Source organism: Pseudonaja textilis, chromosome 2, assembly GCF_049901715.1.
Source record: "Pseudonaja textilis isolate UNSWEBS1 chromosome 2, rPseTex1.2, whole genome shotgun sequence".
NCBI lineage: Eukaryota > Metazoa > Chordata > Lepidosauria > Squamata > Elapidae > Pseudonaja > Pseudonaja textilis.
Window position 1 is genome coordinate 138,930,815 of NC_141991.1, and position 213,418 is coordinate 139,144,232.

General features: G+C 42.8%; 2 protein-coding genes and 1 long non-coding RNA gene across 3 annotated transcripts; 2 read left to right on the forward strand and 1 right to left on the reverse strand.

Annotated features, from left to right (window-relative positions):
- The first annotated feature begins 2,692 nt into the window (after positions 1-2,692).
- Positions 2,693-21,525, forward strand: KRT8 (keratin 8). Its single transcript, XM_026713858.2, has 9 exons — positions 2,693-3,107; positions 8,024-8,232; positions 10,936-10,996; positions 11,092-11,187; positions 12,384-12,548; positions 15,264-15,389; positions 16,769-16,989; positions 17,185-17,240; positions 20,371-21,525. The coding sequence occupies exons 1-9, from the start codon at positions 2,784-2,786 to the stop codon at positions 20,559-20,561; spliced, it is 1,449 nt and encodes a 482-aa protein (XP_026569643.2). The 5' UTR covers positions 2,693-2,783; the 3' UTR covers positions 20,562-21,525.
- Positions 21,526-24,058: 2,533 nt separating this feature from the next.
- ITGA5 (integrin subunit alpha 5) lies at positions 24,059-115,404 on the reverse strand. The gene is made up of 30 exons (XM_026713773.2): positions 115,074-115,404; positions 86,115-86,248; positions 77,402-77,502; positions 71,202-71,325; positions 69,279-69,340; positions 69,085-69,130; positions 67,518-67,643; positions 65,718-65,762; positions 64,840-64,883; positions 62,538-62,594; positions 60,478-60,530; positions 59,881-60,089; positions 54,507-54,698; positions 52,880-52,925; positions 52,169-52,276; positions 49,825-49,880; positions 48,098-48,252; positions 47,163-47,300; positions 46,167-46,234; positions 43,268-43,418; positions 41,388-41,480; positions 40,576-40,655; positions 39,991-40,071; positions 34,562-34,661; positions 33,417-33,569; positions 32,569-32,670; positions 31,909-32,022; positions 31,395-31,493; positions 30,323-30,445; positions 24,059-25,069 (listed from the first exon to the last, which is right to left on the reverse strand). The coding sequence occupies exons 1-30, from the start codon at positions 115,280-115,282 to the stop codon at positions 24,986-24,988; spliced, it is 3,153 nt and encodes a 1,050-aa protein (XP_026569558.1). The 5' UTR covers positions 115,283-115,404; the 3' UTR covers positions 24,059-24,985.
- Positions 115,405-115,795: 391 nt separating this feature from the next.
- Positions 115,796-120,035, forward strand: LOC148127114 (uncharacterized). Its single transcript, XR_015741945.1, has 3 exons — positions 115,796-115,909; positions 118,358-118,438; positions 119,954-120,035. It is a non-coding gene; the product is annotated as an uncharacterized LOC148127114 (long non-coding RNA).
- The last annotated feature ends 93,383 nt before the right edge of the window (positions 120,036-213,418 follow it).

Sequence of the window (213,418 nt, forward strand, 5' to 3'; positions counted from 1 at the left end):
TTTGGAATGCACAAAGAAGACCAAAGAAAACCACAAGGGATAACAAGACGCAGGACTTGTGGAAAAAAAGGTAGAGCCATAGAAAGAAGTCTAAAAAAAGGGAGGCTTCTACATTGACTACTCATCTAAACCTATTTAAAACTCATTTAAATAGCATCAAGGATCACTCAGTCTACTCAGTGATTGATTTTGTGCAGTGTATTCATGGCTAGAGATATTCAATAGGGGAATTGCAAGTTCTATCAAATTCCAGTTTCCTTTTGAGCAAGCATGCAGATTTTAGCTTCAGGAATTCTTGAAGACATGAGAGAGAGAGACACACACACCCAGCCGTCCATTTAGCAATTCAATCCCAAGGCATCCTTAATAAGTCCAGTTGCACTCAACAGGATTTATGTAAGAGAAAGCCTTCATCAATCAAGTTGCATTTCTGTCACAGTATATCTTCATGTCCCTTCTGTGTTTCTGTCAATTTCTTGGAGGGTTTCTTAATGATCAACCAAATTATAAAACAAAACAATGGATTTGCTGGATAATGATTGCGTTTGCATAGGCTACCTCAAAAAGGTCCAGGTAATGACCACGGTTTGCTAACCTCCTGCCCCTACAAGGCTTTTATTAAAACTTTCTTTGAATACAAAGCAGTCATTATCTTGGATTTACAAAAACTAGGAGTGTGAAAGGAAATCTTGGCATAAGGTAGCTTCAATTGCCAGTTTGCATAAACTTCAAATGGTGATGTTCTGTGTTTGAATTACCCAGGAAATCTATGATTTACTTAAAAACCATGATTAGTACAAGTACAGTAATATGGCCCGCAGTAGGCTTCGCAACTTAATGTGAGAACCTATTTAAGATAATTTATACGGCCTCCCTCTCACTCTCAATGACTCTGGATGGCTTACAAAAAATTAAAAAACATATGAATATGAATGCAACTCCATATATTGCCTCGTTATCTTTTTAATAGCAGAAAGTGATCCAAATGGAAAGTCTTCATTGCCCTGCTTTGGATTCCTAGTTCGCCCTTTAATTAAACAATTATGTATTTATTGCATCTCCTTAGAATTTCTGACCTGTCTTTGAACATCTGAAATGCCAAGCTACCTTCAAATTAAGACCCACATTTTAAAAATGCCCCCAAAGTTACATTTATCTTTATAGTTATGCAAACCCTGTCATTTAAACAGGCACACTCCAAGGGACAGTTAAAAACCAGACATACCATATTAAAAGCCCAGCTTCAAAAGTGCCTCAAGGCGAATGGGAAATAGTTATTTTTCTACCCTGTGAAAACGGAGGCTGAAGGGGCATTAGGTTTGGAGCCAGTAGGAAAGAGCTCTCTCCAGACCCTGGCAAATAGTCTTCCCTCTACAGACAGCCCTAAATCCCAGAGGGAGTTTAAAGATTAAACTTTAAATCGAGTCAGGCAAGCAAAGGGTGGCTGCAAATGCTGAATCATTTAATCACCACAGCTGGCCTGGTTGAAGCAACTGAATCCAGGCCATTCAATCCACCTGGTGCGGTTTCCTCTACTCCCCTCCCAACTTCCATTACTTAAGGTTTACGGTTGGGAGCTGAGGGGGGGAATTCCACTGACCACGAGTAAGTAGCAAAAGACCTTGACTTATGACCATATCTGATTCCCCCCCCCCCCACAATTTAGGTTGCTAAATGCGACATTTGTGAAGTCAATTTTGCCCGATCTTATGAGTTGGGTTGCTTCAGTTGTTAAGAGAATCATGGCCATCGTTAAATTAGTAACCTGGTTGTTAAGTGAACCTGGCTCCCCTTGTTGATTTTGCTTGCTGGAAGGTGGCAAAAAGGGGTGGCATGGCAGACACAGACACCTCCCGACGCTGGAACGGTCATAAATATGAATCGGTGGCCAAGCAGCTGAATTTTGATCACCTGACTATGAGGACATTGCCACAGTGTAAAAAAACCGGTCCTAAATCACTTTTTTTCCCCAGTGGCCTTGTAACTTCGGTCACTAAACGAACGGTTGTAAGTTGAGGACCGACTCCATTTGGCGCCCTCTTGAGGCCCTCCGGCTTTTTCTCAATTCAGACCCGCCAAAGGTGGCGATTTGTCAAACTCCTGTCGGAGTTTTAAGCAACCCCGCTCTTCCGTTTCTGCCGAGCCGCTTCCTCGCCCCGTCCCTTGCCTTTTGGGCGCTCTTCTGAGGGAATTCCTCGCCTCGGGCTCTCATGGATCCAAAAAAAAAAAAAAAAAGCATAAAGGCGCCCGCCCTCTCGTTTGGTTTACCCCACCAGAACGAAACTCCCCGACTCTCCCATGGGGTGGGGCGGGAAGCTCAGTCGTCCCGGGAGAGGGTCCCGGGTCAGCGCAAGTTTGGGCAACTGCTGCCCTCTTTGGGTTTGCTCCCTGCCCGAACAATTAAAAACGTAGCAAGCCGGAGGGAAGATCGGCAGGCGGAGGAGGGGAGATTTCCCCGAAGGAACCATTGCGGACGTGCCGCTCCCTGGCCGAGGGCCCCCTTTCCCGCTAGGAAAGAGTTAAAAGACGCGGCTTCCTTGCCGGGCAAAGCAGGTATCCGAGTCTCGGAGCTCCGCCTCCTCGTGGTTGCAAAAGCCACTCAGGTGCTGCCGTCCTCTCCTCCAGCCGCGCCCTTTCCCACCCCCACCAACGCGCTGGCATATAAGTCGGCGCTCAGCTTACTCACGCCGTTGGCGTTCTGCTGCTTTCCAGCTGTCCGGATTCTTTCCCGCGCTTCCTTGCAAAATAAAATAAAATAAAACAAAAAACCAAAACAACCCACCATGATGAAGAACTACCGGAACACGTCGAGCACCGTCCGCAGTTTCAGCAGCCGGTCCTACACGCCTGGCCCCGTCGCCGGGTCTCGGATGAGCACCTCTTACTCCTCGACCTCCGGCTTCGGGGGCGGTAGGTATGGCGCTGGGGCCAGCTTCCGCGGATCTTCCGCGGGGAGCCTGGGGGGCAGCATCGCGGCGGTCAGCGTCAACAAGAGCCTGTTGGCCCCGCTCAATTTGGAAATCGACCCCGCCATCCAGCAAGTGAGAACCAAGGAGAAGGAAGAGATCAAGATCCTCAACAACAAGTTTGCCAGCTTGATTGATAAGGTGCGTTTTGCCCGCTTTGGGACGGGTCTTTACAGAAAGGGAGGGGGAAGGCGGACGGACAGACAGACAGACAGACGGACGGGCGAGCGGGCGGGCGGGCGGGCTAAAAGGGGGTTGTTTCTTGAGCAAACGTTTCTCTGCCGGTTTTGCCCAAATGAGCCTCTGCTCTTACAAAACTTGTAGGTGTAAGTTTTGGGGGGAAACGGAGGCAAGGAAGGGAAAAGTGAGGCGTCAGCTGCAGGCACGCAGTGGAGAAAGCAGAGGAGTTGGAGGGCTTTTCCCCTTGAACAAAACGGCGTCTCTGAACAAGGGGTTCTTCTTCGCAGTGGTGGTGAGGGGGCTGGCAACGGGGTTGGAGACAGGAGGCCAAAGAAAATTCCTGCTCCCACGGCTGCTTCTGTAGAGGTAATTAAACTTGAGTGGTGGTGAGCAAAAAGCTCCTCCTGCAGGTGTGAAGGTTAAAGAGAAACTAATAAGGCGAGCCTCTAATTTCATGTTTTAAAGGAGAAACATGCCATTCAACTTTACTTTTTATATTGGCAAAACCTACTGAATTTCCGGGATGACACACAAAGTTTATGATCCCTTGGCATTGATACAAAGTTCATGGCATTGCATTCAACTGCAAGTTTGCTTTGTTACAGCTTAGTGTGTTGGAGCCAACCTGATCATTATCAGCCTACAGTTTGCTAGATAAATTGAAGTATGACTTGGAAAAAATGAATTTGATACAATTAGTTTATATACAGAAATATATACTAATCTATATAAATACTAGACACTATATAGCATCTATATAGATTATATAGTGTAGATTAGATATTAATCTTATCTGAGACACTCAGACACACACAAATTTATATTTTTTAAAGTCTTTGGAGCCTGATATTGGTCCAGTGCTTGGTATGTCTAAGCCTACCAAAGCAATATGAGAAGGTGTTGCTAAATTGTGCTTTTTCTATGGAATCACATCTTGAAAATAGCTGCTTTATTTGTCTGGCAGATATGAACTGAAAAGGATAGTGGATTGGGTTCAGATCCATTTTTGTGTGTGTGTGAGGATAGCTATTCTCTGGATGTTTGCATTATTTGGGAGATACTTTTTTAATGTGCTTAATCCTGTAATGAAGAACACTAGTTAATCTGTTTCTTCCCATCTGTTCTTATCTGTTGTCTTTCTAAATTTTCTATGCTTAGTTATTGAGGACAATACATATTGTGAAAAAGAACAATATATGTACGCATGCAGAGGCATTGTACCTTCACAGGCGTAGCTAATCCTAAAACTGACTACCTCAAGGCTGTGGTATCTGGCCTGCAAAAATCCAGATGGTTTCCAGCCAGCATTGAAGATTACCTTGAAGATTACCTCTTTGCTGCCATCTAAGGGTCATTTAGATTTTTGCAGCTTGGGTATGTTAGCTCTAGATAACTCAGGGGTTCCCAACCTGGGGTGCTCGCAACCCCTGGGGGTGTGAGATGATATTCCAGGGGGTGTGAGAAAAGTCCAGGTAATTATATTAAAGAATAAAGTAATCATTTTTTGATAAAATATTTGGAATTTGCATAATTTATCCTTGAGCAAAATATAAATTTCAGAGGGTGCGAGGTTCGAGTGAAATTTCTTTAGGGGTGTGGGGCAAAAAAAGATTGGGAACCACTGAGATAACTGAAGCTGGAATGCTGCTGTGTGTATAATGGTATCCTCGTTTAGGAACTTTGAACTAATGTGTGCAAAATCAGCCTTTTTTGTGGCTTGTGGTACTGGCTAGAAGAACCCTTTAAAATCCAGAGATAAGAATATTGAGTATTCAGCCATTATCAGGCAGGTCTTAACAGTTAAACTGCAGTCAAGGCTATTGGGAGGAGATTGAAGGGAGGAGCATTGCCCATGCCTGGGAAGGGTGGCTGCAGGGTCAGAATGCACTCCTACTTTCTTAATAGCTGGCAAATGGGAGCGGAATGTGTGTGTTGTACAATGGGGAAACAGAGTGCTTCAATTTGAAAGGAACATGCAGTACAAAAATCATTTTCCAGGTCTAGAGCAGGGGGTCTCCAACCTTGGCAACTTTACAACATGTGCTGGCTGAGGAATTCTGGGAGTTGAAGTCCACAAGTTGTAAAGTTGCCAAGGTTGGAGACCCCCTGCTCTCTAGCGTGTGCGCAGCCCCTCTACCTACCAATTCCATTCAAGATTCTTCAGCCATGAGCTTTCCCCCTCTCCTTGTTCCCTTGCCCCTTTTCCAAGTCTCCACCGCCTCCACAGCCAGTCTTCTGAATGGGAAGGTTCTCAGTTGGGTATGTGGCTTTCTGCAGAGTTCCCCCCATGCTGCTTTCACAGGTGAGGTTTCTTCAAAGTTTGCACTGCCTACTTTGAACCCATATTCCTTGAATACCCAAGGAATTCCAGATATGTACCTACTAGTTGGAAGCCTCCGTGAACTTTTTTTTTAAATACGGAAACAGGATGTATGAAGAGATTGACTGCGTGAAACCAACAGCAATTTCCCTAATATTTTGGCTCATCATAAATCAGACAGGTGCTACAGCTTCAGGTGTTTCCTGAACACCTCTATCCCTTGAGCAGCATATGATGAGGTGAGAGCTACCACACCTCTGCTCTTGTTATTGCCAGAATACTGCATCAACAGAGATCTGGAATCTTTGGAGAAAAATGTTTTCTCTAGATTTTCCTGAGTGACCCCCTAAAGCAATAGAAGCTCCTTGCTTCTAAGAAGTGCGTGTTTTAACACACAGTTTTTCCTAATGTTTGTAAATCATCTTGAGTTTGTCAAAGCAGCTTTGTATCCTTTTCTTCAGTCAGAAATCAGCCTATAACTTTCTGGCAGGGGACCATCTGAAAGAAAGAAACCCAAAAATTTTTTGAGGGGAAGGGAAAATGTAATGACCACCCAGATGAATAGAAAATGAGTTGTTATAACTCTAGTCCCTACTGTGCCTATTCTCAGCCTGTTCTTCTTCTGGTTGTCTTACTGCTTCCCGCTGTTCCCCTTCCCTAAGGCAAAATGGTTCATCCAAAGCTGTGTTTATGTTTTTATAATAAATGCTCAGTCTTTCATTAGTGTGTGAACTCCTCACAAGACTGTCAAGCTGCAGTTACTCCATCACTAAAGCATCTGCCTCTTCAGTAATCTTCTGAATTGCTAAGTGCATTCTGCCTTAAAAAACAGGTTCTGAGTTTTAAGTCTTGGCTAACCATGCTTCACATTAGATGCTGGCTCTCTATCGCCAGCGCTTCCTCTTCTGCCTTTGTCATGGCTCAGATAAGATATGTTGAATCAAGGCAGGGTGACAAGTGACTTTTTAAGACCTTTCTGCCTCAAACTGTTTTTGAGCTTTAAATATGCTGGGACCGTGTTTCCAAAAATTAAATATTGTTCCTGTAATAGTGGTTTTCAGGTATATAATCACTTAAATATTTGTCCAGACCAGAGGTGCACTCCCAAAGCTTTGGGTGTGGCTCCCAGAGTACTTCTGAATTGTAATTTGTAATGAGTGGAGGGGGAAAAAGTTATTGTAGGCCCAAGAAGTAATCAAATTCATTGGTCTAATTCAAATTAAATTAGACCTAACTTTTGCTCTACATTTTGCCGTGCAGCATTTTGCCTTGGGCCAGTGAAAGATCAGTGTATCTTAAGCCCAAAAGGAGCCATGCACTTCTTCATCTTGCATTTCTGGAAAAAGGAAATCTGTTTGCTGTCCTTTTATTCAGAGCAGGCTTATTCCACAGAGAACCTGGGAATTGTCAAGTTTGCAGGGTGACACAACCAAACACCCTAAACTGAAGTTTGCTCCTGCAAGTAGCTATATAAGAAAGAGCATTTTCAAATTCCAATTTTGCTGATTTTTCCAACCCTGGGACACTTTAGAGCTATTGGACTATGAATTTCCATCTTCCTTAGCTAATGAGAATGATGCAATGGAAGAATATCACATTGAGACAGATTATTATTGCCAGAATAAGCAGAGAAGTGTGTGATGTAAAATGTTTTTCATGAGTCTTTTGCTAATTTGATTTTAAAGGGAAATTAGAGTTTTTTTTATTATTTGCTTGTGCTTTCATTAGCCCAACCTGAATAAGAGGTGCTACAATTTTTAGCTGTCTTTTATTCCCCCTTGGGTCTGGCTTTCCAGTTATTTAAAGTTGTTTAAAATAAATCAGATCTTTTCATTTGGGCTAAAGGCTACACTTGACTTCTTTGTGGATACAGTGGCTCACATTCCAGAAGGCAGAAGAGACTGGGATACAACTAAATTTAATTCAGTAAATTAAAATCAGGTAAATAATATGATTGCTGCTTGGGAATTTAATGTTCTGTTTATATTAAACTTTATAATCTAGTGCCAACTTCCCGAAATATCCTGGGGTGAATGGCAGTCACACTAAAAGGTTACCTGTAAGTATAGGGTTTCAGATTGTATCCTTTTAATCTAAAATAAAACCTGGCATAAACTGAAGTCCAGAAAGTAACCTGTAGCAGATACATTTCCTCAACTACTCTAGATTCCATTTGGGGATCCAGGAAGCACCACAAAGAAATAAATTATGTATTGAGCCAAGAGGCATACTCCTTAGTAGGTATATCTTTTGTTCTCGGACAAAATTACTATTCCGGTAATTGACTAGTACTTAATAGTGTGCTCGGTTTGGGAAGGCCTGCTGAAATCCATTTGCTTATAGCAGAAACTAGAGCTTCTGTGAATCTTTTCTGACTGTAGGGTGATAGCCTACCTTATGCCAGTAGTATATGTCCTACTTTATGCCAGGGAAATACCAGTTTGACCTCTGATGAAAAGGATAAATGGGGTTGTCCATCCGAAGAGCTATAGAGCTGCATGGGTGCTGCTGAAGTATCAGGAATTTACTTCCTAGTCTGTTCTCCCTTCCCTCTCAGGTTCGCTTCCTAGAACAGCAGAACAAGATGCTGGAAACCAAATGGAGCCTCTTGCAGAATCAGAAGACTACACGGAGCAACTTGGACAGTATGTTTGAGGCCTACATCAACAACTTACGCCGGCAGCTGGAAAATGTGGGTCAGGAAAGGGCAAGGCTGCATGCTGAGTTGGGAAACATGCAAGGCCTGGTGGAAGACTTCAAACAGAAGTGAGTCGGGTCCTTCTGGTTCCATTGCTCTGGGTAGGCGGGGCTGGACAAAGTAGCTTTACCACCCATCCCTGCCACACCTTAAAATTGTTAATGGCTGCTGGTGGGTTGTCTTCTTTTGGGTTTTGCAATCCTTGTGTTGGATCTTGCACTGTTATCATAGCTTCCAGTCTCTTGATCTTGACCTGTGTCCACCAGGTAACCCTGTACATATTTTATTTGATGTGATATAAAAATATAAAATTCCATGGACAGAGTTGGAAGGATAACAAGGTTAAAGATTTATTTCTTAAACCATGCTAAACCAAAAGGCTGTACCAAAAGGCTAGGCAGGGATTATTTCCAGAAAAAGAAGGAAGTGGTAAACCAAAACGCAAATAAGCTCTCTTTGAAGTGTTTGAGGAAGTTGAGGATGGGAGGACATTGCCAAGAGAATTGTTCAGTCCTATTCCTCTACGTAGTAGCACGCCCTCATCGCACACGGCAAAGCGCTAATGGGAGAATCACCTAACTTGTTTTGCAAGTGTCTGTTTTTAATGGAGGCAGGGACAATGAGGACAAGCTGCATTGTTAGTATGTCATTCCTTCCCCATTGCCTTTACAATCTTTACAACTTCTCTGGCAGGCTGATGCTGCAACTCCAGGGATATTCCAGGGCGGGAATGCCAGGTTGAATGAGACTATTTTACAATTGAGGGAATGGAATATTGTCTTTAAGAATTTCCAGCTTTCCAAATACTTTTGATATTGGAAGCTGGACAAGGAATGCGAGGCCTGGAAACTCAAGGGAGTTTCCTTCGAAATACAGAGGAAGAGTTGGGTGGCAATAATTTGGGATCTTATATCTTTTCCAAAGAGTCATCATGTACAACTCTTCTTTCTTAGGCGTTTTCAAAAGAAACGTTACACCTGTATTCTCTTGGTTGTATCCCTTGCAGAAATAGAAAGCTAACAAGTTAGGATTGGAGAAAGTGGGTGTTTGAGCATGGGGAAAAAGGCTGGTGAAAATGACCTCTTGCCTGTACATATTTTGGGTTTCACGCCCTGAAATTTCACACCCACTCATGGGAGAGTTAAGCACGAGGCAGAACCTGTGGTATCTTGAGTTTGTACCCAAATCAACTGTTCCTGGCTACGGCACGTTCTTGCTCCAACTTTCCCAGTTCCGGAAGTGTTTCATGTGAAACCATGGTAAATAGTTAAATTTGCTATCTGCGAGTCTCACTCTCATCTTTATAAAGGTGGAATAAGGGATGCCTAAGCAGACAAAAGGTAGCTGATGCTGAATGCATTTTGACTCTGCCAGATAGTCTTTGGGTTATAACCATTTCTTAGCGATCACTCATAGTTACGGTGCTGAATGAGGGGGGCTCATCATCAGGCTCCTGCCTGTTGCAGTAAGTCGCAGCCATAGGATTTCAATTTCTGATGTTTCCTGCTGGCTTCCCATAACCAAAGTCAATGGGAAAGCCATCAGGAAGTCAATCTGAAGGTCCTCACTTACTGCCTGGTTGGTCCTTGTTTAAAACCGGGACTGCTGTTGTTAAGCGTTGGGGTCATCTGATAATATATGGTCACATGACGTTGTGCTTCATAACTACATTGCTTAGCAGTGGAGTTCCCGAACCCAATTGCGGTCTTGTAACCTGAAGACTACCTGTAATGTGTGCCCACTTCAAGATTGTAGCCAGAAAGCAAATATGATGAAGGTATCCTTAAACTGCTTTGAGTCACCCTCTGCCTCTGCTAATGCTCTAACAGCTGGTTTGTTGTGGTTTTTTTTTATGGTGGGGGGGGGGGAGACTTTTAGGTCCAATTCTTAAATGTCTTTCAGCCATTTTACTTTTAAAATTTTTTTTAAATATTCTAGGATTCCTTATGGGCTCCAAAGGCATTTCTGCAAATACAGTTACTGTAATGCTAGTGGTTGACAAGTTGCTTTGCAGAATGGCAGTTTTTCACATTTTTAAAAAATTAAAACAATCTAAATAGAATTTAAAAAATACGACAAGGCAAGAGCCTGAAACGCATTTTAAGAGGGATATGGACATTATATCAAAAACCTCAGCAAAAGCTGGTTTGAATAGTCAGGCTACCATCCCGGGATTTCTCTGGGTTTCTGAATGTATTGGTCCTATACAGTTTGAATTCTGTCCAAATAATGCAATTCACTTTTGAACTATGAATTTACTGTGCAGCTGCCATGTTTTCATGAATATTTTTAATAGAATATTATGCATAAATGAAGACTGACCAGATAATTATTGACCAATGGAAGAGAAATGTTTGTAATGTTAAGGGGAACCACAAAAAGTTACTCAAAAAGTAACCTTTGATGGGAAAATACAAATACAGTCCTATGCATTTTTTAAATAAACTTTATTAGTCTTTTATGTCTTTTAAAAACCAAAAAACAATCCTATGCATTTCTTAATCTACCTTATCCTGCCTTTCTAACTAAAATATTCAAAAACAAAGTTAATCATAAAATAACCTTTTAAAACCACCATAAATCTTTTAATTTAGGGCCTTCCACTTTAACTCCCAGCATCTATATTTTGGCAGTAATTAGTCAGGGGATGCACACTTGGCACATAGTCAGATGCATCGCTAACTTTACATATTTCTAATAATGATCCTAGCACACGGTGCTTAGTCTTGGTCCAAATTCCATGTAAAACTTAACTTCCTTTGCCCCTGCAGGTATGAAGATGAAATCAATAACCGTACCGAAAAGGAGAATGAGTTTGTCCTTCTGAAGAAGGTAAGTGGCAGGCTGATTGTGTTTCTTGGTTAATTATCACAATTTTGAGATTTTGTGTATGAGTCTATACCTATAATGGTGCACTCTTCCCTCAGGATGTGGATGAGGCTTACATGAACAAGGTTGAATTGGAATCCCGTCTGGAATGTCTGACAGACGAGATCAACTTCCTGAGGCAGCTTTATGATGAGGTAAATAGTGGATTTACCTGGGTGAAGAACAGCTTTTAGAACGGCTTTTTTAAATGTACCCTTTTTGAAGACATGGGCAGGCCAAGGAACTGTGGTGTCTGATCAGGTGACAAAAAGGGCATCTAGGTTCCTTTTCTACATACTGAAGCAGCCAAGACTGGCCACTGCAGCTAATTTCAATGACTCCTTTAGCTAGTTAATGGGGTTGGCAAGCTAATAAGAGGTTGCCCCAAGACAGCTCTAGTGTTGCGTCAAAGCCTTGTAAAAATTCCCAAACATGGTTATAGTCTTACATATTTAGTTATAGTTTGCCTTTCTACACAGTGATATTCTGATATAGTTCCATTTCTGCATGAAATAGGAGAACCATGTAGTAAGTTGTTTGCTATTTTATTACAAGCGAGAACTTTTGGTGGCTGAGAACCCAAGTTAACATTTGTATCGGGAAAAAGCTGCAGGGAGAGGGGTGGTGATGCAAAGAAAATAGAGCTGGTGACGAAGATACGCTACGTCCTTCCTTTTATACATTATGTTTAGCTTATTTTATGACCTATATTAAATGTGGTTTTGCTTTCCATGCAAACAGGACAGAAAAGGTGCTGTCAGATTGTGGCAGTTATGGTTGGAAATGGCTTTGAGGCTGAAAAAAAATGGAGACTACATTCAGCTTTAGTGAGGAGGTCCCTCACAAAGTGCTGTTTGGTTTTGTTTGCTTTGCTAGGAAACAAATACATTTTTTACTGAAAGCTTCCTTCCCCAGAGACTCCGGTTTAGCAAGGTGGTTCTTCCTGGTTGGCAGCACTCACCTGTAATAAGTTTTAACTCTTTAACTATCGTTTAATTCAGAGGCCTACGGCCTTTCAGGCACCAGGGACCGATTCCATAGAGAGAGGTTTTTCTATGGACCCGAGGGGGCTTCGTTTTTCGTGCTGCTTGCATCCTATGGATGGGGCTTTGCTTGTTTGCATGGCCCAGTTTCTGGCGTACTATGGCCCAGAGTCGGTCCATAGACTGGAGGTTGGGGATCTCTGATTTTAACTGGTTCTGCCATTAGTTTTGAGCCTTCACCTGTTGAATCAGAAGTTTCTTGCCAGTAGAGGAATGAGTAGGAAAGATTTGAATCCTCACCTCATGGTTCCCTGGGGGTTGCTTCCTCTTTGATTCGGGGTCATTCTAAATGTTACCTTTTGATACAGGAGCTGCGTGTCATGCAGTCTCAAATCAGCGACACCTCTGTGATCCTGTCCATGGACAACAACCGCAGTCTGGACTTGGAAGGCATCATTGCTGAAGTCAAGGCTCAGTATGAAGAAGTTGCTAACAGGAGCCGGGCTGAGGCAGAGAGGATGTACCAGATCAAGGTGAGCTCCATGCTGACTCCTGGCTCTCCTTGACCGTACCTGATGAAAAATTAATTCCCAATGAAGAGCTTATAGGGCCTTCACTCATGCTAGGACTTGGGGATAACTTCATTTCGCAGAAGGAAGGAATCAACGCTATACACAGTGACGAAAGAGCACCATCATCATCCACACTGTGATCCAGAGTCTTTTGCTCATCTCTATCTCCTTTCTTTGTAGAGCAATGGAATTCTTTTCCCACTATTTTTATCTGTTGAAAATATTGGCCTTTTTTACGAGGAAGTCTGGAGAATCCCAATAGTGCAATAACTCTTGTATCGATGGATTGATTTGTGTAATGTCTAAAGCTGCCTGATTCCACGATAACTCTGGCTAGTGTACATGTTAAAAACAATTGAAAACAATAACCAGCAAAAAGAAGAAGCGATGCTTAGAGATAGGTAACACTATCTTAAAAAAAAACTATAAAAAACACAGTTTCAGTTTGGTGTAGTGGTTAAAGCATCAGATTAGAAACTGGGAGACTAATAGAGAATAACAGAGTTGGAAGGGACCTTGGAGGTCTTCTAGTCCAACCCCCTGCTTAGGCAGGAAACCTTACACCACCTTAGACAAATGGTTATCTAATCTCTTCTTAAAAACTTTCCAGTGTTGGAGCATTCACAACTTCTGGAGATAAGTTGTTCCACTGGTTAATTGTTCTAACCAGTGGTTGGATTCAAATTTTTTTACTACCTGTTCTGTGGGCGTGGCTTGGTGGATGTGGCAGCGGAAGGATATTGTAAAATCTCCAGTCAGGGGTGGGATTTGCCAGTTCTCCAAACTACTCAAAATTTCCACTATCAGTTCTCCAGAACTGGTCAGAACCTGCTGAATTCTACCTCTGGTTCTAACTGTCAGGAAATTTCCCCTTAGTTTCTAGGTTGCTTCTCTTTTTGATTAGTTTCCATCCGTTGCTTCTTGTCCTGCCTTTAGGTTCTTTGGAGAATAGGTTGACACCCCCTCTTCTTTGTGGCAGCCCCTTAGATACTGGTGGTATGTTACCCCTAGTCCAGGACTACGTTCCAATTCTGTCTTCTTGGGGAGAGGGGGGGGGGGCACAAAGCCATTTCTGAAAAACACTTTCCCCAAAAACTTTCAGGGACTTATCCAGAGAAGTCTGGTTGAACAGAAAAAAAAGAGAAGAAAACAACAACTAAAAGCACAAGCATCAACCCTACAATTTGGGAATTCCATTTTAGCAAATCAGTTTAATTGATTTGAATGGAAATGTCATTTATCAGATCATTACACTTACTGACTCAAATTCAGTTGTGGCCTCCGTTTTCCCCTGGTGGCCTAGGCATCTTTTCATGGCACGTTGGTCAGTGTTGAAGCTTAGCATCTGAGTTGAGGTTGGGGAAAAAAAAACCCCAGTTGTTTGGTATCCAGTATAATAACTCGGACAGTATGCTAATAGCACTATTATGCTAATGATGGAAGCCCTAGATTACTATTTTCAAATAGAGAAGTCGATTGAGAATAGGAGATAATTACTTGCCTGAGGTTATCCAAGTAATATTTGTGGTTCACATGAGTTTTATGATGCATTTTTCAGGTTGTTACTCAGACACTCCTGGCAGCTTCAATAGACCAGCTATTTGAATGGAAATGGAGGATAGATAACTAGACACTTTCCTCAAGAGATTAATTTTTGCATTTACTCTCTTGGCTTAGATGGGATTATTGGAGAATGAATATTAAAATCAAACAAGCCGCACGATAGCTTTAGGTAATCTATATATATAAAAGCGAAATACCACTCACACATCAACTCAAAATCTCCAAAACCATAAAGCCTACAAACTTGTAATTTGGCACGTATGTTCCCCTTGGCTTCTAGGTGCTCACTAAGAAAGGATTTTTTGAAATGACCATCACAGCATTAGTATTTCGTATATTATTATTAACACACTCTGATGCTAAGGAGTTCTACTCCCCCTCCCCACCTGAAAGGAAATCTGTTCCAAATGCAAAACACAAGAGGAGTTTCAGTTTTACAGCAGCAACCAGCTTTAGTACAGAACAGTTGAGCTAAGCCATGCCCAGGCTCCTTGCTGTCTCCTTGCTCACACAGCAAATACTGTTTCAGTTTCCATGTTTGTTTCCAAACAGCCCTCAACTGTCTCACACACTGACAGGATGCTAGCAAGATGAATACTGATGGTTGCTGGTAGGCAGAGGCACAATTTTTTTCCCTTATTTCCCTCCCCAAAAACTAAGCCCGATCACATAGTTTCGTAGCGAAGCACAGGTGTAGTACTAGTATTACCTAAAGCTATAATGTGGCTTGTTTGAATTCGATATCTGAACTTAACTGTTGTGACTTATAAAGCATGGATTATGGTTCAGTGAGGTATGCAAAGCAAGGCTCTGGTTTATACAGCAGACTCTGCTTAGAGAATGTGCGATCCCAGTCAATGAGTTCTCCATTTTTTTCTGCCTGCCCACAAGTAATTTAGACAGATTAAAATTTAGGCCTTCTTAATTGGAATTAAGGAGTTAATTCCAGGAATTAATACTGTCCTGTGGACCACTTTGTTGAAGATATGGTTGAGAGCTGTTTATGTGTCTGTGTGTATAAAAATAAGAGAACTGTAGTCTTTGCAACCAGTTCTTTGCTCCTGTGGTCTTCCTGGCATCACATCTCTTGTCCCTTCTATCTCCTCTCTTCAGTATGAAGAGCTCCAGACTATGGCAGGCAAGCATGGGGATGACCTCCGCAGCAGCAAGCATGAAATCAATGAACTGAACCGAATGATAACCCGGATACAGTCAGAAATCGATGGTTTGAAAGGCCAGGTCAGAAATCTATCTTCTGCAATCCTCCTTAAGATGGTCATGCTATAGTTTTCTGCTTTGCCCCCAAGGAACTTACAGATCATATTGGTCATCTCCAGCTTTCTACCAGCATCCAGAGTTACTGGACCAGAGCTCCTACAGTCACTAACAACATGGATACGATGATACGGTTCAGTATCAGCTAGATTGGGAATGCCTGTATTAAGAAGCCCAGCCTTTTTTAGGGCAGAAGCGAGGATGATAGGAGTACCCACAGTTGTGTACGTAAAAGATCCTCAGTAAAGTCTCATCTCCAATACAGTTGCCGCCTGTATGCTGTTTCTGGCTTACAACTCTTCTAATCCTGAAGTCTTAGGCTGCAGGAATGCTGCTGCTTCATGACTCAAGGAGTAAATGCCTGGGAGAGACTGACTTTTATTTAAACCCTTGAAGGCCATTCAGCTGACCTGAAGATCAGCTGACTTTCCTTTTGTGACCACATGAAGTGGATGGCTATAATGTCTGGGTATTGCCATTTCACCTAGCAGAGTAGGGGTGGAAGTTGCTGGTATGATTGAAGGCCCGGGAATGTGGGTAAGTGCGGTTGAAGGCAAAAGGTAGCATGTTAAGCAGAGAAGGATGGATTTTCAACCTTTCTTGCTTTCTTGAGTGTAGTGGGTTGGTGGCGGCGGCCTGTGCTCCTCTCTGCATTTTATTCAGGTTAATTCCTGTTATTTCCACCTATGATAGGTGGGATATGGTTATTCTGGGACCCTGCACAGCTTCTCACCTTAATATCTGTAGTGTCAAATTTTGTAACAGAATAAAAGGAAGGGATTGGGTAAAGAGCCTTGCTTGTGGCTTTCACCTTCTTGGGAGGAGATATGGAAGTACAGTGGAACCTCTGGTGGCAACAACAATCAGTTCCAGGACTATGGTCGTAACCCGATTTCGTCATGAGCAAAAGCACGACCGTCTGTGCATGCACAGACCAAAATAAAAAAACAAAAAATATTTGGGTTTGCTTGGTCACCACCCAAAGATCTGTTTGCAACCAGAAGCAAAAATTCTAGTTGTCACCCAATTTGGTTGTGAACAGAAGCGTTCGCGACCCAAGATTCCACTGTATAAGTCCTACAATCCAATTATAATTAATTGTGCTTTGATCAGGTATGGTTATCCTCATGTGGGAAGAGACAATTCACATTACTTTAGGCTATTTTTTCCAGGAACAAATATGTCCCCTGAATCTTAAATCCCCATATCATGAACCGGTGAAGGAATATTGTAAAGCGCTGTATCCTCTCCAATCCCACCCCGCCGCCCCCCTTTCCTGCCGTTTTCCTGGTTTTGGAGACTTGAGCTGCTGTTTGAACTCTTTCTTCCTTGATCCCATACAGCGTGCAAGCTTGGAAGCGGCAATCACTGAGGCAGAGGAGCGTGGGGAAATGGCCGTGAAGGATGCCAACGGCAAGCTGGCTGAATTGGAGGGTGCCATGCAGCGAGCCAAACAAGACATGGCTCGCCAGCTGCGAGAGTATCAAGAGCTGATGAACGTCAAGCTGGCCTTGGATATAGAGATCGCCACCTACAGGAAGCTGCTGGAAGGAGAGGAGATCAGGTAAGGATTGGCCCAACATACGTACTCCACTCTAGAAATAACACAGTGATTGAGATCAGCGATGCATCAAGAAACTGTTTCAAAATTGTGTTCAAATTCAACTTGGCTGCAGAAACTTGTTCTGTAGGACTTAAATTTTGTCCGACTTAATGTCATTTCACGACTGATTTTTCAACCTTCCCTCTTTTTATTCAGACTGGAGTCTGGAATGCAGAATCTCAGCATTCAGACCAAGACAACTGGTTATTCAGGTAAGCAAGTGTCGCATGTCGAAGAAGAGGGGGGTGGGGAAGGGTGATCAAGATATCAATGCAAATGTCAGAAACTAATCAGAGCAGGGAATCCTGTATTTACTTAGAAGATGTAGACAGCCGCCCAAGTCGCATAAATGCAATTCTAGGTGGCATGAGATATATATATATAAAATAAAATATATATATAACAATATTCGATTGCCGAGTTAGACCTCAAAATGTTTCAACACTGTTAAGTGATGTTGATTTCCCTTGTTTTCATCTGGGAACCTGTTTAACCTGCCGCCTACCCTGATCTTAATAAAGAATGGCTTGTCTTCTGACGATTTTTTTTTTCCCATAGAAGAAGTGAAATAAAATTATTTCATTTCCTCTATTTTACAAAGTGATGTAATAAATCAAAATTGTAATATTTCAAGCATACAATTTTGGATTTCTTCCCTGCGTGAGGATTGGGCTTTATGGCTTAAGTCAGGGGTGTCCAACCTTTCACCTTCCCTGGGCCACATTAGAAGATGAAAATTTGGTTTGGGCCGCACATAAAATAAAATAACAGTAACGATACCTGATCATCCCCAAAAACCATAGAAAACATACTTAACATATTAAATTTATTTGGAAATGAAGTTAGTGAGATGTTTTTATTATTTATTAAAAATTATTTATTTTTTATCACGGTTTTTTTATCACGGTTTTTTTTTATCACAGTTTATTTTCCGGCCAAATTTTGGGGGAGGGGGAGTGGGGGGAGAAAGCTCGCCCGCCTCACGCCTACCTCTCCTCCTGCAAATGGCCCGGCTGGATGAGGCAGGACTGGAAGGCAGAAGCAGCAGCAGCAGCGGCGGGGGCAGAAGCCTTCCCCCGCCACCGCTGCTGCTTCTGCCCCCGCCGCCGCTGCCCCCGCCGCCGCTTCATCCCCCGCCACCGCTGCTGCTTCTGCCCCCGCTGCTTCTGCCCCCACCGCCGCTTCTGCCCCCGCCCCCGCTACTGCTTCTGCCCCCACCGCCGCTTCTTCCCCCGCCGCCGCTTCTTCCCCCGCTGCCACCGCCGCTTCTGCCCCCAGTGGGGGCAGAAGCGGCAGGGGCAGCAGCGGCCGTGGGGGCAGAGGCGGGCAGTGCCGGCGGCGGCAACAGCAGGAGGTGGCGCCTGACGGCGCCCGCCTTTTCTCTTGCTGCTTGGCCTGGTGCTCGCCGCCCCACCTCGCGCCTGCCTCTCCTCTTCCTCCTCGCTAGCTCTGGCATGAAGGTTGGGGTGGGCACTGGGCCGCATTACGAGGCGACCTGGGCCGCATGCGGCCCGTGGGCTGCGGGTTGGACAAGCCTGGCTTAAGTGATCCCACCCAAGTCCTATTTTATTACAGTCTCTTTTTTTCAGTTTTATTTCCCGTTGCAGTTGAAAATCACTGCAGATTAGTTGGCAGAGGAGTACGTGCCCTTATGAAGACAAACCATTTCAGAGGTCAAACCATCATAGTTGAAGCATTTTTGGCTGGGCAATAGTTTCTTCTTTATTTTTTAAACTATTTTTTTAATTATTTGTTTGCCACCTATCTCACCACTCTTGGCATCCGTTCCTTGCAGCTTTCCCCTATCTTTGATCCTTGTTCCAGTAGATCTGGAGGGCACAGGGTGGAGAAAAATAGTTATCTGCATTAAAAAAAAAGGCCCTCTTTTACTTTGCAGAAATAATAGTGATAAAAAATAGGCACTGTGAAATTGTTTGTCCTCCAAAGATACTTTAAAGATCAAAGATGGAGATTGGCTTTAGCATAAAGTAGTTGCAAGGATGTACCCAAAGTAAGATTATGTTGCAAGCAATTGCCTGGGCATTATTTTTGAGACTTTATGGGTAGCAGGTTGGGGTTGTTGTTTTTTTTTCAAAAATTAAAAATTGGCTGTGTTCCTTTTCCTTAAATGGAGGGAAATTTGAAGTGTAAATGAGGGAGCTGGGCCATAACTGGCAGAAAAAGGTTGGAAGGCAGGGATTGTCTGTTCCTTGTCTAAAGCATGCAGTCTGCAAACATCTATGTGTTGGAGGTTGTTCAGAAGAGAACTTGATGTCTTCCAAATGTGTGGAACTCAGTTTTGATTATCTCCAAATGGATGACAAACTGATAGAAATTACAGTCCAATACATTTGGAGAGCAGCAAGCTAGCAAAGACTGAGGTAGCATTTGGTGAGGACTCTTTGTGCCAAATTTTGCCTCCCCCACTCCGCTTGCAACTCTGAGGCCTTATTGCCCAAATTTTTAAGTGGTTGATTTCCAGAAATTCTGTGCAGTTGTACAGTGCCACATGAGAAACATGTGTACAAAGGGTGTGTTTCTGTGTGTAGAGAATCAAAATAAAATATGGGGCTGTATCCACTCCCATAAGACTGAAGAAATGGCCTGCTACTTATCTTTCCCTCTTCCCTATGGGACTTCAGGTAGTCCTCAACTTACAACCACAGTTGAGCCCAAAATTTCTTTTTGCTGAGCAAAACAGTTGTTAAGTGAGTTTTACCCCATTTTAGGACCTTTCTTGCCATAGTTAAGTGAATCACTGCAGTTGTTAAAATTACTAACATGGTTGTTAAATGAATCTGGCTTACTCTCATGAGTTGCTGAGCCTCTGAATTTTGGATCATGTGTCAGCAGAGATACTGCAATGGTTGCAAGTGTGAAAAATGGTCATAGCTCACTTTTTCCACTGCCAGGATAACTTTGGGCAGTCATTCAATGAACTGTTGTAAGTTGACTACAGAGCAATAAGGGAAATCTTTGTCTATTTTAGTCTCGGGTATTTCTTTCATACTCCCAGGGAATTTGGCATGGCAGGAGGTGCCACTATAACTGGACAAGGTAGCAAGAGAGAGTCTCAATTCCATCTGGGAAAGGAATGAAGAAAATACACGCATATAATCACTTCTTACTTGGGCCACTCTTCCCATTTCTAGACTGGGGAGATAAAAGCTATAAAGATACCAAATACTGGAAACGGCTCTTCTCTCCTTCACCAATATCCCATCAGTAGGGGCAGCTGTTGAAAAAAAAGGCAGGAAAGCAGCTTTCCCAAGCTAGCGAGAAGTCTTAACTCTTGTAGACCACTATAGGTAGAGATGACCAGTGTTCTCTTGTCTTTTCCAGGTGGCCTGAGCAGTGGCTATGGTAATTACGGGGGTGGCTACGGCTCTTCCTACTCAAGCGGTGGGTATTCCATAAATACATTGCCCATGGAGAGCTCGGCCGTCAGCAAGACCAAGGCTATTGTCATCAAGAAGATCGAGACCCGGGATGGAAAGCTGGTGTCTGAATCCTCCGACGTGCTGTCAAACTAGCGCAGTGGGGTCTTGAGCAATGGAACCATTAACGGTTTTAAAGTGCCTAAATCCAATGAGCCTTACCTAATTTAGCTAAGATGATGATGAGCCACAGATTAGATGAGAAGGAAGACGTGCCTTTGTTCTCCCGCCGAACTTGTTCTGTTTTGTTTTCTAGAAGGAAGAATGTATGTTTGTCAGATACTCGTGGACTACAGCTCCCATCAGCCCTTTTCTGGCCATGCTGGATGAGGCTGGTGGAACTTGGGAGTCCAGCTGCAACTGGGAAGTCCACAGCTGCTTTTAGAACACCCCCAAATCATTTGCCACCGACTTGCATTGAGACGTGATCCGGGAGAAAAAAGCAAGGGGGCACTCGTGCCTCGTTCCCTTTTTCTTAACACTTTGAGGGGAAAAAAAACTTGCTTTCCCAGGGGATCTAGTGGCTTTTGACAGTATCCCATCAGTGGGTGCAGCTGTTGAAAAAAAAAAAAAAGGCAGGAAAGCAGCTTTCCTAAGCTAGTTGTCAGCAAGAAGTCTTATCTCTTTTAGACCACTATATGTAGAGATGACCTATTCGGAATTGCTGTTTGTAGTCTTCACATTGTTTAAAAGCTGACCTGCTGTCTTGTTCACCCCTCTTGCTATTAGCATATCATTAGGTCAAATTTTCAATCAAAACCAAGGTTTGGAAATGTTTTATTTTGAAGGATGGGGATTTAGGGAAATCTCACCAGTCTTATCACCGGAGACAGCAATTCCTATCCAATGATCACACTAGCTATTCTAAAGATGATGGGAGTTTTGCAGTCCACCTGGACCAGGATGATAGGAGGACGTGGTTAACGTGGGAGCCGAGCTGGACAGAAGCACGAAGCAAGCTAGTCTGTGAAGGATTTTTTAAGAACTTCACATGGTTTTCATTTTATTTGAAATAAAAAGGTTTTCTTCCAATCTTTGATATTAAATGGCGTAACTTTTCTGTCTGTGTTTTTGCTTTTCTTATGGGAAGGCCCAAGATAAAGGTTGAATGGAAAAGCAGGAGAAATCAACTCTCTTGTGTCTGCTAAAAAAGCATTCAGAGCTCTGAAAGCATGAATAGAGTGTTTGTAACGGGACTCATTTAGGAATTTGGGAAGGGTAGACAACTAGCCCCCTTCAAAAGTTCTCTTGACTTGAAGGCTTCACTGGCCCACTGTGGTTGCTCCCTGTGCAAATACTCATACGGTGCAGTTAAGATTTGTTCCTGAGGTTAACTAATGGAAATTAATCCTCAGTGACACAGAAATTGAAAAAGGTGCACATGGCTGGGTCATGTTCCCTTGGGGATGTCATACTGCTTATGATTTTAAAGCATTGTTTCGCATGGACTATGAAACTTACATCTTGGACTATGAAACCAGTATCTTATTCAGTGGTAATAGGGAAAAAAGCTAGTCCCTGAGGGACCACACTCAAATATATAGTGGTGCACTTTTTCTTTTCTGAGAAGCACCGTCTCCTAGTCACGTGGTACTGTATTGGAATACACCCTCCCTCTAGGGCACCAATAAGATAAGTTAAAAGAGGCTTGAGTTGGGTTAAAGGCTACAACAAACTCCCACTTACTGGCAGAGGAAAATAGTAACTAAGGAGAGGAGTTGGTGCTCTCTGAGCTTCTTGTAGAAGTTTCATTTTTAAATGAATGTTCTCTCCTGGCACATGGCCGCTCAGAAGACAAGTGTTAGCCTATCTTAACATTCCATGCAGAGCCTAGGATTGACGAAAACATTTTTCTCACAAAAACCTTCCCTGCTTGGGCACATCTACAAGTTCTAAGCAAGGCCTACGAAGCGGAAATGATCTTGCGATGGAAAGGTGTAGCATGACGCCCCCAGAATAAGTTTTTAGCTCTCCAGAGTGCCACAGTACTACAGGTAGTCTTCAATTTACGACAACGGAGCCCAAAATTTCTGTTAAGTGAAATATTAAGTGGGGTTTGCTCCATTTTACGATGTTTCTTGCCCCAATTGTTAAGTGAATCACTGCAATTGATTAGTAACCCGGTTAAGTAAATCTGGCTTCCCCATTGGCTTTGCTTGTGAGGAGGGGATCACATGACCTTGGGATACAGCAACGGTCATAAGTATGAACCAACTGCCAAGCATCTGAATTTTGATCATGACTGGACGATGCTGCAGAGGTAACTGAAAAATGGTCATCAGTCATATTTTTCAGTGCCATAACATTGGTCACTAAATGAATTGTAAATTGAGAACTACCTGTATTCAAGTCTTAATTCGGGACAAGACTTATTAGCACTTAAGACGTATTTCCTTACGGTTTTTGAACAAAGCCCACTGATGGTTCAATCTGCCAAACTGAACCCAAATGATGTCATGAAGGCTCAATATGTACTATATATGAACCCAAGTCAATGATTCTAGAATTTTCACTTTGCCACAAGGAGACTTGTGACAGGCTGACTTCAGTAACCAGGATTAATGCACATTCATCCCCAAGGCTATGTAAGGACTAAAAATGCTGGGTTCAAGCTACTTGGGCATGTTCTGAAATAGCCAGTTTAAAGCTCTGCAGGAAGCATGTCATCCTAACTATTTACTGGAGTGAGTTCACACTTCTGATGTAATAGAATGAATTAACTCAAGCTGTGTAGTCTGATTTGGCCACTCATGCGTCTCATTTTTATTGGCCCTTCCCTTTAGTTTTGTTATTTTGCTATCAGGTTGAGGCCTAAAATGTCTAGTCAGCACAAAATGTTGTGTTTTCATGCTTTTTCCACAAAAGCCTAAAATGGCAATGAAAGCAAAATGCGGTAGATTTGCACAAGTCCATCCTTGAAGCTCTGACCAGGAATATTCCAAACCTGCTCTCAGTATTCTCATTTGAAAAAAACCAAGATCAGTATTTTAAATCACTTTCACGGCTCACATTGCTTTCTGTCATTCTCTGCTCCTATTTATTACCCAGCTCTGCATTACAGTATTACAGCTTATTTTGCTGTTGATTCCATGCAGCTGACTTGTCCCAGGTTATGCAGCTTTTTAAAAATGGTTAAAAAATATTCATTTCAGTCTTTAACCCCCACCCACCTACCCAAAAAAGCAGACTAAAAAATTAACCCCTGCACTCCCGCAATACCAGAACAGTACAAAATAAGGTTGAAAAATGTTATCCCCAAAACCTGCCTCAACAGAAAAGTTAAGAAACATATTTGAAAGGCCAAAATAAATACTTGCACAGCTACTATGTTTCACTTCCATAGTATGAATTGATTGGGAAAACATAGCAAGAATGCCAAGGGACAGAACATTCTGAGAGCATCTTAAAATGGGTTCTGTCTTCTCTTTTTGCAAGACTGTCTTCATAACCATCTCCCAAAATGCTTCCCAAACACTCTCAGCTGTTTTCTTTTACGTGACTCCTGCTACTGTTCATTTTTACACCATCAAAATTCTAACTCCGTTGGACAGAAATAAGCACAGTGCTAACATTTACTAAGTAAGTAGACAAAGTAGAAAATAGGGAAGCATTTATTGCACATTGGACATTTTAAATTAAAACAGCAACCCCTGTCTCTGCTACCAAGAGGTGTCCCTCGCTTCCTCGTTCCTTCTTCTTTTAATTAAAGTGGCATTTGAAAAATAAACATCTCTAGCGGTTTCTGGAGATCAGTGCGAAGACCGTCGGCGAGTCCGGGCCGACACCGGGTGATGGCTTGGCTTCCTAATGTGGCAAAATCTTTGGCGTTGTGGGAGCATCCAGCTTTCCCAGCTAAAGTCTCTGCCCCATGTCGTCCTCCACAGGAAGCAAACCGGGGAAGATGGGAAAGGAGAGAGAGAGAGAGAGAGCCCAGGATCCTCCATTCTGGCCCACGGAGGAGAAAGAGCTGGACTCCGGAGGTGATTGTGCTTTTTATTTTATTTTTTTCCTTTTGTTTTTTGTTTTCCCTTCAGCCAAGCTGTGTCAATCTAAAGAAGACCCGGCAGCTTGAAAACTGTCCACGACGACAATCCCTTTCCCACAGATGGACGGAACAGACAGCTTGACGCAAGGGGCCTGAAATCAGGCGAGCACCTGCCGCTCCAGCGGCTTCAAGTATTCCCTTGGGCTGGAAGCGAAATGCCTGCTGCAGCCCTCAGTTCAGGACACAAGTCGTTGTTGTTAGGATCCAAGCCTCAGGGGATGGGAATGGCTGGGAAAGGAGGGCGCTTCGTGTCAAGGTTGGAGCCTCTTTCACAGAGGGAAAGCAGAGGTGCTTGGCGCACCGAACCCTGCAGTCGTCCAAGCAGGCCCCATATCTGTGGCCCTGCCCTTCTAAGCCTGGCTGGTGTTGATTGGAATCCTTCCTCCTCCCCAGTGCTCTTGATGGGCGATCCGAGTGCCTCTTCGCAGGGCGGCAGCAGCAGCAACACACATACACAGAGGGCAACGTGGACCTGCTAGGCCTCTGAAGCGGCTTGTGGTTTCAGCTGAGCTTTCTCCATGGCTGTGCCGTAAGGAAGGGAACGTTTGAAAAAGCCCAGCTAAAAAAGAAAGAAAGAAAGAAAGAGAAAGGTCAACATCTATACAGGACATCACCCACCAAATTCTTTTTCAGGGCAAGTTCTATTGTGGTAGAATGGTCTCAGGGGTGGTATGCTACCTCTTCAGACCGGTTCAGCTGAACCAATAGTTTAAAAAAAAAAAAAAGCCTCAGAGGATCAGCTGAGAGGAGGCAAAAAGGCCTCCGATCAGCTGAGAGGAGAAAGAAGAGAAAAGCCAAGAATCGGCCCTCCTACCCGCTCCTACGCTTTTCTCTTCTTTACCCTCTCACTGATTGGCGCTGCAGGCCACAGCTGGTGTGGGCAAAGCTGCGCGCATGCATTAGGCCAAGCGCACCCACCAAGCCATGCCCGCCGAACTGGTGGCGAAACAATTTGAATCCCACCACTGAGTGGTCTTGTGGAAACACATTTGATTCCCGCTTAAGACCACTGTAATGAAATTTGTGCAGAAATACCTCTAGATTTTTATCTAGAAAGAAGAGATAGTTTTTCTCTTTTTGCCTTTCTTGAGTTATCTCCTGACATAAACGTATTGCTGTTATTTTTGAGTGCCTTTGAATCCTTCTTGATTTCTAGAGGTTGTCTTAACAAGTCCCTGAATTTTTTTTTTAAACGGCATGTTTGGAAGGGGTTTGTCACTACCCTCTTGCTAGGGCTAAGAGAGGATTGACTGACCCAAGGTCACCCAGCTGGCTTTCAGTCTAAGGCAAGACTAGGATTTCCAGTTTTTACATTTCTAGCCTGATGCCTTAAACCACCATACCAAACCTGGGTCTCAACGTTGATTAATGCCACAAAATTAAGTTTGTGGTTCTCTAAACTTATGAGGATTGGAACACTAACAATTAAAAACTCTTGGCTCAATTACATATTTATGTGCATCACACCCCACCTGCAGAGTTACGGCTGAATATTGGAAACCGTCTCTCTTAAATACACTCAATGCTGATTCAAGGCACTTTCATGACTGTGTACAGGCTGCTTCAGGGAGGTGCAGAATGCTAAAAATGTAATTATATGTGCTTTGGGGTTGCAATTCTCCATTGCAGGCCAAGCTGTACCACTTGTGAAATCCCAGGGAAATGACTCAGAGTCCATTCACTAGGGTAGGGCTAGAAAAATCACAGGTGTTGGAGAAGATTCAGGTACTGTCCGGGGTGCTGAAGACACTCCCCCATTGACACCTCTTAACATTTCTATACACCACAGCTTTTAACTGGCTTCTGAGATTTCAGAATCTCCCTACCTACTCAAATTTCCTTACATCTGCAGTCCTTACACATCAATGTTGTGGCTCCGGGCTTGGATTCAGCTACTGTGACTGATATGAGTTCAAGTGAGGAGGACATGGCAGAAAAATATGAGCCGGCATGGCTCAGTGATTGGACTGGTAATCAGGATGAGGAGATGGACGTGACAAAGGAAGACAGACCTGATGTATTAGAATTGTCAGGACCTTGGACCTCCTCTGGTTCCTTATCTGATCAACAGCCGGGAATGGCTGACAGGGAAGTTTTGAGAGAGTCTTCTAGTGGAGATGAGAACTTGGAAAATTTGTGGTTAAATGTAAGGAACAGAAGACGGTTGAGAAGGCAAAATCAGCTGGAGCGAAAGAGGAGAGTGAGTCAGTAAATTAGCATGTTGCCTCAATGAGTATAAAAGGACACACCTGGGCTGGTACAATTTGCCAGGAACAAAGTGACTTATTTGAGTGAGGACGTTACAGCAAGAAGCCTTGAGACTAGAGATTTATTGCCAGGACTGGTTTGCCGGACAGAGTAAAGATTTATGCTGTGGATTGCAATTTCTGCCAGCCGTTATCTTGTAAGACTTCTTTCTGTTTGATTTAATTTGAAACGGCTGCTTTCTGTTTTGTTCATTGGAATTTTGAAGGGGAGTCATAACATTATTGTTCCTGGCCCCAAACAAACCATCTTTAAAGCAAGATGGATTCAAATCAATTGCAGTGTTTGGTAGAGCAGCAACAACAACAAATTAACCAGCTACTGCAAGGCAATGTGACGCTTCAGAATCAGGTAACACAATTGCTGAATTATGTTTCCAGCTTATCAAGCCCTGCTGCTGTTCCCCCTGCCCTTCCCGTGAGGAAAAGCCCAGTATCCATGCCGGAGAAATTTTCTGGGCAAATGGACAGGTTCCCGGCATTTGTGGGTCAATGCCAATTGTTTATCTCTCTGAGGCCTGAAGACTTCCCAACCGACCGGTCTAAAGTAGGATTTATGATCAGTTTATTAACTGGGCAGGCTGCTAATTGGCTACTCCCTTGTTAGTTCAAGATAGCCCGTTGTTGAACAATTTCCAGGGTTTTCTCCAACAAATGAGAGTGATGTTTGAGAACCCAATTAAGATACAAACTGTGGACAGACGGTTAGGGGACATTAATCAGGGGAAACGCTCCTGCAGGAATACGTTGCAGAATTTCGTTTGCTGTGTATGGACTCTAACTGGAACGAACCGCTCATATGGCTGCATTCCAGGAAGGCTTGTCTGATGCCATCAAAGATGAGCTGGTCCATGCAGAGCGGGCTTTAACTTTGGATGCATTGATAGTTCAGTGCTTACGAATTGAAGCTCGTTTATAGCAACGTGGACGCAAACGGCTCGTTATGGAACCATCTTCGTTTTCTCGTGCACAACCCACGCCACCGAGAGTTTTCCAACCCACAGTTAATGCTGAGGAGCCGATGGAGTTAGGCGCACTCCGCCCTCGCTTAACGGTGCGAGAATGTTCGAGAAGGTTCCAGGAAAGCTTGTGCCTTTATTGCTGGGGTCCGGGACATTTTGCAAATTCCTGCACTCGGAGAAGGACTCGCAGACCTGTGTCTGAAACCACTCCTGGCCCATTGGGAAACGGGGTAGGCCTGACCTCAGGGAAACCTTAGGTCGGGCACATCTTACACCCCCATCCCAAATTGCCGAAGTAAATCCTGGTCCTCCTCAGCACTTACTTTTGGACACTCGTATCTTTTCACAGTCCCAGAAGGAAGGAATTCCTGCCGTTGCGCTGGTGGATTCAGGGGCTACAACCAACTTTATGGACTGTGCTTTTGTTAAACATTTTGGAATTCCTTTGATTCCTGTGAATCCACCCATTAAGGTGGAAACTGTAGATGGGCGTGAACTCAAGTCGGGACCCATTTGCTGCGCTACTCAGCCAGTGAGTATACTTATTGGGGATTATGAGGAGGCGATAAAGTTTTATGTCACCTTGAACCTCCATCTCCCTTTGGTGCTCGGAATGTCCTGGTTGCATTTGCACGATCCGTTGGTGGCTTGGTCACAGAACGCCATTTCTTTTCCAAGCCTACAATGTGTGGACCACCTGAGGCATGTTTGCGCTGGCCAAGATATCGCCGCTCCTGCTGTCTCAATTCCTTCGGAGCTGTCGGACTTCTCCGATGTTTTCGGCGAACAGGAGGCAGACCGATTACCCCCACATTGTGCTTATGATTGTCCTGTGGACCTGATACCGGACGCTCCATTGCCAAAGGGGAGATTATACTCCATGTCGGAGCCTGAGTTGGTTGCACTCCGAGAGTTTTTGGATAAAAACTTAGCTCGGGGATTTATTTGACCCTCGTCGTCCCCTCTTTCGGCTCCCGTTCTTTTTGTTAAGAAGAAGTCGGGAGAACTGCGTCTCTGCTGTGATTATAGACGACTAAACTCTATCACCGTGAGGAATAGCTATCCCTTACCTCTCATTCCGGAATTGATGGAGCGGTTGCGGGAGGCTACTATCTTCACTAAACTCGATCTGCGTGGGGCCTACAACCTGGTTCAGATGCGCAAGGGGATGAGTGGAAGATGGCATTTGGCACTCGTTATGGTCATTTCGAGTACACCGTCATGCCATTTGGTCTAACCAACGCTCCTGCTGTATTCCAGCATTTGATGAACGACATTTTTCGGGACATGCTGGATCAGTTTGTCGTGGTGTATCTGGATGATATTTTGATCTACTCCCAGTCCAGGGATCACCACCTTCATCAGGTCCGTCAAGTGCTGCAGCGTCTTCGGGAGCATAAGCTCTACGCGAAACTGGAGAAGTGTTTCTTTTTTCAGTCGTCGATAGAGTTATTAGGGCACATCATTTCTCCCTAGGGCATTGCTATGGACCCTAAAAAGATTGAGGCATTGTGTAGTTGGGAAGCCCCTCATCGAGTCAAGGACGTCCAACGTCTTTTGGGATTGGCCAACTACTATCGGACTTTTATCCCGGACTTTGCTAAAGTAATGGACCCCATAACTCAGCTCCTCCGTAAGAAGGTCCCGTTTGTGTGGGGGCCTCCACAACAACAGGCTTTTGAAACTTTAAAGAAAGCGTTTGTGGCCGAGCTGATATTGAGGCATCCTGATCCGAATCGTCCATTTGTGGTCAAGACAGATGCCTCTAATGTCACTATCGGAGCGGTACTGTTACAAGCTTCGAAGGATGGTGCGCCTCTTTTCCCATGCGCATACTATTCTAGGAAGCTCACAGCTTCAGAGTGCAACTACACCATCTGGGAAAAGGAGTTGTTGGCCATTAAGGCTGCTTTTGAGACCTGGAGACATCATTTAGAGGGGGCTCGGCACAAGGTAGAGGTTCGGACAGATCACTGAAACTTGGAAAATTTGACCACAGCTAAGAAATTGAACCAACGCCAGATTCGGTGGTCGTTGTTTTGTCAGGACCTTTGACCTCCTCTGGTTCCTTATCTGATCAACAGCCGGGAATGGCTGACAGGGAAGTTTTGAGAGAGTCTTCTAGTGGAGATGAGAACTTGGAAAAATTGTGGTTAAATGTAAGGAACAGAAGACGGTTGAGAAGGCAAAATCAGCTGGAGCGAAAGAGGAGAGTGAGTCAGTAAATTAGCACGTTGCCTCAATGAGTATAAAAGGACACAGCTGGGCTGGTACAATTTGCCAGGAACAAAGTGACTTATTTGAGTGAGGACGTTACAGCAAGAAGCTCTGAGACTAGAGATTTATTGCCAGGACTGGTTTGCCGGACAGAGTAAAGATTTATGCTGTGGATTGAGATTTCTGCCAGCCGTTATCTTGTAAGACTTCTTTCTGTTTGATTTAATTTGAAACGGCTGCTTTGTGTTTTGTTCGTTGGAATTTTGAAGGGGAGTCATAACACATCAAGTAGCACCCAGTACTTCAGAGCTTTAAATTTTTCTCTCCAACCTTGAATTCCTCTATTATTAGATTGTTCCGTGAACTCACCTTGTACAACACATAGATGAGCAGTGCCAACAGCAGCAGTCCAATCAGGATGGCTAAGATGATGATCCATAGAGGAACACCCTGGCTAGTCTCTGCCTTAGCCCAATGGAGTGATGTTGACATCTGTCACCAGAAAGGAAACATGAATAAGAGATGTCCAAAAGTTGTAATTGAAGGTGTTACATTAGTAGCATCTAAGCCCCGTTGGATCAGCATATGCTATATAGTCATTCTTCAAAATGCTAGAGGACCTATACATAAGATGAACAATTTTACCTTATGTAGTATGAGTAAATGAGTAAATAAGTATCTGAGAGCGTGACTTCTTATTATGGAGAAAACAGGAGAAGGGAACACTATGTACACTGCCCTGAGCTGTGCAAAAGCAAAGATGGGATATACTGTAAATCAAATAAATAAGAATAAACTCCCCTTTACAACCCTGTACTCCATTAATTAGGGGTAGAGTTGGGGAAACTGAATGGAGCTAAGCGTTTACTGGCGGGATGCCCTTCCCGATGCCATGTGGAGTTTACAGCAGATATTTTTGTTTTGCCCCCTAGGAGAGAAACATCTGCCACTACCTAGGATTGAACTCTCAACCCTCCAAATGGGATGTAAGAGTCTTCTTCACTAGGCTACTATGCTGCTCTAATAAATAAGCAAGAATAAAACATCCTAAATCCACCAGGGTGCCAGGTACATCATTCTGATAAATTTTCAAAATAGGCCATTGGAAAGAGTTAACCTTTAGTTAACCTAGGGTGCACATCATTCAGCCTCACTAGGCAATCTTATACCTGAATTATAAGAGGAAAAATGACTTATCCTACTCTACTTTTTGCCTTCTTACCATAACTTACATCTCTCCACTTTTCAAGACTATATCCAAGCTGGATTGACCCCATCTATTGACCCCAGCTACCTGCTTCTCGGAGTTGAGCTGATCCCAATCACACTCTCTGTTGTTGCAAACTGTCTCGTAATTTTACTCATATAATTGAAACTATCATCTTGGAAGAATTGGTAGTCATAAGGGCAGATTATTCCCCATGGAACTGATAATACTGACCTTCAGATGAGTGGGTTGCTCTAGAGGCTGGATTTTGTAGGGCACCTTTTGCATATGGTAAACTGCTTCACACTGGATAGTCTGGGGATAGTTCTCTTTCTGCAAGGGAGGAAAGAATAATGAGAAATAGCTCTGCACAAATGTTGGGTTGAATAGATGTACTGGAAGTGAAAGAACCTTAATATGGAGGAATCAAGCATCCCATTCCCAAAGGTTTAATACTATGAAAGCTAACATACTAAATGAATGGGAAGGAGCAGGCCATTTTTTTTCTGCTGAGATTAATTATTACATTTTCTGTAAGTACTGTATGTACATAGATCAGAGGTGGGCAACTGTGATCTTTTAGCCTGATGTATGCTATTCCCTCAACTTTCATTCATTTCCATGCCAGCTACTTACAACCAAGAGTAACAGAAAAGGAAGGTGGGGAAAAAAAGACACACACACACACACACAAAATTCGTCCCAAACAATTGAAGTCTGGTGAACACCAAAAATATAATAGGTTTACCTGTTGAAAACTTTTGGACCAGATGCGAAAATAGAAGTGTAAGCTGACACTTTCCTGTCGTTGCAATGCTCCCATGCGGCAGTGAAGTTGGAAACATTCATCCTCATGACACTTCTGCAGTGCAAGAACATTGAATGATCAAATGAGACATCAGATGAAAATATCTCATCAACCTTGAATTACCTCCAAGGCGGAATTTGGGCCAAGCATCTTTGTGAACCTGAATGTCTGGCCTTACTTGACCTAAGTAGCTCCTTGTTGGTTGGATTATATCTCAGAATTCCCAGACAATGCAACAAATAAGAATTAGAGTCTAAGATTTTGAGGACGACAGATTGGGGAAGGCTGTTCTAGTGATTAAAACCAAGGGAATGTGAGTCAGGACATTAGACCTAAGTTCTGTGTATTATGGATGCATCTTAATTTCGAAGACTATGGCAAACACAGGAGAATTAGATTTGAAAATAAGCTACTGAAATGCATGTAGTGCTGCTTTTTGAAAACCATTTTCCACATGCATTTATTTAGTTAAATGTATTGGCCACACAACTCCCATGGACTCTGGGCGGCCAATGTTAACAAGAACAATGAGCAAACATTGTGGTGTAAGGAAATCAACAGTGCATCTCTTGTTTCTTAAAATGGTGGCGCAGGGCTTACCAGAGGGAAAGTGCTTCCAATGTTGCCTGTGTTCCATCCTCCATCTTGCTTCTGCACATAATGCTGTTCCTGCCCAGGAAAAGGTGTTGGAGGTTGCTCCAGCTAAACACCCAGAGAGATAGAGATGATAAAGTTAGAGATAGATAGATAGTGAGAGACATAGAGATAGTGAGAGAGAGATAACGCAAATGTGAATCTTCATAAATTCTCTGTAGCTACCAGTTGTAATCTGGTTGATTAGGTAAAATACAGTTCTCCATGGTCTATTAAACAGGGGTCTTCCTTATGATCTGATTACTTTAGCTCAAGGTATCAGAGAGGTAAGGTTTCAAAGGTATCTTAACACAGCTGCCAGTCGGAAAAGGCCCTTCTTTTGAATGCTAGTGTTGCTCTGGCTGACTCAAAGGAACAGTGTTCTTGTGTGACACATGCTTCTCAAGGGAAGAAAATCCTCCCTCGTTGTTACAACTCAATCTCAGGCTTGTGCATGTTCTAATGCAGAGCAAAGGCTCTGTGGAAACAAGCTACTTGTTGAAAGGTTTATGAAAAAAGACCTGCATGAAAAAAACACCCAAGCAGGTTACCAAAAGGGGGAAGATTTTGGATGGAACAACACACAACATTTCCCTTGCTGAGAAAAGAATGGCAAGTTATTAAAGTAATTAAATCACTTATAGCCAAATTTGGAAAATGGGCTGTCTTCTACAATTTATTACTCCTCCCTTCCTTTTGATTTTCTAAGCCATCTTGGCTTAGTTGCAGGGGCTGAACTGCAGTCTCAACATTTAGCAGCCAGGCTAAGTAACTTCATCCTTTCTATTCCCCCACCCACAGAGGTCCCCTTTTACCTGCAGACGTAATGGATTAATGGGGCTGTTGGAGGTACAATTTGCCGGCACCATGTAGCGGGTGACGTACAGTACAGCTCGTCCTTGCACTTGGAGAGGACAACTGAGGTCTAACACTCCTTCACTGATGGCGCTGGGCCCATCATTGACAAACTACATAAAATAAAATAAAAGAAACAGGGGGAATTATCCAAGGAACCAAGAAACTGCTTCATCCTAAATAAGGCTACTCATTTACTTTGTCCTTCAAGGCTGAGATACAGAGAAGCCGATCACCTGCAGAATGACCTAGCAAACCAGCGTAAACTTGGGACTTGCTGAGATTCAGCTGAGCTACAAGACCTCCCACGATTCAACCTGTAGCCATTTCATAAAGGTATCTTGATCAGCAAGCCCAGGGGTCTTCAAACTTGACAGTTTAAGACTAGTGGACTTCAACTCCCAGAATTCCTCCTCCAGTCATGTTAGCTCAGGAATTCTGGGAGTTGAAGTCCACAAGTCTTAAACTTGCCAAATTAAGACCCTTGAGCAAGCCAATAAAGAATTGTGCCATAACAATGCTCAGTAAATCAGCCATGTCTCCATTGCTAGCCAAACATTTATTTTTAGAAAGATCCCAGATATGAAAAAGTAACGTCTATGTAACCTTATACAGAACTATATATAACCTTATAAAGCTCAACATTCACAGCAATATCAACCTATGCAGGTTTATTGCTGTGAATGTTGAGCTTTAATTTGGCTTGTGTTAATCTAGATCTGCCTCCTTATTGTTAAGCGTCTTTCAGAGGTATAGGGTTGAAATAATTCTTAGCCAGTATGACTTAAATAAGGCCTGTCAAACTCTGGTGGCCTATGGGCGGGATGTGTTACATACAGGCCACGCCCACCCCAGCTCCGCAAAGGCAAAAAGTGTCACCGTCGAGTTTGACACCTGTGACTTACATTCATGTTCCTTAGAATTTTGAATGCTGAGGTGGGTTCATTTGGAGGCTACCACTTGAAAAAGACCGGTACAGAACAGAAGGACCTTTCAGGAGCTGAATTGGATCCCAGAAAAAAAAAAAGCTCTCCCAAGGACATTTGGCCCATTGGCAACTTCCAGCTATTCCATCAGCTTCTTCTGCTCAGCAGGAAATACCCACCTCATAGACATGGCAGACCGCAGGGCCGATATCTTGTTCACGCTTCACCAATCTACCTGGGACCCAACCAGGCAGAGGTACAGCGTCTGGCCTGGATGCTCTGTGGAAGAGGCAGAAAAAAGCATTTCAGACACACTCAAATGATTCACTAGGGACTAGAGCAATTTAAATAATACAAACCATTTCTCAAGGCAAATGAGGCAAAATTAAAGCAAAATCAGAACAACAGTAATCAAGTCATAACGTCACATGAAGATCATGGTGATGTCTGCTAATGTAGAAATGCCCTTTACTGGGATGTATAAGCATGGGAATCAGAACGTGTGTATATGTTCCTCTGGCTAAAATTCAAAATTGAACTCCTCCTAGTGTATTTCTTTTCACTGAGAATCAAATTGCAAAACTAATAGTTGGCAACAGTATGATTTGCTTGTTTGATATTTTCATCCCATTTTTCTATAATAAGCCCAAGGCCGTGGATTTAATCCACTATTAAATTAATGGAATGGTAATTATTATTTTGGTGTGTGTAGTAAAGCAGAACGGAGAGTGAATAAAACAATAAAAATGCATCAAGAATAAATGCATTAAAATGTATTTTTGCTATTTCTGAAGGTTATTATAGTATGTTCTGGGGAGGAAAATGACACATATATTAAATTGACTTTGAAATGAACTTTAAAAAATTTTTAGATGCTCATATTCCTATGAACCACATACTTATTACATGGTAATTGACAGCTGAAGTATGCAAATAGTTTTTCTGCATCCTTCTTGCTGCTAAGAGACTAATACTTTAACTCTGAAAAAACTAATTTATGCCTTCAATTACTGAGTGAATTGAACACGGGTGTTACCTGAAACTCATGAACTTTGCTTATAGTCACAAATATCATGAAATATTAACTGTTCCAGAGGGTAGTATTCAGCAGGTTCTGACCAGTTCTGGAGAACTGGTAGAGGAAATTCTGAGTAGTTTGGAGAACCGGTAGTGGAAATTCTGAGTAGTTCAGAATACCACCTCTGACTGGCCCCGCCCCCATCTCTTCTCTGCCTTCTGGGTCCCAGCTGATTGGCTGGGTCTTCTTTTATCTCCTTGCACAGGAGAACGGAGCTGGAAAGCAGGTTAGTGGGGTGGGGAGGGAATGGGATTTTGCAGTAATCTTCTCCCAGGAGTGGGGTGGGAATGGAGATTTTACAGTATCCTTCCCCTGCCACACCCACCAAGCCACGCCCACAGAACAGGTAGTAAAACGTTTTGAATCCCACCACTGAACTGTTATATAAAACTTCTCTCTCTCTCTCTCTCTCTCTCTCTCACTCACACACACACACACACGATTTCTTGTTTGCTGTGGTTTCTTCTTTTTGTTATTTTTCTATTTTTTCTTTGCTCTGTATTATCAAATAGCCTGCAAAAATTATAATGATACAATGAGCTAATAAAACAATCAGGAATCTACTTCCGCTTTGTATGAAACTTTATTTTCGTTACTAAACTAATCCTTGAATACAGGGCTGAAACTTGAAACATTATGGAGGAAAATAATTATTAAAAATCAGTAATAAAAACAGTTTGCTTCCCCTGCTTAATAAAAATATAAAAAATGGCCCTGGCTCTACTCCTTTTAGACCATGGCTGCTAGCATGCTATTCAAAGTCCACAACAGCCCCATAATCAACAAAAAAATTGCACCTCTGTTTTAATATGTCACATTCCGATACAGTTATAAATAAAAGCATAGTCAGCCTTCCTCATTGAGCCTGCTACCTGGGTTTTCTTGATAGTCTTCCATTCAAGTATCTGCTAGAAGCAGACTTCCCGAGATGATTTTTGAGGCTAGTCAAGGTTGAGTGTCACACGCTGTGCATTTATGAAATTCTTTTAGCCCATGATGAAACTCAAGGTGGTATAAATTAGATTACTTAATGTCTTTTATTCTACTCTTGAATGTAATTGGTGAATTATAGGTCTTAAGACCATGGCCTGCAAATGGCCTGCTCTACTCAACATTTGGTCTCTTCCACCTTCTCCGAGGAATCAACCATCCTTCAATCAAGAATAGAATGAGAAAAAAATCTGTATTCGTTCCAACTACCTCAGATTATGAGGTGGCACTGTCAGTGGTTCGAGTGCAGTCCTGCAGGCTACTTCTGCCAACTACCGGCTGCTTGCAATTTGGCGGTTTGAATCTCACCAGGCTCAAGATTGACTCAGCCTTCCATCCTTCTGAGGTAGGTAAAATGAGGATCCAAACTATTGGGGGCCATATGCTGTAATCTGCTCAGAGAGGGCTGTAAAGCACTGTAAAGCAGGATATAAATCTAAGGGCTCTGGCTATTATAACCCCTGAATTGATTTTTCCCCCATTAATGTTCTACCACTTGGTAAATTAAGAGGCATTAATTCAAAACAGTTTTATAATTTCAACAGAAAATGTCTAGGAAGCCTTGGTTCGGAGGGAAGGCGAGTGCTTAGTTGTGGAGATAAGGTAAGCTCTGCATGAAGAACCTCAAAAACTTAATCCTTGGCATTGTAAGAAGCCAACGTCGCGGGAAGTGTACCAGCAGATCTTGGAGATCGACTGCCAGAAGCTCTCCCCACCTGAAGCCTGTGAAAAAGACAGGCTTCTTGGGGAGATGAGTAGAAAGACACGTGCAACAGTCTGACTGTCAGAAGCAGGTTTTAGAAAGAAGGAGACAGGATCTTCCTAAAAGCTCAGAATTGCCTCTAGGCATGACAGGTGGCGAACAAGTCTAATAAAATAAATGAGAAATAGAGTCCTCACGGCTATAGGCCGGAGCTTCCTCATTCCTGGTATAAACGTTTTTCTTTTTGAAATCCCATCATGCGCACATGTCTTCTATGATTAAGCAGCCTTCCATTTCAATTGCTACCATTAGGTGAGGTATTATTCTAAGCTACTTCTGCAAAAGCTACTAGCCTGCCTAGGAGCTGGTGCAATTGCTAATTAAGAAACAGGCATTTATTTTTTTTTAGGAAACTGGGGGGAATATAGAAAGGTGCACTGTTGAATTCATGGGGACCCCTGGGAAAAGAAAGCTGGCCTAAACTTTTGACCAATGGTTTCAAAGTGTTGACTTGCAACTGGAATGACAGACCCTACAATTTTTGTTCAAGAGAACGCTAACTAATCGAGACCATTTGCTAATCACCATAATCAAATGGACTGTTTTTTCTCAAAGCACCTGAATTAAAAGCTGATTCATACATTCCAGCATGGGACATAAAATCATGTGGGAAATTATATTGTCTCTCCAAGGTGTATATTCCTTGAATATAAGCTAGCAGAGGTTTAGGTAAAATGTTTAGTTCAATTACTTGTTTGTTTTTCCTGAAGGAGACAATCCTGGATGACTACATTAAAGGTTTCAGAAGAAAAACAGTTCCCTTGGGGTAAAAATACGAGCTGCTACTACATTGGGGAGCATTTCCCAGAGATACTTATATTCAGGGGTGGGCTTCAAAAATCCCAGCAATGGGTTCTCTGCCCGGTTGCTGGGTGGGCGTGGCCATGGTGGGCATGGCCTAGTTGGCCTCCTGCACCGGGGAGGTGGTGGTTTGCCTTCCCCAGGCTCAAGATACTTTCCTCGAGTCTCCGGGAGAGCAAAAACGGCCTCATGTGGGCTTTAGAGGCCCTCCAGAGGCCAGAAATGGACCAGTTTCCAGACTTCCGGGAGGCCCATTTCACCCCACGCCAGTCCTGCACTTACCTGCATCCAAAATGGACCACATGGACACTCCTGGGAGGGGATGGGTGGGTGAGTGGGCGGGGCCAGCCAGGGGTGGGATTTGGCGGTTCGCCGAACCAGCCATAACATTAGCAACAGGTCCGCCCATACCCGGGGTGAACCCGTAGTAGCCCATCCCTGTTTATATTTTCATAAGAAAACGTCCATGCAACTAGTGTTCCTCTGGTGTCCTATAAGAAAGTAGGTGCAAATTCCAGACTGAACTCATGCAACCAGCCCAGCGAACATTGATATGTGGACCACACATCCTTGGCTAAGGGGATTGTCAAGTTGACTGGCTCTACAACACTTTAAAATATTGCAAGATGGTTGTGTTTCCTTCTGATTTACCAGTTGTTCAATCAACTCAACTTCGTGTCCTCCATGTTGGATATCAACACTGTTTCCCATTTGATCTATCCAATAGAAACACGGAATACTTGGTTGCACGAAGCAGAGTCAAATATGCATGTATTTGAATCCAAGGAATACATTTAGCAGTGTGCGATTAGAGAGAGTTGCCTTCTAAAAGCAAACCAGGTCTTCATTGAACGGAGAACAAAGAAAGAGAAAGAGGGTGAAGATCTAAGAAAGACCATCTCTCAAGAAGGGAACTTTTCAGGAAAACAATGTAACTTCTCTAATGATGCACATACCAAAAAACCAATATTGCCTTTGCTGATGAATTGAAAACTATAAATTGACTGGGAGAAAACCAGACCCAACTGCATCAAACTCTTCTTTAAATTATTGAATCGATGACCTCAACATTTTGGTTGTCTCTCTTTCTCTTTAGCTCTACTTTGATGATATTTTTTCTTTTCTTTACAGGTACTCCTCCACTTACAACTGTTCGTTTAGTGACCGAAGTTACAACGGCACTGAAAAAAGTGACTTATGACCATTTCTCACACTTATGCAGCCTCGCCAGGTTCATCGGATTTACACTCAGATGTTTGACAAATGATTCATATTTATGACGGTTGTAGGGTCTCACAATCATGTGATTCCCTTTGGTGACCTGACAAGTGAAGTCAATGGGACGGCCAGAGTCCCTTAACAACGGTGTTACTGATTTAGCAACTGCAGTGATTCTTAAGGGGTGGTCACACTGCTTTGAATATGGACTCAACTCCCAGAATTCCTGAACGCCATGCTCTGGATTTTGGGAGTTGAATCCACAAGTCATAAGGGGCATGTGCACCCTCTTAACGATGTGGCAAGAAATGGGGCAAAACTCTCCAATCAACCCAATTTCTCACTTAGCAACCTAAACTTTGGGCTCAATTGTGGCCGCAAGTTGAAGACCACCTGTATTTTCTTCCCCCACTGTTTTAACTGATCATCCCACCAATGCATGTGGCAAAAACGCACAGTAAGGAAAGAGCCACGTTCTTGGTGTCAGGGAAGTAGGGAGACTTTTACTGAAAATAGTTGGGAGGGAGGAGGATGAACTGATGAAGGGATGAAACAGCAGGTGGGTTCCTGGTCTGGCAGCTGGAGCAGCCTTCAGAGCTAAAATGATCCGCCAACACATGGCTCCTATTCCTTGTTATTAAATACGGTGTGATTTGCCCTCACCCGTTTATGATTAACCTGCATGCCTTCCAGGCAACAACAGACCTTGGACATTCTTTTAACAATTAAAAATAATTACTCCTGGAGTGATAACTTACCCACGGGATGAAATGTGAAAGGCAGCCTCGACGCGCAGGACAAAAGATTCTACTTCGCTGTGAGAATTGTTGGCATTCTTGCTGTGAAAAACAGATATGGCTATGTGGAACTAGTGAAGGGGGTAGGCCAGGGGTGTCAAACTCAAGGCCCGAGGGCCGGATCTGGCCTGTGGGTGCTTAGAACTGGTCTGTGTGGGGCCATCCTGGAAACAGCAAAGGACCGGCCCATGGTGCTTCTGCCAGTGAAAACGGAGCTCAGGAGGGCTATGAGTGGCCCTCCCGAGCTCCGTTTCCATTGGCAGAGCGCTCTGGCCACCACAGGCAGCCTTGACATGAGTGACGTTGAGCTGGCTACGTCCACCCTGCCCGTGTCCATCCTGGCCCCCGAGGTCAAACACAACCGTGATCCGGCCCTCAATGAAACTGAGTTTGACCCCCCTGATGTAGGCTAAAAGCACTGTGCAGGAAAGAAAGAGCCCAGGACTCCCAAGGAGAGCCAGACCTGTCCAAGCGCTCAATCAAGGTGAAGGGACCGGAGGGGTGGGGTGGGGGAGCGCGCTGGCAGATCATCCAGGGTGTTTTTACCTGTGAATCTGGAAATCAAACTGGATGGATGGCTTAGCGTCGGTGACACGAGGCACAGTAAAGCGCAGGCCACCCCAGAGCTAAGAGGATAAAACAAAAAAGAGGGCATTAGAATCAAGGTCTTTATTCAGATCTCTTCTATCTGGGATTGCGCAAGTTGGTTTACTTTGATCTTGGCTGTTTTCTTGCAGACGCTTCACTACCTAGCTATGTAACAGAGTGGGCTGTTTTGGCCTGTAATGATTGCATGTTGACGGTACTAAAGCCACCACTTTAGCACAGAGCAGAGGTGGTATCCAGCAGGTTCTGACCAGTTCTGGAGAACCGGTAGCGGAAATTTTGAGTAGTTCAGAGAACCAGCAAATACCCCCTCTGACTGGAGATTTTACAGCATCCTTCCCCTGCCAAGCCCGCCAAGCCACGCCCACAGAAACGGTAGTATAACATTTGAATCCCACCACTGATACAGAGGTCCTCAACCCCCTGGCCTTGGGATGGTACTAGTCTTTGGCCTCTTACGAACTGGGCTACACAGCCGAAGGTGAGTGACAGGCGAGCCAGTGAAGCTTCGTCTGTATTTGCAACCGCTCCGCAACGCTAGCATCACTGTCTCAGCTCCACCTCAGATCATTCAGGCATTAGATCCTCATAGGAGGGTGAACCCTATTATAAACTGCTCCTGGAAGGGATCTAGGTAGTGTGCCACTCCCTCCTCCTCCCACCCCCACACCTCCCAGTCTGTGGAAAAACTGTCTTCCATGAAACTGCGAAGGTGGGGGCCCGTTGGCTTAGTACATAGAACCAACACTCACGCTGACACCTGCTTTCATCGGATTGCCCAGGTCACAGATAACCATATTTGTGTCGTTCACGGTGTCATAGCGGCAGCTCTGGCTGGAAATGTTCTACAGGAAAAGACCAAGAAAAAGTGCGTTTAGACCACGCGTGTAAAACTCGCCATGTCACGTTGCCGTCACGTGATGTTCCCCCCCCCGCTTCATGGAGCTGGTATAGGTGTGGCCTGCATATCGTGCATCTGGCCCGCCAATTTGACACCCCTGATTTAGAGAAATCCGTGAAGGATACTAATCGTATGTTATCATCCAAGTTAAAGGTAATAAGATTTGGATACCAACAGCTAAAGAGCAAAGAGGCCTGCGTGTTCCCACTCTCTTGTCTGACTTGTGAGAATTCTCACTGTTAGGGTAGAAAACTGAACAAACTTTTTACGGGAGCTTCAATCCATTTCATCTGCTACAGTTTGTACATGAAAAAAATGGTTCGAAACCATTAAAAACGGTTCTGCTGAAATATTTATAACCCTGTGTACCTAAAACCAATAGCTCCCAGCTTAGTGAAAGCATTCCTTTCTGTTACACGAAAGAGTTTTTATTGACTTAACCATTAGGTTTCTATGTTTTTGTGCAATTTCATTCCTAAAAAGGATTTTCTAAGATGGTGTTTACTACCTAAATTGAATCGATTCTTCCATTTTAAAAGATGTAGAGGTTTTGGGGTTTTTTTAGAAAAAGGGGGAGGGCTGTGATCAATACGGGGCAGCCAAAAATGCATTTAAATAAACAACAAAAATAGAATAAAGAATAAGGTAAGTACTGTAGCCTTTTCATTCTTGTCATTCCCAGACGATTCTGGGATGGTGGGCAAGAAGCATGAACATCTGCTCAATATAGGTGGTCCTTGAGATACAACAATTCATTTAGTGACTATTCGAAGTTACAGCAACACTGAAAAAAGTTTTTCACACTTACGACCATTGCACCAGTCACTTGTTCAAAATTTGGACGCTTGGCAACTGACTCATATTTATGACGGTTGCAGTGTCCCAGAATCACGGGATCTCCTTTTGTGACCTTCTGACAAGCAATGTCAATGGGGAAGCCTGATTCACTTAACAACCAGGTTACTAACTTAACAGCTGCAAGGATTCATTTAACAGCCAGGGTAGGAAAAGCTGCAAAATGAGACAACAATCACTTAACAACTGTCTCACACAGCCACAGAAATTCTGGGCTCCACTGTGGTCGTAAGTCGAGGACTGTATGTACTGATTGGCAACTGAAATGGAATCCACTTTATGACAGCTTGAATTTTTGAAAATAATGTGGTACTTTCAGCTGGCATATTTATTATGGCTCAAGCTGCTGAGGATGAATTGAATGTGTTGTGGTTTTTATGAAACAACAACAACCAACCACTGTTGGATTTTTGTTGCTTTAGAAATCAGAAATATGGACCTGATGGAATTCACAACATCACCATCTTTTAACGGTCCCATAATCCCTTGCGGGTGGTGTCTGGGCAACTGAATGGAGCAAGCAGAGTGTTTTAATGGCCGGATGCCCTTCCTGTCACCAATGTGGAGTTTTGTGCAGCAGATATATTCTCAGTGTGCCCAGAGAGAGAAATATCTGCCTCTGCCTAGGATCAAAATCACAGCCTCCTGATTGTGAGGTTTAGAGCTCCAACTCTGGGCCAACGGACCCCTGGAATTCACAACAAATCCCCACAACTCGCCAACTTTTACACTTTGCTCGAAGAACGGAAGATGAAAATCCCAGGACTTCTCTATTTGAAGGACAGTCCCCATAACTGTAGTCATGCTCTATTTCGACAGCTAATGGATGGAACAGCGTTGGATTTTGAGGGAGAAAGTTTGTTAGGGAGCACCTACCCCGTAGTTGCGTTGAACTCCTATATAATCTGCCTCCGGTGGGACTGTCACGTGGAGTTCAGCTTCATAGGCACCACCTTCTCCACGATTCATTGCATGGAACGAAAGGTTCACTGTGTTCTTGTCTCCCAGATAGGCAACAGTATGGTCCCTGCAAAGGGTGAAATCCAAAAATGAATGAAATTGGCAGGTGCGGTAAGTTAAAACACTCTCTATGGTTCAGTGCAATCAAAACAAAATGACATCTGAAACAAGGAGAGCACAGATCGAAGGCGGCAAAGCTCATTATTCAGGCACCCTCCAAAGAATTCAGAGAAAGTTGCACTTTCCTATCTCTTTCAGATGACCCTAGTCACCTAAATCTTCAGACGTACAACTTAAATCAGTCTGAACTCCATACCCTTCTCCACAACCTCGGTAGGAAGTTGTTTTACATAACCAATGAACCAATAAAGCCTGGAAAGTTTCAAGTACTTTTTTCCCCCTTGTAACATATGAAAATGTTAGTTCTTCTCAAGCGTGTAAAACCTGGGCTCATTCCTAGGTTTTACACCCCTTAATCAAATCACTGTGCTTGGTGCTCATGTCAGATAAAAGATTCTGTTGTACAGAGAAAGGCTTGTGATTTTGTTCTGTACTAGCAATTATTATTATAAGGCATAAACCCGATGGAAAAAAAAAAACCACAACGAACACTGGAAGTCTCCATTTTTATCACAAGCATATTGCAAATAGAGCTACGTTGGCATTTAGAAGGTGTTTAAACGGTGTTTCTCTTGTCAACTGCCTACATGAGCACTCCCAGTTTGGTCCCCTCCAGCTGTGGGCTGGACTAGAAGTAGGGCAATTTCATTTCATTTCCAACTACATTTAATTAAAATTAAATACACTTAACACATCGACTCTTGCTCATATTAAAATTGCGGCACAGTCTTTTTTTTTTTTTTGATAACTCTAGGACTGCACTCAAGAAAGAGTTACACAGTACAGCTAAAATTTTAGTTCATTCTTGTCCAGGTTGACCAGAAAAGGTTTTCTGACATTTCTTTCTCAGCCAAGCATTAAAACGAGACTGTTTGGCATGCAAAGCATGTATTCTGCAACTGCATTATTTCCACTTTTGACCGGTGTAGAGATTCAGATAGGAAGTGTCCGTTGGGCAGTGGCATGTAGTATTCCCTGAACAAAGATTTAACATCTTTCTTTTCCACGCAAATGCTTCGCAGAGCACATTCATTTCATATTTACTTGTAGACGTAGCCTTCGACTTACGAACCACAATTGAGCCCCAAATTTATGTTGCTAAGTGAGACATTTGTTAAGTGAGTTTTGCCCCATTTTACGACTTTCATCGCCTTGGTTGTTCAGTGAATCACTGCAGTTGTTATGTTGGTAACATGGTGGTTAAGTGAATCTGTTTTCCCCATTGACTTTGCTTGTCAGAAGATTGCAAAAGGGGATCACATGACCTCCTGGGACACTTCAACTGTCATAAGTATGAGTCAGTTGCCAAGCATCTGAATGTAAACCACATAACCATGGAGACGTTGCAACAGTTGTTAAGTGTGAAAAATGCTCATAAGTCACTTTTTTCAGTGCCGTTGTACCTTTGAGTGGTCACTAAAAGTAAAATGTTGTAAGGTGTGGACTACCTGCTTTGATAACGATATGCTAGCAGGGGTCGCCAATCTTTTGGACCTCAGGGACCACCGAACCCATAATTTTAAATCCCAGGGGCCACTAATATGAATTTTGACTGACAGTGGCTTGCTGATGTTGGTGGGAAAGCCGGTCTCATATTCCAGAGCTACAGTAGTCACAGGACTGGCCCTTTGGTCATCCCGGAGCAGCTGCTCCTCCACCTGGGTGTACCTGTCTGCCATGGACTGGAGGAGCTGCTCCAGGGTGACCAACGGGCCAGTCTTGTGACTACTGCAGCTCTGGAATATGGGACCGATTTTCCCACCAATGTCAGCAAGCGACTCCCGGGCAGATTTCCCTCCCATGCCGTTGGTCTTACCTTCCAGTTCCAACTCACATGGCTCTACTCAAGGTAAAGTTTGTGCTTGGCCAAAGGGTGGAGGCCAAGCGGGTGGGTGGGCCATGTGGGCGGCACAGCCTTGTGTTCCCATGCAGCCTGGATTAATTGCTTTGGGGGGGTGGGACATTTCTCTGAGGACCACCAAAATTTTCTCGTGGACCACCAGTGGTCCCCGGCCCACCAGTTGCGACTACTGGGCTAGCTGACAATGTAAGAAAGTGACTTGATTCCTCAACATGTTGATGTGTATGTCTGTTTTGTGTTACAAGCAACAAAAGATGCGAAACCTTTAAAAGAGCCCATGAGTGGGTCTGCTGATAATGAAAGAGCAAAAATGATTGCACTCAGAAGGAATTGCAAGGCTACATATTCCAATTGGAAATCTTGCATGCCTGCATTTCCATCTCATGACGGAAAGGGATACCAAATTGTCAACATTTAAGAAAAGGACAATACAGATTCACAGGTCCCTAGGATTAAAAGCACGCTGAATTATGCATGCAAGTTGCATTTCAAGCTTAAGATGGGCTGTTCTGGGCTTCCAATACTATTCTGGTCGCTCCAGATGTATTCTGGAAGATGTTAATCACACTCCTACTAAAAAGGTAGAATTGACTTGCCAATGAGCAGATATTGGAAAATAACATTAATAAATGGGACACGGACGATTTCTATCGCTTGACTTCTCCAAAGCCAAGAGTGGTGCTCAAAATGCATAAGAGGATGCAAAATATTAGATATAGGAAAGAGGAGTCTCTATTTAGATTTCTTCAGATCAAGAAAATAGAAGTAGTATGCAGCTGTCCACCTTCATCCTTGTTTGTGGCACAGCAGGAAAATGACATGGCAGAGACTTACCCAAAGACATCAAGTTGCAGGTCAGGGACACAGACATTGTCCTCTCCGCAGTCCAGCTGAATTTGGGCCTAGGAAAGAATTCCAGCTATGAGTCAGATGGGACTCTATATGTTCACATGTGTTAAAAGTGCTGTACTAAATTATGTCTTTCTTTCATGAATTAGTCTAAGAATCCCAGAGAGGTAACACCATGGAAAAGGTAGGTAGGGATTAAAAACTGGCTTGTTCGTCTCAAATCCATTTAAGCTGCTGCTCCATCCTCCAAAATCATGCCTGGAATATACCGAGAACTTGCACAGAAAGGCTTGTCTTTGGATTAAGGTCTCCAGCTACAAGAATAGGCCACTTGAATCACACATTTTGGGGAAGGCGCACAGCCAGATGAAAGTACTAGCCCATCTATTCATAAAATATTATTTCCTTTTCATAAATAGGCACATATCTGCCAGGGCACCCCAGTCTCTACCACAATGGCCTCTCCAGCATTAGATAAAGCAGGATCCACCCTTTCGCTGCCCGGCCTGCAGGCCTGTATGTCCAATCATAAATTATGCTGGGTGGGGAAAAAAATAATAGAATTCATTCATTTACATATTTCTTTCTGTGCCTGGTGGTGGCAGCCATGGTTAGAATGCAGTACTGCAAGCTACTTCTGCTGACTGCCAGCTGACTGCAGTTTGGCAGTTTGAATCTCACCAGGCTCAGGGTTGTCTCAGCCTTCCATCCTTCCAAGGTCACTAAAATGAGAACCCAGATTGTTGGGGGCAATAGGCTGACATTTGTTAAACCGCTTAGAGGGGGCTGTAAAGCACTGTGAAGGGGAATAGAAGTGCTATTGTTATTTCCTTGGCAGATGACTAAAGTTTTACCAGGAACAAGGGAAATTCCTTCGAAGTCATGGGTATCCCATTCATTTGCAAGCAACGTTCAAGGAATTCCATTATTCTGGCTAGGCAAAGCCTTCTTTGACACCTTCAAAGGCTGCATGGATTATACCTTCTGTTCAATGCGGTTGCGTGTGCGGTAGTTAAGGATGGGCTGTAGGCCATGTGCATCAGTTGGTGCCTCTGGATCCAGTGAGAAGTTCAGTGACAGGTGGATGGGGGAGAGCTTATCCCGGAATTCTGACTCATTCTGGAGAGAGAGAAAAAGGCATTGAGCAAAGGTGGGGAATAAGCCATGAAGAAATGCCTGCTACTGTCATATGGGCTTGTTTGCTCTCTTTTGGCTCCTCTGCAAACCAGAGCTTCAGAACCAACCACATTCCAGCTAAAATATGTAGTTAAAACATGCCTACACTCCTAGCCCTCAATAAATCGTTCTGTAGTTGAAAATTGCAAGTTCTTGAAACTCTTGTTGTGGTCTCTCTTTAAAATATCCATAAATTATGTCAGAATGTCAGTGGCAAATAGAACTGGTTACATCTTTATTCCACTGTTTCTCAAAAAGTAATCGTCTTCTTATTGTTTTACAGGATTTTCCTTCTGTGGCCTCCTATTTGATTCTAATGGAGGTAGTTTGGGTGAGGCGGAATGAGGTGGCTGGGAAGATGGAATCCAGGCCTCCCCAGGATTAATTTGATGTTCTTCCCTATGTTATTCTGTTTTGAGTCTTTAAATACAGGTCAACCTTAGCAGAGATTTAATGACTTAGGTGCATAGCTTTATGAGTCAGGGTGTTTCCTAGTAGCCCCATTAGCTATATACAAATCTGTTGGAGGCCTGTATGAGCAAATCCACTGCCTCAATGCGGCACGGAGCAAGGGTCATTTTCTAAATACTTCCCATCCACCACAACACATAATTCTTCCATTTAGGACAGCAACGTAAAAAGGAGCATCATCAGAGCGGCCTTGGGACATTTCTCATTCTGGAGAAGACAGTTTACAACGAGAGGGAAAGGCAGGATTCACAGAAGTAGATTCAACTCACCCTCAGGTAAATCTTCATCTCACGGCACTCTGAACTGGCTCCGTTGCGAACTTGGAGGGTCTGAATGAAGTGGGATTGCTGGGAGTGCAGGAAGAGGGCCCGCTTAACTGCTCCTTTGTGCTTGAGGTGGTCGAGATGCAGCTCCACAGTGAATCCTGCCCAATAAGAGAGAAAGCAGAACCAAGTGAGATGTTTCGTCTTCCATGCTTGACCATAGTTGATGAAGGCTCAAGGGTCTATCAGAAAGAAAAGCAAATCCCTTAAGCCTGAGGTCTGCTCAACCCTGCTACATAAAAGTTTGGTTGCCTCCATACAAAAAGGGGTTGCAAAAGGATTCGTTTCGGCAAGTCCCTCTGGATTATGAACCATCTCAAGTTGATGTCAGGTCACACTTCCTTTTAAAAAAATGCAACTTTCCCATGCATCAGTTGAACCACTAAGCCTACAGGCATACAAGGTGGTTCACGGTATTTAACTGTAGAACCTTCATCCTGGAAAAGAGAACATCCAAACAATATGCTTTATATGCACTGGAAAGACCATGCTTGGAACAGAGCATGGAGAAGAGCAAGAAAGATAATAAGGAGTCTGGAGGCTAAACCATATGATGAATGATTGCGGGAACCAGGTATGCCTGCTCTAACGAAGAGAAGGACTCAGTGGAATGATAGAAGTCTTCCAATATCTGAAGGGCTGTTATAGAGAGGAAGGGGTCAACCTATTCTCCATAGCATCTGAAGGCAGGACAAGGAGGAGTAACGGGTGAAGTTGACTAAAGAGAGCGCTAACCTAGAACTAAGGGGAAATTTCCTAATAGTGAGAACAATTAATCAGTGAAACTGCTTGCCTTCAAAAACTGTGGGTGCTTCTTCATTGGAGGTTTTTAAGAAGAGACTGGATAGCCATTTGCCTGAAATGGTATAATGTCTTTTGCTTGAGCAGGGAGTTGAATTAAAAGACCTCGAAGATCCCTTCCGACTCTCTTATTCTATGTTCCATGTTCTAATGTTACTACACACTATTAAAATATAGCCTAAAACCCAATAATTAGGGACTCTTGTAAAAGCTGAGATTTAAAAATCCTTTTTATTAACTTCTTACTCACATTATCATTTGGATGATGGGAGGAAGAAAAAAAAAGGAAGTCATATCTTGTCATGATGACTTTAAGGTTTTTTCAAAAACATACAAAACTCTAATCCTCATATTGGTGGTTTTATATTGCTGAATACTCTTTCGTTGTTTGGATATGCATCATAAAATTATTGTCCCAAAGGTGCTTTTTTTCAAGAGGCAGCTGGATTTTCTTGAATTTTAGCCCTCTTTATAATGCTTAACTAAAATTCACAACGTTCTTCATCAGCAAAGGCAAAACATCTTGTTTCTTCCTCGGTAATTCTAGCTTTATCCAGGGCTGTCTACCATTTGATCGCTTTCTGACTACCGGACTGCTAGTGCCTTGGCTGTCTTTCCAGCCTCCCAAACCATTTCATGACCTCATTGTCACCTTCTGACTGTAGAATCTAAGCACACCTAGTAAGGTTACTTCAGTTTGATCTCCACTGTGCTTGGACGAACTCCTGGATGGAGAGTATGTGTAGTCATTCGGATGGATTCTGAAACAGCTGTCTTCTTCCAGTATTGACAATGACATGGACACGTGAAGAAACTAGATTGGCCCAACAACTGCCAAGATACTTTTCCCTTTTTGTCCTACATTTACTCACCAATGGAATCGGGAACGTGCTTTCCAGATGCATTTAAACAGAAGCTCAAGTTGATGCTGTTGACACATAGGGGAGGGGGGGAGAAAAAGGAGCAATGAGACAATATAAGAAATCTGTGACAGACAATGCACTCTGATGACAAGAGAGCTGAACAGGCTGAAAAATATGGGCCCATTTCAAAAGAATGGTTTGGGCTGAGCCCATTAGCGGAAAAGCATTTTGTCACAACAAAAACAAGGAGAAAGGATAGAAAAAGAAGTTATTCTAGGGACCTTTACTGGTTGTTAACAGTGGAGAAAAATAAAGTCATCACACCTGATTGGGGTAAAGAGGGATGGGTGGGACCCTGTCTGGCTGACTCAGCCTCGCCTTCCGGCCATGTGGTCCCAGATGGGTCATGAGCTGGACAATCGCCCAATTCAGAAACACGTTTCAGAAACATCAGCAGTCAGGATAACCCCATGGAGCTGAGCACTTGGAAAAACTCTTGTCTGTAAATAAATTCCCCCACTATCTCTGTCACAGACTGAAAACTAGCATTGTTTAGTTAGATCAAATCTACAAGACACCTGGCCGGTTTCCATGTTATTTTAGCACAGAGTGATAAATTGAAAATGTCCTGCGATAACCTATTCCACTGTTGCCATAAAACAGGGCTGTCAAACTCATGGGCTGGATGAGGCAGGTGCTGGCCACGCCCATGCCCAGTTTAGCGAAGGGGAATACAGTCGCGATATGTCACGTGACGATGCCATGATGATGTGAGTTTGACACCCCTGCCATAAAATATCACACTAAACAACCATTTTCTTCTTCTTTTAAGAGCAGGGCTGTCAAACTCCCAGCCCACGGGGCGGATGCGTCACAGGCTGGCCACGCCCATGCGCCCGGTTTAGCAAAGGGGGAAAAAGTCCAGAAACATAATATGACACTGCCATGATGCCATGAGTTTGACACCCCTGTTTTAGAGTCATGGAATCATGGAAGAGCCATCATCCCCCAGATGTGTGCAAGAATGCAAGTCCCAGGCACACATCCCAGGCACACAGCTGTCTAGCCTCTTCCTGAATACATCCCTCCACCTTTGGATGGTTCCTTCCAAAGGGCTCCTGCTTTTAGGTAGCGCTGAACAGAGTGAGTGGAAATAGGCAAGGTAACTAAGTCAGTGTTCCTAATCCTATGCCCCTGAGATGGTCAGGACCAGAGATGGTATTCAGCAGGTTCTGACCAATTCTGGAGAACCGGTAGCAGAAATTTTGAGTCATTTGGAGAACCAGCAAATACCACCTCTGACTGGCCCCACCTCCATCTGTTCTCTGACTCCCGAGTCCCAGCTGATCGGCTGGGTCTTCTTTTGTTGCCCTGCACAGGAGAACGGAGCTGGAAAGCAGATTAGCGGGGTGGGGAGGGAATGGGATTTTGCAGTATCCTTCCCCTGCCACGCCCACCAAGCCACACCCACAGAACCGGTCGTAAAAATTTTTGAATCCCACCACTGGTCAGGACTCCCAGAATTCTTAGCTGGGATTTGAGGCTCTGGATTCTATAAACAGCCTTCCCCAACACCTGCAGAGAGGGAAGACCAAACTACAGAATCAATTCCTGCAGGAATGCCTAAAGAAGAACTTATAGAGTCAGGAGCCTACAGGTAAATATAACAACTGTTGGCAACGACAGCTGTCACAACCACTTGCACCTCTTTCTGCTCTCACTATTTTATCCACTAACATACAGATCAGCCCACTGCATACAGGTAATCCTCGACTTATGACCACAACGGAGCCCAAAATGTGTCTGGCTAAGTGACACATGTGTTGCCCCATTTTAGGACCTTTCTTGCCCACAGTTGTTAAGTGAATCGCTGCAGTTGTTAAATTAGTTAAAACTGTTGTTAAGTGAGTCCGGCTTCCCCATTGTCTTGGCTTGTCAGAGGGTCACAAAAAGGAATCACATCACCTCAGGACACTGCAACCGTCATAAATACGGGTCAGTTGCCAAGCTCTAAATTTTGATCACATGTCTATGCTACAAAGGTTGTAAGGGTGAAAACTGGCCATAAGTCCCTTTTTTTTCAGAGCCGTTGTAACTTTGAACAGTCACTAAATGAACTGTTGTAAGTTGACGACTACCTGTAAAATGGGCAAACGGACTTCTTTTAAATATGTTCAATCTATATTTCTCATATATGCCCAACTTGGTATAAAAATGAACAAGCCCAGCTATATATTCTACAAACACAAGCCCTCAGTAAACCATTGAGAACTGAGGAGAGAACACTTCAGATACGATCTAAGGGCTGCAACCATAGAGAGCCATAGAAGGGACTTCCGGGATCACTACTCACCATGCCACAGGGGTGCCTGTTTCCTCCAGGGTGCATGCGCGTTCCTCGGGGTTAAACATAGTGGGGAAGATGCTGAGAGTGGCACTGGCATGAACAATGGGGCGTCCTCTGTGGTAGGAAGCATAAGGAAAGGGAGAGAATGGAAGCAATTTTTCTATTTGGAATGAGAAATGAGCGACTTAGGAATGTGACTGCTGACTTAGTTATTATCGAGCTTGGCAAGACAGTCACTTTGGCTGAGGAAAGTCAGCTCAAACCTCTGCCTCTACAAAGTCTTTGGAGACAGCTACCCAAGGTGGCAGCAGCCCCATGGTTAGGGTAGGAGTTCAAAAGCAGATTGGTATACATGGAGAAGGAGGACCTTTTCAGTGATTTGTGAGTCACCCTAATTCATGACTTGTCTCGGCAGTTTCAGAAGAGGTGGGGTTACAGCCAAGTCATATGATATGTCTGAGTGTTCCAAAAAAAAACCCAATAAGCAATGAGAGAGAAAAAAAGAAAAGAAAGAGGAAGGGAGGAGGGAAGAGGCGAAAGAGAAATATAACCTGGAATGGAGTCATAATCTCATCACTTTTTCCAGGGGAAATTTGCTTTATCATTTTCTTCAATCTACTGTGCATTAAACATATTGCATTTCTGCTCCCATATGCTTCAGACAGCACAGGGCTGGGGAGAAGACTGATCTTCATTGCCTCCAGTCACTTTACTTACCTGTAAACCATGGCTCTATCCACTCCAAAGGCCCCCACAATTAGATCTGCAGGACAAAGAAGGAGACAGTCAGCTGAGCACTTGGCAGAAAATGGTGACTGCGTATCGTCAAACAAATTCAGGAAGCGGTTTTGAACGCAAAAGAGGAAAAAGCACACCTTGCTTGCCCAGATAGCATACTGTGAAACCTAGTCATTTGTCAGGGGAAAAAATAATACACTGCGTGCTGAAAGGAATCCTGGTGGCCTTTCACATCGAAATGTCATCACTGGGCTAGCTAGATGATTCCTTTTGAGATAAAGCTGAAACAACAGCATCCTTAGCACAGAGAATGAATGACCTTTGTATTATGGCCCTGCAGAGAACCTGAATGCATTGCTTAGAGCATCGAGGCACTTGTGGGGTTGGGTTTTTTTTGGAAAGTTTGCTGCAGTTGCTTCAAGGCCCTTTTCCCAATCATTGGAGCATGACTGCCTCTATCTGGAGGAGTGGTTCTCAACCTTTTCTTCACCACAGAAATATATTTTCTTCCCCACCTTTAAAGATCTTTTGTGGCCATGAACCATGGCCACAGAAACCCTAGACCAGGGGTGGGATTCAACTGGTGTAGCAACCGGTTTGGTGAGCGCGTGCATCGCGCAGCATTTGTAACTTACCTTTTGCTGTGAGCCCTTGTGTAAAACAGCTGATGCGCGGCAATCCGCTGTGCCATGCGAATCAGCTGAGCTGGAAAACCCGGAAATAAAGCACAGACCAGAGCTGGGGCGGGTGGGTGCACCCAACAGCTGATCATCCGAGCAAAGCAGTTATCTCACATCTGATTGTCGGAGCTACCGGTTCACCCTAACCTGGCTGAACCGGTAGAATCCCACCCCTGCCCGAGACTTAACTCAAGATTTAAACCATAACATTTCTTCAAGCCCCTGTGATGACATCATGGCCCCTCCAGAGCTCCATGGGCCACAGGTTGAGAACCACTGGTCTGGAAGGAATATTTCTGCAGACACACTCAACATTTGTGGAAAAGGCCTCAAAGCAATTACAACTAACTTTCAAGAGATAAGGCTGCCTCAATACTCCAACTATGTGATTTGGAGGAGTCCTCTCTGCATGCTTGATGCAGCTAATAGGTTATGAATCTAAGATTAGAAGATCTCATGGACATGTAAGAGTGGCCATCTCTTTTACAATCTGTGTACTTGGAGAGGGTGTATCCCTTCTGAGCCTCTTTCTCCAACCTATGCAGCTGTGAACTATGACTATTCCCTATGCAGCTGCTACCCCCTCAACATCTCCCTCATCCATTCCAAGATACTGTTACAGCAACTGGAGGGTGAAAAAATAGACCTCTAGATGAGAAAGGAAATGGAATTTGTTAAGATGAAGACATAGTTATTGAACAGTGAACAGAAGTATTTCGTACTGTGCTTTTTTTTTGTTACATGTTGCAATAGAAATATGGGGTTTTATTAAAGCAGCTATGTTATACCCCAGATACACATATTTAATGCTCCTGTATAAGAGCTCACCAGATGTTAAGCATCATATCTGCAGCCTCAGGCCTGCCAAATATGCACTCTCCCAAGTTCAGATGTGGTTCTGTTACTTCTTCACAGGTCATCCTCACCTGGGTAACCGTTTCCATCCAGGTCTTTGGCCCCACGCAAAGCCAAGCCATAGAAGTCGGGGACTTGACCGGGTGACCAGTAGCCTTGCAATACTTGAGACGGCTTGGGGTGCAGCCCATTGTGTTGGCCATTATACACATAGACCATTCCTTGCTTTGCCGTGCCACCAAATGGCACTCCGATGGCCACATCTGTGGGAAAAAACGCCTGTGTTAGCAGCACTGTTTGTAGGATTAATCCAGGAAACAAAAGACAAGATGACCTGTGTGTGTGTGCGTGTGTGTGCGTGTGTGTGTATAGTGGATAAAAGGAGATGGAAGGATAGGCTAGCCAACATATATGTAAAATCCTGTTGTGGAAACATGGAGTGAGACTTCCAGATGATCTCTTGAAAGACTGCCTAGAACAGAGGTCTCATTCTCATGGCCCGCGGGCCAATTGCAGCCCGCAGGATGATATATTGTGGCCCCCACCGTGATATGAAAGTATAACATTTGAGGATATTTTTTTAACAACGTTTTTTGTGGAATCCCTTATGCAGCCCAGCCTCACCCAGACTCTGCCTCCAGCGGCCCCCAGGTAAATTGAGTTTGAGACCCCTGGCCTAGAACAAGGGCCTTCAAACTTGGCAAGTTTAAGACTTCTGGACTTCAACTTCCAGAATTCCTGAGCTAACATGATTGGAGGAGGAATTCTGGGAGTTGAAGTCCACAAGACCTAAAGCTGTCAAGTTTGAAGACCCCTGGCCTAGAAGCTACACCACGACTTGGATTAGCAGGTAGACAGTAGACAAATCAATTTGGAACTTCTCATCTGCTTACATTTCAATCAGAGCAAAATGGAACTGCATAAGCTTATTTACATTCTCAGGGGGCCAAAATGGCACAATTGAGCATTGTCAAGGTACAGGACTTCATTCTACCCTACGCTTGAGCTAATCTTCCTTAGACATACTGGGCTGTAGCCTGAAGGATCAGATCTCAGGAAATCAGGCCCTCATTAGTTTCTCAAAAGAAAACATTTATCAACTTCCACCCGCTTCCCAGACTGGGCCCAGAAGTGCCAGGGAATCTTGTCACAGCAGCTTCAAGATGAGACTGATTGCTTCATCAGGCTCACACAGGAGATGTGTGATCTTTAATTGGGAGAGGCCCGAGAGGATCTGCTGCTAAGGCAGCCTAAGGAAACAATACACGTTTTTTTCTTGTGTGCCTTACAGGGGAAACTCCTTCATCCCTCCGCCTACTTTGAGAAAATCCGCAGAGCAACACAATCCAAACTGGCCCTTGGGCCTCCCTATACAGCTATCTATCTGATGCCAAAGCTACCTCACCCTGTAGCCCTCCAAGGACTCTCTCCGTACAATACATAAGAGCCGGTAGAGTGGCCGGCCAGAGCAACCAATTGAGAGGCTGGAATGGAGCCATCAGGGCCACTTTGCAAGAAGGCTCTTATCTTTACCCTGTGGACGCTGCTGGTTGCTGTCAAACTTGCGGCCCATGGGCCAGATGCATCACACACTAGCCACGCCCACGCCCGGTTTAGCGAAGGGGGAAAAAGTTGTAATACATCATGTGAGGATGTGAGTTTGACACTCCTGCCCTAGGTCCTTTTAGGAGTTGTGGATTTCAACTCCCAGAATTCCTGAGCCAGCATGACTGGCTCAGGAATTCTGGGAGTTGAAGTCCACAACTCCAAAAAAAGGACCATGGTTCCCCACCAGAGGTGGTATTCAGCAGGTTCTGACCAGTTCTGGAGAACCGATAGTGGAAATGTTGAGTAGTTCGGAGAACTGGCAAATACCACCTCTGACTGGAGATTTTACAGTATCCTTCCCCTGCCAAGCCCGCCAAGCCACGCCCACAGAAACGGTAGTATAACATTTGAATCCCACCACTGATACAGAGGTCCTCTAACCAGTAGACTAGGGTGGTAATCAGCAGCATCCACAGCGTGAAGACAAGAGGGGAGGGCTGAAAAGCAGAGCCACATTGATGTAACCCACTGCCCTTTTGTAGGCATGCTCTGCTGTTTTCATTCCTCTGACAGTATCAGAAGGCTTCTGGAGAATAGCCCACAGCAGCCATGGTTGGCCCTTGTCCCCATCTGGCAACCTGTTGTGTTCCGCCATCCAAAGTGCCTACACAGACTGTGCCTTGTCTTTGTCTTAATCGATGGCATAGTGTTATTTTTTTGGTGTTTAGAAAAAAAAAAAAGTAGAAATCTGACGGGGAGCTGTATTAGAAAGACCTGACAGCAGATGGCAGCAGTGGAACACACAACTCCCTCTTCTGTCACAGAGACAGGCTGAGGATTTCAGTGAAAAAGAGCGGGCCCAAAGGCCTACTCGGCTGAATCCGGATTCCAGCTTTGCCCATCAATATGGAGGAGGAGGAGGATTCCCCTCTTTATGCTCCGGCAGCCATTATAAAAAGCAAGGCTGTTTAAAACGATAACGAATCCCATGCTATCTGGAATATGCATACAGGTAGTCATCGACTTATGGCCATAATCGAGCCCAAAATTTCTGTTGCTAAGCGAGAAAGTTGAGTTTTGCCCCATTTTACGGCCTTTCTTTCCCCACTTGTTAAACCACTGACTACAGTTAAGTCAGCGTTAAAGAGAATCTGGCTTCAGCGTTGACTTTTCTTGTTAGAAGGTCGCAAAAGGTGATCACGCTGCAACCGTCATAAATATGAGTCAGTTGCCAAGCGGCTGAATTTTGATCACATGACCATGGGGATGGCTGCAATGGTTGTAAGTGTGAGAAACTGTCATGTCACTTTTCTCAGTGCCTTTGTAACTTCGGTCACTAAACGAACAATTTGTTATGTCGAGGACTACCTACCTGTACTATAGTCTTCAGTCCCCTCTTTCTGCTTAAATTATTCCTGCCTGTGCTCCTTTTGTACCACTTTAAATTTACCTCCACCCCGCCTAAGTCCAGCCCAGGCCTCAGTTTTGCCATCAGGTTGATCCAACAATTTCTCCACAGAGTGGAATTGCAGTTAAGAAACTGAGGAGGATTGGACTCTGCAAAGGGCCAGCTTTTCACACCTAGAGCTCAGTTACCTGTAACAGGGGAACTAAGGACAGAGAATTTCTGGAAATACAATTTGACAAGATGTTGGCTTGAAAAACGGACCCTTGCTAGATGTCCTCACCAGCCCCAACCATCCAGATTATCCCAGTTCCTCCTTTGAAAGCTGGCAGTCATTTTTTCCTGTTGCAATAGAATATGGGTAGCTACAGGGCATCCATGTGATGAATGAAAGGAATTAAAGCTTCCAAGAAATCCAACTAGAAGCCTAGTTTTTTCCTCAACATCTTCTGACCGGCGTTGAGACCACATTCTCAGACTTTGGCCAGCAACATACCAGTGACTTAATTTAGGACTTTTCACCTGTAAAGCATATGTTCTTATCGCTAGTGTTATCCCTGCCCCCTCCAAAAATAAATAAATAAATAAATAAATAAATAAATAAATACATACATACATACATACATATATATATTATATATTATATATATATATATACATATATATGGATCTTTGGTTGTTCGGGTTTTCTCTCCACGTAAGATTCGAAGTATCTAGGCAACGTTTGATGAAGTCTCATTCATCATCTTCAGGCTTCTGTCTCCGGCTCTGTGCTTCTCAGAGTGATGTGAGATTGCAGCTGCTTCTTCCTTTAACTGCTAGTGGGGGTGGGACTTGATTGGGTGGGGGCTTGGCTGTGTTCTGATTGGGTGGGGGTGTGTTCTCATTGGTAGGGGGTTTGGCTGTGAATGAGAACACAACCAATGAGCACCCCACCCAATCAGAACACAGCCAAGCCCCCACCCAATCAAGTCCCACCCCACTAGCAGTTAAAAGGAAGAAGCAGCTGCAATCTCACATCACTCTGAGAAGCACGAGCGAGACAGAAGCCTGAAGATGATGAATGAGACTCTTCAAACGTTGCCTAGATACTCGAATCTTACGCAGGAGAAACCCAACAACCAAAGATCCACATACAAATACCCGAGAACCTCAGAAAACAAATATACATATATATATATATATATATATATATATATATATATATATATATATATATATATATACATACATACATACATATACACACACACACACACACACACACACATACACATACACACACACACGGTTTCATCCAAGTCAAACCGTTGCGTCCTCTAGCCCACAATGGCTTTTTCAACTGGCAAAAATTCAGGTGGATATCCTGCTATTTAAGATTCCTTTAGGCAGGAAAGGGAAAGAATAACATCTGGGAATTTTTTATCTGTGAGACACAAGCTACAGTCCCTTTTGAAAATGTCCGCAGAGAAAGTTCCTTGCTGTCTCTCCTGGCAGTTAAGCCTGCCTTTCTCCAGATGTCTCTGCCAGAGATTAGATAGTTTTGTTGTGTCTCTGCATTCAACGAGATGGATTTAGTCACCCTCCATGCAAATAAAGCAAAGTTTCCCGATAAATTAGCTCTCAGCTGCCTCCTTCCAATGAGAAGGCACATTCAGAACAGGAAAAGCATGCAGATAACTTTTGGCTCGGTGGGAATATGACTGAAATGTGCTTCCATTGTTAAGACATACACCAGGAGAGTCCTGTAACTCGCTGGATAACGCTGGGTTTCCAACACCCATTAGCCACTGGAAGTAGGACTAATGGTCAAGGATGATGGAAAATCCCTCGATTCCCATCAGTGGTGGGATTCTACCAGTTTTCCTACCGGTATGGTGATTGTACACTTCACACAAACCTAATACATGCACACAGCTTTTCAAACACCCACACCAATCAGCTGAGGGGATAAAGAACAGAAAAACACAGGGGCTGGTGGGAGGGCTGATCCTGTGCTTTTCTCTTATTTCTCCTCTCAGCTGATCATTGGAGGTTTTTGTTTTTTTACTATAGGTTAGGCCTGGTTCAGCCAAACCGGGCTGAACCAGTAGCATTTCACCACTGATTCCCAACTCCTATCCTACCCCAAAATAACATGCCTCCATCTCAATTATGAGTTGTTTGGAAGATATCCAATAATACGCCTCAGTCTCAATATCCTTTTAACTAGAACGCAGATCTTGCATCACTTTCTTGTTGTGAACTAAGATAAGGTGAAAATTAATGAGCTGTTCCATGAACCCCGAGGAAAGGAAAGCATTTAATAACAAATCAGAACCCTAGTAATGGAAATCTTTGGTTTGCAAATAAGCTGCTGGATGTTCCCTTCTCCTTTCTCTGTGTGAAAGCATACGTTGACAATTCATCTTAGCCAAGGAGGCAACTCAAACCCGGAGACCTCCTATTCCTTTCCCCATCCATGCCATGCCCCTCCTATCCAATTTTCGTACCATTGTAGCCATCCTGGTTGAGGTCTCCCAATGAGGCTATAGCACTGCCGAAGCGGCCAAACTCTTGGTCACCGGTCAATACAGCTGAGGCACCTGGCTCCATGCCATATGTCTTTTGCAGGTAGATATAGACCCTGCCCACCTCCTGAACACAGCCATCTTCCATTTTTTCCATAAACAAGGGGGCGCCGATCAGCAAATCATCTAGTCTGCATGGCAGGAGAGAGGGGAGAAATGAAACAATCAACCCCCAAGCTTTGGGAGATAAATCACAGCTGGCTGAGATCCATTGTAGAGTTGCCCAAAAGAGGGAGAGAAAAGAGATCTAGATTAGCTTTTCTCAGCATGCTTGCTCTTCCAGAATTCTCAGCCAACATGGGATACATACACCGGACCCTCTCGTTCATCATGCCCTGACTGTTTCTCCCTATAATTCAGTCTTCTCTGCAGATGGACATTTCACTTTCTAGGCAATTTCTGTAAGGTGTGCATCACCCAAACTTAAATCTGTTATCACATCCAATTTCCTCAGGAGCTGGGAAGAGCTGCTTCCACCCCACCCCAAGCTTACTGTTGACTAAGCAGCCCAATACTCACCCATCACCATTGATATCCATGGCAGCCACAGAATACCCAAAATAGGCAGCCATCTGTTGAGACAAGTGATAGGGATCAAGAAATGTTAGGATAGTACAGACATTTTGAGATCACGGAAGATTGGAGCTGTCATTTTCCCTGACCTACTCCTACAACTTCCTCATACCTGTCCTTACTACTCTTCCATGATGGAAGATAGGAAGAAATTTTCTCAACAGGCTAGTTGTCAGGCTTTACAAGACAAGGATAAATACACTGTGGCCTCCCAAGTGATGTCAAACTGCAGGCTTCCCAACAGCTCCAGCCAACATGGCCAATAGTGACCAATGATGGGAGTCGTGAAGGCCACAATTTCCTCACTTCTACTCAGCTTCCACTACTCAAACTCACCAGATGCCTTAATGCACTACATTCAAGTTCATTTTAGCTGAAAGTACCTTCCCCCTCTTGGAAGTGCAGGCCTCTGAGGTATTATAGTGAACTATGGCCAAGAGAGGTCAGTAACCAATGGTACAGTAAATCTGAGAAATAAATAACAGGAATATAAACAAAGAAATAAATAAAGGCAAGGAAAAAAAATCAAAATCCTGCAGAGAGTACTTCAAAACTTGTATCAGGAAACAATTACAGTGTAAAAACCCATTTCTTATGATCTTACACTTAGATGCCATGAAAGTTGGAACTGTGCCATAAAAGTTGGGGTTATGCAGGCATTCTCCCATTATTGTAAAAGTTTGTCAGCCCCACTCTCCACTCCTGATATATCAACAGGCTCTGTGCTTTGAGTATATCTTCACCGACATAAGGGCTAGAAGCTTATGTCAATGATGGAAGAACAATGAAATCCCTACCGCAGAGGAACAGATTGGGAAAATGTTAGAATTTGCTCTAAATGGAGAAAATAAAAACTTTTCTGAAAGGTGGGAAACCTTGTGTGGACTTTTTACTGAAAGAAGAAAAAAAAGATATGAGGATTTATAGGTTTATGGATTAATAAAGATGTAGACTAAATGAGAGGCTGGGGGGATCTGTATAACATTTAAGAGGGAGAGAAGATTATAAGATTGCAATTATTTGTTGAAGAGAAGGTTGGAAGTCATTATATTCCAACCTTTTGGTTTCCCCCCCCTTTTCTTTCTTTCTTTCTTTCTTTCTTTCTTTCTTTCTTTCTTTCTTTCTTTCTTTCTTTCTTTCTTTCTTTCTTTCTTTAGTGTTGTCTTTTATTTCATGTAAAATTCTTAATAAATATAAATAAATAAGACACTTGTGACATTGAAATGGAAGCTCAGATTTTCGGAAAACAGAATTGACCATCCAAACACACTTTTTTTTTGTAGTTTTGCTATCATCCTCAAGTAGTGGAGAAGGTAAGGAGGGATATGGGTGCTCTACAAGGAAAGTTTACTTCATCTGTGTGCCTTTCTCTCCTAATCAAATCATTCAGCAACCGTTCAAGGTTACAATGGCACTGAATGAATGGGGGTTATGAACCTGGGAGTTCCAGCTGTCCCAGCATACTTCCCCCCATCATATGATTACAACGGAGATGCTTGGCAACCCATTCACATTGACAACCAACTGCCAAGTTCCCCATGATCACATGAAGGCCGGTTGTAGCCTTGCATGCTGGCTTCCCCAGAAAGTCAAAGGAAAGCCGGTAGGAATTGCAAGTCATTGGGATAAGTCTCCTCGACCGGAGCACCCAGCCCCTCTGGGGTTGCATTATGCCAGCCACTTGCTTATGTGTACATTCCCTCTCTACCTGTCCCAAAGGTGCTTATTCAAGAAGCAACTGGACTTCCTTGTTGTTGTTTAGAAGACGTTTGCTGTTGCTAAACAGGGCAGTTGTGCTTTACAATTGCATTGTTTAGTGACAGAAATTCTGATCCCAGTTGCCCCCATAAGTCAAGGACTATCTATAAGCCTCAGTTAGCAGTTCACCATGGTCTGCTAGGAGGAGACCATATAATCTTGTAAGGGAGAGCAAATTATTCTGATTTAAGAGGCTTTTTCAAAGGCTGGGCCCAAATCAATTCAGTGTAACAAATGGATCTCTTCACCTGTTCTCCAGAAAAGTTGTATAATGGTCGAATGTCACTTCCATTTAGAACTGTTACCTGGTGGGGCAAAAGAAAAAGAGAGAGACAGCAAAAATAGATATAACATCAAACATCATGTCTCCACAGAAATTCCTTAAATGCTTTTAGCTTTGTGAAGAGGAATCTAAATGGTTTCTCTTGATACAAAAGCAGTTTTCTCTACTCATGGCTTCTTCTAGCTGCTCCCCCACCCAGCAAAAAATGAATTAATGAGGTGAAACAATCACAGTATTTTCTATCTGGGTTGGTACAGCTGAGAGTAATCTTATCTAGAAGCACATCTGGACACCCAGCTACAGTTGTAGTTTTTTTTTAAAAAATACATACAGGTAGTCCTCGACTTGCAACAGTTTGTTTAGTGACCATTTGAAGTTACAAAGGCACTGACCAAAGTGACTTATGGCTGCTTTTCATATTTATGACTGTTGCAGCATCCGCAGGGTCACGGGATCAAAATTCAGATGCTTGGCAACTGACTCATATTTATGAAGATTGCAGTTTCCCAGGGTCATGCATTCATCTTTTGTAACCACCTGACAAGCAAAGTATATGGGGAAGACAGATTCACTTAACAACTGTGTTACTTACTTAACAACTGCAGTCTTAAACACTTAACAACTATGGCAAACAAAGTCATAAAATGGTGCAAAATTCACTTAACAACTGTCTCACTTAGCAACAGTAATTTTGGGCTCAACTGAGGTTGTAAATTGAGAACTAATTGTATTTCATTCAAATGACCATAACATGTCCCTCTTCTCATATGAACTTTTTTTGCCTATTTTTCTTGCCCTTTCCCCAACTATTAGTAGAGGAAATTGGGAGGTGATCGTCTTGGGGTAAGCATTCTTTTTTTGAATTTAGAGATCTATTCTGAATTATTATTATTTTTTTAAAAAGTGTCACTTCCAGGTCACAAAGCCACTGAGTTAGCACATCTGCGTTGTGGAAACCTTGAGAAGAAGCAGCTGTTAATACAAGCCCTCTGTCATCCAGGATTTGGTAGCTGAGGTTCCTGTCAAATGTCCTATTTGAACAAACTGACAGCGAAGTTATTTGGGAGAAGGGAGCGTCAAGGGAAGAGAAGGCTAGGAAGCCAGGTCACAAGTTGAAGGCGGTAAAAGAAAGAACCCAACATGACTTCCACATCATAGGTCTGTGTTCGTCCATAATCAAAGCGCCTTAGGAAAATCAGATTTCTTTATTTTGGGGCCCCTACATTCCCCTCCTCCTTAGAAATACATCGGTTGCTATAGCAGCCAACGGGGATCCACAACAAACAGGCGGTTCCATGAAATGGAGATGGGAAGGAGGAACCAACCCCACATAGCCACAAGGCAATGTCTTGTTTCGCGTGTGATCAGGTTAATTCACTTAGCTTTAATTATTTATCTGGAAACAGTACAGCTGATGACTAAGGGTCATGGAAAGGGCTGATGTTTCTAAGAAAATCTGTCCTTGTTGCAAGCAAGCCCAGCATGCAGAGCAGAAGGAGAAACAGGGACCTACTCCCACAACACAGCAGCTGATGCCATGGCAGCAAAAGCCCAACCTGAGAATGCTGTCAGACATAACAATAATGGGATTTTCACCTTTGCAATAGTACATTGCCCTCCTTCCAGCCCTGTTAAATAATGCTGCTCAAGTATTAGGGAAGTGAATAACTTGCCCCTGACCCTTTGTTTTAAAGCAATGCTACCAAATCCAGGAAGATCAGGTGGTTATACTTTTGAAGAAGAGAGGGCTGTACATAAAGCTCCCAAAAAAGACCACATTAAGATTAGAATGAGGCTTTTGCCACTTTAAAAACTCTGCTTCCAAGCAGTACAGAGATAATATATTTCTTGAGAGAAAAGGACTCTGTTTCAATCTGGCTTCGGGCAAATTTTGGGGAAAGAGGGAATTCCCAGTTTATGGCTCAGGCGTTCAGAAGAGTTTATTATACTCCCTTGGCAGATACTTCAGCTAACACGAATGCTTTGATTGAATAGAACCGAAGATAGGAAGTGGTTTTCAAGACACATAATGATTTGGGAGAAGGTTGGCATTAAATTACACCTGGAGAAAACTGTAAGCTTGGGTGCATTCTCAGCAATATGCGAGAACAGTCAACATGCTGCACCAGCCCATGGCCTCCTCCAAGTAGCTTTCCATAGTATTATAGGACCAAAGCTAGCAGCTCTAGGAAGGGGTGATGTCAGACTTTTTGAGAACAGTGAGAAAAAGAAAGAAAGAATAGAAATGACATGAATATGGCTCTTACGTATCCGTAAGTGAGATTTCCTTTGGGAACACCAGCCACAAAATCTGCAAGAAACCAAGGGATACCAGATATATAATATGGCATTAGAGCGTGGGTTCTTGTACTTAGCAATCATTCAAAATTATGACAGACCGCCCCCCCTCCTCAAATCGACTTATATGACCTAGTTCTGAAGTTCCAATGGCCGCCCCCACTCACTGTAGTCACCTGACAGGATTTGGGGCGCTCAACAACCAGGCCACACTTAAAGTTGTACGTAGCATCCCACAGCCATGTGACTGCAATTTATGACATTTTTGCCAGAACCAAGTATTTACTTCTGGTTTTCGGCAAAAACGGCTCTTAGCAAATGAAGAGTTCATTTAACAACCATGGTATTCGCTTAACGACCACAGCATGCCCTTTTACGGTTGCTGCGTTCACTTAACAACCATCTCAAAAAGGTCATAAAATCAGGCCTAGTCACATGCTGACCCATTTACGACCATTACGACCATAATTGCCAGGTTCAATTATGGTCATACGTTGAAGACTACCCTGTAACGCAAAGTAAGTTTCTACTCCTCATGGAGGAGAAGGTAATCTATGTTAGTCATCCTAACAACATTTTCTCTCCTAAGTAGAGGCAACCACCATTTTTGTTGATCAAAACGAAGCAGCCAAGAAACAGCAATTGAATGATACAGACAATCTGAAAATGTTTTATTTTAGAAAAGGGTTAATTGGCAAATTTAGTTGGCATTTCATTTGGAAGGCAAATAAGTTGTGTATTATTGGTGCTTATATACAGTCCCAGCTTCTTATTCCTCCCCAAAGTATGCATGTATTATCTCCCACAGCAATGAATGTGATAGTCCTCCCTCAAGCCTCTTTAGTACCTTCAGTGGCATCTCCGCTGAATTCACCTACAGCCACAGAATAGCCTAGGAACAAAACACAAGGAATTATGCAATGGATAACAATTTGTCGCTAACCAAGACCATTGGAGGGTCCCGTTATCATTGCAGAACAGAGAATCCTAAATCACAAAATAATTGTGGTTTAGCCTGGTTTAGCCAGGAATGCAACCTATACTCAGTATCACCTAAGCAGCCTCATCTCAGTTGTGTTCGGAATGGTCAGTCCCTTGTGCTTTGTAATGGGGAAAAAAAACACAATCACAAGGTGCAAAACTGATTCCATTTGGCACCAAAGAAAGATCAACTCATAGAATAGAGCTCATTTCAATTCCAGTGTGAACCCTCATTGGTTTGTTACCCTGAAAAGACAGCCAATCAGAAACAAAAGAAATCCATAGTATTTACAATATTCTAGAACAGTCTTTTTTTAGCCTTGGAAGAACTTGAAGAGGTTTGGTTTACAACTCCTAGAATTCCCCAGCCAGTTTATGCTTCCCTTGTTAGTTAGGGAATTTTGTGAGTTGAAGTTCACACATCTCCAAGTTGCCAAGATTGAAAAGACTGTTCTAGGACAACTGTGATGAGTAATTTATGAATTTTACTCTTAAGGAATGATACACATCAGAAGCAACATTTCCCCTTAGAAATGAAGAACTACAGGTCACACAGAGCATCTTGTCTGATTGTGGTTTACAGTGACCTCCGAGTCACCTCACAAGTCCATGGGCTTGATTAAATTAGCTTTACTCTCTGAACTTAAAGAGTGTGCAAAGTGGCTGACCTCTGGCCTAGGAGAATCAGACAAGCCAAGAACTCTTTCACCCTCTCTGCCAGTATAAACCGTAGTCAGTGCTTTCATGCAGCCTGGCCTTTTGTGTGAAGAGAGCACCTCAGGGGCACATCACTGGTTCCATTTATGTTCTTTTTTGCCTACAGGCATGAAGAACCAAGCAAAAGACCTGTTGAGGGAAGTGCTGCAGTTCAGGTTGGACTAGATGACCTACAAGGTCCCTTCCAACTCTGTAAATGAGGCTCCCGCCTGAGTTTTCTATTGGGGAGAGAGCTGGAATTTTCAATTTGGGGAAGACAGTTGAATTGTATGTGTGCGTTGATCTCCTTGGAATCAGGGACAACAAGGCGGGATTGCTTTAAGGATCTGACTTTTGGGAGTCCACCAGCCTAATCCTGGTATAAACAGAGCTGAGGATGAGAGCCAGTTTGGTCTAGTGGTTAAGGCACCAAGCTAGAAATCAGGAGACAGTGAATTCCAGTTCCGCCTTAGGCATGAAAGCCTGCTGGTGACCATGGGCCAGTCCCTCTTTCTCAGCCCAATTCACTTCACAGGGTTATTGCGGAAGAAAAAGGAGAAGGAAGGAATATTAGGTAAGTAAGTCATATCAAATTATTTAATAATAATGATATCTGTAACACCGTCAAACATCGAGATTTGCCTATCCCAGGTCCTTGGTAAGGTCTTGCTAGGTAGACAAAAATGCCAAACCCAGTCTGAACATCTGGCTAACTGAGAGATTAATAATAATAATAATAATAATAACAACAACAACTACTACTACAATAGTAATAAAGTCAGGATAAAAATACATAAATAAATGAGTCAAACATCTGAGAAATATCAGTCCTATGGAACCAGTTCTATGATTAGGATTCCTATCCATGTTATACAAAATTAACAAAAGCAGATAGTCGCCATGGGAAAAAAATATATCTGTCAAAGTCAAGATATATTTCTCCATCATCTGTCTTTTCTGTTGAACTCACCCAGGTAACTGTCATCCTCTTTGATGTGAGCCTGTTGTGTCTTGAGCTCTTCTCTAACCACAACGTTTAAAAACTCAGGGTCATAGGATTCTTCAATGGCCTCTTGAGTTGCTGAGAACACTTGGCCTAAGGGGCAAGCAGGGGTCAACAATTAGCACCTTGGACTAAGAATAGAGAGATCCAGGTTCAAATCCCCATTTAGGCTGGAAATCTCTTAAGGTGTGGAAAACTGTTAATGTCTTGCAGCTCAAGTTATTTCAACAAAATTGCTATGGAGAAATAAGTGAGGGGTGTGTGTCATGTTTCCTGGCGGGAATAGGCAAGAAATAACATAACGAAATTTGAGAGATGTCAGAGGAAGATTGTCAGAGATCATGTTCAGATATGTGAGGCAGCTGGCGATTATGGTTATCAAACAGTCACACGGAACTTGCAAACAAAATACATATTTCAAATAATGCCATTTGTGAATCTTAGCCGCCGCTTTCCTGTTCAAACTAAATAAAGGAATTCCAACCCCCATGGATGAGAAGAGACGCTCGAAAATAGGACAAAGAATAATAAGATTTATCTGATCAGGCAAATAAACACTGTCGGATAATGAATACATAAAACACAATGTATTTCAAGTAACATAAACAGAGGGAAATATGCTTTGGAAAGAATCCAGTCTCTTCCTAGCCCTCCAAAAGGGTTTCTACTCGATCCCATGGAGGCCTCCTTTTCTCTGTATCAAATTTATATAAGAGTTCTGAATCAAAATCACTTATTTTCTGTGAGGGCCCTTCTTGTCAGCCAGTATATGTTCTCAGACACCATGTGGAGGGAGGAAAAGAACACATGGAAGCAAAGGAAAGAAGACAGGTAGTCCTTGATTTACATTCAGTTCATTTAGGGATTGTTCAAAGTTACGACACTGGAAAAAATGACTCATAACGGTTCTTCACACTTAACGACTGTTGCTGCAGCATCCCTACGGTCATGTGATGAAAATTCAGACGCTTGGCAACGGACTCATATTTATGACGATTGCAATGTGATCGCCGTTCGCGACTTCTGACCAGTGTAGTCAAAGGGGAAGCCAGATTCCCTTAACAACCATGTTGCTAACTTAATAACTGCTGTGATTCACATAACAACTGCAGCAAGAAAAATCGTAAAATGGGGAGGTAAAATTCACCTAACCACTGTCTCGCTTAGCAGCATACATTTTGGACTCCGCTGCGGTTGTAAGTTAAGGGCTTCTCGCATTTCTGTTAGATCAGCTTTGCAAACACCGATTCCCCTTTGACAAAATGGCAGCATCTACCTCTCTCCGGGCATAGAAACATCTTTCTAGCCATTACCACAAATTCCCAGTATTTTTTTTAAACATACAAATCTCCCTAGTCTTTGCTTCTGCTGTCTTTTCTCTTCTCTTCCTTTGTGCCCAATTAAAATTCCTTACAGTACCGTTTCCTACTGTAGCCTGGGCTGAAGGTGAAAGAGATGAAACCAAGCTATGCTCCAGGAGGCCTGCCTCTAACCTATATCGTGCAATTGTAGGTAGATGTAGCTGCCAACTCACCTTGCCAGAAGTAGCTTCCAGGGCCACCAAGAAGAACTCGTCCTGCCTGCAGAGAGAAAGATATTTCTTAAAATCCACAAAATTCTTATTTAACCACCTCTACCTTAATGTGTTGGAGATATCGTCCTTAAAAGTCCTAACCTAAAGTGCATTGTCCTTACATTGCCCCACACTCAAGAAGGAAGGAAACTCACCTTTGTGAATTCAGCACTGAAACCACTTTGACAATAGCCTTGTCCTGCAGGTGAGTTCAAATCTGAAAGAAGGGATGTGTGGGAGAAAAGAGTTGAGAAATTCAGAGAAGCTGAACAAGAAATGAGTGGCATGAAATCATGGTGCAACAAGAGTTTATGTGGGTAATGTAAGAAACCCATTGATATCGCAGCTTGGATTTTTCAATGAGATGTCTTTCCGTTGTGTTTCCTGCTCATAGAGGCACACATCTATTGTAGGAGGTTCAGGATAAAACTCCCACTTAAAGGCATCAAGAAGTAGGAATTCAGGATTACCTCTTCTACTCCCCTGGCTTCTCTACCTCTCAGACTAAACTCATCATTTAATCTGATATAAACCGAGCAAAGCTTCGTTATAATAATGACTGAGCATGAGGCACGGGGAACATGTGGTGTTCATTAACAACCAGGAGAGCCACAGATTTTCCATCCTGCAGTACAGAGCTTTTTTTTAAAAAAAAAGGGCCATACGCAAATTGCTTATTTTAATAACATAGTGGGATTTATTTCTTTAAACACTTCATTAATGCTTCCTGAATGATAAAAGTGGAAAGATGAGCTACGAGCAGGGATGGGCCGAGTTCTTCTATTTGAGAATGGAATATTCTGCTTCTCCTTTGGATTAGCCAATCTCCTTTGGACCGTGCCATCCCAGGGGTGGTCTGGTGGTTTTTAGAAGTACCTAAATCATTTAAACTGGAAGCAGTTTGAGACATACTGGGTGTGGTCTGGGCATGAAACAGGCCTGTTTTGTCCAGAAGACCATGTCTAGGATACCTCAAACTGTTTCCGATTCAGAGAATTTACTTTCAGAAACAATCATACTGCCCCAGAGTGGCACGGTCCAGAGGGGAATAGAACGTTCAAAGGAATGTTTCATTCCGCAAGTAGATTCCCACATTCCTAGTCATGACAGAAAGATATTTCTTCCAGCAAGCGTTTAAAACAATATTTTAATTCAATGCCATCTGGAAAGAGGCACTGGTTGTGTCTTGCCTTCCAAAAGGCACAGGCATGGAACAACACTCCCGTAGTGCTTACATACGTGTTTTGGGATTATGGCTTAGAATTCACATTTTTATTTCTTAATCAAATTTATAGAGCCGCCCATCTCACCAAAGGCAACTCTGGGCAGCACACAACAAATATTTGGGAGGCATCATTAAGAAGACCTACAACACCTCTCTCTGTCTCTGTCTCTTTTTCTCTCTCTATCAATCATCTTTATTATTTTTATAAATAACTCAAGGTGGCCAATATACTTACCTTCTCTTTTCCCTACAACACCAACCCTGTTAGATGGGCTGAGCTGAGAGTGACTGACTGACTGGCCCATGGTCACCCAGCTGGCTTTCATGCCTAAGACAGGACTAGACTCACAGTCTCCTGGTTTCTAGGCCAGCACCTCAACTCCTTCTCCAAATTGTGCCATGCTCCAAAATATGCCATAAAGACCCCCAGCCTGTGAATCTAGCATTGCCAGTGTACTATAGACACCCCACACAATATTTACTTGTCCCTGCTCCACCTGACGTTTTACATTTCTAAAGCAGGCTTTCAGATCTGGATCATCTGTTCAGAGAAAGGTCAAAAATGAAGAGGGATAATAATGATTGTTTTCTCTGAGGAGAGACTAAAGGAGGTAGAGATATGGACCACAGCTGCCATTCCGTAAATGAGCAAGCTCTCCTACTGCAGCCATTTTCTAAGAGAGAACACAGCATGCTCTCAATATTTCAAATTGTCCAATAGACTTCAAAGGTTGGAGATCCAGGCCAGATGTCCTGGGACACCCCTCCTCATTGACTATTCATTATTTTAGAGGATGAAGTTATTCAATAATATTTTAATTATCAATCCCTTCTCTCATAGACCGCATATTACCTGAACGGCAAGGAGCATATTCCACAAATTTAGTAAAGTTGTTGATTGACAGGTAGCATGTGCCCACAACTTCGCGCTGAGGTTCATCCTTAGTTGTCCGCCAGCTGTACAAGGGGGCACAGGCCTGGTAGGAAAAAAAAAATCAGCCTAGTAAGCAAAGGCAGAGAGCTCAAGGGTCAACGAGTAACATCTAACCTGCAGTCAACCTTTCCACTGTTGTCATTAGATCGGGCCAGGCCAGGCCCTACCAGAGGGAAACCCTACCTTAAGAACTTCACTATTCTATAGCTTCTCCCACAACCAACTTCCTTTCCAACACTTTCATTCACAAGCAAATGAGTTCTTATCCCATGCTGAACATCAGTTCCCGTGAAGGGTTAGTCTTCCTCTCAGGCAGCCAACTCAGGCAGCAGATGTTAGGAGGTAGAAGACAGATGTTGAAGGCCATGTGGCCTACAGACACACACACACACACACACACAACCTTGCTATCTCTGTATCTTAAGTTGCAATGGAAAATTTTGCTCCGTTGCTGATGTTGACAAAAGTCATGTTACTTCCATGGAATAAGAAGATGGCTAGTAACCGCTTCTTCATCTGAAGCATTCAAATGCCTTGATTCAGTCCTGTCTAATAAAATAAAGCCATGCTCATCCCGCTAGCCTCATCACTGGCAGCAATTTGTTTAAAGCAGGATGAATTTGACAGTGCTTTTAAAACTCTGTTAAGGCATCTTTGTTAATCAATGTGAGTTCCTTTTGGATATAAGTTTTTAAAACGTCTAAATACTGCTTGGAGACCTCCCAGCACAGCCTCTGCTAAAGCTGACAAGTTTTAGAAGTTGCTTACAAGTCTCACCATTGGCTAAATCCCAGCTTGTGCTTCTTCCTGGGACTGTTTCTACTTTTTTACTCTCATTTGTTTCTTACAGGAACAATCTGTATTTCAGACTTTGAGTATTTGATTTTGCAAAGCACCCTGAAATCAAATTCGAGTAAAAATAAATCTATCTACCTGTCTTTCTATTTACCTTTATAGTTCAAGCAAACAGATCATAAAGTAAAATGTGTCCCTAATCTACTTTGAGGAGGAACCCAACGACACCAGAAGAGAAAGGAATTTCTTCTTTGTACAATGGTGCCAAACCCCAAACCCACATGCTTAAAAAGCTGAAGGCTCTTCCTCCTGCCTCCCCCTGAAATTGCCTTTTTAGCTATATCCCTCTTTCTCTTGAATTTAGGGCATTGGAAAGTTGAAATAGCAATTTGCAGTATAGCCAAGTGACGACTGAAGTAGGGAAAAAAACAACAACGCAATAGCATTGTTGACCCGTGAACCCTTGCAATCAATGGCAGGTAAAATTAAACATAGATGTTGATAAATGAAAATCTTTTCTAAGATTTTTCTTTTAGACATATAGTAATCAAGAATCTATTGAATGAAAACCTCAGACCTCTCCTTTCAAGTGGCCAGAGAAACATTCTTCATTCCAAATTTCTGTTAGAGGCTTCCTGGAATGAATTGGCATGATCTACAGTCTTCAGACTAGTAGTCTATTCACACCAGCTTTCAAGATAACAGAGTAACAGAGTTGGAAGGGACCTTGGAGGTCTTCTAGTCCAACCCTTTGCTAAGGCAGAAATGATATTAATTTTTTTTCATGTTAAACTTTTTGGGACAAATTTCTGTTGTTGTTTTTTTAAATCTAGAAAGTGATGTTAGATTGATGACAAACACAAAAGCCACTCCTTTATCTCTTCTTCCCTTTTGGGATTTGGGTTAAACAGCCTCTCTGCTCATTGCTAGTGGCGACAGGATTTAAACTACAACATTTCTAGCCTCCGTGAGTAGAAAAAAAGTGTTTCCAAATGTTGCGATCAATAGATTTAGAACAGGGTTCTTCAAGTTTGACAAGTTTAAGACTTGGGGACTTCAACTCCCAGAATTCCTCAGCCAGCTTGGGCGTTGAGATCCACAAGTCTTAAAGCTGTCAAGCTTGGACAACCCTGATTTAGAAGACAAATGTGGTGGGGGGAGGGGGAGGAAAGAGGGGAGGAGGAATCTGAGAAGGATTCTCCACAGTCCAAAATGTCTTGGTTTCAATTTCATCACCCTGTATAGACCTGCCCCTCCCATTGAGTAGCACAAGCAGAACAATGAATGAAATGTATACACTTTGCGGGCATCCTTTCTTTTTAAGAAAACACAACAAGCAGAGAGAATAAACAATGGGCCTTATAAAGCCATTTTATACACCCACAGGAATTTGCAACAACTTAGATCCTTCCATATATTGTTGATTGGAAGGCTGGCAGCCTAAAACATGGGGCAGCCTCTTTTTTGTTGAATAGCCCTGCCACAAAGGAGACAGGCTGGGTGTAATGTAACAAGCAGGTCTTGATAGCTATCTTTAAATACTCAGCTGCTTCAAAGAGGACCTAAGATAACTCTCGTCTCTTATCACAAACAACTGGACAAGAAGCCAATTCCTTGAAAACGGCAGGAAGGCTGACTCGAGGATAGCATTGAGGGCAGAAGAACAGATATTTCCCAAAGGAATAAAAATGGAAAGGGTCAATCAAGAAGTTGCCTAGGCCAGAGGTTTTCAACCTTGGGAACTTTAAGACCTGTGGACTTTAACTCCCAGAATTCCTCAGCCAGCTGGCTGAGGAATTCTGGGAGTTGAAGTGCATAGGCCTTAAAGTTCCCAAGGTTGGAGACCCTTGGCCTAGGCCATCTTCAATAGTGAACTGACTTTATAGAGAAGCTTTTATTTAACGCTAGTGATCTCCACATGTGTGGACTTCAATTCCCAGAATTCCCCAGCCAGCATGGCCACTGCTGAGAAATCTGAGCATTTGGGATCATGCCAAACTGGAAGTCAATGCAATTTGGGGAGAGCAGAGCCTGGTCTGTGTGCGTAATAGAAAAAGGCGTATTGATTGGAAGATCAGAGAGTCACATTGGTTTTTTGCAGGCTGCAAAACCACTTGCAGTTTTGGGTACTTGTAGGCAGCTTTCAAATTCAGGTTGCACACTGGATTACCAACCTGTACCAAAAGGGGAAAACAACAACAACAGATAGGGACATTTCCAACTCCCTGATTTTATTTTTGGCTTGTTATCCCTCCCTGCCTGTCCTTCTTTCCTTCAGGAGCTTAAGGTCACATACAGAGCACTCCTTCTTCATTTTTTTCCCTCAAACAACAAGTCTTTGAGGTAGGTAAAGAGAGAATTTTCTGAAATCATTCAAAAAGGAACTTCCATGGCCGAGAGTGGGCATAACCCTGCATCTCTCGAGCGCCTTTAACCATGACATCACACTGGCTCCTGTCATTCAGAGCTCAGAAAGAGACCCTTGATGGAAGCTAGTTCAGGCCACAAAGATGGACTCGTATTGCCATGAGGTTCAGCGTGGCACATTCCTGTTGCTCCCTAAACCAGACCATGATCCAGTTTTTGAAGTGCTTAGAGAAATCACATGGGACAGTTTAAAAGACAGAGCAAGCAGTAAGAGTTAATCTGTTTCTACCCTAAAATCACAAGGCAAGAGATAGGCTAATGGCAGGGCTGGTTGTTGTACCATGTATTTTTCCTATCTTTGCAGTCTAAACTATCAGGGATAACTCAGCCTGTACAGGCTCCTCTCACCAGTACACGTGGTTAAAAAAGAAATCAGCACATACGGGACAAAACCCCACAGTAAGATTCGCAGCTGAGGTTACCAACATGCTGCATCTAGATAAGATCAATTTTACAAACGGGCCAGTTCCACAGGATTTGTAAATGTATACTTAATGGACATAATTTAGTATGCTCTCTTAAAAGCAGGATTGTAATAAAAGACTGCTCTTGCAACAGGATGAGCTCCTGTTCCTTGCCCCAGCTCTTGCCCACCGAAGAGTTCAAAAGCATGCAAATGCGAGTAGATTAATAGGTACCACTTGGATGGGAAGGTAATAGTGCTCCGTGTGTCTTTGGCGTATAGCCATGCTGGCCATATGACCTTGGAAAATGTCTCCAGATAAGGCCCAAAAAACAGAGGTGAGCACCACATCCTAGTGTCAGACATTGGACAGGGAAACCTTTATCTTTTGACACACACACACACACACACACACACACACACACACACACACACACTTTTAAAAAATGAAAACATATTCCGAAGACATCCAATCCTGAATTCCTTGTTTCTGAGGGAGTTCTCTAAAAGTCTGGAAGCCGAAAATAAAATATAAATTGTTTTGAAGAAAACACGGGACAATCTTGGCAACTGGAAAATAAGTACAGGTGGTCCTCGACCTATGACCACAATGGAGCCCAAAATTTCTGTTGCTCAGCGAGACTACTGTGAAGTGAATTTTGTCCCGTTTTACGACCTTTCTTGCCACAATTGTTAAGGGAATCCCTGCAGTCCTTAAGTTAATAACATGGTTGTTAAGTGAATCTGGCTTCCCCTTTGACTTTGCTTGTCAGAAGGTCGCAAGAGGGGATCGCGTAACCCTGGGAGACGCTGCAACCGTCGTAAGTATGAATCAGTGGCCCAGCACCTGAATTTTGACCATGTGACCGTGGGAACACTGCGATGGTCGCAAGTGTGAAAAACAGCAATAGGTCACTTTTTTTCAATGACATTGTAACTTTGAACAGTCACTAAAAAAAAAAAAACTGTTGTAAGTTCTACCTGTAGCATGTTTATCAATAGAAAAACTAGCCTAGTAGTCGCTAAGCCAGAGTTTCAATTTTCCTTGATCATGCCTTTAAAAAATTTTTTTTTTTTGCAATTTAGCAGAATAATAATCTGTACAGGTAGTCCTCAATTTACAACAGCTCATTTAGTGTCTGTTCGAAGTTACAACAGCATGAAAACAGTGACTTGTGACCATTTTTCACACGACTGTTGCAGCATCCTGGTGGCCACGGGATCAAAATTAAGATGCTTGGCAACTGGTTCGTATTTATGACGGTTACAGTGTTTCCCGGAGTCACGTGATCCTCTTTTGCAACTTTCTGACAAGCAATGTCAAAGGGGAAGCCAGATTCACTTAACAACCGTGTTTGTAACTTAAGAACTGCAGGGATTCACTTAGCAACTGTGGCAAGGAAGGTCGTAAAACAGGGCAAAATTCGCTTCACAAATCTCTCACTTAGCAACATAAATTTTGGGCTCAAAATTGTGGTCATAAGTTGAGGACTACCTGCACTGACTGCCTAACCTGGTGGCCACCCATACAGGTTCGACAATAGCACCCATCACCCAGCCGGAGCAGCAGAACTGGCTGGACTTATGGGAGCGGCACTTCTGGTGGGACGGAACAGGTGGGGGAATGACCAGATGGGAGAAGGTTGCTCTGCAGTCATCCTTAAAAATGTCTTTCACAAAATGTTGTAATATGATGTGACCACACAGACATCATGTTGCAATTGTAGCCTGAATAACAATGATTGAAAGAAAGAACACCTGGCCTTCTAATGTGAACATGAATTAAACCTGGAATTAAGGAGAAACTTCCTAACAATGAGAATATTCAATTAATGGAACAGCTTGTCTTCAGGAATTGTGGGGGCTTCACCACCAGAGGTTTTTAAGAAGAGACTGCACAGCCACCTCTCTGAAATGGTATAGAATCCCCTGTTTGAACAGGGGGCTGGACTAGAAGACCTCCAAGGTCCCTTGCAGCTCTGTTCTGATTCTAAACGTTAAGGTAGTCAGGAGAGAAAGAGAGAGACAGTGGAGTTAGCAGCGTCTTGTGCTTGTTTACCAAGAAGTTAAGTCCAGGTTTGGTCGAGGATCTTTGCTCCAAGATAAGGGCATGTATAATTGCAATTATAAACTTGCTATGAGCCTGTGGATGAAAAGACTACTATTTACACACAGTGGGTGAGAAGGGCAAATGTCTCCAGAAATTAATGCAGCGGCACCGTGGTTTTTGTTTCTCAAGACACAGGAAGAAATACTTCATTTTTGGATTTCATCACTCCCAGATTTCAGCTGATGGCACAACAGCCAACAATGTGGTAATGACAACTTCAATCATCCTGGAGCATCTCTCTTGGGATCAGAAATTCTTGTGTTCCCATATCTACCATCTAAAGCATCTCTATCACCGAAGCAAGCAAGCAGAGTCTGTGACTGAGCTCCAATCAATTGCGCAACACCTCCTGCTCAATTATCCTTTATGGCAGCCAACACTTACCAAGATGGATTTGCCGTGTGATTTCACCGTGGCTCCAAACCATTGGAGAGATTTAAATTCCATTTGCTCTAGCGTCCCATTGAGTTCCTCTAAACGGGATCCTGCAACAACACAAAAGGATAAACATGGCCTAAATATGCATTTTAAGGTATTTCGGTATCCGTAACACAATTTTTCTCCAGGGTGAAAAAAGAAAAACAAGTTTTAGTCTCAAGACAAGAAAAAGTTGTTAGGCTTTATGTTAGGAATGTAAGTCACCTAACAGTTATTTGAGTTGGAAATATATAAACCAGGATAGACATTTTTGTATCTTTAAGAGAATCCTAAAACTGTAATTGGGTGTGGTTTCTCAAACGGCCATAAGATGGAGCCAGAAACTGGGTTGGTTAGTCTCAGAAAAGAGTGTGAGTGAGTCTCTGTTTCCTTCTGTTGGAGAGTATTGCCGTTCCTCCTAATTGACTGCTATTCTTGGATTTGATGTAAGTCTGTTACTGAACTGTTTTTGACACTGGACTTTGTTATTGGATTATCCCTGGACTGAAAACTGACTGATTTAACCGTGAATGACTTGGACTGTGTTTGAACTTCGCTTAAACGTTTATGGGAAGTAAAAACCTACATTTACTGTACAGTGTATCTGTGTGCTGTCTGTGTGTATTATTCTTCACTACTCTTGCTATGTCTCCCTGTATGCACTCATTCTCCTAACGGGGAATTACCTCAACACTTTAAGTACTGCACTACGTTTTCCTTAGCGAAGGTTAATGAATAATCCAGATTAGCTAAGTTCACACAACATAGGGTTGGAAAACATTTGAGCTACAGTTTCTGTTGTGCTTTCGTTCAATATATGGTATCTGAGGCCTGGGATCCTGCCTAGCACCTTCTATCCAGGGGTGGGATTCAAATTTTTTAACAACCGGTTCTGTGGGCGTGGCTTAGTTGGTGGGCATGGCTTGGTGGTCATGTGACTGGCTGGGCGTGACTTGTGGTCATGTTATTGGCTGGGCGTGGCCAATTCAATATCACTCACATCGAGGCATGCATCTCCTTGCCTGGCCTCTCATGACTGTGGGGATGCTGCAACAGTCGTAAGTGTGAAAAATGGTCATAAGTCACTTTTTTCAGTGCCACTGTAACTCTGAATGGTCACTCCATACAAGCAAAGTACTAGCACAGGAAGGGGAAAAAAAACTCCAGAGAAGTTCCTGAGACAGAAAGTCTAGTCCTGCCAAGAACGTAATAAGGGTTAACAGAGAGGCAGTTTCTGTAAGCAACACCAGAATGTTTCCTTCCTGCCTTCCTTACAGAATTAGGCCAGTAATTTCTTCTAACAACCGGTTCTCCAAACGGCTTAGAATGTTAACAACCGGTTCTAGCGAATAGGTATGAACTAGTAGAATCCCACCCCTGCTTCTATCCCAAGAAAATTGCTGGCTTGAAAAAGAATCAATGCAATAATCCAAACCAAAGCAATCAACCTCCACCTTAGTATCCTATGATAGACTTCTGCATGAGTTACTGATTTGGCTTTGCTTCCTTACCTTTTGAGAAATTCTGCCACATCTGGGTATACTAAACCGTTCTGTGCTGAACAGTGCAGAAATACCCAGAGGTTTTCTGTTGTCTTCCTGCATGATTTATTGCTTCTTCCAAAGACTAAATATTGTATATCCTAATCAGCAACTCAAGCAGAAGTTCTATTAATAAGCACTTTCTAAAAGTACATTTTTTCAAGAAGGCACTCGTCCAATTTTAAATTAGCACCGGGGGGGCGGCGGGGGGGGGAATTGAAGAGGTACCCCAGCTGTCAGAAATTCCAAAAACCTTGGCCTATACATTTTACGCAATGACCTCGATTTTCCTGATAATTGGTGCCGTTGGTTTCAATCCAGACTTGAAAAGGCATCCCTCTAGCTCTGAATCAGAGAAGTTCACCAATATTCCCACTGCTCAGTACCAAGGCAACCATCCAGAAGAATACAGCAATGCATCCTGGGGTCTTGGAATAAGACACCATGTTGTCTTTTTCCCTCTCTCACAAAATCCCATTGGAGAGTGAACTCAGTGAATTGCTGCAGGCCAGGTGCAAGCAATCGAAAAAAAGGGTTACCGGTTATTTCTGGTCTGGAAAGGCCTTTCCACTTTTCTTCCTCCCCTGCCAAAAATTCTGCTTCATTCTATATTACTCTCTCCACTTCCACCCTCCTGCTTTATTCCATCGACACCATGGCCTAAAAAGTTTTTTTTTTTTAAAAAAAAGAAAGGCAAGCACAAAAACTTTTTATTGTTTACTATTTGAAAAATCCCACAAAGCTGCTCTGAACAGGATTCTAGAAATTTCTTCGCTGTTTGTTCACACAGAAAGAGAGAAAAAAAATGTCATGATGCCATATTGTTTTCCATCTCCCCCCACCCCAATTTCCCATTGTTTCCCTTTGGCAGGAGAAGAGAGGACTCAAAAGAGGACAAACAATGATGGAGGAAGTTTCAAAAATGCAGACAACCCTCTCCATCCTCACTCTGAAGCCCACCACCACAATCTTCCGGAACTGCCTCACATCTACGCTTGCTGTCATTCTCCATCTTGTGATCCAAAGTACTCCAAGACCCCTTTGAAATCTTTCCAAGACTGCTGCTCTCCCTACACTGTGCGGGAGAGCAGAGGGTGGGCTATATGACTTAATCTAACATTCACATCCTGCATCTCTGGACAGCTGCCAAGGGCCCAGTAGGGGCTCCCTGACACCTGCCCAGTGGCCCCTCCCTTAAAAAAAAAAAAGCCAGCAGCTGCCATTTTAGTTTTCCACAATCTTCTTGATTGATATTAAATTGGGAGTATTACAGTCAATGGAAATCAAAGCCAATGTGATGACCCGGGGCGTGGCACAAAGGCTTTCTCAGAATGCTTACAGGTAGTCCTTGATTTTCAAATTCAACCATTGGCTTAGTTTGAAATTACAACAGCCCTGAAAAAAGTGACTTATGACCGGTCCTCTATAGGTAGTCCTCAACTTACACAGAGTTTGTTTTAGTGAATGTTCAAGGTTACAACAGCACTGAAAAATGTGACACGACGGTTTTCCAAAATTCCAACCTTTGCAGCATCGTTATCATTATGCGATCAAAATTTGGATGCCTGGGTACTGGTTCATATGTATGACTGTTGCTGGTTCCTGGGGGGTCACGGGATCCTCTTTTGGGATCTTCCAACAAGCGAAGTCAATGGGGAAGCCAGATTCACTTAACAGCTGTGTTGCTAACTTAACAACTCCAGTGATCCACTTAACCACAGAGGCGTAAGATGGGGCAAAACTCACTTAACAGATGTCTCCCTTAACAACAGAAAAACTGGGCTCAATTGTGGTTGTAAGCCAAGGACTACCTGTACTTTGGGCCATGGCAGCATCCCCACAGTCATATGATCAAAATCTGTATGTTTGACAACTGGCATGTGTTTATGATGGTTGCAGCATCCTAGGGTCATATGGTTGTCTTTTGCTACCTTCCCAGATAATTTCCAACGAGTGAAGTTAATGGGGGAAGTGGATTTATTTAACCAAATGCACTGATTCATTTAACAACCATGGCAACAAGGTCCAAATTAAGCATGCTTCCCTTAAAAAACATCTTGTTTAGCAATGAAAGTCTGACCCAACTGTGGTCATAAATTGAGGATTATCTGTAGCGGGCCAGTCTAATGCAGCTTGTTGGTTTATTTGCTGTTTATATACAATCCCCTTCAGGATCTCTCTCAATCAAGTCAGTTCACCAGACTTATGTAAAGAAACGACGGAATAGAAAATTAGCATGTATCCTACTAAACTTTTTCCAGCAGAAATATGCAAAAACTGTCATCATGAAAAATGAGATCAAAACCTCTATTCTAAGAGCATTTATGTTAGGCCATTATTCCATGGCCTTATTGGACTTTTGGGAATTTTTGTGTAATTTGTTCAACCCAGGCTCGGTTGACATCACACATTTGTTCTGTGGGGACAGCAAAAAGATCCAGCGAATATTAAATTCAACATTGATTAGACCATTTCTCTTCACCTAATAAATTTTCTGGGTATCCCCTTTGTCTGAACACATGCAGATGATTTGGTTTATTTATTTGTTGTTGTTTTTTGGTTAAGTTTATATGATCAGGTCAGGTTTTCTACTATTAATCGGTTATGGGAGGCTCAATTAACAGAATTAGAAGGGACCTTGGAGGTCTTCTAGTCCAACCCCTTTGCTCAGGGTAGGAAACCCTATGTACCATTTCAGGCAAATGACTCTCCAATCTCTTCTTAAGAACCTCCAGTATTGGAGCATTCACAGCTTCTGGAGGCAAGTTGTTCCACTGATTAATTCCTCTGTCAGGAAATTCCTCCTTAGTTCTAAGTTGCTTCTCTCCTTCATTGGTTTCCACCCATTGCTTCTTGTCCTGCCTCAAGGTGCTTTGGAGAATAGATTGACTCCCTCTTCTTTGTGGCAGCCCCTGAGATACTGGAACACTGCTATCATGTCACCCCTAGTCCTTCTTTTCATTAGGCTAGACATACCCAGTTCCAGCAACTATTCCTTATATGTTTTAGCCTCCAGTCCCCGAATCCTCTTTGTTGCTCTTCTCTGCATTCTTACTAGAGCCTCCACATCTGTTTTACATCGTGGCGACCAGAACTGGATGCAGAATTCCGAGTGTGGCCTTACCAAGGCATTATAAAGTGGTATTAACACTTCACATGGTATGTTAGATTGATAGATGAGGTATAATTTGATAGAGGAGGTATAATTGATAGAGGAGGTTTAAAATGCTCATTCATTCTTGGGATTTTGTTTATTTAAACAATCAATATGGCCAGTTAATAACATGTTAAAGTCCACAAAGAAACTGGCAAACAGATACACAGTATACAATGTGCCAGAACCCACTAAAGATAATGCTCACCTAACATCCTTCCCACTGTGCTTGGAAGAACAGCCAAGGGCTTTCCGAAAGGCTAACAAAGGTTGGATTCCTCCAAATTTTAAGAAAGTGCTCTTCCAGACACTGCCAACACCATGGCGGGAAATTTCTTAAATTTCATTTTTTAAACCCGCTTTATTGTACAGTACTGATATTTACCCATTCCAGAATCCAGTTATTCTGTTTCTTCTGGTTTTCCCCCCTTACTTTGAGTGATTCGGCTACAAAATTACATCAGCCTAAATAAATGAAAGGTCTGCTTCCAACACTGTGAACGGTAGTTGATATATAATATACAAAAGGAGCTTTGCTTCCAAGATAGAGGGGTTCTTACATATTACCGGCTAATCAGTTCTCCAAAATCAGATTCCACAGCTTCCCAAGGCAGCAATCTGTTCTGCAGTCTGGCTGAAATCTGATCTCTGTATTTCTGGCCCATCTCCATCAGGGACTGTCCACGTTAAGGCAGCAATGCCAAGGCAGGGAAACCCAGTGCCAGTTCAGGCAGTCCAGGCTTTTCAAGAGTGTGTGTGCGTGTGCGTGTGTGTGCATGTGTGTGCTTTGAGGAACCTAGAATGCCTCTGCTATGCAGAACGCATCAGGGGCTGCAATCTGCAAGTCTCAGCATGTGTAAATTGAAAACAGGCCACCGACGGAGCATTATCTCAGCACTTTTTTTTATTCCTAGCGCTATGCAGCATTTTGGATTCAAAAAGAAAATGATCGTTTGGAATGCGCAGAGCGCCCAGCTCGCCTCTGTCGGCAACTCTGTAAAGCAGCCGTATCTTTTCCAGGGATCAGGCGGCTGCTTTCCACAGCTGCAGAGGGATTCGACGAAGACACTTGTTATTTTAAGGAGTCGCCAGAAGCTCACATCTGCACCAAATATTTTGCCTTTAAAACTCAAGCACTGCACAGCCTTATAGCTTACATATGTTCCATGTTTAACCTGAACTCAGAGTGGCACACTGATCCTCCCCTTTCCCATTTCATCCTTACAACATCCCTTTAAGGTGGGCCTGAAAGAAAAGGATGAGCCTAATTATCTCAACTATGGGAAGGAGCTGTCACTCTGCAGCGCAACTATTTGGACTAGTCTTTGGCTTCCAGAGACAGAGCTATAATATCTTGGAAGCCTATGCCAGACATCAGCAACAAGCAAAATGGGATTTGGCACAAATAGCAATAGCCCTTAGACTTATGTACCGCTTCACAGTGCTTTACAGCCCTCTCTAAGTGGTTTACAGAGTCAGCAGTCTACAAACCAGTCTCTACAACTGCTTAATGTTTATAAAGTTAGTCTATAAACCAATCTATACGTCTATAAATCAGATTTAAATCAGTCCCTTATGACAGAAAGAATCAAATTTCAAACCCCTAAAATAATTTCTTCCTGCCCCAAAGAAATCTCATTTGAAGAATTACAGCATTCTGGCTAAAAGGTAAAGTAATATAGATAATCCTCAACTTATGACCACAATTTGGACCAAAATTTCCATTTTAAGGCAATATGGTCATAAAATGAATCATCATGTGAGTGGCCCCGATTTTACAACCATATTTATTGTTGTTAAATGAATCACTGTGATCATTAAACAATTCACATGGTTGTTAAATGAATCTGGCTTCCCCAACTGACTTTGGTTGCAGGAAGCTGGTAGGGAAAGTTACAAATCGTGATCGCAATAGCAATAGCCCTTAGACTTATATACCGCTTCATGGTGCTTTACAGCCTTCTCTAAGCCGTTTACAGAGTCAGCCTATTGCCTGCAACAAACTGGGTCCTTAGAAGGATGAAAGGCTGAGTCAACCTTGAGTGGGTGAGAATCGAACTCCTGGCAGTAAGAGGTGAGTTAGCTCTGCAGTACTGCATTCTTACCACGGCGCCATCATGGTTCAATCACATGACCACGAGACGTTGCAACCCTTATAAATATGAGCTAGTTGCCAATGCCCAAATTGCAGTCACATGATTGCAAGGGTAATGTGACGGTTGTAACTTTGAACCATCATTTTTCTAAAGCAACTGTAACTTTGAACCATCATTAAATGAACGATCATAACTTGAAGGCCACCTGTACATTCTTACGTTTTTGTATCAAACAAGGTGAATATCAGCAAATACCATTTTCTCCCTTCAATATGATGGGTGAAGCACCATATATAAAAACTCTCCGATTTTATTTCTTGCTTTTGAACAATAAGGGGGATCCTTATGTACAAATATGAATTTGATCCCCCTCCTGGACAATTCCACCCCACTTATCTCTCGCTTAAGGCTGTAAAGTCAATTAGGGCAAAAATCAGGATCCTCCTGACATTCAACAATACTTCACTCCCTTCTGAGTTCAATGGGGCCAATCAGTAGCTATTGTTGTTTTTATTACATGAAGCTACCTAGGAAGGAAAAGGGCAGGCCTTTGCTGCTAAGCAACCACGGATAGGCAAGAAGAGTGGTAGCACTCTGAACTTCCTGTTTGCAACTGATAGTTCAATCAGCTGAGACAGAAAAAGAATTGAGAGAATTATACTATTATGTCAAAGTAAAAAAGTTGTGGTTTGAAGTTACGGTCTTATTCTACTGCACCAAAGGGAGTTGGAAGTCAACGCCTTTTCTTTCTTTTCTACGTTTTTCCCTTTCCTTTTCCCTCACCTATTTTTCCCATTACTTGTTTTGGTATTTTTATATTTTATATTATAAACCAATAAAAAGGACCACTTGGAGAAAAAGAATTGAGAGCAACCAACAATGGCTTGTTGCCTTCCAAATGTACAGCACTAGGATTGAATCTGGGGATGCTGGGAGTTGCACTTAAAATACATCAGAAGTAGAATCAGGTTAGAACAGGCTGTGGATTTTCGTTGAATGCATACTTAGTGAATCCAGCATTAGACTCTGAAGTGGCAATCAGTTGAACATCCAAAATTTCACTGAAGTTTTACCACAGACCAAACTTCTTGCACACCTTCTCCCAGTCAGAAATGCCTAGGAAGGCCAATGTAGAACAATTAATGGGCAAGCATTTGTCTGAAATGGTATATGGTTTCCTGCCTAGGCAGGGGGTTGCACTAGAAGTTCTACAAGGTCCCTTCCAACTCTGTTATTCTATTCTATTCTATTCTATTCTATTCTATTCTATTCTATTCTATTCTATTCTATTCTATTCTATTCTATTCTATTCTAATGCTTGCACTATCAAATTGAATGCAGACATTACTCAAATAGTCAATGATAGAGAAATAGGGTCTGCATCTTATAAATGACAATGAGTGCTGAGTGCTGCATCAACTTAATGGGCTTGGCAGTCAACATTGGCATCCAATTATATTTTAAGTCTATGTCGCTGGCAGACTTGCTAGGGGCTTCATTCCAGCTTAGAGATAGTAGCAGCAAAAGCTGGCTAAAGATGACAGACGTCCAAACATTTGCTTGGTTTTCCCAACAAATCTTGTACAGCCAAGCTTTGCCAGGCTATTCCCTTAGAAATACACACTGATGATAACTCAGTTTTTTGGGTTTTTTTGCTAAACTACAATGCCTGGCATTCCTCGCTATCGATTCAGGATGCCTGTGAATTTATACTTCAGCAAAATCTGTTGATGTAGGAAAACCACACTGATAAACATGATCTAAAACAGCAAAAGGAAGAAAATGAGTCTGAGTGGAATGTGAGCTACATCAGGGGCTGTAGGATATCCAACTGCAAACTTAGAAGGAAAAGAAATCTGGCCTTCCTCCCTGAGATTGACCCAGCTTACCTTGGCTGCTATCAAATTCAATGGTCGTGCAGCTGTTGTTGCCAAGATGCCAGGGACAATAGAAAACCGCACCTCCTTGCGTAATTTCTGGCTGGCCTGTTTCAGCCTTGGGTGCCCCGACAAGGATGCTGCCACTGAAAGAGAAAAAAAAAGAGAGAGAGAGAGAGAGAGAGGGAGGAATAAGTAGGGGAGGCCAATCCAGAAACTCACTACAATTAGGCAAAGCAAACTTCTTTGTCTTCTTTTTCTTGAAAGATTATTACCAGCAAACTCATCTGCTAGCGAGAGTGTGAGTTTTCTATGCATGCCAGTGCAGGGTACCAGGGACCTCAGGCTGAGTGATGCCAATCAGGGCGAGCCCAACCATGAGGTAAAACTGAACTAGTAGCTGCAGATGCTGAGCAACATGGAGAAAAGAGTAGAAAGGTATCTTTTGGTGCACACCTTTCCTGGAGAATAAAAAGGTTTTTTAAAAAACCGTTTTAATAAAACGGTCAGACAACTCATCCATACCCCCTTTTAATCCCTTCCTCTTTAAAGTAAAAGATGAGAAGCTAAACATGTCATACCTCTTTGTTTCCCAATAGCTTTCTTTCGGGTGCATTTTTATTGGTTCTCCCTCTCCACCCCTCACCCCGGAATCATTATTAGGGAAAAGGTGACAATAACTGAAATAGGTGAATACAAATAAATGTGCTTTTTCGAGAGTGATACTTTTTTAAAAACAACAGGATTTGGCTGCCCACAAAATACAACAGAAATGAAGAAAAGCAATTTGGTCTTTGATTAGGACCCTTGTCCTTAAGAGAGCTACTCCTTACTACCACAGATATGATAAACTTTTGTTTAGAATATTATGGTTTTCACTTAAATAGGCAGAAAAGGTTTCTAGTACACCAGATGAGAAGCCTGGGTTTAAAAGGTAGAAAAACAACGTCTGCTTCAGTACTCTGATTAACAGGTAACCTTCTCCCAAGCTTTGGAAAACCAGAAGCATGTATGAAGAAAAATGGGTCAATTTGCTAAGTTCACTTTGAACCAAGAATGTGTAGTAGTGTTGAACTGGAAGGAACATTTTTTTTTTGTGGAAGGTTGAACCTTGGGACAGGAAATTGGATTAGGACAAGGTGCCTTCTACAACCGCTTGGTCAGGATCTGGTCTAAGCACCTGCTGAACAAGGCAGAGGGAATAGAGGCAAGCAGCACTGCATTTCCCATCCCTTGACAATTTGATATCCACGCCCTCCTGTATCATCTGATCAATAATCCCTCATTCAATGATTTCTCCGTCCCCCCTCTTTTTTCCAACAAGGGATAATAATCTGAGGAATAAGTAAAAAGGGAGATAGCTTCTTGCGAGTCATCCTTGAGAAAGTCAAGGTGGGAATGCTGGACACCATCTAATGAGGCAATCGGCTGGAACCAGTGGCTGAGATCTCATTCTTGAAGAGGCAATTCAAGACAGACCAGGCAGACTTCCTTTCTCTCAGTACCTTTACTGACTCCTACCCAATCCCTTCCAAATAGGGATGTGGGCAAAGCAGGCTGAATGATGGGCCAAAGTAGCTTACCTTCCAGTTTAATTATAACTCCTTTGTGAAGCTACCTCTCTAACCCTGCACCCAAACTGAACTAAAGCCACTCTAAGCATCAGATCTTCTGCCAAGGAATTGTTTTTGTGCAGTGGTATTATGGTCTCTGCTCTGGTTTGCTAACAAGAGACCTCAGGAGGTCTCAGGACTATTAAATCCACACAGTTGTTATTAGCATAAAGCTCCACAGGGAGATTTCTTGCCCTCCCTCTTAGTACATCTTGCAGTGCACTTCACCTAGGTGAGAACTGACAGACAGGTTGCTTTCTTTTAGAATACCTGCAGATTGGTTAGTATCTTTGGATTGTGTGGGAGGAACAGGTTTTGTAAAACGGAGGCACGTTTCACTCCAGTCTCCTTTTCCTCCTTAGCTCCCCAAATTCTAACTACCTCTATATTTCCTTCAAACTACCCTTTTTACCCCCCCCCACACCCTTCCCTGATGCAGGACAAAGGATCCTTGTGCAGCCAGTCAGGTGTACAGTTCAGCAGCTGCAAGCAGGCGGTGAACCCACCCCTCTTGGGGCCCACAGGCCTGGGAAAGAGCTTAAAATAAAATACTCCATAGTGGCCAAGGAAGTCCCATAGTAGGAAAACAGAGAGGACAGGCAGGATAGTAAGGAGAAACTCCGCCTCAGCAGCCTCCTTCCTGTAAACCTGCCAGATGCATTGGATGCTAACAGTTATCTGTGGGAGCTCAAACCATCTCCTGTTTCAATCTCTGTGGGGAGCCGGCAGCCAAATACTAACCAAGGCATATGTTACTGAGAGAAATGTGCAAAGGCTGTCTTTAAACTTTGACAGAAAACCTCATACCTCTGAGAATCTTAAGAATTACAGATCTGGGATGAAGAGAAACTAGAATGAAAAGCGGAAACTGAAAAAGAGGAGCAAATTCCCCTTCAAAAATAATTTCGCACCCTAGAGCAAAATGTATCAATGATATCAAAGCATAGCTTTACCCACGGAGCAAGTCAAATCTCAGAATAACAGAGCTGGAAGGAACATCTTGGGGGTCTTCGAGTCCCACCCCCTCCTCAGGCAGGAAGCCCTACACCATTTCAGACAAATGGCTCTCCAATCTCTTCTTAAAAACTTCCAGTGTTGGAGCATCCACAACTTCTGGAGGCAAGTTGTTCCACTGATTAATTGTTCTGTCAGGAAATTTCTCCTTAGTTCTAAGTTGCTTCTCTCCTTGATTAATTTCCATCCTTTGCCATGTATCCCTTTCCAGCTCAAAATCCATGTAGCAGGATACATGAAATTGAACGAAGAAACTTGGATGCAAATGTTCTGTAGGATTCCTAAATGGAGTTTGATTTCTTCTGCAGTTGTGGTCTGGCTTGCAAATATTAATACCTGGAGAAGTCCGACAGAGTTTCTTAGGCAGAACCACCAGATTGAACCCGATCTCAAAAACCAGGACCTTCCACCATTGAATGGCACAATCAGTAGTTGTGGCCATGGAAATGTTCCCAATCTGGACTTAGCTCGGGTAAAGAATTTCTCACTCATCATGCAGAATGTAGCAGGAATGCCATCTCCCAAAGTTTCCTCCCCCAACAATGCTAAAGATAAGACAACAACAAAGGAATTCTTCTCCACAGAATGCAAAAAAATACTTTTTATCAGTCAATTAATAATGAGTTAGAATGTTGCTAAAGGCTGTGTACTAACGTAATTTACTCAAATTTTATTTGAGTTTTCACAAAGAGAAAAAAAAATACAAATAAAACATCTTTTTTGAAAGCAGCATAATCCCGGGTTACATTTCTTTGTACAGACACAAATTCAGGTTCATGCTTATTTTTATATTCTATTCCATATCTTATTACTATTTTACATTTTCTGCATAGCTTCTCTGCTCTTTTAATTTTCTCAATTTTATTTTAATTATCTCATCTCAATTCAAATCATTGTATTTATATTTTTTGTCTGTCCTGCTTCAATTATCGATTATCTTTTCTCATTAAACAAAATTTCTCCTGTAGTTACTGATTGGAGTATGACGCCTTTATATCTTTTCCCTAAAATTGTAACATTCAATATAATACATAACTTCTATTCATATTCTGCTTGGTACATTCTTAAAATACACACTGTATTCTTAAAAAAAGAAAAAAAATTATAAATGTATATAATTAAAACAACATTCCATTCCAATTCAATTCTATCATTAATATTAATATTCATTAAAGTCTTAACATCTTTAACATTACTTTTCAATTAAATATCATACTTCTATGGGAACAATTATAAGCTTTCCATAGTTAATTCCCCCCCTTCACTTATATTTTATAAAACATTAACTAATTAAAATGTTCCTGTTCCTTCCTAATTCAGTTTTCTCTTTTATTTTATTTCACTTATTTTATTCACAAACATTTCACTAAATTACACAAAATATTTTATCCCTCATTTTAATCATACGTTGTTTCCAATTTTCTAAAGTTATTTCTATTACTAATATAACAATACAATCTTATGTACCTTTACAGAATCCCTTTTTCAGTTAGATTTTCACCCATTATCTCTAAATAGGTCCTGTTTCTCTATATCTTGCTCCGGTCCTTTGTAACTTCTTTTCCTTTCCTTCTTCCCTCTCTTCTCTCTCCCCTTTTACCCCTTGTCTCTCTACCTCTATTTCTCTCTTCTGTATTCCCCTTTTCTGTTGCTTTCCAGTATTATACTTATTTCTGAATTATTTTTCTTTTCTTTGGTTGTTTTTTTAAGTCTTAAATTCTCCATTCTCTTTCCCAGCTTTCCTTTTTCTTCCCCACATAGAATTACTTGTTCATTAAAGATGGCTTCTTCTTTGTCCCAGTCTTCTTGTTTTGCAGTCTTTTCTTGTTGTTTCTCATAGTTCCAAATCTCCATTTCTAAGAATTGAAAAACGAAGCCAAAAGAACCCTTCCCTTCTTGTGCATCTTCTTTGTACTTTTTAAGTTCCATTTTCAATTCATCCAGAAGTGGTGCCATTGTATAAATTTTTAAACAACCACCCAATTGATTTTAGTCATTCAAATATAATAACCAAAAATCCAAAGATCACCAAATAATCCAAATACATGCAAGCTATTTCTTTTTTGCTTTTTTTTTCACTTCTCTTCCTGGGGTTACTATTTAGTTGCAAAGTTTCAGTTAAAATGTATCTTTTAGAAGTCTTGTTGAAGTTTTACTGTAGATTCTTTTTAATTCCAGGCAGTCTCCTCCTCTTCCAGATCCTGCCCTTATTCTTTTTCTCTCCTTCCTGCTTATGAAAAGAAAGTTTTTAATGTCCAGAAATCTTTATTATCCCTTTGGCATTTTGTTTTATTTTCAGCTTAATTGCCTATTGATGTCAAAGCGAATTTTTCTGATTTCTTATTTAAGTCTCTTAGCGGTCAGTATAGGGAAGGACAGAGAAGAACAAAATAAGCCAAACCTTTCCCTTTTCACTTTCCTTCGCTGCTTCCGACTCTTCTTTGGGAGCAATGTTATTTTTTGTAAGTTTAAATTCCAGGGTACCTTGGTTGTTGCTTTTACAATTTAACCCGGTCAGCCAAAACTTTCACTTCTTATCTTCCTCCTGCACATTCTTTTCCGGTCGAGTTCTTCTTTGTGGTGGCCATTTCTGACCACCGCTGCAACCGCCTTCGGGGAAGGGAATAATGGCCAGCTGAGGAGGAGAGATGCGGCTCTCCTCGACTCTGCTGGTGATCTCCCCCCTCTTCACCACCTCTACGGGGTGGCTTAACACCGAAACCAGCCGGCCCGGGGCCCTCCAGCGGCAAGCCCAGACAGAAACCGTGCACGATGGCGGATTTCTGTCTGTCGCCGAAGCCCTTCAAACCGGAAGTCAACTTTTAAGGAAACCTTTCTTAATAAAGGAGTGTAGTAATACAAAAGATCATGTTTGGACATACAATCTATATTAATAATTGAAGTATAAGATCCGGGGGAAGTGAGATAATGAAGCATGCTCTTCTAGATACAGTAAGATATCCCAAGTCGGAGCTCTCACCCATATCAAAGTAGGAACTAAGATTTAATTTCAGTGGAAAAAGTTCAGAGAAGAGCAACTAAAATGATGAAAGGGTTTGAGACTAAAACATATGATGAACAACTGCTGGATTTGGTTTAGCTAGTCTAAAGAAAAGAAGAATTAGGGGTGACATAGTAGCATTCCAGTATTTGAAGGGCTGCCACAAATAAGAATGGGTAAAATTATTCTCCAAAGCACCAGTGGGTAGGACAATGGTTTAAAACTTATCAAAGAGAGAAGCAACCTGGAATTAAGGAGAAATTTCATAACAGTGAGGACAATTAACAAGTGGAACAGCTTGCTTCCAGGAATCTTGGCACTCTTTCACTGGACGTTTTTAAGAAGAGTCTAGACCAGCAGTCGCCAACTGGTGGGCTGTGAGAAAATTTTGGTGGGCTGCAGAGAAATCTCACCCCCAGAGCACCCCCACAAAGCAATTAATCCAGGCTGCGCAGAAACACAAGGCTGCTCACTCCACATGGCCCTCAGGAACCCTCCCCGCCCACTCACTCCTTACCCGGCAAACTTGTCTGCTAAGTTGCTATTTTTCCTTTTTCCGATCATCATCTGTTCTGCTGTGCCGGGAGTTTTAGATTAGCTAGGAAGCAGGAAATGGTTGGATTTCTTGCTTTCTAGCTAGTCTTTAGATCTTCGGCTCTGCTTTTAAGCACAGCCGAACTTCCCTTAGGACTGAAGGTTCTATTATTCAGTGCAGACTCACAGCAAGCAAATTTTATGTGACAGACTGAGCTAGCCGATGGCAGATAGATAGATCACTGAATGGTGCTGTGAGCAACTCAATCTGCCTACCTGCTTTGCCTGATTTTGGGTAAAAGTTGCTCTTTTTTTAAATAAAAAAATCAATATTTACATACATGGTGTGTTGTGAGTTAATTTTGTGAGTTTGCTTCCTAGCAAAATTTATGAGTTTGCTTACAAGCAAATTTTATGTGACAGACTGAGCTAGCCAATGGCAGATAAATAGCTCTCTGAATGAATCTGTGATTCTGTGAGCAACTCAATCTGCCTGCCTGCTTTGCCTGATTTTGGGTAAAAGTTGCTCTTTTTTAATAAAAAATTCAATATTTATATAAATATTTATATTTACATACAAGCATGCCCAGCCAGTCACATGACCATCAAGCCACACCCACAAATTAGGCCACACCCACAGAACCAGTTAGTGGTCCCTGGGATCTAAAATTATGAGTTTGGTGGTCCCTGAGGTCCAAAAGGTTGGCGACCACTCTGTTGACAGTCACTTATCTAAATTGGTATAGGTTCTCCTGCTTGAGCAGGGGGCTGGAGTAGAAGACCTCCAAGGTCCCTTTCAGCATATCCTATTCTACTCCTAATTCAGCACTGGTACCAGCATACCAGTCTGACCATACTTCAGAGCATTGAGAATGGGATCCAAAGGTAGGCTTCATTTTTCCCTTCTCCAACTCATCAACCAGACAATGTTAACCTTCCTATAAGTAAACAGGACAACCTGTCCAGTGGTGGGATTCAAATATTGTTGCCACTGGTTTGGTGGGCGTGGCTTGGTGGGCTCATGTGCACATACTTTACGTGCATGTGTGTGCCAAATGCGCACTTTGCCCAGGCGCAGAGGTGTTCTAACTCGCCTCCTGCAAGCCTGCATGATCCCAGTCGCTTCAGCAGCTGCCGCGTGGTGCTATTCTGTGCCGTGCAAACCAGCTGCGCTTCAAATTCAGCGCATAAAAGTGAGTACGGGAGCTTGGGTGGGCAAGTGGGCCCAACAGCAGAGGAGAGGAGAGGAGAGAACCACTTCGGTCTCTGCTGCTCATCGCTCCTACCGGCTTGCCAGAACCGGTCGAATACCATCATGGAACCAGTCATGTCTGAGTTCTTTATCTACTCTGTTTGCTGAGCCTGATTCCTGCTCCAACTAATTTTCTTGGCACCAAGACAGGCAGTGGAAACAACAGAATTCATCACTCTCCCTCACATGCAGGTGCACACTACACAGAACAGCTGAGGGTCAAAAGGTAACATCAGCGCTGAGGAACAAAGGTCTTCCTTCTTATAAACTACTCTGTTATGACAGAAGGCAAACATCCAAGAGATAGTGTATGCACACAACAGAAAGTCAACTATGCACCTCAGTAAGCTGGATGCAAGGGAAGATGTTGTGGATATAATGACATGGAAACCAAATATAGGAAAGCTCCCGCAGCAGCTGGATTCCTTAGGAAATTTCACTCTTCTGGATGATAACATTTACACTGGTCTTCCCTAGCAGGATGATCCTTAAGATAGAGGAACAATATTCTGAATTCCCAACTAGCACGGTTACTTTCCAAGACTTCTAATCCCAACACATCTGGGAGGGCAGCAAACTGGAGATGGTTATTACTCTTCATATCATATTAGATGGAGTGGAGAGATGATACTCATAGCTCTTCCCCTTTGGGAATCTGATTTTTTGCTCATCTGTAGCATCAAATGTTCACTTTGTTTTGTGAACAGCTTGTTGCAAAATGACAGCTAGAAACCATACCTCTGAGTACCTGTTTCTGGGTTGAGATTAATAATAACTGAAAAGGGAACAACCTGAAGGCTTTCCAGATATCTGCTTAGACCAGGGGTGTCAAACTCACGTCTTCACATGACATATCACAATTTTTTCCCTTCGCTAAACCAGGTATGGGTGTGGCCAGCGTGTGACGCATCCAGCCCAAAGGCTGCGAGTTTTGACAGCCCTGACTTAAGACGATGTGGGAGAGCAGGACACTCAACTAAATGATAGGCTCCTGCTATAATCTAACAGGGCTCTTGAAGAGAAGTCTGAAGGATCGGGACATATCTACCATTTTTCTCAGTCTGGTCTCCAGATATTGCATACGTTGCAATTCCCACTGTCCCCATTAGAGGATTCAAGTTTGGTGAAAATCAGTACGTAAGCACTTTCAAAGCAAAATGGCTACTTGCAGGTATTTCAGACTACAAGTCCTTAGATAGGAAAACCAGAGTGGCAAATGAGCAGGAACTTCAGGACTGCAAACCAAATGTGGCTACCTCTAGGAAAAGCACCCGATTGCCTATCCTGCATTACTTGATGTGGGTAGGAAATATGTAGCTCCACGCTCCTGACAGACACTTCTGGGGGGACAGCATTGGCAATTAAAACCCTTGCCAGTAACTGCAGACCTGAACAATCTTCCACGCAAGAACAGCTTATAAAACAAGAGACCAGGGAGTAGTCCAGAAGGCTCCGTCTACCAGAGCTCTGCAACACTTTGAATTCAAAGACCAAAAAGTGCTTTAGGACATCCAAGGAGGTTTGCACAGCCTCTACCTGCAATCAGCTGCACCTTTTCCCAGGATTGCACAGCTGTTCTCCATAGTACAATTTCAGGAAAACACTGATTAGGTAGAAGAGGGAATAGACAAATACTACTAGAGTGACATCCCATCTAAGTATCTTTTAATTTGGGGGTCTGAAGTATTGCACAGATCTAACTGGGACTTCCTTTGACCTCCAAATGAAGGAGAACAAAATGGCAGCATTGTCATTCCCTTCAGTCCACAAGAATGTAACGACACAGGATTATTTTCTTGGAGGAAAAGGGAAGCTTTATGTCGTAGCATCCACCAGATCTCCAGGTGTCATTAAAATGCTAAAAGCAGTGCCATGGCGCAAACTCCTCCCCTTTCATGCATGCATGTTCAATGGTGCATGCAAAAGGCAGAGGACCTTGCATCACATTGGCATGGTGGTTCTTCCATCTTCTTGATATCTCCCCCACCCACAGAAGATTGTGGTCTTGGGTCACACTCCTTCATCCCAGTGAAGCTAGATCCCTAGACCATCAAATGATCAATGGGTTGTGGGGCAGATGGCACAGGTTGCCCACTACTGCTGCATAGTAACATATACACTGACGGAGTTAAAAACACATCAGCCTCTGTGTGAGCTCTGTCTTTTTCCAGACACTATGCAAGGTTTTTGTTTTTTAAGAGAAAGATTCAGAAGGTTTCTGAAAATTCAGTTCCCCTATTGCAAAAAAAGGCCACTGTTTCCTTTTCAGCAGAAAGATTGCCTTCCTGATCATAACAGGAAAACATACAAACTGTACAACCTTAAGGCCGCCTTAAGAGGATTGGTTTACTGATCCTATACATCCCAGGTAAAACATGACAGTATGTTCAAAACCATGATGATTATGTAGAATATAATCTCAAGTATGTAAGAACAGAGGATGTTATCACAAATACGATCCATGTTGCTTTTATATTTGTTTTGTACTGGGGTCCAGTGACTTAGCCCCTGCCTCCCAGATCATATGGAGAGGCATTTGTTGGCAATTCAGTACCTTCCATGTTGAATTCTACTGCAGACATGCCAAAATACAAACATAAATATTCTAGAAATAACAGAAGATATTAGCCTAGGATGGGTTTCAAAGAGAAGGATTAAGTTGGTATGCCAATGAACATCTATGGAATTTATATTTTGTCATAACAGAGATAATACTTGGTTTATAGATTCAATTTTTTTTTATTACTTTGGGGCATTTAACATCTCTTCAGACTCATGGACTTCCTTTGAGCTTTTGGAGTTCAAATAGAGAAAAACTTAATCCCATCCACTGCCCACACAAGACTCAATCCTTTGACCTGCCCTTGGGAGAGATGTAGTCTGCTTCTAGTTTCAAAGAGGAAAGACTTCTGTGATGAGAAAAACTGTCAGATGAACTGGGGAAATGTTTAATGCATAAAATAAAATTAACTTTGTGGACACATTTCTCAGAATCTTGAAGGTAAAAAGCCAAGCTTTATTTGGTTTAAGAAAAAGGTAGTAGCAATGTAGTCCTGTATAATCCTGAGTTGTTGCCCAGTCACTAAATCATGTTCAACTCTTTGTGACCCCCACAGACCACAGCATGCCAGGCAACCCTGTAGGCCAATGTCTGACGAAGTCTGCCCAAACTCATCTTCACTGCATCACTGACACTATCTAACCATCTCATCATCTCCCACTTCCCTTCTTCTTTTGCCTTCAATTTGCCTTCAAAACAAAGGAGTGACAGGCGCAGCATTTCAGTGTAAAAGTTCATACCAGTGTAGGTTAGTGGTTAGAGATCCCCATTTGAAAAAGAGAAACCCTGATTCAGGATCCCATTTAGCCAAGAAACTGTTTGGGTGGTATTTCAATAGTCATCATCTCTATGTTCAGTTACCCTTTTAAAAAAAAGTGTTATATTCTTATAAGACATACCTAATACATTACATTACTTTGATACACTGATATTTCAAAGTGTTGACTAGCGATTACTGCCATTGTTTAATCTTTACACAAGATTAAAGATTTAAAGAGGTATTATGTCAGCATTAACTATGATTTACATTTTTGATGTTAATCCTGTAAATTTAAGATTATTTGCTTTTACAGAAAAAGTTGTACATTAAGTAACAGCTGCAAATCAGAGCAAAGTATCTGTTGTACAACGAAGGCTTCTGTCTTAAGCTGGTTTCTTATTATTAAGATACTCACTATATGTTACTAGTTGTTTGTGCATGTTGAGGAAAAAAAAGAATATAGACAAAGCAAAATAGGAAACAACAACTAATCACGTAGAGGTGTTACGAAGACAAAGAAGAGTGAAGGAGAATCCTAACCATCCCCTTGTATTCTTTGGCACAGAGGCACAACAGAAACGTATGTGCAAATAAACATGGCCCACTTTAGATGACTCCAGGAAGCATGACCTCTGCTCCCTCTGGAGCTAACCCAGTGATTGCTGACAATCACAATGGCAAAGAATTAACACTGCAATTTCCATTCTGAGGGAGGGAAGGCACCAAAATTATATCGACGAGCCCAAAAATGACATTAGAAAAGTAATGTCTGCTTAAGTCAAGCTTGACTCCTTGAGATTTCACATGACACTTTCATGTAGTTCTCTTGACAATGATATGGAAGCATTTGCCACTGTTTTTTCCACCAAACTACAGAATCTTCTTTTGTTAATCCACTCTTTACCTGAATGAAGGACAATTCCTAGATTCTGACATCTTCCCTTCTGCTCACCACCATCCCTTTGTCCCCCACACTTCTCAGTCTTTCCAAAGTAGCTAATTGTGGTTGCTAACCATCCAGAAGTTATATAGCTATATAGCTATCTTCCACCTTTCTTGGGATCCCTTTTGGCCCAAACTCATACTCACATGCCCAACCTTCTCCAAACTGGCATCTCCATGAAATGTTGGGACTACAATCTGGTGAGGTTTTTTGGGGGGGGTGGGGGCGGTTAGCTGAGAATCCTGCTTCCCGAGGAAGCCATTCAATCCTGTTCCAGCTCGGTGAAAGGAATCTTACTTAGGAGGAAATGGGAATGCTACAAAACAGTAGCCGTGTCCTGGTCTCAAATGGGAACGTGTGAGTGATGCTTAGTGATTAGGAGGCCAAAGAGAGAGGTGATAAAACCAGACTCCAATACTTTCAGAGCCAGTGTTCTGAGTGAATAAGCCAACATCTCGTGATCTAACTCGCTGTGAAAAATTCGCTTCCAGAAACCACCATGCGATCATTTTACATGCTGTATCCTATCCTGACTTTTGAAAGATGTGGGGAAAGCAATGAATTTATTTTCAGGGATAGTGATGCCAACTCAAACTAAAGCTTTGGGGTTTCAGCTTTCTACTTTCAAGAACTTCATTCCACGTCCACAAACCTATCCCCACATTATGGTGGTCCCATAAAAACACAGGGTACACACCTTTCTATTTCTGCTTGTTATTTCTGCCCTGCTTGAAGGGCTAACAACTTCTCTACATCCTTGTTATTATATCCATTGCTCTTGATTACTGATATCATCCATACACAGGGCACTTAAGACACCTTCCTGCTTCCAACCAAGGAGAGTATACATGATTTGTGATAGGTTAACTTATGTTTAATAGACTAGTTGAATCAATTCTTGTTAAAGAATTCCGTTAAGACATGAATGGAAACCACATGCCTACAATGGATGGGTACCAATAGATGGAAACTATATTCAAGAGACAAGCCAGTATGTGCCCATGGGGCATCATCAGGAAGCAACTGTTACTTCACTATTGTATGATTTGCAACATGCAAACCTAAAGTGGTTGTTATTAAACTTTCAGCAAAATATATCTTTATTTTGCAAAGGATTGGGAAATTTTCTCTGTGTTTCATCTAGGGCAGTGGTGGCTAACCTTTTTGGGCTCCTGTGCCAAAAATTGTGCACGCTCACGTGCCAGCACCCAGAAGGCAATGCGTGCCCCCCCCCCATGCCCCCTGTGCATGTGCGCGCAAACCCCCCATGTCCCTTCACACACACACATGCCACCACCCCCACACCTGCAACTGTGCCTCACAGCTGATTTTCGGGCCTTTTTCAGCCTCCCAGAGGCTTGAAAAAAAGCCTCTGCAGGCTTTGCAGGCCAAATAATAGGCCTGTTTCGTCACTTCCAGTATTACAGGAAGTGATGAAACGGGCCTAATCGGCCTGCAGAGGCTTTTTTCAAACCTCTGGGAGGCCGAAAAAGGTCTCAAACCAGCTGTGAGGCACGTGCGTATGCAGTGAGGTAAGTTTGCCTGAGGCTTGTGTGCCAGCCCAAATGGCTCTGCGTGCCACCTGTGGCACACTTGCCATAGGTTCACCATCACGGATCTAGGGCTTGCTGAATGTGGGGGAAGGTATCTTCATTCTCACTCTTTGTATTTAACAGCTCTTGGAGAAATTAGGGGCACTTTTGACTTGCCACTGATTTTATTGGGCTTCTGGTGGCTCAGCATTTAAGACACTGAGCTTGTAAGCTGGGAAATTGGCAGTCCAGGTACCAGGAGACAGGGTGAGTTCTGGTCCTTGGCTCAGCTCCTGATAACCAGAAGTTTGAAAGTCTACAAATGCAAGAATATAAATAGGTATTTGGTGGAAAGGTAATAGTGCTGCGTGATGTCATGCTGACCCATAACTGTGGAAATGCCTTCGGACAACACTAGGTCAAGGGCCTTGAGATGGGCATCACACCCTACAGTCAGCAACTAGTGGAGTAAAATCTGGTGGAACTCCTTACTGACTTCATTAGGGAATTCATTCTCACTTAGGGCTTCATAGATGATATTGGGGGTGGGGTGGGGAGGAACTAATTTAGGATACTTCCATGCATAGTGAAAAATCTTCTGTTTCTGAAAGGTTTCTCTATTAGGGTCATTACAATTGTTGTTAAGGCTGGGCAATGCTTTGAATTTATAAGATGCTTTGGGCGCGGGGGTGGGGTTACTCTTTTAGTACACTCCATAAAGCAACTGTGTCTTTTTCTGGATTGTGTTTGTAGCTGTAACACTATCCCAGAAAAAGATAGATTTCATTTGTTGGAACAACCAGGGATACTGCCCATGTATGCTCAAAAATCCCAGCAACCGGTTCGCTGCTCAGTTGCTGGGTGGGCGTAGCCATGGTGGGCATGGCCTACTGGGACTTCCAAGAGGGGCGTGGTTTTTGCCTTCCCAAGGGTCTCCCTCAGGCCTTTGGGAAGGTGAAAAGCTTTGGAGGCCCTCTGGAAGCCGGAAACAGGTCCGTTTTCGGAGTTCCAGTACTTCCGGAAGGCCCTCCCAGAGCCTCCGCGCAAAACCCTGCATTTACCTGCATCGAAAATGGGCCACAAAAATGAGATAAATGGATGATAGCAGTCTGATCGATTTGATAACGACATACTATTGAATTGATAATAGTTACATATAACTGGAATGGCAATTTTAAATAGGAAGAAATGACCGTTATTATTGTGCACAAGATATATATACCAACTGACATACTGTATAATGGAAAGGAGATTTTATTTAATGTTGTTTTTTTAATGTTTATGTTTGTTGTTTAAAATAAAACATTTTATTTTAAAAAATGGGCCACATGGAGACTCCTGGATGGGGTCAGCTGGTCGGTTCAAATACTGGTTCGGCGAACCAGATGCAAAGTTAACATCTGGTTCATCCGAATCAGTCTGAACTGGTAGAATCCCACCCCTGGCTCAAACCCCTCTTTCTCTTTCAAAAGCACTTCTCTGTCACAAAGCCCTGATTTGCCTTTAATTTGTTACATATTTTGTCTGGTGTTCTACTTTACTTTGTAACCCAATTTTGATTGTGACCCTCCCCACAAGGTCCTTTAGCTAATGGCCAGGCTACAAATATTTCAAATAGTAAAGAAAATAAAAAATTCCATTCGCTCCCTGTGGACACGACGGTGCTGCGATTCGCAGGAATTTAAAAATGTGCCACGGTGAATGTGCTGAAACAAACCAACAAGGACTTTAAAAAACCTTTGTTCTCACCTATCAGGAATGCAGCAGCAGCAGCAGCTGGTCCTTCTGAAAAGGCCGTCTGAGAAAGTGGGGAGCAAGGAAGGAAAAGGATACCCACAGCCATCCAAAGACAAGGGGGAGTCAAGTCATTAAGTGTGGCATGCAAAGCGCTTGAGATGCACCACTGATCACACAGGTATGGCACATGAAGGCATGAAGGGCTGGTGATCAGATGAGCTGCCCAGTCGGGTTGCTGCCATCTCAAAGGACAGGTGTTGCTTTGTACACAGGTGAGTTTGCTCAGCCCCAGGTACTATTTCCTTGCAACACCAGAGAAAGCACCCCACTGACTTTTATTCCTTCCCATCACCAACGTACCTCCGGAGGCAAAACATTCCCTTTAAATGCTTAATTTATAACAAGTTCCCGTTTTAAAGGCACAGGTCTGGAGGCATAAGGCACAGGTAGGGGTATGCAAGCAGATATGATCGTCAGAGTGGCTCGCCAAGCGTGGAAAGGAGCTGATAAACAGAGTGGCTTCTGCTTAGCCAGCTCAAAGGCTTCCTCCCCATCACTGCCTGCCACAATCTGGGCCCCCTCAGTCACATGTCAGGAAGCCAAATAAATCTGACAGTGGGGTTGCGCCTGCCTGGGGCCATGGCCATTCTCTGAAGAGGACCGCTGTTCTCCGGTGGGTGAATCAATAGCTCAAGCTAAGCAGCACTGGTTAATCTGCAACCTGCTGGAAAGGCCACTGGTCCCCTGCAAGGCCTTTGATGATAATAATGGCATGTAAAAGAGAGCTGAATGTTTTCCTGGGAAAGGGGAACGCGGCTTATTATTTTCAGAGTCGTAAAGGAATACGGAAGGCTGTAGCTTAGTGGCAGAGAGGCTGCTTTTAGATGTTTTTTTAAACCGACATTTATTATTTTTTATAAACTACTCAAGGTGGTGAACATACAAGTGCTCCTCAACTTACAATCTTTCGTTTAGTAACCATTCAAAGCAGGGGTCCGCAAACTTGACAGCTTTAAAACTTGTGGACTTCCAACTCCCAGAATTCTCCAGCCAGCTGGCTGGAGAGTTCTGGGAGTGGAAGTCCACAAGTCTTAAAGTTGCCAAGTTTGGAGACCTGTGGTTCAAAAGTTACAGTGGTACTGAAAAACGACCATTTTTCATGATGCAACAACCCATGGTCATTGCATCATTCCCATGGTCATGTGATCAAAATTTGGACACTTGGCAACTGGCTCATATTTAAGATACTGGTAGTTGCAGTGTCCTTGGTTCATATGATTACCTTTTGATAAGTGAAATCAATGGAAAGCCAGATTCACTTTACAACTGGGTTACTAGCTTAACATCTGCAGTGATTCACTTAACAACTCTGGTCAGTAAAATGAAGCAAAACTCACTTAACAAATGTTTCACTTAGCCATAAATATTTTGGGCTCAGTTGTGGCCATAAGTTGAAGACTACCTGTGTTGGCATTTCCAGAACTTCACAAACAAATAACAACCAAGCTGGATTTCTGTGATAAGAAAACTGTCTTCTTCAACCCCAGCAATTTTGGGCTCAGTTGTGGTTGTCAAAAACTACTTGTACTTCTTCCTCCTCCTCCTCCTCCTCCTCCTCTCCCCACAACAACTACTCTGTGAAGTGAGCTGGGCGGAGAGAGAGTGACAAGTCCAAGAACAGCAAAGCTGCCTTTCATGGCTAAGGTAGGACTAGAACTCACAGTCTCCTGGTTTCCAGCCTTGTGCCTTTAATCACTAGCCCACAAAAGCCCCATGGTCAATATTTATTTTATTTATTTATTTTATTGATTGATTTGATTTGTCAATCGCTTACAAGATACAGGTATAAGAATAAACATAGTTTAGAATACATGAGATACTTATAAGAAAAATAAAAAGAAACAATAGGACAGGGACGGTAGGCACATTGGTGCGCTTATGCACTTACAGGCCTCTTAGGAAAGGGGTGAGGTCAATAGTAGACAGTCTAAGGTTAAAGTTTTTGGGGTTTGGGAAAGAAACCACAGAGTCAGGTAGAGCATTCCAAACATTGACCACTCTGTTGCTGAAGTCGTATTTTCTGCAATCAAGTTTGGTGCGGTTAACCTTGAGTTTGTATCTATTGTGTGCTCTTGCATTGTTATGATAGAAGCTGAAGTATTCATTTGTAGGTAGGACACTTCCACATGGTATCCTCTGGAAGTACAAAACTTCCGGAAGGTACCAAGTTGTTTATTCTCAGGTAGATTCCACACATTTAAGATGCACCAGTGGTCTGGTCCAATATAAAGGAAATTCATCTTAGCTCTGCTGTTTTCTGAATCTACTTCATGAATAGGAAGATCCAAGTTGCCTCCAAAAACATGAGGCACAATACATGTGTCGGGAGCAATTATTAATATAGAAATATACGTAATAAAACCATTGCTTCTTCTTAGCCAAATTATCTCCCCTAAATATGCACAGTTTGGTCTCTTGTTTTTAACATAACCTTTGGCACTCAGAGGCTGGGAATAGCTTAAGTAGGGAAAATATAATCTACCATAATATTTGAATATCACATTTGTATCAGCTTCCTAACACAGCTAATTCTCAGCTAACCAGGCCAGAGTCATTTAGATGCTATCAGTTTCCTTCTCCTTCTTTTTCTCAGCCTTTCTTACCACCCACTGGTCACCATCAGTTTCAAAACAGGGAGGGAGGGAGGGAGACAGCCTGAGAAGCTACTACAACTTTCCCCAATCCTGTGACCTCCAGATGTAGTGAAGACTTCAAAACATGCCATTCCCAGCTTACACATGCATTCTAGATTGCACACACATACAGAGACACGTTCCTCCTGGAGGAGAAGAGGCTGGATCTCTTCTTACACTAGCGGGACAAGTGCAGTGCTCTGAAAATGGCAAACATCCTAGGCGTACAATCTTGGTTTTTCAAAGTTTTTTCTATTGAGGTAAAAGGTGAACCCTGATTTATGGCAATTATAAATAGAGCTAAGCAGGGAGGAAACTGAGAGGGAAAAAAAAAAAGTATTTTCCTGCATTTTTTTCCCTGGGTACTTTTTAAATTTCCCAATATTTTGGGATTATTCTGATTTTTAAATTCACATGTATTCTACTTGATTTCCATGACAGAAAAAAAAAGGTAGCATTGAACTGAACTAAAACTAAGAAATAAATGGCCGGATTCAGTAAGCATCTGCTTCTCCCAGCTGCTAAAAGAAATTCAGCTCCCTCAGCCTAAAAAAAAGGGAATTAAAAAGACAATGCAGCTGGACAGACCGGAAAGCAGAACGTGTTACAGGAGACCCAGGGCTGTCCATGAATGTCCGGTTTCCAGGTCAGTCCCTCAGCTACCCTTTCGTAATGTGCAGCAATGCTAGTCCCCAAACGATGACATTACTTTGTTTGCCCTTTTTTAAAATCTCATTTTCCCACAATAGTTGTTGGGGATTACAGTTTGACACCGTGTGCAGCTGTGTTCATCGTGACCTGGATTTTGAAAAAGGAAGTAACAACTACATCCAATTTAATTCTGGGATTGGATGTCCTTAGAAGGCAAGCTCCAGACATGGTATCCAGGGCTGTTCCTCCCATTAGCGGATCAAACCCACAGGCAGAGCAAAGGGAAAATTTCTTCTTCCCTGTGCTCAACCAAACCCAACCTGAAATATTGGGTGTGTGTGTGTGTGCGCACTCCAGAGGAGGTTAGGTGGACTCATGGTAGCCTATGTGAGGAGGCAAAAGGGAAGTTATATTTTAGGAAAGAATGGGACACCTAGGGAGCAATGATTACTCTGTAAAACTATGTAGACCACTGATGGTGTGGGCCTATACCAGGGGTCTCCAAATTTGGCAACTTTAAGACTTGTGGACTTCAACTCTCATAATTCTCCAGAGCCAGCTATGTCAAGTTCGGAGACCTCTGCCCTATAATGATATATTGGACTGAGAGATATGGATTTTCAGTGGCAGCTTTGTGGTACTCCAAGTCCACATTCCCAGGGTTGGAGGAGGAAACTTTTGGAAGCCAATCCAAGTTGTAGCACTATTGAACAACTGAAGCTGAGCTTGCTAGACAAAGCCTCTGTGTGGGCATGGAAGAAAGGCAAAGAGCACAAGAGAGCAAGCAAGCCCAAAGGGCACAACCATGTCCAAAGGAATCTGTTTGGGTTCGCGGGCATAGCTGCCGCTTAAAGATGAAGCCAGACTATTCAGACATCTGACATGAAGAAGGCAGGAAAGGTAATAGAGGTCAGAGGCTGAAGTCAAGAGAGGCCAGCAGTGGAGCAGAGGTCAGGGAGAAGTCCTTTCCTGACCTCCTACATAGACAGATCAGTCACAGCTAAGCGGTCTCTTGGGAGATGTGAGAAGACAAATCCCTCTGTCCCCATTGCTCTAGTTTTCCCATATCCCTGTTTCTCAGCCATTTCCTTTAAGTTGTGACTAACTATAACTCCCATTGTCCCCAGCCAAAACTGCCATTGGCCCTATTGATCAGAGGAGAGGTGGGAATTATTTCCCAGGACAGGCCGGACAATAAAGGCCCAGCGTACATCATTCCAGGAAAAGTACACGCCCCAAATGTTGCCATTTCTCCGGTTGGCATCCCTCTCCTTCTTTGCTTTGAAGTGGCCACTTAATATGAAAGGAAAATGAGTCAAAGCACTTTCAAATGAAGTTGCCCTTAGCAAAAGTTAATGATGGGTTGTTGTTTTTTTTTTCCCAGTAGCAAATGCAGATGGAAAACATTTAGGACCAATGAGGTACAGCTAGCTTACCCTCCTCAGTTTATGTGTCCTTTCAGAGATAGGATTTCTGTGCTGGGTTGGGTCTATGCCACAGGGGTGGGGTGAGGGGACAGAGGGAAAGAAGGCACAAAGCCAACTCTGGCCTGATGCCATCTGGGGCAATGAAGCAAAGGAGGAACGCACCCCAGCAGATTAGAAAGACCAAACCAGCATCAGACAGTCCCTGCCTTCCTTCCAATTCTACCCTAGGAAATGCCCTACCACATCATTCACACTTTCCATGGCAGGGCAGGGTGCCCCTTAAACCAACGTTAAGAGCCTTTCTTTTAATCTTTCATTTAGTTCTCCCCTTTCACCCTGCCAATATCTCCAGTTCCCTTGGACTTCCCTACTCGCAGTCTGTTGCTGATTTCTACCTCCCACTCAACCCCATGAGAAGGATGGGGAATGGGTTTGAGAGAACTCAAGCAGCTAACCACATAACAAAAGAATGGACAGAACTGGAAGAATGGACAGTTCTGGACAGAACTGGAAGTCAGACTACTACCCATCTAAGAACCAGGAACTGATGTGCCTTTATGAATATATATGTAAAATGGTAATCAGACACATGTGGATCAATTCCCAATACCCAATTAATGTAGATGGCTTACATACCCAACTCTGAACACAAATATTGACTCTGTAACCTGGTTCAGGCTATCATATTACAATTTATTCAGACAAAATTCAAATTACTCCTCCAGTTTTCCCATCGGTGACCCATGCAATCAACCTAGGATAGTGCTACTTCACCCTAATTTCTCATCTCCCGCAAACCGATCAACTAGTGATTAGCTTCAGAACAAACCAAGAGTTCTAAATTCTGAGTTAAAACGCTTAAATTGAGTGTAACCCCTGAGTTTTCAGTATAATGTACAACATGCAGACCATGCCATGGTAGGACACTTGCCCATGCACATCACAATGTGTGACACGCTGCTTTCTCTCTCCTGGCTATCATCTCCTCTTCTGTACAATGAGCTAATTAACAGCTCTTGATTCCATCTACTAGGTAGTTGAGAGTCCTATAATTTGAATCCATCCCTTCCATTCTCTCCCCTCCACCCACCCCAATACAAACCTAATCATTACCAGCATCCCATCTTGGAGCTAGCAATTAACTGGGGAGGGGATAGAGACATTTCACCTTGCAAAGGCAATCCACAAAAAAGCCAGAAACGATTTCCACCAGGCAACAGAAAACATTGCATGCAAGAACTGTAATTCTTGAACCAGTTCTTGCCCTACCGCTGTATTATGTCGTTATCTCACACATGTCTCTCTGAGCAAAGAGAAGGCTAAACGTACATGCGGAGTATTTCTGGAGAACCGGAGCACATGCTGGTTACATCTTTAGAGCTCCACTGGATCAGATCAAAGTTTCAATTGGCACATGATGTTTTTTTTTTTAAATATTGGTTAAGAGCCTTTGGACTCTTACAAACATGATTACTTTTGTTTGTTCTAACATCTACTACTAGAGGTATAACCACTATTAAACAGGGAGAGTTTTATTTGGCTCTCTCTCATAGTTATCCACCCCCCACCACCCCAGTGATCTAAGCCAGCGGTCCCCAACTGGTGGGACACGGCCCACTGGTGGGCCGTGAGAAAATTTTGGTGGGCCGCAGAGAAATCTCACCCCCAGAGCATCCCCACAAAGCAATTAATCCAGGCTGCACAGAAACACAAGGCTGCTCAGCCCACATGGCCTGAGGGAACCCTTCCCGCCCACTCACTCCTTACCCAGCAAACATGTCCGTTAAGTTGCTATTTTTCTTTTTTCCGACCATCATCTGTTCTGCTGTACTGGGAGATTTAGATTAGCTAGGAAGCAGGAAATGGTTGGATTTCTTGCTTTCTAGCTAAGCACAGCCCAACCTCCCTTAGGACTGAAGGTTTCCTTGCAAGCAAATTCAGTGCAGACTCACTGCAAGCAAATTGGAGGGACTGAGCTAGCCAAGGGCAGATAGATTCCTGAATGAATCTGTGATTCTGTGAGCAACTCAATCTGCCTGCTTTGCCTGATTTGGGGTAAAAGTTGCTTTTATAAAAAATTCAATATTTATATAAATATTTATAATATTTACATACAAGCCATGCCCAGCCAGTCACATGACCACCAAGCCACACCCACAAATTAGGCCATGCCCACAGAACCAGTTAGTGGTCCCTGGGATCTAAAATTATGAGTTTAGTGGTCCCTGAGGTCCAAAAGGTTGGCGACTCCTGATCTAAGCTTTAAGGTCAACACTGACAGATCTTCAGCAGTTTTTCAAAAGACATGAACCCCAAATATTTGCATTCTAAGCATTTATAATGCAGGATTTATCCAGACAGACGTCCTAGTAGTGCATCTAACATGGCTAATTCCAACATCAGGGATATATATATATGTTCCAATGAGGATAAGCCTGGGCAACAGAAAATGCACTTCCAGGAAATATCTACATAAGTCTGCAGGAAATGCTACACCATCATCTTGATAATCTTTGTAGCTGTAAGCTCTTCGAGACAGAGATATGTGATTTAACAGGAAACAACAAGCATTGAAGGAACAGCAGTTGTAGAAGCTAATCTGGTGGAGTGGTTAAAGGCACTGGAATCGGTAGTGGGGATTTTTAGTCCTGCCCGAGTTCTAGGCACAAAATCAGCATGGTGACCTTGGGCCAGTCACTCCCTTGCAACCCTAGGAAGGGGATGTGGACCAAGGTCAAAGGACCAGAACAGCAGTAGAATTAAATGCAAGATCTGACATTTTATAATACTGGCAAACTTTTTGCTGGGCAAGAAAAGTATCTGTAGCAGAGTAAAAATAGGCCTAATACATTCAGGCCACAAAACACCAAGACAACTACTAAATGCTAGCAAAGGGGCAGATCAAGCAGCGGTTCTTGGATTTCTACTACCCAGATATAGTAGGATTAGACTGGAAGTACTAGCACACCCTCTCACACTAAATGGGGACATGCCTATATTCCAGTACATGTTGCTCAGGGTGCAACCTCTTGCTATTCCTGAAAGGCCACCAGTTCATGCAGCTTCCATTGTCCAGACTAGGGGCGATCAGCTGGGCTGCTGAGAATAGATCGCGGCTATTTCACTAATAATAACCGCAAAAAATATAGCAATACTGAACTGAGGATGGGCCAGCTATGTTGAGCTTGGACTGAGGGGGCACTTTCTCTTCTCCCCAGATGCCTGCTAAAAATGACCGGCTTTTTGCAGTGGGAAACCAGCAATCTTCAACCAGGGACACAGGCAAAGTAAGGTTGAACAGTAGATAAGTTCTCTCTTTCCATAATCATCACAAGATGGTAGGCAAGAAGAAGGACTAACTTCCTACCCTCCTTTCTCAGAGATTGTCCTTGAATTTGGAGGCTTCAAACAGGGATTGTTTGAAACGCTTTAGGATTCCCTTCACCTACCCCCAGAAGGGGTTGCTAGCTCCATCTACTATGCTAGTAAGACCCAAGCACTGCTTCTATTTCTTTGGCTGCTGTTTGCAGTTTGATTGTGGAAGTCATTTTTTCATTTTTTAAAAAAGTTTTTTGCTTCACACAATTTCTCCCCTTTCCTCTCCCTCCGCAGAGAAGCTTAACAGACCATTCCCATTTTACAATGAATCTGATTGTACTTGATGCTAAAATAGCTACCACATTCAGTTACACTGAACTGTTCAAATAGGCAGAGATAGGAAAGAAAGGTAGCAATAAATTGGATCTGTCTGTCCTTAGATACATACGGGTATTTACATGCCTGTCCATCAAGATTTGCACGTACCTACACTGATACACACACACACACATTCACATGCAGACATTTAAGAATGAGAAAAAGAGTTTGAGGAATTGCAATAATTGGGGTTATTTTTTTAAAAAAATGCATTTGCCTTCTCAAGAGCCCCCGCCCCCCCCCCAAAGAGGCTGTGATTCACCAGGCATAGGAACCATAAAACAGACACTTAATACCTCAGGATCTGGCCTGAGGAGACTGGCAGGAAGTTCCCACCAGGGCAGCCTCTAGCAAACCCACCTCCTGCCTCTTCCTGCAATAAAAAGGCAAATACTGTTGCTTCCTGGCCTGGAAGAAGTTTTCCTGCACAGCCCATAAAAACGTCACATTTGCAAGAGCTACTGCATGTTACATTTTGCAACGATGGGCCTGCTTGCGGGACAAGGACAAATTGTTCGGCATAATAACTATTGTTGAAGGAAGGGCTCACTGGTGGGTCCTCCCCTTAAAAACCCAAGTTCGGTCCTTTGAATCTCAGGTTGGTAGAAAAAGACCACCAGTTTTGATCGTGACGAGCAATTAATTGTCAATCAGAGAAAGGCTGCATTGAGCAAGGCGGACAATTTGGGTTCCTGCGCAGAACAGGTGGGCACGCCATCAGATCAATGGGACCCTTCTGAATCTCTGATTAATGAAACAAGGCAGTGAAAAAGTTTTGCTAGGCAGAGTGGGCAGAGTTTCCAAAATCAGCACCCCCTAAGAAAAGCCTGCAAGGTCAAGTATTTGGAGCAGCTGGCAAATCTTGCTTGGGTTCGGAAGCTAAGCAGATGCAGACCTGGTTTGCATTTGAAAGGAACCCCGTGCTATATTTGGAAGCTAAGAAACATTCCAGAACAAAACAATGGCAAACTATCCTACAGTACTTCCAGACTGCAATCCAGACAATTACAATGGACCGGTTGGAGAGGTCAAAAGACAAGCCTGACACAAGAGGAAAGTTGACCCGATATCAAGTGGAGAACTTCAGGAGTTTGAGGGGTGGCGGTGGCGGTAAGCAGAAAACCTCTTATTAAATTACAGAAAACTTCATATAATCCCGATCAACACTCAAGCAACTGCTCTGCAGTTCAAACGGAAAGGGAGATATATCAATTGTACATATTTTCAGTCTTCTCTGAAAATTTTCTAATTCGGTTGGGAATTCGTAGGAACTGCACTTCAATATATCGGGAGAACCCCAATTTTGGAAAGACTGTTTCTCCACAGGGGGAAAAAAATGCAGTGTTCGCTAGGACTTAAAATACGGGCAGATGCATCTAGCAGTGGAGGAACAATCAACACTCCACTCTCTTGTTTACCCGTCTAATCAGAACAAATCACATGTACAACAACTGACCATAACTTGAGCTGAGGTGTGGAAATCCCTTATATGCCAGCAGCGTAATTATTAAAGGCGGCTTCGAAGTAACAAAAAGTAAAAAATGTCCCTAGACAAAATCCCTTCCATGTGGAAAATATGCTATCCACAGAGACTTGTTGAGAGTACATTTCTCTACACAGATCCTATGCTACACGCCCATGCACGGGTGTGACTCTGCAGAGCGTGAGTGCACACACATAGGCGCCAAACTCTGGTGATGATCCATGTCTTGGTTTTTGTGTCCTGTGCAAATGTTTCCAGCTAGGAAGTTGTATTGCATCTGAGCCAGTTCTGCTGGCAAAGCTCCCATAGAAAATCTTCCCATCAGACCTCAGGGCATTGACCTCAAAATATCCTGCTAATGCTCTGAAAGTGCCTGCAACAGGCCACAGAGTTACAGGCTTATTGCTGTTTGGAGCCTCACGTACTGCCGCTGACTTCTTTCAACCAGAGGACTCTAGCTAGAAGCTGTGAAGAACTGTTCAACCTTGGCCCAGCTTGGTAAAGGAACTACAGCTTGAGCTCTTGGAGAAAGGATAAGTAAGGCCTGGAGGGTGGCAAGCAAAGACTGTTCAGGGCATAACACCAAAAGCGAAAGCTTGGCCAGAATGACCAGCTTTTTGTTCTGATCAGGCAAGGACTAAAAGCAAGCTGGTTTCTTTGAAGCTCCTTGCAAACAGGATTCAATGGGAACTTTTCCTGTGGCAAAAGCAGCCTTAGGAGACACACGAAAGAAATAGTTCAGATGAAATATTTGGACATCTGTCCCTCAGCTACGTATAAGAAGCTAGCAGGGATGCATTGCTGCCATTCATAGCAACATCTTTGGGACAACTGGAAGTCAGCCAAGGAAGTGATGAGCATAGATGGATTTCCCCCCTCCCTTCCTGATTAGAATTAGTTTCTTCTTTCTTAGGACACAGGGAGAAAGACATCAGCCACTCCCATCTCCCATATATATATATGTTTTCTTAAGTTTTCGCGGGTGATTATATATATATATTATATATATATAATATATATATATATATATATATATATATATATATATATATATATATATATATATATATATATATGTGTGTGTGTGTGTGTGTGTGTGTGTGTGTGTATGGTATTCAGCTTTGTTCGGATATTTTCCCACGTCATTGTAGTTGTGCTTTTAAAGTTGTAGCAATGTTTGCAGAATCTCATCTGCCATCATCAGGCTTCTGTATTGTATTTGTCTGAAACACAATACAGGAATACTGGAACAGACGAACACAATACAGAAGCCTGATGATGGCAGATGAGATTCTGCCGAAACGTTGCTACAACTTTAAAAGCACAACTACTATGATGTGGGAAAATACCCGAACAAAGCTGAATACCATACATGTAAGTACCCACGAACCTTAAGGAAACATATACATACACACACACAGTCTCCTACACACACACACACACACAGAGTATATATATATATATATATATATATATATATATATATATATATCCTCTCCACCCCCTTGATTTTTCTCCTTGAGCAGCAGCTTTTAGCATTATTCAGAGCACAGTGGTAGATCAGACCTATCTGCCCACCGACAGTGGTGTATAAACCATTAAGCAGACTAAGCATGTGCTTAGGGCACCAGGCCCAAAGGGGGCACCACAAAGTTGAGAATTCGGCTTCGTTTGTACAGTAGGTACAAAGGAGGTGGGTACCAAGATTTGTCAGTGCTTAGGACACCAGTGAGCCGTAATCCTCCACTGCCCACCCGCCCAAAGGGGTTGTTCAGGACAGAGACTCCCTGAAGGTGGATAAACCCACAGCACTAAGCAAACGATAATGAACAGAACGAATCAATTAGGACCTCTGTAGATCTCCTGGAACACCATTCCAGCATTTTGTGGACAAACATCTGTGTTTTTTCCCCCCTCACTTCATTCTGTACAGTAAAGTCTGAGGTGAGGATTTGTGACTGATTTCCCCAGCTCTTCCTAACCACACTGTCTGGTTTCCAAGTTGTGCTGGCTCATTGAAGCTATAGTCATATGGTCATATTAGCAGGGTGTGACCTGAAGATCATCGCTGCAGATTAGTTACTGCTTTAAAAAAAAAAAAGCAATGTTGAAAACCCTTTCTTTTCTTCACAAAGCCCATTCTCTTTTTTTCACATCATTCTGGAATGTTTAAAGGAAACTCGAGAGTGTTAAAAAAAAAAAAAATCTTTCAGCCACGCTTTGCAATAAGTCTCTTTGTCAGCAGAGGCACAAGGCTGCCAGTCCATTGATTAACGTGTAAGTGCTTAGCCTGCACCTCCAGAAGTTTTCGGCCCTTTTATGTGTGTGTATTTATTAAACCCTGATAAATTAAGGGACTCGCTTGCCAGCAACCATGCAGTCTTTTGGATAGTTAAATCCAGAAGATGATCTATTAAATCTATTTTAATCTCTTCCCTGTGATATTGTGGCGGTGTGTGTGTGTGTGTGTGTCTTTGTGTGCACCCATAAGCACACTTATCAACCACCCAACCCATTTGCCCAATATCAGCCTTTCAATCCGCAAATGGGTGAGATCTGGGTGTTATACACACACACTGTTCCCATGTCCTTCCCTTTGCTGGCAGATACCAGCTGACTTTCCTAAGCTTTCCCAGTTAGTGTGTAAAAAAAAAAAAACACAACCACGTGCAAAGGCAGAACTAGCCATCCCTAGGACCGGGCAGTCTTCATCAGCATTTTTTCTTTCTTGCAAACCATCCCAAAATGGAGACTGTGGGGAGCCCACAATCAATCCTCAAAGATGCCACTAGCATCCCAGCTAAAGAGGAAGGCGATCCGGCAGGCATTTCTGCCAGACCCCTTATACAAAGGGAGGGAGACGAGTTGGACGTTCCCAAACAGGGAATGAGGCATCTTGTTTAACGCATCCCAAGGAAAGGGAGGAGAGGCTGGATATACGACCACAACCCCCACCTCACCCCACCTCATCTGCAGCCGTTCCCTTGCCGGATTCCCCCCTCCCTCCCTGGGGCTGTATGTGAGGAGGGGGAAGCTTCCGGCTGGCTATTTGCCAAATCCTTTGGCCAAACACACACCTGGTGGAGTGGAAGTCAGCGCTCTCCCCCCTCCCCCACTTTTTTCCTTTTGCCACCTCCTTCCAGGCTAAATAGCAACTTTTTTTTTTCTTTTTAACAGACCTGGCCCCACTAAGGGCGCGGGGTTTTCTGCCCCACTCCGGCTCTCCCTGCCCAAAAGCCCGATCCCCTTCTTTCCCCCCCACCCCCAATCCCCCCACTCCACCCCTGGAAACAAGAGCGGCGGGGCTGAGCTCCGATTACAGGAAATGCTCGGTTCCGAGCCTGTTGGGGGCGAGAACGAATGGAGAGGGGAAAGAAGGGGGGGGCGGGGGCGGCCCAGGGATGTGCTGGACACGCACGGAAAATCCGCCAGGTTCCCCTGAGGGGGAAAAGTTGGACCGGGGCGCGCGCGTCCCCCCACTTCAGGTGAGGGGGGAAAACAAAAAAACAAAAGAAAGGGGGGGGGGAAAGCGAGCCGCCAAGGGGGGAGCGGGCGGGGTGGGGACCCCAGTAACGGGAGCGGATTGGGAAGAAGCGCGCACCAGGCAGGGACGGTGGGTCTGCAATCACTTAGTGGGGCTAAGCAAGAGGGAGCGGGCGCCAGGCCAGGCCAAGTGGAGAAGGGGGCGTGATTTGGAAAGGAGAGCGCGGCTCTCGCAGCCAATTCAAGCAAAAAGCCCATGCAAAATTTCATTGCCCCGGGCTGAATTGTCCCAAGCGTTATTAACCAAAAGGGTCCAACCTCTTCAAGCGTGCCTTGCCACCCGATGCAAACCCACACACTCACTCACACACACTCTTCCCCCTCACCAGTTGCGACCACTAAACTTTCCACTCAGAAATCCCTGAATTACTGGGGTGGGGGGTGTTAGGAGAGCTGACGCGGTGGGATTGATAGGACCCAGCCGGGCTCCCCTTCCTCGTAGAAGTGCCAAATGCCCCCAACACCTCAACTCTCTCCACCACCACCCACCCACCCCCCGCTCTTAGGGTCCCGCCGTCTAAATCGGACCCACCTCTGTTCTTCCGGAAGGTAAAAGTCCACTGAGAAGCCAAAAAAGCTGCCCGGGGGGCCGATCAAAACCGTCGGCGCCTTGGAGTCCAGATTAAAACCCCAAGCGCACAGCCCGCTGAAGAGGAAGAGCAAAGCCCGACCAAGCATGGCTGGGCTCGGGGGAAGAAACGGGGCTCCGGATGCACGGAAGGCCACCGAGTCCCAAACCATCGTTTTTAGCCGGGTCGCGAAGAGCGCTGGCTCCAATCTTTCCTCCAAGCCGCTCGGAACGTAAGTGCCGCGGAGACTCCTGCCTTCCTTCTCTCTCTCTCTCTCTCTCTCTTCCCCGGGAATGACTCACAAAGGAGGAGTTTCTCGCCCTCCCCTCGACGGTACGCACGGAGGGGGTCAGGATGGATCTCATTAAACTGCCAGCGATGGGAATTTTGGAGAGGAGCCAAGGAGAGCCGTGATGAATATTTCGATATGGGGAGGGGGGGCGAGAGGAGGAGGAGGAGGAGGAGGTGGTGGAGAGGAGGCGGGGTGGGGGGGGGGGTTGTTGAGGTTTGTTGAAAGCAAAGCAACGAATTTTTCCACCCCAAATGATTTTAACTGCTCTGTCTGAGACTTGTGTTGAACTTCTTGTTCTTCGGCTGGGCGCTGCGGATGATGTCACGTTGGGGTTTTCCTTCCTGCAAAGGGAATCGAGCGCTCGCCCTGCCAAAGGCGAAGGTTTGGGTTGTGATTGGTTGCCCCGCGTTACCATAAAAACGAAATTATGCGAAGAAGAAGGAGAAGGAGAAGGAAGAGGAGGAGGAGGAGAAGGAGAAGAAGAAGAAGAAGGCGGCACCCAGTCAGGTATGGGGCCTTTCTTCTCCCTTCCTTCCATCCTACCACAAATGGGACTCTTTAAAGCAGTGCTCACCAACTGGTGGTCTGCCAGAAAAGTTTGGTGGTCCGCAGAAAAATTATTTGCATTTTTTTTTATATTGCACTAAATCAAGGGTCTTCAAACTACAGCCCCTGGGCCAGATACGTGCAATGAATGTTTGTGTTGCTGCAGAGAATCTCCCCCACCCCTTTGGGGTTTTTTGTGAGGGTCGAAGGGGGGCAGAAATTCCAACTTGGGGTCTGCTTCAGCGTCCTGGTGCGGGCCTTTGGGGGAAGGCTGGAGGAAAGGGCCACTGGTGGCAAAGAGCTGGAGGGCCTCGTTCCAGTGGGACTGCATCATGGTCTGGAACTGGCTAACAATCTCAGCCCGCTGACCCTCCAGGCGCCAATACCGGGCCTTGTACTCTGGCAGGTCTTCCCTCTGGAAAGCCTATGCCCGCGTAGTCCTCAGTGAGGTGCTTCTGCTGAGCCTCCTTCTCAGTCAGATCCAATTTGAACTGAGCCAGCAGTTTTGGCAACTCTTCCTCATGGAGGCAGCTAAGCTCCAACAACTGCTTCCTGTTGGGGCCCTAAGGAGCCCGGTGGGGCAGACGAGGAGTGGCTGGGAGGGAAGGGGCAAGTAGAGGCCAGCGAGGCGCCTCTCAGTGTGAATGACATCGAGTTGGCCATGCCTACCCAGTCACATGACCACCTAGCCACGCCCACCCAGCCAGTCATTAGGCAGATCATATTAATGGTCCGCGGGATTTAAAATTATGAATGTAGTGGTCCCCGAGGTCTGAAAGGTTGGTGACCCCTGCTTTAAAAGCATCCGAAAGCAGAGACCAGAAATCCAGCTTGGTGGTTGTTCGTGGGTGAGATTCTGCCAATACAGGTAGTCCTCGATTTACGTCCACAACTGAGCCCAAAACATTTATGGCTACGTCAGACATTTGTTAAGTGAGTTTTGCTCCATTTTATGATTTTTCTGGCCACAGTTGTTAAGTGAATCATTGCAAATGTTCACTTAGTGAATCTGGCTTCGCACTGACCTTGTCAGAAAGTCACAAAAACAGATCACGTGACCCCAGGACAGTGCAACCATGATAAATAGGAACCAGTTGTCAAGTGTCCGAATTTTGATCACATGACCATGGGAATACTAAAACCTTCTTAAGTGTGAAAAACGGTCATAATATAAATCAGTTTTTTTCAGTGCCATTGTAACTTTGGTCACTAAATGAACTTGCAAGTCGAGGACTGCATGTGACTGATCTGTCCAACAACTTAATCTTTTACTGTGTGCAACCCTATGCAAGTCAACCTGAGCACAAATCCTACTGAATTCAATGAATGAAGTTTCTTCCCAGGTATAAAATTGCCCCCAAACCTTAAAAGCAAGATAGAGATATCTTGAGCCTCTCCAGTCTTACTCCACCCTTAAGATTCACCACATTTAAATTGTCAATTGACTGAAAAGTTGTCATCCATGAAGTTGTAACTTTGGGCAGAGAAAAATCAGACCCACCTTTACTCCCAACCTCAAACCTATTGCTATAGCACAATAAAATGTGAGGGATTCTCCCTCTCCCGCCCACCCCCCAAAAATAAATGTGCTGAGTTTTCTGGCTGCATTGCAGACATTTAAACATGAGAAGTTTCCTTACAGAGAGTCAAACCATTTGTGGTTCATCTGCCTGTGTTTCTCATAACTGGCAGCCATTCAGGTTTTCCACATCCTTCTAAGCTAGGGATGCAACAGAATGAATGGGAGATGGGTCTGTCTGGAAACAGGGTGCGTTTAAACTGCGATCTTAAACACAACCCGCCTGCAAGAAAAACACCCCTTGAAAACATTACGCTTACGTTTAGGTAGCACAAAACTGCATCTTTTGTTCAAGATCTCTCCAAAACCTAGTGGCTAAGATGCTGAGCTTGTCGATCAGAAAGGTCGGCAGTTTGGCGGTTTGAATCCCTAGCACCGTGTAACGGAGTGAGCTCCCGTTACTTGTCCCAGCTTCTGCCAACCTAGCAGTTCGAAAGCATGTAAAAATGCAGGTAGAGAAATGGGGCCACGTTGGTGGGAAGGTAACAGCGATTCCGTGCGCCTTCGGCGTTTAGTCATGCTAGCCACATGACCACGGAGACGTCTTTGGACAGCGCTGGCTCTTCGGCTTTGTAACGGAGATGAGCAACGCCCCCTAAAGCCAGAAACAAGTAGCACGTATGTGCAAGGGGAACATTTACCTTTTATTAAGATATACACAACTAACCCTCTGATCATGTTTTTCAGGTGGTTTCAGAAGTAAAGAAGCACAATAGGTTGATTTCTTTAAAACATCTTTGAAAAAGCAACCATCACTCTGAACTGCAGACGATGTTGATGGTAGCTGTATTAATTTATTACATTTATATGGTTTTTATTTTTCCTGAAAGCTTAAAGCAGCATGCTGGAAGGCCTCTTCTAATGTTATTACCGCAATAACCCAGGGAGAGTGACTGACCCAAGATTATCCGGTGAGTTTCTGTAGTCGGCCTGAATCTCCCAGATCCAACAAAAACTATCATATCAGGGTACACAGTTTGTCTTCTTCTGACTCAAATGAAATAAATCAGCAACTTTTGTTGGTAAGAAATAACACTTACATCCTTGAGATACTAGAGTGTGATAATCCCAAGCAAGAGAGAAAACATACATTCTCGAGATTTCTGTAGCTTCCATTCTATGGTTTTGTGCCATTAATAGGAAGCTGTTTGGTGGACATGCCCTGCTAAAGTCCTAAAGTAACCTTTTGATGGCTGGAGGCTATATTTCTTTGGTGCATGCTTCTGAAAACAAAGGCTACAGTGGGTGGAGTAATGATGCAAGATGGCAGGGTGGGGTTCCATAGGAACAAAGCAAGGATTTTCTCTTATTTCCTTAATTTTTCTCTTATTTTCCCTTATTTCTACTTTTGGCTATGAAGTGTTCAGCCAGTTTTAGCATTTGCACTGTTGTTGCACTCCAGTTAGGGTTGTAGAGTACAGAAAAATTACTCAATGAACTACATGCAACCCAGTGGCCACAAGTTGCTCACCTCTGCTTTAACAATCTTGCTTACCCAATTGTAGGCGAACCTCAAACCAATATGAAGTTTAAGAAGGTTGAACTGGCCATTTGCGTACAACCTCCAGTTCCAGTCATTTTTCTGTACTCTTCAACAACAACCTCTTTGTTTTGGAGGAAATCTCCAGATGTTGATGAACTACACCTTCCAACAGCTGTAGACAACGGGGCCAATAATGCAACATGGTGGGAGCTGTAGTTCAGCAGCATTTGGAAGGGCACAGGCTGAGCATTTCAGTGTACTCAAAAAGGGCAGTTGAGTGATGACAGGATTCATGGGCTATATTTACCAAGAGGAGGTGAACTTTTATTTCAACAAAAAGGTATCATGAGGGGGAAAAAACGAAGAGAGAGCGGTGCTTTATTTACTTAGGAAATGTATAAGGCTGCTCAACTCACAGTGGACGGCTTATAGAAAAAAATTAAAATAAATAAGAAGGAAAGAGAGAAAGAAAGAAAGAAACTTACATTTAACGTCATACTCTTAGCTACTTAAAACAGGATGTGTGCAACTTGATCTATCAGTCAAGGATGAGGCTCATGGATTTCATTAAACCTCCTCCTCCCGCCATCTAATTCTTTCTCTGTACTTCTAAGATGACCTCATATCATCATGATCAAAGAGGGTTTTTTTGGGGGGGGGGAGATTAGTTTAGGCCAGGGGTGTCAAACTTGCATCGTCATGGCATCATCATGTGATGTATCAGGACTTTTTCCCCCTTTGCTAAACTTGACAGAGGCGAGACCAGCATGTGAAGCATCCGGTCTGTGGGCCGCGAGTTGGACACCCCCAGTTTAGGCCCATTGTGCTTTGTGGCAATTGGGGTTTTTTTGTAGAAAGCTATAGGTGAGAGAAGTGTTTTGGCTATGAAGAGAGCTGTGAAGGTTGTGAATTTCATAACCCTGGGGCCATCCCTTCTTTCTAGATAGCACCAAGGGTGGGATTCTACCAGTTCGGACTGATTCAAGCAAAACCCTTGCTCCGAAGATCAGCTGTCTCCAAACCAGATCGCTATGACGAGCATGTGGGCCCATCCGCCTGCCCCTGCTCTTTCCTGTCCTTTCCTTCCTTTGTTTAGAGCACAGCTGATTCTCACAGAGAGCAGTTTGCTGCGCCTCAGCTGTTTTCTTCACAGGGACTTTAGTAGAAGGTAAGTATTAGAGCTGTTTGAAATGTGGAGCACGCGGGCAGAGCGCGCAATCACCAAACCAGTTCCTGGATAGCACGCTTGCGGTTCTGTGGATCTGCTAGTCTCTACCCACTGTACAGTACAGCCTGTTTGAACTTTTTCAAGAACAATGGCATTCTGAGAATTGTAGGCCCAACATATTTGGAAAAGCCAGGATGGCGAAAAGGCTGTGGCATTATTTACCAGCATAAAAAAGCAATCACACAATAGTGAGTGAAACTCTCTCCCACTCATCTACCTGAGTCATTAAATAAGGTTTGCTGACAGTACTTTTTCTCTAACGGTGATAATTGTTGCAGGTTTCCACATTTGGCTCCAGCTTAGGTTTTATGCAACTGTGAACATTGCCCGTGTGTGTGGCTGCATTTATAATAATTAGTTGAAGGGGCTGGGTGGAATCATATGGAAAGCAGCAGCAGCGGGGAAATCTAGAGAGACCTACTTCGTTGCTGCATAAACAAAAGCCTCTCTATTAATTCTGCAGCTGTTAATAGAAGAGAAGGGCAGTTGTGCTAAGTGCTGTCCCAGACCCCATGGTTCTAACACTGGTTTTCTTCCTGTGTGTGTGTGTGTGTGTTTGTGTTTGCCAATTCTGGATAACGTTCCATCTGACAAAATAGGCACTGGCCCTCGATGAAAGTTTATACCAACATAAATTGGTTCGTGGTTATGGTATCGCAAGAATTTAGCCAAGTTTGCTGCAGAAGCTTAAGGCAGCCCACAGGTTGGGGAAGCTAGAAAGGGCCATGACCCTGTTTGGAAAACTCACTGTCCTTGAAAAAGGGCTGATTGGGAGAAGCCAGATATGGTTCAAGAGTTCAAGATGGATGCAAAAGGATTCAGGGGGCAAGAGATGTGCCGATAACCATGTTCATCTCCCCCATGTTCTAATGACTTCCAGGGAGAGATATGCCCCAAGTTGTGCCTCGTTCGGCAGCTAAGTTGAAAAATTGGGAAATAAAGATCAGGTAAGAGCCTGGGTGGGCGGGTGGACAAAAACATCAGCATCGAATCAGTTCTATGTCTGCTGCTCTTCAGAGCTACTGGTTCTAGAGGTGGGCAGAACTGGTAGAAACCCACCCCTGAGCTCACTATTCCAGAATACATGTTGATGAGTGGATTTATTCTCACTGAGCTCATTCTTCAGAACCTATATAATCCTTTGGTGGTAGTTGGATGTTGCTATCTTCCTTTGTCCTTGAACTGCTGAACAGGAATCGAAAGGTGCCTTTTGGTCTGGTTTCTAATGGCTTATTCATACCTGTGGAATTACTCCTCAATGAATGGACATTCAGCCATCCTGGATCAAATAAATCCGTCTTGGGAGTTTTTGTTGGTCCCTTCTGGCTGCTTCTGCAGCTCCACATCCTGAGAATGGAGATGGTCTGAAATGGTTGCTTAAACAGCAGGTAAGCAACGGGACCGATCCAACCCATTATGATGCAGGTATTCATCATAAATGCTCCACCCACTGCCTACACTACAGTGTGCATTTGTGCAGGGAGGGAATTTTCACACATGCACTTCTCCCTACAGAGGCAGTCGTATCATTGGGAGCAGAGGTGATATTCAGCAGGTTCTGAGCAGTTCTGGAGAACTGATGGTAGAAATTTTGAGTAGTTCAGAGAACCAGCAAATACCACCTCTGACTGGAGATTTTACAGTATCATTTCCCTGCCACGCCCACCACCAAGCCACGCCCACCATAAAAATTTTTGAATCCCACCACTGATTGGGATACCCTCTAATGCAGGGGTCACCAACCTTTCAGACCTCGGGGACCACTATATTCATAATTTTAAATCCCGCAGACCATTAATATGATCTGCCTAATGACTGGCTGGGTGGGCTAGGTGGTCATGTGACTGGGTAGGCGTGGCCAACTCGATGTCATTCACATTGAGGGGCGCTTCAGTGGCCTCTACTCGCCCCTTCCCTCCCAGCCACTCCTCATCTGCTCTGCCGGGCTCCTTAGGGTCCCAACAGGAAGCAGTTGTTGGAGCTAAGCAGCCACCACGAGAAAGAATTGGTAAAACAGCTGGCTCAAATTGGATCTGACCGAGAAGGAGGCTCAGCAGAAGCACCTCACTTAGGACTACAAGCATAGACTTTCCAAGCAGAGGGAAGACCTGCAAGAGTGCAAGGCCTGGTATTGGCGCCTGGAGGCTCAGTGGGCCGAGATGGTCAGCCAGTTCCAGACCATGATGCAGTCCCACTGGAACGAGGCCCTCCGGCTCTTTGCCACCAGCGGCCCTTTCCTCCAGCCTTCCCCGCAAAAAAGCCCCACACTAGGAGGCTGAAGCAGACCCCAAGTGGGAATTTCTGTCCCCCTCCGACCCTCACAAAAAGGCCCTGAAGGGAGAGATGCGCTGCAGCAACACAAACATTCATTGCACATGCAGTATAAAAAATGCAAATAACTTTTCTGCGGACCACCAAAATTTTCTCGCGGACCACCAGTGGTCCACAGACCACCAGTTGGTGACCACTGCTCTATTGTACAGGTGTCAAACTCACGGCGTCACATTGCTGTCATGTGACATATCACAATGTTCTTCCCCTTTGTGCAGCTGGGGTGGGTGTAGCCAATGCGCATGAATGAAAGATTTGCAAAGTGACAGGCAGGTAAACCTAAAAACTAGGGGGCAAAGTGGCTGTTTATTGTTGGTGCTTTGGTGCAGATCTTTTAAATAAAGTTTAAAAGAGTCTTGAGTTCAAGTCCCACCATAACCACCTTGTTTGGATTTCTGAGCCTCGCTCGCCCCTGCTGTAAAATGGGGAGAAGCAACTCGATCGTAGACTCCCCATGGAGAAGTCGAACGATTTGGTTGCAGCTCTTTGTTTTATTTTATTTTATTGAGGAACCATAGCAACTTTGGGTGGTTTATTTTATTCTTTTCAGACTGTTGTTCGTGTTAGCAGAAGGGAAAAGAAGAGTGATGAGAGCTGTCAGTCCTAGGTCAAGAACAGCCCTTTTCTTGGGATTAAAAAAAAGAATCGGCTATCCAATTGCTGTTAATAGCAAGCGGGTGGGATTTGGGGCTCAGCTTCCCCACAGGCAGCCGTGGCTTTTGTTTGCTTGCCCACCCTTTCTAATTAGGCCCCTGGGTGGGGTGCTTAGGCTGAAAGCAGACCAAGTTTCTTCTCTGACTCAGCTGAGCTCATGGAAAGGAACGAGTTCGGCCGATGTTGCAAAACATTTGCTTAGCCTGTGGAAAACATTGTGTGCTAATAATAAATAACTGGCGGCCTGTGGAGGTGAGAATTAAATTGGGGACAGACCAATTCCACTGCTTATGAATTCCTAGACTTGGAGAAAGCTGTCATGTCCCATACTGGATCTGAGCCTGAATGTAAATCCTCATGAGAAAAGCTGATTGTGTTTGGATGATGATCAGTTCTCTCAAGCCAGGGAGCTACCCTAAAACCAACTTTGCAGCCTTTCATAGGCTGGTGTTTATGAAAATAGAGATGAAGGGATGGAAGTTCCCCCCTAGAGTCTTTCTGAATTATAATACTGAAACAATTCCTTTCAAGTATTCCGATTGTATTGCTAGCATATTATCACAGAAACTGCCTGCAAGGGTTCAAGAGTTCTTCATGTTGTGTTTCAAGTTAGGAAGCTGAGGGAAGAGAAATTTGGTTCCTTGCCTCATTACTGTCACAGCTCTGCTTAGTCGTTCTTCTGAAAGTAGGCACCAAATTTCTAAGTTCCATTCAGGCATATCCCATACTTATCCCAGAAGTTCCTCCCCCAGGCTCCAGTCTCAAGGGTTGGGTTGTCAGCTTAATTGTCTGTTTCCTAACAAGATTCCACCAGTTCAATGGCAGAATGATAGTCAGAAATGCATCTGGAGAGTTGTCCTTCTCCTTCTCCTTCTCCTTCTCCTTCTTCTTCTTCTTCTTCTTCTCTCCCTCCCTCTCTGTGAATTTTTATCAGATGAATTTCCAACTGCTGCATATCTATTAAAAGAAATTATGTTGATCTCTTCTCCTTCCATGTGAAGACACAGATTAATCTGTGCTGTCCAGGCAATAAAAATTACACCAAAGAGAAAAATAATCTAAAGTCAAAGGAGTTGAAACATGCATTTCTTTAAGACAATGTTTCTTTTCTTTTTAAAAAAAATTTTTTATTGGTTTTTAAAAACAAACATAAACAAACAAAACATAAAACCATAAAAACATCAAGCTATCTTCCATAGGTATACATACAGTGTGCCGGTTGGTTTACAAATTGTTTTGTGCTTCCATTTTGTAGTCTTCAATTACAATTACATTACATATAATCTCATATTGTCAATCAAAAATTAAATACCTTAGTATCATTATTAATCAATCATTTGACTATACTTTTATTCATTCATGTTTTACAAGATAACCATAGTTTACTTAGTTTATTTTATAACAGTTCATATTATCATCCCAAATCTATCCTAAAATCATTTTGTAGATATAATAAGAAAGAAGTACATCTTTATATATTTATTATTTTCTAAAAGTCTACATATTTCATTACTGTACTTTATTGTCTAACCATTGATAGAAAAGATCCCAAATTTTATAAAATTGTTTATCGTCTTGTTCTCTAATTTCAAATGTCAATCTACTCATTTCAGCACATTCTAATATTTTCTTAATGATTTCCTCTTGTGATGGTATTTTCTCATTTTTCCAGTTTTTAGCAAATACAATCTTAGCCACTGTTAATACATTTACAATCAAGTATTTCAAGTCTTTACTATATATTTCAGGTAAAATTCCCAATAAAAATATCTCTGGTTTCAAGTCTATATGTTTTTTTGTCATTTTTTCCAACCACATGTGGATTTTAGTCCAGTATTTTTTAGCATCCGCACAAGTCCACCACATATGGTAATATGAGCCAGGTGTCCGATGACATTTCCAACATTTTTTGGATTTATTCTTGAACATTCTTGCTATTCTTGTTGGGGGAAAATGCCACCTGTAAAACATCTTATACAAATTTTCTTTATATGCTGTTGACATTGTCATTATATAATTTTGAGACCACAATTTTTGCCATTTCTCTAAACCAATCCCATATCCAAAATTCTTCCCCCAAGCAATCATAGTTTCTTTAACTTGTTCTTCTTCTAGTTTAATTTCTAATAAATATCCATACAATTTTTTAATCACCTTTTCATCAGTACCTGTCAAAATCTTATCTGTCAGTCAGTTTATCATAGAAACCTTCTGTTTTAGAATCTTTATCATACCTTGAATGTATTTGCGCATATGAAAACCAATTCATCTTTATACCTTGTTCCTCTAGTTTTTGCATAGATTTAAGTTCACCCTTTTCATTCAGTATTTCACCATATCTAACTGTTTGTTCCTTTTTGTATATTATAGGATACGAAAATGCTTCAGTAGTCGATAACCAGACTGGAATTTTCAAATAACATTGCCTTTTAATCTTCTCCCAGTTTAACCAAAGAGACTCCCGTAAGACAATGTTTCTTGACCTGGGTAGCTTTAAGGTGTGTGGCATGTGCTGGCTGGGGAACTCTGTGTGTTGAAGTCTACCCATCTTGAAATTGCTCAGGTTGAGAAAAACTCCTTTGTGAAGCTGGCCATTATGCTTTCTATTTCCGTTTTAAATATTTTGCCTCCGAGTCTCTATCCCATCTCTTTCTGCTGGCTGGAATACTGCCTTCCCCCTTATATCTCTGAAAAACATTTTGGCAGTTGATTTGTGTGACTCAGTGGTGCTGTTGACATTTAGGAGAAATTATTTCAGTTATCTTACTATTACTTATTAATGTTGTGCCATCAATGTCCCTGGCACTTGGCAAAATGTGAGAATGTTTAATTAATAAGTAGGTTTCTGATCATTCTACTGCAGAATATTGTTTTGCTGAAGAGATCTGTTCTGGAGACATTATATTCCAGGATTTGTGTTTTTTTATATGTTTGCAAAATCAGTATTCAACAGTGTAATTTGTGACTGTCAAACTAAAAATAGCCTACTCTTTGTGGAATAGTCTTAAGGATATTAAAAGTTTTCCCTGGTTTCTCAAACTCCATATTTACTTTCAAAATTAACTTCATAGCATATTTCCCCATCCGAGGTTCTAAGATACGTAAGCTTACAATCTCCATCTTCCCCAAATTGCTCGCTAGTAGGGAATGACATGATCAGTGGTCTTGCTCAGATGAAGGGCTCCAGTCCGAGAAACAGAATTTGGATGCGGACAGAAAAGTCCTGCTTCTTTCTCAACCATCATGGTGGACAAGCCTTATTCTGACTCCTGTTTGGAGGGTGTCATTAACTTGGTTTAGATTCATGTCCTCCTGAAGTGTATTTAAGTACTTTGGGATTTATCAGGTAGCTAGAAAACCCCCCACCCACCCAACTGCTCTTGATTGCAAGAGTATTTGAGCTATAATACTGGAAAGATGCACCCTTCTTCTCAGCCAGTTGACAGAGGATCTTATTCTCATTTCCATATTCAAACATTCCTCTTATCAGAATTTCAGCAAGTGTTTCCCAGCATGCATTTGGCATTCGGACTGTGCAAAAAGAACCATGCCTGCGAATGCAACCTTGTGTAACTTCCTAACAGTGAGGACAATTAACCAGTGGAACAGCTTGCCATCAGAAGTTGCGGGGGCTTCATCGCTGGAGGTTTTAAAGAAAAGACTGGACAGTCACTTGTCTGAAATGATACAGGGTCTCCAGTTTGAACATAACTGGATTAGAAGACCTCCAAGGTCCCTTCCGGCTCTATCCTGACTGATTGAATATAAAGATCATCAACTTCCTCCTACCAGAATTCTGCCTGTCATAGAACCCAAATGAGGACCATCCAGAGTTTGATGGACTCTAGACCATGTTGGCTAGGGCAGAAGGAACCCTTTGAGTTGGGGTAGAACACTTTTGCCATGTGGCTGAAAGAAAACTCATTTCCAATTGTATTCAAGAGAGGGCAATTCCAACTACAATTTATCTGGCCTCAAACCAAAAGAAGCTTAGTTTGATTGGAGACCCATTGAAATCAGAGGGATGGATTTGATATAGCTGACTTCCTTTAATTTCAGCATAAGAACATGCACTTTACTTGGGATGGGATTTTGGAGAGATTGGGGCATGGATGGATGGAAGGACAGTCCCAATCAGATGCAATAACTAATATATGTTTGACATAGAAACAGTGTGACAAGGTTGTCTATATATCTCCAGTGACTAAGCATTGTTCAATATATACCGGCTGAGTTACATACTGGTACAACTGTGTGTGTGCCATCTCGCCCTCTCCTTTATTCATCGTGCCCCATGGTGAAAAATTATGCGTCTTTCTAAAATGTATGTGCTCTTATAGAAAATAAAGCTGGCTTACTTTGCCCAAGAAGCATTTTGCTGTCTTTTGTTGTCTTTTATATATAAATTTTGTAAGGTTACAAAAAAGCATTTTTCATCAGGTTTTGCCAATTTAAACACGCCATATTTATCTTCATTCACAGGTACCCACAGCACAGCTTCACATATGAAAGCATGATTTCTTTGTGCAAACATAGTAGGGTGTATACCATTTCTCTGTGGCTACACCCATGGCTTAACTTTTCTAGAAGAGAAGAGAAGACAAGAGAAGACAAGAGAAGACAAGAGAAGAGAAGACTTTATTGGCCAAGTGAGATTGGACACACAAGGAATTTGTCTTGGTGCAAATGCTGTCAGTGTACATAGAAGAAAAGATACATTCGCCAAGAGTCAAGAATCATCAAGTACAACACTTAATAATAGTCATAGGGTACAATAAGCAATCAAATCATACTAGGAAACAGTCAATATAAATCGTAAGGGTACAAGAGACAAGTTACAGTCATACAGTCACAAGTGGGAAGGGATGGGTGATAAGGAGTGATGAGAAGATTAACAGTAATAGTAGTGCAGACTTTGTAAATAGTTGGATAGTGTTGAGGGAATTATTTGTTTAGCAGAGGGATGGCTATTCTTTGATGGATCTTTTGATAATTTTCAGTCAGCTCTGAGTATTGCTTTCCCTTTGGGTGACCCTCATTCATTCCATTCTGTTATCATTTGTGAATTGTGATTCATATTAGTCCCTCCTTTTCCTCCAACCTCTCTTGCATTCCAGGCTAGAAAGTTACAATGCAGTCGTCATTCCCATCATTCACCACTGGGGGGGTTACATGGCACAAGGCTGCTGCAAAGTAATGCTTAGGCGCTGAGTCCCACTGGCTACTTGGGGCTCAGCGCTGTTTAACTTAGTTTTCATTGTTGTTTGGGCTTCCTACAAACAAAAGCGTTAAATAAACAGCACACGGTAACGCTTCCAAGCAGAAGCTTGACTCTGATATGGCATTCCAATCTTTGAAGAAAGGTAGAGTAAATGGACTCTTTTCTTAACAGAGGGGGCTTCAACTACATTATTTTCAAAGCCATCAATGTTCATGCCCTGTTTACACATTGCTTGGTTGCTTTTTAATCTGACGAGCTACAGATGAGCTGCCTGAACTGACGTCACTGAAATGCCTTGGGTTTGAGGCAAGAGAAATTTCAACTGGTGGTGCTTGATTCGTGTTGGCTCAGCCGCCACCCCGACCCTTCAAGTTATCATACAAGATGCCTGTGTGACCCAGCTAGAGACTAAATATAATCAAGGCATGGCTGAAAGTGTGTGGGGCAGGGAGAGCTGTCTTAAATTATTGTGCAGACTGTGACATGCACCACTTTTTTTTTCTTGCTGGGCTGATGTCATGGGAGTGTGCTTCAGTGCACTATAATTCTTCCTTTCCCTAGAAGGGATTTATGTTTTTGAAGCCAAGGCAACTGACCTGGAGGGCATGAGAGGGGCAAGGATTGTCTTTGCACAAAATATTTAGCCATGGGTAACTTAAGTGCGCTTTGCTGAATTGAATTACTTTTCAAGTTTTGTGTGATCAAAGGAGATCATTGTTGATTTTTAGAAAGAGCCAACATAATCATGCTCCACTTTGTATCAAGGCTACAGCTGTAGAAATGGTCAATAGTATTAAGCATATGGGGAGTGCAGATAACTAACAATCTGACTTGGTCCCTTCATACATGATATGCATTGGATGAGGAGAGCACATCTTTCTCCTTCTGTCCTGGCCATTTTTTTTTTTACAGAGGTATGTTTTAACAAACTGCACCACTGTTCGGTTTAGTGGTAGCAGTGTCTCAGATAGAGAGTCCGTGCAGAGAGTGGTGAGGACAGCCGAGAAGATTATAGGAAGCTCGCTCCCTGTTATTCAGGATACTGCTTATAAGCGCTGTGTGCTTGGAGCTCGAAGCATTGTTAGGGACCCACACACATCCACTTCATGGTTTGTTTCTGTTGCTCCCCTCTGGGAGGAGATTTCGAAGTATCTATAGCAGGACTACCAGATTCTGTAACAGCTTTGTTCCTTTTTGCAGGATTTCTTTTTTTCACCAAGTATATGTATACGTTTGAACTACATTGTGATGTGTTTCTGTGTCGTGTGTGTGTATATGTGAGTATATGCATAATGGTTATCCTTTGAGAGCTGAATGCAACGAAATTCCATTTTAATGTATGCTGATTAGTGTACATTTAAAGTGACAATGAATTCTATTCTATTCTATTCTATTCTATTCTATTCTATTCTATTCTATTCTATTCTATTCTATTCCATTCCATTCCATCCATCCATTCCATCCCATCCCATCCCATTCCATTCCCTTTGACTGAAATTGGCATGATATAGCAATAGTATTTAGTCTTATAAACCGCCCCATCATTTTACAACAGTCTTTGGGTAGTTTACAATATAAGCATTATTTGCATATTTCCTACCCCCCCAAAACAATTTGGGTCTGGATATATTAAACTGTAGTTGAAAAGGGTGGGTGGGTCTGTGGTGCAAACACACAGCCAGAGGACTGTCATTTAATGTCCTCAGCCAACAATGTGATGCAGCTGCTAAAAAGACAAATATTTTGGTGCATTAACCTAAAAACAGAGTCAAGATCATGGGACGTAAGCGGCTCCTCTCTGAAATATATGCCCAGGTGCAGGTAATTCGGAAAGGATACTGATAAATTGTAGCAAGTTCAGAGGTGCATTATCAGAATAGTAAGGGCTTAGAAATCAAGCACTATAAGAACAGTTTAAGGATCTGGTTATTACTTTACAAAAGAGACAACTGAGTGGAAATATCATAACAGACTTGAAGTATCGTGTAGAAGAAATGTACCAAATACTGTAGAAGATAGCATGGAGTTATCCTCCATCACTCCATAGGACAGGATCAACATTAATGGATTAAAAGTATAAGGAAGGGAAGGAAGTTCAAGCTAAACCTCAAAAGGAACTTCCATGACTGTATATGTTTCCAGCCAGTCATAAGAAGTTGTTAGATCTCTTTTGGTGGATCTCTCCAAACAGCAGCCAGATATAATTTGTCAGAGACATTTTAGTGGATTCTGCACTTGGTAGACAGGGAGGGGCATTGGCTAGATGATCTCCATGATCCCCTCCAACTCTTATCATTCTATTTTGGTCTGAAATGCTACCTGCCTAGTTTACAAGTGGTGGAGTTGAAATATCAGAAGGTATGGATGAAACAGCAGCATTAGGAATTTGGAATTGGTAGGGACAAACCAGACCCTGGGAAAATAAACCATTGTTTCCTTGCAATGAAATGAAACCATATAAACCAGAGAGGGCATTTATGGAGGAAGTGCAGTAGTAATGGATGAAGGAAGAATATTTCTAAGTTTCTTAATTTCTTAAGACCTGGGCCCCACAAGTATGTTCCAGTTGAGCAATAAACAACAAGGAAAAAAGGGTTGGTCTCTCAAAGCTTAATCATCAGTGAAGCCCCAGATCTTGTATGACACATATGTCATTGACATACAATAATTTTTTGCCATAATACAAAAATCAATTGTTGTGTAGGCAGGCATATAAATAGAAATTAATATCAAAAGAAGAATCTTCTTTAAAAAATGAGAAACTTGATGAGAAGGAATTCAAAAGGAAAGTTAATATCTCAGGGTTATTTAAAATCACGAGAAGAAAAGCATAGCTGGAATATATTTAATTCAGGAAGAATGCCACTAAGATTCACCATGCAATTAACAGAGAAAATCTAGATTATTTCACAGAATGGGAAAAAATAGATTGATTGACTTGGTTTAAATTATATCTTTCTATTCAATTTAACTCTCAAGGCAGTCAACAAAAATAAAAAAAACAAATACATAAAACCAAGGTTTAAAAACTAGTTAAAATTATTTAAATGTTATATAGCTAACAAGAAGAAGGAATATTTCTTCCTGATAAAAGAAATGAAAACCGGAAATAAAAGTGTGATAACAACAATTGTATCACTAAAATATTTAAACCAACAATAACGAACATTTAAAGATAGTAATGGCAGGCAGCACATGATATAGATAAATGGTTAGGCCACTAGATAATACAGTTGTGAAAGATATTCTAAAATAGCATAAAGAGATTGCAGACAGACCATATGGATTATGGTGGTTTAAGTGGCTGGATTTGGATCAGCAAAGCCCAGATTATCTATCATTCCTGTTTTCCTATAGAGATCTCAGGGGGACTTTGGGCCAGTTGATTTCTGTCGAGCCCAACCTCACTTCACAGGGGAGGTGGTACAACGTGGATACACACAGTAGGTGGTGCCCAGGTAGTACATTGAGGTGGACAATGGAGGGAGAGTTTCAAGTTACTCAGAGGTCATGGGAAAGATAGGCTGCTGTCTCCCAGTAATTGCCTCCCTCTTTATGTTGGAAGGACAGATATATGAACCCAAACAGATATCAAGAGAATCTGGTGATGAATAATATTGTATATGGCAGATTCTTACAGGCCCAAGGTTTGTGATAATCAGGAGAACCCATAGCTGGATAACCACAATTCAAAGAATCCTGCCAATTTAGGGATGAGGCCAGACAAATGTAGGCCCCCAAATCAAAGCATCACAGAGAGGTCAGGGCTATAGTTTGTTGGGAGGTTGTAACTTAATTTATCACAAGTACATTCCTTCTTCCTTCTGGAAGTTGATATTCAGCAACTCCCATGCTAGTCACAAGCCAATCTTTTTGGGAAGGGTGCCACAAACGGAGTCCAAAATATGAAGCAATCTCACAACAATACAGTATTAAAATATTCCATGTGCTTTCTTCAACCTGGGTGCCTTTTGCAAATGATATCTTTAGTTAAGAGCCAGTGATATACTCTTTGAGCCTCTCTGGTATTCTGTCAATTTCCTGTCGCCTAATGTATCCATATTATTGGATTCAAAGCAGTTTTCCACAAATACAGTAGGACTTTCCCATTATTCAGCCCTTTGTAACTTTGAATAATTGCTGAATGAGTGGTTGTAACCCAAAACTTATATAACTTTGTATACATCAGACTGTCATTAATAGGGTAGCAGCGAAGCTCTTGGAAAGGATATTCAGATGCCATGGTATGTCTGTACTACAAAGATTAGAATTGTTCAGCAATGGTTTTCTCTGTGATATGTCATGAATTCAAAATTTGGATTTTGAAGAAGCAGGAAAGAATACTTGAACTATCCCCAAGAAGATTTTGAGGATCCTGTCAATAGCTAGGAAAGCCAACAAATGGATCATAGAACAAAGCAATTCAAAATTTTCACCTGGGACATAAATATTCAAACTTAAAGAATCATAGTCTGGACACATTATGTGAAGATACAGCTCCTTTAAGAAATCTATTATTCTAGGAAAGGTAGAAGAAGACAACTAGCAGCCAGATAAAGTCACCCAATTACAGTGGTGATGGCAACTAATTTGAAAGGTCATGTCTGGGACAGATATTCTGGAGAAAGTCTAAATATGTGGTTACTAAGAACTGATGTTGACCTGATGATAGTTAGTCAATAATTTAAAATTTTTTTTTTTTAAAAAAAGATACCACAGAGCAGGCTTCTGAACCTGGGCCCCCTGAGTAAATGTAAAAAGGGATAAATCAAAACAATTGTGTTTGACAGCGAAAACGGACTATCAATTGAAAATTATACATAAATGGTAAAGAAGCAGAGTAGCTAGAATGAATAGGTGGGCCTTGATAGAATGTTTATGAAACAGGGGAAAGGATGGAAAAATGTTTAACAGATGCGAGGAGTGCAAAGAAGTGGGTAGAAGGAGGGGGTCTGCTCAAATGAATGAATATGTCAAAAGCAGCAAAAATGCTTCTATATAAGAGCATGTACCTGCTCACCTTATATATGAAAGCGAGAGTCAGTCAGAGTTCAACGTATCAGGAGAAAGGGAAAAGCAAAGTATTAGGGATGAGTTACCCAAGTTGTGTCTGATAAGATAGGAGAAGGAAGAAAGAATGGCTACTAAATGAATTAAGATACAAGAATTCGTACCAATGTTGGGGTGGCTGGATTATACAGAGAAAATGATAGAAGGACAAACAATAGAACTAATGTTTGAATGAAACAGTGAAATAGTTGAGGAAAGAGGAGACCAAGAAACCTGAGCTTGAATGGAGATGATATTTTCAAGGAGGGAGGGAGGGAGGGAGGGAGAGAGAGAGAGAGAGACGAACCAGAGACAATATATAATAACAGATAACAGATAATCAGAGTTGGAGGGGACCTTGTAGGTCATCTAGTCCAACCCTCCGCCCAAGCGGGAGACCCTACAACATTTCTGACAAATGGCAGTCCAATCTCTTCTTGAAAGTCTCAAGCGACGGCGCTCCACAACTTCTGAGTGCAACTTCTGTTCCATTGGTTGATTGTTCTCACTGTCAGAAAGTTTCTCCTTGTTTCCAGGTTAAATTTCTCCTTGTTCAGTTTCCATCCGTTATTCCTTGTCTGGCCTTCGGGTGCTTTAGAAAATAGCTTGACCCCTTCCTCCCTGTGGCAGCCCCTCAAATATTGGAAGACCGCTATCATGTCTCCCCTGGTCCTTCTCTTCACTAGACTAGCCAAGCTCAGTTCCTGCAACCGTTCATTGTATGTTTTAGCCTCCAGTCCCCTAATCATCCTGGTTCTCTTCTCTGTCCTTTTTCTAGAGCCTCAACATCTTTTTTATAATGTGGTGGCCAAAACTGGATGCAGTACTCTAGGTGTGGTCTTACTAAGGCTTTATAGAGTGGCATTAGTACTTCCCTTTATCTTGATTGTATCCCTCTGTTAATACAATTTAGGATTGCATTGGCTTTTTTGGCTGCTGCTGCTGCACACTGCTGGCTCATATTTAGCTGGTTATGAATCAATGTATGGATGAGATAGAAATAAAGATTGCTCAGAAGGCCAAAAAGCAATGGAGAGATATAATGAGATTCAGTGAATGTAGACTAACCATATTTTTATGTATTCTTATATCTGATTGCAGTCGCCAAGAGCTGATAATTTCTTGATTGCACATAACCAATATCTAATATACACTGCTCAAAAAAAATTAAGGGAACACTTAAACAACACAATGTAACTCCAAGACGATCACATTTCTGTGAAATCAAACTGTTCACTTAGGTAGCAACACTGATTGACAATCAATTTCACATGCTGTTGTGCAAATGGAATAGACAACAGGTAGAAAGCATAGGCAGTTAGCAAGACATCCCCAATAAAGGAGTGGTTCTGCAGGTGGTGACCACAGACCACTTCTCAGTTTCTATACTTTCTGGCTGATGGTTTGGTCATTTTTGAATGCTGGCGGTGCTTTCACTCTAGTGGTAGCATGAGACGGAGTCTACAACCCACACAAGTGGCTCAGGTAGTGCAGCTCATCCAGGATGGCACATCAATGCGAGCTGTGGCAAGAAGATTTGCTGTGTCTGTCAGCATAGTGTCCAAAAGCATGAAGGCGCTACCAGGAGACAGGCCAGTACATCAGGAGATGTGGAAGAGGCCATAGGAGGGCAACAACCCAGCATCAGGACCGCTACCCCGCCTTTGTGCAAGGAGGGACAGGAGGAGCACTGCCAGAGCCCTGCAAAATGACCTCCAGCGGGCCACAAATGTGCATGTGGCTGCTCAAACGGTCAGAAACACACTCCATGAGGGTGGTATGAGGGCCCAACGTCACAGGTGGGGGTTGTGCTTACAGCCCAACACCATGCAGGATGTTTGGCATTTGCCAGAGAACACCAAGATTGGCAAATTCACCATTGGCACCCTGTGCTCTTCACAGATGAAAGCAGGTTTACACTGAGCACATGTGACAGACATGACAGGGTCTGAAGACATCATGGAGAACATTTTGCTGCCTGCAGCATCCTCCAGCATGACCAGTTTGGCAGTGGGCCAGTAATGGTGTGGGGTGGCCTTTCTTTAGGGGGCTGCACAGCCCTCCATGTGCTCACCAGAGGTAGCCTGCCTGTCATTAGGTACCGAGATGAGATCCTCAGACCCCTTGTGAGACCATATGCTGGTGCAGTTGGTCCTGGGTTCCTCCTAATGCACGACAATGCTAGACCTCATGTGGCTGGAGTGTGTCAGCAGTTCCTGCAAGACTAAGGCATTGATACTATGGACTGGCCTGCCCATTCCCCAGACCTGAGTCCAATTGAGCACATCTAGGACATCATGTCTTGCTCCATCCACCAATGCCACGTTGCACCACAGACTGTCCAGGAGTTGGGGATGCCTTAGTCCAGGTGTGGGAGGAGATCCCTCAGGAGACCATCCACCACCTCATCAGGAGCATGCCCAGGCATTGTAGGGAGGTCATACAGGCACGTGGAGGCCACACACACTACTGAACCTCATTTTGACTTGTTTTAAGGACATTACATCAAAGTTGGATCAGCCTGTAGTGTTTTTTTCCACTTTAGTTTTGAGTGTAACTCCAAATCCAGACCTCCATGGGTTGCTAAATTTGATTTCCATTGATAATTTTTGTGTGATTTTGTTGTCAGCACATTCAGCTATGTAATGAACGAAGTATTTTATAAGAATATTTCATTCATTCAGATCTAGGATGTCTTATTTTTGTGTTCCCTTTATTTTTTTGAGCAGTGTATTTTACTATCTCTTACCCTTTTTCTCTACTTGTCGTAATGCTACTTATCCCCCTCTTCCCTCCCCCAAATGTAAATATGTATGTACCAAGAAGTAGTAGATGTCAAGGAGAAATCCCTTGCCTGGAGCTATGAGGGATTAGAGGAAAAAACAACCATAAAACTTAAGGTTCCTTTTTTCCAGGAATGGGCTTCAAAAAATTCAGCAATCAGTTCTCTGCCTGGTTGCTGAGTGGGTGTGGCCATAGTGGGAGTGGCCTAGTTGGCCTCCTGCACCACGGCGGGGGGGGGTTTCACCTTCTCCAGGTCCGGAGGCTTTCCTCGAGCCTCTGGGAGGGTGAAAATGGCCTCTCCTGGGCCCTGGAGGCCAGAAAAGGCCTGTTTTTAACCCTCACTGAGCTTCTGTGCAGGCCCTGCTCTTACCTCGCATCCAAAACGGGCTGCATGGAGACTCCTGGGAGGGGAGGGGCAGGGTAGGAGGGGCCAGTCAGGAGTGGGATTTGGCGGTTCTCCAAACCGACCATAACATTAGCTATAGGTTCTCCTGAACCCGGGCGAACCCATAGTAGCCCACTCCTGCTTATTTACTCACCTATGTTATATTTTTCCTTTCATCAAAATGTGTTATACATTTGCAAAGGAAGACCTAAGGTAGAAAAAACGGATGGGGCAAGAATACTTTTCTTACACTGCTCCCTTGCCCACTAAATTTCCCCAACTCTACATCTACCCTACAGAACTATTATTCCTTGAGCTTCTTTCCCCGTGAAGGATGACCAGGCTGGAGCCACATCATAACTCTTTGGAAATGATGCTCAGAAAAGAAGTTGCAACTAAGGAGTTGCTCAGGTTCTCTTCCTTAATAGTCTCGTAGGCCACCTTGGCTTTAAGTATGGGAGCATCAGACTGAAATTTATTTTATTTTATTTATTTTATTTGTCAATCACTTACAAGATAATAGGTATAAGTATAAACATAGTTATGAATACATGAAATGGATACATATAAGAAAAATAAAAAGAAACAATAGGACAGGGATGGTAGGCACATTGGTGCACTTATGCATGCCCCCTATAGACCTCTTAGGAAAGGGGTGAGGTCAATAAAAGACAGTCTAAAGTTAAAGTTTTGGGGGTTTGGGGAAAAAACCACAGAGTCAGGTAGAGTATTCCAGACATTGACCACTCTGTAGCTGAAGTCGTATTTCCTGCGATCAAGTTTGGTGCGGTTAACCTTGAGTTTGTATCTATTGTTTGCTCTTGTATTGTTATGGTTGAAGCTGAAGTATTCATTGACAAGTAGGACATTGCAATGTATGATTTTATATACTATACTTAGATTGGACTGAAGGCAGCGTAGTTCTAGGTTTTCTAGGTCTAGAATTTCAAGTCTGGTGGCATAAGGTATTCTGCAACGAGTAGAGGAGTAGAGAATTCTTGTGAAATATTTCTGGGCTTTTTCAACTGTGTTAATATCAGATACGTAATGTGGGTTCCAGACTGATGAGCTGTATTCGAGTATTGGTCAGGCAAATGTTTTGTATGCCCTAGTTAGTAGTGTGATATTACTAGAGAAAAAGCTACGTAGGATTAGGCTAACAACTCTTAATGCCTTTTTGGCTATGTAGTGACAGTGGGCTCTAGCAGTTAGATCATTAGAGATGAGTACTCCAAGGTCCTTGACAGAGTTTGGATCATGTGTTGGTATGTTTAAACTGAGCCTGGAAACATTCCTGGTCTTTCAGCGGAGCTGACCCCCTGGACTTTCTACTCGTTTTTCTACCCTTGGAAAGTAGGAAGCAGTTGCCTGCAGAGAAACACTTGTTGGATAGGAGCAGAACTGAGGCAGGGGAAGTGCAGGAGGCTTACTATTTGGCTGACTTCCCTTTGCATTTGCCCATAGCAACTTGGGCTGGAGTGCTTGCCAGGATCACATGTTTGCATCAGATACTCAGCCCTTCTTCCTGGGAGTTGATTCCAGGCCATTCCTCCCATTAGTCCCCATTATGTAACAAGAAACCATGTTATTGAGCAATAGCAAAGCAGCATTTCCCAGGTGTCAACAAAAAACAGACAGAGCATTTTCATCTCTGCGAGATCTGAATGTAATTCTTAACCTTGGCACTCACTGGCTTCAATTTCATCATCGCATCCAGCTGTTCCAGATTTAAGAATACTGGATGCCAACTGTCCAGGAAGTACAAAACCTTGAGGTAGTCATAGCAGCTCTGGCTTCAAAGCGAATCCCATGTCCATAATTACCACGCATCTCCGGACCCCAAAATTGTAAAAACTAAATCCCATCCAACTTTCTCTGCAACTTTCCTCTCGGGGGAATAAGAGATCTTTCGGGTGAAGTAACGTAAGAGCAATTCTGCAAGCATGAAGAAGAAGCTGCATATGACTGAAGATCAATCTTCCTGTTTTCTGGGGTGCCTGAGTAGATGTCAGGAAAGCCTTTTAAAGATGGATTTATTGAGCTGTTTCAGTGGATGATGAGGTCATTTCAAGTCTTTCATGCATATTCTTTTATTTATATTAGTCTGTTGAGCACCTTGAGCAGGTTAGAAATGTGGTAATACTATAGGATGATGAAAGGATATCAATAAGAATTAGGAACTGTGAAGATCTTACCCTATTTTTCACATAGTAATATAAAAATGTCACCTATGATTTCTGAGGTTCAGGCTGCTGTTACAAAGAAGCTGGAAAATCTTGGTGATAGATACAGAGGAGTTTCTCTGTATTTAACAGAGGACAGATCTCCAGAAAGCAGCAGAGCACCCTAGGCCAGTTACAAAGGAAGTCATGTACTTTTGCAATAAAGCACAAGATTCATTCATTCATTCAATCAATCAATCAATCAGAACAGAGCTGGCAGGGATCCTGGAGGTCCAACCCCCTCCTCAAGCAGGAAACCCTATATCATTTCAGACAAGTGACTGTCTTTTTAAAAACCTCCAGTGCTAAAGCCCCTACAACAGGGTTGTAAAACCTCCCCCTCCCCTCCCCCGCCCATGGGCCGGATGCATCAGGCGCTGGCCTTGCCCGGTTTAGCGAAGGGGGGAAAAGTCCCAATACATCACATGAGATCACATGTGAGTTTGACATCCCTGCTCTGCAACTTCTGAAGGCAAGCTGTTCCACTGCTTAATTGTTCTCATTATGGGAAAGTTTCTCCTTAATTCCAGGTTGCTTCTCTCCTTGATTAGTTTCCATCCATTGTTTCTTGTCCTGCCCTCTGGTGCTTTGGAAAATAAGTTGACCTCCCCCCCTCTTTATGGCAGCCCCTCAAATACTGCTATCATATCTCCCCTACTCCTTCTTTTCCTTCTTTGTTGCATATATCTATGCATCAGAGAAATGTTGCACTGAACATGCAGCTGTGCTTTGGAAAAAAAACAACCACCACCAAGTCCAATGCGATTCCTTCTTCTACACAGCTATAAAAAAATGCAAGAGGTTCATCCAATCACTCAAGTTGGTGGCTGTAGAGGGTTGGCAGCAAAATTAGCAAGGCTGCTTGGAGAGTTACGTTATGCTTTAGCTCTCACTTCATAAATTGTAGCTCTGTTTAATTATGTTCCACCAAAGGCTGTGAGGAATGAAGTTCTTCTTGGAGGATTCTTTCAGTAGAGTCCATGTCCCTGGATCTCTTCTACCCTATCTGGTCAGTCTCTTCAGTTGGCTTGAGCTAGTCCTGCTATGGATCAATGCTTGCTACAGTTGCTCTAATTTATCGAGCACATTGTATGGCTTTGTTGAATCAAAAGTTGGCAACCCTTCCATTCAGTAAATAACAATGGGAGTTAATTAAATGGGAGTCAAAGAATGACAAATGAAGGAATCTGTTATAAACAGCAACAGACATGCAAAAGTTCCAATTCCTTTTAAAGCTGTAACCAACATCTTCATGACTGCTCCCGGGCTGAATCTCCTATACTAGGGTTGATTTAAAGCAGTTTTCTTCTAACCTGGCATCCACCAAATGTGTTAGAGCACAACTTCCAAGCTAGCTAGGAATTATAGATTACCAAGACCAATTGAATCATTCGTCTGCCTTCTCTGATGTTTGCTTTTTCATCCGAGGTTACACCCAAGCCTCAGTAAAAGGTTAAACTGAATCTACAGTTGTGACTTGAAATATAGTTCAAGTCACAGCTATAGGTTCAGTTTAATCTTTCACTGAGGCTTGGATATATATTATGGGGCATCTCTTTTTGCCTTCTCAAATGGCTTCTTCTCTGTTAAACCACTGAGGCCTAATTCAAGTTCCACTCATTTTTTGGCTATTACATTAGATGACTGCATTTGCATAGCTTGTTTAAACCGGTGTCAAATTAACACTTTTCTTGGGTTATCAAAATACTTTGAGTTATAAATGACACACAGACTGGGTTTCAGACTATACTTCTCCCCTATCTCATCAAATTATTTCAATTCTTTAAGTTGCATAGGAAAAGCTGCTAGGTTTTTCCTTGCCCTGGTCACTGTGTTTGAACAAAAGTAAGTAGCAAAATAATAATCCTCTCAATGGGGCATGGTTTTTCCCTAGGGCAGGGAGGATATTCAAGGAAATTGGGTGCTTAGATTGACTTCTGGGAACATTATGAAACGTGCCCCAAAGGTGCTTTTTCAGGCAGCAACTGGACTTTCTTGTTTTTTCTTTTGAGACATTTCACTTCGCATCCAAGAAGCTTCTTCAGCTCTGTCAGGATAGTGGGGAATGGAAGGATTTATATTCCTTGCAGAGAGCTGGTCATTTGCATCCTTTTAGAATGTCTTTGAAGCACTTGGAGGTTTATCTATGGCCTCAGGTTTACCTCAGTATTGCTCCTGATTCCTCTAGTCTGCAATTTTTCCTCTGGAAGTCCATTCCTACTCCCTCACCATACAAATTGTATAGCTAAAAACCTGTAGAGATTATCAATCATCCGGGTCATGGTTTCCCCAAGGGTGCTTTTTCAGGAGGCAGCTGGACTTTCTTGTTGTTTCTTCCAGTTCTCTCCTGAAAAAGCATCTTTGGGACAACTATGGTCTGGATGACTGAGAATCTCTACAGAGATTATGAAACAAGCCACCTAAATTTTATGGCCACGCAGATTAGGCTAATTGATGATGTTAATAAAGGGTTGGAATCTATTTTGGTTTGGGCTTGGATTATGTATGGATTCAGACATTGTGGTCTGAAATCCATGCTATTTTTGGCAGCATCTATTCCTTGACATCCCATCTGGCTCAATCTTAGGAGTCTCACCACAGATTCCACCTAGACAAAGTATGGTCATTACATTTTGCAATTTATTATACTTTTTCCTCCATGCTCCGTACTTTCCCATCTCTCTCTCTCATTCTCTCCCTTGTGACAGGTGCTCCTGTGCTCTCAGTCACATTTTGCCTTTTAAACCCAAAGTTCTGCCCAAAGGCAAAGTTTATCCAAGAGCCTTTTCCTACCTGCACCGGTGAGGAAACATATCCCCGTGACTTCTTATTTTCTGCAGATTTCTTTTAATCTCACTTTTAGCCTGACAATGAGACTTCATCCTTAAGCCATCATCCTGTATGTCTGTGTCAATGAAACATTATTCTAATACCACCCAAACTGTGTCAGGTTTTCTCAGCCATTATCTGGAAGGAAGTCAGGAGATGGATAGTGACTGAATAGTAGCACTAGAGACAGCATAAAGATTGGCAACTGGGCTGATTAATTGACCCTAGTAATTTTCTATCAACTCATGGATGGGTGCACAGTTGCACTTCAACTCTGCGGGTTTCTCCAAGTTGGGATTCTTCAGAGAGTTTGGACCAGGGTTCTTATTACCCTGTCAGGAAGAGCAAAAGATGGACACTGTGGATATTGGTTGGATGCCAGCTTGAAGAAAGAAGTTCAGACATAGATGTAGAGTAGGGGTCCTCAAACTTGGCAGGTTTAAGACTTGTGGACTTCAACTCCCAGAATTCCTCCTCCAGTTATGTTATCTCAGGAATTCTGGGAGTTGAAGTCCACAAGTCTTAAACCTGCCAGGTTTGAAGATCCTTAATGTAGAAGAATATAGCTAGCTTTGAGAAGGAGGAAGAAGAGAGGGGAAATCATTGTTCAATCCTGGAAGAGTAGAAAGTGTAGAAAGAGACTCAGAACAACCCCACCTTCATGTTGTTGTCCTTCAAAAGGAGCCCAAAAGGTTTTGGACAAGCTTTCAAGTTTTTGTTAATAGAAAACGACAACAGCAAAACAACAGCCCTCCTGGAATCCCTCCTGTGTCTGTTTCTTGACCTAGGCTACCTCAAAGAGCTGACACTGGTTTTCTGTTTCCGGCAACATCCAGCTAAGTGCCTCTAGGATTCCTGGAAACAGGAGAGGAGTTGGGTAGACTTCTTTCTGATTGTTTTCCCAAATTGGTATTTGTATACAGATACAGGTTTCCCTTTAGCCCATCTTGACAAAAAGGCCAGAGGTAACATTTGTTCACCTGAATTTGTCCAACTCTCCTTTCAGTACTTTCTCTCTCCTCTTTTTCTTCATTTAGTTTCTGCTCTCTGCAACAACCTTCCCCAATCTAGGGCCCTCCACATGTGTTATGATGACAATTTGCTGTCTGGGAATGATGGAAGTTGCGACCCTCATACCTCCAGGTGACATTAGAATACGAAAGGTTGGTCAAGAGTTGTGTTAAAAGTATTTGAGCTACACTGCTGTACCTTCCCTGCGTTTTCCCAACACAGTTTTGGACACAGTCGTTATCCATTTCTGGCAAAAAAAACCCACCAGGACTACTTGTGGGGTTAGCCACAAGCAGACGTTGGCCTGGCAGGCAACAGAATATCTGTTTGCATAAACATCGTTCAGCAGCCAAACAATTCTGAGAAGGAGAGTATTACAGTGACCGTCATGTGATTGTGTGTGTGTGTGTGTTTATGTGTGCTTGCGTAAGTTTTACTCAGCCAACTAGTATCTTCTTTGGAAGTGCATCATCGCTTGTATTAGTTTTAATGTAATTTGGATGCCTCCCTAGACAGCATCGTCAGCACCCTGGAAACTGGCCTTCAGGAATCATGGAATCAGAGCTGGTATTCAGCAGATTCTGACCAGTTCTGGAAGAACCAGTAGCAGAAATTTTGAGTAGTTCGGAGAACCGGAAAATATCACCTCTGACTGGAGATTTTACAGTACCCTTCCCCTGCCACGCCCACCAAGCCACACCCACAGAACCAGTAGTAAAAAAAATTGAATCCCACCACTGGAAGTAGCCTGAGTTCTGAAACTATTTGCAATTGGCAGGGATAAGGAAAGGATAGAAGATATTGAGGGAAATGAATAAAGGGAAGGGAAGCTATGGGTTCCAACAGTTCCAGTGCAATTATGAAACACTGAGCCATGTGGAAGGGTGGGTTGTTGGAGCCTAGGTTTCAACTATTTTACTCTGAGTCTGTAGCCATTTCCTCCCTATCCATGGCTCCTTTTCACAGTCATCTTATCCCTCCCTTAAACCACTCTGGTTTGTTCCAGCAGCCATTTTTTCTCTCTCCTAGGAGGTGGCTGTTCTCACGTGGAGCTTTGACATTTAGCATGGTGTGTGGCCATCCACCCTGTAATTGCCACCAACTTCCCTTCCCAAGGCTTATGCTCTCAGTTTAAGGCCTGAACCAGTAAGACTGTTTTATCCTTCTGGGCCAAGGATGCCAGGCAGACATTAGGGTGTGTAAGAAACTAATATGTTTTGTTTTGATTTACAGCAGCATTTCTCTACCTCGACACATGTGACTTCCAACTCCTAGAACTCCCTACCTAGCATCCTGGCTAGGGAATTCTGGGAGTTGATGTCCGCACATGTTGAGGTTGCTAAGGTTGATCTATAATAGTGTGCTGCTACAGATGAAGGAAGTCTATTTCAGAGTGTCTGTCATTCCAAAGCATTATTGTACTTTATTTTGTTTATTTGTCAAATTTCTAAATGTCCATTTCACCTAAGTGACTCTGGGATGTTTACAAACAATACCGTAAAACAATACAAAAACATGATGAAAACCACAGCTAAGCACAAAATTGAAAACAGTTCTTGGTACTCTAAAATGGCAGCCTGCCTGGGATGACTGGTGAGTCCTTTGCCAAGGCCTACCTAAGGCCCGGAAGCCTGCTTTGGTGATGAGTGATAATCAACTACAGGATCCTCTTAGCTGCTGAGTGCATATTCACTCCTAAAGTGGATAATAAGGGCCTCTATGGTCAGTGTAGAATTTATGTTGTTTTATTTTTTCCCCCCTGGAATATTTACATAGTCACTTCCCCTTTTCAGCTAGCTGTGTGACTGATTGTAAATGGCTGTGATCCCGGGCGAAATTCATCATCTCGTCTGACACAGTACATCATTCAGGCGAATCCTGCAATGAAGTTGTAAAGTAAAAATTTCAGAACCAAAGAGGTTCCGAAATGGATCAAGGGCAAGAAGGAGATAGAACATGCTCTTTTTCTCATAAGACATTTCCAAGTGCAGACCGATTATGAACGTTTTGGTGCAGTTGAGCTGTTTGGACAGAATGGGGCTGTTGCCAAAACTCATAGCTTACTCACCTGATCTCATTTTGTACCCCCTCCTCAAATATTCCCCAGTCCATGACACACGCCGGCCGAGGATGATGAGGCCAGTACTTTTGGAGAGCATAGGATTGAGGAAGCTAAAAGAAGACAGCAAGGAGAAAGCTTGTCTACCATTTTTCTTTCTATAGAAAAATTACTTCTGAATATTGACATCTGTTTTACTTTAATGGACTCAATACCAAATGGCTGACTTAAGCTGCCATTTAATTTCTCAAAACTGGCATGACAGAGTGACATTTTGGATCAGGCCATTCATGGCTGATGAATGCCACCTCAGCCAAGAATGAACTTCAAGCCTATCAGAATAATTTATCTGGCATACTTTCCTGAAACTGTCCTGTCAGTAAGGGTGGTAAGAAGAAAGCTGCAACTTCTTGTTGACTGACATGTACAGGGTAGAACCATAGCTCAGTTAGTACTACCAGACCTGAGCTTCAAAAATATGGTAAGCCACTAGATCAGGGGTGTCAAACTCAAGGACCTTGGGCTGGATCTAGCCCGCAGGGCCGCTCTGGAAACAGTGAAGAACCGGCCTGCGGTGCCTCTGCCAGTGAAAATGGAACTCTGTTTTTGCCGGCAGAAGATTGCAGGAGGCTGTCGCAGCCGAAAATGGAGCTTGGGAGCCCGTTTTTGCACTTCGGCCACCACAGGCATCCTAACACGAGTAACATTGAGCTGGCCAGCCCCCCCCCCCCAGCACACACACCCGAGGTCAAACACAACCCTGGTGTGGGCCTCAATGAAATCTAGTTTGACTCCCCTGCACCAGATGGTAGCAAAGAGATTTGTGTGAATCTTTTTACTTCTTCCTGGCTTTTTATAGCCAATTCAGCAATGGACCTCATTTTTGGGATATAGAAGGTCCTAGGTTTAAGTTCTGCCAGCTCTAGTCAAAAAGATTACTGGCTAAAATGCTGGAAAAACCTTGCAGACAATACTGGGTTAGGTTGTCTAACTATCTGACTTAGTATATGGCTGTTCCCTATGCAAATATATGTCCCTGTACACTAAGCCATTAATCAGTCAGAAGGCCTGCCATTCCGATTGTGCAGAGCCTTAAGAAAACACATGGGTCTATTTTAGAATTGACAATAACAATGGTATATCCTGACCCAAAGAAGAAATAAATGCATTCCAACTTTTCACAGGCAAAAGCGGGGTTCTTTTGAAAGAAAGGAAGCCATGCCGGTTGATAAGAAAAATTCCAAACCATATAGTCAGCCACATACAATTATTAAAATGAAAGTATAGAAAATATTGGGCCAGATTTGAAGCTCTCCAAATATCTTAATCAGGCAAGATACTGTAAAAAAAAAAAAAGCAGGTTGGGAAAGGGCAAGAGCATAAGGAGAGGAAGGCTGACATTATATGCATGGGTGAGTATGTATATGAGGGAGACAGGAAAAGAGAGAGAGAGAAAAAGAGAGAAAGAGAATATCTGTTTCAACTTGATGATGAAATAATGAAGTTTGCACTTATAACATCCTGATCCCTATCTTTATGCCAAGGAACACAACAAGAGGCTTCTCCCATTTTTTTTGAACAGCACTAAAAAGATTTCCCTGCATGCTATAATAAAAGGTATTATTTTACTCAGTAAGAACCTGGGCTTGGCACTGGCTTCAGAAGCAGGCTGTATTAATAAACTGACCGTGCCCTTAAGAAAAGCTCACACTTGCTTTGTTCTGAGAAGTTTGCACACTTACGGTGTTCAGTCACTTTATTGAGAAAGAACGTAAGTATGCGCAGGACCGCATCTCTTTGCGTGAAGATGAAGATGAAGAGCATCTTCAGGATCATGCAGGATCAGGGAAGGTGGCATAATGTGGCTTGGAATCCTGTTCATAGTGCAGCTGGTCTGCATTAATCTGTTAATAGAGGGTGGGAGGTTTAGCTGCCACTGAGAGTGACATATGGCTGGTAGGGCTGGTGGGTGGAGAGGATAGATCGAAGGCAGGGGAAATGGGGCCTTGAGAAGGTCTCTTAGTCTGGGTGGGGTGGGGGAGAGGGCCAATTGCTCCTTCTCCTTGGCTAATTATGGTGATCTCTATCCCAGACTTATGTTTACAGAGAGTTTCCTTTGAGTCATTGCTCAGTCGCAGCACCTCGGTGCTACAGGAGGCAGGAAGTACCCAGGCTTTGGCAGCCGTCAATGCAGCACAGACCCTATATAGCCATGGGAGATAGGCTGAAGGAAGTTAGGGGCCCATCCTGCACATGGGACGTGATTCTCAGCGTCTCCCCACCATCAACTCTGCAGGTTGGAAGGCAGTGGGTGCCTGTGTGTAAGCTCTTCTGATATTGGAGAGATCCCAGAAGTTTTGCCAAGTCTCCTCCCCACTCTTAGGCTTCTGGATTAAGGCTGGAGCCCTGTGCTCACTTACTTGGAGACAAGTCCTATCAGGAACTGTGGACTTTACTCCTGAATAAACAGACTTTGTGGCCACAAAGGAGTGGGCAATCCTAACATTGCAATTAAAAAAAAAAACCCAAAATGATTATTTATGTATCTGAAAAATATATAGATGAATGGAAAAGAATTCCTCATTGACAAAGAGAGAGTAAGATGCGAAAGATCAGGTCTATTAAAGAGGAATAGGTAATCTTCTTTATCCTGTTTACATTTCCATGCTATAAAAATACAGATTCCTCTCCAAGCCAGCTCAATTCCTGGGTGTATCTAGGTAACCTGGATTTTATTGGCAACAATCATAAAGCCACTTACTTTTATCTTTTTCGAGGGTGTGTTTTTTACTTCCCAACCTTTTCTGGTTGGTATTTTATCCAAACGTACAAGTAACTGCTTAGATGTACATTTTAACATGAACACTTCTCAAATCTATACTATTATTCCCACCGATCCACTCTCTTTGGACAACATAACGAGCAGCTCCAATAAAAATTTGTATTCAAAATATGTGGGTCTGTATGAATATGACCAATTTGCACCAAATCAGATTTTTTAGTAGAGAAATACTATGTTAAGTGTAGATAGCGGGGGGAAATGTTAGGAAAACTGCACAAGGATGCATACACCTTTTGGGGTAATCTTTTTTTTTTTAAAAAAAAAGATTAGCTGATGCAGAAATAAGAAAAAATTAAGATGAGAAAAATGGCTCGCGCAAATAGGGCCACAAGTGCCCGTGATGATGCTCACATGAGTGGGGCTGTGAGCACACGTGGAGGTGCGCACACAGGCCAGTCATTCATATGGCCTAGTGGTAATTAGCTCACGGCCCGCTAGTGGGCTGCAGCCCACAGGTTGGAGATAGGTAGACATATCAGTTAATTCAATAAATAACATCTGATTCAGGGGTGGGATTCAAATTTCTTAGCAACCAGTTCTGTGGGCGTGGCCTAATTTCTGGGTGTGGGTTGGTGGTCATGTGACTGGCTGGGCGTAGCTTGTATGTAAAGATTATAAATATATATGTAAAGATTGAATTTTTTTATTTTTTTTAAAAAAGAGCAACTTTTATCCAAAAACAGGCAGGCAGATTGAGCTGCTTGCAGAATCACAGCTTCGCTCCCAGATCTACCTTTCTGCAATCTGCTGCCTGAGTCTTCACTGAAAAATAAAAGCTTCAATCCTAAGGAAAGTTCAGCTTCGCTCTCGGGCCACTTGTCCCTCCCCCAACCTCCTGAATACCACCCCTGATTGGGCCTCAGGGAAGCCTCCTGGGTGGTGTGGGTGGGGAGGGGAGGGGCCAGCTAGTGGTGCGATTTGCTGGTTCTCCAAACTGCGCGGAACTGTAACAACCGATTCTATAGAACTGGTCTGAACTGGTAGAACCCCACCCCTGCATCTGATTAAAGCAGATAAGTCACATCCTTTTGTGTGATGAAAATATGATGCACTTGTAGTTGAACTGTTTCCCTCCCCCCATGACCCCCCAATGCTACAGGTCATAGATTTCTCACGGCTGAACGAGTGTTTTCTCAATCAGTCAGATGGTTAAAAATTTAGGCATGTGACAGATCTGTATTTTTTTTAATTAGCATCCCAGAATCCTCTGATAAGAATATTCAAAGGAATTCGCATAGGAGTCATATATGATCAGGTTGTTTCCTTATATAAAGATGCAGAGGTGTGAAATAGCACTTTTGTTGAATTTATAGAAATGAGACCCTGACATCTAATACCCGCTTTAGCATCTTATTCCATGTCTTGCGTGTTCAATTTCTAATCTAATATAAATAATTTTATAAACATCTTTATAAATACTTACCTATGGTTATACCTTATTTTGTCTATAAGACATTAAAGCTTCAAATACCCAGGAGGATTCTAAAGGACAGAAGGCAGCTGGCTCATATCTAGGCATCAAAATAGTTTTAAATGAAATCTTTTGCAGTTTTGGGCAAATGATATTTAGGTTAGGAACAAGATGTGGAATATAAGTTTTCAACATTTTATTGCAGCGTGGTGAGTGAAAGGGGGAGAAATTGGCTTTTATATCCTACTTTTGGATGTTTCTCAATTCTGCTATGACCATATCACTGCTGCAAAAATGCATATGCCCACCAGATGGCAGCAGAGAGTTCTTAGGATTTTTGCAGCCCAGGTATGGTAACTCTAAACCAGGCTTGTCCAACCTTTCACCTTCCCTGGGCCACATTAGAAGATGAAAATTTGGTTTGGGCCGCACATAAAATAAAATAACAGTAACGATACCTGATCATCCAAAAAAACCATAGAAAACATTTTTTTCATAAGATATCATAAAAATAGTCAACCAGGGAGAAAGGAATGCGGGGGAGAAAGCTCGCCCGCCTCGCGCCTACCTCTCCTCCTGCAAATGGCCCGGCTGGATGCGGCAGGACTGGAAGGCAAGGACCGGGAGGCTCGGTGCAGCAGCAGCAGCAGCGGCAGCAGCGGGGGCAGAAGCCGCTACAACAGCTCTAGCGGCAGCAGCGGCGGCGGCAGCAGCGGTGGCGGTGGTGGCAGCAGCAACAGCAGGAGGTGGCGGAGCGGGACTGTTGGGCTGCGGCTGCCTCGGCACGAGGAGCGCTCTGACGGTGCCTGCCTTTTCTGTTGCTGCTTGGCATGGCACTCGCCTCGCCCCGCCTCACGTCTGCCTCTCCTCCTCCTCCTCGCTGGCTCATCCTCTTGCACGAAGGTTGGGGTGGGCACTGGGCCGCATTACGAGCCGACCTGGGCCGCGGGTTGGACAAGCCTGCTCTAAACTGTGCATACATGACTGACGAGAGACCAATGACTTTAATAATTCTTTCAATTGTGTGTGTGTGTGTGTGTTTAATTTTTTTTATTTAACATTTACACTATAGTGCTTTTTCATGTAAGTACTATTGCATAAGCCTATACTATTAGTGTTTTGAAATGAAAAAAAAAATAAAAAAACATGATGTCAAAATAGCAGTAGTCAGGAGTTTAGAATCTAATGTGTCGGTCTACGCTTTGAAAATGATTCCGAAAAAGGGTTTGTTTTCTCATGCAAGCATAGCATTTATTTGCTTTTCATTAAAGTCACATTTTTCAGGATTCCTTTTGAGTCTGGAAAGAAATACTCTGTTGTTTAAAGCAGGGGTCTCCAACCTTGGCAACTTTAAGACTTGCGGACTTCTCCCAGAATTCCTCAGCCAGCCACTTTTGCTGGCTGAGGAATTCTGGGAGTTGAAATCCACAAGTCTTATAGGTTGCCAAGGTTGGAGATACCTGCTTTAAAGCATCCACTCATTAAAGCAGCCACCCATTTATTCAGGCTCATGTGGAAATCTGAGAAAAGCTCACCTTACTAAATGAAAAGAGGTAGTCCTTGACTTATGACTGGTTGCTGATTTGCCATTGTAAGTTACAACAGCCCGCTCTAGAGGTACTTACAACCCATTTTTGAAGTTACGATGCCCCTGCAGTCACATGATCGGAATCCCACAGTCAGGTGACTGCGGTTTGCAACAATTTTTGCCAGTTTCCAGCACACAGTTTCAATTTCCAACAAAAACCACCTACTGGGAAGAACGGATACTTAACAACTGTGGTGTTTGCTTAACAACTGCCACAAAAACAGTTGAAAAATGACGCCTTCATTTATGACTGCAATGATTTACAACCGAAATTCCAGGCTCAGTTATGATAGTAAGTCAAGCACACTTTCAAAGGATTCTCAATGCTAATAACCAAGGGTGGGATGCTACCAGTTCTTCCCGGCTCTATAGAACTGGTAGCTCTGAAGAGCAGCAGAACTGGTTCTGTATTTGCTGCTGTTTGGCCTACCCACCCACCTGGGCTCTTACCTGTCGTTTATTTCCTGCTTTTTCAACCTCAGCTGCTTTGCACGGCGCAGCTGAGGTTGAGAAAGCAGGGGAAAAAAGTGGCTTTCAAAATGCTGCGCACCTGCGCACAGCGCTCATCAGCTGTCCGGGCAGCACAGCTCAAGGTTTATTACACTTGCGCGCAAAACATAATCACTGAACCAGTAGTAACACCGGTTGAATCCCACCCCTGCTAATAACAAACGCTATCGCTAAGTGGTATTACATTACTAAGTATACATAATTATCGGCTACAATGTCCTACCAGTCAATGACTACTTCAGCTTCAACCGCAACAATACAAAAGCACACACAACAGATACAAACTCAATGTAAACCAATACAGTAAATTTACTTTACATAATAAATAAATTTATTTTACAATAAAATGTAAATGTAAGGGGCATACATAAGTGTACAATCATGTCTACCATCCCTGTCCTATTGTCCCCATTTATTCGTACCTATTTCCTGTATTCATACTCATGTTTATTCTTGTACCTATTATCTTGTAAGCGATTGACAAATAAAATAAATACTGTATACAGTTTTTGAAAATGAACTTTGTGTGGAAGATGGGAGGTTTTACATTAAGGCCGTTTGTACTGCGGGTGGCAGTGCCCCTTTTCTATGATCTTCTAAAGGAAAAAGAAAAGGGGAAATGGCGGAATGATTATTGGATGATGACCACATGGACAAGCCGCAGAAGAACAAAGAATAGCCATTCCAGAGAAAACAGCAGTCCCGGTTTGAGCCCTGGTGATGAAGTTGTGCTCCGTCAGGGAAGACTGGGTCCAACTTTGTTCCATATCAGCAAGAACGTCTTAACTTTTCCCTTGAGGTTTTCTGGCTGTTGATGCCTCATGAGTCAGGATGTCTGGTGAGTTGGGGCCCAGGATGACTGATTGCAGTGAATCAGTGCTTTTCTGAGAGTAAAATCTAATGCAGTATTATGCGTCCTTGCTGTGCCTAAAAAAGATCTGGCTCTGGTCCCAGGGAGGTGTAAAGCACCCAGAGAAATGTGGGTTCTCTTATGTCTGGAGAACATGCAGGTACCTGCATCTCTCTTCTGATATTTGGCACAAACTCTTCCCGGTGTGTCAGCCCAGACTTTGCAAAGTAACCCAGGGTGGTTTTGCCAGCGTGCAGCGTGTCGTTGGCATTGATACATCATCTCTGCTCACCAGAAGCCCAGGACGTCTGCTCCCTCTTCATCCCCTCCCAACCCTGGGGATCCAGTCTGCCTTTACCATACAAGTAAAGGAATGCAAATTCTCCCCATCAGTCCTTAGTCAGAGAGATGGGCAGGAAAAACGGGAACCCACAACAACCCCCGTTTCCAAGAAGGAAATGTTTTTGCTCAGAGCTTCATGGCTCTAAAGGCCGGTTGCTTCTCTGGAAGGGCGAATGTGGACAGCGCATGGAAGGGAGGGAGTTGCTATGAACACAGGGAGGATTGATCGCTCAAGGGTTTTCCTTGCTAAACAAGGCAAGGGAAGGAAAGTTAACATTTTCTCATCTGCCAAAGGCAGAGTCCTGTTCCTCTTGTGCTGTGCAAAGACTTCAGAACTGAACCAAATGTGTGTGGTGGCACTTTCTGGCAACTCTATTACAGTTCCTTTATTAAAAAACAGAGAAATACTGTCGAGAAGTAGGTCCTTCCCAGCAAATAGATTAACTGCCCTCATGTTGCAACCGGGGACATCCCTTCCTCAATTTTATCTATTCAAGACAACTCTGTGAGCTAAACCAAAAAGTGGTGGCAATGAATGAGCTAAAAAACTGAATGGGGAATCGAAACGGGACTCTCCAGTCCTAGAGACATATACTATCTTCATGCTGGCCGTTCATATTTCCTGCCTTGAAGCTTTTCAGCTCTGTTGAGAGATAATTGCCTTTTCTGGCAAGAGGAGAGCTCTTTAACCTCGCTTTCCAATTTGATGGAAGTGAACAAAGGACTTAGGCAGTCCCTGCAATATCAACATTGTTTAACTTTTAAAATGTTGTTGGCCACCATGGAAATATTAGTAAATAGATGCACACGTCGATTCATTAATCAAAGTCTACATTTATGCACTTAGAAACGACAGTGGAGATTTGCTATGGACCAAACTCCTGAAAGAAAAATGAGCAGGTCAGGAGGGAGAAGATGACTGGGAAAATTGTGGTTAAGATATCCCGAGAAAAACCTCCCCGCCCCCCAAAAGAAAGAAATGAATAGTTTTAAGAACAAAAAGTTCTTAATATTGAAGTGGTGCGTGAATAGGGCAGAAGGAAGGATGCTTTTGCCAGGACTAATGAAATAAATAAGATATAGTGAGTGGTGTTTTGGTGGTTACTATAAACTAGATTTAATCAGATAGCTTTTTCTTTTTTCTTTTCTTCTTTGGATTTCCTTTGTTCCTTTCCTCTTCTTCTGCACTTTGCATGATCCTGCTGACTTGGGAAGGAAGAGCAGGTACATGCAACGAGATTTCATTTTAACGTATGCCAATTAATGTAGATTCAAAGTGACAATAAAGTTATTCTAAGTTATTTTATTCTAAGTTATTAAGTTATGGGGTGTGGTGAAAATGAATGTTCTGAAATACCAGAACATTGTATCTTCTGATGAAGTTAAGTCATAGGAAATTCGGGAGAGATAAAAGATAATATTTTTCTTCCAATGCACTAACTTCCAATGCAATTACTCTTGGAATGTATTATTAAAAAACAGAGTGGGGTTGCTAACTTAGAAGGCTTGCCTGGAGAATTAGGAAAAATAACAGAAGTTACCAAGGACTCTTAGTCATTTGGGCCACTATTTTAAACCTGTTATCATCTAACACCATTTGTTAGAGAGGGAGATAGTGCCCTCAATATTTGCGTGTGGGTTTTTTCCCAGCTCCTGATCTACAAACCAGTTTCTGTCTATCTTTTAAAGTTTTTTTTTCAGTAACAACACAGCCTGCTGTACATTTACTTCTGTCCTCAGCTGGGGTAAGTCTTCTTTCAGGGGAATTCTTGAAACAACAGCTTCTATCCATGAAATATCAAAGGATGTGGTGGAAGGTGAAGTCACTGACTCCGTCACAAAGAATGGTTGATCAAGAGCTGGGACTTGGGATGTTGGTTTAAGGGTGAAGCTTCCTGAACTAACCTTGACTCTAACTTCATGGACATACCATAGTGTTCAAAGGTTATTATTTGGAAATTGTGATTCAAATCTTATGCTATCGCCACCTCTCTCTTTAATAAACAGCTCAACTTTTTCAAGCTTGCCAAGAAGCAAGAGAGGGTGGGAGGCCTGGCCGCTTTAAGAACCTTCAATTTGTTAATTTTTTAATGTCACCGTGTCTCCCTCCCCCACAGCTCACAAGGCAGTCTGCAAAAAAAGTGGGGAGCTACTTTAATGAGTGTCGGAAATGCAGCACTTGTATTTGCAAAAGGTTCAAAGTGTGGATAGGGTGGGTTTTTTCGTTTTGGTAATAACTTGAGAGGAGTTTGCTATGTACTTTTGGGGGGAAATTTGACTTCCATTTAGAACACTATTTTTTAATTTGTTATCCCACTTTTTTATTTTTATAAATAATTCAACGTGGTGAACATACCAAGTACTTTCTCCTCCTCCTATTTCTCCCACAACCACTCTGTGAAGTGAGTTGAGCTGAAGAAATGAGTGGTCCAAAGTTGTCCAGCCAGCTTCGGGTCTCAAATTACAAAGCACAGACTCCTGGTTTCTAACTGGTGCCTTGACCACTTGATCAAACGGGCTATTTCCTGTTTCCTGGTGATTTCCTATCCAAGGACTAATCCAGTTAACTTTCTGTGATCAGTCAAGCCAAGCTAGAGTCTAGTGCAAAGGAAGGCACAGAGGAATCACAAAGGAATGGTGATTACTTGCAACAACATTCCTCCACTTATTGTGGCCTCCTTTATATACAGAACCAAAGATAGTGGAGAGAGAAAATCTCCCATATGCCACCCCTAGGCTCCTCAGTTCAGTGGTAACCATGTCCAGGGCATACCAATGTCACCAACTTCATCCTCAATGTATAAGACCAGAGGCAGGCAAGCTAAGGTCCTCCAGATGGCTGGGATTCCAATTCCAATCAGCCTCAACCAGCATGGTCATTGGTAAGGGAATGGGTAGCTGTAATCACAGACATCTGCAGGAAGCTATAGAGAAGCCTGATGCTATGATGCACATACCAGGAACAGCTCTCTGTTAGAGAAACACATGAAACTACTTCCCCACACAGAAAATGGTGCTGGAGAAGGGAGGATCTCTATCTTGGAAGAAGAGGCTTCCAATCTAGGCTTTCAGCTACACCCAAGGCCTAGGGTGGATCCACTTGGGGACCTACCTGTCTTGTTAAGGGATCTGTGAATGTGTAATGTTTATTACAGCCCAAAGACTCAAATGTCTAGGTAATGAAGGATAACCCCTGGAAGGCGGCCATTTTGAAGCTGGATGTAGAGTGTAGCCAATTTAAATGTGAGGTTTGAATTATAGATATCAGGCATGCTGATCTGAGCCTCCCCTGCAAACAAATCTCAGGGTTTCTTGCAATATGCAACTTTTTATAAGGCCCGGCACTTAAGCTATCCTGGAAATTGCAGAGTTTGACATCGGACAAATCTCTCCAAAAGGTGTAGGAGAATTAGGAGTGGCCACTGTCAGCGGTCAGATGAAAAGCATTCTGCATATTCTCAGAGGATTCACCCTAACGGTTATTATGAATGCTTCATAGATTTATCTTTCTCTCAGGATGACAGGGTCTTTAAAGCACTTACATTACCACTTCATTTTTTCCATGTACTTGTAACAAAATGTTCTACTGAAATCATCCGTCCTAAACCCCCTCCCCCAAACTGCTGCTTATAATTTCTGCCCTTCTTTAGTATGCATTCGTCCTAGTTCTTCTTAATCATTGGTTATTATTTTTAAAAATTGGCATTCAACGTTTTACAGTTACTGAATATGCTCAGTTCCCATCAGGGCAAATTGTTTTTGGATTCTCTCCCCCCCACTCCCCCCAATTTGGGATCTATTTTGTCTAGAGAATGAATTGCAAATTCTTGTCTGAATTTACTACTTTACAAATAATGTTCTCCTTTTGTGAGGAATGCTGCTCAGGACAACAACAGCCATTAACTCTTTGCCATCTGACCACTTAAATTTAAGCTCAATTTGTATGCTGTTATTTGCAAATGCACATGCACGCATGCGCACGCATGTACACACACACACACACACACACACACACACACACACACACATGCACACACACACACACACACACACACACACACTATGAAAGGCAAAAATTTAAGTTTTGGATACTGATCCAGCTATGTCACAATACATTTGAAGTCTAAACAGGGCAAAGCTTGGCCTCCCTTTTAGGTGTTTTAAGAAATTCTAAAAAAGTGCACAATAACACAGTTGGAAGGGACCTTGGAGGCCTTCTAGTCCAGCCCCCTGCCTAGGCAGGAAACTCTACACCACTTCAGACAAATAGTTAACCGACATCTTCTTAAAAACCTCCATTGTTGGAGCACCCACAACTTCTAGTGGCAAGTCTTTCCGCTGATTAATTGTTGTGTCAGGAAATTTCTCCTTAGTTCTAGGTTGCTTCTTTCCTTGGTTAGTTTTCATCCATTGCTCCTTTTGTCTTGCCTTTAGGTGCTTTGGAGAATAGGTTGGCCTCCTCTTCTTTATGGAAGCCCCTTAGATATTGGAACATTGCTATCATGTCACCCCTAGTCCTTCTTTTCATTAAACTGGACATTTAGTTAGAACACACATAGACTTTATTTTTCATTCCTGTTCACCCGCAGCCCCACTCCCCCAACCATCTATGGAGTGCAACACTAAGCCCCATTTCTGCACTTTTATAATTTTAGAAGTTGCCCTAACCAGTGGTGGGATTCAAATTTTTTTACTGCCAGTTCTGTGGGCGTGGCTTGGTGGGCGTGCCAGGGGAAGGATATTGTAAAATCTCCAGTCAGAGGTGGTACTTGCCAGTTCTCTGAACTACTCAAAATTTCCGCTACCGGTTCTCCAGAACTGGTCAGAACCTGCTGAATCACACCTCTGCCCTAACCACGTTTTGTGTACATCTATGAGTGTAGGTTTGCAAGCACATTTTTTTAACTGCATGAAGAGCAGCAAGGCAGTTCATCACCTCAGCCCACCAGAAACAGCACTCATGCACAACTTGCAACCAATTGTCTAATGAATGTTCATAGTTCCGAGGGTACAGAAAAAAATGACTAAGGATCATTTTTCACACTTAGGGCAGGGATGGTATTCAGGGGGTTCGGTCTTAGGGCCAATGTAGTATACACATGGTCGTGTGATCAAAATTCAGGCGCTTGCCAATCAGCAATGTATTTACGATGGTTGTAGTATCTGGGGGTCATGTGATCACTGTTTTTGACCTGTTTTTGGCAAAAAAGATAGTAAAATTGGACACAACTCACTTAAAAACCACTTTGTTTAGCAATGGAAATTCTGGTTCCAATTGTTGTCAGGAGTCGAGGATTATACTTTGATATTATATATGTTGATGGCAGCAAGACTACTCTACACACAAAAAAGGAAGGACATTTTGATCCCCACCTGCAAAAATTGATGGGAGTTAGCAAAGATGGCAAAATTCACTGATTTGATCAAAGAAAAAAAAATACAAATACTTTTATTTCTACTTGGAAACCGCTTCTGGACTTTGTGTTTGAGGTGGAAAAATAATTGCAACTTTGACTTTGGGTTTTGCCAATTAGATTTGTTGTTATAGAAATGGCTAGTTTAAACTATTATGTAAAAGTAAAAAGTTGAGGTTGGTGTTAATGCATTATTCTACTGTACTGCACCAAAGGGAGTCAGAAGCCAATGCCTTTTCTTTCTTTTTCCCCTTCTTTTCCTCACTCCTCCCTTCCCTTTTTTCTTCCCTATTTTTCCCATTATTTGCTTTTGTATTTTCTTTGTATGCTACATTAAAAACTAATCAACAAATTTTGATTTGGAGGAGTCATCTGTATAAACCTTCTCAAGGTTTTCTCCTGAATTATGAGAGGAGAAGCAAAAAGTTACAAGAGAGTCAGTATGATTACAAATAAAGTGTTTTGGGTTCATCTTCAACTCCAAGTTCCTTGGGTGACTTTGGGTGGATTATTGTTTCCCGCCTCATAAGGTGGTTGTTGTTGTGGGGCAAAATAGAAGAAGGGAGTGTAGTGCTTCCTTGAGCTCCTGGATGGAAGGTGGGATATATATCTAAAAATATAAATAAATCTATCCACAAACACCAAGATTTCATCTGACCCTTTCTCCAAAGTTTCTCTTTCTCTAAGCAGGACTGAGCCCTGGAAATGGCAGCTTCCATTTTTGGCTTTGAGCTTTGGTCATTGAAAACTGGTAGCAAAAAATCCAGATTTCTGTTATCAGTCTCAGAATTGGAAAATCAGACTAGCAAACATTTGCCACGGCCAGCCTCCCCAAAGGAAGATGCCAACCCTCTGAATCTCTTTAACTGGCACGTAACACTGAGCTACGATTTGCATTCTGTACAAAGTCACAAAGAAGCCCAGAACCATCTAAGGGCTCAGGGTAATGTGTGGACTCAGTCTTTGATCAAAGTCCAAGCCCATCTTACTCCATAAATTGGTTGATTAAATCATGAATCATTATTTCTTCAAGTTGCAAACTGCTGCAGGATGCAAGAGGGATGAAAACGTAGGCTGATCTTGCATCATCTCATTGGCTTAGATAGAAAAGTAGAAGCAAAGAGGGCGAAATCATTCTGACTTCTGCCAGCTGGCACAGCAGCTATTTCCTATCGAATCCCCAGAAATAAGCTTTTTGCATACCACGCCACAGGGCATTCATGAACGCCATTTTTGGGAGGTTGGTAACAGGAAAAGGCTACAGCTCCCATTGCCATCCCACAGACATTTGGTTGGGTATCTCACAAAACTTAGAGAGGCCTGATCCATCAAGTTTTTAGCTTGAACTAAATAACAGAATGGCAGAATAATGGAACAACTAAATGATTAACAAATAACAGAAGTGGAAGGGACCTTTGAGGTTTTCTAGTCCAACCCTCTGCTCAAGCAGGAACCCAACACCATTTCAGACAAGTGGCTGTCCAATCTCTTCTTAAAATCTCCAGTGCTGGAACACCCACAACTTCTGAAGACAAGTCATTCCACTGGTTCATTGTTCTTATCACCAGGAAATTTCTCCTTAATTCTAAGTTGCTTCTCTCCTTCAGTCGTTTCCATCCCTTGGTTCTTGCCTTGCCTTCTGGTGCTTTGGAAAATAGCTTGACTTCCTCTTCTTTATGGCAGCCCCTCAAATATTGGAACATTACTATCATGTCACCCCTAGTCCTTCTTTTCAATAGACTCGACATACCCAGTTCCTGCAACCATTCTTCATATGTTTTAGCCTCTGGTCCCCTAATCATCTTTGTTGCTCTTCTCTGCACTCTTTCTAGAGTTTCAACAATTTTTTTTTGATATTGTGGTAACCAAAACTGGATGCAGTATTCCAAGCGTGGTCTTACTAAGGCCTTATAAAGCAGTATTAATATCTCATGATCTTGATTCTTTCCTCCTGTTTGTGGAGCCTAGGATTGCATTGGCTCTTTTGGCTAATCTACTTCTACTTTTGTCGTGGCGAACAAAAGTGGGCTGCAAAAACCCAGATGACCACAGAAAGAGATACAGAAAACTCAATTGCTTTGTTGTCATTTTAAATATCACTGAACTTCTACTGTCAGCATATCAGATCATTGTCCAAATTGCCATATGTTGTTGCACTGAGAAATAAATGGACTGAAAAATTAAAGGCTGTACACTTATCAATAGGTAAACCCCAGCAAATGCCACCAGCTAATCTCTTGGTAAGTATGCATTGACTTCTACTGTGGGTGCAGTAGTTACACTCTCAAAGTTTTACGGTCATGTTTCTGCATGCATCTATGCTCTGGCTTTCTGGTGAGTAGAGCTGTCTCTCTGGATCCTAATCGGCTCACTCAAGCCCATGAGAAGACAAGCGGTCCTACTGGTGCTTGCAGAGAATGAGAATACAGCAATTCACCTATGGGTGGATAGTTAAAATTATCATCCTTAAATCTGTGTCAGATGTAAGGCAATCCCTGTTTCAGATTTTAAAAATGACCCTTGCTTACCAGTTCAATGGAAAACAAGGTAATCCACATAACAATGCTGTGAAACAAATTAGTACAGCCAGTTCTTAAGTTTAGCTGAGAGAATGAGTGTAATAGAAAGTGGATAATTCCCAGTTGTCATGTAGTGCTGCCATACATATACACAATTAATAAGAAGTGTCATTAATTTCAGTGGGTTTTACTCCTAGCTATATTTTTCTAGAGCTATATGTTGAAACCAAGGGTTTCTCGGCTCACATTCTTGGCTATACATTCTATTCAGCAACTATTCCCTTCTATATTTTACAGTGGAAAATAAGAACACTTGGTTTGCATTAAGGAAACAAGGGATTCAATAGCAATAATGGTGAGCAAGCCAAATATGTGACTGACTTCTGTTGGTGTGCCCTGCCAAAGGCCTTCCTTCTTTAATTTTTGAAAATCTTGTTAACTTGAAACGGTGCGTACTTCTCAGTTTTCCAACAGAACAACATGTAGTCACATTTATAGTCTTTTGATGATGGTACATCTACAACTCAAAATCTTACAGGGAGCAATGTAAAGCTTGAGTATAAAATTAGCTTTAGCACAGGCCTCCCATAGAAAATCTGAGAAAATATCTGCAAACCCCTCACATCCCAGACTTAAACTGTTTCAGGATGCCGCTATAGGGCACTGCATACCAAAACAACTAACTAGAGAGACAGTTTTTCCCTCCTGTCATCGTTCTGCTGAACACCTATTACCTATGTAATTTGGCTGTTATTGTTGCTGTTGTTATTGTTATCATCTTGTCTACTACTTCCTCTTACTGGTATTATTATTATTAAGAATATTATTAGTCTGTTGTTTTGCCTGTACACTGAGAGCTTCTGAACAAGAGACAAATTCCTTGTGTGTCTAATCACACCTGGCCAAATAAAGTATTCAATTTCTTCTTCTCATTTCTCTCTCAAAATTTTAAGAGTTTTACTCTTAAGTTCCAAAGAATACTGTAGCAGCCAAAATGTGTTTGAACAAAAAAAAAGCTAATTGTGGGTAGTGGCCCAGTTAACTCACTAGACAAGATACTTATATGTTGGTTTTTATATAAATCCTAACTGTTTATAATTTTTTTAAAATGAGAAAATATAGCATGGAGGAAGCATCTTTCTGTCTTCTGACTTCCTCTCAGGATAAAATCATCCATTACTTGCTCTAGGAAGGCAACTGCCTAATATCTATGAGTGGGTCCAGCAAATGACACCTCTGTCTTCACCCACCTTGCCCTTAAAATATCAAGCATGGTATCCCGCAGTGCTTCTCACCTCAATCATTTAAAATATTTAATTATTTTCAGTTCTGCTCAAGATAGTTCATTTTGCCTAACATTTGGGTTGGGCAGTCCATGCTACAGTTCATTTCTTGGGGTTTGGCATATTATTATCATGGCTATTGTTATGATAATAAATGTTTGTTACTCCTCCAAACACATGGGAGTATTTAACATAAATCAGCAACACCAAATAAAACTGAATCAAATCTCAAACCACAGTCCAGACTAAATAAAATGGCTTCATGGCTTGTAGAAGACAACAAGGAAACCAGGCATATCTCAGAGACAAGGTGCTCCAAAGCATCAAGGCTGCCATAGAAGAAGCCTGACTCTGTGTACAAGCCCCTTCATCCTAACAGCAACACCACTCTTGATAGCCATAGCATTTAGACTTATATACCGCTTTACAGTGTTTTGCAGCCCTAAGCGGTTTACAGAGTCAGCCTATTGCCCTCAATAATCTAGGTCCTCATTTTACCCGCCTTGGAAGGATGGAAGGCGGAGTCAACCTTGAGCCAATCAGGATCGAACTGCTGGCAGTAAGCTGTTAAGTTAGCCTGCAATACTGCATTTTAATCACTGTGCCACCACGGACGATTTCCTTTCAACTAACACCATGTTGGATAAGGCTTTATAGATAATAACTGCTACTGGGAATTGGACCCAGAATTTATAGGGAATTAACAGAACCAATAAAGGAGAATATTCTTTATTGAGAGAGCCTCTCACTATAAAAAGAGCCTCTGTGGCGCAGTGATTAGAGTGCAGTATTGCAAGCTGCAGCCAGCTGCCTACAATTTGGGAGTTCGAATCCCACCAGGCTCAAGGTCAACTCAGCCTTCCATCCTTCTAAGGTGGGTAAAATGAGGACCCAGATTGTTGGGGGCAATAGGCTGACTCTATAAACTGCTTAGAGAGGGCTATAAAGCACTATAAAGCAGTATATAAGTCTAAGGGCTATTGCTATTGCTATATTCGTAGCTCGGAATGCAAATGACCAGCTGTCTGTAAGGAGAATAAATCTTTCCATTCCCCACCATCCAGGCAGAGCTGAAGAAGCTTCTTGGATGAGAACCGAAACGTCTTCAAACAAAAACCAGAAGGTCCAGTTGCCTCTTGGATAAAATAAAAGGCACCTTTGCGACAACCATAATCTGGATGACTGAGAACCTCCATAGACATTTGTAGCTCAGAGTTGACATGAGGAGTCCTTGGTGCTCTGTGAACTTGGTTGTTTCCTTGGAGACATTTCATTACCCAAGCTAGATAACACCATCAGTGCTAGTGCGACTAGCACTGATAATGTTACCTAATTTGGGTGATGAAATATGTGTAAGAAAGCAACCCAGCTCAGAGAGCACCAAAGACCCATCGATTAACGGAGCACTCAAACAAGTATACTTGCAGCAGCAAAGAAGGGGGTGTTTGGCCAACCCAGGACTTTTGGAGAAAGAGACCCGGATCAAAGAGACTGAACAGTCCTGAGCTGGAAGGGAAAGAGGGGAAGAGGTTCAGGGAAGCCACACCCTAGAATCGCTCAGGATAGATCTAGCAGCTTAGAAAGTTATAGCTTTAGTTTGGCAAGGTTTATGTAATTCTGTTAGATGTAAGCAAATAAAGGACTGAACTGGATTGGGTGTCACTGTCTCGTCTCTAGGCCTGACAGTTGTTGTCCCGTAGCCAAAGCAGCCTTTGACTGCCAGCAGCCTAACCACTGCCTTGCGTGCCAATTCCAGCTTCCAAACCACCTTCAAAGGCAACCGCTGCCGAGCGTGTTGCAGACGTCTATGTGGAGATAAAGGCGTGAGTCACTACTGGCAAGCCTCATGGTCCAGGAAGGGACAGCTCCAGCTGGGCAAAGCCTGACCTGGCCACTGTCTCTACCAGCTGATCTAGCAAGAGCTGCGTGGCTAGGAAAGCTGGTAGGTTGTTTTGGGAAGTGCAACTCCATCCAGAATTATCACTTGGCGCAAATGAGCACCAAGACATTTTCTGAAGGAACCCTAACTCCCTTTTGCTAAGATTTAATTTCATCTTTTTGTTCAGGTCCAGTTTTTCACAGAGGTCATCAACCGGTCTCCCCAGCAACTTCAGCATGGCCTGGTGTGGTGATGTGTCATCCTGCAAATCAGAGGTGGTGTTCAGCCAGTTCTGACCAGTTTTGGAGAACTGGTAGTGGACATTTTGAGTAGTTCAGAGAACTGGTAAATACCACCTCTGACTGGCCCCGCCCCCATCTATTCGCTTCCTCCCGAGTTCCAGCTGATTGGCTGGGTCTTCTTTTGTTGCCCTGCTCAGGAGAGCGGAGCTGGAAAGCAGGTTAGTGGGGTGGGGAGCAGAGGTGGTATTCAGCAGGTTCTGACCAGTTCTGCAGAACTGGCAGTGGAAATTTTAAGTAGTTCGGCAAATACCATCTCTGACTGGAGATTTTACAGTATCCTTCCCCTCCCACGCCCACCAAGCCACACCCACAGAACTGGTAGTAAAAAAATTTGAATACCACCGCTGATCAAATTCCACATAATTGTGTCAGACAGCAGGGCGCAAGTGTGTTTTGAAATTCCAATTTCCCCCAGAATCAGGCTTTTGGCAACTGGCTTGCATTTATGGCCTTTTGCACCGTCCCTCAGTCATGGAACCACATTTTCTGGTGTTTTTTGCCCATTTCCTGCCAAAAAATGCCCATTGTGTATAATAGATTCATTAACCACAGTGTTCACTTAACGACTGCCACAAAAAAGGTTGTAAAATCAGGCCCACTCGCAAGGGGAGTCTTATCACTGCAATTTGGCTGCTTGAGGGCAGACTGGATCTAACCTAGGTCTTCCATAGGATGAAAATTAACTGCATCAATTAGCTATGCTGGGGGGGAACATTAAAAAGCCAACCAATTCTTCTCTTTTAAAAACTCAATCTATCTACACATGAACATTCTGGAGAGAAAGTCAGCCTCTCCACTACAGATATAATTGTCAATTCCTGGCAAGCACAAAACAGTCTTCCCCCACACACTGAATGACTACAATGGCCAAGTCCCACCTACTGCTGTGTGCCTGGCCAATGGGAAAGGGGCTAATGAAGTCATGCTGTCTCACTTTAATTCTCCTCATGCAATACCTTTTGGGGAAAATGGAGTCCCTGCTAGACATAAATGGATAGGGAGTCTGCCTTCCCAAAAGTGTAACCATTGATTTATGCTGATCCATGACCCATGACCCAATCCTGGCTGTATGTTCTCACAATAACCAAGAAGAGTTTGTGCAGGAAGGTCTGATCCCTGCATTCTCCAGAATGACAAAAGCAGTGTCTCACTTTCTGCATATGCCCACGATATCATTATATACACAGAAAAGGAGTGGCATGTATATCCTGATGCTGCTGACATTAGATTCTGGTGAAATCTATATTCATACATTATGCCAATAGATGCACATAGATGTAAACCAATAGATGCACATTTATCTTTGGTTAAATAAGCCACTATTGGTTTGGTGCCTAAACCATAGTTATAGAATTGCATGACTCAGTATGCTGTATAATGCCATAATGAAGCGAGCCGTGTCTTGATTTAGACGTTGCATCCCAATGTATTTATGATTTTGTGCATATTAATCAAGAAGAAAGTTTTGTTATTTTTAATGAGGCTGCAACTTGTGTAATATGGTTTCTTCCCATACAAATGTTGTTATCTCCAGCAGGCCTGTTCATTGGATATTTCAAGAATTGGAATGGAGGATGCTCTAGAAGAGAAGGTTGCCTGGTCTGTTTAGGATAGTTTGTTTAGGATTAGGCTGTGTGACTTTAGGACATTATATATAATGTCCTAAAGTCACACAGCTATACACAAGATGCAGATAGTCCTTGACTTATGGCCAGAACTGAGCTGAAAATTGTTTGAGGAAGCTTATGCAGAGGCTCAGATAAGGATGTCATCCTGTGTTTTATTGCCAATTGTTTTCTTTTATTTTTTTCTTTCTACAGAAACCCCATGAAAGATGGGAAGATGGGATGTGAACACAATGCCTGAATAGCATTAGAAGCCCCCGCTTTTTTGAAATTTCATCAGGATCAGATGTGCTACAAGTCAAACATCCCTTTGATTCTTCTTTCAAACCACCTTCCAGGTACACTTTGCTTTTATTGAGTAAAAAGCAGCCCTGTTCATTAAACAATTTCACCGATTGAATAAACTACAGTCAGCTGTTTGTATTGCACTTTAGTGCAATGTGTGAGCTAGATCAAAATTGGTTTTCAGCCTGTATGTTCTGGTTTAGAACGAGGCCAGGGGCCATAGCTTGGCAATTAAATCCAAGTGCAAGATCTGAAGCTCTGGAGACTGGTGGGAAAAGGCCCCGTTCAATAACCCGGAGAGATGCTGCAATTCTGGCTGATTGCTGAGCTTGATGGGCCAAATACTTTTTTTTGTTGATGTTCCACCTTTTCTCCAGGTGCTCAGGACAACAGAAGTTGCATTCCCTCTTCCAATATTTCCCCAGGACATGTACCCTCCCAGGGTGGTTGGGCAGAGACGTAATGCCTAGCCCAATAGGAATCCACTGAGCATCTCTGGCTGAGATAGATCTGGCCCTTAATTTCACCTTCCCAATCCAACTTCTTAACTATTACAACATACTGATCTGCCCTGCCATAAATTCATTTCCTGTTGCATACATAAGTCTATTTTAAAATAAAAGTTCAACAAACCCCTCACACTACTTCCTGGTAGTAGCAACAACAACCCTGGTAAGTGGGGGTGGGTGGGGTGGTTGTGGGTGCAAACTGAACAGCTGGGGAGCAGGACTTTGGAAGTCTGCTGTTGCCACCAGCAGAAAGTTCCTATGTATCATTTCCTCTTGCAGTGGCTATGTCCCCATGACTTCCCAGAAGACGACTCTGTTTAATCCTTTTCGTACCAGTGGGTGAAAATGTGTGCATAGTGGAAGAGGGCTGGGAGGGTGACCTTTGCCTGTGAAACCCAAACAGGATTCTATTAGGAAGCAGAGCAGACAAAGGTCACCGCTGTTGATCCCAAGGGATAGGAAAGAAGAAGAAGGAGCATTTATTTTTAAAATCACATTTCTATTGTGAATGTTTGTTTGTAGAGTGTGCGCGCATGCACACACACATATACATGTATATATATGTGTGTGTGTGCGTATGCATGTATGTATATACAGTATATGTGCGTGTGGCTGTATCTTAAATCTTAAATTGTAGGATTCATTGCAGGAAGAATGATGAAAGAGAGGGAGGGAGGGAGAGAGAGTGGAGAGAGAAGGAGAGAGAGAGGAGGAAAGAGAGGGAGGGAGGGAGAGAGGGTGGAGAGAGAGGGAGAGAGAGAGGAAAGAGAAGGAGGGAGGGAGAGTGGAGAGAGAGGGAGAGAGAGGGAGGAAAGAGAGGGAGGGAGGGAGAGAGAGTGGAGAGAGGGAGAGAGAAAGGGAGGAAAGAGAGGGAGGGAGGGAGAGAGAGTGGAGAGAGGAGAGAGAGAAAGGGAGGAAAGGAGGGAGGGAGGGAGAGAGAGTGGAGAGAGGAGAGAGAGAGGGAGGGAGAGAAGGAGGGAGGGAGGGAGAGAGAGTGGAGAGAGAAGGAGAGAGAAAGGAAAGAGGAGGGAGGAGAGAGAGAGAGTGGAGAGAGGGGAGAGAGAGAGAGGAGGAAAGGAGGAGGGAGGGAGAGGGAGAGAGAGGAGAGAGAGAGAAAGAGAGAGAGAAAGGAAAGAGAGGGAGGAAAGAGAGAGGGAGAGAGAGGAGAGAGAGAGGGAGGAAAGGAGGAGGGAGGGAGAGAGGGTGGAGAGAGAGAGGAAGAGAGAGGAAAGAGAGGGAGAGAGAGAGGAGAGAGAGGGAGAGAGAAAGGAGGAGGAGAGGGAGGGGGAGAGAGAGTGGAGAGAGAGGGAGAGAGAGGGAGGAAAGGAGGGAGGGAGGGAAAGAGAGGGGGGAAGAGAGTGGAGAGAGAGGGAGAGAGAGGAGAAAGGAGGAGGGAGGGAGAGAGGGTGGAGAGAGAGAGAGAAGAGGAAAGAGAGAGGAGAGAGGAGAGAGAGAGGAGAGAGAGAGGAGAGAGAGAGGGAGAGGAGAGAGAGGGAGGGAAAGGAGGAGGGAGGGTGGAGAGAGGGGAGAGGGAGGAGGAAGAGAGGAGAGAGAGAGTGGAGAGAGAGGGAGAGAGAAAGGAAAGAGGGAGAGGAGAGGGAGAGAGAGAGAGGGGAGAGAGAGGGAGAGAGAGAGGGAGAGAGGAAGAGAGGGAGGGAGGGAGAGAGGGTGAGAGAGAGGGAGGAAAGAGGGAGGGAGAGAGAGAGGAGAGAGAAAGGGAGAGAGAAAGGAAAGAGAGGGAGGGGGAGAGAGAGAGGAGGAGAGGGAGAGGAGAGAGAGAGGAGGAAAGGAGGGAGGGAGGGGAGAGAGGTGGAGAGAGAGGGAGAGAGAGGAGGAAAGAGAGAGGGAGAGAGAGTGGAGAGAGAGGAGAGAGAAAGGAAAGAGAGGGAGGGGAGAGAGAGAGTGGAGAGAGAGAGAGAGAGGAGGAGGAGAGGAGGGAGAGAGGGTGGAGAGAGAAGAAGAGGAGAGAGAGAGGGAGAGAGAGGAGAGAGAGAAAGGAGAGAGAGGAGTGGAGAGAGAGGGAGAGAGAAAGGAGAAAGAGAGGGAGAGGAGAGAGAGAGGGAGAGAGAGAGGGAGAGAGAGAGAGGAGGAAAGGAGAAGGAGGGAGGGAGAGGGTGGAGAGAGAGGAGAGAGAGAGGGAGGAAAGAGAGGGAGAGAGAGAGTGGAGAGAGAGGGAGAGAGAAAGGAAAGAGAGGGAGGGGGGAGAGAGAGTGGAGAGAGAGAGGAGGGAGAGAGAGGGAGGGAGAGAAAGGAGGGAGAGGGAAAGGGGGAGAGAGAGGGTGGGAGAGAGGGAGAGAGAGAGGAGAGGAAAGAGGGAGGGAGAGAGAGAGTGGAGAGAGAGGAGAGAGAAAGGAAAGAGAGGGAGGGGGAGAGAGAGTGGAGAGAGAGGGAGAGAGAGAGGGAGGAAAGGAGGGAGGGAGGGAGAGGGTGGAGAGAGAGGGAGAGAGAGAGGAAAGAGAGGGAGAGAGAGAGTGGAGAGAGAGGGAGAGAGAAAGGAAAGAGAGGGAGGGGGAGAGAGAGAGTGGAGAGAGAGGAGAGAGAGAGGGAGGAAAGGAGGGAGGGAGGGAGAGAGGGTGGAGAGAGAGGAGAGAGAGAGGAAAGAGGAGAGAGAGAGAGGAGAGAGAGGGAGAGAGAGAGGAAAGAGAGGAGGGAGAGAGAGAGAGAGAGAGGGAGGAGAGAGAGAGGAGGGTGGAGAAAGGAGGGAGGGAGGGAGAGAGGGTGGAGAGAGAGGGAGAGAGAAAGGAAAGAGAGGAGAGAGAGAGTGAGAGAGAAGGAGAGAGAGAGGGAGGAAAGGAGAGAGGAGGGAGAGAGAGAGTGGAGAGAGAGGAGGAAAGGAGGGAGAGAGAGAGTGGAGAGAGGGGGAGAAGGAGAGAGGGAGGGAGAGAGAGAGTGGAGAGGAGAGAGAGAGAGAGAGAGGAGGGGAGAGAGAGAGTGGAGAGAGAGAGGGAGAGGGAGGGTGGAGAGAGAGGAGAGAGGGAGGAAAGAGAGGGAGGAGGGAGAGTGGAGAGAGAGGGAGAGAGAGAGGGAGGAAAGGAGGGAGGGAGGAAGAGAGAATGGAGAGAGAGGGAGAGAGAGAGGAAAGAGAGGGAGGGAGGGAGAGTGGAGAGAGGGAGAGAGAAAGGGAGGAAAGGAGGGAGGGAGGGAGGGAGGGAGAGAGGGGGGGGCGCCTCTGTGCCTCTGTGTACATACGTGTATTCTATAATATATATTGTGTACAAGCAGTCCTCTACTTGTGACTACAATTGAGCCCACTATTTCTGTGGTCAAGTGAGACATTTGTTAAGTGAGCTTTGCCCCATTTTACCACCTTTCTTGCCACAGTTGTTAAGTGAATCAGTGCAGTCGATAAGTTAGTAACTTGGTTGTTAAGTGAATCTGGCTTCCCCATTGGCTTTGCTTGTGAGAACCGGTTGCCAAGCGTCTGAATTTTGAACCCATGATTAAGGGGATGCTGCAAAGGTCGTAACTGTGGTCATAAATCACATTTTTTCAGTTCTGTTGTAACTTTGGTCACTAAACAACCTGTTGTAAGTCAAGGACTGCCTATATATCCATATACTGATATAATATCTTGTTATATGTCATCATAAATGTTGTTATATCTTATATAGTAATAATAGTATGGTTTGGTGAACAACGTGCAAGCATTTGAACCTCTCTGTACTGTGGTGAATCTGTACTGGAGCAGCTCAAAAGCACCGCCTGCCTTTCTACTGGTGCCTACACAATTGCCTACTTTGTAGGCCTAATGCTGATGCAATGATTCTCTCTTGCGTATCCATAGTTAGTCATCTTTCTCTTCTTCCTCCCTTTAATAGGAACGTTTCTGTATTGCACCAGTCTTAATGCTCATCACAGTTTGCTGGCCCAATTATGGTTACAAATCATGTTTGGGCAGTGCTTGTGGTTCGCACTGGAATGGCTGGCCTCAAGCCTTTGGCTTCAAAAGCTGTGCGAAGAACCCACACATTTTGGCTGAACTGTACGAATTAGGACACTATGACTTGCTCAATAAAACACATTTTTAACAACCCGGCATAGCACAATGTGCCAGAAGCAATCAGATTATACACATTTTAAAGCTAGCTGATCAAAAATACAAAAAAAAAAGATTTATATGTGAGTAAGGAAAAAGTGGAGAGGAAAAGTTCACACAAATCCAGGCACTTATCTTTAATATCTAAGTTTTAGGCCATTTTAGGTCTGTATTATTTCATTTGTAATCTACTCCAGGTATCCCTGGAGTTACAAATGATGGTTTGAAGTTATGACAGCACTGAAAAAAGGAGACCCATGATCGGCCCTTAAAGTTATTATTGGCACACCGTCCCATAATATTGGCACACAGTTACATGATCACGATTTGGGGCGCTTGACAACTAGTTGCATTTAGCATGGTTTCAGCATTCTGCAATCATATCATGATTTGAGACCTTCTCAGCTGACTGTTGACATGCAAATTTAATAGGGGAAACCAGATTCACTCAATAACCATAGTAAAAACTCCTTTATATAGTTTAGTCTGGTCACACGATGACTCGCTTTATGACCACATCTCTTAGCAGCCAAAATTCCAGGCCATATTTTGGTTGTAATTCGAGGACTTTACAATCAAATCTATTGTAATCGATTATTTCTGTGTGCTAACAGATTCTGTGTTGGGTATGAAGCCACTTGTCTGGATGTCAAGGGTGTCAAACTCAAGGCCCGTGGGCTGGATCTGGCCCTTGATATGGCTACATCTAGCCCACCAGGCTGCCTTGGAAATGGTCAGGGGGTGGGGCCTCGGTGCCTTGGCCCCACCTCTTCTTGCCCGGCCTTGCCTCACCTTGTCCTGCAGCACCAGCAGCCTCAAGGAGGTAAGCATGGCTGGTCACCTCTTCGGGGAAGCGGGGTTGGGCTGGACTGCGGGGTCCCGGTGCCCCAGGAGTTCAAGAGCCAGCCATGCCCACTCAGCCAAACCCATCTCATCGTCTTACATGCAACTGGCCCTTTGAGGGCAACCATAATGCTGATATGGCCCTCAATGAAATTGAGTTTGATACCCCTGCTGTAGCCTGACCTTCTTTGTCTGATACATTCCAGGAAGATTAGACTACAAATCCTAAGGATTATGGGAACTGTAATCCAGTTCATCAGGAAAGCACTGGTTGAGGATGAACTGTTCCTCTGAGCCAAAAAGTTCTTTTGGGGTTGAGTGATTATTCTAACTGCACATCTCTCTGGTTGCCATAGGTTGGACTCCTCTGGAAGCAGAAGAAGTAAGGCAGCCAAAAGAGGTTAGAAAAAGAAGATGCAGCCCAAAGAAAATAAGAAAGACAGGAAAGGAAGCACAGGAAGGAAAACTAGAAAAGAGAAATTGTATTGGCTACAGAAGTAAGAGAAGCTGGTGTTGATGAATGGATTGGAACTAATCAGGCAGATTTTGGGCTATAGGCTTCTGGTTTTCCTCTAACACAACTCCTTTTAACCCGATGGTCAGAAACACATCTGCAGTTCTTTCCTGTTGCATAAAGAAAATGGAATCTGTAGAGACTGTTCCTTGGGGAATTCAATGCAGTGACATCAGCGCTCCTGCCCATTGCCTGTCCCGTAAGTTTCTGGTAGGTCCTCTAATCCCCTTGGCCTTCCTTTCCTGCAGAATGCTATTTCCTTATCAGGAAGAGAGACTCAGATGCCTGGATGAGAGAACTGCCTGCTTGCCTAGGCTTAATTTCACTTACTTCAAAGAAGAGAATGGGCCATAAAAGCAAACAATGAAGCTTGCTTTTTGTTTGGAACCTGGTTTCCGTCAGGCTCAGCTTAGATCCAAAAGAATGAAATAAAGGGCTGTTGTCACCGTCTGGCTTGACTCAAAGTACACATGTGCCATTACTGACACCGGAGAAAACATCCTCTCAAAACAAGTTGCTTTGCAGTTATTCCCTCCTTCCCAGAAACAAGGAGTTATGGTTCGCAGATTTTAATAGGGCAACATCCAAAGATCCTGTAGGAGAGATTGCCACCATATTGTCTGTGGAGATTTTCAGTCATCTAATTGTCTCAAAGATGCTTTTTTTCCAAAAGGCAACTGGACTGTTTTTTTTCCTTGAGGAAGAAGAAAACATTTCACTTCTTACCCAAGAAGCTTCATCAGTTGTGATGGCGGGCAATGGAAGGATATTGTCAAGTCAGTTTTGGGACATAACACTCTTTATTTCAATTTGTATTAATCCCCTTTCTTATGTCCTACAAATTGCAGTTGAGATGATGCCAACTGTATCTGTAGCATGTGGTTCATGTTGTTCCATTATAACTGCATGCAAGCTGTTCTGCATAACAGCACATAACCCAATTCATCCACATATTGAGCTAAGCCCTGGATTAATCATGGTGTATTAACTCAACTGCGATTTGCTAACTTCATAATGAATGCTAAGCTATATATTACACCAGCAAACAACAAAGCATTCACGCAACACACTAAGCCAAACTAAAATTATCTTGCATGCTAGTGAGATACACCACTGCACCCAGATCACTTGCAAGGCCAATCCCAAATGTTTTTTGAGGATTTAAGGGATGAGAAATCTAGCAATATGAGAATCTAGCAATATGAGAACACTCAGATTAGCAATAACGCTAAGCAATAGACTTATGGTATGTACTACTTCATAGTGCTTTACAGCCCACTCTAAGCAGTTTACAGTCCCCAACAATCTGGGTCCTCATTTTACCCACCTTGGAAGGATGGAAGGCTGAGTCAACCTTGAGCCTGGTGGGATTTGAACGGCCATTGCAGGCAGAGTTCAACTGCAATACTGCATTCTAATTACACTTGAATTGCAATGCTCCTTGGGACGAATAGTTTTCTAGTATCTTAGTTTTTCCCATCAGGCTTCTATAAGATATCTCCCAAAGGACACTGATGTTGCTAAAATAATCTGAATTCCATGGAGTAATGATGGTCAGGAATCTGTGAGCAAAAATAGGGCTACCAGATCTGGGCTGTAAACATATGTCCCACTACCAGGTAGAAGGGATGTGTTAAAGCTTCCACTAGCTTTACCCTAAATAAAACTCTTGTCATGTGAACTGGTATACCTATATGTGATAATCTGGGGAAAATGGCAAAGGAAAAGGTATGAACAGATGCAATGAGTGGAGCTGAGCCTTTTCCACAGCTTATAGGTAGACAAAATTTCTGTACCAATGTTGGTCTGTCTCCTCCACCATCAAATTGAGACACTCCTTGCTATGGCACAAGAGGCCCTGTTGCCTATGAAGTTGTGCTTGCTGTTGTATGTATGGCAGCCTTGCATTATTACGCCTCATGGGCTCTTGATTGGATCTTTGGATCAGCTGGTAGTTAAATTAAGCTTGCTTTACAAAGGGCTTCTGTTTGCTGCCCTGAGAATCCATGTTTCTGGTTTCTAAATACTGGTTGCCTTCTTTACTCCTAAATATGGCCCTACTTCAGCCACTTAGTTTCCCTTGAAAGAGATTTCAAGATCAGCCCTGAAAGCCTCCAGAACTTCTGGGTGGTCAGGCAGCTAGTAGAATTTCAAACCTGATGATTCCAGGTAATATCCATGAAAGTTGGAGATGATCAAAATTTCATCTAAAATCATGTGCAGCTTGTCACTCTTTTTTTTTAAAAAAAAAATCACAGACACAGACAAATAATGAGTGAGGCGAACAAACAGTCTGGCTTGGTAGAAAGCAGCTTCCCGTATTCCTCAAAGGAAGGAACTCTTAGATCCAACATTTGTTTTTTTATCGTTGAAAGAAACCTTAAAGCTGTGATGGTCTCACCATAAGATATTGTGAACCTTTATAGCCCTCTGAAGCTATATCCCACTGTTGCTGACTCCAGATAACCGTCCTGCTGTTGTTTACATGAACATTTCTGCAAGAAACCTAGGCGAATCAAGATATTCCCCTATCGTGCTAGTGGTTTCCTTGAATCCAGACTCTGATTCAGCCTTTGACATGTAAACAAAGGAGAAACTGCTGTGAATCAAAGGGCTGATATCCCAGAATAAAAGCCTGCAGGTCTTAAAAAAAGCATAATCAGTATTAATAGTTCGCTTTTGTTATCATAGTTGGGTGGTGGCTGAAGTGATTTGGCTCCTTGGCATTTTAGAATCTCACCCATGAGGAACAATCCAACCTATCATCTATCAATCCAACTTTATATCTTTCTTTTTCTACATCTTAGCTTATTTGCTATAGAATGCTAAGCATATAAAAACTAGCTACATTTAGTGATAGAGGAGAATATTTGTAGTTCAGAGATGAAAGGAGGGGTTCTTGGTGGTGCTCTCTGAGCTTTCAGATGTTTCATTAGCCAAACTGGGTAACATTATCCCTGATGTTGATCTTCAGTACTGATGATGTTACCTAGTTTGGTAATGAAATGTGTGCAAGAAAACAACCAAACTCAGAAAGCACGAAGGACCCCTCACTAACCTAACTTTAATGCCAACCAGGTGCGATGTGCTCAATGACTGCAATGCTAGGACTGGAACCGATGGGATTAAGTATCTTACATGAACACAAGAAAATCACAGCACTGGAGCCCATCTAGCTAAGAATCGTTATCTTGCCTGACAAGGCACTCTCAGCTGTAATTCAAGATACTGAGGACTGAGCACGGACTTCCTTCGGGGAAACAATGGGCTACATAGTTGTTCAGTCGCTCCCAAAGCTTTGTGATCTGTTGGACATAATTTTGCCAGGAAAGTCTGTCCTTAATTGCTTTTTTGAATTGTTGTATACTGGTGGTTTGAGCCATCACTAAGCCCCTTTGTCTTCTTCTACCTCTTTCTAGTCTATTACCTTTGATTCTTCCCAGCATCAAGGTGTTTTCCAATGATTCTTGCCTTCCCATTTGGTATCTTAGCTTTAGCTTCTTTATTAATTCTCCTTGTGAGCTGACTGAGTTTGTCTAGTTTTGAATGGATTTGTTCTTTTTGTAGTTGAAGGCATTAACAACAATTTTACCCAGCACCACAGTTCAAAGGCATCAGGTTTTCTTTGTTCAGCCTTTCTGATGCTCCACCTTTCACAGCCATTTGTTGCAACTGGGAAACTTTTAACTTGTCGAAACAATACTTTTGTTGTCACTGTGAAACATCTTTTTTTTTAAAAAAAATATTTTTGTCAGTCTTCCACCCAAGTAGCACATGACCCAATGTTTCATGATCATATTTGTTCTCTCTGTGGAATTTAAAGTCTAGTTTGTTGCTACAACCAACTTCTCTGGTTTGCATGGAGTTGGCATATCACCTTAGGGTTTTTATTTCTTTTTAATTTTGACAAAATTAAAACAGGGATCTCTTCTCTCTCTCTTTTCTTCATTACCCAAAACTGCTTATCAGAAAGTTATTTTTACCACTAATCAGAAAATCCTTATTTAAATGTCCCTATTGTGATTGGGCAATTTATGTGTCATTACCCAGAGGGAGAAAAAAAGACTTTTAGATACCGTATTTCCCCATGTATAAGCACCCCCTTTGTATAAGCCACCCCCAATTTTTGGACTGTGAAGTTTTGAAAAAAATATTTTATTAGAGAAACAAGTTATGAAGAAAGAAAATTTACAAAGAAACAAAATTCGACGTCTAGATCTACAACCGGTCATGGCGCCGAGCGGTGCGGGCGGCGCTAGCAATCTACGCATCGGGCGAGTAGGAGCAAGCATTCAGGCCGATGCCTAGCGTATGCATTTCTATTGCGTACGCACTTTTCGTAATCGTATCATCACGTACAATTTTTACAAAAAGTATAGCATACTGCTGGAAAACCAGTTTATTCCTACTTTATTATTTTATGCATTTTCACGTATAAAAAGTGTACCTGCTTTGTATATGCCACCCCCTACTTTTTGGGCTTGAAAATTTTGGAAAAAAGGGGTGGCTTATACATGGGGAAATACGGTAATTTACCTCAGTTTGGGAAGCACTGCCTTAAAACCTTTCTTGCCTCTAAGCTATTGAAGTGGTATCATTAGAGTATCTGAGGTCCCTGAATGTTCTCCCATCTATTTTGATTCCAATAGCTGTTTCTTCCTAAGAAGAAGACATCCTTTTTCCAGGGCTGACACAATACTCGTATGAATCAGAAAATATGAGTGCAGCAGATGGTGGCAGAGTTTGACCATGTATTATTGTCCTGTTGCCAGCTCCTGATCGCAACTATTTTCTGAGGAAAAAGAAAAAGAACAGTTGATTTCAGAAATGGAAAGCCCACAGAGATCCAAGAAGTGTCTTTTCCCCTAAACCCAGGATTAGGCTCAGGCGGGTATCCATTTAAATTAGGATTACATTTAGTATACTGGTGATCTGCTTATTTCACTGATTATAAGCATCTTTTAATTTTTTTTGTTTACCTATGTAGTGTATGATTTTTAATTTATATGCCACCCAGAGTCATCTTGCGTTTAGTGGCCCTGTCGAGGTAAATTATGAATAAAATTATTCTCTAATACAGGCAGCCCTTGACTTACAACAGTTCATTTAGTGACTGTTCAAATTTACAACGGTGCTGAAAAAAGTGACTTATGTCCATTTTTCACACTTATGACCATTGCAGCATCATTCGGATGCTTATCAACTGATAATTTATGACAGTTGCCATGTCCCCCAAGGTCATGTGTTCTCCTTTTATGACCTTTGGACAAGCAAAGTCAATGGGGAAGCCAGATTCACTTTGCAACCAGGTTATCAATCAATCAATTTAGCAACTGCGGTGATTCACTTAACAACTGTGGCATTCTTAACAACCCTTCTTATATTGTAAAGATTATAACTAAGCTATCAGAATTTCTGCCATGCAAATCTCTAATTGGAGAACGTGATTGATGACTCTCACCTATGAACGTGTTTCGTTGGAGAATACGAATTGTGTATCTCAGAATCGGCTTCATAGAGGTCATGCCAACATGTTTGCTTGTAATAAATCTTTTGAAGTTTTTGAAGCTTGGTCCGAGGCTCATGATTTAATTAGGGTAACTGCCAGAATCCTGACATAGTCGTAAAATGGGATAAAAACAGATTTCTCACTTAATAACATAAATTTTGGGGTCAAATGTGGCCATAAGTTGAGGATTACCTGTAGGGTCTATTCCTGTGGGCTGGCACTTCAGCAAGTTGTAGTCCCATCCTGTAGTCTCAGGCTAGGGAAAGCTCCTTTTCTCCAGAAGCCACTGCTTCAATCACAAATTTATATATATATATATATATATATATATATATATATATATATATGGATTTGTTCGGTTTCTCGCGTAAGATAGTACAATCTTACGCGAGCACAACAAAGATCCACATACAAATACCATGAGAACCTCAGAAAACATTTATATATATATATATATATATATATATATATATATATATATTTGTGTGTGTGTGTGTGTGTGTGTGTGTGTGTGTGTGTGTGTGTGTGTGTGTGTGTGTGTAGGCCCTGTTTAGCAAGGGGTTAGGTTTTAAAAATTCATCTAACCTGGGCCCTTTTGTCCCACTCACTGCAACTGTGTGATATCAGGCACATTAATCAGATACTTAACTTGCTTGGTGGCTGAGTGAGTTGAGAGTATTATGGAAACAGGGCTATTATTTGTAATATTACACATTTCTAAAGATGTCTTGCCATGTACTATAATCTACAATCAGCTGTTTGGGATTAGCTTTCAAAGGAGAGGGTGTGACTAAACTGACCACAGTCATTTCCTTCTTTAGAGCTGAAGGATGCAACACCATCTTACATCTAACAATATGTTGTAGACATGCTTATTCTAAAATAACACATATGGCATTATATATATAATGCCATATATATATATATATATATAAAATAAATGCATGTAGCCACCCAACCCATACAAAGTGAGGCCGGGCAATGTACAGCATCAAAAACCCAGAGTTGAAAAGACACAATTATTGAACTGGATTGAGTGGGGTGGAAAGCAGTTAATAACAATTTGAGGGGAAGGAATGAATCTTTTTTTAACCAAATCTTTTCAAAGAACAAAATGGGTGTGTGTGTTATCAAATGACAGAGAATAAAGGACAGCCCCTTATAGATTTGACATATAGGGAAATTTTAGAATAATGTACGGATTGCATAGCAGCAGCAATGAAGTGTGTTTCAGATTCTTTAGACTACAAATTTATTCATTGTTGTAAGTAACACAAGGCGGCAAACATACTTAATTCTCCCTCCTCCTTCTATTTTTCCCTCAACAACAACCCTGTGAGGTGAATTGGACTGAGAGAGAATGACTGGCCCAGCTGGCTTTCATGTCTAAAGCAGGACTAGAACACACAGTCGCCTGGTTTTTAGGCCAGCACCTTAACCACTACACCAAATTGGCTCTCCACTAATCAAACCACTAACTAATCCCACTAACCCCAAACAACATGGCATATTATAGAAATTATAGTCCAGAAAGCTGCCAAAACTGTCATGCAACAGTATAGTGGGCTGGAGTTAAATTCAGCAGAGTGATTGCTGAGTGCACACCCAGAGTGGCTGGAGAGTTCAAGAAGGGCAAGTGAGATGTTGCAAATGTTGACCCCTGTTCCAGATCTTCCAACTTTACTCAACATATTCCAACCACTTTCCTTTTCTTAGCTGTCAGACAACTGGCATGGAAAAAAGAATGTCCTTTGGCATACATACATACATACATACATACATACATATAGTAAACAAGTTGTGATTTTAATTACAAATCCCCGCTTTATATATGGGATTTGTAATTAAAATCACAACTTGTTTACTAGATTTTTAACTACAGACTTTAAGAGACACTTTTCCCAACACAAAGATAAGTCCCTTCTGACTGATTGACATATCCGAGCTTTCTCCCGACCCCCCAAACGAGTACAACTAGTTGTCAAAGCAGCAAGCTCTAACGTTGGGTGGCTGTGCACCCAAAAACGGAAAATGGACTTTTCTAGAAAGTTTGCCCATCGGATTAACCCTTCCATTAAAAATCCCTAAAATTTCAAGGATCCCCTGTATTGCACATTACTGAACCTCCCATGATTATCTAATCAGTTATCTATAAGTTGATGCATTATTTAATTATTTAATTATTAATTAATTATTGTACTGTTAGTTTAATTTGTATTCTCTAATCCTCTATTCAGAAGCTCAAAATGGTGTTCATAGCTCTCTCTTCCCCCTCATTTTTCCTGCAGCAACGACCCTGTTGAGGTAAGCTGGGCCAAGAAAATGTGACTAGCCCAAAGTCACCAAATGGGTAGACTTGACCCTGAATCTCCTAGTGCCATTGTATCACACTGGCTCTGTGGAAGCCAAACCCTCTAAAATTCGGCTTAAACATGAATAACTTTCTCAGCTCAGAGAGGAATTGCTGTTTTATAGCAAAAAAAAAAAAAAAGGCTGTTGACATTTCTGGAGGCATTCCAAGGCTCCCCCCACGACAACAGCAGGGGAGTCTAGATCCTTCTCTTTATTTCTGATGTTGCTTCTTTGCTTACTTCTGCAAGACATGTACCAGCAGTTTGGAGACTGAGGAGGAGGAAATTAGGGAATGGGGTCTTATCCAAGACTCTTCTAAACCAGGGAGGAATATTTACTGTAGTAAACACACAAAGACATGAAGAAGAGATACGTGTGTCTCTAGATATATGTTATCAAGTTGATTATTGATTCTTAGTAACCACATAAATAGATCTTCTCCAGAAGGATCCATCCTCACTTTGGTTCTTCAGTTCTTCCAATTATGTCTTTATTGCCCCTGTCATGGACTCTATCCTTCTTCTTCTGGTCACCCTACTCTCCTCTTTTCTTCCATCTTTCCAGTGGTGGGATTCAAATTTTTTTACAACCGGTTCTTTGGGTGTGGCTTGGTGAGTGTGCTGTTGCTTGGTGGGTGTGGCTTAGTGGGCATAGCAGGGGAAGATTACTGCAAAATCTCTGTTAAGTTCAAAGGGCTGGACTCACAAAGATGAGAGACTCCGGTTCAGTAACAACAGCTCTTTATCAGTCAATTCAGCTCAGGGGAATAGCAGCAGCGGCAGCTCTTTTTATAGAGCTCGCCGGGGCTTTAGCGGCCCATGACTTCACTTCGAGTCTCCCGCTCTTGGTATTGACCAATCGCGGCAGACTCTTAGTGAGCCAATCACAGTCACCCGGATTGTCCAATCAGGTAGCGGTTAATTGAACCAATAGGAACGCAGGGTTTCAAGTCTCTCGATATGGAACAATCTCCATTCCCACCCCAGTCCAGGGGGAAGGTTATTGCAAAATCCCCATTCCCTCCCCACCCCACTAACCTGCTTTCCAGCTCTGTTCTCCTGTGCAGGGCAACAAAAGAAGACCCTGCTGATCAGCTGAGACTTGGGAGGCAGAGAATAGATGGGGGCGCCATGGGGCCAATCAGAGGTGGTATTTGCCGGTTCTCTGAACTACTCAAAATTTCTGCTACCGGTTCTCCAGAACTGGTCAGAACCTACTGAATACCACCTCTGCATCTTTCCCAGCATTATAACTTCTCAAGAGAGTTAGTTCTTTGCATAATGTATCCAAAATATGGTAATTTAAGCCTGGTCATTTGTTCCACAAGTGAGAAGGCTGGATTGATTTGTTCATCCATTTATTTGTGTACTTTGCTATCCCTGGTATCCTCAGGCACCTTCCTCACAACACCAAAATTTAAAAAAGTATCAATACAGTTTCCCTCCTGATTCTTCAAAGTCCAACTTTTCCATAAAATGACACAGGGAAAACCACTGCCTGCACAATTCTTTTCTTTGCTAAGTATAGACACCTCCTGGCATCCAAATAGCCTTCTGAGGGCTTCATTGCTACTCTGCCAAGTTCTAGTCTGTGCGGGTTATTTCTTGACTGCTAGTCCCTTTTTCATTGTGATCTTTGGGAAACACACATTTGTTATATGGGGGCATGGGGGCTCAGTGGTAAAAGACACTGTGCTTGTTAGCTTTCCAGCTGACAGGCCAGGTTTGAGACCCGAGTGCCACATGACAGGATGAGCTCCCGTTATATTCCCCAGCTCCTGCCCACCTAGCAGTTCAAAAGCATGCAAAAGCGAGTAGATAAATAGGTATCATTTTGGTGGGAAGGTCACAGTGTTTTGTGTGCCTTGGTGTATAATTATGCTGGCCACATGATCCTGGAAATGTCTTCAGACAATGCTGGCTCTCTTGGCTAGGCAATGGAGATAAGCACCATCCCCTTAGAGTTGGACACAACTGGGCAGGGGAAACTTTTACTTTTATCTTTACATTTCTTATTTATTTTCTTTCTTTCTTTCCTCAAGCATTTGATAATATATATAAGTATAAACATGATTTTTAATACATGAAATAGATAAGAATAGAAGACAGGGACAGTAGGCACGTTGGTGCGCTTATGCACACCCCTTACAGACCTCTTAGGAATGCGATGAGGTCAACAGTAGACAGTCTGAGGTTAAAGTGTTTGGGGTTAGTGGAAGAAACCACAGAGGTAGAGTATTCCAGGCATTGACCACTCTGTTGCTAAAGTCATATTTCCTGCAATTGAGTTTTGTGTGGTTTACCTTGCGTTTGGATCTATTGTGTGCTCGTGTATTGTTGAGGTTGAAGCTGAAGTAGTCACTGATGGGTAGAACATTGTAATGGATAATTTTATGTACTGCGCTTAGATCAGACCGAAGGCGGTGTAGTTCTCAGTTATCTAAGCCTAAAATTTCAAGTCTGGAGGCATAGGGTTTAGATTTAATGGGTTGCCTGCCCCAACCACACTGAATGGTGGGACAGTTACCCAGGCTATCAGAAAGCACATTACAAGTCTAAATCATGAGCTGAGAAGCAAAAGAGAATCCCTAGTGTTTTTGTAGAAACTACTACAGATCTTGTAAAGTGCAGTACTACATGTTTCGAATGTTCTTTTTAAATCTTGTCCTTGTTAATATAATTTTAGTGTGGCTTTCTGGGTATTTTAGGAAAGAGAAAAGTGACTAATACAGCACATGCCTATTTAAAAATAAAGCCTATTGAATATTTCCCGTTAAGGGTATATTTGTTACACAAGTGGGCTACATTTGGCCCTCAATTCAAGCTTTTCAGGGCGTAACCAGCAAGCCAACAAGAGAGAGATGATGATGAGGATTGCAGAACCAACAGCAATGTACCATGTTGCTCACTTTTGACCTGTTGAGGATGGGCAACCTTCCAAGGATTACAAACAACTTGTAATCCCCAGGTCTCCTTTGATTGAACAAGATTGTATGGCTGACATTGATGGACAAATTGCCAAATTATCCACGGTCCAACCATAAAAGGAAAGTGGTGTGTTAGCCTTAGGATGTTTTTTTTAACAGACATCAAAACAGTGTGAGAAAACCTTATGTCCTCTAAACCAGCAGTCCCCAACCTTTTGGGTTCCATGTAGAGAGGTTTTTCTGCGGACCAGAGGGGGAATGGTTTCGCATGCTACCTGCATCCTACCGATGGGGCTTTGCGCTTTTTTTTTTTTTGCGGACCGGTTTCTGGCATGCTGTGGCTTGGTGCCAGTTCACAGACCAGGAGTCGGGGACCCCTGCTCTAAACAGCCCCATTGCCTGCTTGGGCAAACTCATCCAGTTGCCAGTGTCATGCCCCTGTCAGAATCTGATTCAGAAGGGGAGGCCTGAACAGATGACAAGAAGTGGGAGTGTGGCTTCGTTAGCTGTGGAGGAAATTGGGGAAGGGCAAAGTTTGGCTGGGCAGAGCAGGGGAGAGGTAGAGTAAGGGAGAGAGAATTCAGAGGAAGACCCAGGCCCACCCCCTCTTCATCTTAGGGCATGCAGGGAAGAACGGACAAGGGAGCAACGTGAGTTGTGTGGCTTATGGGGGAGGAAAGGGCCCTGATTCCCTTCATTAGCTGGGAACACAGTATTTAAAAAGGAAAGTTGCATGCAGCAAGCTGTTGGGAGCAAATCATAAATTTATCTTGTCTCATGGCTTATCTGTGTTCCTGGCGTCTTCCCAACTATGTGAGTTTTGCTGTGCTTTCAATTCTGAAATTCCTTCTCCTGCCCTGCCAAGTTAATTACTGCAGCTTGGTTTGTTTGGATTTTTAGTTACAGTCTGTATGTACCTTGTTTTGGACTGAATTTTCTGTAGTTAAAGGTTGTTCCTGGGAGAGTTTTTCTCCAGCCGAAGGTAACCTGGACATTGGGGCCAAAGTTGGAGATAATAAAGGGACCCTTCTTGCTTATTTGACTCTGTTGCCTTTGTGCCACATCCTGGGTCATCACAGCCAGTGGCCTAGATTCTGAAAATTAATACTGATCACTAAAGTGACAAAATTCTACCCGCTCTCATTGTTGGATAGGGAAGTGAAAGCTCAGAGAAATCTTGCTGTATCATTACTAGTTCTGCCACTAAGATTTTTTTTAAAAAAACGGTTCTTGACAAATATCTCCCCCAAATATTTCTCTGGGTGAGAACCTACTTCGTACATCCTACCCCATGAGATGAATCATGGAAAATAGATCATCTCGGCTTTTCTTCCTTGTCAGCAGAAAATCCATATTGGCTGTGGATTAGCAGGACTGAAGCTTCCCTTGCACCACCAAATGTGTCGAGTTGGGGCAGGGCTTTTGTCCTAATCAGAGATGCCCAGGACTTTGCTCCTTCCTTAGCCAAATCATGGGGCTTCTACAGTGTAGTACAGGGGTGTCAAACTCGATTTGATTGAGGGCCACATCAGGGTTGTGTATGACCTTGAGGGGCCAGGGTGGGCATGGCCAGCTCGACATCAGTTTTCAGCTGTGATGGCCTCCTGAAGCCCTCTGCCAGTGTGGCCCACCCGAACTCTGTTTTTTTTCTAGCAGAGGCACCGTGGGCTGGTCCTTCACTGTTTCCAGGGTAGTCCCTCGGGCCAGATCTAAGCATCCTGCAGGCTGGATTCAGCCCGCAGGCCTTCAGTTTGACACCCCTGGTGTAGTCAGTAAGGAGCTTTTCCCCTGGAGAAATCAAAAGACGCACAGAGAAACCTGACCCCTGTTATGTCACGTGTGTTTCTTTCATTGTTCTTCAATGCTACCTTCTTTGGGGAACTCAATCGATATGGAAGAGAGTCCCTCTCACATTTTCCTCTTGGCAATAGCTCTGTAAGGTGGGTGGGCTGAGAGAGAGTGAGAGAGAGAGAGAGAGAGAGAGAGAGAGAGACTGGCTGACCCAGCCGGTTCTTTGCTAGGATAGGGATTTCGGTCTGAGTCAGAAAGCGTTCCATTTGGTTCAGAGCAACTTCATGACTCTTCGAATGAGTAAATGAGAAAGAAGGGAAATCAAGCCCTGTTATGGTTATGTTTACAGTATAACTGTGTTTATAACTACAAGCAGCAGCCTTCTCTCTTTGACACATTGGACTGTAATTCATCATCATCATCAACTCACATGGTTGGTGGCTGGGGAGTCTGTCCAATGCTAGGACAAGAGTGTGTGGGGGGGGCGATGGGGGGCGACCGTGGAGTGTGTGTGTGTGTGTGATGGTGTGTGACCGTGGAAGAGGAAAGGAAACCAGGTTCTCACAGAGCAGTGGCCCCCAACCTTTTGGGCAACAGGGACGGTTCCTTGGAGAGAGGTTTTTCCATATACCAGAAGAGTTGTGGTTTCGCAGGATGCAGGCAGCTTTGCTTGTTTGCATGGCCCGTTTTCTGGACTTGTGCCAGTCCACGGACAAGGGATTGGGGACCCCTGTCATAGAGAACATCTAGTATTTCACAAAGATAGGGACTGGGCTTAGCAAATGCTAAGTGTGGTCTATTGGTTAATGCATCAGGCTAGAAACCAGGAGACTGTGAGTTCTAGTTCTAGCTTAGGCATGAATCCGGCTGAGTGACCTTGGGCCTGTCACTGTCTCTCTCCCAGCACTAAGAAGGAGGTCATGGCAAACCATTTCCAAAATCTTGCCAAGAAAACTGCAGGGAAGCAGTCACCAGAAGTCAGTGTTGACTTGAAGGCGCACCTACATATGCAAATACTAAACAGTCTCCCTTTAAGTGAGGCAATGCAGTATCCCTTGGGGTGTGCTGATCACATATCCTTTATTTGATTTTTAAAAAGGGACCCATTGCCTTTCAAAGCCAAATTTCCCCAGGGAAGCTTGAAATATCCAGCAAGGCTGACACAGTCCCCAGGTATTCCTCTTCAGATGCCTTTGGACATCAGTTCCCATCTTCTCCAGGCTCCAAGCTGTTGTGGCTGGGAACGATGAGATATGTAATCACACACTTTCAGGGGTGGGCTTCAAAATTTTTAGCAAAGGGTTCTCTGCTCGGTTGCTGGGTGGGCGTAGCTATGGTGGACTTGGCCTAGTGGTCCTCCTCCCTGGGCTCTGGAGGTTTTCCTCAACCTTTTTTTTCCGGGAGGCCACAAATGGCCCCTCTGGGCTTCGGAGGCTCTCTGGAAGCTGGAACGGGCCCATTTCCGGCCTTCTCAAACTTCCGGGAGGCCCGTTTTTCACCCTTCCCAAGCCTCCGTGTGTGGCCTGCACTTACCTGCATCCAAAACGGGCCATGTGGGGACTCCTGGGAGGGGCAAGGTGGAGTGGGCGGGGCCAGCCAGGAGTGGGATTTGTGGGTTCTCCCAACTGCACAGAATCTTAGTTAGGGGCTCTCCCAAACCTCTGCGAACCCCCAGCAGCCCACCCCTGCACACTCCATTCCTGTAATTTTAAGAAATAGGCCTTGCTTAACATTTCCCTTTTTGACTAACTAGGCCCGGATGGGCGAGAGATGCTGAGCTACTACAGATCTGCTTGGCCAACTGCCAAGGCAACTCTTGGCAGGGCTGCCCGGCCAGCTGTCAGCAGACCAGGGGATGGCGTGAAGGGCATATAGGTCCCTTGTTTGCTTGCCCTATATAGTGTAATTTCTGCTGCTTCGAATGGGCAGGGCCTCCTATGGTCATTTCCTCTGCACATTGTTCTGAATTTTTCACTATGGGGAAATAACACAGAAACACCCTTTATACCCGTTCTTTGGCCCAAAACTATACTGACGGCGGAGGGAGCAGACGCCGCTGTAAATTATAGCCAAGGAAGGTGGGGTTGTAAATATGGCTCTTTGGGCCATTCAGGAGTCTAGTCTGTCACCATAAAATGGTCTGGCATTCGTGGCTCAGTAAGCAGATTCCTTCCCAGTTTTCCTGCTGATTGAAAAGAATATATATTTTTTCCTCTTTTCAGTCAGCAGGAAAACCGGGCAGGAATTCCAGTCAGAGGAAAATCTGGACAAGTTGGGAAAAGCTGAGGCTTGAAGACCAAGACAGTAGCCTACCTAACAGGGCTGTATGGTTCGTTGCAGTGATGTGTAATTGAAAGAAGGTTCTGCCTTTACTGACAAATACAAAATCAGGGTTATATTACGGTAATGTTGAATTCTAGCATCCACTCTTGTGAATCCAAGCCGTATCTTTGCCTGCAGTAGGTATAATTGTCCCATGTTGTTATTGAGCAAATGGGATCGGGGCTGCATTTAAGAGCAGATCCTCCAGCAATTTCCTTTAAACTAGGCAGATTCTTAACTCAGGAAGCCTGGGAGGTATCATCCTAGCTAGGGGAGTACAGGTAGTCCTCAACTTATGACCACAATTGAGCCCAAAGTTCCCGTCGCTAAGCTTCTTTTGTTGGGTGAGTTTTGCACCCATTTTACGATCTTTCTTGCTACAGTTGTTAAGTGAATCGCTACTGTTGAAAAGTAATATGGTTGTTAAGTGAATCTGGCTTCCCCATAGACTTTGCTTGTCAGAAAGTCGCAAAAGGGGGTTCCATGACCTTGGGACACAGCAACGGTCGTAAATATGAACCAGTTGCCAAGCGTCTGAATTTTGATTGCATGATCGTGGGGATGCAGTAAAGGTCGTAACTGTGAGAAATGGTCATAAGTCTCATTTTTCAGTTCCATTGTAACTTTAAACAGTCATGAAGTGAACTGTTGTAATTCGAGGATTACCTGTAGTCACATTTGCTCAGCAAACTGTCAGCACTGACCTACAGATCAGTGTTGTGTTACTTCTTTAGGCCCCCAGAAAGACAGCCAGGTATCCCTCCTTTGGGGAAGGATGGACTAGAGTCCAGGAGAGCTGTGAAGAACCTTTCAGTTGTACGGTGTTAACAATAAATCCACCTATTCCAAAGTTTCATTTGCAATTTTTCATTTGTGTTCATTTGGTTGTTTGGATTTTTAGGGGAGGGGTGTACATTATAACTACGCTAAATGAGGTGTGATGGCAAAAGGTTTAGGAATCCCTGCCTCCAAAATAATGTTGAACATTTTATATGACATATTAAAGGAGTGGAATTCAATTTTTTTTTACTCCTGGTTCTGTGGGCGTGGCTTGGTGGGCATGGCAGGGGAAGGATACTGTAAAATCTCCATTCCCTCCTCACCCCACTAACCTGCTTTCCAGCTCTGTTCTCCAGTTCAGGGCAACAAAAGAAGACCCAGACAATCAGCTGGGACTCGGGAGGCAGAGAATAGATGGGGACCAGTCAGAGGTGGTATTTGCCGGTTCTCCGAACTACTCAGAATTTCCACTACTGGTTCTCCAGAACTGGTCAGAACCTGCTGAATACCACCTCTGTATAAAAGGCTTGTGAAGCAAGCAAGAAATGTAATTGGAAAAGAAGGTACTCAGGAGGTAGAAGGACTGTGCCAAACAATGCCAACAAAATCCAAAGTGAAGCTCACAGGAAGTACCACTCTCTGGTTCTGCAGAATCACCCCAGAGGACTTCTGCCCTATATCCAACAGTAGTTGCAAATCTTTTTACTATCATTGTTGCAGCCAGAATATAACATCAAGTAGCATATGTCTAATTTGGTGCAAGTACTTCACACAGCTGGTTGTTAAGAATGCCTCTCAATGCAATATGCAAGGACACCTGGCGGTTAAAAAATATATTGCGAAGACTCAGAGAGAGAAAGCCATGCTATGAATAATTGCTGAGGGAGAGTGGGGAAAGTTAGAAAAAGTTGCATACAATTCTTGAGAAATGACTGCCATGGATAAATGACCTTCTTTTGGCCCCAGAGTTCTTTGTAGCTGTCTACTATTGAAACGAGGAAGAGTTCATTTGATCAGCCCATCCCAGGTGTCAGACAAGGAATAATGGATGGAAACTGAACAAGGAGAGATTTAACCTGGAAATAAGGAGAAACTTTCTGACAGTGAGAACAATCAACCAATGGAACAGCTTGCCCTCGGAAGTTGTGGGAGTGCCATCAGTTGAGGCTTTCAAGAAGAGATTGGACAGCCATTTGTCAGAAATGGTGTAGGGTCTCCTGCTTGGGCAGGGGGTTGGACTAGATGGCCTACAAGGTCCCTTCCAACTCTGATTATCTGTTATCTGTAGAAACATCAATCCAGCAGGTATTTTGAGTGATTCCCAAAGTTTTGGTGCCTGGTTGAACTAAGTCACAATTTGGAATGAGTGTGCAAATGAGGACCTTGGAGCAGATCGCTTTGCTCCTCTGCAGATTCTGTGTGCTCATGTATGCCAGAAGTGTCCCCTGTTTTACAAAGGTGCGGAAGGAGATGAAGCAATGAAAGAGATACCTAGAGTTGCACTGGAGAAGGACAAGTTAGTAAGCCGGTTGCTAAGTGAATCTGGCTTCCCCATTGATTTTGCTTGTCAGAAGGTCACAAAAGGGGATCACATGACCTTGGGGAATATAGCAATGGTCATAAATATGAACCAGTTGCCAAGCATCTGAATTTTGATCACATGACCTTGGGGATGCTGCAAAGGTTGTAACTGTGAAAAATGGTCATAAGTCACTTTTTTCAGTGCCATTGTAACTGTGATGACCCAGGCCATGGCACAAAGGCAATACAGTCAAATAATAAACAAGAAATGTCCCTTTAATACCTCCAACTTTACCCCCAATGTCCAGGTTACCTTCATCTGGAGAAAAAAACTCTCCCAAGAACAGTCTTTAAATGGAGGAAATTCAGTCTAAAAACAAAGTACATACAAACTGTAAATAAATACCCAAGCAAACCACGTTGCAGCAATTAACTTCACAGGGCACGAGAAGGAATTGCAGACTTGAAAGCCCAGCAAAACACACACAGTTGGGAAGACACCAGGAACCCAGATAAGCCATGATGAGACCAGATAATTCACGATTTGCTCCCAACAACTTTGCTGTGCACAGCTTCCCTTTTTAAACACTGTGTTCCCAGCTGCAGCTAATGAAGGGGATCAGGGCCATCTCTTCCCCCATAAGCCACACAACTCACATTACTCCCTTCTCTATTCCTCCCTATGTGCAATGGATGAAGAGGGGGTGTACCTGGGTCTTCCTCCGAATTCCCTCTCCCTTGCTCTACCTCTCCCCTGCTCTTCCCAGCTGGCCTTTGCCCTTCCCCAGATTCTTCCACAGCCAACAGAGTCACACTCCCACTCCCTGTCAACTGCTCGGCCTCCCCCTCCGAATCAGATTCCGACAGGGGCATGACAGCAACTTTAAACCATCACTAAAGAACTGCTGTAAGTCGAGGACTACCTGTATTCAATAAATTATGATTAATGCATTTTATAAACACAGTCACTCTTCAGAAAAGCTCCAGTGACCAGATTGGTTAATCAATTGGTATTTTGTCTGGTCAGAAAATTATTTGCTTTTGAATCCAGTTTTATCATCCTGCACATGTGCATACACATGCACACATGAACACCCCTTTTCTGTTGCTATTTCTAATTCAAATGCAAAACTCTCTCTTATATCAGGGTGTGTGTATGTTTGCAGAAAGGGAAGACACTGACTTTGTGAGGCTGGTATTGAGGACCCACAATTCCTGAGGAGTAATACCCTAAAGCGTTTGCCCCCCTCCCTGGCAACATCAAATGACAACTTCTGCACAAATCTTCCCAGAAGTGCTATGATGGCCCAGCTGTTTCCAGGCACTGGGCTAATCTTGGTTTGGACTTAGCCTGTCGGGTGAATGCAACCAATGATGACACACCCAAAAAACCATAGTTTGAACATGAAACAGGTCATAGATTAAAAATGTAACAATTAGATCCCATTTTTTTTGTTTAAGAGTTAAGCAGAGGCACCTGCAGCATTCAATGCTTTGATTGAAATGACAGCAGAGTCACACTGTAAGCAAGGTACGTGCTGAAGGACCCAAGTTTGCCACCAATAGAATAAGACTTTTTTGTCAATCTCGCCCAGTGGCACCCCTGCGGACACCTCTGGAGTCCAGATAGAGCACACAATGCTTGCTCTTCTTCTGTTTTGTGCCACAGTAACAACCAAGTGAGGAAGGTTTGGCAAAAAAAAAAGGGGGGGGGTGACCGCTCCAAAACACACAGTGAACTTCCATAGCTAAAGGCAAACCAGAACTTGGCTCGCTTAACTTTACCCCACGTTGTAGGATACCCGTTAGATCCGATTTATTGAATCCTTTCTCCCTCTCTTTACATACCGTGGGACAATTGCTGAGTTCTTGAATTAGATCAGCTATTTGCATACCCATCTGTGTGAATCCTCCCCTCAAGGGATCACATGGGGAGGACCTGTCCCTTGCTGAACTAAGCCCTTTAATTACATTTAGTTGTGGAAGAAGGCAAGCAGACGGTGCAAAATGGGGAGTTTTCCTACCCTGAACTATAATCTGCTGCGTAGGGTTGTTCTGCCCCACCAAAGCTGATGCAGCCTTTATCAGCCTTAATGCATTTTTAGGCCTTGTAATTTTACACTGTTTTTTTTTAAAAAAAATTTCCAATGTAATAAATGCCAGAGCGGGACCTTTAGATTGATGTCATTCTGCTTTAGCAGTTTCGTTTCCCCAAGGATATTGTAGGTTAAGCTGTGCAGATTGACAAATTGATTGCTTCCTGGAATGGAACAAACCCTCCATCAAAAAATCCTTTGGAAATTCTGTACAGTAGTAGTAGCCTTTCCCAATATCCTTCTGGAAATGATATTTCAGAATTCTTTTAATTTCTATTACTATTGTTTGGTTATATCTTATGGGAAGACGGTTTTGGTTGGCTGCATTGCTCATCTCTGCTGCTGTTTCCTGTCCAGGAAGGAAAGAAGGAAGGAAGGAAGAGGAAGGAAGGTAGGCATATACCTCCTGGTCTACTCCTTGTGGTTGCTTAGCAACGCTATATCACCTTGCACAGACACAATAGAGAGAGATGAAATGAAACCATTAATGTTAGTGGAAATTATTTTCTAAGAAAAAAAAGATGCAAGCTTAACTCTGAAGTTTGGAGATGTGTCAGGAGCCAAACTTAGAAATTTGTTGATAGATGATTAATAGTTAATTACTGATAATGGCAATTCAGTCAGGATCAAAAGACTCTGACCATGTTTATAGACACGGTAAAGATGTGTTCATACAACAAGCTTAGCCAAGTTAGGGGAAGACCTGATGGATGGATTCACACAAGATATCCATCTCGATTAAGGTCTGTCTTAGTTAGGTTTCTTGATGCATTTATTCAAGATACAGATGCTTATGTTTCATGATTATACCTCTCTACTTGCTGTTTTGTAAATGAGCCCCTGGTCCCTTTGCATATATTTTGTGATGTTATTTATGATGTGCTTTTTAAAGAAAAAATTATCACTATCTCACAAAGGTTGAATATACAGTTAGGATGGTTATTAATATGTAAAATAAGTAGCTATATCTGAAAGGTGGGCCCAGAAGTTAGTTTCTCAGAATGACTCATTCCCACAGACTGATAGCCAGAAGATATCAGATACACCTAAGGCAGGTAATGACTCTATAATACCAGTTTCTTGGACATATACATGTTCATCTATTGTACCATGCAGAAACAATTTTACACTTGGTTTCATGTATTGCACTCAAGAATATACAGGTATAACAATAGCTCTTAGACTTATATACTACTTCATAGTGCTTTATAGCACTCTCTAAGCAGTTTACAAAGTCAGCATATTGCCCCCAACAATCTGGATCTTCATTTTACCAACCTCAGAAGGGTGGAAGGATGAGTCACCCTTGAGCCGGTGAGACTCAAACTGCTGGCAGTCAGCAGAATTAGCCTGCAATACTGCATTCTAACCACTGCGACACTATGGCTCTTAAGCCTTAAGAAAAAAGCTTTTGTAACCTATTAGGCAGTTTCTAACCTTCTGGATATATAAAATTGGAGATCTGTCTGGTTGCACTATGCAGTGTACTTGACTTGCAGCCATTCATTTAGTGACTGTTTAAAGTTTCAACAGCACACTGAAAAAAGTGACTTACGATTGATCCTTGCACTTACAATGGTGGCAGCATTCCCACAGACACATGACTAACCAGCATGTATTTACAATAGTTGCAGCGTCCCAGAATCACATGATCACCATTTGCAACCTTCCCAGATGGCGTCCGATGAGCAGAATCAATGAGGGAATGTCAAATTTACTTAATGATTTGTGATTTACAACAATTACAATGATTTGCTTAACAACCTTGGCAAAAAAAGGTTCTAAAATTAGGCGTAACTCATTTAACAACTTCCTTGCTTAGCAAAGAAAATTCTGGTCCCAACTGTGGTTGTAATTCAAAACTACCTCTAATGCAGATGGTGTCTTTGTGTAATCCTGTCACTGTGTTTTGGAAACTTACATTACCATCTTTTCTATATGAGCATATAATAATTCCAATTCTTTTAAGGAAAGACTTTAGAAGGGTTTATTGCCAGGATAGACTTTGGGGGAAGTTGGGGTTTTAACAATAGCAGTAGCATTTAGACTTATATACTGCTTCACAGTGCTTTACAGCCCTCTCTAAGCAGTTTACAAAGTCAGCATATCGCCCTCAACAACCTGGGTCTTCATTTTACTGACCTTCCATTTTACTGGATGGAAGGCTGAGTCAACTTTGAGTCTAATGAGATCTGAACTGCCAAATTGCAGGCAGACGGCAATCAGCAGAGGTAGTCTGCAGTACTGCATTCTCACCACTGCACCACCGTGGCTTTTAAGGGGTAAGTCAATGTTTAAGGCTCTCACTTTGCCATGTAAGCTCCTCGTTCCAAATATTATTTGACCCCATTCAGCTCAAGGGATTATGTGCTCAGCCGCCATTCAGGAGGGCTAAGGGCCAAACAGAAAAGATGGCGATTCTCTACAGGCATCATCTGGAGCTGCACTTTCTGCACCCCTGAATAAGTGGCTTAGCACACTCTGTCAACCAAGCCAAATGTGGCTTCTTCAAGAAGCCGTGCTTAACACAATCGCTGTTTCCCTTCAGCGAGCATAAAGAAAACAAAACTTCTTCTTCTTCATTCAGTAGTACAGATGATAGTCTGCCTCCAAGCTTGTAAATATGTTGGTTTGAGCTAAAACAGGGAAGTAACCTTTATTGTTGTTGCTGTTGTTGTTGCCAGATCTTGATGGTGATTTGACTTTGAGTTGATCTGAGGGCTCTCTTCCTTGCCATTTGGGAGTTTTGTTGCCTTCAGACTTTCCCCTCCTTCTGCTTCCCTGGGGGCTGTGCCAGGAGAGGAAGGGACATATGGTGATGCTCTGAGCTGAGCCTTGGGAATGGGAATGGAGCCCAGCCACACGTGCGGCTCCTTAATTTTGGCAATGCAACAAATGGTGCTGGAGCAGCTGATTGGAAGGCCTTCTCTCTAAGCCTAATTCCGCCCCCTCCCTCTCCCCCCCAAATGAGGTGAATCATCGTGGAATCCCATCCTCGCCTCCTGTACGGGGTCCAGGAGAGGCCCAACACGGGGAGCAATGTAAACAAACAATGGTAACCATGATGACTTCAGTCTGGGAGAGTGGGATTTGAGGTGGGGTCAATACTGGAGCATTGAGAGGTTTCTCCCCCTTTCCCTCTCCCCCCCACCCCTTGCCATAAGAGAAGAAGAGAAACACAACCCTGCTGATCTGCATGCTTAGGTGGCAGGATAGGGCTTTTTGTGGATGGCTCAGGGTAGCATATTCCCTATCAGAACCCAGCTGGAAAGGAACTGTCAGCTGTGAGGGGGTCCTTGGCAGGGGTGGGCGGCTGGGAGCTCACAGGGGTTTGGGAGAGACCCCAGCTAAGATTCTGTGCAGTTCAAAGAATCCCCCCCCTCAAATCCCATTCCTGACTGGCCCCGCCCACCCCGGCCTACCCCTCCCAGAAGTCCCCACGCAGCCTGTTTTGGATGCAGGTAAATGCAGGGCCATGCAGAGGCTCAGGGAGGGTGAAAAACGGGCCTCCCGGAAGTTCAGGAAGGCAGGAAATGGGCCTGTTTCTGGCCTCTGGAGGGCCTCTGGAACCCAGGGGAGGCCTTTTTCACTCTCCTGGAGGCTCAAGGAAAGCCTCTGGAGCCCAGGGAGGGCAAAAACACTCCCACCCGCCATTGTGCAGGAGGCCGACTAGGCCATGCCTACCCAGCAACCGGGCAGAGAACCCTTTGCTAAAATTTTAGAAGCCCACCCCAGGTCCTTGGTGCTCTCTGAACTCGGTTGTTTCCTTGCGGGCGTCTCATTACCCAAACTAGGTAACATCACCAGTGCCAGCATGTTACCGGGCGATGTTACCCACAGTAGTTTGGGTAATGAAATGCCTGCAAGGAAACAACCGAGTTCAGAGAGCACCAAAGATTCCTCGTTTCAAGCCTGAACTACAAATATTCTCCTTTATTGAGACTATCAGCTAGCTGTGTAGAATAGCTCACCAGGAGCAGAATGCCAAGCACAGGTCAAGGGGGAAGAGATCAAGGATAAATTACTGTTTAGTAGTCGTGGTGGCTAGATTCACACAACATAAGATTCACAAGCCAAACAAATCACTGGACATTTTGGTGCATCATTTGGGTGATCCTCCCCAGCTATTACAAAACTGCCTGATGCTGAATCAGACCATCGATTGGCCTCTTAGTCCCAGCTTTGGAAAGACAAATGACTGATCCTCAAATTTTCGATAAAGAAACCAAGAAGCAGACTATTGAGATTTAAAGCATGTTAATATCAGCTCAGTTGCTTCTATATGCAGGGTGATAGTTAAGCAACAGGATTCCTCTTCTCTGCCTTGGGACTGAATTAAGGGTAAGGATTCAAATAAAAACTATGGTATTTACTCCGGAGTCACTCAGATACTGAATCTGATTTTTTTAAGGGAATTGTGCAGCTTGGGGCCAAAAAAGAGAGAGGGGGGGTGTCATTTGAAACCCCTCTCTCACGTTACTGTTTCTTCCCACTGCATCCTATGTCATTGAAATATTTTCTCCTTTCACTGAAATAGAATAGAATAGATTTCTTTATTGGCCAAGTGTGATTGGACACACAAGGAATTTGTCTTCGGTACATAAGCTCTCAGTATACATACAAAATACATTCATCAAGAATCATAAGATACAACACTTAGTGATAGTCATAGGATACTAAATAAGCAATCAACATAAATCATACTAGGAAACTAAATAAAACAATATAAATCATAAAATACAAGCAACAAAGTTATAGTCATAAGTAGAAAAGGAGATAGCAATGGATGGAAACTAATCAAGGAGAGAAGCAACTTAGAACTAAGGAGAAATTTCCTGACAGTTAGAACAATTAAATCAGCGGAACAACTCGCCTCCAGAAGTTGTGGATGCTCCAACACTGGAAGTTTTAAAAAATATGATGGATAACCATTTGTCTGAAATGGTATAGACATGGCCTGCCTGAGGAGAGGGTTGCATTAGAAGTCCTCAAGGCTGAGTCAATCTTGAGCGAGTCAGGATTGAACTGCTGGCAGTTGGGAGAATTAGCTTGCAAAACTGCATTCTAACCACTGCGCCACCATGGCTCTGAAGCCTTAAGAAGCAAAGGTAAGGCAGTTTTTAACTTTCTACCATAGTTATATAGAACTGGAAATACGTCCAAAGTTTAACAGTAAATTTTATTACAGTCATTGGCCAGGAATCCAACGTAGTAAATAAAACCAAAAATATTTTAAAATATTCACCATTTCTTATACATAAGTGAAATTGCCAGTGTGGATTCTGTTCTATAACGGTGACCTCCTTATGGCATAATCTCAATTGTTTCTTAACAACATTTTGCCCAGAGATGGGATTCAGCAGGTTCTGACCAGTTCTGGAGAACCGGTAGTGGAAATTTTGAGTAGTTCGGAGAACTGGCAAATCCTACTCTGACTTGAGATTTTCCAGTATCCTTCCTCTGCCCCACCCACCAAGCCACGCCCACAGATTGGGTAGTGAAAAAAATTGAATCCCACCACTGATTTTGCCACATAGGTGACTAGGATTTTGGTCAGCTATAAGGCAACCTGCTTAAAATTCTCCAGGGTGACTTAGGTGATTCTTTAACAATGAGTGAAGAAGCAACCATCTGACATCAGAATAAAAGGCCCAATCTAACAAAAGGTGCTTCGTAGATTGAATCACATCTTATTCACTTGGGTGTCACTTTACAATATTGGCATTTTAAAAAATCCGTTCTCTGAATAGGCAAAGTATTAAAATGAAGTCATTTATAACTGAGCTGTATTATTGTGATTCCCTAAACAGAGAGTGAAATACAAATGCTTGCACCTGGAAAATATTTGTATTCACTTATTCCAAACTAGAGAATACCAGTATTTTCCAGGTGCAAGGATCTGTATTTCTCTCTCTGTCTTGGGAATCACTGTAATATAGTTCAGTTCATGTCCATTATCTAATCAATTCTTTGGACTGTTCAAATCCAAATCTAGCAAAGTTCAGTTCATTATATGTTTTTTTTGTATTTATTGCATGTATCCATCATCTTATTTTAAACCCAATCTGGACCAGGTGAATCTGAAGCCACAAACATAATAGGATTGCTAGCCAATATCTAGCCTCCGTTCTAGTGCATCTGCCTCCAATCTCAGTGCTGCACTGCACATACATCTGGCTATCATAAACACAGTTTTCATAAACCCAGTCTACATTTTTTTTCATAGGATACAAAACTGGAACCAGATCCCAGCTGGGATAAATAATAGCTGATTTTTGCACTGAACCATTTAAAAGCAGCTGGGATAAAGTGCACTCTCTTGTCTCTGATGGAAACAAACAAACAAAAAAGGCAATTTTATGAATCATATTGGAAGTATAATTTGCATGAGCCTTATTGTTTCTAGAAGTTCAAAACGTGATTCCTAAATATCTAAAACACGTGTTTGATTTTTATCATGATCTCTGTGGCAACAAGTATTGCTATATAAGAATTCCACAGTTTTTTGGTCTTGTTGCTTAAATCTTCCTCCTTATAGAACTGAGGTCAACAAGTTCCAGGAACAAGATTGCAGCAGCATCTGCATAAAGGAAAACTGGTAGCTCTTTGTCTGAGCCTTACAGACAGCTAACTAAGGAATTTATCACCTCCATCATTTTAGCCATTGTCTATCCCCTGCAGGATAAAGGGCTCTTCCCCATGTTTCCAACCTATATGGTCCTGAACCTTTTTTGACAGTTGGGCCCCACAAAACTTGCTGATGTTGTCGATCTGTCTTGTTTTAAGTCTCTTTCGTGAATGCTTTTTATCAAGAACTTCATTCTATGACTGCCTTGGTCCACCTGCCATCAGTCCTTCTTGCTCTGGGACCAGCCCATTTCCATTGAGATTCTTTTACTCTCTTGATGATATTGTATACTTTCATTTGTTCTCTCATCCATGTGCCTTTCTTTCTATCTTGTCTTGTGATGCCGTGCATGTATCTTTCCATGGCTCTTTGCACCACTCGTAGCTTTTGTATTGAGTGTGAGGTTAGTGTCCACGTTTCAATGGCATATGCACACAGTGATGGGAAACTTTTCTCTTCCTTAATTTAATATTTAAGGAATGTATATAAATATTAAATTAAAGAAGGGTCCAGATACAACCTTGCCTCAGCCTTTCTCTTCTGGGATTGAATCTGACAGTTGGCTAGCATGGTTGACGAAGATGATGTTTTCATACAGTTTTGCTTTCAACAGAAATAGACTTTTGCCAATGATTGCTCATCTCTTCCATAAGCCAGGATAGTTAGTTCACATACGGTAAACCAAAACTGAACCAAAATACATTTGCACTGACAGGCATTTAACAGTGATAGCATAGCCAGTCAGGCAATTCAAGAGATGTTCTTATTTGATGCTGTTAAAGGTTTCATCGCAGGATGAAAGCTGTTCCAAGTAAATTTACCTTTTGCAATTGACTGGAGTTGGGTTTGTCAATGCCGATGGTGTTTAAAATGATACTCCAATTGTTTTAGGATTGCACCCTATTAATATTAATACTATCTTTGCTTTCTTGCCACAGTTGTTCTACTTCGATTTCTTTTTACTTTCTGATTTTCTCTAGCTCTTTCTCTTCTGCTCTGCTGTCTCCAGGTCCTGCCACCTCCATTATCTACAGACTTTTTTGTTTTGCTTACCAACAGCTTTTAAGTCTGGGGGGGTGGGGTTATGTGGCAAGTGCTTGTCTGTTTGAATTCAAAATCTCAGAGCACTTTAGCTTTTTCCTTTTCTGTCACTTTGTCTGCAAGCAAAGTCTGTCCTACCAATCTTTGCTTGCAGACAAACTATTTTTTCAGCAATTCCAAATGCGTCATTGTTGCTGTTTTGTCATGCCACTGCTTGTAGTCAATCTGTGTGATCTTGCAGCAGCTAACTAGGTGGTCTACTGTTCCTTCAGCCTCTTTGCAGAGGCAGCATTTGCTATCTACTGTTATCCTCAATTCTGGCTTTGTATGCATTTATTCTTAAGGGTTGTTTTTTTTGGGGCGGGGGGTGTATGCATTTGTTCTTAAGTATGCAACCAGAATTAGCACCTCTGTCTCTTTCTTCTACTTTCCTGCTGTTAGCCATTGAATAGAATAGAATAGAAATCTTTATTGGCCAAGTATGAGGTGCATATACTCTCAATGTACATAAAAGAAAAGATACATTTGTCAAGAGTCAAGAGTCATCAGGTACAACACTTAATAATAGTCATAGGGTACAATAAGAAATCAAATCATACTAGGAAACAGTCAATATAAATCATTAGGATACAAGCGACAAAGTTACAGTTATACAGTCACAAGTGGGAGGTGATGGGCGATAAGGAGTGATGAGAAGATTAATAGTAATAGTAGTGCAGACTTTGTAAATAATTGGACAATGTTGAGGGAATTATTTGTTTAGCAGTGATGGCATTTGGAGATAAAATGTCCTTGTGTCTAGTTCTGGTGTGCAGTGCTGTGTAGCATCATTTTGAGGGTAGGAATTGAAACAGTTTATGTCCAGGATATGAGGGGTTTATAAATATTTTCACAGCCCCCTTTTTTGACTCGTGCAGTATACAGGTCCTCAGTGGAAGGCAGGTTGGTAGTAATTGTTTTTTTCTGCAGTCCTAATTATCCTCTGAAGTCTGTGTCTGTCTTGTTGGGTTGCACAACCAAACCAGACAGTTATAGAGGTTCAGATGACAGATTCAATAATTTCTCTGTAGAACTGAATCAGCAGCTCCTTGGGCAGTTTGAGCTTTCTTGCCAGATCTTGTTATTGCTTTATCTTCATGAGTGTGTGTGTGTGTCTGTGTCTATGTGTGTCTATGTGTGTGCATTGGTCATATAATATTTTGCCTTGCCATGTCTCTTTTCTATTCTTCGTTTAGTCTTTCTTGTAGGCCAGTTTGGCCTCTGGTATTCAGGAAGCCTTCATGGTGTGCTATCTTCAGTGCATCTTCTTCACTGTCCTTCCAATATTCATCCACTACTCTTTTTCTTTTTCAACTGTCGGGTCTGTTTGCAACATTCTACATCCATCTATGCTCCTTGGTAAGTAGAGTCAGCCAACATCTCCACATGCTCATATTTATTAAATTTATATACCACTCTACTCCCAGGGACTGTGTATGGCAAAGGTTGGCTGGGAGGTCAAGAACATTGCAAACGTCTGGATACAGTTAACAGAAAATATATAGAGGTGGGATTTAACAGGACTAGAAATTAACACCTACTTAGCTCATGCCATTTCTTCACTTTTCTAAACTCCCTGTTTCCACCTCCTGTTGCAGATGGAAAATTCTCCCCAGCCCAGGCAAAAAGCATTCCTTAAGGAGGAAAGCTAGGCAAAGAGAAAGGGAAGCAGGAATAGACAGTGTAACGAATGTCTATTCCTGCTTCCGTTCTTCTTTGTCTGGGTCTTTTCCAAAGCACAGCAGGAACCTTTCTTTGCAATTGGTTCTCCTGAAGCCAGCAGTCTGGATTGCAGGAGTAACAATTCTCCCAATAAATATTCCACTTTGCTTGCATACTGGTTTTCATCTGCTTATCCCAGTAGAGCAGAGATGAGAAACAATGACTTCCGATGGTGATAGGTCCTCTAAAAAGAAACTATAGGAAACTGTAATTTGCTGAAGACAAGAATTCTCTTTGACGATTCATAGCCACCTCCTTTATGAATTATAGTTCTCAGGACTCTCTAGAGATAGTGAATGGCAGTTAAACTTTTGGAATAATCTATCCTCTGATTTTCAGACAGCTCTTCCCTTATTATATTTCCAAATAGCTGTGAAGTCGCAGCTTTTCAGAAGAGCATTGGGGGGAGGAGGATATGAATGAAGACTAAATTGAGGCAGAGCGGGCATGCAGAAATTTTGAGCATTTTCCCACTCAGTGAACAATAGCTTCATATGTTGAATTGTAACTATTCCTTCCTTTAATGCAGAATGTCAAAAACAGCTGCTTGGTTCCTTTTCCCCCCAAAAGACACAACATAAAACAGCATCAGGCAGTAAATCATTTTTCACCTGTAAATGGAAGCCATCTGGGTGGACTCTTGATGAGATACGATCCAGGATCCCCACCTGAAGTGACACAAAAATCCCAATGGAGCTCTTCTGAAACACTCCTAGTACGTACTGGTCAGTAGTGGGATTCAATTTTGTTTTTACTACCGGTTCTGTGGGCGTGGTTTGGTGGGTGTGGCAGGGGAAGGATACTGTAAAATCTCCATTCCTACTCCACTCCAGGGGAAGGTTATTGCAAAATCCCCATTCCCTCCCCACCCCACTAACCTGCTTTCCAGCTCTGTTCTCCTGTGCAGGGCAACAAAAGAAGACCCAGCCGATCAGCTGGGACTTGGGAGGCAGAGAATAGATGGGGGCGGGGCCAGTCAGAGGTGGGATTTGCCGGTTCTCCAAACTACTCAAAATTTCCGCTACCGATTCTCCAGAACTGGTCAGAACCTGCTGAATACCACCTCTGGTACTGGTACAGAATAATCACTGGCAAATTGGATAGAATGAAACAGACCTAGAGAGAAGTCCCAGTACTAAGACACAGTGGTCTTGGGTTTGGAGATAAATGAGTTTCACATACTTCATGCATTGACTCAAGTGAGGACCTTAGTGTTGTGGGAATCTTGGGAAAAGGCAGCACCAAGAGCAACTAAGGTCATATTTGGATATCGGAATTACTAGCAATAGAAACAGCCCTTAGACTGACTGTATATACCACTTCCCAACTACAGAGCTACAGATGCTTCTCGCTTAATGGCCATTCAATCAGCCACCCTTCAAAGTTATGAGGACACTAAACAAAAGATAATTACAGCCAGTCTTTGAAGTTACAGCCCTTACAACATCTCTGTGGTCACATGATCAAAATTTGGTGCTTGGCAGGCCTCCTGCATTTAAACAATCATAAGGTGCACACCTCCCACTCACCACCACTTATACCATGTCTTCCCTTCTGGGTGCCCTGCATAGGACAGCCTCCAGCTGATATTTGCCATTTTCCTACTTATACTGAAGTGGCATGCAAAAGGACAGAGATGTGGTATGGGGGAGAGACAGGTGACTGGGGGGAACTGAAGCAGAGGCAACTATGACAGGGTAGGGGAAGAGTGAGGTCCTCACTTAATGACAATATGATCTTCAACTAACAACAACGTGGACTACCAGAACTGCCATTGCTAAGCACATGAATGAAACACACGATGTTTCATTTAAGAATTGCTTTGCTTAGACTACAGTGTGCTCTAATCCACAACATTTGCCAACTGTTGAAGAGTCTATTGATATTTGGATCTCATTTCTATGTCAGGTCTATATTAGACCTCAATCAAACAAAATGTCTACCAGCAAAGCTTTCTATCTTGGGTTTCAGGAACCTCCCTAATAGCACTAATGTTGAGTGTTTGGGATTGGCATCCTAATGGCTGAGGGGGTCCTAAATTCCTAAATTCTCATGTGTTTCACTATTTTAAAATGTGCACAAACAGGGGTGGGATTCTACAGGTTCGCACCTATTCGCTAGAACTGGTTATTAACATTCTAAGCAGTTTGGAGAACCGGTTGCTAGAAGAAATTACTGGCCTAATCCTGTAAGGAAGGCAGGAAGGAAACATTCTGGTGTTGCTTACAGAAACTGCCTCTCCGTTAACCCTTATTACATTCTTGGCAGGAATAGACTTTCTGTCTCTGGAACTTCTCTGGAATTTTTTCCCCTCCTTTGCTGGTACTTTGCTTGTATGGAGTGACCATTCAAAGTTACAATGGCACTGAAAAAAGTGACTTATGACCATTTTTCACACTTACGACTATTGCAGCATCCCCAAAGACATGAGAGGCCAGGCAAGGAGATGCATGCCTTGATGCGAGTGAAATTGAGTTGGCCATGCCCAGCCAATAACATGACCACCAAGCCACATCCACCATCACATGACCACCAAGCCACGCCCACCAACTAAGCCATGCCCACAGAACCAGTTGTTAAAAAAATTGAATCCCACCCTGTGCACAAACAGGGTTTGTCTTTGTTTCCTTAAAGTGACACAACTGGTTGGATTTAGCTAATTCTCTTGTAAAGCATAAATAACTGAAAAAATTAACCCAGCCTCTAAATAAATTCTTAAGAAGCCAGCAAGGGTTATTTGGAGCTCTCCAGACTTTTTAAAATCTTTTAAAATCTTTTTGTTCTTTTGTTCTCTCTCTCTCTCTCCCTCCCTCCTACATCATTCTTCCTGAAATGAATCCTGCAATTTGAAATTTTACTCAAGCAGTTAAAATATAAATTATCAGCTTTTTCCATTTAATTTGAACTCTTCAATTTGAATATAGTACTGAGCCACAAGTTATAAGATAAATATAAAGTTTCATTCACGCATACAATGTTAAGCCTTAAACAATAGTTTCCAAGTCACATTAGCATAATTTACACATCTGCCTTAGCCAAAGAAAGCAGATGACACTCTGGTTTAGAACAACATATGAATCAACTTTATGGATGACAATATACAGATAATAGATAATCAGAGTTGGAAGGGACCTTGTAGGTCATCTAGTCCAACCCCCTGCCCAAGCGGGAGACCCTACACCATTTCTGACAAATGGCAGTCCAATCTCTTCTGGAAAGTCTCAAGTGATGGCGCTCCCACAACTTCTGAGGGCAAGCTGTTCCATTAGTTGATTGTTCTCACTGTCAGAAAGTTTCTCCTTATTTCCAGGTTAAATCTCTCCTTGTTCAGTTTCCATCCATTATTCCTTGTCTGGCCTACAGGAGCTTTAGAAAATAGCTTGACCCCTTCCTCCCTGTGGCAGCCCCTCAAATATTGGAAGACTGCTATCATGTCTCCCCTGGTCCTTCTCTTTACTAGACTAGCCAAACCCAGTTCCTGCAACCGTTCGTTGTATGTTTTAGCCTCCAGTCCTCTAATCATCCTGGTTGCTCTTCTCTGTACTTTTTCTAGAGCCTCAAAATCTTTTTTATAAAGTGGTGACCAAAACTGGATGCAGTACTCTAAGTGTGGTCTTACTAAGGCTTTATAGAGTGGTATTAGTACTTCTCTTGATCTTGACTGTATCCCTCTGTTAATACAATTTAGGATTGCATTAGCTTTTTTGGCAGCTGCTGCATACTGCTGGTTCATATTTAGCTGGTTGTCCACTAAGACTCCAAGATCCTTCTCACAGTTACTGCTATTGAGCCTAGTTTCACCCAGTCTATATGTATACTTTTGATTTTTCTTGCCTAAGTGTAGGACTTTGCTATTCTCTATAATGAATTTCATTTTATTAGATATGGCCCAGTGTTGTAGTCTGTCAAGATCCATCTGGATCTTGAGCCTATCTTCTTGGGTGTTAGCTATTCCTGCCAGCTTAGTATCATCTGCAAATTTGGTAAGTTCCCCTTCTATTCCCTCATCTATTTCGTTAATGAAGATATTGAAGAGTACTGGGCCTAAGGTAGAACCTTGTGGCACCACACTGCTTACTTCCCTCCATGTAGACTTAGACCCATTAAGGACTACTCGTTGAGTACAGTTTCCCAGCCAGTTGCAAATCCATCTAGTGGTGGTGCTATCTATTCCACTTTTTTCTAGCTTACTAAGAAGTAGGTTGTAGTCTACTTTATCAGATGCCTTTCTGAAATCTAAATATATTATGTCCACAGTATTTTGCTGGTGTACTAATTTAGTCACTGTGTTGAAGAATAAAATAAGATTGGTTTGGCATGATCTGTTTTTAACAAACCCGTGCTGACTGCTAGTTATTACTTTACTTGTTTCTAGATGTTGGCAGATCTGTTTTTTTATTATCTTTTTCAGTATCTTCCCGGGTATTGATGTTAGGTTGATTGGTGTGTACCCCATTCACCATCCCCTAATTTCAAAATAGTATGTTTTTTTTAATAGTTGCCGTCATTGATTTGTCAGAATTGTGCTGGCATCACCAGCAAAGTTTCTGTAAAACCTATTATCCGGTGGGCCATAGTTAAATAAAGCTAAAGCTCTTATTTGTTTTTATTTTCATATATGGAACTTTAAGGAAAGGGTCCTGATCCGTTGAATTTTGAACTCACTCCAATATTTGGACAACCTAATGCAGTTGATAGAAGCTGTTGTTCAGCTTGTCTAGAAAAAAATCACCTCTCAAGATTCTTTTTCCCCCTTTCAAAAAAAGGGGGAAAAACATATCATTAGGAAAAGTTTGCCTTACTTTCTGGCACAGAGTTTGCCTGGCACTAAAAACGCCACCTCCTAACAAAATTCAGGAATCGTCAAACGGTTGGCAGGCCATGGTATATGTTTGGTAGATTGCAGGCCAACATTTAGCTCATACAATTCCTTGATCAAATGGAGGATGAATAAGCCCTTTACCTTGATTTTGTTTCAATTAATGCCAGAGAGAGAGAGGTGACACTAGAAGTTGTCATTAAAACATCCTACAGTACTCCTTGTAGGAAAACTATTGAAGTAATCTTGGTTGGAAGCCTCGACTTTATTTGTTGGGAACTATATTTAGCAGGGTGTGAATAGAATTAAGCCCAGATGTTAAAGCCCATAAGGACAAGTAAAGTTTATTAAGTAAGTTACATGTTCTGTAGAAAGAGAGCTCCTCTGAACTTCCTATTTTCATATTAAATAAATGGGAAAAAAGGAAATCAGGATTATTTGAAGAGGGAAAATCTAGTGTGTCAGCCTTTCAGTAAGGGCAAAGTAACACAGAGAGAATATGGGGAAAGAATGACTTCTTTTCTACTAATCAACAGGGCAAATGGTGCAAAGAGTCAATCCTTTAGAGATGCATCTCCACATTGAAATTGCGTTCTTCAGGGGATGCCTAGGAAATAAATCTCAATCTTGATTCCAAGTGACTAAAACCATGCAGTTGTTTTGGCAGGATAGAGAAGTGGGTTTGCCAAATTCATATTTGGGGGAATCTTTTTGGACTTCCTAATCATCTGGACTTCCCAGAGGAGTCTCTGTCCATGAGGATCACTTAGCTTAGCTTCTGAAATTAACTGAACTTGACTAATCACTGCTACGATCCTAACTTTCTCTCAACCACCCTCCAGTGTAGGAAATATAAATAAGCTTTATAGGAAGCCTAAATAAATAGCATATTAGGATGTTAATGCATCAGGAGCATTATAAGAAATTGGTTCATTTCAATCTTGCATGAAAGGAAAAGGCAGATAACTCCCTTTATGATTTCATAGCAGGAAGTTTCCCAGTAGAATTGGCTTTGAGCAAGGCTCATCCTCAAACAAAAATTTGAAGGAAAAAAAAAGTCAAATCAGAGACCATTGTTTGGATGAAAAGTTCTGGAAGTTTCCAGAATTATCTTTTTGGGGGTCAGTGGCCAGATCGGTCTGGGAATTCTGACATTGAAATGATCCAGGTATCCATTCACTGCTTGCCCTTTCTCCACATGTTCTTCAAGGCCAACTGATGCCATTATAAGTCTCTTGGCTTAGACAAAGCTTTCAGATCCTCTCCTCACTCCATTCATCCTCCCCCTCACCTCCAGGAAGTTTGTTAGGGAGGATTTTTCATTTGGAAATTTTCTCTTTTACTGCACAACCATTGGTGATAACGAAACCACACACCCTTTGAGTGGGATGATAAAACTGAGGTTACTTTTCTGAATTCCTTCCTGCTTCCCTGATAGGAGTTTTCAGATATGTTGAACTCTAGTTCCCATTGCCTCCAGGCAATGTGGCTTGGGTGGTCAATGTTGGAAACTATATTCCAATATATTTGGAGAAGGCCAAGTTGGAGAACATTGTCTCAGACTAAGCAAACAGAGTAGACAATGTAGTAATTCAAGGATAACTCCAAAGGAATAGTCAAGCTAGTTTGTCGCAATGCCCTGTAACATAACAATTATGTTATCTCCTACTGAGGCCATATTTTCAGTAGATCAGCTCAGCATCAGAAATATATTAAAAGTTTTGAGATCTGGTCTCTTCATCAAGTTGGGAATCTTCTCCTGGTTTTTCTAGAGTCTCCAATATCCAATTCCAGTACTTGCTCCCATTTTTCTCATGAGCTTTTCTCTGCGCTGCTTAGTGAGATATATCAAATAGCTACACACGATCACCTCAACAGACTTGGTTTCCCTCTCTTCCAAGGGATGGGAACTATTGTTCCTATTATTATCATTATTATGAGATGAAGATCCAAGTCCTAAAAATAACTAAAGAAAGATGCCATCAAAAAGAGATAAAATTTCAGCTTTATTCTGAAGGGGGATGGAGGGGAGGAGAAGCAGCATTTATTGACTATCCTTGTCTCTGAAGGAGAATAATTATAGCTCAAGGTTAGAATGAGGGTCCTTGATGATCTTGGAGATTGGTTGTTTTCTTGCAGACACTTCATTACCCAAACTAGGTAACAACATCAATGCTAGTAAAGAGTAGGCTTTCCTCTCAATTTATATTCTATTGGCTTGCCCTGTCAGTATTGGTGGGAGTAGAGTATTTTTGGTTGGCTTGTTTACCGTTAGCTGGTTTGGCAGTTCCTTGATGGAAATATTGTTTTCTTCATAATGGTTGGTCTGACGTTAATCTTGGGGTTAACAGTATGCAGAGTATGTAGAACAGACCAACAGAACGCATCCATGAACATCAACTAGCAGTCAGAAGACAGGATGAAAATTCTTTAGTTGCACAACATATGGACAGACTTAACCATAGTTTCAGCTGGGAAACTGTCACCCTCCTAGACCAAGCCAAATCCAAAAATCCTGGAGAATTTCTGGAAGACTGGCACTCTAACAAATTGGACATCAATAGACACGTAGATATAAACAACGTCTCTATATTGTGCAAAAGAGAGAACCAACAAGCCAAAAAGAGAAGAAAAAGACCAACAGCAATCAACATCCAGATGAGCATAGAATAACACCAAGATGAATATCAAATGAACAATCACGAAGTAAACAATACCCCAATGAAAGAACTGCCAAACAAGCTAACAGTAAACAGTCCAACCAAAGACCACTCCCACTGACAGAGACAAGGCAAGCCACGAATATGAATTGAGAGCAAATCCCACCCCTTACTAGTACTGTTCTCCTTCTCTCCAAGGAGAGAATTACTTCTCAGTTCAATCTAAGGAAAAGTCTTCTTCACATTGTGCTTGTGTCTTGTTGACTTCAGACACATGTCAAGTAGCTATCCCGGCAACAATGTAGAAATAGTTTGGATTGTCTTCTTCAGGGATGCTTTTTCAACACCCCAGGGTAGCCTACAGCCCAGGTATACCTTTATGGTTTTCAATCCAACAACTCACCAAGTCTCAATTTGCTAAGCTTCCAAAGCCAGGGTTGGCACTTATATTCTATCCTTTTTTTTTTGCCTACTGAAGTTAATCACCCAGTAAATAAGAAAGTATAGGAAGATCCCAAACTCTAAAATAAAGAGGCCATCCTTCAGTCCTTTTGCCACAAACATTGGTGGAAGTTAGTGTGAAAAGCAGAGATTAGCCTAGAGAAAGTGGTGTCCAGGTAAGAAGCATGTTCTGAGCCTCTTCCATTTCAGCTGTTTGAAAGACTAATGTTTGTAGCCCATTTTAAGACTTTAAGGGGCAGGTTGTGTGCATGATGATGGTTAAAATATATTGTGTCAAGAAGATGCTCCTAGAATGGGACTGTGGGAGGCATTCAATATACAGTAGCTCAAATAATAACACTCAAAACTACTCTGGAAGTGATAACAAGTTCTGCTGGAAGAAAATATGGTGGCATTGAACTAGGAATGAGAAGACCAAGGTTCCTGTTTACCCTCAGCCACAAGAAGCCGCTTGGGGCAATTTGGATGCTCATATTCAGTCCAACTACTTCACAAAGTTATGGTTGTGAGAAAAATAGGAGGGAAGAGCAATACGTAGGAAAGCCCCTACATTCCTAAATGGTTGGACAGAATTGGTACAGACAAACAAATCTGCATTGCAGGACAGGTAGTCCTCGAATTACGGCCACAATTGAACTCAAAATTTCAGTTGCTAAGTGAGACAGTTGTTAAGTGAATTTTGCCCCGTTTTATGATCATTCTTGCCACAGTTGTTAAGTTAGTAACGTGGTTGTAAAGTGACTCTGGCTTCCCCATTGACTTTGCTTGTCAGAAGGTCACCAAAGGGGATCGATCATATGACCCCACGACACCTTCATCAATACGAGTCAATTGCCAAGTGTCTGAATTTTGATCACATGACCCTGGGGATGCTGCAACGGTCGTAAGAGTGAAAAATCATCATAAGTCATGCTTTTCTGTGCCGTTGCAACTTTGAACGATCACTAAATGAATTGCTATAAGTTGAGAACTACCTGTCCTAAAAGGCTTTTACAAAAAGCTTACTGTTTGCGATTTGTCCAAATCTAGATGTTCAGATGTGTAGCACCGCCTTCAATAGCACGAGCATCAGTGGTGGGATTAATATTTTTTTTACTAATGCTTCTGTGGGCGTGGCTTGGTGGGCCTGGCAGGGGAAGGATACTGTAAAAAAAATCTCCAGTCAGAGGTGGTATTTGCTGGTTCTCCGAACTACTCAAAATTTCTGCTACTGGTTCTCCAGAACTGGTCAGAACCTGCTGAATGCCACTTCTGACGAGCATGAACACGACTGAAGATTGATAGGATCACACCCAAAGATGCAAAGTAATTCTTTTTCGCGTAAAGCTTGTGGGAATCTCCTCCTTGCTGCCCCTGTTTGCTGTATTCAAACACTCTTCTTCCTGACGATGGAGAAGTTGCCCTGTGTGTGATCAGAAGTCCTACAGGATTGCTTGCTTAATGCGGTCCCTTCCACTGGAAAATCCAGGACTGAATGCTAAATTGTGAAGAATTGGTGGGATGCCTGACCCATATCTTTTAGGGGATTAGCCCAGATTTTTCTCTCCCAACCTATCAGAAAGTCTTCTTCCCTGAACCAAGGAATTTATTTTTTTTTTAAAAAGGAGAGTTAAGTGATGAGATCCCCTCCAGAGGAGGAAGAAAAAAAATGTGCAAGCAAGCAAGCAAATACCACATGCTCCCCAGCTGGAAGCTATAAATCCTGCGTCCCCGGGGAACCCCATGGGAACGGAAGCCAAATGTTGGTGTCCTGAGACAGGGAAGAACTGATGTGCATCCTGACAAAGATGCGCCAAGGAAGTGCGCCTGGCAGGGCTCCAGAGAGCCCTGGGCTTTCCCTTGCCTTTCTCAGATTCCTTTGTCTGTTACGCTCTTCCACACAGCGTTAAAAACACCGGAGGGGCAGGTAAAGGAGGCAACCCATTTTCAGCAAGAGCAGAGCCAGCCTCCGCTGTACTGAGCATGTGTGAGGCAGGTGGCTTGTTTGCTCTCCAGGCATCTGGATGCCGCATCTTTGGCCAGTTTGAGGTTCCTTCTTTTTTTAAAAAAAAACAGCTTTAGTAAGAGCTCAGACTGGTTGTTGATTGAGAATCCAACTAAATAGGCTTGAGTTTAGGGGGGGGGGAAAGGGGGAAATGTGTTTTGGGTGTGCTCCAAACCTGTAAATTGATTTTGTAAAACAATGGTCGAGCTTTGGAAAATGGGGTGGGGGAAAACATTAAGGATTTTTAAGCCTTGGGAATATTGTAGGGTGGTCCTTTAAAATCAGTTTTTAGGATTAGAGTAACTTTTATTTTATTTTTCATTTATTGAGATGTATGTCTTGTTTTTCTTTTGTGAGCTCAATACTCTCTATGTAGTGTACATATCCCCCTCTTATTTTATCAACAAACAGTCCCTTTGGTGGATGGGTGGCCATGTAAATAGACTAAATACACAGAAAAACAGGCTTGAAAGTGGTCAATCTGAGATAAGAACTTGGGTGGTTTCAGTTCGAAACCTTAACCATTACAGCATACCAGAGCTGGACTGCCAAAATTCAACAGCCGTATAATTGCATCCAATCAATCAAATCTTTATTGTGGCCATAGACGATCATAGAGAGGGTAGAATACAAACAACTTATAGTTTTGAAAGCTTAAAAAAAAGTAAAGCACACAAAGTTAAAAAAATGTGTGTGTACTAAAGAAAAACAGGACACAAATTTTAACAAATGAAAAATAAAATAAAAGTAATTTACTATAATCTTGAAAATTGATTTTAAACGATCATTCCACAATATTCCAAAGGCTTGAAATCCCTAACATATCCCCGCCCCCTTGACTGTTGTTTACAAGATTCCTAATGTTATGAGGAACATAATAAGATTTTTTTACCAAAATATATAAAAAACTACGTTATATGGAGACACACACAAAATTTTACAACATTCCTAAAGTAATTGGTTTACAAAAAATAATCTAATAAAACATTATATAGACACACACATATAAAATTACTAATTAAATCTGTCATCATTATAATTACAATCAAGTGCACCTGTATTTTAATCTTCAATCTTTTTAAAGCCTCAAATATGTAGCTTATTGAAAATACAGTTATTTGAATTGGGCTGTTTGCTCTTTTTTAGTTTGAGATGATGCAGAGTTTCCCCCTCCAAGCTGCCACCCCCGCATAAATAAGCAAAAGGCACGATTATGTTACTTTCCTGGGCAAGACTTGGACATGAGCAATAGATTGACATAAACCCATGGACAATCTCAGGACCTTTACAAGGCCCTCAAATTGCCTTTTTGTGGCCTTTGGAGTCTCTTCTGCAAAAGCCACTGTCTTGCTCCCTTCAAGTTCCATCTAAAGATCTAGCTACAATGGGGTACTTCAAAAGTTGACAACCATCAATGAAAATGTGATGGATGTCCTAAACTGGATGCCAGAGGTTGGAATCCGGTTGTTATAATTATGAATGGAAAGGTGAGGAATGATCCTTGTCTGAGTTTGCTAAGGCATAATGTATTTTAGAGGGTGGGGTGGGGGGCATAACAGGGTTATATATTCAGCTGTTGTGGTTTGTAAGCTGTGTTTTATAGCTCGGCATTATATGATGATCCAGCTAATTATATTATAGTGAAGATATTATCGTCAAACACGTATGGACCTAGTCCAACTTCCACATTTTTAGACCTTCTTCTCTTAGGTCTTGATCTCTAAGCTTGACTCATCATTATAAAAGCCAACCCTTGAACTGGATCTCAGCAAATGTTTTTACTCATTTTGAATGCTATAGATTCCCCAGGCTCTCCGGTATTATGATTCATCACATAGTCAGACAGGTGTTCGGACTGGATTTGGCATTTTGTCTACCTCTCTTGTCTACCTTTCCAAGGACCTGAGGTAGATGGTGTTACAGAAATCGTCGCAGGAGGCAAACTGTTCCCAGTAAAGCCGCCTTTTGCAATTGACTGATGGCGAATTTCTCAATGCCAATGGTGTTCAAGTGATGCTCAAGCTTTTTGGGGATTGTATCCAAGCTGCCTATTAGCAATTGCACTTAGACTTATATACCGCTTCACAGTGCTTTACAGCCCCCTCTAAGTGGTTTACAGAGTCAGCCTATTGCCCCCCAACAATCTGGGTCCTCATTTTACCCACCTCAGAAGGATGGAAGGCTGAGTCAACCTGGAGCCTGGTGAGATTCGAACAGCCAAATTGCAGGCAGCCAGGAGCCAGCAGAAATAGCCTGCAGTACTGGATTCCAGCTACTGCACCACCACAGCTCTTACTACAGTATTACTATTGGTATTACCTTTGCTTGCTTCTACCACCATTGTTTTATTTCTATTTGCAGGCCTTTGCATTTTTAATCTTCTCCCGTTCTTTCTCTTTTCTTCTGCTGACTCCAATTGCTGCCATGGCCACTTTCCAGACTTTTTTTGTTTTTCTCATTTAACAATGGTTAAATTTGGGGTGTTATGTGGCAGGTGCCTGTCTGTTTGAATTCTAAAGTCCCAGAGTAGTTTAGCTTTTTCATTTTCTATGACTTTTTCTATTTTATGGTCCCATAACCGCATCAAAGGGATTGTTATTAGATTTTTATCCTATCTCTTTGTTTAGATCAACTCAAAGTGGCAAACAGATCTCTTTTTCCTCCTATTTTCCTCACAGCAACGACAATCCTGAGAAATGGGCTGGGTTATAAGAGAGAGAAGCCACTCCAAAATCATCCAGCAGGTCTTTCATGCCTAAGGGAGGCCTAGAACTCACAGTCTCCTGGTTTCTAAGCCAGGACCTAAACTTCTAGGCCAGGGCTGTCATGGGCTGGATGAATCATGCACTGGCCAGGTCCAGGCCCGGTTTAGCGAAAGGGAAAAAAGTCCCAATACGTCACAGGATGCCACCGTGATGACGTGAATTTGACACCCTTGCTCTAGACCCAACTGGCTCATTAAATGTCGTGAAGACAGGAATTTTACACTCCGAGCGAATAGTCAGTCTGAAGCTACTTAAAACATCCACAGGTCTATGGAAGATTTCATGACCCTGTGTGAATGGCTACCACCCCATGTTTCCAAGAAGAGCTTCTAATTGTTTCTTGGGGACAGGATGCTTTTAAGAAGATTTATTAGCAGAGCAATTAGACCAGTGAGTTCCAACATAGCTGCAGGAGCAAACTTTCGGAAAGCAGAATAATTTTATGAAGTAGAAGACATTCTGGGTC

Excerpts from the sequence above, each read along its gene's own strand:
- KRT8 (XM_026713858.2), top strand. The coding sequence starts at position 2,784 with ATGATGAAGAACTACCGGAACACGTCGAGCACCGTCCGCAGTTTCAGC. Across the intron at positions 12,549-15,263 it reads AGAGGATGTACCAGATCAAG|TATGAAGAGCTCCAGACTAT; the intron begins GTGAGCTCCATG and ends TCCTCTCTTCAG. Across the intron at positions 16,990-17,184 it reads CTGGAAGGAGAGGAGATCAG|ACTGGAGTCTGGAATGCAGA; the intron begins GTAAGGATTGGC and ends CTTTTTATTCAG.
- ITGA5 (XM_026713773.2), bottom strand. The coding sequence starts at position 115,282 with ATGGTTTGGGACTCGGTGGCCTTCCGTGCATCCGGAGCCCCGTTTCTT. Across the intron at positions 64,884-65,717 it reads CAGCGGAGATGCCACTGAAG|ATTTTGTGGCTGGTGTTCCC; the intron begins GTACTAAAGAGG and ends GGTTTCTTGCAG. Across the intron at positions 52,926-54,506 it reads GGATGGAAACGGTTACCCAG|ATCTAATTGTGGGGGCCTTT; the intron begins GTGAGGATGACC and ends TTTGTCCTGCAG.